The 288358-nt window shown below is 33.7% G+C and overlaps 15 protein-coding genes and 1 long non-coding RNA gene across 17 annotated transcripts in view; 10 read left to right on the top strand and 6 right to left on the bottom strand.

Annotated features, from left to right (window-relative positions):
• Positions 1-18656: 18656 nt before the first annotated feature.
• Positions 18657-43998, bottom strand: LOC133190257 (uncharacterized). The gene is made up of 9 exons (XM_061325768.1): positions 43911-43998; positions 38402-41023; positions 29433-29635; positions 29027-29191; positions 26800-27045; positions 26513-26584; positions 26316-26375; positions 22616-22724; positions 18657-20233 (listed from the first exon to the last, which is right to left on the bottom strand). The coding sequence occupies exons 2-9, from the start codon at positions 41005-41007 to the stop codon at positions 19765-19767; spliced, it is 3930 nt and encodes a 1309-aa protein (XP_061181752.1). The 5' UTR covers positions 41008-41023; positions 43911-43998; the 3' UTR covers positions 18657-19764.
• Positions 43999-45751: 1753 nt separating this feature from the next.
• On the top strand, positions 45752-69925 carry LOC133190255 (DNA excision repair protein ERCC-6-like 2). The gene is made up of 28 exons (XM_061325765.1): positions 45752-45855; positions 46461-46568; positions 46854-46951; positions 47168-47264; positions 48621-48749; positions 49383-49507; positions 49723-49829; positions 50392-50520; positions 51174-51257; positions 51497-51633; positions 51729-51828; positions 51954-52013; positions 52173-52288; positions 52460-52575; positions 52681-52764; positions 54271-54416; positions 56049-56279; positions 56482-56553; positions 56705-56850; positions 57494-57589; positions 60333-60432; positions 60577-60729; positions 61135-61306; positions 61581-61688; positions 63897-64048; positions 64610-64722; positions 65070-65272; positions 65387-69925. The coding sequence occupies exons 1-28, from the start codon at positions 45812-45814 to the stop codon at positions 66130-66132; spliced, it is 3972 nt and encodes a 1323-aa protein (XP_061181749.1). The 5' UTR covers positions 45752-45811; the 3' UTR covers positions 66133-69925.
• Positions 69926-70791: 866 nt separating this feature from the next.
• On the top strand, positions 70792-90411 carry LOC133190256 (uncharacterized). The gene is made up of 7 exons (XM_061325767.1): positions 70792-71237; positions 83168-83208; positions 83638-83783; positions 84087-84248; positions 86019-86086; positions 86372-86519; positions 88195-90411. Exons 2-7 carry the CDS (start codon positions 83179-83181, stop codon positions 90107-90109), a joined length of 2469 nt encoding a protein of 822 aa, XP_061181751.1. The 5' UTR covers positions 70792-71237; positions 83168-83178; the 3' UTR covers positions 90110-90411.
• A 203-nt stretch (positions 90412-90614) lies between these two features.
• LOC133190650 (atrial natriuretic peptide receptor 1-like) lies at positions 90615-115855 on the top strand. The gene is made up of 21 exons (XM_061326341.1): positions 90615-90644; positions 96514-96625; positions 98883-99024; positions 99294-99616; positions 106124-106275; positions 106978-107050; positions 107143-107278; positions 108531-108617; positions 108808-108951; positions 109085-109206; positions 109395-109600; positions 110371-110484; positions 110699-110818; positions 110912-111005; positions 111134-111361; positions 111674-111823; positions 111915-112013; positions 112129-112220; positions 112610-112859; positions 115152-115283; positions 115782-115855. Exons 1-21 carry the CDS (start codon positions 90615-90617, stop codon positions 115853-115855), a joined length of 2880 nt encoding a protein of 959 aa, XP_061182325.1.
• A 374-nt stretch (positions 115856-116229) lies between these two features.
• LOC133190798 (atrial natriuretic peptide receptor 2-like) lies at positions 116230-136280 on the bottom strand. Its single transcript, XM_061326485.1, has 17 exons — positions 136185-136280; positions 130795-130948; positions 127958-128292; positions 126912-127057; positions 126598-126670; positions 126238-126352; positions 126034-126120; positions 125639-125904; positions 124507-124700; positions 124090-124197; positions 120541-120660; positions 119986-120079; positions 118928-119155; positions 117856-118005; positions 116914-117012; positions 116722-116810; positions 116230-116496 (listed from the first exon to the last, which is right to left on the bottom strand). The coding sequence occupies exons 1-17, from the start codon at positions 136255-136257 to the stop codon at positions 116290-116292; spliced, it is 2538 nt and encodes an 845-aa protein (XP_061182469.1). The 5' UTR covers positions 136258-136280; the 3' UTR covers positions 116230-116289.
• An 18661-nt stretch (positions 136281-154941) lies between these two features.
• Positions 154942-163177, top strand: LOC133190254 (reticulocalbin-2-like). Its single transcript, XM_061325764.1, has 6 exons — positions 154942-155195; positions 156818-156994; positions 157248-157395; positions 157817-157982; positions 161646-161841; positions 162130-163177. The coding sequence occupies exons 2-6, from the start codon at positions 156823-156825 to the stop codon at positions 162405-162407; spliced, it is 960 nt and encodes a 319-aa protein (XP_061181748.1). The 5' UTR covers positions 154942-155195; positions 156818-156822; the 3' UTR covers positions 162408-163177.
• A 2955-nt stretch (positions 163178-166132) lies between these two features.
• LOC133190249 (uncharacterized) lies at positions 166133-178451 on the top strand. 2 transcript variants are annotated; one of them, XM_061325760.1, is made up of 22 exons: positions 166133-166326; positions 167143-167318; positions 169552-169662; positions 170294-170446; positions 170528-170751; positions 170873-171118; positions 171369-171649; positions 171822-172063; positions 172249-172421; positions 174286-174463; positions 174696-175461; positions 175556-175786; positions 175877-176008; positions 176228-176344; positions 176431-176561; positions 176778-176903; positions 177071-177136; positions 177286-177374; positions 177602-177707; positions 177821-177923; positions 178057-178118; positions 178234-178451. In XM_061325760.1, the coding sequence occupies exons 1-22, from the start codon at positions 166149-166151 to the stop codon at positions 178357-178359; spliced, it is 4017 nt and encodes a 1338-aa protein (XP_061181744.1). In that variant the 5' UTR covers positions 166133-166148; the 3' UTR covers positions 178360-178451. The 2 variants fall into 2 exon arrangements, with proteins under 2 accessions (XP_061181744.1, XP_061181745.1); XM_061325761.1 differs by lacking the exons at positions 166133-166326; positions 169552-169662 and having other exon boundaries at positions 167187-167318; positions 170294-170441; positions 178234-178432.
• Positions 167601-169427, top strand: LOC133190252 (uncharacterized). Its single transcript, XR_009721584.1, has 3 exons — positions 167601-167886; positions 168126-168282; positions 168521-169427. It is a non-coding gene; the product is annotated as an uncharacterized LOC133190252 (long non-coding RNA).
• Positions 178452-182228: 3777 nt separating the features above from the next.
• On the top strand, positions 182229-202669 carry LOC133190251 (nucleolar GTP-binding protein 2-like). The gene is made up of 15 exons (XM_061325763.1): positions 182229-182325; positions 184419-184506; positions 184607-184701; positions 184829-184962; positions 185832-185930; positions 186863-187015; positions 187433-187591; positions 193675-193788; positions 193934-194062; positions 194822-194926; positions 198024-198182; positions 198543-198638; positions 201408-201960; positions 202295-202374; positions 202488-202669. Exons 1-15 carry the CDS (start codon positions 182247-182249, stop codon positions 202572-202574), a joined length of 2130 nt encoding a protein of 709 aa, XP_061181747.1. The 5' UTR covers positions 182229-182246; the 3' UTR covers positions 202575-202669.
• Positions 202670-203386: 717 nt separating this feature from the next.
• LOC133190250 (fibropellin-1-like) lies at positions 203387-216112 on the bottom strand. The gene is made up of 16 exons (XM_061325762.1): positions 215719-216112; positions 212982-213059; positions 212167-212271; positions 211622-211838; positions 210197-210384; positions 208581-208766; positions 208198-208259; positions 207554-208098; positions 206396-206556; positions 205744-206007; positions 205486-205623; positions 205049-205183; positions 204814-204960; positions 204619-204727; positions 204425-204534; positions 203387-203941 (listed from the first exon to the last, which is right to left on the bottom strand). The coding sequence occupies exons 1-16, from the start codon at positions 216020-216022 to the stop codon at positions 203532-203534; spliced, it is 3159 nt and encodes a 1052-aa protein (XP_061181746.1). The 5' UTR covers positions 216023-216112; the 3' UTR covers positions 203387-203531.
• Positions 216113-220136: 4024 nt separating this feature from the next.
• On the bottom strand, positions 220137-224796 carry LOC133190648 (uncharacterized). Its single transcript, XM_061326340.1, has 4 exons — positions 224782-224796; positions 224127-224297; positions 222312-222486; positions 220137-220321 (listed from the first exon to the last, which is right to left on the bottom strand). The coding sequence occupies exons 1-4, from the start codon at positions 224794-224796 to the stop codon at positions 220137-220139; spliced, it is 546 nt and encodes a 181-aa protein (XP_061182324.1).
• Positions 224797-226112: 1316 nt separating this feature from the next.
• LOC133190247 (prolyl 3-hydroxylase OGFOD1-like) lies at positions 226113-233973 on the top strand. Its single transcript, XM_061325758.1, has 13 exons — positions 226113-226293; positions 226539-226693; positions 227115-227164; positions 227717-227817; positions 228161-228280; positions 228409-228500; positions 228601-228729; positions 228950-229063; positions 229211-229293; positions 230648-230823; positions 231983-232108; positions 232783-232841; positions 233806-233973. The coding sequence occupies exons 1-13, from the start codon at positions 226122-226124 to the stop codon at positions 233950-233952; spliced, it is 1524 nt and encodes a 507-aa protein (XP_061181742.1). The 5' UTR covers positions 226113-226121; the 3' UTR covers positions 233953-233973.
• A 342-nt stretch (positions 233974-234315) lies between these two features.
• On the bottom strand, positions 234316-241864 carry LOC133190248 (transmembrane prolyl 4-hydroxylase-like). Its single transcript, XM_061325759.1, has 10 exons — positions 241658-241864; positions 240156-240240; positions 237948-238105; positions 237650-237711; positions 236543-236577; positions 236209-236374; positions 235595-235649; positions 235384-235496; positions 235126-235216; positions 234316-234674 (listed from the first exon to the last, which is right to left on the bottom strand). Exons 1-10 carry the CDS (start codon positions 241811-241813, stop codon positions 234369-234371), a joined length of 1227 nt encoding a protein of 408 aa, XP_061181743.1. The 5' UTR covers positions 241814-241864; the 3' UTR covers positions 234316-234368.
• Positions 241865-244234: 2370 nt separating this feature from the next.
• Positions 244235-248845, top strand: LOC133190797 (F-box/LRR-repeat protein 12-like). The gene is made up of 3 exons (XM_061326484.1): positions 244235-244450; positions 246240-246400; positions 247798-248845. The coding sequence occupies exons 1-3, from the start codon at positions 244335-244337 to the stop codon at positions 248535-248537; spliced, it is 1017 nt and encodes a 338-aa protein (XP_061182468.1). The 5' UTR covers positions 244235-244334; the 3' UTR covers positions 248538-248845.
• A 12395-nt stretch (positions 248846-261240) lies between these two features.
• LOC133190246 (Krueppel-like factor 10) lies at positions 261241-271804 on the top strand. The gene is made up of 7 exons (XM_061325757.1): positions 261241-261343; positions 261980-262222; positions 262611-263250; positions 263525-263628; positions 268834-269091; positions 269198-270005; positions 270272-271804. The coding sequence occupies exons 2-7, from the start codon at positions 261989-261991 to the stop codon at positions 270463-270465; spliced, it is 2238 nt and encodes a 745-aa protein (XP_061181741.1). The 5' UTR covers positions 261241-261343; positions 261980-261988; the 3' UTR covers positions 270466-271804.
• Positions 271805-286932: 15128 nt separating this feature from the next.
• Positions 286933-288358, bottom strand: part of LOC133190796 (leucine-rich repeat and death domain-containing protein 1-like) — a 2387-nt gene continuing 961 nt past the window's right edge. The window contains exon 2 of the mRNA XM_061326483.1: positions 286933-288358. This exon is cut by the window's right edge and continues 26 nt beyond it. Within this exon, the coding sequence (XP_061182467.1) occupies positions 287271-288119 (849 nt within the window). The 5' untranslated portion in view covers positions 288120-288358 and the 3' untranslated portion in view covers positions 286933-287270.

Genomic DNA, 288358 nt, shown 5'->3' with positions numbered 1-288358 from the left:
AAAATATAAAACGCTACGATTTCTTTTCATTCTTTTTTATATTATTATTCATCATATGTCAATTTGTTTGATTCGATTAAATTTAATAAAACTTGCTAACCATCACTTTGGGTTTCAGCAGAAGAAACATGTCGTTGTGAATTTGTCGTCTGTTCTGCGGGACTTGTTGATTTGTCTGCTGATTTTGTAAAATGATTTGAATTCATCAACGAAGTATTAATGGTGTCCGAATGGGGCCTACTCACAACAGCTGTTGAATTTGTGACTACTATGAAAACAATAAAAACAATAAAAACAAAAGGATGCTCTCTTTTTTTTCAAAGTCTTAAACAGGACACAAAACTTCAAATGTCGCATTTTTTTCCCATTTTATGACATGTTAATCATTTTTTTTTGTGTGTTATTTTAATAATTCATAAAAAAAACCGTACCAACACAAAAAAATTGCATACCAACACCTTGGGTTTCAGCAGAAGAAACACTTGTTTGTGAAGTCGTTGACTGTTCTATGGAACTTGTTGATTTCACCCTTGTAGACTTAGAAGTGGGTGTTGTCGTGCGTCCTGTTGTTGTCAATTTTGTAGTTGTGACGTCACTTACCATGCTCTCCAAGCTGTTTCTGTGCTGGATGAGGTTACATCTTCTGAGGAGGATGAAGAAGAGTTTGATTCTTGTGTTGTGATGTTGATTCTGTTTTCTGTAAATATGAAGAGAAAATCAATTCTTTTCTTCATAAAAGTCTTTTGTTCTAAGTTCAATAAAAAGTATACAAAACATTGCTGAGGATCCTGAGGGTGGATTTTAAAAAAACCAAACAAAAAAAAAACAGTCATTCTACGATAAAAGAACCAATTCAGGATATATAACATGAAAAACATAGTTGCTTCAAATTCCCAAATGAACAATACAGTTTTTTAGGACATAGCAGTGCACTTGGTCATTTGTTAGTTTTAATATTTGACATTTTCACATAAGCGGAGTTTTTCTTCATATATATATATATATATATATATATATATATATATATATATATATATATATATATATATATATATATATATATATATATATATATATGTGTGTGTGTGTGTGTGTGTGTGTGTGTGTGTGTGTGTAGAAAGCACTACAAAAACCAACAGCACTGTATATCCTAAGTGTCGGATCTACTAAATAGATACAAGGTCAAGGATGGAAATTTATATAAAGCACTAAAAATGACCAACGACACGAACAATAGAAATTGTCAAATTTTCGGGACGCCCTGTCCCTTCCTCAGGACAAAAAAAGTTTAGAAGTCATAAAAACAAAGGAAATAGACAAACAAAAACGGCTAGCACTACTACTAAACTACCAAACACTATTTATTTACAATGTTACATGTTGAATTATTCATGATTAATGATTATAAAATTCAAATTCAACATGTAACATTGTAAATAAATAGTGTTTGGTAGTAAAGTAGTAGTGCTAGCCGTTTTGGTTTTTCTAGTTCCTTTGTTTTTATGACTTCTTAACTTTTTTCTTTGTCCTGAGGAAGGGACAGGGCGTCCCGAAAATTTGACAATTTTTATTGTTCGTGTCGTTGGTCATTTTTAGTGCTTTAAATATATATATATATATATATATATATATATATATATATATATATATATATATATATATATATATATATATATATATATATATATATATATAAAAGAATTTTTTGCAAGGATGCGGGTTTCGATGTTTTAAATGAGCATATTTGAAAAACTCTGTCAAACTTTCTACCAGTTCATGAAAACTTATACAATCTTATTTTTAAAAGTTGCATTGTACCAGAAAATTGCTATCGTCAAACCAGTCTACAAAAATAAGAGTGATCCAACTCGTCCTAAGAATTAACGCCCAGTTACTCTTTGAAGTGGCCTGGGTTAACTTTTTACTAGTATTTTAAGTAATCATGAATAGAATTATGCGGAAGATGTAACATTAAAGAAAGTCAGATTTGGTTCAGAAAAGGATACTCTTCTTTGGATAATATACTATTACTACAATTTCTGTTTCATACACTTACTAACAGTAGAATAAAATCATTTTGTGCAATTTATAGATTTTCAGTTAAACATATGGAGATAACGAACAGTATTCAATTTCAAAAGTCCATTAAACAATATAAAATAGGAGCAGAGCAAACACGGGCCTTCAAAACATCAAGGTGGGATCAGGTGCCATGGAGGAGTGAGCATCCCCTGCCGACCGGTCACACCCGCCGTGCGCTCACTGCCATGATCGGGAAATAACGGAAAAATCCGTCGACAACCCAGTGTGTAAATAATGGCCTAACAATTAGTATGAAAAACGTCAGTCAGCATTTGTATTTGCTGACAAGGTCATTGTATCGACCATAGAACTTACGAAATGATGACTTTAAACGAGACTGCTGATATTCTTGTTTCATCAACTTGTTTGTCATTAATTTACCTCCATTTAGAAATTGTATATACGTAGAGCATGCTCTTGTGTATCGAATCAACTGAGAGATATAAACTCCGTATGCAGTTGATGAAGGTATATTGCTGCATAAGTAAGGGAAGTTGACGATTGAAAAGTTAAAGTCATCACGTTTATGATAAAGCTTGGTTGTTAGATGTCTTTTCAAGTAAAATATCCAAATATGAAACAGATGTGTCAGACTCTGTGGTATCTTTTATCTCAAGCTCACCGGGATATATCAAATCGACATAAGAATGGAAGTAACCATTGTTAATTGACAATACGTCGTCGATATATCTAAATGTCGAGTTGAAGTCCACAGCAAGTGTTTTCTTCTTTTCACGTATAAGATTTTGGACAAATTCTGCTTCATATGAATACAAAAAAAGGTCTGCTAATAACGGGGCGCAATTGGTACCCATGGGAATTCCAATAGATTGTTAGAGGACCTGGTCTCCAAAAACCACATAGATATTGTCAATGAGAAACTCAAGCATCTTTTTAATGTCAACTTCAGAGTACTTGTGTGTACAATCAGAATGTTTTTTAACAAAATAATTTTGCAAATGACCAATGTCAAGGTAAGTAAATTTATGAGTTCCATTTTTATTAAAAAAACAGGTGTCAATGATATCAAAAACCCTGGACTTTAAAATATCGTGGGGAATGGTTGTGTAAAAAGTTGAAAAGTCGTAAGTTTTTAAGCTGTTGATTTTGGTAAATTCTTGTGATTTCAAATTATCCAAAAGTTCCTTGGAATTTTTAAGTATCCACATCTGACTTACACCACTTCTCGAATATATTGTTGCACAGTACTCTTGAAGTTTCTCCTTCACTACTGTTAATATAATATCTTAGTAAGGAGTGAAGAAAGAGGCTTGGTTGAACATTTACTGGAACCCGCTATGTATCTTTGTTTGTAAGGATTTTTATGAAGTTTCGGAATCCAATATAGATATGGTAATTCAAATTTATTTTGATTGTTTGGAATATTAAAAATATTTGATATAGTTTGGCGAGATTGTCTCTAGTGAAAATTTTTTGAAAAATGTAAATGTTTGCCTTTTATTAGAAATATGTGCAATGATATGAGATCCAAAATACTGATCAATGATCTGTCATCTGACTTTTTAAATTGCAGTGTTGGTATACAAGAAGAATATTTTTGGCCATTTTTATTTTCACTGTATATAAATGACATGCAAGGCTTTTTGATTGAAAAGAATATTATAGGACTAACTTGTACAATTATTAAATGTATAAATTAGGGATGGCAATTTGTAACCGGTTAACCGATTACTCGGTCGGAACAATGGGAATCGGTTAGAAAATCTGTAATCGGTTAGTCGGAAAAAAAATATGTAAGTTTTAACCTAATTTTGTTAAAATTCATGTTTAAAAAAAAGAAATCTTTGCATAAACGTTGATAATTCAGCGTTTTCACATATCCAAGCTGACTTGGCTGGCTGTAATATGGTTCACTGGATTGAGAGTGTAGGGTAATTGGTCATTTTGTGTTTGAAGTGTTAATTACTGTTAAAACACCATGTCGTTACCCTGACCGTCCTTTTATTTCTTTAATGATAATCAAATCACCGTTGAGAACTGCGAATTAGTATGTTTATTTTTTGCAGTTATCTCTCGAAAAATATACTATACAAACTTTGTAAATTAAGTGATGTATTTCAGATTTAGTTTCAATTTTGGTGACAATGCTGAATGAACGTATGTGAAATCTGCTTTGGAAAAATATCAATGATTTTCAGTCTTGATTAGTGTTTTTCTTAATTTTTTCCAGTCTACATTGAAACTAAAATAAAATATAGATGCATGTGGGTTTTTTATTAAATCAAGAATCAAGACAAATAAAATGATTTAACATCTAGACTCTATCAGTCTTCTTGTATATATGAAAAGACCTACTTAGGAAAAAAGTATGTACATCAAGAAAATGCGTATTTTGATACGGTTAACCGGTTAATCGGTCGGAACGTCTTGTGGTTAACCGATTAGCAATTCTGTATTCGATTGCCATCCCTAGTATAAATTATAAAATTAATGTATATTCGCTTTGAGAAAAAAAATTGGGGAAAACGGTACAAAGAATTTTCAGTGAAGTTGAAAAATGATGCAAATGATGAAACCAAGCGGATTCCAATATACATTTATGTATATTCTAGAGTTATAACATACTAGGCAATACTTGTTCATGGAAAAGAATCTATAAGTTGTCCAAAATTTTATATTTGTATCTACGTTTTGTTTGTTATGTTTTGCTTGTTTGTTGTTTAACGTCCCTCTCGAGAATTTTTCACTTATATGGAGACGCCGACACTTGCGGGTGGAGGGCTGCAAATTTATACCTATATACTCGGCACTCAGGGCCATTGTGCAGTGAGGGATCTTTTTTGTGCCAACACCTACTATGACACGGGACCTCGGTTTATACGGTCTCATCCGAAGGACCGGTCTCCACGTCCATCGATCTGTTGATTCGACACCGCGACGTAAGGATCAGCTCCTTACTCCGCGACTCTAGAACAGACACTCTAACCACTGCGCCACGCGGGCGACTATATCTACATAAACAATATGATGAAAGTGATGAATTTTCTTTGTTCAAAATATTTTTGAAAACTATGGTTAATCAAATGTATGGTAAAAGCAAACATTTTATAATGTCAAATAGATAACTGCAACAGCCAAGCAAAGGTTACGAGATCAATACATTCAAAATTGGAATACTCAAGTTCATGAAGCTTCAAAAAGGGTAAATAATAGAATTTTCAATTTTAAAAGTGAAAAATATATATATCTAGAATCATTTTTTGAAAAACTCGTGTAAAATTTAGAACAACAAATCATCATCTCCCAATTGAAACAGGCAGATTGTGCTCAAGGAAAATCTTATGATATTGATGTGAAAGTATGAAAGTAAACAGTCAGGAGATTGATTGATTGATTGTATGTTGTTTAACGTCCCATTCGAGAATTTTTCACTCATATAGAGATGTCACAATATACCGGTGAAGGGCTTCAAATTTTGACCTTTACTCGGCACTCAGGGCCATTGAGCAGTGAGGGATCTTTATCGTGCCAACGCCTGCCGTGACACGGGGCCTCAGTTTTTTAGGTCTCATCCGAAGGACCCGCAACTTTCACTTCAAAGTGTTTAGTGCATGGCGAAGGAACAGTTGCTACCCATTTTTTTATCGACTTACGTCAGTCGCAGCCGAGATTCGAACTCACGACCTCCCGATCACAACAGTCAGGAGATGAATATCACTACATATTGGAATGTAATGCTTTAAAATATTTGCGGCAAGAATTCCTAAACCATAAATTTTGTTGCAATCCAAACACTGTGAAGTTTTGTGAAATTATGTGCTCAAAAGATGTTGAAATTAAAAAAAAATGTGTAAATTTAGTACTAAAATTAATTGTTTAGTTTGTTCTCCCTCACTAGACTTGAAACCTTTCTTATTTGACCCATTGTTTTATATATAATTTCGTATGGTACAGGATCTATGCATTTCTTTATATAGGAAAAAATTTCTTCCACATTTTATGCAATTAAGCAATTATTTCGGAACGCTTCTGCAAGTGAATGAGTGTGTTAAGGTTTAGAATTGAAATCGGTCGTTTTAGTTATAGATAGTATGATGTTGCAAAGGTAAATTTGTTAGCCATCTAAAAAATTGTTATTTTGTCATATTTGATCGATCATGTTTTTGTAGAATTTGGAAATTAAATATATATCGGTAGTTCTACAAATTTTAGTATATAAGATTTTGTGTATATCTCCAAGAAGTTTCAAGGAATTGTAGATTTCTGTTGAATTAATATTTTGAACAAACTATCGGTTCATTATGATTTATATCGAAAATAATAATAATGATAACTAAATAAATGAAAAAATAAATAAAATTTATATTTCAATTACAATTTCGTTAATCATTTTTATCACGCACGTTTAAACTCCATACCAACGCAGTAAGTACTGGAGCAGGCGTCTGTCTGCTTGAGATGGTAGACCCGGTAGCTTCCACAGTTTTGAACATGAATTGTCCACTGTCTAGAACAACAGCCATTATAGTCAGACAAACAAGCCGTACGAAACACCACGCCATCAGAAACGGACGGAACGGTGCCTTTAATGAAAAAAAAATGTACAGGTTTAAATTGCAAGTGCTTTATGTAAAATCCAATTAACTCCATATTTATTCCAAATATTTAAAGTTCTCTCCCATATTCTTGATAGCAAAAAATCAAGAGAAGGGCAGATCATTGAACTCAAATATAAATCATCAGCTTGGACAAAATTGGATTTGGTTGAACCAATACATTCATACAAAGTTATCTGAAAGTCGAACCTTACCGTACATCCACACGGGAAACACGGTTCCACACTGCAACATAGCTGGACAAGATGTCGGTATATCTGCACCGTCGTCCACTCTGTACCATTGTTCCGTGATAAAAGTATCACAAAGACCATATTCACTAGGTTGTAGGTGATTAGAAGGACGCCTTTTCTCTTGAAATTTCAGTACATTGCTTGTCGTGCACTGATCGAATCCTGTTTTCAAAAAAAAGTTAAGTAGTTACAAAAGAGAGAACTTTCAACCAGAAATTGAATCACGTGTCCCGTAGTGTTAGAGTGCAGGAAGTTGATCATATGATCAAGCTCATTAATTTTGAAATAAATTTCTAAATTTTACCACAGGAATTAAATATATACATGTGTCTGTATTTTCAAGCTAGTACCGAAGTACTTAGCTACTGGGCTGTAGAGACCCTCGGGGACTAATAGTCCACCAGCAGAGGCCTCGACCCAGGGGTCATAATGTCAATCTTGTATGGTACCAATTTTGATGCATCAGATGCGCATTTTGACAATTATGTCTCTTCAGTGATGCTCATACCGAAACGTTGGAAATCCGAAATATTTAAATTAAAAAAAAACTTTGAAGAGCTAAAACAAAGGGGGGGGGGGTGCCAAAGATTGGAGCCAATACGTCGAAGGAACAGAGATATGCATGAAGGAGATAATCCTTAATTTTTAAATAAATTTCTAAATTTTTACCACAGCAATTAAATATATAGATGTATCCGTGTTTTCAAGCTAGTACCGAAGTACTTTGCTACTGGGCTGTAGAGACCCTCGGGGACTAATAGTCCACCAGCAGAGGCCTCGACCCAGGGGTCATAATGTCAATCTTGTATGGTACCAATTTTGATGCACCAGATGCGCATTTCGACAATTATGTCTCTTCAGTGATACTCATACCGAAACGTTGGAAATCCGAAATATTTAAATAACAAAAATCTTTGAAGAGTTAAAAAAAAAAAGGGGATGCCAAAGACTGGAGCCAATAGCTGTTTTTGATTCCCTGACACCCTTTGAATAACTGGTGTGTGGTTTACAAAATCAAAGATAGAGTACAATACGTAATATAACTTTGGGGGCACAGAGAAGAATCATAAGGATGTAATTGAATTGGAAGCAAAAGTCAAAATTTAAATTCTTTCAAATAGTTTTTTCATTATGTAAAGGAGGGGAGAAGGAATTATAACAATTTAAAATGTAATTTAAATAAGAAGATTAAAACCATGAATATTTATTTTGCAAAATATTGGACATGTTTGTTTACATTGATAAGCTTTAGAATGAACGAATTTCGGTTTAGATCCCTTATATAAACAAATATCGAAATTGAACAGATTTATTTCCTGAAGCATAATAGTCAACTTCCTTGCATATTCACGATTCATGAAACCGAAATAAAAGACAATGAATAGATTATACATTTAAACTGTGTAAAAAGACACTGCTATATAATTAGGCATAGAAATCTTTTTAGTTGATAAATCGTTAGTAAATGAATTTAATAGACAATAGTTCTCTTGCGAGTTGATATGCATATTGTGAATTTCAAGTCTAAGATGGGCGACCGAATCAAGTTCAGTAGTGTGAAACTGCATATCATGTTGCCCAAAAATCTTTGGCTTATTAACACTTCTTTGAATTCTTTTCCCCAAAATTACAAAATAACCATCAACAATAAAAGAATGTATTTTGACAGACATATACAATAATTAGACTTTAAATAATCGAGAAAACAATGATTAGATTATAGAATTTCAAAATCAAAAGGTACATCTTAAAAAAAAAAAAAAAAAAAAAAAAAAAAAAAAAAAAAAAATTAACGAAACAAAACAAAACCAAAAAAAAAAAACTCTTTCCATTTTTTAAACCGATTTATACAGAGAAACAGGTTTCAAAAAAGTAATAAACTAAAAAACAAAATAAGAAAAAATAAATAAAATAATGAAATTGTAATGAAGTTAAATAAGTTTAACTTGCATTATTAATTAACATGAATACTCAGTCAATGAATAAATAGAATAAGTTTTTTTTTTTTTTCCTTCAAAAAATCATGTTTGAAAACCAGGCACTTGTAGTATTCTTATCAAGCTTTCTTCAAATTGTTTGTTCACTTTGCGTACTGAATTGAGATTATCTAAGAATACCTAGACAATTTCAGAAGAAGAATTTCAATTTTTTCCATTAAAAAAAATAAAAGAAAGTATTTTGAGTAATTTTATATGGTAAGTTTCCCCAAAAAAATTTTCTTTGTACATTTTATTCATTTCTAATGTATAACTTATTTATAGTTATTTATACCTTATTTGTAATAAAATGGTTAACACTAGAATAAAATAGTAATAAAATAGCACTTCTACATTCATTTAAATTATATATATGAATAGATGTAATATGTTTACCTTCTATACGAGTATTTTCGAAGATAATTAATAGGAATATAGACAGCCTTCCTTCCATATTTCTAACATCATAAGAAAGAACTGGGAAATTGGAGGTCCCACTTCCTTGTTTGACAATAATTGATCCAAACAGGACTACTGTTCACTGTCCATTTAAATGACATTTTTTATTTAAAACAATAATTAGATTGTGAATAACCTGTTTGAGGTCGTGTAATTATTTTTATAGCAGTAAAATATTTAACTTTCTGGAACAGTGATATACATTTATTTGCATGTTATTTACCCTCGTGATCGATGCAATTCCTTTCATTCAAAAATACATATAACGAATACACAGGAAGGTCAAACAGTGTACATAGTCTGGTACATATAAATCTCAAAGTCTTCCTGCGTGTTGATCATGCAATTAAAGTGAAAAATTTTATTTCAAATTTCCTAAATGTATTGTCCATTACCAATTGAACAATTCAAATAAAAAAAAACTTGGTATTTTTATTCATTGAAATTTATAAGATTTCTGATATAAAAAGAAAGTAAATAATGTGTAGTTGATTCTAGATTTATAGGATTAATCTAAATGTCACAGTAAAACGAGAAATAGCATTTATATGAGAAAGATTTATTGAACAGTTAAGTATTATGAGACAAAAAGAGTTATCTCTCTTCGTATTTCTAATATGTGTGTATGGGTGAGAGAGAGAGTGTGTGTTATCGTATGTTAAATGTGTCTGTTTATTTCAGACTGTTTTGCGAGGCTAATCAGAGTAAATGTTTGGCTGTTTCACTCAGTAGTTGAGTTAAAAAATACAATGATTCTACTTCTCCAATTAAAAATTTTGAAATGGGAAAATTTGCATGTATTTTGCAATGCCCAGTCTCTTCGGATGCGTTATGTACCGGTACAGCGTCAATTTAAAGGTCAAAAAACAGTTGCTTGATTTGAAAATTCCTCTATCACAACAAATTCTCTTCACCCCCCTCCCCCCCACCCCCCAACACACACTTTTTAATTTTTTTTAAATGTGTTTATTTCATTAATTATTTATTTTTTAAAAATAAGGGTTTATAATATGAAAGTTATACAGACTCGAAACAGATAATATACATAAAATATACATAAAAATATATCTTACTTTGATGCATAATAACATAGTATAAAGGAAATCCAGGTCGGTTATCTTTACCTTCATATCAATTACTATATAAAGAGCTCGAAAATCACAGATATGGTCATCCCCCTTTGCAAAATGAAGGAAATGAGCGAACAAGGAGAGAAAAATGTTTACGGTTCAACAAATAAGAGAGTGAAACATGAAATTTGAAAAGCAAATTTTTCTTTGATATTTCAGTAAAATGGAAAGTTGACAATGGAAAATTGATTCATCTCTTTGTCATATAATTTAGTTGGTCAATATCGTCTATAGTCAGTAAAACATTTAAATATGAAACGGATCTGACAGACTCTATGGTGTCTTTTATTTCGAGTTCACTGTGATATATGGAGTCGACATATGAATGGAAGGAATTATTGTTAATTGATTAAACTTCGTCGGTATATCTGAATATCGAATTGAAGGAACAGCAAGTGTTTTTTCTTTTCTTCTTAAATAGAAGTTTTTAGTAAATTCTGCTTTATGGGAAAATAAAAACAGGTCGACTAATAAAGGAGCACAATTAGTGCCCATCGAAATTTCCGTTTGTCAGAAGACTTGGTATTAGAAAATTACATAAATGTTGTCAATGAGGAACTCCGGATCCAGCATCCTTTTAATATCAACTTCAGAGTGTTCCTGTGCTTAGAATCAGAGGGTTTTTTAAAAGTAATTTTGCAAATGACCAACCACAAGATATGAAAATTTTCGATTTCAATTTTTATTGAGGAAGCAGTTGTCTATGGTATCAAAATGGCTAGTTTTTGATTTATCATGAGGATTGGTTGTTTTAAGTATAGAAAAGTACGTTTTGATGTTATTGACTTTTGAAAAATAAATGTCAATTTTAAATGTTCTTTAGTGATTTTGAGATTCTACATCTGATTTACACCACTTCTAAAATATGCTGTAGTACAGTACGTCTGAGGTCTCTGACAGCAGTTACCCAGTAATATTTTCGTAAGGAGTAAAGATGGGGGTTATTTGCTGGACCCGGCAATGCATCTTTGTTTGTAAGGATTTTTATGAGGTTTAGGAATCCAGTATAGGGTAGATCGAACTCAGATTGGTTGATTGGAATGTTAAAAGTATTAAACACTGAAATGTGATTTTGAAGCATTTCATTCCTAGATCGTGAACTGTGAGTATAAGTTGGATTTACAGAGGAGAATTAAAACCCAGTTCTTCTAAAATATGAGCCTTACAAACAAAGAAGATACTTCTTACAATCCTTGTCAGTTGGAACATAACATATTGTCTTTTAACTTTCTTTTACGATTATTTAATATATTTCTGAAACACTAAATCCATTCTGAGAATATGATCAGGTCTCCCCTTTCATATTTAGCCCAATGTCTGGTATACTAGTAATCTTCGACAGAATTCATAAAAGAAATAAAGTTCTGTCTCCAGTTGAAGGATCGGGGATTTGTATATTTAGAAACTTTTAAGATGATTGCTTTTGGGTCTTCATTTTCAACTATATCAACACCACCGGTAATGACGTGTCTAGTGGAACTGTAGTCATACGAAGAAGAACGCCTAAGAGGACAACGCAATAGCAAGTTGGCTATCGTCCGAGTTTCGCCAGTGACAAGGATCATCGGTTATCACCATTGGTTAGGATCATCAATTATTTTCAGTGACGAGGCAACATCGAGTTGTCCTTCTTTCGATCATAGTCGGTGATACCTGACACAACAGCAAACACCTTCCTATAATAGGCAACACGTTTCTACAGTATTTAAAGTGACGTACCGTTAATGGCAAGAAAAAGATCCCACTCTGCTCAAAGGCCGTAAGTCTATTTGTACCCTTTATCCAGCAATTTATGGATCTTATTGTATCCCATTATTAGCAGACATATTTTTGTATTTTTATGAAACAGAATTTAATAAAAAACGCCTGCTGTGGCGACATTCAGTATATCGATGACGTTTATCAATTTAAAATAATAATTTTCATTCATTCATTCTTTGATTTGGTATATCCCAATGAACTAAAAAAAAAAGACACTAAGGTTTCTAACAACAGCTGCCTTACATTTGGATATTTTACTAGAGAAAGACATTGATGGCAAACAAACAACTTAACTTTATGATAAACATTATGACTTCAACTTTTTCTATCGTCAACTCCCCTTATCTATGTAGCAATACACCATTACCACCTGCATATGGGGTTTATGTCTTTAAGTTGGTTCGATACACACGTAATGCTCCCAATACGAACAATTTCTAATAGGAGCAAGGCAGCTGACAAACAATTTGGTGATAAAAGGGTATCTATAATCTCGTTTGAAGTCAACATTTCTCTTGGACTTTTGAGCTTGATCAACTGTTCGTTATCTCCATATTTCACCCTAAAAACCGAGGTCCATCGTCACGGCAGGCGTTGGCACGATAAAGATCCCCCACTGTTCAATGGCCTTGAGTTTTGTCTGTTTGTTGTTTAACGTCAGGTATCCTCATCAACACGACGGGATCCTCACCAATTTTAAGGCCGATATTTTAGCATTCAGACCAGCTGCATTAAACCAAATTCTAGACCCATGGCTATACATTAAGCTCAAGAAAGAATTTTTAGCCAGAGTTTCCAGATTTTATCAGAAGAGTGTTAAGAGATTTGACTCTCCAAAGGAAAGTAAAATTGGTGAAAGTACTGAGGAGACTTCCGGAAGTGTTTGCTGCAATGCTCGTCTTCAACAGCTAAACCCTAAAGATAAAAAACTTCTGAAGAAAATGAACTCAATGAATTCTAGCATAGATTATGTGCCAAAGTAGGCGGAATCAAATTTACGAAATCCCTTCAAATTAGGCTTCCTTTCTTTCGTTACAATATATGCTTTGTAAAATATTGATTTGATTTAAAAAAGAAATGTCATCTGAAAGTGTCCACCTTCTGATCGAGAAATTAAGCTGTAAAAATTGAAATAGATTTTGCAATATATAGATGGAAGTGTATCAATAACTTCTCACTTTTTGCAGATTACTCAGATGCTCTGTTTGTGTGTGTGTGTGTGTGTGTGTGTGTGTGTGTGTGTGTGTGTGTGTGTGTGTGAGGGTGTGTGTGTGTGTGTGAGGGTGTGTGTGTGTGTGTTATGCTAAAACACAACACTTAACAACTGCGAACGACTGCAATATGAATGAAAATTGAAATAAACATTCTTTTTCATGCTTTAATTCACAAAAATGAAAGCGATGACATATTGCAAAGAACATTGAAACCTAGTTTACTATCCACATTGCATTACGCTGCTGCATATCTAGCATAAGGATACAGTGAGGGACAGGCCGACAATTAATTATCAAAAGATATAATATTATAAATTTGGCCAAGGTCGACAGAACCTTTGCCATTTTAGATGAGTAAACTATAATGAAATATATGGAGATAACGAACAGTATTCAAGCTCTAAAGTCCATTAAACAATACAAAATAGGAGCAGAGCAAACACGGACCTCCAAGGATCAGGAGCCATGGAGGACAAAAATATGACAGGACACAATGTATTGGTTACATAAAGCAATAAGGACATGTACTACCCGAGGACCACCCATGTATAAAGTGTAAAATAATACATAGATAGAGGAACGACATGTAGCTGAGCACCAATCGCCTATCAAGTATTGAGTGATGACATGTTGCCAAGAATCACCTAGCAGGTATAAATTAACGACACAAACCCGAGCTTCAACTAGCGAGTGAAGAGTAACGACGTATAGCCAAGAACCACATATAGAATGTCTAAAGTAACGAAACATAGCCAAGAACCGCCTATAGAATATCGACAGTGGCGATATATAGCCAAGAACCCCTAAAGTATGTCTAGAGTGCATATATACAGCCAAGATCAACCTATAACATGTCTAGAGCAAAGAGATATAGCCAAAACAGCCTATATCATGGGTAGATTAAAGAGATATCGCCAAGAACCACCAAGTACCACTTAGAAAATATTGAGTAACGATATATATACTAGTAGACAAGAGTCACCTATAGAATGTCTAGATCAACCATATATAGCCAAAACACCTATAACATATCTAGAGTAGCGATGAAATTTTAAGATAACAAAACAGTAATCAAGTCAACTGGAAAAGTACAAATTAGGAACAGAATAAACACGGACTTCAAAAAATATTAGAGGTGGGATGAGACCCGATGGATGAGTAAGCATCTCCTGTCGCCTGGTCACACCTGCCATTTGCTCCTTGCCATGATCGGACAAAAGGGTAAATACGTAGACAACCCAGTGTGAAAAACAGTGGTTTAACAAATATGAAAAACCATAGCAAAAAAAGAAGCTAAGAACCACCTAGCAATTTTTGAGTAAGGACATTCAACTGACCACAACTATGCAAGAATAGAATAACGATTCACGGTGTATAGCCGATTATCAAGTATTTGGATGTTTTACTGACGATAGATGATAAGAGCAAACTAACAACTAAATTGTTGATTGATAAATTGACAAACGAGATGACTTAAACTTTTCCATCGTCAACTTTCCTTATTGTGTAGAAATATTCCGCTATCATCTGCATATGGTGTTTACATGTACATCTCCATACTCTGAGTACGATGATTTTTTAAACCGAGGAAACGAACAGTATGCAAGCTCAAAGTCCATTTAAACAATACAAATTGGGAGCAGAGCAAACACGGACCTCAAAAAAGCAGAAGTGGAATCAGGTGCCATGGGGGAGTGAGCATCCCCTGCCAGGTATTTCAACAACCTCGTTTAAACTCGGCATTTCGTAAATTATATGGTCGTTATAATGACCTTGTTAGCATTTACATGTATAACCTTTCACTGGGTCGTGTTTTGGCTGATTTTTTCATACCAATTGTGAGGCCTTAGTTTTTATACTGAATTTGACTACGGAATGTTCCGTCTACCTGATCAATACATAGGGTTCATGACGGGTGTGACCGGTCAACAAGGAATGCTTACGCCTGCTAGGCACCTGATCCCACTTCTGGAATTTCTAAGTGTCAGTGTTTTATGCCCTCTTCACAGAATTGTATTGTTTGTAGATTTTTTAGATCAATCACTGTTCGTTATCCTCACCTTTTTCATATAGCCAAAAACCACCTAGTTAGTAATGAGTAACTATAGATAGTCTAGCACCATTTATCAAGTACTAAAAAAGGTCAAAGCAAGTACAGAGTAACGATACATAGCCAAAAACCACCTAGTTTGTATAGATTAACGTTAAAGCTGAACACGACTTATAAATAGGCATACGCCATTTTCTCTATTACTATCTTCGATATCATCACAGGGGTATACTCTTCGCATTCGTTACACCTGACTGCTTTATTGTGACGATATCGGCGTGGAATGGCGACCCATGTTCGTGCTAATTATCTTGCATTTTATTACTTTTGTTTACATTTTATTGCAGTAACGTTTATTTGTGTTTGTTTGTATATTGCACTGACCTGTGCAACTGTTGTAAGTTTCTTTGGTATCTTATTCTCCTGCATAAGAAGTACTCAGTTATTTTTTGTCGCCATCGAGTCCTATATAAGCATACGTCCGTCTACACTGGTGACAATTGATTGCACTGAACAGTGACTAAGTGAGCGGCTTTATATATTTATACAGATATAGCGAGAGACCAATCGAATATGACGGACATATTCCTTTTACGAATCGTGTTCAGCCTTAAATAGCTGAGAAGCAACCGTCTAGTAAAAGGTCACGACTTAAAGCCGACCACTATTTATCAAGTATTGAAACGTATGGTTGACACTTATGATGTCTCTAAAAAGAAAACCGCCAGAGAGTAGTCTTGTCTATTGTTTTTTCACGTTATTAAAGTTATTCCATATTCGGTGTCTATACACTAAAGACGACTGAAATTAAGATAAGAACCAACCATACAGAACTGGTGTGCTAAACCTGACTTGATTACGAGTATACTTTGCATTTAGTCAAATCTGCCTGATTATTGGAACTAGGGGTTACCATTGCTCATTCATGCAGGACTCGAACGCAGTCCGCAAGTCCTTAAAATTGATGAAAAAGAATTACTCTTGTGTGCTTTGCCTTGACTTGAATGTATTTTTACTTTTAGTTAAAGACACTTTTTTAAATGTTTTGTTCGTGTTGAAAGAGAAAAATGAAATACAGTAGAGTCGGTACATATTTTGAAAAACGTTACATATTAAATTTTATTGCAACGATGATCATTCTGATGGGAAAAACAATACCGGTCATTTACAATATACACGCAATTGTCGATAAAATATGTTGTCGTTCATGCTGATCAGTATTTGGTTTTCATTTCTACCACCACTTTTATCCAGAATAGAAAGGATGAGGCTGGATTTAAAAAGTAGTTGGTAAAGTTTACTTGAAGAATTATATCAAACAGGAAAAAAAGGGGAAATATGACATGAAATAGATGATGAAATTTTTTTTTTAATTCTTATACATGTATATTTATAAAGCCCAGAATATTCTTTTAGGTCCTGCTTTGTCGTCAGTGACAAGGAAAGAGTAAATTGTCAAAAAGTTACAATGACAAATTGAGATTCCATGTCCCAGTATCCTTTATGACAAAGCATCATTGAGTATCCCCAGTGATAGGACCACTGACGAGGCAACATCGAGCTGTCATTCATTTGAGCATCGTCAGTAAAGGCAACAGTGAGTTCTCGATCGTCTGATTATTGTCAGTGACGAGGCAGCATCGAGTTGTCATTTCAGTATCGTCAGGGATGAGTTGCTATTCAATTAAAATGATGTGGAAATATATTCAATTTTCCTTCTCTTTTTAGCTCAACATTTAGCCACCTGTTTTGAATTTATCCATTCAATGTTATTGTGCCTGAGGAAAAAAAAATAGAAACGTTTTTATTGAATTTTCGTAAAAATCATGCCTTTGCTGTGTTATTAATGTTAAAATAGTTGATTATATGAAATTCCTAGTTTGTTGTGAGGATACCCCAGCGAGATATATTCATTTGACAATATTTTCTTTATCTCTTTTCAGAGCAGTGGAATACATATATGTCATGTCAGCATGATTGCATGAACGTTGCTGCATGTACTGCTGCCATGCTTAATTCTATTGGAAATGGAATGTATTGATAAATAAAATGAATTTAAGTACTTTTTCCAAACATCTTCTTCCAAACAATGTTTATTTCAGGTGAGAATGTTACCAGAAAAAATAACTACAGCTAATATTATATCAGCAGCATAAAACAAATAAAAGTCATGATGATGAATTGTTCTTGAAAAAAATGCATTTTGACCTTTCTCTATAAGCGGTAAAAGATATGAAAGAATTTCGCTCTTATAATTCATTTCGGGAACAATAATTTGAAAAGTGGGATTGAATAAAATTCTTTTATGATACTTTTTCTAATGCATTTGATAAAAATGCGGAATGGCTGTTTATTGACACTTCAGAACGTTTACTTTGAAGAATTCAAATAAATTGATATGCCACCTGTCTTAAAGTTAATGTTGGAGTTTGTAAGATATGAAAAATAGCAAATAAAATTTGCAACCTGCTGTAGAATGAATCACCGTCACGGTAGCTCAGTCGGTGGAGCGCTCACCTCCGTGATCGTCGTGAGTTCAAACCGGCTGCAACTGACCAAGTCGATAAAAATAGGTAGCAACTTTGAGTCGACGGAGCGATGTCACGTGGTGAGGGGACGTGCAGGATGCAATGATTATGAAGCATCATCATCATATTAATTCGTCATCACACCATCGCCCTAAACTTCGATGACAATATGGTTCAATGGTAAATTACGTGGCCCTATACGATGCAATGAAAGAGAGACCTTTTAGTCGATATGATTTATATTTTCAAACTCTGATAAAAAGATGACAACAAATTTTTCATAGAAAAAAAAAATTACACTCTGACATTGGCCAAAAGTATTTACAAATACTAGTAAATAAAAGTTTCACGGATAATGAGACACATCTGTACCAGATATAACCTTCAACAATCTCTGCAATACAGAGACTAAACAATATCACATTTTTGACAATAGAGTTTGTCAAATGACCTAAACTATTACTTGCAGATGATGAACAAACTAAAAATCGTTTTGCAGATTTGCAAGATTGATACAGATAAGTGGTCGAGCAAGACTTTAACAGGTTTAGTTTAAAATTGGTATTTTTATCTTTACCAAATTTAGTAGGGATGCACATAATCAATCATGATTAGGATGCGCCATGTAAATTGTCTTTTCTTATTCTATTAAGATCCGTTCACTATTTTTGCCCTACTTTTATTATTGTTGTGTTGATATTACAGCTTGAGATGCAGCTGTTAAGTCGGACATTGTGTGTGACTTTTTTAAATGTATTATTTATATAACACGATGATGATGATGCTTCATAATCATGGTATTAAGATTTTATATTTTGCTCTTTAAGAGAAAAACATGCTTAAAATTCCCATTACAACAATGGAATAGGAATAAATCTTCCATACCACTGTCGAACAAACTTGCATGGATGCATATGCGTTCTTTTATTCGTGTGTCATTGATATACCTGGTATGTTACATACTTTTACAGAAAAATGATCAAAATAATTATAACTAATTATAATAGTTAGAGTATTCAACAGTATATCAAAAGTTGATATATGTCTTAAATTATCGATGTCTTATATATACATAAATTTATTCATGTATAATTTAATATCAAATCTGAAGTCACAATTTCCTACATTGACGATATTAGTATTATTGTCTGCTACAGAGAGATATGGGATGTTGGTTATAAATTACTTCAACTTTTCAAAACTAAAGCAATTTCTTAAAAATTACTTATTGTTCAAATTTATTTTCAATATCGGTTTGTGCTAAAATTAAGACCAAAACCTTTTTGTACAGGAAAATTTTGAGGACAAGCCAATACTGTCTAGGTCAAAATTGGGATTGGAACAACTCGAAAGGCCAAAAGAAAAGCCCGTTCAGGATGTATGGTACATATAAATCTTAAGTGGATTTTTTTTAATAAAATAGCAAAATATCATCAGAAAATATTATTGTTTTGAAAGGAAATAAAAAAAATTAGAAGAAAGATAAATCAGTTTTTGTTTGAAACTTTTTTCCCTATTTATTGAAGAACAATTTTCTAATAAGGGGCAAAATTGATATGAAAGAATGTGTCGAATTGCAAGAAATTCTGCTCAATTTTTAATGGAATTTACATTTGATATCAATTTAGAGAGTAATCAAAAACTACCTGGTATTGTCAAATATTTGTCATATCTAACTTAAAGCAAATTTAAAAATACTAATCCATCACAAATGTGACATCGTCATAAGACTCTCTGCTTCCAGATTCCCCCTTTTAATCCCTTATCTTCTCATACTGTTGTGACTCATAACCCTTATTGACAAATTCATGACGTTTTAGAACTTCATTTCTAAGTTTTGTGTATGTATGGCTTTCCTCCTCTTTCTGTGTACATTCATAAGGATATCTGCTCTCGCGTCTCTCCAGGACGTCATTTCCGGATGATGACGTCACAGACTCTCTATAAGCGTCCAGGTACATTTCTCTGTTCTCAAGATCTACTCTCAGGGAGTTTATTTCTTCAATTTCCAAAGCTTCATCATGTTTCATTCCTTCATTTCCGATCGAAGGATGATAGGCATCCAAGTACATGTTCTCATTTTCTTGATTGCTTTCATTTTCCTTCTCATAATCAATGGAATAGTAGATCGTCTCAGTATCCGGCAGTTCGCTGTAATTGTTTTTGGATTGTAAGGTAGACACAGGAGTTTCTTGATTACCTTTTTCATTTTCTTCTTTGTTTCTAAAATGCGACAATGAAATTATTGATTTCATACTGTATTTACAGTGAAATGAAATGTGAAGACGACGAACAGTAATTCCAAAAGTCCAATTAAGCAATTCAATTGTGAGCAAAGCTAACATGGACCACTGAAAAGAGAGATGGGATCAGGTGCCATGGAGAAGTGAACATTCCATGTCACATCCTCAGTGTGCCCCTGCCATGATCTACTAAACGGAAAATCTGTAGAAAATTTCGTGTGAAAATACCGAAACTCAATCAACTTTCGATCCAATGAAAGGTTATATTTGCAAACAAGGTCATTGTATCGATTACAGAATTTGCAAAATGTTGACTTTAATTAATTAAAGATTGTTGATATTCGTTTATCATCAACTTATTCGTCAGTAGCCTGTCTGTTTTATAAATTTTTCTGCCATAGCAAAAGGTCTTCCATACTGATGCAACTGCGAGACATAAACACCGTATGCATGTGATAATGGATCACGTATATTTCTACATAAATAATGGAAGTTGACGATAGAAAATTTGAGGTCATAACTTTTAACTTGAGTTGTCAGTTTGCCATCATTTTTTCTCTCTAATAAAACATCCAAATATGAAATAGATGATCAGACTCTGTGGTGTCGTTTATTTCGAGTTCAAGGGGGTTTATCGAATAAACGGAGGAAAAATATAAATGAATATTGTTATTGATAAACGTTTTGGAATCCAGTATAGGTATCGTAATTCAAATTCAATTTGGTTGTTGGATATATCATCAAATTTAAAACTGTCTCCTATTTCATACTTGACCCACATCCAGACAAAATCTTTGACAAAATTCATAATATTTATGAAATTTTGTCACTAATTGAAAGATCGGGGATCCATAAAAGTTGGCCCTTTTAAAGTTCAATCGAGTGAAAAATAATGAGCACTTAAGTTTTTAAAATTTTCACGTCTCCTTAGTACATTTTTCATCAATACACATATCAAGTTTCCAATAGGTATATGCTCAAATAAACAAAATTATGGATTCTGTGTTATGTATGGTATCGCATTACGGCGCGCGAATGATAAAGTCAAAGTGTCTAAAGCAATGTCGCGTTTCATCTTGTTAAAAAAGATGAATAACCTCACCTATGTTCCGGAATTTCACTGATGCATACACCCGAGCCTCCCTTTATTACTCCATAAACAGTCGAGGAACTTATCTTAATGAACTTGAAATAAAAGACATCACAGAATCTGTCCCATCTGTTTCATGTTTCGATGTTTGTTTGTCAGTTTCCCCTATTTATGTGGTAATATTCCACTTTCTGGCATATGGTGTTTATATCTTCCAATTGATTCGGTACAAAAGAGCGTGATCTGAGTACTCTGCATTAGACATGCTACAGACAAAGAGGTTGATGTTACAGTACTTTCAACAATCTCGTTTAAAGTCATTTCAGGAATTAAATTTTCGTTATAATGACATCATTTGCAAATACAATCTATTTTTAAAGCTTATATTGACTAAAATGTTTCCTGTCAAATGTTAAGCCATTGCTTTTATATCAATTTTGACACTACGGATGACTCTGTTTACCTTATCAATACAGAGTGCTCCTGAAGGGTGTGATATGTCGACAAGAGATGCTTACTCGTCCTTATGCACCTGATCCCCCGTCTGGTGCTTCAGGTGGTTTCGTGATTTTCCCTGTTCACATTTCATATTGTTTATAGATTTAAAGAAATTGATAACTGTCCATTGTCTTCACCTTTTTGATTCGAACCATAGTCGGAAAGGGAGAAGGTTAGACAGCCGATATTAAATCTTACATATAAATATATAGAAAAAAAACTTCATCTTTGAAAATCTTCTCAAGAATTGTAGCACGTTGATTAGTCGTTTTAATGTGTGTTAATTTTCAGATAGAGAAAATTCAAAATTGCTAAAATCATGTTATTTGGGGTAATTGGGGCTTCTTAAGAACAACGGTGTTATAGTATAAATTCTATTATTAGTCAAGACTTAATTTTTATTCAAATTATGTTCTGCTGGGCCATTTGGTCGAGGGGGCCAAAGAATTGAATATTATTCAAATAAAGAAGAAGGCACATTTTCAATTCTTCTCTAAAAACAGAAAGCCATAAATACTCATATGAATACATGTATGCAAGTTCCCCAAATGAGTGGTGTTCATTTTTTCAACCTTTTTTTTTTGGCCTCTGGGACCGGGACTAAAGTGGGACTAAATCAGGATAATGTATTTAGGAACTTATTTTTAAAAATCGTCTCCAGAACAGCAGGATCGCGTTGGGGCCAATTTGATATTTATCAACCCCATGTAGTGTCTTCAGATGATTTTCTTATATGACAAAATTCTTAAAGTTTGGCAGCTTTAGCTGTATTACCTCTTAGATCTTCTGACCATCACTACTATTAGCAGTATAATAAGGACCAGGATTCCAATAACTGCTGCTAAAACATACACTAAAACATTCGGAGAGTCTTGCTGAACAACTGAAAGTAGAAACAGCCTTTAACAGAAAAATAAGCTAGATAATATACAGTTTGAAATACTAGTATTCTTTATTAAATGCCGAAGAGGGAGATATAATGCCTATACAAATAAACGTAAAAGGTTGAACATCAGAACTTTTTATGTCCCACCATGAATATGGCCGTGGCATATAGTGTTTGTCATGTCCGCCTTCCCTCTTTTCGTCCTTCCATCTGTCCATAACTTACACTCTGCGTTCACCTCAGTTTTAAAGAAACTATTCAAGATATTTTTTTCAAACCTTGATTGCTAATTTATATTGATGAGAGCTATTCAGTTGCGTCAACATATTTTGACCTTGACAATTCCGTGATATTGACCTCACTTTTCTTCATTTAGTATTTAGCTCAGTTTCAAAAATGTTATTCAATATATTTTTATCAAACTCCATATGCTGAAACCAGGGATGGGGTAATTAAAAAAAGTAATTGTAATTGACTGTATTTAATTACATTTTTTGAAGTAATTGGAAGTAATTTGTAATTGAACATTTTTTCAATTACTTGTAATTGTAATTTAATTAATTACACTGAAAAAATACCATGTAATTTCAATTACTTTTTCAATTACATTCAATTACTTTATATAATACACATTCATGATATATTCATGATATATCGTCACCACTATCTCCCCATTTTACTGGTTTTTATTTTATTGTTAAACATATCCTCAATCCTTCAATTATACAAAATCTTAGGTTCATGCTTACAAAAAAAATAATTAAATGATTGGCTTGATAATAATAAACTAGTTTCTTTCTAATCATCATGTAAATTTTGAATTTTTTTTTATCTATATTTATAAATATGAATTTTAAACCACCCTTCTTAGGTCTATTCAGCTATGAAACACACATTTATTATATTTCAATCTTTGTTGTTTGGTCAATAATAAAGAAAAAAAGGTGTGTGTCGTTAATTAAGTTCTCTCTTACTTGGAAGAGATAATTGCCCTCCAGATCACAGCTTTAAATTGCAATCAAAACAAATCAACTCCTCTAAAGAGATATTCATTCCATGATTTAGAAGACAAAGCCAATGGAGATAATTATTTCAATTTAAAATGCTCCGCTAGCTATAGAAAAGAAAAACTTTCAATTTGATAATTATTTTAACATCTAAACAGATTTTTATGAATGAATTTTCTATCTGTACAATTCTGATTTATGAAGTAAAATTGTACAACATAAATAGCAATTTAGGACGTTCAGGTTACCTTTGAAGGAAATATTTAATTTGAGGGGTTACAGTTGCGACTCATTTCACTCTATTAAAATACTCACTTTTAATCAAATATCATAAGCCATGCAATTTGTGTGGATGTAGGTTTTGTGTGGTGGAAACTGCATCAAACTGATCTCGGATAGTTCTTTAAGAGTTTCTTTAATGTTTTGTAAATAAATGTAATCAATTAAACCAGAATGATACACAATGCCTATAGCATATTATTTCTTGTATTTTTTGTGCAGAGGTTGAGCTTATATACAAATAAATGATGTTCTGTATATTCATTGACAAGGATTATGAAAATTTTCAAAAAAATTAAAAATGTAATTTGTAATTTAATTAATTACTTTTGCAAAGTAATTGTAATTAAATTAATTACATGTCTTAGAAAGCCTGTAATTTAATTGTAATTTAATTGAAGAAAAAGTCAAAGTAATTGTAAATTAATTAATTACTTTATAAAGTAATTGACCCCATCCCTGGCTGAAAAATACTGATGAGAGCTATTCAACTGCATCAATATTTTTTGAGAATACCTTTTTTTGTGACCTTGACCTCACTTTTGTTAATATTTTTTTAGCCCAATTTCAAAGAAACTGTTCAAGATATTTCTATCAAACTTCATATGCTGATATATACTATTGAGAACTGTTCAACTGCAACAACGTTTTTTGACTTTTGGCCTTTCCTTTGACTTTGACATTTCCTGTGACACTGACATCATTTTTATCAAATTTGTGTTTAGCTCAATTTCAAAGAGAGTATTTAAGATTTTTCCATCACACTTTCCATTGATATATATTGATAAGAGATATTCAAGGCATCAACATTTTTTACCTTAAACTTTTTTGTGACCTTGACCTCACTTTTCTTAAATTAAAGAAAGTATTTAAGATATTTTTATTACACTTCATATGCTGGTACATATCGGGTAGAGCTTTTCAATTGCACCAAAATTTTGGAGCTTGGTCTTATCTATGACTTTAACCTTACTATTTTGAAATTTGTTCAGCTCAATTTCAAAGAAATTATTTAAATTAAGTATTTGTATCTACACATAAACACAATGGTAAGAACTTTTCAGCTCTGTCCATTTTTTTTTTATCTGACCTCTTCTATGACTTTACTATTTGTTGTGTTTAAAACTCATTTTCAAAGAAACTAATCAAAATATTTTAATCGAACTTCATATACTAATACAAATTGGTGATAGCTATTCAATTGTATCATAAATTGCTGACCTTAACCTTCCCCATGACTTTGACCTCAATATTCCCCAATTACCCTTATCTTAAACAAAGAAACAAGATACGTTTCTTTTCATTTTGCATAATGATATACCCTCGGCAGGGCATTCATGTCCTATGGACATATTTCTAGTTGCAATATTTATTTGCTATGATTAATAATGTTATGACCACTTTTCAGTACTGATATCTATATGTTAGACGTTTTTATTTAAGATAAGCAAATGAATGCAACTAAAATTTGAAAGTTTACTATACTAGTCTTGTTTCTGTAATGAATTTATTAATCCATAAAATAAATTCATTTCTTTTTTCTCCAGAAAAAGCGTCAAAACTCTGCTCGACAAATAAGAAATTCGTCTCACCCTATAAAAAGGTATGTACCCATCTTGGGCAGAGAGTAAAATTTAAAATAGGTGGGTTTAGAAATGCAGTCTCATTGTTTAAATATTGTAGTGAATAAATAAAATTTGTTTACATTTTATTTTCAATAAAAACTTTACGATTTTTTCCAATGTTATTTTAGAAACAGGTTTTTGTCATTCAGAATCCAAGAATATATTCCGCCAAAGATTAGTATATACCACTTCAAGGTGTAAGACGAATTTTCCAGCCGTCGAGCAGAGTTTTGACGCTGTTTATGGAGATGAAAGAAAATAAAAACCAGCATGCCATATATGGATTTGCAGATAAATTATCGTAAAAGAAAATGGTAATAAACAGTTTACCAGTGTATTTCTTCTGAAAGTGTAAATGAGTGCGATTCTGGGGAGCGGGTTACCCCTTGTATTTCGGAGTTTAGATACCTTTTATTATTATCATACTATGACTTAAAAATTTATTACAGGAACAAGTGCCTGAGGTACTGAGGTAGTTACGTACATTTAATTCTTGCTATTTTGAACTTAAAACGTATTTTATATTCAAAATGAGTTTTTTAAAAAAAAGTTGAATGGATAGAAACGATTTCTTTTATTCATTTTTTGTATAACAAATTTTAGACATATACCCCCATGTTAAGAAAAGCAAAAGCTATTTCCATGCAAACAAATTCAAAATGCTAAACGTTGAATACCTTGTGATTTTGTAGCTTCTGTGGAACTCGGCTTTTTCTTAGTATTTGGATCCGTGACTCCTTTAAGAATGAAGGGTAAGCAAAACTTAAAAACTACGATTTACGAAAAACTACGAAAACTTTGTTCTTGTTGTTGTTCATCATTTGTCATTTCGCATAATATGATTAAACTTTATTTAATAAATGCTGACCATCACCTTGGGTTTCAGCAGAAGAAACATGTCGTTCTGATGTTGTTGTCTGTTCTGTGGGACTTGTTGATTTGTCTGCTGTTTTTGTAAAATGATTTTAATTCATTAAGGAAGTATCAGTGGTTAAAATAATGGCTACTATAATCACAATAAAAACAAATGATGCTCTCCTTTTCTTAAAGAAGTCTTAGACAGGACACAAAACTTCATATGTCAAAATTTCTTTTCATTTTATTACATGTTAATCATTGTTGTACTGAGTTATTTTAATAATTTAAAAAAAATTTCCGTACCAACACCTTGGGTTTCAGCAAAAGAAACACTTGTTTGTGAAGTTCTTAACTGTTCTATGGAACTTGTTGATTTCACCGTTGTAGACTTAGAAGTGGGTGTTGTCGTGCGTCCTGTTGTTGTCGATTTTGTAGTTGTGACGTCACTAACGATGCTCTCCACAGCTGTTTCTGTACTGGATGAGGTTACATCTTCTGAGGAGGATGAAGAAGAGCTTGATTCTTGTGTTGTGATGTTGATTCTGTTTTCTGTAAATGTGAAGAGAAAATCAATTCTTTTCTTCGTAAAAGTCTTGTGTTCGAAGTTCAAAGCTTAAACTTAATTTTAAAAAAAAACTGTCAATCTACGATAAAGGGACCATTCAGGATATATAATATAAAGAACATAGTTGATTCAAATTCCCAAATAAACAATACAGTTTTCCAAAGGACATAGCAGTGCACTTGGAATGTAGTTTTGGTCTTTTATACGTTTTAATAAATGACATTTTCGCATATTTTCACAAAATTGGAGTTTTTCTTCATCTGTATGTATGTTTTTTTTTTCAAAAACAAGCTGTGAATAGACAGAATTGTTTTCTCTAACTACAGAAAAATTTGTGGATATAAAAAAGAATTATCCACTAGCCTGGTATGGTTTTCATTTTTAACAATTTCCAGTCATAGGGCATTGTAGCGGGAGTTAATGCTTAAACATGATTCATTATTATTGAAATAAACCTGAAACTGACCTATAATTTGTTTTCTTATGTTGAGTATAGAACAGTAAAACATGATTTATGATTTTTAAAACCTTGCACAAATCTGGTCTTTCGGGAAGGGGGGGGGGGGATCATTACGGATGTTAATTTTCAATAAAAAAAAAAAAGTTATAGTTCTCGGCAATAAATATAAATAACGTTTATTTTAAGATTTTAGTCAAACGTATTTAGTATTTTGTTCCAAAATTAAAACTTTTTTTCTACATCTTAAATGCAAAAAAAAAAAAGAAAAAAAGAAAAAAAGAAAGAAAAAGAAAGAAAGAAAGAAAACGAAAAGAATCCAGTTCATCGTTATGTAAGTTAAATTCTTAGGAGAGACAACAATTTTTTCTAGTCTATTTTGTAATATTAAAAAAGTAATTGTCTTAATCAGTACTATCAAACCAATCTACAAAAATAAGAGTGATCCAACTCTTAAGTTGTCTGGGTTAACTTTTTACGAGTATTTTGAGTTATCGTTTAGAGAATTATGCAGATGTAATACTTACTGAATAAAGTCAGACTGGGTTCAGAAAAGGGTAAACTAATTAAAAAATACTATTACTACAATTTCTGCCTCATAGACTCATTAACAGCAGAAAATTATTTGTGAATGTAAATCATATATGGTACCAATTTTGATGCACCAGATGCGCATTTATAGATTTTTAGCAAGCATGTGGTACAGTTTGGCAAGATGGTCTCTACTCAAGGCCTGTATATAAAGACATGGGTGTTTTTGACTGTGTTTCTTGTTGATGTTGTTATTAAAATGCTGATTGTGTCAGTATTTGAAATCAAGGAAAAGACTACATCGGTAACAGATACAGCAAACTTAGTATCTCTACGTCATTCAGTTGTTTATGGAGGTGAACACGGTGTTCATGTTCAGAGTGTGAAAAATTATTTATCTCTCATGAAAATTTAGGAAAACTACTGTAAAATTTAACACACTAAATCACTATTAAACCAAAACTCAATTTTCTGCGACATGATACCATTTCGTATGATACAGGTTCTATGCATTTCCATGCGAGAAAATTTATGTTTCTCTTTTTATATAGGAAAAAATACTTCAATATTATTATTTTTTGTAATTAACTCGAAACGCTTTTGCGCATAATTTATGCAATAAACTCGAAAAGCTTTTGCAAGTGAAAGAGTATGCTGATGTTTAGAGTTGAGTTTAAATTATAGATAATATGATATAACAAAGGTAAATTTGTTAGCGTCCTACAAACTTATTATTTGATCACGTTTTCGTAGAATGTCTGAACACTAAATAATGTATATATAATATCTATTTCTCCGGAAAAATTAAGGAATTGCAGATTTTTGTTGAATTTATATTTTGTGACAAACAATTTTCATCCAAAAAAATTATAACAATGAATAATGAATATATAAAGAAATTTAAAAAAAAATTAAGTAGAAAGTACATTTTCATTATAATTTAGTTTATTATTTTTTATCCTGTTTAAATTCCATACCAACGCAGTAGGCACTGGAGCAGGCGTCTGTCTGCTTGAGATGGTAAACCCGGTAGCTTCCACAGTTTTTAACATGAATTGTCCACTTTCTGGAACAGCAGCCATTATAGTCAGACAAACAGGCTGTGCGAAACACCATACCATCAGAAACGGACGGAACAGTGCCTTTAATAAAATTGTACAGGTTTAAATTACAAGTAGCTTTATGTAAAATTCAATGAACTCCATTTATTCCAAACATTTTAAATATCTGAAGTTCTTCCCCAAAGTCCTGATTGCAAAAAATCAAGAATGGGGCAAAACATTCAAATATCCAAAACTAAAATATAAATAATCAACTTGGAAATAACTAGATTTGGTAGAACCGACACAATCAAAAAAATGTGATCTAGAAGTCGAACCTTACCGTACATCCACACGGGAAACACGGTTCCACACTGCAACATAGCTGGACAAGATGTCGGTATATCTGCACCGTCGTCCACTCTGTACCACTGTTCAGTGATAAAATTATCACAAAGACCATATTCACTGGTTTGTAGGTGATGAGACGGACACCTTTTCTCTTGAAATCTCAGTACATTGCTTGTCGTGCACGGATCCAATCCTGTTTTCAAAAATGCTTAATAGTTAGAAAAGAAAGAACTTTGCACCAGAAATTGAATCACTTGTCCCCTCGTAAAAGAATGCTACCAAAAAAACCTTAAGAAATGACAACTCTGTAAATCTTGATATAAAATTTTGAAAAATGAAAGTATTTGCAGCCTGAAAAATTCATTTGTCTTAAATATTTCGTAATGCTGTTTTGGAGAATGGATATAATGGTCTCTCTCTCTCTCTCTCTCTCTCTCTCTCTCTCTCTCTCTCTCTGGAACTTAATCTTGTATAACTTTCGAGGTCAATCTTCATACTTCATTTTTAGTAAAATGATTAAGAACTGGGTCCTATACTAAAACTGTGAATTTCTTGCTCCTGGGGTCAGGCTAGGTTGTAATGGTGTTCTTATTAGTCCCCTACCAGTGAAACCGTAGGGGACTATAGGTTTCCTCTGAGTTTGTCCGTCCGTCTGTCCCACTTGGTTTTCCGCACTTTTTCCTAAACGCTTGCAGATATTGGGCTGATTTTTGGTATGTGATTGTATCTTGATGAGTTACAGATCAAGTTTGCATTTCGTTCCGCTTCATTGATTTTTGACGGAATTATGACTTCTTCAATTTTTAAGGGTTTTCCGCAATTTTCTTCTAAACGCTTGCAGATATTGAGCTGATTTTTGGTATGTGACTTTACCTTGATGAGTTTTAGATAAGTTTGCATTACGTTCCGCTTCATTGATTTTTGACGAAATTATGGCGTTTTCAATTTTTAACGGGAACCAGATTACACTTGCCGATAGGGGGGCTAGTATTGCTAATGCAATACTCTCAGAATGCTTGTTTGAAAAGGCCTTTTCCTGACTACATAGTGGACAAACTAATAAAGCTAAGGCAAGATTATATTATTGATTTATAAGCACTTGATCAACATTATATCTGTGGATTCTGAATCAGAATTACATGGCCCAAGGTCACAAGAAAAGGAAGTGTTCTTCACAAAAATTCTCATATTTCTTATGCAAAATTTGTACATGAAGCTCAATTAAACAAAAGAAAACAAAAATAATGAATAAAGGGAAAGTCTGACATGATAACCTGTCCTTCCAAAAAACTATGTTATTCTGTAACTCAATTACAGAATAACATTACGTACACTCTCCAACTTGACGAAAGGGTTAAGTGATTCAGGGTCAAGTCACTGGTAGGAAAGTGAAGGTTTTTCGTTAGTTAAACTAATATTCATAACATGAATAACAAGTTACATCACATTTTATTTTTGTGGTGCATTATTTTACAGAATGATATTCTTAAATGCTAGCTTAGAAAGTGTAATATATACATGTAGTCATGCCAGTCCAATTTTGGAGCTAATTTTAGATCTGTCAACGTTGGAATTACCTCTAGAATAGCCGTTTTCAATTCCCTGACACCCTTTGAATAACTGGTATTAGTTTAGAGAATCAAGAATAGAGTACAATGTATACATATTATAACTTTGGGGCACAGGGAGTATCATAAGGATGCAGTTGAATTTTAAACAAAAGTTAAAATTTGAATTCTTTCAAATAATTATTTCTAAACTATGAAAAACGGGGGAGAAGGAATTACAACAATTTAAAATGTAATTCAAATAAGAAGATTTAAACCACGAATATTCATTCCGAAAAATATTGGACACGTTTTTTTTTTTACATTGATAAGCTTTATAATGAATGAATTTCGGTTTATATCCCTTAAATACACAAATATCGAAATTGAACAGATTTATTTCCTTAAGCATAACAGTCAACTTCCTTGCACGATTCGTGAAACCGAATTAAAAGGCAATGAATAGATTGTACATTTAAACTGTGTACAAAGACACTGCTATGTAATTATGTAAAGAAATCTTTTTAGTTGATACACCGCTAGTAAAAGTATTTAATAGACAGTAGTTTTCTTGCAAGATGATATGCATATTATGAATTTCAAATCTAAAATGGGAGACCGAATAAAATTCAGTGGTGTGGAACTGCATATCATGTTGCCAAAAAATTTTTGACTTATTAACACGTCTTTGAATTCTTTTCCCCAAAATTACAAAATGACCATCAATAATAAAATAATGTATTTTGACAGACATATAATAAAATAATTAGACTTTAAATAATCGAGAAAACGATTTCTAGTTTATAGGGCTTTAAAGTCAAAAGGTACATTTTTTTTTTAACCGATTTAAACGGAGAAAAAAGTTTTTCAAAAAGCTATAAACTAAAAAAAAAATAACTTAAATAAATAAATAAAATAGTTATAAACTAAAATAAATAACTTGCTTTATTAATTAAATTGAATACTCAGTAAACGATTAAAAAAAAATATATATATATTTTTTAAAAAGTCATGTTTAAAAACGAGGCACCTGTAGGATTCTTATTATGCTTTTCTTCAAATTGCTGGTTCTCTTTGCGTACAGATGTGAAATTTTTTGAAAATACCTAAACAATTTCCGACGAACTTCATTTTTTATCCCTTAAAAAATAAGAACTGAAGAAAGTATTTTCAGTAATTTTATATGGTGTGTTTCCAAAACACAATTTTCTATGTACATTTTATCCATTTCTAATACCTAACTTATTAATAGTTATTTATATATTATTTGTAATAAAATAGCACATCTACATCCATTTAAATAATATATATGAATAGATGTAATATGTTTACCTTCTATATGAGTATTTCCAAAGGTAAGTAATAGGAATATAGACAACCTTCCTTCCATATTTCTAACATCAGAAGAAAGAGCTCGGAAATTGGAGGTCCCACTTCCTTGTTCGACGAAAGAACTATTGTACACTGTCCATTTAAACTACATTTTTATTTAAAAACGATAAGTAGATTAAAACGGGTACAAGGCTATTTAAAAATAAGAATTTCGACTCGTTGTGAATCACCTGTTTGAGGTCGTTTAATTTTTTTACAGCAGTGAAATATTCACGTTCTGGAACAGTGGTTACATTAATTTGCATGTTAATTATCCTCGTGATCGATGCAATTCCTTTCATTCAAAAACACATATTACGACATATACGGGAAGGTACCAAACTGTGTACATGGTCTGGTGCATATAAATCTCAAAGTCTTCCTGCATGGAGATCATGCAATTAAAGTAAAGGTTTTATTTCAAATTCCCTAAAATCTCGACTACATTGTCCGTCACCTATTAAAGAAATCTAAAAACTTCATATGAAAGTATATTATTCTTGTAATCTTTTATCTATTCGTGTTCGTGTATTTAAAATTAGAGATTTCGCAGGTTTATCAGAGTAAATGTTTGGCTGTTTCACTCAGTAGTTAAGTACTAGTAAATGAAAAAAAAAAAATTATTCTTCTTTTTTAATTAAAACTTTTCAAATGAGAACATTTACGTGTATTTTGCAATGTTTAAGTCTCCTTGGATGCGTTATATACCGATACAGTGTCACTTTCAAGGCCTAAAAAAGTTACTTGATAGAAAAATTCCTCTCTTACTTTTTTTCTAATATACAAATAACATGAATAAAGGTTTATAAAATGAAAGCTATGCCGACTTGATACAGGAAAAATGCATGCAAATATGCACATTGAGAGGCAAAATAACTAACAAAATAAAAAGGAAAATCAGATTGTTTACTTTTGTACCTCAATATCAATTTCGAAAATCACAGATACGAACTTCCGCCTTTGAAAAATAAAGAGATGGGTGAACAAGGAGAGAAAAAATACCTACGGTTCAACAAATAAGAAAGTGAAAAATAAAATTTTAATTATAAAATTTTTTTCTTTGACATTTCAGTTAACATTTATGTATACTTTATGTAAAATCTGAACTCAGTTTGGAACAATCTCACAAGTATTAAAATTATTCGTCAATGAAATCATGCACACGCAAAAGAGGGTAAAAATGATCAGTTCTTCATACTTCGCTCCAATTTATTGAAAGAATATCTTCAAAGTATGCCAAAAATATTTTTTTTTTTTTTTTTTTTTTTTTTTTTTTTTTTTTTGCTTTACAAAAACATAGAGCATGAGCCCACTCTACCTTAGAAATACACCTTAGTATCTTTCCGAGAAAAAGTCCTTATTTTTTTTTAACCATAGAATAATTTTTGCAAGGAGAATTTTCCACAGGGAAGGTTTGCTTGTGATGCTTTCAAATCTTTCAATAATAAGAACTTTGCTCTAAAAACTTAGTTCACCGATTGGATTGGATTTTTATACATTTGAAGCTAAAGGCATTCATCCATCTTCTTTGTATTCTTTGTATTTTCTGTTCAAACTACATTTTTATAGGTTTAGTTCGTAATCATCTTTTTATCCATCCCGGTATTTTGACCTTAATCAGTCTGGCAAATAGTCCTTTGCTTAATTTCTTTCTTTCTTTTTTTTAATTCGAATAAAATTTGTTACATCATGTACAGATTGGCAGTGGAACAATTTTTGAATAATGAAACACATTACAGTTATAGATGTGTAAATAAATTTTGAATGAATCATCTGGTTTGGTACGGAGTGAAACTTGACATTCTGTGGTCTAGAACAATGGAATATTATACTGCATACTAATTAAAACATTAGTTGACGTGATGCTATCTCTCTTTTTTTTAAATTCAATAACACTTTAGTCACCTTTGTTGTTTTAAAATTTTGCATTGCGTCTGCCGATTATATTATCTAAACCGATACCATTAAACTTGATATTGTATTAAAAATATGAATAGGCAGAACCCCCCCCCCCCCCCCCGAAAAAAAAATTGTCAGAGTATTTTCAGTTTAAGGGAAGAGCTGTATAATTATGTACGAATATATACATTGTACATGTTTATCGTTATTCACATTTAATCACAATCCCAGATCCTAGAAATGAAAAACACAGAGTTAGAATAAGAATTCTATTTTAAGGACACACTAAAACAAGAGGCCCATGGGTCACAACGCTCGCCTGAGTAACTATGGCCCTGCTGTTCTTCCTATGTTAAACTTTGATTGTATGTACATCGTGGCCCCACCCTACCTTAGGGTCGCAATTTTAACAAATTTGCAACTACATTACCTGAGGATACCTTTGCTGTTCTTGAGGAGATTTTCAAAGATTTTCCCCTATATATTATTATACACCACTTTGATCATCTATTTCGGCCTCATCCTACCCCAGGGGATTCATGATTTGAAAAAAAACTTCAATCTACACTCTTTGAGGATGGCTCCCATATCTGTATGACTAATCATGCCTTTGCTGTTCCTGAGAAGGTTCCCCTATGCGTGTACTTGTATATTACTTGGTAACGCTTTAATTACCTAGTGATCCTTTGGGGTCATGATTTAAACAAACTATACTCTACACTACATGAGAATGCTTCCATATGAATATGACTCTATTATCATGGTTTTGCTGTTCTTGAGGATATTTAAAAAAAAATTGTACTATATATTCCCATGTAAAACTTTGATTACCTATTGTGACCCCAACCAATCTCAATGGTCATGATTTAATCAAACAAACTCCAATGTACACTTTGTTTTGAAACTTTCACATAAGTTTCAACTCTTTTGGTTGAGAAGTTCATGAGATTTATTCCCAAAACTTTGATCACTTACTGTGGTCCCACCACACATCTTGAGGTCTTGATTTAAACATGAGGCCCATGGGCCACAACATTTACCTGGGTCACTATGGCCCTGCAGTTCTTCATCAGCATTTTTTCCTCTAATATATTCCCTTGTAAAACATGGATCACATACATGTTGAAATTAATTTTGGTCCCATCCTAACCACAGGGCTCATGATTTGAGCAAAGTTAAATCTACACTATTCAAGGATGCTTCCATATGAATATGACTAATCATGGCTTTGCTGTTTTTGAGAAAAAGATTTTATTTTAAGATTTTTCCTATTTTTTCCTCTGTAAAACTTTGATCACCCATTGTGGCCCCTCACTAGCCCCAGAAGTCAAAATTTGAACGAACTTGAAGCTACACTATCCCAGGATGCTTCCATATGCTGTTTTTTTTTTTCATTATTCTGCCCGTTCTTCAGAAGATTTTTAATTTTTTTTTCTATATATATACCTATTTAAAACTTTGATCACCTGTTGTGGCCTCATCCTTAATAAATATAGCCCCAGGGGTTATGATTTGAACTTGAACCATTATGTAATGAAGCTTTCACACAAGTTTCATCTTTTCTGGCCCAGTGGTTATTGAGAAGATTTTTATATGATGCCATTAAATTTTCACTAATTCTTAATCATCTCCCCTTGAAAGAGGTTGTGGTCCTTCATTTGAGCAAAGTTTACCAAATGATGCATTATGGTAAATTTGGTTGAAATTGGCCAAGTGGTTCAGAAGAAGCTGGAAGCGTGAAAAGTTAACACATGACAGATGACAAATGAAAGACAATGGACACTCTTCGATCAGAAAAGCTCACTTGAGTCCTTGGCTCAGGTGAGCTAAAAAACTCACCTAATTTTTCAACTCAGGTGAGCTTATAAAATGGATGTATGGATTGGTATAATTTTTTGGATTTGTTTGTAAATTTTGCTTATTTCAAATCTCTAAAATTTGAAATTTAATATTTAGGAATTGTAGACTTCATTTCTATGATGTTCAAAGTTCTTCCCTTATAAATCTATACAATATTTTTTATCACTTTAGTGGACATTGATTTTTGAATGAAAAATAGAAACTCTTTGCAATCAATCTTATCCACATTATCTATAAACAAAATTTCATTTTATTCATGACTTTTTAAGGATAAATAACACAAACTTTTTTCACAAATACAGCATATTTCTCATAAATTCAAATTCAAATAGTTATCCTGAATAATGTTTGCCAAGTAAAGTGGAGAATTTTGTAAGATTTTGTCAGGAAGTTAAAAATGTGTAAAAATAATTGTATAGAATTACATACAAATGACACTCGCATGCCTAAGTACCAAAGAAAACTTACAGTCTCTTTATATTTTGGGATTTATTGTTTATGTCATTTCTAATCAAAATCTGTAGTCCAAAATATATATCAATCCATGCATCAAATTTTTGTTTGTGTTAAGTATCCTTAAGAAAAGTTTGTTTGCAGCATCTGTCCTTAATTCTTAGGTTTCAGCTGAAGTGTGAAACTTGTGTGATTTTTAATCTTTATGCATATTCTGCCATAAATAACAAGTTTTAAATTTCACTTTTCTTTTATTATAAATAGTATTAGGCTTATAAATACAGCACTTCTTCATCTATACATAAACAGGCCTTTCATTCATCACAAAATCAATTAGTTCAGCACTTATAATGATTACAAAATTTACACCAAATCAGTCCAATTTCAGTATGTTTTCTAAATCCAAGAAAATTCATCAATCTTTATCATTAAAATGACATTCACATATGAAAAATAAGTCCAATTTTCCTCTCTTATAATTAGAATGAAATAAAATATTATCAGTAACATTTAAAATTAGTGCACAAAATTTGGTCATTAACAAAATCTTTCCAATTATACTGCAGTAATTGGAGTCACATATTCTCACATTTATACATTCATTATTCATACATCTAAAATAAAAATTGATGAAAACAAACAATAAATTATGTACAATTGAACTTCGTTATCTCAAACACCATTTCTTGAATACCTGGGATATGTTGAAATGATTTGTTAGTCCAAACCATTTTTCTTTATGTTTTTTACCCCCAATGCAATATCTGAAATCCTCGGATAACTCGAAGTTTTATCTTGATCCCTTTGAGTTCAAGATAACGAGGTTTGACTGTACCCTACAAATGAGTGGAGCTGCTGTGTAAAAACTACACTGAAACTGGTTTAGCCCTGATTTTTACTGGTTTAGCCCTGATTTGTACTGTATTTCATTAAATACCACTGAAAATCAAGTACAGAAGTTATGTAAAAAAAAATATACTAATATTGACTATACTGATTTGTACTAATTTTACCTGCATGTCTTGAAGTTACTAGTATAGTAAAACACATATATAGCGATGTGGTAGGGACAAAAAAATTTGATTTATAACATAAATATAATTTGTTACATCAATTTCCATTTTAAAACCATGGGGAATGAAAACCACTCTGCTGTAAATGTGAATTAATTGTGTGTTCAATATAACTATGTTTTACTGTACCTGAATGACTACTGTGGATTAAAATACAACGTATATCCTAAACTTCAAAAAGTTTTCCAAAATCTTTGGTACTATCAAGAGCTTTTTCAAAGATAAAAACATTTTCAGACAAATTACTATGCCCTATTGAAACTAAGTAAGTAGATTTAAATTTATTATACCAGTAAGATAGAATGATGTGATGCTTACTATGAATATTCTATTGAATATATAAACTGATCTACTGATTGAGAGAGTTTGGTAATTTTCAAATTTTCTACACTTCATTTTCATGGGATAGATCCCATCTCCAATATTTTGTGATTTCAACACTTCATTTTAATTTGAAAGATCCCTCTTCAAACATTTGTGAATACCTTCCATTAATAAAACTGCATTCTTATATTAAGACTCATGCTTATACGCATGTATGTCACTTTTGTTGATACATGTACATGTATCTATATCTAAATGAATTCTCATAATTTCAATACTTTTGTTACTGAATTTGAATAATTTTGTAATCTTACACATGAACATCAAACAAGATTTTCTTTCTTATTCAATCAAATATCACATGTATGGAAAACTGAGTTTATGTTACATAAAGGAATATGAGTTTATGTTACAAATCTGAAATTTCCCCCTCTTCTGAGCCCCCTCCATCTGATATGTCTGATAAGAAATTGTTCAATGAAGTGTGGACTGGTGAGTGTACTTTGGTGCTTTGAGTCTGACTGGCAGAGGTAGCAGGCTTGTTGGTGGATTTAGCTGAAGACACAGACTGGAGTAAGTTGATTTGAGAGTCTGTGGAGCTGTCAGAGATTGGACTCAGACACAGATTCCCCTCGGATATCTCCTGGATAAGATTTCCCCCCATATCTGGGGGGCTGGCGGGGATATCCCTGCTTGTCTCCGGCCTCTCTCTGCTATCAGTAATCTGTGTTACTGTGGAGGACTTTTTCTTGTGCCCTGTAGGATGTTTCTTGTATTTCACAGGTTCAGCAGCAGTGCTTGTGGCACCATCAGCAGGTTTCATTGTGTGCTGGACTGGAGCTGGTGCAGTTTTTGGTTTACCTACAGCGATGATTTCAAAATCTGAATCAGAAGAAATATAGGTGGTCTTATGCTTTTTATGCTTCTTGTGCTTTTTGTGCTTCTTTACTTTTTTGGACTTTTTGCTTCTATGCAGGTATGAGTCCTCACTACTGGACCTATATGATGACCTTTTAGGACGTTCATATTCTGCATCTATCACTCGACTGTATGACCTTCCATAATCCCATTCCCTCCGATCTTCTAAGAGTCGTGGTCTGGACACTCTAGAGTAATACTCATCCTCATAGGTTGGTCTACTACTTGGATAATATCTATCTTCATGATAATAAGTTTCATACCTTTCTCGTGACCTTGATCTAGTTCTGTATCGCTCACGTTCTCTAGATCTATGTTTCTTGTGACGTTTCCTTGGATGATGAGTATGTCCTCTCTCTCTTGATCTTGATCGACTGCTAGACAAATCATATCTGTGGCGATGGTGGTCATGCCTATATCTGGACTTTTCTTCAGATCTTTTGGCTAAAGTCCTTTCATCATGTCTGGATTTACTTTTTTTCTTTTCAGTCTTTGAAGACTGTTGGGCCACTTGTTCATCATCAGATCCTGAGGAAAGAAGCACTGCGGGACGTTCTTCCCATGGATTTTCTATAGACACAAAAATGACATCACTTCCTATAGAGGACTCTGAATCACTGTTTTCTATTTTGATAGTGGCCTTCCCTGCACCACTGAATAACTCTGTAAGCATGGGAGGGAAGACTGGAATTCCGCCCTTTTTCTTTGGTGGTGGCAGTGGGTCCTTCTCTGTTGATAATGTAACAGTGGATGAAGTTGTAGATACATTGGGTGGTGTGGGGGGAAGTGGTATCTGATTTAATTCTCCTGAATCACTGTTGGTGTCCATCCACGATGGTCCTGGTAATGGGGAGTCCCAGCCAGAAGAAGTTAGCCTTGAAGGGTGGGGCGGTGGCTCCTCCAGAAATTGACGGACCCTATCCAAAATTGGGGTGACATCATGGTTATTACTTAGTCTGCGTTCAGCAGGTGGTTCCTTGGGAAGACAGGGTTCCTCAGGATATGGTTCTGGTGGCAGGGGTGGTGCTTGAGAAGAGGGTTGTGGTGGTGAATCTCCAACAGATAGGTCAATGGGGTCAGCACTAGATCCTCCTTGATCAATAATAATGACATCATCATCATCTCCTTCCTCATCCTCTGTGGTGTCCCCTGCTGATATTACTTCAACGGGTTGTGGTTCATACACTACATTCTGATCATAAGCACCTATATTGTATGGACTTTTGGCAAAAAATTCAAACTCATGCATAAACTGTCTTGTGTGACGACCAAGGTGAGGATAAACATGATGGTAAAAATCTTCACTGTTGATTGGAAAGGTTTTAATAAGTCCTAAAATATAGTCTAATAGGAACTGATCATGTCTGTTGTCATCATTCATTAAGGCATTTAGTTCCCGATTTAACCAGGGAACCAGTCTGTGGAGAGTTGCTGGATTCCTAGTGAAGAACTCTGGAGTTACATCCCTTTCTCTCAATCTCTGATCTTGAAATTGAACTGCTCTTAATCCATTGGTGTACACACTTCTTCTGAAGTCTGATGTAGCATTTTCTCTATGTCTTCTCCATACAGAGTGTGTTCGTGTGGTTGTTCGAGAGGGCCTCATTAAAGTATAGTCATGTTCTATATGAGATCTGTCTGCCTGGGGAAAGTCCAGCATTAACCGTCTCTCAAGAGTTAATGTTGTTCGATACCTGAACCTGTGGTGTGGGTTCTCAGCTTGAGCAGTGTTCTGAATGTCAGCAACACTAATCTGTTCATATTGTTCATAAGATAAAACATTAAATAAGATACTTTTGTACTTCTGTTTGCATAGAGGACACTCTGGTTTCACTTTTGTCCATTCTTTCAGACATGTAAAACAGAATTGGTGAAAACAGCTGTCTGTGAAAGAAGTGTTATCCAGTTTTCCAAGACAAATAGGACAGCCTCCATCTGGCGACCCTGCATTTGATTTGCGACTACTTTGCCCATTGTCTGCTGTCTTTTGTTGGCTCTCAGTCGTCAGGGTCCCCTCACTTGACTTCTTCAAATCTTTTCTATGCTTTGTCTTCTCACTGCTTTTCTTTTTATGGCTTTTACTAGACTTCTTTTTCTTTGTCTTTTCTTCCTCCATTTTCATACAATGTAGCTTTAATCTGAAAGTGAAATAACATTCCTTTAGGGACATCTACATTTAGAAATTATGATTCAGTCCTTTTTAAACACATACCAGAATAAGAAATAAAATTATACTTCATAAAAATTTAAAACAAGAAGCCAATAGGCCACAACCCTCAACTGCACAATTTTTTCTGAGGAATAATTATGTAAATGAAACCCCTTCATTGAGGCCCCAATAGACATTTTCATGTTTTCAAAAACTTTCATGTATAGTTTATTGATTGTTGTTATTATTGATATTTGTTGTCACAATTTAAGTCACAGTTTTTGTGTCCACTCTATTACGGGGCGGGACACTTTGAGAATTTTTTTTTTATGAATATACGTAGATGTAGATGATATTATGGGATTAATGTGATATCTGTAATTAAATTCTATGGGAACTTTGACCAAAATTCAGGGGGTTTTGACCATTACTTGAGTAAACTAGGATTTGTAAGAGTTTTTTCCAGCATGATGGAATGGATTTTCTGTATATTCCAAATAGGGCACTTTGACAAAAATTATGGGCCACTTTGACCAAAACTTTGGGACATTCCTGTAAGAATATTATATATATTATTATATATATATTATAAGAATATTATATAGCTTCACATATTTCTAAAATTTTGGGGGTGTTTTAACAAAACGGGGGGAAATTTTGTAAGATTATTTTTCTGTGAATTATAATACAAGGCAATCTGAAAAATATTTAGGGATGGTTTCTTAATGATAAATTTCTATCAAATTATATCTGAGGGCAGTTTGATAAATTAAATTTAGGGAGCTCTTTGAGCGGAGCGGTTTTCTTAGGGGGCACATTGACTTGTATTTGTTTATGGGCCAGGCAACTCTGATTCCTGCATGTCACTGCAGGGGTTGCAAGGACCAGGGGACATCACCATCTGAGAGTGAATGCTGGACAACTTGCCCCCTATTCAGTTGTCTCTTTAATAGGGGCAGGCTGTAGAACGTTTTATCGTTAAAATGATATTGTCCTACAGACCCGGTTTAACAGTAGAATTCGTTCTGTGTATTGGCAATGTAGCAAAATAAACATGGGCGATAACTCGAACTCTGTGCATTTTCTATGAACAATCCAGAGAGTTTCAAATGTCAACATGGTGTGTAAATTCGAAGTGAGGAAAAAACGTTGAGAAAATGAGTTGAATTTTCGTATTTATATGGATTATTTTTTTAGGTTAAAAGTTATATACAAATGCAAAAAGGTTTGTTATGATTAATTTGTTATTATTTTCAGTGCAACTCCTTTTGTATATTTCAAAATCATTTCGGAGCGGATCTACTCCGATTTGCTACATTGCAAGTATATGGGACATATTTTAACTGTGGTGAGGGCTTCTCCAGAGACACAGTAAGATTATTCTAACTAGGGCCAGGTGTCTTAAACTGGGGGCAAGCTGTCTTTAATAGTGTTGGGGTGAGCTGTCTTGCAGGCGAGTTCTCCCGATTCCCCGAGGGCAATAACATCACCCATTGATGTATTTAAATACTCATTCTTCCCAAGAACAATGAGGCAGGGGAACAACCTCTACTGTAAAGCCCTAGCTTAACTCTGGACTACTAGCTGTTTCTTTTAAACACTAGCTTCACACATTTTAGCTTCCCTGCCATGCGCCTGAGTATAAATGCTCTTTGAAGAGCCCAGATCAGTACCTATTATAGCGAGCGAGCGGCGAGCGGCGCAAAGCACTGCTCATTACTGCGAGCTCTAATGACAACGCTTGGGCGAAGAGCAAATTCGGACTACTGCACATTCATTCAATAGAATTTTTTTTCCGCAGTAATTCTGGACCCACAATGCATCGCTTGTTGTTCTCGCTGCTAACTTCATTCACATGGTAACAACAACTAAAAATTCACAAAAAATAAACTGACCTTAATTTAATGGACATTGCATACAGATAGTATATTAAACATTCTTTGTTAAAATTTTTGCACTTTTCAAACTTTGTTTATGGAAATGCAGCTAACATACAACGTCATCATACTCATGTGACGTCACAGTCTAGACGTTCCAAATGCCTCATGCAGTTTGAAGAGGTGGATCTTAAAATCAAGTGAAATCAAAAAAATATGTGTGGTTCCGGTTACACCTCCAAAAAAATTAGGGTAGGTAGGTAGGGTTATTTTTTTATTTTTTTTTTTTTTAAAATGATTTTCTTAATTTTTTCTAAATAATACCTATCACTGCTTTGCAAATGACATTAAAATCTGGTGTGATAATATACTAGTCAATATTGGTAGGGGACACCTAAATGCTAGCTTGCTTTGGATTTAACACTATTAAACACTTGCACTATGTTGTGCAAGGAGGCCGTCAATGCTAAAACTTAAACTGGAGCCATTGATGAAAATTGGGGAAAATTCTGGAAAAAATATGAAAATTGCCAAAAAAAAGTTTAGGGTCGGGGATATAAAATAGGGACGGTCGAGTAACCGGAACCACACATATTTTTTTTATTTGGCCTGAACAATGCGCTCGCCCTAACAGTTGCACCGTCAACATATTAAAGAAGGGAAAATTGTGTTGATGACTATGACTATGTCATCGTACTGTATAATTCTTGAAAAGGTGTGTTCTTGTTTATCTTAATCTTATACAATGTACGTGTACATAGATATTGTATTTGTTGTTGTTTTTTTAGACATGTGTTTGAAGACAACTTCTCAATGATTTTATTTCCACAGAATTACTTACACTAAATAAGCTTTTCATATTAAGTAAAAGAATACTATCTTTGGATTAAGTTAGTCATACGGGGTCAGTTTTGTCATTAATCGGTAAACGTGTCGAAATAGAAAAAAAAATACATTATATAAGATTTTTTTTAACTTGCTCTGATAGATCTAGATTACCTTGAACATTAACAAGTAGTCTACAAATAGGATTAACGGTTTCTTTGAACAATTCTTATCAAACAGAATTGTTATGTCCTAGATCTAGTTGTTTTCGTTGTCGAAACTTCTTTAAACCGGAAGCAGATTGTACAATCGAAGAACTTTAATTAGCTTTTACAATGTTGTTTCTGTGTGCTCAATAGACAAATAATCAGTAGATACAGATATATGTTTTTTGAATTCATGTCAATAGTCATGTCAAATATTAATATTTTAGTTAATTATTTCATGACGAACTTTGCAATCTTAAAAATTATTCTTTCTACTTTCTATATAAAGATAATGAGGTCGACTTATCTAAAGTTTGATCCAACGGAATAAGCTGAATTTACTCTGTTTAAAAGTTGTTTATATTCGACATGTTCGAGTTGCGACATGGAATATGGATTCCTTTTTCCTTTATTACTTTTTAAAATATTATTTTCATAATATTCCGATCAAAAATCGAAGTAAATACTTGGTAAGTAAATAAACGAGTTGTAAGACTTTTTTGGCAGATACCTCATTAATCGGTTATTGAAATGACATCTTATTGTACATTATTCCTTTAGTATTTTTACAGATTCTATTGATAATTATTAAGCATTAATGTAGTAGAAAAGATTTATCACTAATAAGTACATGTAAACATGACTACATGACATGTGTAACAGGAGAGAAGAAAAATTCGATGAACCAGACCTGGATTCGAACCCTGGTCCCGTGAAGCTGCAGTCAGGTGCTCTACCAAATGAGCTATCTGGCCACCGGCGCCAGTGATCAAACTTGTCTGACAGCCACACCTGTATCTGCATTTCCACCGATGATCAAACCCGTATAATTTCATGAGCCACACACACACATATATACATGTGTATTTTCACATTCATCCCTCCTTAAAGGTCTTCGGCCCCAAAAGACACAAACACAGGCTCTTTCCTGGCAAGTCTTTCACCTGACACTTAGGGCATGACATAGATAGAACATTCTATCATTAAAATGATATTGTCCTACGGACCAGGTGGTGATCGAGGGCTTGTCCCGAGACACAGATTATTCTAACTAGGCATGACATGGCACCAAATGTAACAGGAGAGGAGAAAAATGCATGAACCAGCCTGGGATTTGAATCTAGGCCCCCTGAATCTCCAGTCATGTGCTCTGTCAACTAAGCTATCCGGCCACTGCCGCCAGCAATCAAACCCATCTGACAGCCACATATGTATCTTCATGACCCATGACCACTGATGATCTAACCTGTATGAGAGCCACACACACATACATATATATATATATATATATATATATATATATATATATATATATACTTTTATTAACAATATTTTTTTAAATATGCACAGGTGGCTCATCTAATGGAGAAAATAGATAAGATATATTTACTGTCAGTTGACCACAGAATATTCAAAGCAATCAAGAAGATGTAGAACAAGAATAAGTTTAATTTTTTAACAATTAATCTGATCAAGGTATTCCAATTTTTTAGAAAAAAAAATAAGAAACTGTAATTGAACAATGGAGGTATTGTGGATTTAATGTAATTGATAAATAAACAATTATTTGTTTAACTTGTAAACTCGCTCTCATTTTACAAATAATTTTGATTGACTAAAACAAGACAGATTTATGAACTCTCTATTAACAATTTTCAAAAGGCTTTAAACTATTGTTTCCGTAAGATATTTTTTTCTTCAATCTAAATAGAACAACTTTGCTAAGAGCAATTTCTTTTTAATATATTTAGATAGATCATAAATTAGTGTATCACATAATTGTAATTCCATTCTTATTATTCAGATTTGTGTAGACATTGTATTTTGGATGGAAGAGTCCCTACATCCTGAAAATCAAGAAATACTTCAATGTTCAAACCACTAACTGGTTCTGAGGAGGGAAAATGGTTAGAGTAAGTGTTTACATTCATGAATGGTACTTCAAGATATAATTGTTCTTACCATGCATTCAGGCATTGTAAAATGCATTCAAGCATACATAGATCTAAAAAAGTTGTTTCCTGTAAACCCATCCAACCTTTTCAAATTAGAGACAGGTTAGATATTTTTTTCTGGCAGATCTGAGTTTGAAAAATACTGACAACTAAACACCTTATGCAATTTATATCAATAATGTTAATTTAAGCTTTACTTGATCTATATTAAATATGTCAACTAAGTCAGCTTGCCTTTTATGAAAGCTGATGATCATTATTATAGCATCTAGAATTTTTTCCATGACTTTTGGGTTCATTTGTGACACATGCTGCTTGACAGCCATATTGGATGTCCCATGCTTGAGATCCTACAATAGCCAAAAAGAATGAAAAGTAAAAATTCCCTACCTACCGCCCCTTGTTTTTTTTTTTTGGGGGGGGGGGATGTTACAGGAGAAAAGCATAATTTGTTTGGCTTAACGGATAATTCCATATTTTAGGTATCCATAGAAAAAAATGGAATTCAGAATTTCACATAATAACTATTAATTAATTTATACTGTGTTTCATCCATTACTTAGGGAGAAGTATGCTGATATAGACTATGAGAGTTCTAAGAGCTGCAAAACTTCAAGATCAAAGAAAGATACAAGACCAGAGCATGTTACAGTGCAGTCTAAATGTTCCAGGTGAGAGACAAATGTGCATGGATCCTAATTCATATCAAACATTTCTTTCTAAATCATTCATACTGGTCATAAATGTGATAACAGTAAAACACACTTATAACAAAGTGCAATGGACGGACGATTTTGCTTTGTACGTTATAAGCTTAATTCGTTATATCCAAAAGTTTACGATATATTTTAAAGTCATGGGGAATGAAAATCTTTTCGCTATAACCGTCAATTCGTTATAAGCGTGTTCGCTATAAGCTTGTTTTACTGTATAGAGAGGTAAATTTAACATTGTAGTAGCAATACAAAGGCCTCAGAAAAACAGCAGGGGAAGAAGAGGTGTCATGGCTTCATTAACAATCTAGGAGATAGAGAAAAGCAGGCAGAATCATCAGGTTTGGCTTTCTGAGTGATCTGTTTTCTAACTTGTTATGGTGTAAACATTTTAAATTGAAGCATGCACAGTTTTGTATCCTTTTTTTTTAATTTGTAAGTGAAATTAAAATATATGATAATTTTCAAAGTTCTGTTTTTAAAAGTTAATAGAATGAAAACATCTAAACATTTCCAAATGATGACTGAAAAAAATCTACCTTTTATGTATTTGACAGAATCTGATGTGGAAATTATTGAAGAAGAAAAGAATATCCCTCAGAATGACAGTTTGTTTAAGCCACTGAGAGGAAATGAAGAGGCAGAAAGATTGGAGTAAGAATATTCTGATATTTTAGTCACAACGTATAATCAACTAAATGTATATGATGTAAATGAAGAAAAAAATTAAGGTTTTATATAAAAGTACATTTAATGCAAACCTGGCAGGCCCATAACAATGGTTTCGGGACTGTTCAAATCCAGGAATTTGCCAATGCTCTACCTTACAGCAATAAAAGGGGGGGGGGGGGGGGGGGCAGCAACTAAATGGAAATTTTCTTTAGCAGCTAGCATACTTATTAGTACTGTGAAATCACTAATTTTTGTTGGGGTTTAATTTTCGTTGCTTTCAAGGTACATGTATGAAATGTAATTTTTCAAATATATTACACTGTACTACTGAAAAGGTCTTTATCCACAAAATCAAATCCCCACAAACCAATATATTTTTCTAAAACTATGAAAAATTTACCCTTGAAAATATGAGATTTTACCGTATACATGTATTCAGAAAAGAGTGCTCTCCCCTTGCATTCTATGGACCTGCCAGGGACACAATAGAAAAAATCTAAGTAACACAATCAAGGCAAGATTCACTAACACTAGGCCTCAGGGCCATAAAACTTGGACGATCTCACTTTTGATCTCAGTCTCACTTTTCTACTATTAATTCCTTTGGTAAAAGTGAGACTGAGATCAAAAGTGAGCTCGTCTAAGTTTTATGGCCCTGAAGCTAGGTCTAAACTCAAGATGCAGATAATTTATTTTAAAAAAAATACTGTTTTAATGATTTGTTTTTCATATAACAAAACAATTATGGACTGTGTTTTCGGGCAACATTGATTATGTTAGCCTCCTCGGGATGAAAATATTGCTGTCGGGCAATATTTCATCCCTTGGAGGCTAACATAATCAATGTTGCCCTCAACTCCAGTCAATATTTGTATAATATTGACACAGCCCTAATCTCGAGTTTTTTGAGATAGGGTTTTCAAATATTTATCATTTTCTTCTTTGAATATCCTTTGACAATGTAACATTTTCCAACAATTGTTTCATGACTTAAGATTTATAATCATCAAAGCTTCAACATGTTAAGATATTGTGTGAAAAGTTTGAGTGAACATTAATACAATTTGATAAGTCATAGAAAAGTCATTGTAAATTAACTCATAGTAACTGCAAAGATACGCAAGGAATACCCTAAATGTCAACATGTATAAATAACAGAGTTCACACTTGGAGCTCCATCAACCCAAGATCACTGTGAAATTTTGTAATTTTTATGAATTATCTTTTTTTTTTTTCTGAAATTAATTTTTTTTTTAAATCATTAGGGTGTTGGCAGCTGCCACCTCTGCCATCTCTTTTGCTTTGCCTTTGTATACATGTATAGTTTAATCATTACAGAGTCAAATATAAAACAGCATTTGAAGCTGAAGATGAAGTACAGAAATGTTCCACAGCAAAGAAACCCAAACTGACATTTATAACTTCAGAAAATACCCCAGGAAAATGTAGAGGAACATTAAAGAATGTGTATGTCATGTACTAATATTACCTTAGAATACAGTGAGGGCAATTCAGTAACCTCTTAGAGTTTATGTCTGTAATGATGTCATGACAGAATATCTACCCTTGTTTAGTTTTTTTAAAGACCCTCTCTACACTTGAGCAAAATGTATTTTTAGAGATTGAGAAAATTATATTGTACAAAGGTGTAGATATTGAACATATTTATCTCATTTTTAACTTAGGATACCTTGCATTTCCCCCAGGAAAATATGTTTAAAGATTATGAAATACTGATGAACAGAAATCACTATTTTTCAATTATGTGAGGAAAATACATGCCAATAAAGTCTTCAATTAATTTATCTTGGCCTATTAAAATGTTAAGAATGCTTGAATTGATTACAAATTGAGTAAAACATGGTAGATTTCAATTTCTTTTATTTTAGTTCTAAGGGCATGCAGACTACTCTAACTGCATAAAAATGCCACAGAATCGGAACTCTTAAGAGTGCAGTGTAGAGAGGGTTCTTAAAAGCAAATTTGATTTTTTGGATATGTACAGTGTATTTGCCCAAAACTATTTTGTTTTGTATTTTGAAATACCTGTTCATTAAAATATTTAACAATTGAAGTGATATGAGATATAATTATTAACAGGGATAGTACCAAAAAGCCAATTACACCCATACAATCTGAAATAAAGGCACAAAGATTGGCTGCCCTTGAATACAGTCCTGATACAGGGGAGGACAAAAGTTTCACACATATAAAACACAATGCAGGTAATAATATAGGGAGACAGTCTAATAAAATCAGCTCCACAAAGGAAAGGAAGAAGTATTGTCATTAAGGGTCATGAATGTAAACTTTTGAAGTAATAACTTTTTTTTCAGACATCTTACATGAAAATGCTTTGAATTAATCAAATGACAACAGATGTTTCTATTTGTGAGTAAAAGTTTCAAATTGATTTTTTTATGGAATCTGCTCAATTTAGGTTTTGATGCAGAAGAGTTTGAAAAACCAAGGTTTAGGGGCAGAATTCCTCCAGCTGCAAAAGTCCCCTTCAAGTTGTCTAACCCAAGAGATGACAGACAGATAGAGGTAAAAAAGAAACAAACAAAAAGATCTGTTTAAACCGAAGGTGACTGTCAAATCTTTCCCATAATAAACCCTATGTAATAAACATTCCAATCTTTTGACTGAATTTTAAACCATATAGTCAAACCTCATTCTCTAACTCAATGGGACCAAAGAAAGACTTCGAGAAATATCAGAGGATTTGAGGTACAGAGGGTAAAATACTTAAATGATAAGTGATTGGCACTTCAAGATTGCTTCGACATATCCATGGTATTTGAGATACTGGTGTTCAAGATACCAAAGTTCAAAGTTCAACTGTATTTGGTTACTTGAAAGATTATGTTCAGTTAAAGGAAGTTATACTGCATTTAGAGATTTTTGTTTTTGTTGTTTTTTTTAAATTACAATGTATGTGAAGACAACTGATCACTGTGTATCATATTGTTATGAAAACTGATTGAAAGATACATGTATGTCACAGTATGCAAAGAATGAGACCATAAGAACCAGTTTGAATATGACAAAGAACACAAAATATATAAATAGTTTGATTCTAGAGTAAAAGTGATTGCTATTTATTTAGGTTCCAGCTCCTTTGAATCAGCATTTAAGGGATTACCAGAGAGAGGGGATAATATTCTTATATGACCACTACAAGGAAGGAAAAGGGGCCCTTCTGGGGGACGACATGGGGCTGGGGAAAACTGTACAGGTCAGATGAGGAAAAAAAAGAACTTGCTCAAACATATAACTATGTTATTATCATTGTTCTTGATTTAAACATTCTATAAAAAAAACAATTTTGTAGTGAATTCATTTTACCATCAGTAAGTGAAATGTGGAATTTTCTCTTGCCTTGTTGTTACTTTGTCTAGACTGAAGTGAAAGTATTTAAGGAATGAATTTAATAGCTACCCATTTTATACGGTATTAACTGGGTTGGGGCAGTTTACACTTTATAAACCGCAAAGCGGTTTATAAAAAAGCGTAAACTGTTCCAACCCAGTTTATACTGTATAAATTGGGTAGCTATTAAATTCATTCCTTATAATTTAATTTTCATTCATTTGGTGTAAGAAAAAAAGATGAATGTCCTTAAAAAATGACTCCAATTTATACAAAATTTGAATGTAACGTCAGGTGGATCGATACGTTTTTGACGCAAGTCATTGTGACGTAGGCAACCCATTTTATAAAATATAAAGTAAATTTTTTATCCAATCAAATAAAGCATTACAACTAAAATTAAATTATTTTTAAATCAACATGCATGTTTAAATATTTATAAAATAATACTAAATTGAAAACCTTATTTTCTTAATTAATGCCCTTGTTGGTCACACAGTTAAGATATTCTCCTTGTAGGTCATTGGTCTACTAGCAGCACTACTTGGGAAAAAGTGCAATAAGACGGACATCATGAAACAAAAACCAAGATTCATCAGAGAGGTGATTTATCACAACAGAAGATAATTTTAATTTTGAGTCAAGCCAGGCTTTTTATTTAGCACTGAAATGCTCTGAAGCACAAATGACCAACAATGACTCCAGAATAGTGCTCATGTATTTGAAAGTCACAATACTTGAGTGTTTGAGGTCTTCCTTTTTTCCATACAAAAGTTTATGTTATACATGTTTGCAATTTCATGTTTTGAGAGCAAGTCTGAATTCTGTATTACCTTCTTCAGATGTCAGATGACAGTCTAGAGGAAAAGCTAGAGGAAGACACAATATACAGATGTCGGCCATTTCTAATTATTGGTCCAGGGAGTGTGCTGTATAACTGGATGGATGAATTAGAAGTCTGGGGGTATTTCACAGTGGGGTCAGTCTCATTTTGTGTTCTGTGGGAGGGGTGGGGGAGGGGGGGTGGGGTCAATACTGATTGAAAGTAATTAAGCTCATTGTTTTATTTCACAGGAAATACCATGGCGGTGAGAAGTCTGAATGCTTGTCCAAATTAGAAAAACAAAGTTTAGAAATAGTTGTGACTACTTTTGAAACTTTCAGAGAAAACCTGGTAAGAAATGACACCATCAATTATACAGTACAATGAATGTTTTTTGTTATAGTAGACAAATGGCATGCAGAATAAATTATTTCATGTTTACTTTTGTGACATTTACTGTGTAAAATTTGATATAGAGTGAACTGAATTCAGTGGAATGGGAAGCTGTTATAACTGATGAAGTTCACAGAATCAAGGCAAGTACCAAAACAAATAAACACAGTACATCACACTTGTTTATAAGACTGGTGTAGCAATGGAAATGACAAGAAAGACAGAAATTTAGTCTGTAAAAATTCACAATGTTAAAAATCATCAAATGCTGCAGCATTTCTACAAAGCTTTTTTTCTGACAGGGATTAAAAGCCCAGGTGACCAATGCTCTACGGTCAATAAAGACCCGGCGTCGGTTCGGACTGACAGGAACAGCTTTACAGAACAATATGAGGGAACTCTGGAGCATTTTAGACTGGTTAGTAAACTGGTCAGATTCAAGATTTATATATATTTATATACATTTTCTTTGATAAATTATGTATTATGAGACATGCACATATGTATCTGATGCCATAGGTCGCTGACAATGGTAAATAATTAGGAATTGGTTCAAGTTTGATGCCTTAACTTTTCTGTTCTTTTCTAGGGTTCAGCCTGGTTGTCTTGGCAGCATTGATTTATTTACAGAGGAGTTTGTGGTTCCTATAGAAACTGGACAGAAAAGAGATGCCACAAAGAGGGAACTGGCTATGGCCAGAAAAGGTATTGATGATAGTTCCAAGGCACATGTAATAAACAAATGAGGTTTAAAACACATCTAAATGTATTCATATATATATATAAATTTCTTCTATTCTAATTTTAAAGTGAAAGAGAAATTTGCTGCCATCAGAAATAAGATCATGCTTAGAAGAACTAAACAACTGATTGCTGATCAACTGCCACAAAAAGGTAAAGATGTTTTGGTATTATGTATGTTAGATTTAGAAAAGAGTTACATGCAATTGGAATTGTTAGATTTAGAAAATAAATAAATTTCAAAAAATGAAGTGGGAGAAATTTTACATAGCACAGTTTGAGCTCTGTGTTTAAACTAAATGAATTTTTTGCATATATATTTTTCACTCGGTTTAATTTTTGAGGCGCATCACTAACAGCGATGTGGCCTCATTGCTGTCGACCCCCATTTCTTTCTTTTCAATTACTGCGACGAGAAAGTACTCCACATTATTCATTCTAAATACACCATTGAAAATAGTGCAAATGTATATTGACAAGTTGGTGATATTCATTGTTTATTTTAAATATCAAATAATATAAAATCTCACATAGATATGTTGTTTATACTTTGAAAGCAGCAAAGATATCAAAAAAGAAACAAAAACAAAACAAAAACAGAGAAAGAGCAAAAAAAAAAAAACAAACAAACGTGTGCGCTATGCGGAGTAAGATCTATTTGCATCACAACAGCTCGTGCCCTAAATTATTAGGCCTTGTAAGGCGACATTGCTTGTACGAATATCTGAGAAAAATAATGTTATTTTATAAAACATCACTAACAATAGGAACAAAATGGTTGTTTTTATAGAAATAGAAGGGATATCATTATTTTTTCACTCGATGAAACAAATAGTAAGATGTTCAACTGAATAAATTTTTGCAACATGCACCACCTTTCGGGAAAAAATTCCAAGAGGAAGGGTGACACGAAACGGTGAAATGATCGGTTTTTGGTGAAATGTCAGTTGAATATGATGAAATGTCTGATAAAAAACTGCAATGACTGTGGATTTCAATTTATAGGTTTACAAATACCGTATAAACATAGACTTTTTGAGTTAATTTAATCAAAAATATTGGAGATGTGTTTCATAGTATACCGTATACCACGCCCGATTGCCTTTTTTTCTTTATTCCGTACTATTTATATGAACATTTCATGTATCCCACTATGGTTTACGTAAAATGCACATAATGAAAGAAACGGAAAAAAATTCAGATATGAAATTATATAGAATTTTTCAATAACCATTCATTTCTAAATTCTCGTTCATTATTTCATCTTTCTACTATGATTATAATGAAAGAATAAATAAAAATTAAAATATAATTAAAATCAATTATAGATTAATTTAAATATCAATGAATTATAATTGATACGACTCAAAATTTTTTTTTAACCTCAAAGAAATGATATTTTTTATTTTTATTTTTATTCCTGATTTTTTTTCATTCCCTCAAGATGTATGTTGAATTTTTCTGAGTAAGAAAATTTGAGTTTTCTACCTTCAATGCGATGTGCCTCTCAGGCCTTCAGGCCTTTGATTATAACATAGATTCTTTTTCTGGTACCTCCATTGAACATGAACATGCATGACCAGTATTTTTCTTGTGTATACAGAAGACAGTGTTGTATTCTTATGTTTCATGACCAGTAACTTTTTCTATTGTAAACAGATGACAATGTAGTGTTCTGTCGCTTGAGTGACCTACAAGAACAGGTGTACCAGTTTACCCTGGAACACCCAGGCCTGGTACATGTGATGTCAATGGATGATCCTTGTCACTGTGGAAGTGGGGAACCCCGTAAAAACTGCTGTAAGGTATGGAAATACACTGGGGAACCCCTGAAGTACTGCTGTAAGGTATGGAAATACACGTACATCGGGGAACCTCATAAATACTGCTGTAAGGTATGGAAATACACCAGGGAACCCTGTGTATACTGCTCTAAGGTATGGAAATACACCGTGGAACCCTGTAAATACTGCTGTAAGGTATAGGAATACACCGGGGAATAGGGATGTGCGATTTTATCGATATACCGGTATATCATAATTTTTGATTACGTGATACGTATCGTGATACAGAGACTAAAATACCAGTATTTTAAGTACATAATGATAAATTCCATAAATTTATATTTATTTATTTATTCAAATTTTCAAATTACAATTGCAGAAAGTCTAAAACATGTTGAGTATGGTAAAAGAACAACATCTTAGCATCCAAACATGCCTTATTTTATATAAATTAAAAAAAATGAAAAAAAAGTGAGGCTATGTTTTTGCAGCACATTTTTAGGAAAAAATTATGAAAATTCATTTAAAATCATTGTAAAATTTGGGGAAAAATCGTAATCTATCGTGATACCCTTTCCTACCAGGGAACCCTGTAAATACTGCTATAAGGTATTGCAATACACCAGGGACCCCCATAAATACTGCTGTAAGGGAAATACACCAGGGAACCTCATAAATACTGCTGTAAGGTATGGAAATACACCAAGAAACCCCATAAATACTGATGTAAGGTATGGAAATACACTGGGGAACCCTGTAAATACTGCTGTAATGTATAGGAACACACCAGGAACCCCATAAATACTGCTGTAAGGTATGGGAATACACTGGGAAACCCTGTAAATACTGCTGTAAGGTATGGGAATACACCTATAACACCAAATGGGTAGAGACGTCTAACCTTGATATCTCAAACTCAGTTGGACTGGTGAAAAGTTGTATATCCAATAAGAATTCAAGATTCGGAAGTTGAAATGTGAATTGAAGCTGTGGTTTGGACCATGAGCTCGCTTCATATTCAATATATTATCATTTGAGTCTTAAATTTTGAGATACCCAAATTCAAATGTAAAGTCATTCCACTGTAAAGTAATTTTATAATGTCAGTTTGGTTCACTAATTTCAAATAGTTCACAGTACTTATAGAAAAGTGGTGATTTTAATGGCCAGATTAGCTACATTTACATTTACTGTCAAACCTCATTATCTTGACTTTGATAGGACCAAGAAAAATCTCAATGTATCTGAGGATTCTAGATTACAAGGTTAAAATATGAAAAAAAAAAAAGCGGTTGGGACTTCCTACTCTGTTTGACATATCCATGATATTGGAGATATCAACATGTGAAATACAAAAGTTCAACTGTACTTTTCATTGGTTTTGCTGTTTTATAAATCTATTTAAGTTTGTTGCTAGTAAAAAAATAATAAAAATTTTACTCATCAGAAAGATAAATATTATTGCCAATGAAAAAGTCTTGTTTAATTTGGGGTGTTTCAAATGATTCTTAACAATAACTTTTAGTCACAAACACAAGATTATCTTTGGCCACCATTAAACTCTGCTCTGAAATAATGCAAATCATACTGCACTACTAGGGCTGATCATGAGGTAATGAAGAGAAATTTTAAGACATGATGATTTTTTTTCAGCAAGTGACCAAGGAGGTGACAGTTACGGGGTTACAGTTTATTTTTATGCACCTCCTGCTGAAGGTCTCTAACCATGCTGCTCTTTTAATTGAGAATCCACACCGTGAGCTGTCCAAGTACTCCAAGATGGTCTGTAAAGCTGTGTTTGAGGAGTTCCCTCACTTTTACAACCACACAAAGGAGTCGGCATTTAGAACTTTGTCTGATCCTAAATATTGTGGCAAAATGAGGGTGAGAGAAATATTTCTTTTATGCTTGATTAATATCTTTATCAGTACAAATACAACTGTACATGTAAATCTGAAATATTAGTGGATGTAAAGGGAACATGTGCTCTATTTCTTGATTTTGACTGCCTGAAGAACATTGTGTTAACAGATGAGGCTTAACTTGGTCTTATAAATCTTATAAATAATGTAACATGGTTTAACAGATCCTGCAGAGATTGCTGAAAGTTTTCCAAAGAGACCACAGCAAGGTGCTCATCTTCTCCTACAGTACCAGGGTGAGATTACTCTGCAATGTACAACTATGGCAAAATGCACCCCAGAAAAGTGGCTTGTCCTTGAGAGATAAAAGACTGTTTAATTTAGACTATGTACATTTGTATTCCACTATTTTGAATTGACTTTTTGGTTTTTGTTTGTATTGTGTAGGTATTAGACATTATCGACCAGTATCTGATCACAACTGGGTATGAGTATCGTAGATTAGATGGCAGCACTAGTATGTCCAAGCGGTCAATGCTCGTCAGAGAATTCAACAGAGATCCAAACATCTTTCTGTTCTTAATCTCAGCAAAGTATGTTAATTGCATATGTATTAATGGATAATATTTCAATAAAAGTGTCCAATTATATCTTAACTGTGTAACAGATAGAGATCCTTACAGCTCTCAGTTATTATTTTAATCATTTTCATCACAATGTCTCTCTTTTAAGCACAAGTAGTACCTCATTAAGTTGAAATTTTGATTTTCATAGAAACATTTTTTTTAGTTTACACAGATAGACATTAAATATTCAGCATTTGTTTGGGTTGCACTCTTATAGCATGCAATTTTAAGGTCAGACGACACGTTCCTCAAAAATGTATTTTATATACCTTGGTATTATATCAAAAATTATACATAATTGTCACTCTCTTGTAATTTCTAAATTGTTTCAATATGTTTAAAAAAAAATAAGTACACCAAAAATTGTGAATTTGGCAATTCAAAAGATTACCCATAAGGATTATATATGAAATATCACCCTTTAGTATCTTGCCCAAGTGCCTGGTAAGGTACCTCAATTTTTGGTGAGGAAACTTGTTTAGGAAGTTAAACTTCCATGACAAATTCTTGGGAAAAATTATATATTTTCTAGGAACGTGTCGTCTGACCTTAATACAGCCATTGAAGTCAATACCTGTAAATAGATGTAACATTTGTTTCATTTCTGTAGAGCAGGGGGATTGGGTTTAAATTTGACAGGCGCCAACAGAGTCATCATTTTTGATCCAAGCTGGAATCCAACAAATGACCTCCAAGCTCAAGATAGGTACAATAAGTTTGTTTGTTTGTTGTTTAACGTCCCTCTCGAGAATATTTCACTCATATGGAGACGCCACCACTTGCTGGTGGAGGGCTGCAAATTTATACCTATACTCAGCACTCAAGGCCATTGAGCAGTGAGGGATCTTTTTCGTGACAACACCTACTGCAACAATGAACCTCGGCTTATACGGTCTCATCCGAAGGACCGGTCTCCACGTCCTGCAGTGGATTCGAACCCTCTAAGTAAGGATCAAATCCTTACTTTGTGACTCTAGAGCAGACGCTCTAACACTGCGCCATGCGGTCGACTTATACAATGAGAAATTGGAATTGGAATTAGATTATTTAGTAATACATTTTTGTTTAGCTCAGTTCAACCTTCTGTAATTTTCTTCATTGTTTTTAGCTCACCTGAGCTGAAAGCTCAAGTGAGCTTTTCTGATCACATTTTGTCCGGCGTCCGTCTGTCTGTCCGTCTGTCTGTCTGTCTGTAAACTTTTCACATTTTCGACTTCTTCTCAAGAACTACTGGGCCAATTTCAACCAAACTTGCCACAAAGTATCCTTGGGTAAAGGGGATTCAAGTTTGTTCAAATGAAGGGCCACACCCTCTTTCAAGGGGAGATAATTAGGAATTACTGAAAAAATAATGGCATCATTTAAAAATCTTCTTCTCAAGAACCATAGGGCCAGGAAAGATGAAACTCATGTGGAAGCATCCTTAGGTAGTGTACATTCAAGTTTGTTCAAATCATGACCCCCGGGGGTAGGGCGGGGCTGCAATGGAGGATCAAAGTTTTACATAGAAATATATAGGAAAAATCTTTAAAAATCTTCTTCTCAAGAACAGCAAAGCCATGATGAGTCATATTTATATGGAAGCATCCTCAGGTAGTGTAGATTCAAGTTTGTTCAAATCATGACCCCCGGGGGTAGGGCGGGGCCACAATGGAGGATCAAAGTTTTACATAGAAATATATAGGAAAAAATCTTTAAAAATCTTCTTCTCAAGAACAGCAAAGCCATGATGAGTCATATTTATATGGAAGCATCCTCAGGTAGTATAGATTCAAATTTGTTCAAATCATGACCCCCGGGGGTAGGGCGGGGCTGCAATGGAGGATCAAAGTTTTACATAGAAATATATAGGAAAAATCTTTAAAAATCTTCTTCTCAAGAACAGCAAAGCCATGATGAGTCATATTTATATGGAAGCATCCTGAGGTAGTATAGATTCAAGTTTGTTCAAATCATGACCCCCGGGGGTAGGGCGGGGCCACAATGGAGGATCAAAGTTTTACATAGAAATATATAGGAAAAAATCTTTAAAAATCTTCTTCTCAAGAACAGCAAAGCCATGATGAGTCATATTTATATGGAAGCATCCTCAGGTAGTGTAGATTCAAATTTGTTCAAATCATGACCCCCGGGGGTAGGGCGGGGCTGCAATGGAGGATCAAAGTTTTACATAGAAATATATAGGAAAAATCTTTAAAAATCTTCTTCTCAAGAACAGCAAAGCCATGATTGGTCATATTTATATGGAAGCATCCTGAGGTAGTGTAGATTCAAGTTTGTTCAAATCATGACCCCCTGGGGTAGGGTGGGGCCGCAATGGAGGATCAAAGTTTTACATAGAAATATATAGGAAAAATCTTTAAAAATCTTCTTCTCAATAACAGCAAAGCCATGATAAGTCATATTTATATGGAAGCATCCTGAGGTAGTGTAGATTCAAGTTTGTTCAAATCATGACCCCCGGGGGTAGGGCGGGGCTGCAATGGAGGATCAAAGTTTTACATAGAAATATATAGGAAAAATCTTTAAAAATCTTCTTCTCAAGAACAGCAAAGCCATGATGAGTCATATTTATATGGAAGCATCCTCAGGTAGTGTAGATTCAAATTTGTTCAAATCATGACCCCCGGGGGTAGGGCGGGGCTGCAATGGAGGATCAAAGTTTTACATAGAAATATATAGGAAAAATCTTTAAAAATCTTCTTCTCAAGAACAGCAAAGCCATGATGAGTCATATTTATATGGAAGCATCCTGAGGTAGTGTAAATTCAAGTTTGTTCAAATCATGACCCCCTGGGGTAGGGTGGGGCCGCAATGGAGGATCAAAGTTTTACATAGAAATATATAGGAAAAAAATCTTCTGAAGAAGAACAGAAAAGCTATGTTTAGTCATATTGATATGGAAGCATCCTGAGGTAGTGTAGATTCAATTTTGTTCAAATGATGACCCCCAGGTAGGATGGGGCCCAATGGGGGATGGAAAGTTTTACATAAGAACATATAGAAAAAATATTTCTTCTCAAGAACAGAAAAGCTATGTTTAGTCATATTGATATGGAAGTATCCTCAGGTAGTGTAGATTCAAGTTTGTTCAAATGATGACCCCTGGGATAGGGAGGAGCCACAATGAGGGATCAAATTTTTACAAAGGAATATATGGGAATTTTCTTTAAAAAATCTTCTCAAGTACAACAAAGCCATTTGTTATATTGACATGGAAGCATCATCAGGTAGTTTAAAATTCAAGCCCCCCCCCCCCCCCCCCCCCCCCCCCCCCGGTTTTTTCAATACTGAACTGATTGTGCTTTTGCCTAGCCAATGTGCTCAGGTGAGCGATGTGGCCCATGGGCCTCTTGTCTTTATTTTGTTCTGGAATTTTGTTTTGATCAACAGTACATGTCCTTCAATTTTATATTGACAAACTGTAATTTGAATGATTGTTTATACAGGGCTTACAGGATTGGTCAATGGCGCGATGTACATGTGTACAGATTGATATCATCTGGTACCATAGAAGAAAACATCTACCTGAGACAGGTGTACAAACAGGTAGGAACCTTAAAAAAGTCTTTTAAATATTATACTTGAAATTACATGAACAGTAGTATTCTGCTTGGCAAATACTAGGTATACTAGTAAACATTTCTTCCTCTCTCTCTCACCCCACCCCCTTTCTTCCTACACCATGTTTAGCAATTAGACAGTGTAGCAGTTGGGACTGAAAATGCCAGGAGATACTTCAGAGGGATAGCTGGTGACAGGAAGAGGTACGGGGAATTGTTCGGAATAAAGAATATGTTCCAGCTCCACACAGGCGACTCCAGTAGAACAATGGAGATACTTAGGGTAAGAAAAGGAATGTATCAGGGGATATTGCAGCAACTTATACCAGACTACTGTAACCAGGTTTTATTTACGTGGGAGAAATATCCACAAGTTTTGCAACCTTTTACTCGCAAATATTTCTAGCCACAAACAAATTATTTAATATTATATTTAGATGTACATTGTATATAGAAATTTTCCTCAGTTGCAAAAATTAATACTTGTAGTCATGGATGGATTTCAATCTTATGCATTAAAATTAAAAGTTGCCTGGAATAAAAGATTGTATACATTATCTTTAAAAGATGTTCACTTAGAACGCATTGAAATTAACTTTTAGTTTTGCTCCTCCATTGTAATTTTTAGATTTGAAGGAAATAGCTATAATGTATATCAAACTCAACCCCTACTTAATAATTCTTTCAGCAAAATGAGAACCTTGAACAGAGTCTCACAGAGTTTAGAATGGCCAAGTATGTACCAGGGGCCAGCCGCAGATTTAGTGTGGAGGAGGATGAGATGGAAGACATGATTGAAGAATCCCAGACAGGCGAGGAAGAAGACGAAGACTATTTGTCCAGATATCTTGATTTACACCGTAATGCTCGCTTGTCTTCTGATGTACTGTTTTCTAGACAAATTTTCATGCAACATAAAGAAAAAGATTGAATGGGGAAAAAATTGTCAAAATTTAACAATTCTGCCACAGGCAGACAAATTTGTTCATGGCCATATAGCTTGAATTCTGGTGTGGTCCATCCCATTTTACTCCCTTCCTGTTACAATTCTAAGTATATCATTAGTATTTTTATATTTTAGTAATTTTCTAGCAATTAATAACCCCTTTGTTTTTCTGGTTTGTTATACTACAGACAGTGATAGTGAGGCAGAGGAGGTCAAAGGTAAAATGTCAGAGGTCAAAATCAAGAGAAAGAACAGTAAAGGAAAGGATTCCCCCACAAAAGAAGGAACTCTCTTAGGTAACCGCGTATCTGTTCCAGGATAATTTTATAGAATTCATTTCCATTGCACACAAATACAGGTATTTGGTTAATGTTTCATCTTTTATTGCGATATAGCTTGGTCTGGGGAAATAGGCTAGATCTTGAGGAACTGGAATCTTGCTGACTCCTTCAACAGTATACATTAACTGTATATTGCAATACTTAAAAGGAGAGATGTGCTACAAACTGTTTGCATTGATACTGAAAAAAAAATTTATTTACATTTGCCAATTTTTATCAATGAAATCACATTATGTCAGAAGAAGTGGCTTATAGTATTCACATTAGGTGTTTGATAGGAAAAAGAGATGAAAGGCGGGAGCTGGCTTTATCCAATAATAAAAATTGCAATATAAATATAAGGAATGTGTCTCAGACATAGTTACTTTTGTGAATCATCATCCCAGGTTAGTTACAACATCATAAACACATTAACATTGAAAATTATTTAAGCTTACCTCCCCTCTGTTTTCATAATCTGTATTGTTTGAATGGATTTTAGAGGATGATCACTGTTTGTTATCTTCACATTTCATGTTTCAATGTATCAGTCAGGTTTGAGATGCGGCATTTTCAGCCAAATCACCAGGTTTATATTTTGAAGCAGTTTAAAGTTTTTGGAACAGATCTTATTCCCAAGTAACTATAAGCCCTACATTGACCAAACTTGCATAGATAATAGATCTAGGGATACAAACTACCATACTGCTTCTGTTGTAGAATCTTACCTGCATTTTCTGGGTGACTTTTTGGAGTAGGTTCATTTTTAAGTAACTATAAGCCCTAAGGTGACCAAACTTGCATAGATGTAGGTGATAAATCTAGGAATGCACATCACCATACTTGCTTCCAATGCTGGATCTGACCTACATTTTCCAGATGAGTGACCAGATAAGTTTTTGGAGCAGGTCCATTCCCAAGTACATGTAACTATAAGTCTTATGGTGACTAAACTTGGATGGAAGATGCATCAAGGGATGCACACTACCAGAATTGCTTTGTATTGAATTTGACCTACGTTTTCTGGATGAGTGACCAGGTTTAAGTTTTTGGATCAAGTTCATTGTATTGTAACTTTAAGCCCTACCTAGATCAAACTTGCATGGATGATACAGTACTTGTAGAAATGCACACTAACAAACTTGCTACAGATGACTGATTTGAGCTACTGAGTAGCTCAGGTGAAAAATGCTATCTGTTTTCATCTGTCATTGTTCGAGTTTGTGTCATGCATATACTTTTCACATTTTAAACTTTTCACTCAAGAACCACTGGACCAATTTAAATCAATTTTCCACTGAAAGAAGTATTCTTGGGAGAAGGGGATTCAGCTTTGTTCAAATGAAGAACAATGCTCCCTTCCATGGGGAGATAATCAAGAAAAGGCAAAACTAGGGTGGGGTCATTTAAAAATCTTCTTCTCAAGAACCATTAAGCTATAATAGTTGAAATTTGTACATGTTATATGAAACACTTCCTGACATAGTGTAGATTCAAATGTGTTTAAATTGCAGCCCTCAAGGGTAGGGTGGGGCCACAGTATAGGGTCAAAGTTTACTATGGAATATTTAGGATAAATCATTAAAAGTCTTATTTTCAATAACAGTAGGACCATGGCTTTACTTAGGAATATATATGAAAGAAATCTATGAAAATTTTCTTCTCAAGAACTACAGGACCCTAATTACACATATGCTAGCATCATCAGGCAGTGCAGAGTCACTTTTGTTCAAATGATGGTCTGCGGGGGAAGAGTGGGGCCAAAATAGGGTATCAGAACTTTATGTGAAAATATACAGAAAATGAAGAAAAAAAAAACATTTTAAGAATAGCAGATTATAGGTTATAGCTTATAGAGTCTTATCAAACTGTAAAATGTTTTGTGACTTTAGTCTAGGCTACATATATAACACTGGTTGAGGTGAGTTACGTAATCTGTGATTACCTAATACCATTATATTTATTAAAGAGTAACAAGTCTCTGCTTGATAAGATTTTTTAAAATACAGTTAAACTTCGGTATCTCGAACACTGATATCTCAAACACCATGGGTATGTCGAAGTGATTTGGAAGTCGCAACCCCTTATTCTCAAGTATTTTACCCTCAATATCTCGAATCCTCAGATATCTTGGTCCCATTGAGTTTGAGATAATGAGATTTTACTGTAATGACCTATTTTCAGGTGAGGAGGATGTTGTTCATGTGTTGAAGAATCGTAAGATTGTGGGAGGGAGTCGCGCTGAGGATCACATGTCGCGGTGTGCTATGCAGGATGTTTTTGAGCTCCATCAGAATTCACAGGAATTGGCTGCCCACTGCCAGCCATTATCAGAGGTACATACTGTAAGTGTACATAAATTGGTGTATTCAAAATTTAGCACAATCCCTGTCTATGAAGTTGTTGGCGAAATCATGAATTAGCGCTTTACACGTCCATACTGTATATTGTATGTATAATTGATTTCTTGGCGGTATTCATGAATTAGTGCATCATTATCTGTGCCAAAGCCGCTAAAATATGAAGCCCACTTTTTTAAGTACACATACAGTAGTAGAGTAGACACCAGCACTTAGGGCTGTTCTACTTTCAAAGATCAAAGATCTGTCCTTTAAAAATAATAAAAATGATCAGCTCACCTTTAACATATTAGATGTACCTAGGTACTTATTCAAGAAATTTAAAGTCAAATTCTTTATCACTCGTGGGAATGAGTTTCTTTCGTGCCAAAGATTTTTTTAAACAAGAAAATTGTCAGTACATGTATAGAAATATTATCAATATGTTAAATTATTTGGTCAATATAGAAATATTATCAATATATTGAATAAAATATTTAATATAGAAATATCATCAATATATTAAATAAATTGATGTTTGTTATTGTATCTTTACAGCCTGATAGTGAGGAGGATAAAAAACAAAACAAACGAAAACAACAAACTTCTTACACCACAACGATAGGCAATAAAACGGTGCTGATTGGTCAAACCCCTCCTCTAATTAGGATGTATGTATATGCAATATGTACCTAAATAATTTCAGTTAGTCTTGATATTAAGTAAGGCATGACTATTTCTGATAAAAATGTTTTATATGTGCCATGACTGTAATTTGAGTTAAAAATTAGAAAATAAAGTAATTAAGAATACTTGTCTAATCGGAACACCACTGGTTCCAAAATTGGCTAGATTAAGCAACATTTACATTAGAAATAATATTAAACAATTGAATTAACTGAAAGGGACATAAAGACTACATTGTATTTGGCAAGATTTTGTAATATACAATATCCAGATTTGTCAAGTTTTACTGTGTTTCTCCTTCAGACGTAGATAATTTGGGTTATTTTCCTAGGAAGCATTTTCAAGAGATGACAGAATTTAAGAAAAAGAAGACCATGGTGGAGTTTGCCGAGGAGGTTTTGAAATCTTCCTCACAGGAAAGAAAAAATATATTAGAGTGTTTTTACAAGCACATACATCCTGACATTACCCAGGTCTTCCTACAGAAAGAACCAATAAGAACTACCACAACATCAGAAACAAGCAATAGGACAGGTGGGAATTTTTGAAGTTTATTCTGTTACATAGGAATATTGAGGCCTTAAATATATCATTGAAAAAAAACTGTAGAGATTTTTGTTTAGATTTTCATCTTACTTGCATCTTCAGGTCAGTCTCCAATGGATTCCAATAAAGAGAGACAGCGAAAGAAGAGAAAGGGTGTGATGCAGAAATCACCCATAAAACCATCATCCTGTGCTGTCTCAAAAGAAACAATTATGACTGAGGTCAAAAAACAAGGTGTCAAGGCGGTCAGAAAAAGTAAACCTCCTCTCTTTGTACCAAGTTACATTGAGATTAATGAAGATGAAACAATGGATGCCTCACACAACAATGCGGATTTCAGCACAGATGATCTGCTGCAGGAAATAGCCAAGCAGAGTGATGAAAAGATTGCTGAAGTGGCCAGTCAGAAAGAGGAAAAAGTGACTGAAATGGATGAAGGGAGAGTCAGGGTAGAGAGTGAAGGACCTAGTACCTCAGAAACATCAGTTTTGGATGAACTCTTTTCTTCTTCCTTTATGGCAAGAATTCAAAGAAAACCAGCACCAAAGAAGAATAGACAAGGCAAGACTACATGTGATGGATCTGATGAACTGTTTTCAGACTCTTCTTCAGCTAAAGAAGAGGTTGGGGATGAAGGAAGAATTAGAGTGGACAACACATTAAAGGATGATGATTTAGATTGTTTTACTGATCCATCAAGGAAAAAGAGGAAGGGGTCAAGGGCACAGAAGATTGTGTCAAGGTTAATTGAAGAGAGTGAGGCCACATACAACAGACTTCCTAAAGTGGCAATTGGAAGTCAGTTAGATCAAGTGGAATCATGTGATAGAAGTCCAAGTCTATTTTGATTATTTGAAAAATATGTATAAAACACATACATGTGGACTGTGCTTTTTATTCCAGTCCAGAAAAATTTCAGGGCTAGGGATAACTTCTAAGCTCCCTGTTCTTACATCTTTTATGCTGAAATATGTTTGAAGTGAAGTCTTTTTTAACAAGAATCTTGTTTTTAAAGGTTTGGAAAATTCTTTATAATCAACAGAAGCATTGAGAGAATTAGCATTATGATGTATTGTTATCCAAGATGGACTGTTTTATTTTATTTTCATGATTTTAATATTATATTATTTTAGAACTGCTGTTTTTATAAATTTAATTATACATTTAATTTGAATGAAACACAAACCTATGTGTATCTGTAACATTTCTTTCAAGTAATATCTAACAAGGTTAAAAATGTCTAGTAGCATCTGCAAACATGTACATGTAATTTTTGAAAGGAGATATAGCATGTCATTGAGTGGTATGGTACCACTATGCTATTTTTAGATCAACTGAGTAACTTAGATTACCTATTAGTATCTGTTCCTGTCTTTTCGTTGTGCATTGGGTGTAAACTTTTGAACATTTTCAGCATTTTCTCTGGAAGCACTGAACCAATTTCAACCCATTCTGATGAATAGTATCTATGAGAAAAGAGAACAGAAAATGTGAATTTTATATTCTCTGCCTCCCTAGGGTTGGAGGTGGAACCAAAAACATCAAAATTAATGTTATCTTCAGATTTCTTTTTTACTCTAGACATTAAGCAGTCAAAATGCATGATTATGCTAAGAAATGAGCCCTCTATGAAAATTTATGAAATTCAGTGCCCCTGGGTACAGGGTTCAGGTGCCAGGATGAGGCTATATTGGTATTATATATTGAAAATGCATTACATCTTATAAAATCTTTTTTCCTTTTTCTAGAAAACAAACTGTTTGCATGATTATAATGACTACTGAATAATTGACCAAAATTGTGAAATTCATACCCCCTTGTTGCATGACTCAGGCCCCAAGATAGGGCTTACATGTATATGGTCATATATTGAAAATGCAGTACATTTTAAGCTCACCTGAGCCGAAGGCTCAAGTGAGCTTTTCTGATCAGAGTGTCAGGCGTCGGTCTGTCATCCGTCATCTGTAAACTTTTCACATTTTTCGACTTCTTCTAAAGAACCACAGGGCTAATTTCAACCAAACTTGCCAAAAGGCATCCTTGGATGAAGGGGATTTAAGTTTATTCACAGGAAGTGGCACACCTTTTTTCAAGGGGGGATAATTACAAATTCCTGAAAATCTTTTAAAAGTCTTCTCTAGAACAGCAAAGCCATGATTAGTCATATTTATGTGGAAGTATCCTCAGGTAGTGTAGATTCAAATTTATTCCAATCATGACCCCTGGGGGCATAGGGCAGGGCCACAAAAGGGGGTCAAAGTTTACCATAGGAATATATAAGAAATATCTTTAAAAATCTTCTTCTCAAGAACAGCTTAGCCATTTTTAGTTATATTTATGCAGAAGTATCCTCAGGTAGTTTACATTCAAGTTTGTTCAAATCATGACCCCTTGGGGTAGGGTGGGGTCACAACAGTGGGTCAAAGTTTTACATAGGAATATATAGTTATAATGGTTAGGGGGCATTTGAGTAAACATATAACGGTTCAGGTCCTGGAGTGGGACTTACCAGTAGTTGGTCATATATTGAAAATAAATTACATCTTTGAAAAATCTTTATTACTAATGTACGTGTAACAGACAAATTGCTTGTGTGAATATAATGAGTAGCTAAAACAGTTGTAAAATGTGTGTGGCCCCCAGACCCAGATATCAGTTGTTCATATTGAAATTTATTATGCATTGTACATTATCTTCATTTTGAACTTCTAGGAAACAAGCTGTGTGAATATGATAGTGATTATAGAGTCCTCAACAAATTATAATTTTGTCATATAAGTGAGCCAAAAATGGTAATAGCCTGAGAAACTCATGACACTCAGGTGACTGTGAAGGCCCATGGGTCTTTAGTCTACTTTTAACCTTCAATGGTTGTTTGTTTTGTTGTATCATAAAAACCGTTTACTTACATAAAGTTATCTTACAAGTATTTTATATGAAAATGTTAATGTATACATGTAATGAATTTTGAAATGTATATGTGCAGGGGTTGAAATTTTTTCTGGAAAACCCACTAGCCCAGGGACTACTGATCAGTAAAAATTTACTTGCCCAAACCTCAAACTAGCTAGCCCAACAGTTTTTATGCAAAATGAAAACAAAACAAGTTAAAGTTTTAAATGCTCTGGGGACAGGAACAAATTAAACTAGTTTTCAGTCAAAAGAAACCAGTCTACATAGGAAAGCTACAGTAAACTGACGATCGAGAACTTTTTCCCGTTCTGCTAGTCCGATGGACTATCGTTACATTTAAATTAGCTAGCCTCAGTCTTAAAATAACTAGCCCCAGGCGTCGGGCTATTTCAACCCCTGCTGATGTGAAAGGTGTTAATAAATATATACATTGTAAATGCAAAAATGGGAAAAAAAGCAATAGTTTCAAATTAAGATCGATCCAATCACAGATTACATGTAGTACAAAACGGCAATGTCTGTTATTAAATTCCTCCATTTATCTATTGTGAAAGTAATATATATATATATCCTTTGGCGCCATCCTCAGTTATAAACCAAGGATTTCTTCACTCATCTCACTAAAGTTGTGTGTGTTAATGCCATTTATAGTTGACGGTTGAAAAGTTAAAGTCATCACGTTTATCATAAAGCTTGGTTGTTAGATTACCATTAACGTCTTTTTCTAGTAAAATATCCAAATATGAAACAGGTGTGACAGACTCTGTGGTATCTTTTATTTCAAGCTCACTTGGATATACTGTAAACAAACTTTCATTCGTGAGCAAGAAATATCCGCGAGTTTCGCGACTTTTTTTACTCGCGAATATTTATCATCGCAAACCAATTTTTCACCTAGGTATTTATGTAGAACGTTGCCTCGGTCGCCAAAATTAATAGTCGCGGATGGATTCCAAACAGAAGAATCGCGAATAAAAGATGTCGCGAATAATACTTGGATTACAGTATCGTGTCGACATATGAATGGGAATAACTATTAAATTGATAATTGTTAATACGTCGTCGATATATCTAAATGTCGAGCTGAAGGCTTCAGCAAGAGATTTCTTTTTCTCATGCATAAGCTTTTGAACACATTCTGCTTCATTTGTATACAAAAATAGATCTGCTAACAACGGGGTGCAATTGGTACCCATAGCAATTCCAACAGATTGTTGGAAGACCTGGTCTCCTACAAAAATTGTCAATCAAAAACTTGAGCATCTTTTTAATATCAACTTCAGAGTACTTGTGTGTAGAATCAGAATGTTTTTAACAAAATAATTTTGCCAAAAAAAAAACTTTTGTGACGAAAATTGGCCGGCACGCTGCGCCGGGTCGCGAGGCCATTGATTTTTTTTTAGTCGTATGTATGAGGATGCCCAAGTTGTGTGTTTGAGATCTTCTTTAGAGCTGTATGCCTAAGAGTGTGGATACAAGTTGTTTGTACTTCTCGTTGGAATCGTATGAATTATCATTCCCTATTGATTAATCATTTATATCCATATATATAGGAATAATAGATAGTGATGCAATTGTATCTGTAAGGACACGGATATTAATTTGGGGTGACTGCTTGAAGTAATGAGTTAAGATAACAGTCTTAATAAATAATAAGTAAATTGTAATCAAGATATAATGATACAGAAGCTGCAAACTTCAAATAAAAGCTTTTAAAAAATCCTGAAATATGCTAGTATCTTTTTTATGCATTTTTAAACATAGTTAATAATTAAACTACTCATTAGATAAATGGAGATTAGAGTCGTCCCGTTCTTTTTCGACAGCTTCAGCAATCGATACGTGCACTGGAAAAACTGTGAAACATTCACAACTTCCGCTTGTCCCCCAGTATCATTCCTCACTTTCCGCGCTTCTTAATTATACCTTTTGTATCGCAAGATTTAGTGAGGACTTTCACGAGAAAACACAGACGATGTGAATTCTACAGAAAAGAAGAAATGTTTAATTATCCCGAATCTCTCCATCGTTTTCAAGACAGAGAACAGTGTGTGAAGCAAATCTAATGATATTGATTTCATCATAAAATATAGATAGTCTCGAATCGGAGTTCGGGAGAGCCTTCCATTAAGCTGGTAAGATTTTGAGCAGCAAATATTCAAACAATAATTAAAGTTTAGACACAGCGCCAAGACTCGATCGATGGGGAACCGTACTCGCAGAGTACATGAAGAAGAACTGGGTTACAGACAGCCAGTGCTGTACGTAGAACTCTCTAATCCTCGCTGTCTTTTGCAATCAGCGTTGTCGTTCATTTGTAAACCAAGCAAACGATGATACATCATTGATATTAACGTTGTATTTACCCCCACAAGAACAGTCTTTTATGGTTATTAGACCATTTTCAGGACATCTGAAGTCAGATGTCTCAATATAGAATATCACACATTCATTGCAAGAATTCCAATATTTATTAGCTTTCTGGTCTGAAAAGAATAATACGAAAACGTAAAATTGATTAAAGCTTTCGGATAAAGTGTCTCATCCTGAAACATATGTGTGTTAGCATGTTCTAGGAATTAGGTGTAGGAGTACGGAAAACAGTTTGAAAAATAATCGATTTTCATCCACTGAACGGCCTTATTGTAATTTACAAATCGATACTGAAAAATAATAGAATCTCGTAAAAGTGAAAATCTCCCACACGACATATTAAGTTTACGAGTTGACATATGTATTATTTTTTTTGTATTTAAGGATATTCTGTCACTGTAGCCAATCAGTGCTGGGTGTCGCCAGAAAAACAGACAGAATCGTAGGCTATATCGATCCGTCATAGAACTGCCACTGAGAAACACATTGAAAAACGGATGACGAAAAAGCCTCTCTTTGATTTGGAATAATTTTCATCAATGGAAGAGCATTTTCTCGTGTTTTTGGTAAATACCATTGGATGACAAAAGACGGAGGTGAGGGGATTTAACTCTATGTCAAGGCTGGTCCGACGGTCGTGTCGTCATGCCATTGCACGCAGTCTGAGGTTTGTCATAAATACTAGAGATTTTCTTTTATCATTTTACTCCGACACTGTATCTCATTCGAAAAAAAAAATAATGGGTGAAAATTTCTAGTGAGGTTGACATTATTCCTGGAAATAATAAATGTTATTAGTGACCTTTGTGGTTATTGTTGATAATGAATGGTGATAATTGTACTTTCTGTCTGTACTTTGTGTTCATAGATATTAGATATCATTGGGCAAATCTAAGGGATGTAAATTAAGGAATATATACAACAATTCTGTGTAAATTTCAGTGTAACCTTGGATTATATGTATTCATTATACAAGTCTCTTTCTTAGTATTATGAAATAGTCCATAGGCTTAGCTTCAATCATACGAAATGAATACAGCTTTGCGTCACATGAAATAACACTGGTATTGAATGGAGTACAACTGAACAATCTAATGACGTACGACCCACAGGCAACATCAGATATATGACACATTATATTTATGTCATTATCGTCATCAGTTTGTCTGGTTTAAAAAGAAAACAATCAGGTTGTACTTAAGTTGGTGAAAGAAATCGTGCTTGAGTATCAAACAATAATTATTATTGTTGTAGCATTAATTAGCGGACAAGAGTCACCGCGAATGGCGCTAAAATATGAATACCGCTAATATGTGTAAGTTTACAGTACTTACTGAGCCCTTTGCTTTCTTATACGTCGATGTTATTGTGTGGAAAGGGAAATACAAAACGTCAGGGGGTCGCGGATAAGTAAACGGAAATATAATTTACATCTAAACAATATACAAAGATGTTTTTTCTGTGTCATACTGCTAAGAATATTGAATTACATAGAAATACCTATATGTCATTATTGATGCATTAAAAACACCCAAAGTCGTTCATCTTAGCCGTGTAATTTTTGTAAATTCCATTTGTTTGACTCTTGACTCTTAGTTTAGGCCGGGCTTATGAGAAGTTCTAGATACAATATGTTAACACATTAGTAGAAGGGTTATTAACTTCGTATAGCAAAAGTTGGAGACTCAACGCTCAAAGTTAATAAGATACGTCATGATTTTCATCAAGATATTAAAAAGATATTAAAATTAGTAAGCTCTAGTCATTGATCCTTTCTTTTCTTAACAACCTTCCCTTAACTTCTGTGGACTATTTCAATATATAATAATGGCTCATCTTTTGTCGAGAATGAATCCAAGGTTAAAGAATATCGCTGCTGAAAAAACTAGTGTTACATAATTAAATCAGTGGTTTAAATTAATTTTTATAAAGTAGTGTTCTCGACATTCATTGTCTGAGATGAATACTCTTTGTCAGCAGAAATAATTATATTTATTGATTCCATAGCTTCTGAAGTCAGATATGTATTTTAAAAATACGTGGCAAATAATAAGGAATAACAGGCACGTAGCATCGTTTAAATGAGAGGGGGAGGGGGGGGGGCAGAGAAAAAAAATTCAACCTACGTGAAAAAAAACTTGAGAAGCCAAAAAAATGAATAAATAAATAAAAAATAAAGAAAAAACTCTCGAAAAATCCTATTTCGTTGGGGGGGTTAGGTTCCAACTTCTTTCAGTATCAAATTTCATTCATACACTATTACATTACCCGTATTTGACTAAACTGCAACAAAAGGGGGTCGGCCTTTCAATGAACATTTTCAATAGTATAAAAATTATATTTCAAAAAACGGGGGGGGGGGCTTTATGCGGTATGGTCAGATGATGGGGGGAGGGGGGGGGGGTAATGTTAAAGTGTTAGAACTCAAAGTTTTACCTCTTTCCCGAAATAGGATGAGATTGTTTTCTTTAGAACAGAATTACTGCAATATTATTCTGATTTTAGCTTGCTAAGATATTTTGACATAACCCCCTCCGCCAATCTACAAATGCATCCCCATAATTTGAAGTTTTAAACAGTCTTGATTTTTCTTCCGTATTCCCCCAGTAGCCTTGTTCATATTTTGACTTTCAGTGAAAGGGTTTACTGAAAGAGATACACAGTTGAATTCTATACTCAAAGCTGTATTCGTTCAGAGTGAGGAAGCAGCTATTCAGGCCTAGCTAGGCCTATATGTCGGCGGTAAATTTACTTGTTAGGTTTTGTGCCAGGCACCCTCTGACATTTCTGTATGTCCTTCTTTGCCCTACTTATCATCTGTTAGCAAGTGTAGGCAGTCCTTCTCATTAGGTGACCAAAATTGTTCTGGCGGCAAGCTGTGGAAAACATCTGAAGAAACTGAAATCAATATAAGCTTAACATAACTGCAGGGAATGCGATTCTGACATCCTCCTACACTGAATATGACGTCACGAGAGCGTGGGAGGCTCAAGGTTTCTAACTCATATGTCTCAATTTCTTTCTCAATACAAATGGACTCCACCTCTTACAAAATAACCATCTGTTAATAACTTTGGCATTCTCAATCACAGCGTTCAATAACATCTTTATTGTGAAAGCAGAAAGAAATCCGGATTCTTTTATAAGGTCGAATAACTTGCGTGGGAACGATTGCCGTACATTTCCCTTACATAGGTTCGCAAAAGTAGCAATCGGATGCTGTGCTCAGATGTTTTGTCGGTTTATAATATCATGCAGACAAATGATGGCGAAGTGATAATCCGATTATCAGAGGCGTAATCACGACAATGGAGCATTCTTTTAGAACCCGGATTTACTCGAAATCACAGCGTCATATATATGATGTGATCATCTACAAAAATTATTTACCCGGCGGGTGTATTCAGACAGTGTAGGCACGTAGTAAAGGATATATCATGACCCTATGGGTATATGGGTGGGGTCACGATATAGGATCAATATTTTTTATATGTGAATAAAGAAGGGAAAAAAAGAACAGCAGGGCAAAGGTGGCACAGAAAAGCCTTGTGGCCAATGGGCCTCTTGTTTTATAACAATAATTTAGTTTTTCGTGTGTATTGATAGCTATTATATCGTGTGTTGATAGCTATTATATCGGCATCTGTTATGTTAAGATAATACCATTAATGATGAATGTAACAGTATTTTGTAACATGTATATATCTGACTGATTTTTATTGCCGTTATTTGATTGGACTGTATCTAATTTTACTCTGTATCCTTCCTTAATAAACCAGAGACTGTACAATGTCAAACAGGCCCGTAGGAAGCAATTTCAGTTTGGGGGGCACAGCCATATATTTTCAGTTGAGGGGGCACTATCAACCAAAAATTCCTTGACAAGCAAAAAAAAAAAGTCATCAGACGTTTTTATTGAGGGGGCACAAGCATATAGTAGCAATGTTCTCTACAGCAATGTATATATCGGCAAAATTATTGGGGGGGGGGGCACGGCCCCCCCGTGCCCCCCCCCCCCGGGTTCCTACGGCCATGCCTAAAGCACAGAAGATCTGTTTGCACGTGAGAGGTTTATAGAGATTCATTTCCACGAATTATACTACCATCAACTACGTCAACAATTCTATAGTGTGTCAAGACGTCTACATTGTTAAAAAATTACCTTTCTTGTATACAATCATTCTTCCCCTCCAAGTAAGAGATACAATTCTAGCTTTTGACTTCGCATATGTGTCATGTTCTAAATTTTGAATTTACCGGGTGGGAGTAAATACAAAATTTAACACATGACAACTTGTCATGTTCTAAATTTTGTATTTACTCCCGCCCGGTAAATTCAAAATTTAGAATATGACATATGATTGAAGAGTACACCAAAGAGTTTCCTAAACAGAAAATAATATAATTTGTACATTCGGGTTTTCCCCGTCAAACTATTGCCTTGTGACTATTGGTTGGGACTACAATTAAGTGCCCAAGTTGTAAAGAGCAGAATATACAATTTACCCGTGAGATTAAGACTAAGTTTTCTTTAATTAAGCTAAATCTTTGGCCTTGGGAGTGTAATTACACCTAATCCGTAAAACTCCTTTAGAGGGTTGTTTCTATCTAGTTCCTCTTTCTATCTAGTTCGTCCCTCTTTCTATCTTGTTCGTCCCTCTTTCTATCTAGTTCGGAAAGGATTATGTTTCTTAATTTTTCAATCTTTATTAAACAGAAAGGGTGTTAGTAATTTATGCACGTATTCCGAAATGTGGTCCTTCCGTCAACCTCGCTTGAAGAGGGTAAAGATACTACCCCAAAGTCTGGTCCTTCCGTCAACCATGCTTAAAGAGGGTAAAGATACTACCCCAAAGTCTGGTCCTTCCGTCAACCTTGCTTGAAGAGGGTAAAGATACTACCCCGAAGTCTGGTCCTTCCGTAAACCTTGCTTAAAGAGGGTAAAGATATTGGTCCGTCCTTTAACCTCTAGATCTCTCCGAGAGGGTAAAGATGTTACTCCGAAGTCTGGTCCTTTCGTTAACCTCGCTTCGAGAGAGTAAAGATGTTACTCCGAAGTCTGATCTTCCAATCCTTCTAATTTAGTCTTATTCACGTAGATTGTAATGTCCTTAGTTCTTAATTTAAACTTGGTCATTCAAGAGGTCATTCACCTGCATGGTCATTCACGTAGGTTTTTTTTTACTCCTAAGCCCGGTCTTTACCAGAGAGAGCAACGTTTCCTTACGCCGGTAACTGATCCCTACCAGGAAGGGTAATACCTGGTATTTCCTTACTTCTAAGTCTGGTCAATACCAGAAAGGTTGGTGTTTCCTTACTCCTGAAGTTGATCCCTATCAGAGAGGGTAATTATATTTTCATACTCATTAGCCTGGTCCTCACCAGAGAAGGTAATGTTTCCTTACTCCTTACCCTGGTCCTCACCAGAGAGGATAACGTTTCCTTTGTCTTAAGCCTGGTCCTCACCAGAGAGGGTAATGTTTTCTTTGTCCTAAGCCTGGTCCTCACCAGAGAGGGTATGTTTCCTTTGTCTTAAGCCTGGTTCTCACCAGAGAGGGTAACGTTTCCTTTGTCTTAAGCCTGGTCCTCACCAGAGACGGTAATGTTTCCTTACTCCTAAGCCTGGTCCTCACCAGAGAGGGTATGTTTCCTTTGTCCTAAGCCTGGTCCTCACCAGAGAGGGTAATGTTTCCTTACTCCTAAGCCTGGTCCTCACCAACGGGGGTATGTTTCCTTTGTCCCAAGCCTGGTCCTCACCAGAGAGGGTACGTTTCCTTTGTCTTAAGCCTGGTTCTCATCAGAGAGGGTAACGTTTCCTTTGTCTTAAGCCTGGTCCTCACCAGAGAGGGTAATGTTTCCTTACTCCTAAGCCTGGTCCTCACCAGAGAGGGTATGTTTCCTTTGTCCTAAGCCTGGTCCTCACCAGAGAGGGTAATGTTTCCTTACTCCTAAGCCTGGTCCTCACCAAAGGGGGTATGTTTCCTTTGTCCCAAGCCTGGTCCTCACCAGAGAGGGTACGTTTCCTTTGTCTTAAGCCTGGTTCTCATCAGAGAGGGTAACGTTTCCTTTGTCTTAAGCCTGGTCCTCACCAGAGAGGGTAATGTTTCCTTACTCCTAAGCCTGGTCCTCACCAGAGAGGGTATGTTTCCTTTGTCCTAAGCCTGGTCCTCACCAGAGAGGGTAATGTTTCCTTACTCCTAAACCTGATCCTTGCAGATAGTGTAATGATACCTTACTCCTAAGCATGTTCTGTTTTTAGACAATACCACTTATACGAGCCTGGTCTCGGATAAGTGAGTTTATTTCAGTAACCCTAGTAATATTTATCTATTCCGGATAAGTTACGTACATTCGGATAAATATAAATTTTCACCCTTAGTCACAAGCTATCATTCCGGATAATTTAGGTCCATTTGTATATAGTCTAATAATAAGTTCTTTTCTACCTCCTTTCTAGAAGAATCGATTAAACGGTAAGGTCATGGAAAATTTTTGGGAGTTAAATTGTGGCAATGTTTTAAATTTTTTAAATCAAATAAGTTTGATTTTTAGTATAACTATTGAGGTTTGTAGTTTCAAAGCAAATTAGACGTATCGATGGCGAAGTTTGACTTTGGATTTGGCCTGATTGGACTTTTTCGTAAATTGAATTGATTTTACGCGATGTTGTAATTTGTGAGACTTTACAGGTAACAGGAATATATTAAGATCAGTTTGGGGGTCAAATGATTGTTTAACTTGAGTTATTATTTTTAGGAGCGAAATGTTAAACTTCGAGTCCATCATAGCTATAACGGGGGGGGGGGGGGGATAATTTCATAAAACACGGAATATTCTCAGAAGCTGGGCTTACTAAAAGGATTTTAGTTTGTTTTCTACATAGATTTATCGTGCTCGAAGGAGGTATATTGATTCGCATTTTACAAAATGTAATCGTCGTTAAATCGGAGAAAGCATTCACGAGAATTTGTGCACTTTCACTTTCCAAGTAATCAAAGTACTGTGTGTACTGAGAGGAGGTTTATTAAATTGTGTAAGTGTTATGCTCTATTTGCAGACTTGTATCATTTCATTTGTTTGTTGGTCTTTTGAAAAGGTTTGGAACAGTACTGTTTGTTATCTTTTCCTCTTTTTTTTTTTTTTCTTTTTTTCTTTTTTTTTTTAAGAAAACAAAAAGGTGTAAGGTTTTATGGATGATATTGTATGAACTGCTTTTCCTATTACATAATGGGATGGGAGTTAACTTGTATATTATCTTACACAACATATGGGAGCTCATTTGGTCCACATGGTCAATTTCTGCATAAAAATCCAACTAATGAAAGCAAAATCACAGTTTATTGAAATAGGATGAAAACATTTCTTATTAATTTTGCAAGCATTTGTCTCACAGTGAGCAGTCAAACTGCAGCAAAGCTGTGGAAAAGTATTCTTCATATGCATTAGAATAGGTAGGCAAATTTGCAGGGTTCAGGCACAAGCAAGGAGCAAATTATTTTGGTACAAAAGGCAGTAAGTACATAAAAAACCTTAAGTAATTGATAGTGATTACAGATGTATGTTACCATGATTATTTATTTTCAGGTACATTACCAAAAACAGGTCAACATTTTTAATTTTATTTTTTTAAGACAGCTTTATCAGTGAGTTAACAGCTGCAATGGGCACAACATTCCTTTCCATCAAAGCATGACCTTATCACTTCCCCAGTAATTCATTAGAATAGTAATTAAAGACTTGCAAAAAAGAAACAAGTAGGAAATGTTGCAGTTGTGCTAATACTAGATATAAAAGTGGAATTGGCAAATGATATAGATCCTAATCCAGCTTCAATTAATCGCAGCTATTAGATTACATTCTATGGAAAAGTATAATTTGGTTAAGCGAGTCTTTGTGTGAAGGGGGGGGGGCATATTTCAAATAAACTGGTAATTTTTTTAAAAAAGATGGTCAAAATCAAATTGGTTCCTCGTCTCCGGCGGATGGACTAGTTCTGATATTTAGTTAAGCTATTAGAGCACTGTGATAGGCAGATTAATAAAAGTGATTGGTCAGGAGTCTCACTAGGATAAGCAGCACCCAGTACTTGCTCCGTATGTTGCTTATCAGGCTATCTTTGAATGGATAGTCTGCTAATGTGTTCGACGAGACGGGGAAACAAAGCTTGTCAAATAATCAGTTAAATTATATATGAATCAATTATTATTATTATTTAAAGATTTAATAGGTTGATATGAAATTGCGATATTGAATCAACTAGTACATAAGAAAAGTCAAAACCAAGGAGTTAATAATGTGTTGTCAAAACAATATTGATCCATTTATTTAAGGTACACTGACATTCAATTTTAAGCTAATCTGGTAAGGGATATCCAAGATATGTCCAGAAGTATGCCTTATAAAGTATACCAGTTTTTTTCCACCGCACATACCCATGGACAAAGAGTTGCAACGTATTCAAGAATTTGTTTTCTCGGATATTTTATTGTGTTTATCTATTTTATTGCACACCTATGTCAGTGTCTAATGTGGATTTAAGCCTTGAAACTAATTTTATCATTCTGTTTAATTTTTACCAAATACATGTATAATTGTGTGTAATACACAATGGTCCACGATTATACCTTAAATTTCCCAGAGATAAAACTACTCCCTTACAGATATTTTTTGAATACTCAGAACACTTAGTATCGCAATTACCTCGAATTGTATAACTTACTGCGGCTGTTTTGCAATAAAGTCAAGAAACTTATAAATCTCCATTCATTTTCGGGGCATAACATGTTGTTTACATATATTGTTTACGCTAGTGACAATGGAATGATACGAACAATAAGTATGCCGAAGGTACAATGTAATGCCGATGGTTGCACTTCAGAAAGCAAGTCAAAGTATTCGGAATATTTAGACTTCCAAAATAACGTTTATCAGAAAGAAAATGATTAAACTTATTATTAGAATAGTCTACTTAGCGGGAAATATCCACAAAAAATTAACACAAGAGAGCTAGCATTTTAATTTCATAGCGTGGTGCAACGAACATTTAGCTAGGTATTTCACCAGGGCTTCTTTCTTATATTATATGTCCCTTAAAAATCTGCAGTGATCGATCTCATAGTGTAGTCAATAGCTATAGCACATTGTCCTCAGCTATTAATCAACGTTTCCTACCTTCAACGCAAAAGAGTTTCATTACGTTAAGTAATAGCGATATAAGTATTCTTCCTTTTGTTTGAAAATGGTTAAACTACCCTTATGGCATGAGGTTATATAAAACTAAAATTAGTCGTACTTTAAAACACTTAATAGGTGATGATTAAATTAATAAGCCTTGGCAGTTATTTTTAATTAAAACAGTTTAACGATTCGAATGTAGTTGCAAGTACTTCCATGACCAGTCATAAAAGGTGTTTATCCTTTTTTCAGGGAAACTTCGAGCAGGTTTAGTCAGTATTGGATACGGCATATCATGCCCATATGTTTTATTATTTGTAGAATACAAAATTTAAATTTCATTCACTACAATTGGGGAGCAACGGCTAAAGCACATTTGCCACCAACATGCAGGGGGGTTATTTTAGCTTTGAAACGCTGGCTATAAAATGTACATATTTAGGCATCCATTAAGTAGTTGTTACAAGGCTCACATATTTTTACTTTCTTTCATTTTAATGATTTATTTATTTATTTTTTAATTTTACTATAGATTATAGTTGTTTGATAAATTGTGAAGAGGAAATATGATTTATGCAGCTGGGGAAATGAGAAGGGGGGGGGTTAAGTACACAAATATTTTTTTAAAAGTATTCTAAGTTGAGAGATGACGTAAATATCTCGTTTTTGTTCAATTTGGGTCTGACACACTCCACACTTTTTAGTACAACTATAACCAATACTTGCAAAGATAGTTTAAATTTTTAAAAAAGCCATAAAAATGCGTAACAGGAGTAACAACCTAGTAGGTAAGTAATACGATAAAATAAACCAACGGGACAGGGAATAGAGTGCAGGTATGGATCCACAATTTTAGATTAAACGGGGAGTTATTTTATTCTCACAAGTCCATAATTGCATTTCAACACATATAACGGAATAGGTCAATGACCGTTGACGATTTAAATTCATATTTTGTTTTAATGCATTGAATAGTAATTGACTAATAAGTCACTTGTTTTATAAGTTGTATTGGTGAATGAGCAGGCCCTGGTCGACGGTGACCATTTGCGTTGAGGTACTGCCGCCGTCACCATGGTTCTTGGCACCCCCATTGGTGGCGGTTGCAGTTCCATTCTTACTCGTGGTAGACACGAGTATTCATGGCCCTTGCAAGTGGCGTATTCCGTCGCACCTCAACGCAACTGGAGGAGTGCAACACATATTCTTACGCTCATTCCATTGTTTATCCTATTGCACATGTAAATTGAAATTCAGGATTTGAATTTGTGCATTGGCTTGTAATTGACAAGCAGTTGACTTGATTGATATTGAATTGATTGATTGAATGATGATTGATTGATTGAACTTGATTGATTATTGATTTATTGATTGAACTTGATTTATAATTGAATTGGTGACGTTCATGCACTTGTGACCTACCCAGTGCATGATCCGCCCGATTTGGGTCGTCACATTTGTTGTATTGATTGTTGATTGTGGGGCAGCCCTGTGGTAGCCCCAGCAAATTGATCACCGCGGCCAGAAGCGCCACATTAAACAAGCAAAATAATATCTGTTGTTTGTTTGATTAATAGGGAATCTGTAATAATACCACTTATACGAGCCTGGTCTCGGATAAGTGAGTTTATTTCAGTAACCCTAGTAATATTTATCTATTCCGGATAAGTTACGTACATTCGGATAAATATAAATTTTCACCCTTAGTCACAAGCTATCATTCCGGATAATTTAGGTCCATTTGTATATAGTCTAATAATAAGTTCTTTTCTACCTCCTTTCTAGAAGAATCGATTAAACGGTAAGGTCATGGAAAATTTTTGGGAGTTAAATTGTGGCAATGTTTTAAATTTTACCCACCCACCCTCCTCTTGTTTTTAGAACAAATACTGCTGCTTTTTGTTATGTCATTGTAGCTGAAGACTGCCTGCTTCGCCCAGCTTCCACAACAGCCTAAGTCGCGGTGGTGGATTATGTGTGTTCGGATATTATATGTACGTAGGGACGGCTTGCTTGGTCCAGCACCTACATCAGCCTATGTGCCGATGGTGAATTTTGTGTGTTTGCTCATTCCGTAAATACAGCCTGATTGGTCCAGCGTCCACATCAGCCTATGTCAAGGTGGTGAATTCTGTGTGTTTACGTATTCCGTGATGACTGCCTGCTTGATACAGCGTCCACTTCAACCGATGTCGCGGTGTTAATTCTGTGTGTTTGCGTATTCCGTCGCACCTCAACGTAACTGGAGGAGTGCAACACATATTCTTACGCTCATTCCATTGTTTATCCTATTGCACATGTAAATTGAAATTCAGGATTTGAATTTGTGCATTGGCTTGTAATTGACAAGCAGTTGACTTGATTGATATTGAATTGATTGATTGAATGATGATTGATTGATTGAACTTGATTGATTATTGATTTATTGATTGAACTTGATTTATAATTGAATTGGTGACGTTCATGCACTTGTGACCTACCCAGTGCATGATCCGCCCGATTTGGGTCGTCACATTTGTTGTATTGATTGTTGATTGTGGGGCAGCCCTGTGGTAGCCCCAGCAAATTGATCACCGCGGCCAGAAGCGCCACATTAAACAAGCAAAATAATATCTGTTGTTTGTTTGATTAATAGGGAATCTGTAATAAACTACTCTACGAGTTGTGCAGTTCTGTCAAAAATAAATGAATAAAATAAAAATAAACAATTTGGCTTCCCCTCTCAAAGCGTCTCCTGTTTCAAGTCTGTCCATAGAAGGATAGAGATACCCAAATGGCCTTTGTGTGATCCTCAAAAGATTTCACACCTTTTTATTTATTTTGATAGACTTGTTAGTCATCATTAAGAAGCAATGAATTATGATTTGCCCTTTACGTGAATCTTCCACCCACTCTTGCAATTATGCCTCCTGGCCTCTCATTTTGCAAGACTGCAAAAGTGGAATGATAAAGTCAATAGTTTTTCAAGCTAATTATTATTTTCCATGCATAGTATGGAGAGATGAGTAAATAGCGTCAAGTAATATACCGCCATAAATCCAATATCCTTCATTTTTCCACGAAGTGGTACACAGATACAATTGATGTGGAAACGTTGAATATGATAAACACTAGCAACCTATGGTAAACAAAGCTTTTGACACTTCAATCACACTGGTAATATACATGTATATTACACAAAATTTCCTATCAAAATGGAATTTTTAATTGATTTTTTCAAACTCCTGAGACGGAATTCTCGGAAATAAAAAAAACTCTGTTTGCGTTGTTGATAACATGTTCTTAATCATCATGTACAGGTTCAAAACGTAGTGATATGTATATATATATAATTTCAGGTTAAATGGTGAGAAAGTCATGTGATTTACCGAAGCTTTATAACAAAAATTGGACATTTTGATGTAGTAGCTTTCTCTTTTACAGGAGTTGCAGATATGCCCCAGGGAAAAGAGATTTCAGATGCTGTAGGTTCAATAGCAAGTATAAATCCTATAGATAGAAGCATACTTTGAAATAAGATGATATGTTTGATGAATATGTTTAAATCTTGTAGCAGATGAATATATTTGACTGTGTATGTAAGAGGAGCGGTTGTTGGGACATATAATTATTCATTTAAAATCATATGCAGCTGGTGCTTTAGATCATTAAAAGACCAACTAAGAATAAATAAATGATTTAAAACTTGCATAAAAAACAGAAGCCAATGCATATTTTAAAGTTCGTTGAGTAGAAAATGAATATTATCACGATAGATTAGTCTGTGTAAAATGCAAAATGTAAAAGATAGCCCAATATTTTGAGATCTGGAAAAGATGAAGTTTAGTGTTGAGTTAAAAATGTTCGAATCGTTTTCATGGTATACGACCGTCACGTGATTACATCAATTTTAGAGTTTTAATTCCGGATCCGGTCAAGCAGCACCACCTTATGTTACTCTAAGTATTCTGGTGGCGGGAGTGGTAGGTGGTGTGGTGATTGTGGTGGCAGTTCTCTTCTGCTGTAAATGCTGCTCGGAAAAATCAAAATCAAGATGGAGGTAAATTAAGCATAAGGCCACATACATATTTTTGAAGCGAACTATGAACAGGGTTCATGTATATGAATGCATTCTCATTACTTTATCTTCATTTTCATCTGAGAATGGGGGGCATCAATGAACAAGGTTACGATTGTAAATCTTGTAAAATAATTAGAGGTCTTTTGAGACCACGATTACATCAATATGTTTTCAAATCGATGCAAAGCTGATCATTAACCAAAAATGTCTCAAGCCAGATATGCGCAATGAATGTTCTACATTTGAAATTTAATAGGTTCTTATGTCTTCTGTGTGTTTTAGATTGAACATAAGGGATTCCATACATATTACTGATGCAGAAAGGAGCGTGACGTCACCAACCTCGAAATACGAAAACGCTCATTCTGACTTGTTTTCAGACCCAAGCCTCGGATCCGTGGAGGGCATCCTGTCCAGTCCCCGATCATCAGACCTCAATAAAAAGTTAATAACTATTTTATATAATATATAATTTTGGCATTCTGAAATAAATCTTGGCATACTGAAAACATATAAATTACATGTAATATAGATAAACTTTGTATCGAAGCCTACATTCATATAACATTTGTATGGATCAAAACGCAGTTCTTGTTTGTTTAATATTAAAAATATGAAAGGCAATCCCCACCTGTCATCGTGACTCTCTTTCAAAAGTAAATATCTGTCAATAAAATTCGAAGAAAAAAATCAATCAAATTAAGACTGAGCTATTTCGTAAACCTCGACAACCGATTTTATAAATTTATGAATTACGTATTAGATTTTTTTTTAATTTTATGTGTGTGTGTGTGTGTCCTTGAGCGTTTCGAGACATACTTTTCAATATTGTGTAATCTTTAATGCTGTCTCCAGAGATTTTAATGTTAGTGCTATCAGTATGCAGTAAGCTGGTTTAAGACCCCTGACTTTGGACGGAATTAAACCATATACCCTGATTACATGACCTTTTGTCGATCTTCTGAGAATTTATTTAAGCCTGAAAGCATCATGGAATGGATATATATCGACTTTGTTTTAAAGATATTGTCCTTAATTTAAACCAGAAACATAATGAAAACCTTAATAAAACATTTACAAAGCATAATGATGATGAAATTAATAAATAAAATTAATTGAATAGTTATTCTCTTTTCTGACATAGAAAAAATGCATGGAGAGATAAAGACAGCAACATTGACCTTGGCCTTTGACCCTGCTTTATGGTCATGACAAACTGTGAGAGTAACTGTAATTCCGTGAAGTACTAGCATTACTTCATTCTTATTTGTGGCTATAATTCCGTGAAGCACTAGCATTATGTCATTCTAATATGTGGCTATAATTCCGTGAAGTACTAGCATTATGTCAATCTTATTTGTGACTATAATTCCATGAAGTACTAGTATTATGTCTTTGTTGTGGCTTGTGAGATGATTTGAAAAATCAACAATGCTATTGATATTCTGTGGATATGACATTAATCAATGCCGCGAAACTGATCGTTACAGGAAAAACTATTGTACAAAACTGTTTTCATCTATGACTTTACTGAAACCTGTTTATGCCGCATAATTTTTTGGAATGGCTGTAGAAAGAATTTGATCTTTGATGTACATATGTTCATGTATATTCTTGAAGGTTGTGACATATCACTTCAATACAAAATACAGTAAAACACGCTTGTAGCGAACATGATTATAATGAATCGATGATTTTCATTCCCCTCGGCTTTAAAATATAAATGTGAACTGGACGGATAGGACGGATTACGTTTATAACAAAGCAAAATCGCCCGTCCCCGGCACTCAGTTAAGTAGAAAGTTACTGTATTGTGTATTTTTATCAGTTGCGACATTGACCTTGATCTATGAGATATATAAACGCCATTGACCCAAGTTCATGACAAAGCAAGATTGAAAGGAAAACTAATTCCCGAAGTACAATGCTTTCAAACCAAAACACAACATGCTGAGAAAACCTTTTGCAATCAAACAAATAAATCTGGCAATTTGAAAAACTTAAACAGACGAACGGGAATGTTTTGATATACCCCATGTTTTAAGAGTGGCTTCATCAAGCTTTGTTAATTAGTATACTACATATTCATATTTATTTTCCTAAAGAATTCTGTGGAAAACAAATTAATTAAGGACAATATATAAAGATGTTACCATGATAGCAACAGTATCATTTGTTGTTAGAATTAGTTATCTTTCTTTGTAATTTTTTCAGTAGAGAATCAGATCAGCTTTTTTACGAGGCATCAGAAACAACGAAACTGAAAACGGACTTTGAAAAAGGTTAGAAATATTTGATGATCCTCTCAACATATTTACTTGACATCAGTATATAGACTAAATAAGCTACAGGATTCCATTTCTAAAGATTAGATACTAGGTTGGTGATCGTATACCGGTATAACAGTAAACTTCCTTAGATTTTGCAATTGCGAGGTTTGATCATTGACAATTGCTTTAAGTCATACGCCCAAAACACTTGGACATCAAACTCTCGGTTTCCTGAATGCAAAATGTTTTTTTTTTTAAATCTAAATATTTGACCAGCAAATTATTTAAATTTTACAGAGGACTATAAGAATGATCTGGGTCATTTGGAATACTCCAAAGAAGAACAAACTTCAACTCAAGAGGAACCAAACGACAAAGCATCCAGGCGAGTATCCTTCCAGCTGGAAGATCTTCCACCCAGTCAGCACCTGCGCAAAGGAAGAAGGTTTGATCAAACTGCTCGGTGACAGTCCCTTCCCATGATCCCATTCTGCACAACTAATCATTACCTCCCCTTTCCGACATCCGGGCAATAGAAGAATAGGGGCACTTACTAAATTCTGTTGTATCTATTCTATATTGTATGTATGTTCACCGACATCTTAGAAAGGGAGATAACTGTAATTTTAATTTTGAAAAATGTTCAGAGCCAAACAAATTTCCAACGTTCTGCATGATATGGCATGGAATGTCGTAATGTACATGTACTGTTAATAAACACAATGATTTTGCACATATGAATCCTGTGAACTATCACTAACACTTTCAGTTTTGCTGATCGACAAATAAATCACAGAGGATGGTCACATTCCAGAATTTCGGTTTTCTGTCAGTTCCTTAGTAAAGTTTATCCCTCCGTACGTATTCCTCTGCGCTCGCAGCGATCTAATGTTCCTAATCGCAACTACGGCTTGACGAGTAATTTACTTATATGACCACGAATCAAGGTCTAGTCAAAGCAAAAAACACCTGACATTCTCTTGGTGGCTTAAAAAATATGGACCAGATAAAATAATTTGCTCAGCAGCCACATTAAGCTTTACTTCTGAGAATTAAGTGTACTTTAATTCTTACATAAAGTGTTTGCAATGAATTATTCTGAGAATTAAGTAAAGTATTACAGAAAGCCTTAAAGTGTAAGAGAAGGCATAGAAAAAGTACCTGCCACACAAAAAGAACAAGCACCATTAATATACATCATACATGTAAAAATTAATGGACAAACACTAGAAATCTTTTTTGCATTCTTTAGAAATTAACTGCAAATTAAGTAAATGATATGATGTTTGAAGTCAAAAATATATTTACCACTTTTCAAAATATCTCTAATCTTACGTCTTTTCAACAGCTGTCTTATTTAACACCACAAATAATGTGATTGCATCAATTAAGCTTACATAGCATGTTTTGTAAAACTTCACTTTTTACGTTAAATACTAACTTTATCTACTTATTGTATATATATTTAACTTTGTGGAGAGAATAAACTCAGCAGTTTGATCACCTTTACCTCCATGTTTCCACCTTCTATTTATTTCTTCCCAACCACTTCACTATTTCAACGTACAAGTCAATCACGATTAAACCAGGATTATACAACATATAAAACCTGGCAATTTTTGGTAAAGGCAAGTCATCCCGATTATCAATTAAAAACAAGTTTGAAAGTTATTTTTCAGTAATTTGAAAAGAACAATTTTGCGACTGTAACTAATCAATAAAATGTTCATCTACAGAATCTGTAAGTATATATCAGTAAAAAGAAAAATAATACTAAGCGACACCAATTTTGGTAATTGTTTAATGAGTACGTTTATATAGTGAGTGTGACGTTTATGTATATATAATATTTCTAACACGTACTTGAATTTAAAATAATATCACACATTTTTTGCTAATATTTTCATCTTTCTTTCAATTTAAAAACAGAGTAATTTAAGAGCTATTTGAAAATACATTTAATATTTTTGAGGGAATAAATGTTTTACATCAGAATTACAAACCATACTTATACTTGGTTTGAATTTGTTGGGGGTAAAACTTAAAACGTTTCTGTATACATCATGTTCGGACTACTTTTAGTATTCTAATTTAAGGAATGGTTTGTTTTTTGTGGACAGATACACCGATGGAGATTTTCATCATCTTAAAAGATCCAGAATTGGGAAGGTTCCTCGCCAGTATTCGCTCGGAACAAGGAACTTGGATGCTTCCAATGGAGTGGATCCACTAGACCAGACAGTTCTAGAAAAAATACAAAAACCCATAGTGAGCGAGGTAGATCAAGTGACACCCCTTTACACCGGAACTGAATCTCCCTCCCCCTCAAGTACCCCCCTCAAAACCGAGGTCGCTGTAGAAATACATCACAATGCTCAGGAGAACAAATCAGTCCAAAGCTTGCCGAAGTTCAAACCAATGGTTAGCGAGAAGAAACAGTGGCGATTTAAGTTGTATTCACAAAGTTTGGACATCGCATCAGATGACTACGAATATAAACAAGAAGAAAGAAGGTGTAAGAGTTACCACGACATCGGTGACTACGATGTTCTTCAGATAACGGAGTTCAAAGGTCCCTTTTTTAACACAGATTTCGATGCCATTTCAGAATTAGGATCATCAAGCAGTAGCAAGGTAAGGTATAACGATACAGGAAGTATTGAACAGCTAAATGACGAAAACTTAGATAGTTTGGAATTCTTTGAAGAGTTTGAGATGGATACATTAAGAATTGATGACAGTGATGATAATGAAACAATAAACGGTACACAAAAATACCGCGAACTATGGCATCTAAGAACCACTTTCGAGGAAGAAGAGGAATGTAGTGACACAATACGAATGGAGGATATGACGTCACCAGATCAGTCACCTGATGCCGATGTCCAGAACGTATTTGATCCTCGAGCAAGTTCTGATGAACAAGCAAAAGGTAGAAGGTCTAGTTCAGTTGGAACGGTTCCATCAAAAGAATCAATCTCGATTACCTTAAATCCCGAGTCAGAAATTAGACGTAGGACATATAAAAATATCCTTGAACGACGAAGCGAGCAGCGTTCGGTGCACTGCTCTCCGAATGCGGAAAATAGTTTTGATAGCATTACAACTGTTGACACCGACGGGGACCGCTCGGACACCAGTCGTCCGGAAGTGACAACGACTTCTTTTGAGTCGACAACCGATAATACAGACAGTACAACAGAGAGCCAAAACCATAAACTGATCCAGATGAAAGCCGACAGTGGGTACAAGTCATTAGAAACTCCAAATCCTTCACATTTATTCAAAAGAAATCACAGTACTGGAGAAATTGAGGAAGAAATAGTAGAATTAGAGCCACTAACTGAGAAACTATTTGTTCATGCGCACTCCCTTCCGGAGAGCGGATCTTCCGGTGAACGCGCCTATTTTGATAGACGCACAGGCAAAACTGCCTCTCGAAAAAGACGAGAATATCGTCGAGAACGACAAATGGTTCAAGTGTATGAAAGCATTAATGAACCAGAGAGCGATTCAAAGTCAGATCAACAGTCTGTTGAAAGTCTGAAAGTTGCTTCACCTTCCAGCAAGTTCTCCGTTTTTTCTCGATTGTTCAAGTCAAATAAGGACCAAAAAGAAAAGCAGTATGCTACTCGTGACTATTCTATAGATGAAAAATCCAACAGAGTGTTCCAGGAATTTTTAAGGTTTGACCCTGCGTTGGAAAATAGGCCACGCTCTGCAAGTCAACCAAGAATACATATACCAAAACACAGACTTCACAGAAAACACTCAGATGTCAAATATTTTGAGGAGAGACGCCGGGATAGGTTGGCGCCAGACAAACGAAGTTTAAGTTTAGGAAGTGACAGCAGCACCAGTTCCATTCGGAGACTCTCACCTCAAGATAGTATCGAAGAGGAAGATTACGAGGATGTTCGAAAGGAAGAGGAAGAGAGCGAGTCTTATGATCCGCTGTTACAGAGAGCGTTTTCCGGTCACGTGGTGCAAACCTTACCTCTACCGGAAGAAGAGGTGGGTACGGAGGAGGCGTAACCTTGTTTCAGATTTCTTACAATCAATTTTCAACATTTTCATAACTTTGTCACAATTTTAATTCATCAGTTTACTGCTTTGCAGTAATCTAGACATGAATATGAACAATTGGTGCAAATATTATTTTATGAAATAATTAATTTATATTGGATGTAGGATTTTGTGTGGTAGCTGGAAAACAATATTAACAAAATGTTATTTGATGTGTTTTAACATTACCCACATACAAATGTGCTTATAATCATGAAATCCGAGACTATATGTTTTTACCATGAAATTGTTGTTCAGCATTTAAATATACCTTCCCAATATTTTTTTTCTATTTTATATTCTTTTTAAAGTTTGAAATCTTATCAGAAAAAAATAAATGTTGAAATTTTACTACATTAAATCAATGGAAACTTCTGTGGTTCTCTTTGGGTTGTAAATTGTCTGATGTTTGTTTAAAAGAACAGGAATACTTATAGGGAGTCTATGTGTGAACCAGCTTAGCTTTGCTGCATGAATGGATGAAAAGGAAAGGAAAGAGCAACAGGTTAGATATAAATACCTTCTATCATTCACGGAGGCGGGGGTTATTTCGGCAGATACACTTCATCTAGTATATTATTATAAAATACATGAATATCGTTTAATAACTTCGACGATTAGAATTTTACAATTTTTTTCCTCGAACAGCGTAATTAAGTGTTGTTTAACTATACTCGTATATATATACATATAAATGACGTCATTCAAAGGATTTGATTTTATTATTCTACTGTATTTTTCACGTAAAAAGATATATCCCTTTGCAAAATGAAGGTAGTAAATGTTAAACATATACTTTATTTAACAGGTTATCAACAAATGCATGAAACTGATAGAATTCAAAAGGTTTTTATAAAAACTCCATTCATATATCTGGACTACTAATTTTGTGCTTGTGTTTTTTCCCCCTGAAACTTAAGGTGCAAGCGGAAGCTTAACAGAGAAAAAAAACTTGGATGGTCTGACCTTAAAAAAAAGCAAGCTAATTCAGGGACTTTGTGTCCCCCGCGTAAGGAAAAATGAAGAGGACTGAAGACCTGAAAAATGCGGACGGAGAAAGAAAAAAAGATTGACCTTCACCTTTCAGCTTTTGGACTTTAAGTCAAAAGAGGTCCTTTTCAATATAACTAAAGCTCTCATATTAAACCTTTGTATGTAATATATGAATTTCTGACCTTGGTCGTTGACATTTGACTTCAAATCAATAGGGGTCTTTTTAAAGTCATTGACTAAAGGCCTGAAATATCATCACAAAATCTCAAACAGAAATAAAGTTATCACCAGGAAACCATTTTATAAAAGAAATGAATTTTTGACCTGGACCTTTAGACCTAAAACTCAAAAGAGGTATTCTTTAAACCATTGAAAATTTCATTGAAAAAAGCTCGAAGAAAACTGAAGTTATGGTCTGGAGGCCTTTTTTTTTTAAATGTATGAATTTGACCTTTGACCTCAAAATCATAATGGTTCTTCTTATATTAACTAGGAGTTATATAAATTTCCATTGAAAAGCTGAAAGAGAACTAAAGTTAACCTCAGGAAACCATTGGGGGGGGGGGGGGTTATGAATCTCTTACTTTGACCTTCTAACTTAAAAAACTTAGGAGTTTTTTTAAACATTGAGAGTTATTATATAAAATTTCATTGAAAAAGCTTAAAGACAATTAATGTTTTCATCCTGAATCCATTTTTTGGCAATGTTTGAATTTCTGACCTTGATCTTCGACCTTTTGACCTCAAAATCAGTAGGGTTCTTTTTTAAGCCATAGGGAGTTGTGATATACATGTAAAATTTCATTGCAAAAGCTTAGAAGGCTTTTTGGAATGTCGTCCGGAAACGAAAGTGTTACAGACAACAGAGACATATTGATATTCCCCACTTTCAGTGAAAGCGGGTGACAAAAAAATTCATTTAAAAGATTCACAGTGTGGGAATAACGAAATTCATTGCAACAAAGAGAAAACAAGGGTTTCTGAGAAACCATGTTTCCAGTAAAGTAAATGCATTTTTGCGGTCAAAGGCTTTTATTTCAACTTAAATCACGATCATTAATCACTGAGGTTTTTTTTAGGATCGGCTTCGGTCGATCCCAGTTGATTCCACAGGAGGCAAATTTAACTATGTGCGCACACATCAGGCCTACGTACTGCACTACTTTGTTTATACTATGCACTGACAGCTTCAAATGAAACTTTCAGAACATGTTAAATACTAACAAATATCATTTTAATGCATTTAACTTGAGATGCAGACGTTTATTCAGTTACATGGTGAATGCACTTACATTATTCTTTACATGCGTAAAAATTTCATCAGGCCGTCACGGTAGCTCAGTCGGTAGTGCGCTTGCTCCGTGATCGGAAGGTCGTGTGTTCGACTCACTGCCGCGACTGACCGATCGAAATCGATAAAAAAAAAAAGAAGGTAGTAACTGTTCCTTCGCCAAGCGCTCGGTATTTGAAGTGAAAGTTGCGGGTTCTTCGGATGAGGCGTTAAAAACCGAGGCCCCGTGTCATGGTAGCCGTTGGCAAGATAAAGAACCCTCACTGCTCAGTGGCTCTGAGTGCAGAGTAAAGGTTTAAATTTGAAGCCCTTCATCGGTATATGGTGACGTCTCTTTATGAGTGAAAAATTCTCGAACGGGACGTAATGTAACATACAATCAATCGAAGTTAAATCCAAAATCGGAATCGTACGATCTACAAGAAATATGAGAAAATCCAATTAAAAAAAAAAGAAAAAGATAATGCAGATCTACGTATAAAGTACATTGTATATAGTTTGCTTTTATCACAGGAAATCGTGAACCATACATGTACGTACCTAGTAGTGCGTTTGCTGAAAAAAACAGTATCAAAAAGCAGTTATCGTTCTTTCGCCACTTGCCAAGGGAACCGAAAACGCGCGCGCGAGATTTACACTGCAACTTACCAAAGAAACTTGATATATATATACAGTGGCATTTCTTTTGAACCAGTCTTCCACCCCATGTACCCTCGCCCGAAAGCAGTTTTTTTTTATTATTTAATAAAACAATATTAAAACGTATGAAAATATTGTATTTGATGTAGAGTTACCGGATCCGATCAAAACCAGATCAAAACATTTTGTGCGGGTGTCACTATCAGGCCAGATTTCCTGAGGGAAATTACATTATGTGGAGAAAACCACTATATAACACATTTGTTTGATTTTCATATTCATTCTTAATTTTTTTTCTCTAAAGAATGTTATTTCAGATTTTAAAAAGAAAAACAGGGAAAATTGTATTTTTGTTTCATTTCTCTCTTTTTTCCGGAGACATATGATGACCTTTGATTGACTAAAATGTACAAATGTATATGATACATAGTAATATATTCATAAATCGAGGCAGTATGTTTCCAAACCATTTTGAGAAAATAATTTACTTAAGAGGTGAACGGAAGGAGTCGTCTTCATACTTTCACATTACTGTTTGCCAATTTCGGTCAAATATATGCTTTTTCTTAATATAATCATCGTTCATCATAATCAGTTATTATATATACAATCATCATACACAGACAGTAGTAATTTCCTTGTGAAAATGTAATCACAAACTAAATTTCACATTTTGAGTCAGTAAATGAATTCAAAATACTTGTTTATTAAATATGTTTTAAAATATTTCCCATTTTGCAGCAATGTTACAACGGTGCAAAGTGTGCATGAAACGATTACCAAGTTGCACAGCTCTTAATGTGTCGATTTGCCTAGACTAATTAAACTCTCTCGAAGATTAAAAGATTTAACCATTGAAAGTTAAAATCTTTTTTAAGAGCCAGTTTGCTGTGTTAGATATATAAGTGCTAAACTAAACAGCTCTGATTATGCTTTACAGCGGAAAAAAAAAGATCACTTTTGATCGCATTCTGTAGAATGATTAGTTGATCATTGATGAACCTGTCGTTTGGTTCAAAAATCACTCCATCATCTTCAGAAATATTTTCGAAATATGTGGCAATTTACACTTCACGTGAAGTATTTTTCTTTACGTTGATAATCAGGTATGATAGAAGACCGCAAAATTCTATAGTGATATAATTAAAGCTGATTCCTACATTAAAGATATAAAATGAATGAAAACCATTTCTCCATATTGCAGAATTCTTTTCTATCATTGTGACCAAGCACTTAAAATCCGTTATAAATCGCCATTTTATATGAGTCTCTTTTCCACGCTTTAACGAGAATATTGTCCAAAACAATGGATATGTTGATCACGAAGACAAAATGGGAACTCGTTTAGTAGCCCACCATTGATTGGATATTTCCCACAGAGAGTTATATCTTCTATGATTGCCTTTCATCTCTACTGTGGCCATGTTCGAATCACTGTTCATATAAAAACAGGATGAATAAAACTCGGATTTTATTTGTTTAAGTGAGTTTCACATTTGATAAATGGTAATGGCTTGTTTTTTAATATTCAATATAATTTATATATTATTATCTGTGCTGAAATTCTGCGTTTGAGAAGCTGGAAAGTGATACACATATCGCCTTTAAATATTGTTAAAATGACTATTTAGAACAACCACTGTCTATAACCTCTCAAGTCTTAAGGGATAAAATTTGCCCAAAAAATTAACACTTCAAGTATTTCTAGTTTGCAATTATCGATTTTTTTTAATTAAACCTATTCTTGAATTCACAAAAGCATGTGAGCAGCTAATAAAATCTTGAAACGGGGAATAAAATGTATTTCAAGTGTTTGGTGTCTGGAATCTTTGAATATACAGAGTGTAGAGCGACGACCGTGGCTTGACGTGTATTGTGTCCTGGGTCCTCCTGATTTTCTACTTTGATTTTAAGTTTGTTCAATAGACTTAATTAAAGCAGGAACATTTGTTTACTTGGTAAAGGAAACAACGGCCCCATCGAGTAAACAGCGTCCGAAATCAACGAAAGCTGAGAGCTTTTAATTGTCCGATGTCCATTTAAAATATTGGTCATTTTAAAATACCTATTTAAATAACTGTGCGTTAATCAGGTAGAGTAAGTTGTCAAATATTGCACATGGCCGTTGTTTGGATCCAGTAATGAGCGATCTTAATTCGATCAATACCAAATAACAAGCCATATAAATAACCCTCTTCCTTTGCCAATGAACTGGGGTGCTGAGATTTGAACAGTGGATTTCTATTCTACTTTGTCATGAGGATGTCATTCTGAGAGCTCGGAATCATGGGATAAATGAACAAAAATAATGGACCTAGGCGGAGTCGTTACATTAATACTGGTTAGTATTATTATTATGGTTAGTTATAATTAAAAGTTATCTATCATTTATCTATCATTTTATTTTTCTTTAACACTTTTTAAGATCAAATACATAATCTATTGCTCTCTCTCTCTCTCGTTTTTTCATTATCTATATAAATAATGTGAGAAAATCATTTTTCAGCTGATTTTTATGAATTAAATACTAAAATTTCCAAAAATATTCAAAACTATATATGAACCATATCTCTTTTAATAATCTAAATGATCTATTGATCTTTGTGGTTTTGGAATTCTAAAGAAATTAATTCAAATTTAATAAAAATCATCCAAAGCGCTTCAAGATAGTAAGTAAAAATATATGTACTAAAATAATATAAAGTGGGCGATAATTGATAATTTTGTAAAATTTCCAATGTTCTTTATTGATTACATTTTTCTTGCATGTTGACATAATTATCTTGCATGTTGACATAATTTTTATTTATTTAGTAAACAAAAACAAACAAACAAAAACAAACAAACAAACAAAAAAAAAAAACTTGCATACAGGGGGCAGAAATGTGCCACCATAAAAATCTACTTAAAGATCTTGTATAGAAATATCTTTGTTCTCGTGTATAAAGAGAAAGAAAAGAACGGATATGTTCGTAACTTTCAAAATGAGCTTTTATGTACAGGATAAAAAAATATTTACATTGTGAGGCTGAAGTTAATTTAACTTTTGCATCTAAATAGACAGGTGTTTTTCTTACAATATCACCTTCTTTAATTATGACACTTTTGCATCACAGAATAAAAAAAACTTTAAGATATATGAGCAGCAGCCTTTTAAACGAAGGAGTGAAAAGCAAATCCTTACATAAATGTATCAAAAGATGTAAATAATAATAATAATAATTTAAAGATTCTAATGTATAAGTCTGTGTATGAACCGTTAAATAGCAATGTTAATTGTTAATGAACGGCTTTTTAATGAACTGTCTTTTAGTTAAATTGAATATCAGTTGTATGCAAATTTCCGGTGTACTGCATTTAAACATTTAGTACCAAAACGACGTATAAGATTATAAGGAAATATTTACAAGTATATTTAATTACCATATTTATCTCTTTTTTTCTTATTCAGGTTTCCATAGCAACAGTGACCGGATATCATGACCCATTTGATAATGTGAACTACCATTGCTGGCCCAAGACTGCCTCAGCAACTAGTGATACGCCGCTGCCCAAGTGTGAAGGTAGGAAATGTAAAATCAACAAATATTTGGGAAAATGAATAAAACAAGTTTACTCCTCTAATCATGAAAACCGATGAGTCCCCCGTTTGTCTTCTTTTTTTAGTGTGTTTTAGGATCGCGCAAATTAATTAAAGCAAGAAGTGTAAAATATGGCAGTTCATCTCTTACATGTACAATCTACAATTTAACACATTAAAAAAAAATTATTTAACATCATGGTCAACAGATGCACGTCAAACCACGAAAACTTAAGCGGATGGCGTTTGGGGGGGGGGGGGGGGGTAAATAACCTGAGAAAAATACACAAACTTGGACTACTGATAAAATGAAATGAAACCCCTACTGTAACAAATGTTTCCTTCATATATAAGTAAACATGAATGTATACTGTTCTATACTATGCTACAATGTCGTAAATATTGTAATTACCGGTATATAGAAAATAGCATACACACACCAAAAGGAGGCAAAATTGACATGAACCTCAACACAATATGAGTGTATATTTGCTTCATTTCCTTGAAAGTACATGTGTATCTTCAAAATACAAGTTAAAAATTAGATTTTTATTTTTTTTGTAAACGAAAACATGGAGCACGGAACCGCTTCATATTGAAGTAAACAAAACTTTCCCATCTTTTGTGAAAATATTTGAATTTCAATCATTCCAGGGTCATATTGTAATCAAGAATTGTCCTCGAGAATGGTTGGGAACCATTAAATAATAGAAGGGAAAGACAAAAACTCTTGTTATTTTATAAAATTGTGTATGGTATAGCCCCTCTCTATTTGCAAGAAATGGTCCTACCTTTTATGCCACCAAATCATGGTTACAATCTTAGGAATATTGGTAATTTTAATTTTGTCATACCTCAAGCAAGGACAGTGTCATATTTCAACAGTTTTCTGCCTTCTACTATACAATTATGGAACAATTTACCATTAGAAACAAAATGTATTGAATCTTATTCAAGTTTCAAGAATATCTTAAAGAAACATACTATAGACAGAATAAAGGATGTCAAGATCTTTAATTATGGTAATCGTAAGGAACACATTATACATTGTCAACTACGTAATGAATCTAGTAATCTAAATGCTCATCTGTATAATCAGTATTTAAGTGAAATGGCATCTTGTACTAAGTGCGGATATCCGAACGAGGATAATTATCATTTTTTCTTAGAATGCCCTGCCTATAATAATCAGAGAATGATACTTTTTGACAGTCTTCAGAGTATAATAGAATTAGAAACCCTCTCTCCTGATCAAATTTTGAATACTTTGCTATTTGGTGATAGGCAATTACCTGATAAAACTAACTGTTCAATTTTTGAAGCAGTCCAATTATACATCAAGTTTTCAAAGCGATTTTGATATTATTTCATATTTAAGTTTTAATATTAATTTCCTAATATTTTTGATATTTATACTTATTTCAAATCTCAGCATTTCCATGTATATATATTGTATTTTTTTCTTGGATATTTGTCTTTTGCACTTTCATTCTTTTTTTTATTATTATTATTGTTGTTGTTATTATTAATATTATTATTATTATTATCCAGTGTTTTTGCTTGTTCCAGATTTATTTATTTATTATTATTAATATTATTTTCTTTGCTTTTTTTCCTTGCATATTTGTCTTTTGCACTTCATTTGTTTACTTATTCTATTTTGTTGTTTGTTTGCACTCTTTTATTTTTTTTTCATTATATTGTATAGTGAGTATACATGCTAAGTAATAACTCTTGTAAATTTATTAATTTATCTCTCCTTTTTTTTCCTATTTCTAGTTAACAAAAGAAATTAATGTAACTTATTATGAATTATTTCATCATGATTGTAAATCATTGTCAATTCTTAACATTTGTAACCTTGACCTTCTTGGAGAGGACTTACATAGGCCATGCCAGATGTCCAATCCAATTATGTAAACTGACTAAATACATAATAAAATACTGATTAAATTAAATTAAATTGTCCTCGCAAATACTGCTTTAAATTAATTATTCATTTTCATTTCTTCTTTCTATAACGTAGGAAAAACTTCAGAATCTGCCAAAAAAAATTTCTGTGAAAAATGAATTGTTTGGCACAATCTGATGCCTTTTATTATAGTACATGTATAAAAACATTGATTAAGGTTCATTGAACCTCTAACAAGAGTGATAACTCTCAGTGGGATATTTCACTATTATTCCTTTACAATATTTCATACTATGTTAGTCAAATTGATTTGTTACCTGTTCTGTAGGAACGCTCCTGAGATGGGTGGATCCTCCACCCTCCACCGTTAAAACAGAAACCGCATTTAACACAACATATGAACTGATACTTACATCCGACTTCTACGCATGGGCTGTCACCCAGAACTTCTTCCAAACTAAAGGATTCACGTATGTTGTATGAAATTTTTGGAGGAAAATCTAAAATTAACAGGACATTCTATTTTGTGCAAGTTTCTTAAAATTGGTAAACTTACAAGAAGAATCGCTGTGAAGTTCACTTTTACCTCTTTCTAGTCAAGAGAAAAGTTCTAAAATCGCAATAATTAGAATCGTTGAACAATCTCAGTTGAGAACTGGAAGAATCGTTGATGAACACTTCTTAAAAAAGAACAATCTAGTTCCAATAATGATCAAATTTTTGTACTATTGTTTTCTAGCGATGGCCCCACTGCGCAGGCGTGGTGTGAGAATACGGTGTGTCCAGCAGCATCTTCGGCCACAGCTGATAACTGTTGTATTCATCACGTGAATGTCCACTCCTGTCCGAGAGCAAGAACCAGTTTCTGTGGACCATGGATTCCGCACGACGGACAGGTGTTCACGCACTCAGAGGCCCTCGTAGGCCCAGTGCAGAAGGGAAATTGGACAAGTTATGTCCCGGGATTTTATGAAAGTGGATTAACGTCGGTGATTGCACATTTTAAAGTGGCTGATATGCACTATGCTTTAGAAACTGTGATCAATGTTATTCCAAAATCAGGTTTGTATAATAATTTTTATCAAATCAATGTCAAAAAACGAAAGTACATGTACTAGTTTTATTGATACATGTATTTGATCTAATAACTATTAAAAGTATTTGCGTTACTTCGTAAGCACAAGTTTCTTTTTCAACTCTATACCACAGTAGCATTTTTAAAAAGAGAACGAAGCATGTATAACCAATGTAAGCTGTATGATAGTTAAACTGGAAATTCTTCAAGAGCCCCTTTCCTTTTATTTTTTTTTATTTTAATGAATTACGCACAATCCAATAATTATATTGTTGTTCCCAATTTCAAGAAATAATTCTTTTTCAAATGATAATTCTTAAAAGAGTTCAAAAAATGTTCGTAATTTGTTTGTCTCCCTTTTAAAGCCAAAAATCAACATGAGACATTTTCTGCTATGATATTACGGGGTTTATGATATATACACTAACTAGAGCAAAAGTCGTTTCCAAACCAACTTAATTATGCTTAAGTTGAATATCTTTTGTGATAAATTCAAATAAACAACATTTTTCTTTGAAATAATTCAAACTTTTATTGTAATTGAGTTTTGAAGTACAGAACTTCAGACTTTGTAGATAATGTCCGTGAAGGCTATCGATATTTAAGGTACAAAGGTTTGCAACATCATTTATTCAACAGCCTTCCCAAAAAAGGGAATTGACTAGCCCATTTAACGTTTTTCCTCAAAGCAATCCAACCATTAAATGTTGTTTGAAGAGCCATTTTGATCATCTGTCCATCACTTATATAATGACATATTTTCGGTAAGGATTTGTAAAGATATAAAAGTTCTAAAGGACTATAGAATTCCTAATTACATGTTAAGACAGAATTCTGTTGAAATAAATTGTTGCTGTATTTTTTATGATGATCAGATTATCTTATCTACAATAAATTGTTGATCAAACTTGAGCTGGTAGCTCAGGTGAGCTTTTTTGTTCAGATTTTTTTCGTCTTATTTTTACCTACTTACTCATTAAAACTTCGAATTATTTTTTCAGAAAGCACGACAATGTAGTAATTTCAATCAAATAACAGTGAAACTTTTAGATTATTTTTTAAGAATCCCCAATTCGTGTAGGTTTACTTATAAATCATTTATTTATTTATGCCCTAAGGTGAGATTTTGGCCTTAGTGAAGGACAAAATTTAAGAAATGAAAATATATAGGAAAATAATTATGAAATACTTCTACAGGACAACAGGACCACAAATGCATAATCAAATAATATACAAGTATAAACTGTTGTCTAATGTCTAGATTATAGTACTGCACATAAATGAAGTGTAAGTCTTCAAAATTTGGATAACGAATAAAAACGAAATTCTGGTGAGCGTAGTAGCCCATGGGCTCTTGTTGAGTTATCGGATGAAGACTTTCCTCTCCCACGACTCCCTGTTTTACAGACTAGGTACTCTTTTTTATATTGGATGAATGAACACAATCATGTCATGTAAATGTCTAAACTAAGTAATTGGTAGTTATTCAAAAAAGAAACAATAAGAAATCAGAGATTTGGGTGAGTGCACTTCGAATCCTAACAAACTGCCAAAATAAATGAAATATGGAGATAACGAACAGTAATCAAGTTCAAAAGTCCATTGAAACAATTAAAAAAAGGGAGCAGAGCAAACACGGGCTTCTAAAAGCATGAGAGGTGGGATCAGGTGTCATGGAGGAGAAAGCATCCCCTGTCGACCGGTCCACCTGCCGTGTGCTCCTTGTCATGATCGGGTAAACGTAAAAATCTGTAGACATACATGCCAACTTTTGAAAATTCCCATGGGGGATTTTGCGCGTGACGACAATTTTCAAAGCTTTAAATTCGCGACATTTTGTCGTGAAAATAAATGTTTATCCCATTTTTTTTTTTATTATTTATAATATCAATATCACTTGTTAATACAATTTAAGAATAAATAATACAAACAAATTTTTTCCTTCCAAAATTCAATATCTTTTGCTTAAATAGGTACCTCTCTCACTAAAGAAGTGATATCTGTGTAGTTTAACAACATTATGTTTTAAAAAGACACATAATTTGGTGAAAAATGTGAAATTGTACAACTTTCAGTTCAGTAAATTTTGTTTTTAAGTTTTAGAAATATATGAGGTTTTGTTACTGTACAGTTTCTGGGAAACATTTGTAAAATTCTCTATTTACATTTTACACAATTAGAATTTCCTAATTAGACATTAGATTGAAAGAAATATTGAAAAATTACAATGCACTGTGTGTGTGAGGGTGAGAGAGAGAGAGAGAGAGAGAGAGAGAGAGAGAGAAAGATAAGAAAATTTGTTTGTTTTGAAGTGTCATTTTATTCCCTTTTAATAAGTAGACATCATGATGATTAATTTAATCACACACACAAAACAAGTTGAAGAAATAAATTTACTCTTGAGATCATCAATTATTTAAAACAAGGATACCCCTATCCCAAACAAAAATTAAAATTGTTATAAACATGATGAACTTTTGCATAATATTGGCAGTGTCATGTGGGTATTCCACTGTCATATTACATTGGGGGGGGGGGGGATTCAGTGTACTTGAGGGTATAAGACTTTGTTGTTTCATCTAAATTATTTTCATCTTATTTTAACCGGTAAACTTTACAATATCTTAAAATCAGCAGCTATGCTTTGTTGTTTTCTACCTTTCGTTTTTAAAAAAACGAAACATGGATTAATTCCGATTTTGTTGTTAGTTTATCATATCACTGTATTCAATTTTTGTTTTTAATAAAATGATATTTAATTATACCCTAAATCTATGTGTTTCACTATATGCATACCCCTTCTGACTGAAAAGTTTAATCCTCTAACTGCTCCAGGCTATGTTACCTGTACCTGGACAGCTGTGTGCGTTCAAGCGAGAAGTGATTTCCTGTGGCTAATTAACACCTCTGCATGCGTTAAATAAACAAAGAGACTAATCTGTGTGCATTGAATAAACAAGTCTGATATTCTAATCCCGATTGACAAAATATTGCGGTAGGGAAACTCAGAAAATCGGAAATTTTAGGTTGAATATTTTCAAATCGGGATTTTTGGGCAATTTTGCTTTCCCGATCGGGAGAGCGGGATCAAAGGGTAAAATCGGGAGGATCCCGCCTAAATCGGGAAAGTTGGCATGTATGTGTAGACGATTCAGTGTTTAGAAAATGGCATAAAAATTAGTATGGAAAACGTCAGTCGGCATTCGACTTAATGATAAATTGTATTTGCTGACAAGATCATTGTATCAATCATAGAACTTGCGAAATGTTGACTTCAAATGAGACTGTTGATATCATTGATTCATCAACTTGTTTGCCAATAGCTTGCTTCGTTTTAGAAATTGTTCGTACGTAGAGCATGCTCTTGCTTATCGAATCAACTGGGAGACAAACTCCATATAAAGGTGATAAGATTTTATTGCGACATAACTAAGGGAAGTTGACGATCGAAAAGTTGAAATTATCATGTTTATCATATAATGTTTTGTTGTTAGGTTACCATTAACGTCTCTTTTTTAGCAAAATATCCAAATATGAAACAAATGTGTCAGACTCTGTAGTATCTTTTATTTCAAGATCACTGAGATATATCGAGTCGTCATATGAATGGAAGAAACTATTGTTAGTTGATAATACGTCGTCGATATATCTAAATGTCGAGTTCAAGGCCACAACATGCATGTGTTTTCTTCTTCTCATGTAGAAGTTTTTTTAAAATAAATTCTGCTTCATATGAATATGAAAATAGGTCTGCTAATAAAGGGGCGCAGTTTGCACCTATACAAATTCCGACAGATTGTTGGCAGACTTGATCTCCAAAACTACATTCATGTAGATATTGCAAATCAGAATTCAATCATCTTTTTAAAATCAACTTTGGAGTACATGTATGTACATGTACAATCAGAATGTTTTTTAATAAAATAATTTTGCAATATTACCAATGACAAGGTAAGCAAATTTATGAGTTCCATTTCTATTGAAAAATAAGCTGCCTATGATGTCGAAAAGAATGGACTTAAACTTACTGTGAAAAATGGTCAGGAGTGTTGAAAAGTCGTATGTTTTGATGTTATTGATTTCTGTAAAATTTTGTGATTTCAAATTTTCTAAAAGTTCTTGGAATTTTTAAGTATCCATATCTGATTTACACCACTTCTCGAATATATTGTTGCACAGTACTCTGAAGTTTCTCCTTCACTGCTTTTAATATTTTAGTGAAGAGTAAAGAAAGAGACAGAAAATTTACTAGAATTTAACCTGTTATGTATCTTTGTTTGTAAGGATTTTTATGTAGTATAGAATATAAGTTATAATCCGAATTCAATTTGATTGTTGGGAATATCAGAAGATTTAAAACTGACATATGCTTTTGAAGAATTTCCTCCTTAGAAAAGTAGGTATGGGTATAAGTTGGATTACCACTTACAGAATTAAATCCCAGCTCCTCTAAAATACAATTAAAATAATGAACTTTACAAAGAAAATGTTGTTACCTGGTTTGTCAGCTGGGACCAATACAAACTGGTCGTGTAATCTATCTAATTCTTTTATCACTTCCGAATTACTGAAGACAGAAGGATATATGGTTTTCACATTGCTCCTCAATCGCTTAATGCGAGATTTAGAAAAAAAAATCGAAATACTTTTTTAATACTGCTTAAACATTCTTGAAATTTCACTTCTCGAAGTATTTCGTAGAAAAAGCACGGACAATTGCATCCATTTTTAAAAAAAGAAATTTGTGATATTTCAGAACTGAAAATGACATCATCAAATACTAAATTATATATTCCCATAATTAAGAAAATGTTTGAATAATTTGTTAAGGTTTAAATTAATCGCATACATCGCCCCCCCCCCCAAAAAAAAAATGCTTGTACAAAATTCAGAATTAAAGGAAGCAAAGGGAAGAAATATAACTGGAAGATCTCCCACACATCATCAGAAAGTTTGTCAGATGGAAAAATGTTTTGTGATCAATTTGAGCTAGTGAAAATGCAACTAAATTCGACAGATGTTTAAACTTGATACATATTGGGTAGATGTTTCAAATAAAACTATGTGAAAAAAATGAAATTTTGATTATCGACATTATTGGTGCATTTTTTTAATTTTCATAACTTTGAAATTAACAAATTTAGAAAAAATGTAATAGAATTGAATGCAAACTGATTAGTTCTCCAATGAAATATGGAGATAGCGAACAGTATTCAAGCTCAAAGTCCATTAAAACAATACAAATCGAGAGCAGAGCAAACACGGACCTCCAAAAACATCAGAGTTGGGATCAGGTGCCAAGAAAGATTTCAAAGCTTCGACAGAATCTGCCCTGACAATGATATTATATTGTAATATAAGGAAAGGCGAACGAACTATTCAATACCATTTACTAGAATCTTATTAAATAAAACATATAACAGAATTCAGTAAATTATAAGGCATAAATAACATTATACCTAGATCAAATGAAATCATATTTGTTTTGTTTAATTTTCATCAAAATATCAATTTTTCACACAGCATGGCTAAAATATGAGAAATTATTTTTCACAAGCAAGTTTGAATGGTCCATTATACGCTGACAGAATCCACTTTGTAAATAATTGTTTAATTTTTCAGTTCATGAACTATATCAATAGGATTTTTCTTCCAGATTTGCTCTGTGAAATTAGTAGGATGTTTACTTTTAGTTGTTGCAAAGAACCCGTATAATGTGTTCTTAACTGAATTGTTTTGCCCGGCCTGTCCGTCGAATTATGAAAGCTCTACATTACTGTTTATAACAATATATCAAGTGTTTGGTTACTTATGGTACTTTGTAAGGTTAGTCAAACAAATGGCAGTTGAAGTTATTTGTCGTCAAACATTAATGTACTCTGAAACACAATGAAACTTCCTATGTACAGGTGACGGATAAAACTAAACTGATTTTGTGGTATCTGAAAATTCTACAAACAATTCTGAATATACTTGCTTACTTACAAAGAAGTACAAGTTAAAATCTTATGAATTCTAAGTAAAACAGATTTTTTTAAAACTACTCTAGCAATTTTTCTATTAGATACCAGAAACATTACAATGAGCTCGAGGTATTGCCACTTCAAAATGTATATAGGTTACTCCGTTTAAAAAAGATCTACTGTTCAATTTTGAAATGTTTTCTATTTTTAGATAAAAGCGTGAAGTTGTTGCACTTAGGATTCTTCTGTAATGCTTTCTCTCTATAAACTTCTAGTGGTATTAAGTTTCACTTCTACAAACAATAAGATTTAAAATATATCCAAAAGTTATGTATAAAAAAAAACCTTATTAAGCACGTTAAACATGTCAAGTTACATTTTTCAGTGAACTGCTGTTTTGCTAAGTGATTATCGATGTAGTTATTAGAAACAAACCATCTCACATGTTTCTCACAAATTAAGAGCTTCCTTTCAAAGAGTTATATAGCATTTTAATTACGCACCATGATTGATGTATGACTTCCGTTTCAGTCTGTGGAGACGGAAGTTGTGACAAGGACCTATCAGAAGACTGCTCTACCTGCCCAAGGGATTGTGGGAAGTGTCCTCTTCAGGCACATGAGATTGCTCTTATCGCTGTCTTCTCCTGTCTCGTTGTCATCGCAGGAGTCATTGTATTCATCGTATGTGAAGTTTTGTAATGAAATTATAATGAACTTTATCAAAACAAGGTGTGCATAAAAGTAAAAAACTTCCATGGTTATAAAATTTCTCCTTCAATTCATAGTGACGTTAGGTACTTTTCTCTATATGTAGTGGATTAATTTCCTACAAAAAATAAAGGTATACCCGGTATTTGACGCTAAATATATCGTAAAATACAAAATAATTAATAAATAAGTATATCATATATCGATATATAGAATAAGATGTCTAGAAAGATGTACATGTAAATAGAATAGTACAGGTATATTATAAAGTACTTTATCCGTTAAAGGTTAAAACATCTTGCCTTCGGAAATTTGTCGAATCAGATTGAAAATAAAAATAATGGGAAGTATTTTGATAAATTAGATCATAGGGTGGTGGTGTTAAATGCATGTAACAAAAAAAAAACAAAACAAAAAACAAAAAAAAAACCTTTACATTTTTTTTCTATACCATCGTATCGGAGTTGGATCAAACTCTTAATATTTTTTGTTTTCTGATACCGATTTAGATTCTACAAGTTACATATATCTGAAGGTTGTAGATGTTACACAGTATGCAAAAATTGAGTTAAACCCATAAAGATTTTCTTAATCATTTGAACAGGATATTGTGAGAACATCTGTCATTGACATAGCAGGGCATTCTTTTTTTATCAGAAAAAATTTTCTTTACAGTATTTCCAGTATCAGAAACGAAAACTACTTTGGGATGAAAGTTGGATTATTCCCTATGAAAAAGTCCATGAAGGTATCAAACTATCAATCCTTATGGAAATTGATTTTAATTTTTTTAAACATAAATATTAGTGTTTTTATAATTAACGCCATTTTGATTACAAGATGAGGGTCTCCGTGGAGCTTTTGGTAGTATGATCAGTGTCAATATGGGCGCCAGTGCGGACCTTACAAGTGGTACAACTAGTAACATGTCATTGTCCGCTCAAAGAAAACAAGTCTTTGCTAAAACTGCCATTGTGTGAGTAGTACTTCAATAATTATTTTAGTATGATAGAAAGGCGGATTGAGCACAAAATAGGGAATAGACTTTATAAATGCAGATAAACTTTTTTGCATATTATTACATATTAATCAAATGACTGATAACTTTGCAAACATTTCGATAATTGGACAACCATATTTACATGTATATCTGCTCAGTCAGAGGTCTGGTGAATCTGAAATTTGGAACACGTTAAATGAATAAGGTGAAGATAACGAACATTATCGATCTCAAAAAATCTACAAACGTTACAAATATGTAAACAGGGCATAAAACATGACCCCTGGAGATTCCAGAGGTGGGATCAGGTTCCTAGGAGGAGTAAGCTTCCCCTGTCGACCGGTCACGTGAGCTCTATGTATTGATCAGATAAACGGAATATTGCGTAATATAAAAATAAAATAAAGAATAAATTCAACAAAATGCAGTATGACGATTCCTATATCTCTTCATTTAAAACATAGGCATGAATGTAGACAGAGTATTGGGTACAGAAAAAATTCTGATATTAACAGAAATAAATTAATTTTTTTTCTACGTCACATTAGTGGAGTTCCACAAGTTTCGCCTACTTATCTGAAACAGTTATTAAATTTCTATGATAAAAATTTGTATAAATCTTTCTTAATAAAAAAATCATGGAATGAAAAATATTTTGTTCATGTAGAAATTAAAAATAGTCTTCTTGCACTGACCATATTTTAATTCATAAAAAATACCCAAATTTCATGTCACTGTAGAATATTCTTTGTACATACTTCAACTTTCGTGTATTAGTATTCTTTGCATAATCTTTAGAAAAAAAAATCATTACAGCATTGATATTATGACTTTATGGTTAATATACATGTATATTATGATAATTTGCTTTTACTTATTTAGAAATCATTATATTTAATTTGCTTTTACTTATTAAGAAATCATTATATTTATATGTAATGCATGCACAATAGATTATTTAATCTTTGCATTTTTATTCTCATAATCACTGGTGGATTTTGAAAAAGGGGGGGTATATACATAAGATTAATATTTTTTTTTTGGGGGGGGAAGGGGGATATTGCACTAATTATACCTAAAATATAGCTGAAATAAGTCAAAGAAACTGTTCCAAAAATCCTTAAATCTGAGAGCTTTCAGCGGCTTCGACCCTGGGCCCCCACCCCGAACCTCACCCCCCTTTCAAGAATCCTAGATCCACCACTGATTATCTACTTTAATCTTTAAGCGAGGGAAAAACTGTTGCCGTTCGTAACGTGAAGAAAAAAGAATTCACTTTGACGAAAAACATCAGGATTGAAGTTAAAGAAGTCAGGTAAATAACCTGAAATAAATTTATTACCTAATAAAATATATTTTTTTTTCTTCAGAACTTTTTAAAATTATCTTAAGTTTTTACATGTAATATCTATAGAATTTCGTGATGATAAATAACCTTTATTTATTTGAATTGTACACTTTTGTTACTTTGACAAAGTATGAAAAACATACATTGACGATTGTAGAGAACTGGATCATCAAAACCTCTGTAAACTGGTAGGTTGCTGTACCGAAGTAGCAAACTTCTGTGTCTTAGTGGAGTATTGCCCCAAAGGAAGCATCAGCGACGTCTTGTTAAATGATGATATTCCACTGAACTGGGCATTCAGGTAAAAATTGAAGAATCAAGACCAATTGCAGCAATACCTAACCAACCAAAATAAAAAAAAAAACCCAAGCGAAAAAGCAACCAAAAAAAAAAAAAACGAAGTTCTGATTTTACTGTTTGTATTATACCTTTAGGTTCTCTTTTGCAACGGATATAGCCAGAGGAATGGCCTATTTACACTCTAACAAAATTATCCATGGACATTTAAAAAGTAGTAACTGTGTAGTAGATGATAGATGGACAGTAAAAATTACAGGTGAGTATAGAGTCCGGACTAGTCTCGTAAAGCTTATATTTAACCTTTAAAAATTTATAATGTGATTTGAGAAAAAAAAAAATACTACTGCTACGGTAATTAAAGTAAATGAAAATCTGAAGGAATTCACTTCATTAAAGAATATATATATTACCGTATAAATTTTGTTTCTTACTCAAAATTTCAAGACTTTGGGCTGACGGAAATAAGGAAGGACGACGAGATGATACTAACTGAAGATGACAAAGAGGATAGATATTACAAAGATAAACGTAACGAAGTCTACATAGCACCGGAACTGAAAGATGGCGCTAGTGTTCCAAGCTGTAATGGTGACGTGTATTCATACTCCATCATTCTTGTGGAAATAGCCACCCGGAATGATCCATTTGCAGTACGTACTAATAAAAACAATAAGTTCCAAAGGAGATGGGGGAACAAGGCGTGCAGAATGCCTATAGCTTTAGATATATAAAAATCATATTCAATTCAATATTTGAATTTTGCATTTAGAGTAAAGTTCTAATTAGTGAAATTTATGAAATAACGATAAACTAAACTTTTCTGAGGAAAATTTTCTCTGCAATTTTTTTTGTTATTAAAAAATAATGTGGTACTCTCAGGGTTCGAACCCTAGCAATAAAAACTCCGTTTTATTTTTTTTCCTTTGAGACCAACGGGCTAACCACTACGCTACAACAACTCTTGATAAATAGCGGCATTTAATGTTTGTAATATGACCCTTGACTAAATGTGTATTTTTTAGGTATAGTGGGTCTTTGCTCCATATTTTTGCTAAACGAAAAATGTACTTTTTAACGCAAACTTTAAGGATAAACTTTCAAAAAAATGGAGCGAAGACCCATTCATATCGAAAAATTGTTTTATGGTGTGAGAAAATGATCCTTTTTGCCCTTTTTACTGCGTGTATGCTATTTCATAGGCAAATATTTTCAATCTGTGAGAATTTTGCAAATTTTGGAGATTTTACATAAAGTATACCTTAATGTTAGATGAAATATCGAAGAAAATTCTGTTATAATTGTGATTTAATTTTTCACCTTCATGTTTGTCGCACTATAGGCACTTCGCTCGCTTTGTTCGCCCATCTTCTTTTTTCCCAGTTTTTAGTGCCTATACAATCTAATCTTTTGATATTAATAGGAAGAAGATCCCTTTGACATTCCTAAATTCTGGAAGCCACCTCTCCCTGATTTATCACCGGAAATGGCTGAGGATGCTGATAGCGCATGTCCATGCCCAAAAGACTATAAGATTGTATGTTCAGATATACAAGTTTTAGATTTTTTTAAATATAAGACTATGCTTAACATGTAATAAATTGAAATGCTATAGCTTATGTTGTATTAGATTCTGAATATAAAAAGTCTTGGTATCAGATGAACACTAGAACTTTTTAAAAATAGTAATGTTTCTTAAAGAAATCATACTTTGAGGAGAAGTAAAGAAACCGTGAAATTGTGTGTTACAGTTAATTGCTGACTGCTGGAACGACACACCCATAAACAGACCTACCTTTGAAAGCATCAAAAAGACTCTACACAAAATAAATCCACACAAAATGAGCCCAGTGGACTTAATGATGAACATGGTAGGTCTTAAGAAATATATTTTAAAATCAATGCATTGTAATTGTCCAGAATTTTGTAGAATTTATGAACTCATTGTCATGAATTGTATTTAGATGGAGAAGTATTCAAAACATTTGGAGTCCATTGTTGCAGAAAGGACACAAGAACTTGTCGTTGAAAAGCAAAAGACGGACAGGCTATTATACAGTGTGTATATTTTATTAAAGAACCAATGCAATAATGTTCTATTAGATATCACTATTAGGGTAAAAATCTTATAATTCGTTCAATTTCCTATCCTCACATTCACGGTATAAGCAGTGAATCTCTCGTAGGTATGTTACCAAAACAAGTTGCAGACGATTTGAAACTTGGGAGGAGAATAGAAGCAGAATCGTTTGACGCTTGCACAATCTACTTCAGTGATATAGTTGGATTTACTTCAATTTCCGGCGGAAGTACCCCTATCCAAGTGGTGGCATTGCTTAATCACCTATACACAACCTTTGATTCCGTAATCGACAAATACGATGTTTACAAAGTTGAGACAATAGGAGATGCTTGTAAGACTGTTTATACAATCTTGTAAGAGATTTTTAATTGTTGACATGCATGTACGAGGTGAAATTAATTTTGCGTAATATTCATAAAGCACTCTTGAAAACAAGTAGGCAAAGTCCTTCAAATTAATTGTCTACAAAGCATGCATGTATTTTTGTTTTTTAAAACCACCAGTGAAAATCAACAGAAATTGCCTATTATAATTGTATTTTTAGCCATCAAATATATGAACAAAATTCCGTTTTTAGTTTATACGTGCAGAATTTTCTTTTATTCTCTATGGGGATTGTAAAAATTTGTTAACTTTTTTTAAGACATGGTGGTCTCTGGAATACCTTGTCGAACACCCTTTCATGCACGCGAGGTTGCCAACATGGCGATTGATCTAGTGTCTGAATGTACAGTTTTTCAAATACCTCATCTACCCGACACTCCACTTAAGATCAGAGTGGGATTACATTCAGGTTTGTCTTGAAGAAAATAATTTTACTTGGTGACATTGTGATACCCTTTCAAGAAAAACAGATATATTAAGTATTCACACTGTGACTTCAGGTTCTGCCTGTGCTGGCGTCGTAGGTCTGAAGATGCCACGGTACTGTCTATTTGGGGACACCGTCAACACAGCGTCCAGAATGGAATCAAATGGCGAAGGTTTGGTTTTCATTTATCAAAAAACAGAGAGTGATCTCTTCTTGCAAATGAACATTTTTCAAAGAGGATTAGAATGTCAACGCTAATGATAGGTTGTTGCTTTTGATTTTTCCAGCATATAAAATCCACATCAGTAACTTTACGTACCTAGAGTTAAAGAACATTGGCGGCTACCGGTTTGAAAAACGTGGCACAATACCTGTTAAGGTCTGTATCTATGCAGTCGTATGTAAATATTCCAATACCATTATTTTCATCAAAAACAGTTGTTTTCTATACAATAAGCAATTCCTTTTTTGTGCTGAGAATTACGTTAAAAATAAAATAATTTAAAAAAAAAAACAAAACAAAAATATCTTTGATGTGAAAATAAGCATAATATTCCATCAAGTAAAGATTTTCTTTTTCTTAATTCTTTACAGAGACAACGATTGCTTTTTATTGTTATGAAATAAATTTTATAGAGGCAAATGTTCAGAGATAAACCTCATCTGATATCTAATTGTTTATTTTTAATTTTTGAGCTGTATGATGATTAGATACGGGGGTACCTCCTCTTAGAAAAAGTCTATGATTAATTTCTTTTCATTTTCTAGGGAAAAGGTGATATGGTCACGTGGTGGCTGCTTGGCAACGACAAAAAGGTTACCGGAAGCTCAAACAAAGATGCTGCTCCGGTGCAGCAAAATGTTTTGGCTCCGGATAACATAAAAAATGATATTTTAAGTGAAGAACAAAAACAAGATCTGGGTGACTTCAAAGAAGAACAAAATAACACCCTGCAAAACACCGAGGACATCCGTTATGTATCAGATGATAAATTGTTTACCCCGGTAGAGCTCCCAGGTACGTACATAATTACTAATCATAAACTCAGTATAAATTGATGCATTTGTTAACCAGATGCATTTCTGATCAATTTATGCAATTTATCTTGGTAATTATTTACTTCAAAGGTGCCCGTAGGAATTTAATTACGAGGGTTGTCCCAGAAAACGCGAACTTTTAAGATAACTCATAAACTACCCGACCAAAATTATTCTTTTTTTAAATTGTTGGGATATGATATTTTCGTTATTTTGACTTAATATTAGAATGTTGTTTTGTCATATGAAAACAGAAACGGCAATTGAAGGTGCCGAATACCGTTAGATGGCGCACAGCAATTTTTTAACTTTAAGAAATACTGTTGTCATGGATGTTTTCTCTATCACCACAGTTTATGAAAATATGTAAGAAAATTTACATCGATAAAAACTCTATGATCTGAAGTACCAATTTGTGAAAATCTATTAATATAAAATCATAAATGGCAATTATATGACGTTTTTTATACACGTATTGTCAAAATGACAACGTTGAATGTTTAGTGTGGCACACCAAATTATCATTCAATACTGTATTGAGCGGAGTATGACTCCGATTCATACGGGAAAAGGGAGAGAAAAACACTGAAATGCACAAACATGTGTCTCGGACACTGGTTTGTACTTGAAACAAGAGGTTCAAGACATGCTTGGTAGATTCCAAAAAAAAAAACAAACTGAAAAGTCAGGAGCTTGCCGTCATGCTTATAGATCGAACTTCGAAGTTTATGATTGGGATTAGGAAGTTGTCTATTAAAAGAATTAAGAACAGGTGATACAAACAAATCTTTATCAAAAATTTCGAAAATAACAACTTAATTCGTGATTATATAAATAAAATGAAAAGGTTCAAGCGCATAGATTTTAATTTTTCATTCATAGCTTCATAATACTTTAATTTATGATTGATTGTATGTTGTTTAACGTCCCTTTCGAGAATTTTTCACTAATATAGCGGTGGTGAAGGGCTTCGAATTTAGACCTTTATTTGGCACTCAAGGCAATTGAATAGTGAGGGTTCTTTATCTTGCCAATGCCTACCGTGACACGGTGCCTTGTTTTTAAGAGCCACAACTTTCACTTCAAAGTGCCGAGCGCTTGGCGAAGGAACAGTTGCTACCTATTTTTTGTCGACTTAGGACTTCCGATCACGGAGCGAGCGCGCCGTGACGGTCAATTTGATTTACAGTGACAAAAAAGTGAATAGATTAATAAGAATGGTAGCAAAAAGGTGGAATTTTGAACATCGTAGAAAGTTTACAATTCTCTAATATTTTAGAAATTAAATACTGTGGAATCATTAGATTTCGTGATTGCTCAATTTTCGTGGAAATCGTGGGTACCTCTCATCCACGAATCAACATCCTCCAAGAATTAATAAACTAGGGTTACAAAGTCTTATTTCCTTCTTTAGGTATAAGAGAATACATGAAATTACGGCCCTACGAACCTGTAAAATTTACGCAACCCACGAAAATTGATCCCCACGAATTTTCATAATTAAACAGTATTCGCATCATCATCTTCGCTAGCCAAGGGTTTCTGATACGCTACTCTCCTCATAAGCTTATGAGGAGAGTAGCGTATCAGAAACCCTTGGCTAGCGAAGATGTCGCATCATTTACAATCAAAATAGGTTAAAAAATATGTACCAATCCATTCATCCTTTTTTTTTTTGGTATCATCTGTCTTTAATTTCGAGATCATTTTTTGATACTTATTGTAAACATGTCCAAAATGGGTACTTTGCTTATCAACTAAAAATCAAATGTAGTGTCGAATTTCTGCATCAATAAAATCTTTAAAATTCGATAGAAAAGAGGCTCAATTACTAAAATATTCTACAAACGCCCGGCATAAGTTTCGTTTTGATGTCGTGGGTGTTGCGCCGACCGCTATTGTGTAAGATTCGTTTGACTAAGAGGAAACTATTATTGAGATATTTCGTTGAAATTTATATGTAATATTAAAAGAAAATGTTGATAAAGATGCATGCCAATTCTTAACTTTATAAAATTGTTGGTAAAAAAAATATTGAAAATCTTCACTTTTTTCAGAGACAACCCTTTAACTGCATCTTTTCTTAACATCTTTTCCTATTTATTCAATAACATATTAACACGTTTTGAATACACTGTCAATTTTATATGCATCAAATGTATTTTAAGACTGTTTCTAAATCTTATTGTTCGAACAACAAAGATTAATTTTAAGCAGAAAATCAAGACAAAATCAACAATAAACACAATAGTAAACTTTTGTTACATTGCAGACGAGAAACCCAAAACAAGAAAAATAAGTCAGATAAGTACATCAAACGATTCCGGGTACAACGAGAAGCAGGGATCCGGAAGTCTGAATGACGTAAACGAAATTGTCGTGAAAAGCTATGCTTCTCTAAATGGTAAATAAATGAAAAGTCTCGTTAGGTTATTTGAACATTTTCACCTTGTTATTTCTAGGTTTTTATATTTCCTTTTTTGTTATGTTTATGCTGTAAGTTTTATTACCCTTTGTTATTTTTAGGCTCTTATATTCCCTTTGTTGCTATTTTTAAGTTGTTAAATTGCCTTTGTTGTTATTTTTTAGCTGTCATATTTCCTTTTGTTGTTATTTTTAAGCTGTTTTATTTTCCTTTGTTGTTATTTTTAAGTTGTTATATCCCCCTTTATTGTTTCCCATTGTTGTTATTTTTAAGCTGTTATATTGCCTTTGTTGTTATTTATTAGCTGCTATATTTTCATTCGTTGTTATTTTTAAACTGTTTCATTTCCCCTTTTTTGTTATTTTTTTTAAAGCTGTTATATTTCCCTTTGTTGTTTCCCTTTGTAAATATTTTTAGTGATACTGGTATTTCTTTTTTTGTGATTATTTTTAAGTTATTATATTTTCCCTTTTACAGATGCACTCTCTGAAGAACAGGAAGAAGTTCGAAACAAGAAAACGCAATTTTTGATACCTGATGACCAAGAGTAGCTGTTAGAGTATCCATTGTGTCATTTCATTGAATATATTTGCTAAATATAATACACATTGAAAAAAAGATTATTTTTAAATATTTCTGAACACAGAAAATAAGACATTTTATTTGTACTTTGTTATGTATTCAGCTGCATACGATGATGCACATCTTGTTTACGCAATTTCTATTTTATTATTGAAAGAAAGCTATTCAGACTAACAATTGTGTTCTTGTCAGTAGAACGAATTTGAAAATTAATTCATTTATATTAGTATTATTTCATATATGACTAGAGATTGTCTTCATTGAGAAGTGGAAATCACCAAATAATCGATATCAGGAAAACCTGTTCACCGATACGTCAGTATGGTACAAATGAATTCTTTGCTGAGCTGTGAAAAAGGAGTTCTTAAAGACGTATAAAGCCTTAAAATTTTCACAATCGACTCTACATAAACATGTTCATTTCATTCAACAAATTGTCAACTGAATTTGCGTTCGAGGATGTTCCGTTCGGTAAAGAACGCACGCGCAATATGCCGGGATTTTGTGTTGATATGTCACAGAATTGCTCAACTTCTAATTTCGTAATAGTTGGGACGCTTTTTTGTCTGTCTTCTCCAAGAAGCCAGTAGGTCTGCATTTCACCTTTGCCCTAAAATGAAAGGCATTTCAAAGTGTATGTGTATATATATGTATATAGCTGGTATCATGAAATATTACCATGGCCATAAACTTTGATAATCTAGAGTTTTCCACATGATTTTATAATTCTTGTAAATTTCTTTCACTACCTTAGTCAAACATATAATCGTAAATATATCGTTATATATAGTAAACAATGGGTCGATCATTGTTAAAATTTCTTGTTCTCACTTACTTTGACTTGTATTTTCTCACGTGCCTCAAACTTGAAATTTCCATTTTGTAATAGTTTATACGTGTTTCCACTAATATGAATTTTATAAGCTAAAAACAAAAGAATATAAAAAATCTCTGAAATATAATTGTTAATTACCTAAAATAGAAGTTTGAAATATCAGAAACAGAGTAAGAGTAACTGTAAGATAACCTTCTCCAGTGGATTCCATTCTTGATGCCGTGTTTACAGTATCACCAAACAGACAATACCGAGGCATCTTTAACCCCACCACTCCAGCACAAACAGTACCTTAAGAAACAGCCAAAAACAAATAAAAAATTTAATTTTCTTATTCGTAACATTCAACTTTCTTATTCGTAACATAACCTGTATTCTACGATGCTCTGTTTTTGGTATTTATTGCCATTTAGTGATATCACCTATTCGAATAGGTGATATCACTCATTTCAATTGAATAAGTGATATCACTTTTTCAAATAGGTGATATCACTTTTTCGAATAGGTGATATCACTTTTTTCGAATTTGTGATTTCACTTATTCGAAATAAGTAGGTGGTATCACCAATTCGAATAGGTGATATTGCCTATTCAAATTAAATAACTGATATCACCTATTCGAATGGGTGATATCTCCTATTCTAATTGGTGATATCATCTAATCGTTTTGAATTGTTGATTTCACTTTTTCATTTCTTAAACAGTAAATATTAAATTGTCCCTTCATCAAGACAATATACCGGTAGCTTCAATGCAAAGTATAGAATAAAATTATAAAAGAGCAATTTTTTCTTAGCATTGAAACAAAATTGATGATATTGACTTTGTGTTACTCTTAAACAAACTTTTTAAAAAATATTGTAAAAGTTTCTCTGGACTTTTTGAACTTAATTTTAGCCACAACCTCTACTATTTCGGCATTGCAATTCAAAAGCTGCAAAGGTGATATCACCGATTTGAATAGGTGATATCACTTAATGGCAGTAAATACATGTACCAAAACGGCCCCTTCATGATATTCGCATACTTCTTTTTATAAATCACCATCTGGCATGTTATTAATGGTGTGATGAATGAAAAGTTTTGGAAGTAATAAAATATATAATAATGCAGTAAAAAGAGTATAGCAATTACCTGAGTGAATACCAACTCTAATTTTGAGTTTTTGTCCGGGAAGGTGTGGTATGGCAAACACCTCACACTTTTTTACCAAGTCTATTGCCATCCGGGCTATTTCAGCAGCGTGCGTAGGGTAGGGTTCGGGGACACCTGAAGCTACCATATCTTGAATAGGGTTGTAAAATATACACATGATCAATACATTCCAAAGAGCAAGAAAAGGAATTGAATTTTATTTGTATCTGGAATATAATTACCTAATACTGTATACATGGTTATTTTTGCCCTTTCTCTAACTTGCAAACAATTTTGCTCCGTTTTAAAGAACTATATGCGGTATATGCATATTTTTGCCCCCATAGAAGTCATATTTTGAAAATTTCTTGAAATGTACTGCATTGTATATATTGATTGAGAAACATAAATTAACAAAAAATATTATACTTTCAAAGAAGGTTATTGACAATTTTTGTTTCTTTGACGTCACAAACTATTCGGATTTTGTATTATTTTTCAGAAAAAGGCAAAAATGGACAAAATTTGATCAATTTTTACCATAAAATTTATAGAGCGCAGGCCTGCTCAAGAACAATATTTACATATTTCATTGATATTATCATTCTACACATTATATAAAAATAATGAGTCGGAGCAGACTTGCGCTCGGTGACTTTTACTCAAAATATTGACGTAATATACACCTTTTCCTGTAAAAATCACGGAAATTCAGAATTTACGTCATTTTTCTGACGACATATCTAAAATTTGGCGTCATGGCTTAGGAAAATATTCAGTGCTTTGACGTCTGCAGATATCCCCCTGTTTTAGAACATAATAATATATTTCTCTGTCAAAGTTTGATTTTGAGGGCAAATATTGGTCATTACTGAATATAGTCCTTTGCCCTTTGATATATATATATATATATATATATATATATATATGTATATGTATATGTATATATATTAGAAATTATACTGTGTTCTTTGAATTTGCCCCGTTTTAAATTCTCCCACCTGTGAGTAGGACGAAAGGGGCGAAAATAAAATTGGCGACATTTTCCCTGTTTACTGTAAATATAACTTACAAGCATCCCCAATAGTTTCCACTTTGTAAACATGATAAAGTTCTATAACCTCATCGAAAGTTATATAGAGTTTATTAAGGAGATTAACAACATCCATAGCAGTACTGCTTGAGCAGAGTGTTGTAAAACCAACTATGTCACTGAAATAAATCGTAACATTCTCTAAATACTGAGCTTCCACTTGGTAGCCGCGCCTCAGTACGTCCGCCACTTCTTTTGGCAGCATACCTGTGATAAACACAAAATTACATATTGTTATATTCATCTCGATCATTCTATCAATCTGAATCTAAGTAATTTCTCTAAGAAACATTAGCGAGGTGACACATATTCCTATCCAAGTGTCTGTATGGTCCCAAGATATCTCAAAATGACGTTCACGGATCTCATGACGCGACGGACTACTTTGTCTGGTATGCAATGACAGTTTCATATAAATATATATTATAACATGCTAAGTACTACTGACATTTTTATGTCCCTGTAATCGAAGATTAGGGGGCATGTAAATTTTGGTCTGTCTGTTTGTCCGCAAAAACCTAACCTTGCCAATAACTTTTGAACGTTGCAACTAGGGCTTTCATATTCTACATGTTTATTTTTTGTGACAAGACTTTTCTTGTGTGACCTGTGGGGCTCTGGACACCTTCCCTGTTTGAGTCTATTTAGTAAAATAAGTACTTGAGAGCATTTTCATAAAATTCGGATATACATAAAAAGCATTTACATATACCACTGAACATCCTTCTTTGAACATCGATATGTCGAATACAACAGATAGGCCAAAACAGGTTATCGTGTTGATGGTCCTGATCGTACGCAAAAATTGATTCACCTCGGAAGATTTTTTAATGTTCCGACATGTTCTAGATTTAGAGGAAAGACTGTATCAGTTTGCATGAAATCTAGGTTGCTTGTTTGAAAAACTCTATTCAACAAAAAAAAAAAAAAAATGTGAAACACTAACTCTTATTAATTATGTGTGCCTCAAAATAAATTGCTTTTAATATGATAGTTTTAACTCAGATAACTTCTTTCCAGCAAAACAAGGTACAAACTATAAAGTAATCGATCCGTCCTCTGTTTTTCAATCATCAAATCATTGGTTCGTTCAGCTACGATCTGTTCTAAGTGCTTCGAGTACTTCTCCATCTGAAATCAGACCGTCTATAGCAATGAATTGATTCATTTGTCATTATTTCTATTGTGGCTGTAAGGTTTTGTCAAATTCAACAAGATTAATGGAGCATAAAAAAGTTAAGTGCTTGCAAATATGATAATTCAATTAATACTGGTTATACACCACAATTAATGTTAAATGTCATTCTGTTTATTACTTATAGCTGTTTGACATGTTATAAAATAGTAATCTGGACCCATTCTTTTATTTTATTATGAAGGGAAATCAAAGAGAGATAGTTTGTTTTTAGATCATTAACCATATGCCGTTCAGTAAAGGAATTTTTAATTTGTAGTTGTATAACAATTTATTCACTTCAAATGACTGCATTCGAAGTAAAAACATAAAAGGAAGTTCCATAAATGTACGACACAGACTAAACAATCATTAATTTGATAGGAGTATTATAAATTGATTGCAAGATCAAACCTACCATTGCCATCATAAGATCGACGGGGTTTTGTTTATTGGGGTTGATTTTGTACAGTATTTTCCTCGTATTACCAAAGGTAGGTCTCTCTGACGGTCTGGAATCTAAACACTCGTCAATCAGCTGTGAGCAAACAAAGCCAAAGTGAATTTTCAGAACTACAATAGATTAGCTAAATAAGAAAATACATGTAGTAATTGCAGCTTTTAAGCTATGATGAAACTGTAAATAGATATTTTAGCTTGTACATTAAATTATTTCACTAAATCAATACATTTTTGTATCATGAATATTGATGTTTCTTTAAATAATATCACATGTTATGTCTTAAGTATTTGAAAATATCACTAATTGATATATACGAAAATTATTCTCATAATTAAGAAAATCCCTTCTGGAGCTTATTTGAGATGTATTAACTTCTCCTTGACCAAATTATGATCATGCCTGATGCTGACAAAATTATTATAGAAGCAACAGAAAAAAACGTTATATGCCAAAAACATTGATTTCAAAAATCTGTATGACAATTAAGTAAAAACAAAGAATTGTCAAAGTGTAAAACAGTAACTGATATACAATTTAAAGGTTTAAAATTTAATATCACAAGGAGCATAAATGAGAGTCAAGTATAAGATCTGTGTATACCCATTTATGTCAGGAGTGCAACATTTGATGTTTTGCTCCTCAGCTTGGAAAATCTTTTATCAGTGTATGATGTTTTACTTTCTTTTTTGGAAAATAAAGACACAAGGAACATTTTTACCAAATAAATCTATCATTTACACGATCTGTCTGTGTTTCAGATTTATATTGCAACACATTTTTATAAACATCTAAGTTCAATAATAAATGACTTCTACTCATACATCAAATTATCATTTGATCAATAAGCACCTATTAGAATAATTTAGACTAAATTAATGGCATTTTTATCATTGAAATCTGTCCTTTTTCAATTTTATCAGTCTAGATGTGTTTTTATTTTTTCTTCTAATTTTTTAAGAAATTCAAAAACAAAACACACAGAAAAATTGTTATAAAATTCAGATAATTCCACCACGTCTTTACTGAAACAATGAAATGTTCTGATTTAATTTATTCTTCACAAATTTACTTTAAGTCTCACATGCTCTTCGTCTAGAGTGCAACAAAAAAGTATAGTATAGCTAGTATAAAAAATGATGAGTATAGAATTTTCTTATTTAACCTCAATTGCTACATGTAACAGTGTTTTTCCCATATTGTAAAATGTCAAATAAAATATACCTTTTTCTTCTTACTATATGTTAAGCTAGTTTTACGACATTATTGGGGATTTTTTTTTATATAAAGCCCGGTTTTAACAATTTTATGCTTTTTAACTTCTATTGGACTATAAATAATGCACAATTTTATTACAACTTGATGTTGTCAGAACTTCATGAATTCTTGTGTTCTGTGGGTTTAATTTTACATCTTACTGCGGTCAGAAGTGCAACAAAATTGTTTTATAATTATCAATAAACATCATCTCTCTTTGCTACAAAATAAATTGCAGAAATACTTGATACTATTTGAAATTATTATTTCTATCAACAAAATACAGACATTTTTTGACATTTTAAGTCAATTCACAGAATAGTTGTCATCACTTTAGATATATATATTTTAATCAAAAATTCATTACTTGAGCAAATAAGCATCTTTTGAAGTCAAGAAAATATGAAAACATTTCCCAAAATGGGTAAAAATATCAACAACAAACTGTTTTGCAAAATTTGAAAGAGAAATTCTGATTTAAAAAATTTATATCAATGTTTTATTAAAAAGAAAACAAACAAAAAAAAAAACATACAAGATGTCAGGAGTGCAACAAAATAAGGTTGAAAAAATAGGATCACTTTAAAACTAGTATTTTTATCAAAAAACTGACTTTATCAACCTTCTTCTTTTTTTTTGGCTTAGATTTGAAGAATTGACAAAATTCATTAAAAATAATTTTGGGAAATTTATTGCATGAAATATGTAGAGATAACGAACAGTATTCGAATTCAAAAGTCCTCTAAACATTACAAAATAGGAGCAGAGCAAACACGGACCTCTAAGACATCAGAGGTGGGATCAGGTGCCATGGAGGAGTGAGCTTCCCCTGCAGACCGGTCACACCCGCTGTGTGCTCCTTGTCATGATAAGGAAATAACGGAAAAATCCGTCGACAATTCAGTGTGTAAATAATGGTCTAACAATTAGTATGAAAAAAAGTCAGTCAGCATTTGACTTTATGATAGATTGTATTTGCTGACAAGGTCATTGTATCGACCATAGAATTTACGAAATGATGACTTTAAACGAGACTGCTGATATTCTTGTTTCATCAACTTGTTTGTCAATAATTTACCTCGTTTTAGAAATTGTTCATACGTAGAGCATGTTCTTGTGTATCGAATCAACCGAGGGATATAAACCCCGTATGCAGGTGATAAGGTTATTGTTGCATAGGTAAGGGAAGTTGACGATTGAAAAGTTTAAGTCCTCACGTTTATCATAAAGCTTAGTTGTTAGATTACCATTAACGTCTTTTTTTTAACGTCTTTTCCTAATAAAATATCTAAATATGAAACAGATGTGTCAGACTCTGTGATATCTTTTATCTCAAGCTCACCGGGATATATCGTGTCGACATAAGAATGGAAATAACCATTGTTAATTAACAATTTACGTCGTCGATATATTTAAATGTCGAGTTGAAGGCCACAGCAAGTGTTTTCTTCTTTTCATGTAAAAGATTTTGAACAAATTCTGCTTCTTATGAATACAAAAATAGGTCTGCTAATAATGGGGCGTAATTGCATCATATTTCATTCCAATCAAAACTTTTCCAATCAGAATTAAGACAATTTATGTTAATTAACAATCAAAAAGCCTTTTTTTCACGTATACAAGAGAGAAGATTTTTTTAACTCCAAATTAAAATTATTTGTTAAGCCATTATTTCCATACTGAACTGACTACGGATTTATCTATTTACCCAGTCAAGACAAGGATTCAAGTCGGATGTGCCTGTCGACAGGAGATGCTTTCTTCCTCATGTCACCTGATCCCACCTCTGCAGGTCCATGATTGCTCTGCTCTCAATATGAATTGTTAATTTGGACTTTTCAACATGATTACTGTTCGTTATATCTTCATAGTTTTTCAGTGATCGGGATTTCCACAGGGATTTAACATTTCTGACATACACAGGGTTTAACACTGAACACACCATACAGGAATAGAATAATTAAGGCCTCACAGAATATAACATATGACACACAGGGATTTCACTTACAGTAGAAATGAATTTTACACTAAGAATGCTCAGGGATTTGACATGCACATCATGCAAGATGCATGAGTTGTGGTAAGTTGAAAGCTAAGGCTTGAATAGATTTGAAACTCGGATTTTTAGACAATTATGACATTCAGGGATATGCCATTTATGAGACATGGGGATTTGACAGTTACGACACTCATGGATTGTGATACCCAGGGATTTTTAACACTTACGGTACACGGGGGTTTAACACTTACCGCACACAGGGCTGTCGGTGTTGGACATGCATCATCCTCATTATCCCTCTTCTCCAAGTTTGGTAATGGAGGCTTCCAGTGGGGTGGTAAGGTATCCAGGTCTTCGTCCTGTTTAGGGATTATTGTTACTTTTTTAAAAGCCAAAACATTTTTAATGAAATGTACAAAATGTAGCACAGAATATGACACCTATATTTTGACAATGTACGTAGGTTATTCCAAATCTTTTACTCCCTCTGAAAACAATAATTGTTTGTAGTAAAGCTTTCTGAAAATATTTGTTTTTTTTTTCAAAATCATGAAAAAAAAAACCGATCTTAAGTTAATTTATCATACAACTTGTCTTATGCATGCAGCTATCCTTATAAATGGAAAAAATATCAACGTTTTGAGGAATAATGAACAATGTCTACAAACCCCGTAGGGATCACTTCTGTTTGCAATTTCTGTTAAAATAATTCCATATGCATAGACGTCTGATGGTTTTGTAAAGACTGGAAAAGCACCACCGACTTCAGGGGCGTGGTAAACAACGCGCCTTCTGCTCTGAAACTCTGACGTCATTTCGTCTGATTTGAAGTCATGTTTGCGCAACAAAGGAAGTCCATAGTCTACAATGACTTTGATTTCAATTTACCATTGTACAAGTAAAAGTTTTAAATCTTAAAGTAATCTTATAATCATTTGCTCAGAAGAAAGGAAAGCAAAAGGTTGAAATTGACGAGGAAAGTTAAATAGCAAAATGAATACTGCGAGGGGAAAAAGATAAATTAATTCTAAAGTTAACGCTTAATTGTTTTGTTTGTGCAAGAATTTAATAGGGTAATTGTTTTTAATTAAATTGAACAAAGCAATATATACATTTCGGTGTTCCTAGTGTATTGAAAGTGTACGTGGTTCCTATTGTGTGTTCTACCGCGCCCTATTCTATTTGCAACAAAATGAGTTTTTTTTTAAATCCAACAATGAAAACAATTGTTTGGATTTTCATGTATACATGCATTCAAAAAAGTGCATGTTATCATCAACGCATTGCACCTTAATTGACAGCTTTCTGAGGAAATAGCTACATGTACATGTATTTGGTAAACAAACACGAGGAAGTTTTTTAAATTGATGACATTTTTTTTTTTCATAAAAAAATCTTTTTGATGTCCAAATATGGCAATATACAAAAAATGACTTAAAAGTGTCATTTAATTAAAGGTAGCAAAGAGCCGGACATTAATTATTCCTCCGTATCTCCACATTTTCTATAATCTACGTGACTGTTAATTACTGCTATCTAATATCGGCAACTATTAATTATAAAAAATATTTCTTAAACTCATGGTGTCCATTATTTTTAATCAAGATTTTAATTAACATTTCAAATTTCAATTACCCTATTCAATTATATCAAGGTAACATTTATCGAATGTTGCTAGTCAGTTGCCATTTATTCTTTTATGTATCATTAAAGAAATTTTGTCTTCCGGTTCTCTATCACAGTCAAAAAATGACTCTCTCACTAATTAAGGAAAATGTCGCGCTGTAATATACAGAGTACCTGTAATTTTAACAGACCATCGGTCGTCCACCACGCAATTACTAGAATTAAGTCGACCGTGAATAACAGAATGATTATGTAGATAGTCCATTCCATTTGCGATGTCAGAAGCGAAGGAAAAGCGGAAGGACCAAGTGAGTGGAATCTCGTCGTTCTGAAGGACATCCGCTAAAGCGCCCTTGGGACAATATTCCATCAAGATACAGACATTGGGGACTTCTACACAAGCACCCACAAACTGACAAAGGTTCTGATGACGTAGTTCTCTACAAAATAGATTTAACACTAACTCACATAGAATTCATCTAAAATTTTACTCTGAAGAACGAAAATGATGTATAATATCATCATTTGAATTTGCTTAGTCATGATTAAACTTTTAAATTAGTATTTACCTGATTTCTTTAACTTCTAATCGAACACTTCTATTGAGTATAAAATTGTATTTATTGATATTTTTGACAGCAACAAGTTTTCCATCTCTGTGAAAGAACAAAATTGAAATAAAACTGCAGCATTACTCAGTTTTTAAGATAAAAGTCAGTACTCTCGATACTTTTTTTTCAATGTCAAAGGACAAAAATGGATCCTCGACTTACAATCTCGCTGTTTGTGCAAAGATTTGCATTCCGGTCTGAGCATTGAATACGTCATCGTCGTCATACTTTAGCGATATACGACTGATGACGCTGTTAAACATAACGGTATTGTTGTCTGCAACATAAAAAAGATGTGAAGATACACCACAGAATGATAATAAAGGTGTGAATGTCTGTCAATCAAATCAACAATAAAGGTATGAAGGTGTTTCCAGCATATCAACAATGAATATGATGGCTGTTCATTAGAATTAGCAATCTGTGTAAAGGATATGGTTAAACAGAATAAATGATAAAGGTGTTAATTGAGACAATGTTGTATTCTCTATTCCCAGCTATGAATATGTTCACTATACTCACTTAATACTAATTTAGAATATGGAACAATCCAACTTTCATCCAACAGCAATTTTCTTTTCTGAATTAAAATAGCCTTTGAAAAAAATGAAGAGAAGTTTCACAAGGTGTCACATTTATGAACAGGAAAAAACTTATTTCCTTCATTATGAACAACAAATGAACTATGAAGCTTATAAGTTATGTTTGCCCTTTCTTACGCAAAACTATATCGTTATGAAAATAAGACAATGCGTTCTTAACTTGGATATAGTTATCATAAAGTGGATGCCTTCCGTTTGTTTATGCTTTTTTTCTCAGGTTTTTTGTAGACTTACGGTGATGAAGCCAAAGATGACCATGACACTAGCCAGTGAGAAGAAAACGATGATTCCAATGTGTAACGATGATAAAGGACAGGTTCCACAATCATAAGGACAAGTGGAGCAGGTCTCCTCCACGTGACAAGAACCATCTCCACACACTATAAGTAAGATATTTACACTGCTCTTAAGTACATGTGTACTATTTACCTTGATTTTATGTGATTACGTCCCTTTTTGTTAAATCAAACTTTTATTTCAGTAGAACATACAAGACATTTGCATTTAACTGAATTCATCTAAATCAAATATCATTCATAATTAACAACATGTGAATCTTTCTGATAATGTTGACACTTAAGGTCTAGTAACGTATAACAAAGATTCTGAATTGACAACATATTGATTTTGCAATTAAAAAAATTATGTTGGAATATTGGAAATATGTAGGCATCATGCAGTATTAGAGTTTTCCACTACAGGGAAATGGATGAAAAATAAATCTATCAACATTAAGTGATGATTATTTCTGCATCTGAAAAAGGTTTCAATTAACTAGAGAAGATACAAGGCCACAAAGCTGGTTAGATTGAAAATTTTTAATATACAACTTCTGTCATTTCCATCCTATACAGTTAAAACAATAAAAGGACGGGTACGAGTCAATGCACACGTCCATGAAAACATAAGATTGAAATTGTAATTTCAGTTGCTGTGTGCTTACTGTTAAGCTGTTAAATTACCCAGTGTGTGGGTTCATGGAAACAATAGTTTTTAAACTGAATTTCATATATATATCCGTATTTTCAAGATAGTGCCGAAGTACTTAGCTACTAGGCTGTAGAGACCCTTGGGGACTAACAATGCACCAGCAGAAGCCTCGACCTAGTGGTCATAATGTATAAATCTTATACGGTACCAAATTTGATGCACCAGATGCACAATTCGACAAATTATGTCTCTTCAGTGATGCTCATGTCGAAATGTTGCATTTATCATAAATTGTTGTCTTCCTGTAGTCAAATTAGGAAAAATTTAAACACACAATATAGTTGATTTACCTGATTTTGGATGAACTTTGACCTCCTTCATCAATGCAAGATGCATTCCAGCAATTTTATAATGGGCTATGATGGAGTGCTCCCCCTCCACAAATAATCCTCTTACATTACTGGACCAGTTCCCCTGTGTAGGCGGCCCCACCTCTGCCTGGGAGTGAGTAAATATGTCCCCATTGGCGGGGATCCATGGTCCACAGAGGTTGTTGGTCATACCCTCCTGGTTGGCTGGACAGCTGTGTATGTTGTAATGATATATACAACAGTTCTCCATATTGGCCAACTCTTTTGCTGGACATGCTGTACTCTCGCACCACGTCTGAGCTTCTGTTCCGCTGCTACAAATAGACAAAAGAATTTTAATTAGCAAAGTTACGAAATTTCATAATCAGATATTTTTTTTTCTTTTTACGACTTCTGTGATAAAAAAAAAAGATCTTCTCATGGTGACAAGCATCCTCGAATTATCACTATATTTTTATTATCATTTAAAATATTAAGTTTTTCCGCAGGGTATTTTGTTAATAACATTCTTCTGAGAGGACCATTCAATTCAGTTTAATAATCTATGAAAATGTTCTTCCAAGCCATGACATGGAATTTTTTTTATATGTATAGGTATTGATAAATGTTCTTTTATTTTTTTAAAAATGCTAATGACAATTATTTAATACATTTCTGCTCGAACTCTAAAATGGCATCTTTTCTCTTTATTAGGTAATCATATTTATCTTTGAAATGAATGGCTGCGAAAAAGCTCACATGTTTTTTGCACAAATTAAGGCTACATTCTTTTGTAATAAAAATTAACTTTATCTAACTTCAGTACGACAAAATAACCCTGGGATGTATTTGATATCTCATGTCAAGGGTACATGCCCTTTAAAATCATTATCTTAAGTTTTCAAAGTCAATGCTTTAAAGGGGATCAATAAATGGTATGATGTAACAACTATATGATTCTACAATAGCTATGTACAAATTGAATTTGTTGAGCTTTTTTGGTATTATTTGTTGAATTTTTTAAATTGAAATCTTAAAGAGGAGTATTTTTCTGAGAACATTGCTCATTTACCTCTAGTTTGTCTAAATGTAGCGCTGAAGAGGGACAATGCTAGATACAAACCATGCCAAAAGGTAGGTTAATGAAGTATTGCTTATCTTTAAAAATAGTGAATCCTTACTATTAAAACAAAAATTCTTTTACATTTATAATGTGAAGTTTTGTAATTTTGCAGTGGGACGGACCTTTAATGATGCTAGATTTCAGAAAGTAACTCTGACAAATGTCAGCTTTTTAACAAAGAAAGCAGTACAACAGCTGAGAAATACTGTTACCATATTGCGCTATGGAGTCATGTTAATGTAAAGAAAATATAAATTACAGCACTTGTACTGTCTTTGAATCTAGGCGAGGGAAAATAGTCACCCATAGTCCAGAGAGAATCTTCAATTAAGAATTTAGCATCGCAAAGACGGCTGCAATAGGCAAGAAACCATAAAAACCATTTTGGAATTGTTATGATTTATCAGCCAAGAGTATAAACAAGTCCTACCAATTATTATCTGTGAATTATTTTTCAGTTTGCGAAATAAAAAATAAAATTAGATGAATAATCACTTTTAAAATAAATTTTCTTGTCTTGTTGCACAATATCACATTGTACCAATGTGACTTAAATTTGTGCGAAACACCATTTGAGTTTTAAAGGTGCGTGAGGCTGTATATTCATGTCTTGTGAGAAAGTCTCCAAAAGATCATTAAATATCATTTGATTTATGTATATGTATATTTAATATTCTTACATAATTAATTCATTTTGTATCAATTCTTTTCTAACATGTACAGTATAGCCTAATCTGTATTCTAGTCATACGTGAAATATGAAGATAACAAACAGTATTCAACCTCAAAATCCATTAAAACAATATAAATTGTAAACAACCATCATGCAATGGAGCAGTAAGAATTCCCTGTCGACTGGTCACACCTGCCGTGTACTCCTTGGCATGATCGGTTAAACGAAAATTGCCGTAGACAATTCAGTGTGATAATAATGGCCCAACAATTTATATGAAAAACGTCAATCACCATTCGACGTAATTAGATTGCATTTGCTAGCAAGGTCATCGTATCGACCATAAAATTTGCAAAATGTTGAAATTTAACGAGATTGTTTGATATCCTTGTATCATCAACTTATTTGTCAATAGCTTGCCTCGTCTCGTTTTAGAAATTGTATGAAAGTAGAAAATGTTCTTGCGTATCGAATCAACTGGGAGACATAAACTCCATATCCAGTTGATAATGGTATAATGCTATATAAATGAGGGAAGTTGAAATCATAACATTTTTCATAAAATTTTGTTGTTATGTATCTCAGAAGATAACATGTTAAAATGAGCGGAACAAATTTTCTATATTTCATCACCGGTTTGATAAATTTTTAACAATGCAGTCATTGTCATATTGTGTAAAATAAAATGTCTGATTATTTTGACAGCGAAAAAAAAATAATGTCTGAAATCTCTGACACTTCAGTATACTACGTGTGGAATAACAATTAACTGTAACTTAATTCAGATTTATATTCTAGTCGTTGTTCTACCTGTTTCTCTGGTCGAGTTGAACTCTCTTGTATTGCTGAGAGTGAAAACCATAGGAATTAATTATAATATCAAAAGCAAAAACTGTACTGTGGTAATTATTACTTTGGTAATATATGTGAGAAAGGTTTGAATTATAAAGTCGTTGTTTCATAATTTCTTTTGGTTATTGTTTATTTCATGTCAAATGAAATTGATGTTACATTTACTAGTAATTTAATTAAAAAGATCACCTCACTCCAGCCGAGCCATTGATTCCGCTGAAGATATCATGCTGGAACCCCCAAGTGTAGAACTCTGGGGTAAGGATTAACTCCGAGGTGACGTTAAATTCTACCCCGAACTTAACAACATCTGGTGGTTCCTTGACCCATTTAATCTGAACACCTGAAATGGGATGAAAATATCATAGAAAAAAATGTGAAATTTGTATCTAGAAAAAAGTGTGTCTCGTTATAAGTGCAGGATACCGTATACAGGGTTATTTTCGCCCTTTCACACTTCCAAGCAATTTTGCCCTGTTTTAAATTCGCCCAGTCACAGTTCTGTTTAAGAAATTATACTGTTCTTTGAATTTGCCCTTTTTTTGAAATTCATCCACTTGTGAGTGAGGGGCGAAAATAAAACGAGGGCGAAAATTTCATTTCCCTGTGTTCAGTGGTTGTTGTGGATACAGTGTAAAAAGAAATGGAGATATATGTATGTTAACGTGCACATATGTCACCATACACTCCAATTAAAATGTAAAATCATTACCAACAAAACTTACAGTTCAGTTATTAAACTGATTTGAAATGATTACACATTCAAAGCTAACAGGAAGGTAACATTTTTTTCATGCTCCACGTTTTCATAATCTTTATTAATATTTCATTACTTGGAAGATAAAGGGACATTTTTTTCTAGGTAAACATCGAATCTTAACTAGTCTATACATACAATATCTACTTTACACTACATAAGCATGGAGTCTAAGCTAACCTTTACATGTACATTCCATATCTAAACTACACTACACAGGTCTTTTTTTTCAAAAATAAAAGAGTACATGTATCTAAATTGAAAAATTTAGAAAAATTTTTATAACCTTTCAGTCTCTACATCCTACATGTATAAATCAAAAGCAGTGTTTAAATTATACCTGGTGTCATTTAATGTTCTTATTACAGATTATCACATTTTTTAATGGTTTTTTTTTGGGGGGGGATCAAATCATATGTTATATTACATGTACTTCTTACATGCACATAAACATGCCTTTTGGCGTGTTATTATTTAAATTAAGTACACAAATCACATTTCCGATGAAAACGAATCTCTAACAAAATGAAATGTATCTATTTTTTGCCATATTCGTAGACAAATAAATTCTTTTCAAACCATGTTTGGCAAACCCAAAGTACTTGTAACTGAGCGTAGTTCAAGGACACAAACTCATTTCTTTTCAGAAATTAAAAATAGATAAATCACTTGAAGATATTAAAAATTATCTCAGAAAAAGAATAACATATATCAAAAATAAATTTTCGAATAATGCCATTCTTGACTAATCTCGTTTCTTCTTAATTTTCCAGTCAAAATTCTTAACGTTGATGTATAATCCGAAACAAACCAAGATTAAGGACTGACGACACTTTCCTTGAATATCTGTTTTTATATTCTTTAGTAATATATCAAAATTATCTATAATTATTATCATCTTGTGAATTCTAAACTGTTTTCAAAATGTTTAAATTTACATACACACAAAAAATTGAGATATCAGCGTTTTAAGTGATTTCCAATAGGATTACATAGGGAACAGCATTCTATGGTATCTTGCACAAATGCCTGGTAATATACCCCAATTTTTGTGAGGAAACTTAAAATAGTAATACTTCAGTCAAATATTCTTGAGAAAATTATATATTATTGAAGAACGTGTCGTCTGATCTTAAAACGGTTTAGTTAGGATAACCGATGTTGAAATCATGCTTTACAGGTTAACTATTTCAGTCAGGATCTTAAATCTGAGTCGATCTTTATTTGAATCAAACTCAGGCTATATTATAGTTGTTAAGTCAATTGTTATACATATTTACGTCAGAAGTTCAAATGTTAAAACACGGTATACTTCCAAAATTTCGCAAATTCATCGATATATAGCTTTAAAATCAAGTCTTAAAGTATTTCTTTTACATCTTATAAGTTTTGATATCATTTGAATTACACTTTCGTTGTTGAAATAATATTTTAGCACATTTGGCAGGAAAGAACATTTTAAAAAGGATTTCAGTCAATAATATCATTTTGAGACAGCACATAGCACAAACTTAGATTTAAAAAAAAACTTGCAAAATAGCAACCTTTTCCAGGGTCAAATAGTAATTTAATTAAAGAGTAAATAACGGGTAGGTTAATATTAATTCTTTGCTAGTCCATTTTAATTACTATAACAGTCAGAATATAACATTATGTTTGGGTATTGAAATTTTACAGATTATATCCAGAATTTTAGTAGTTGGCTTTTAGAGCCTCTACGATTAAAGAGACTGTCATAGTTAGGAAGCTGTAATGAATCACTTACATACCAAGTATGATTTGTACAATCATTTGTAAAAAAAATTCTCAAAACCGTAGGTCCGATTTAAAAAAAAAAAATCCTGGCTACGAGGCCATAAAACTTAGTTACCTTAATTTTTGATCTCAGACTCACTTTTACGATAGGGATGTGAAGTGGAAAAATAAGACTGGGTTCGTATATACGTGTAATCAAAGTAACTCAACCAAAAATTCATCATATAGCTCTAGAGAATTAGTTCACCATCATTGTAAATTTCCAATCAATTAATTTATCTACTTTTATCCAATCCAATTAATTTACGTTAATGAATATCAAATGTAATGTGCTGAAAATGATCACCTCTATTTACAAGAGGAAAGAAACATCACTGAATGGGACATTTAAATTTATGGAGGTGAATTATACTGATATGGTAATGAATAATTTAAATTTGATCTCCTAAGTAAACTCATGATTTCTCTAGCCACATATACGTCACACATACTTTCACATACGTCGTACAACAGGTAAACGACGTCTAGCTATCGTTGGAATTCTAAGAGTTTTCTAGGAAACTTCCTCGACAGTTCTACGAATGTTACGTCATCTGTCTTATTTTTTATTCTTGATTAAACGTTCGGTATTCTCGCCTTCTTGATATTGTAATTAAGGATAATAATTTTTCAAGAAAGTCAGACAAGTTCACAACTAATTTTTTTTTTTTGTATTTTTTTTAAGAAAAAAAAAATGAATAATAAGTAAATACCCCTATGGAATTATGCAATCGGCATAACAGAGTATGAGGATTGGTGACATTGTACAAAGGGTTCTTAGATCGGGCTTTGACGGTTTTGAGATTTTTTTTTTTTTTTTTTTTTTTTTACAATTTATTCGAATCATATTGGATATGTAAATGCTACAATACAGCGCAGCTTCCTAATCATGACAGTCCGTTGTATTATTCGTAAGGGCTTTAAAAGCTACAGTTTGTAAACTTTCTATACCCAAACATAATTACATGTATCATTCTGACTGTTAATTATATTTGATTCGCAAATACATGTATTTGTTATTTAGAGTCATTTACTCTTTAACCAATTAACTTTTTAATCATGTACAAGGCTGTAATTTTGCAATTTGAAAGTTCTATTTTAAAGCTAAGTTTGAATTAATAATTTGAGTTATGCATCGTCTCAAAATGATATTATTGTACTGAAATCTTTTTTGAAAGTGTTTTTGTGTCAAATTTGTCGAAATATTATGTCAATAATAATAGTGTAATTCAAATGATATCAAACTCTTATAATAAGATGGTAGAGAAATACAATAGACTTGACTTTCAAAGTTTTAAGACATCGATGAATTCGGTTACAATTTTGGAAATCTATTATGCATACCATCTATCATGCATAACATTTGAACTTATGACGTAAACATTGGTTACAGTAGGTTTAACAACTTTAATATAGCCCGATTTTGCTTAAATTTAAGCTGATCAAGATTGATCAAGATTTACAGGATTTTCATTTTGTAAGTAAAACTAAAAACCCAGTCCCCGATAGTTTGTGCAGATTCAGGTACGAAATCATATATATTTCCTTTCACTGAACCTGATACGGAGATACTGTGAAATCACTAATTTTCGTGCGGGTTTAATTTTCGTTGTTTTCGAGGGATGGAGAGACCAATGAATTTATGACCACCACGAAATGTAAAATTTCATATGCATTACTACTAAACATTGTCCAACCACGAAATCAAGTCCCCACAAACCAATATTTTTTCCCTCAGATCTTGAAAATTTTACCCCGCGAAAATATGTGATTTTACAGTAGATCAAATTAGAAGTTTTGAATTAATTGCATACAGTTTCGAAAACACCAATATTTTTTCCCTCAGATCTTGAAAATTTTACCCCGCGAAAATATGTGATTTTACAGTAGATCAAATTAGAAGTTTTGAATTAATTGCATACAGTTTCGAAAACACTCAAATAAAATGAGATTATGTCCAGTTCCTATAATGTTTTTTATAACAATGTCAATGAAAAAAAAAACAGTATTCTAATATTTGAATTAGTTAACCTGTAAACCATGACTTAAGCATCGGATAGCCTAGTTTGACCTTTAAAATCCTAAATTTGGACAATTATTCTATACTCTTTTAGACGAGTGGTCTTTCACGAGCTACCAGGTTCATTCGAAGACAAGAATATTCGCAATTTACTGTCTTTATTGATTACAGACCCCGTATAAATTCAGTAATTATTTTAGCGTGGAGAAGTTTTAATCCCAAACACAGGAATGAATATTGGGATAATTAAAGACAGTTTAATAATTGGCCAGTGTAAAGTAACTGTAGTAATGTTCAACTTTTTCACCCTCGACTTATCATGCATGCTTGACTGAGTATCACAAATAATTCAGAATTTTTCCTCAATCATTTTTTTCTGATTTAAAAAAGGAGAAACTGATATTCAAGAGGGTAAATCGATATGTTTGAATGACAAACATACACGAATGTAAATCTTAATTACGTCATTTTTCTTTTACATCATTCTCACAACATCGGTAATTGCAAATTGTTTGGAAAAAGTTTAGCATTAATTATTTTCTTGAACCACCTTCCATTTAAGCAACTATAGTGTCATTAATGCTTACAAAATTTAGATATTAAATGAGTTCAAAAAAAAAAATGTCTTCCATTTTTGCAATGTCATTATGGTAATGAAGTCAGCAATTTTATATAGGGGAATTATACCATTTTTTTTTTAAAAATATGCTCTTTTCAGTAAATGTGTATTAAATTTAGGAAAGTATTCCAGTATGCCGATGAGTTTCACAGTAGAGTGTAATTCGGCAATATTTTTTTTTCTTTGTTTCAATTTACCGCAGATATAAATTTTATATTTTTCATCAATTTTGAATTGATTCGAAGAATGAAATTAAAACTACATGGTGCTTGCATATACTTGTTCACAAATGGTACTTTGAAATCAGCTCTACATTTGTGAATTCATTTGGGGGGGGGGGGGGGGGGGGCTAATGGTTCCCCCCAATGTTAAGGTACTTAGATACAGACCTTTACATGGATTGAATGGGGTCGGTTTATTAGCACTAGCGTCTATCGGCCAACAGTGATACTTCGTATTCATGAAGAGATGCCAGGCCCTTGTGTTGTGAACAGTGTGCTGAAATATTAGATAACATAGAAATCAAAGATCTTTAGCTCAATCATCGTGCCCTTGAATACTTTGCTTTCCAATTACATGTAAACAATTTCAATCTATGATACCGGTATTACTTTTAGATCAAATAGAAATCTGTAATTGCTTTCGGTTGTTTTATTAAAAAGTTTGGAATAAAAGTCTGATAGGTTTGATATCAAATTACTGGAAAAATATAATTTTGCAGAAATAGATGCAGCGTTTTAATCTAATTTGTAATGCTGTAATAACAATACAAACAAATACAGGTCAAGGAATAATAATTCATTTTAGGCTCCCAATGACCGAGTAATTTAATATGCCAAACACATGTACATTTCAAAACAGACAATTATGATATTACAAAACCCTTCATTTAATGATATACATGTAATTCTCAAATCTGTTATGGTCGAGTTCGATCAAATTTTGTATTTTTATATGCCCAAAATTCTCTGGGAACAAATGATTTGTTCAAGCATTTCCTTCGCGAGCTAAGTAGTCATGTAAAGTTAATTATAAGCCTTTCGATATCTGATCATTAAAATAAAATCCTTAGAAACTTTAAATTAATTACCATTATAGCAGAAATGGAATGCTGGAGTCCATCTTAGTACATGAATTAAAAAAACTTAGTTACAAACTCAAAATCATATGCTATAATTTATTAAAGTGAACAATAAAATGAAATATCATTCCCTTTTCATCAGATTAGATTTCATAGCAACTGAAATAACTGTACACACATTGTCCTGTTTTCATTATATGGACCAGCACTCATAATGATTTTAAAGTTTCAAATTTACATATTTTAACATATTCTCAATTTGAAATCAGTTTTACAAGTAATAAACGAAATATGATATGTTTCAGTAAAATAAAGAGGAATCTTTACAGGTAGAAATAAGAAGAGAATAAAACCTTACCATCAGCAAAATCAGGAGGGATACGAAGAACACTATAGGAATCCGAATGACACATAGCTTCCATAACACAGGCATTTTAGTGAGTGCCATAAGCCATTGTCCACAGAAAGTGTGCGGTCCCCTTCCAATGGCAAGTATTTTTATCGCTCTAGTATTGATCACTTGTTCATCAATATGTCATCATATTGTACCTTTGCTTATGAAAGCAACGTTATGGTTTTAGGTCATTAAATTTCTCAATTTAATCGGTTATTAATCTGTAGGATGTTAACCATGCTTCTTCATAAATCTATTATCGGGGGGTGAGGTCGGGATGGGAAATCATGCTACACAATTTTACTGAGACGTTCAGAGACTTATGTCGAGATCGATGCCTATATATAGACTGGAAAACATTTTGACGGTAAAATCGCGATTTTTTTTTCCATTTTATTAAATTTGTGATATATATGATAGAAATGAAGTAAACAATATTGGATTGTAACAGTTCAACGAGATTTAGAAGCTTGTTCTTATTACATCTCAAATAAGATCTTTTAATAAAGAAACTGTGTTTACCTACAGAGTAGCATGCAGTTACATATTTTCAATAGCTTGTTCAGAGTTCTATATGGTGTGCAATTTGGACTTTCGGGTACTGGCAGTATCACATAAGTTTGAATATAGGTCATGAAGTAACTCAAGTGTAACATCGTATTTTATATGATTTCACTATTGTATGCAAGTCTGTTTTTCCCTAAGTCTTATGCAGGTAATAGGGTCTAATATAATACATGCATTGTGTATTGGTATTTTTTTTAAATTCTCTATAAAATTTAACACATTTTGCCAGTAACCATGTAACATCTTGACAAAATCTCCTTGGTTGCTTGATACAATTGTCCATGTTTGAAAACTGTTTCTATCCCATTGAACTTGAAATAAAAGATACCACTGAACCTGACACATCTGTTTCGGGTTTGGATATTTCAATAGCAAAAGACGTCAATGGTAAACAAAACTTTATGATAAACGTGATGACTGGTCGACAGGGGATGCTTACTCCTCCATGGCACCTGATCTCATCTCTGATGCTTTTAGAGGTTCTTGTTTGCTCTGCTCCCGATTTGTATTGTTACAATGGACTTTTGAGCTTGATTACTGTTCGTTATTTCCATATTTCATTCTAGGAAAAGTAAGACACGCTGTGATTGAATTACAATAACAGATAAAATCCGAAAAGTATTCTCTTTCTACATGTTTTATAACAATGCTTACTTAACATGTAAACAATGACAACTGAAAGAGGAGTCAGTAATAAATTGATCAAGCTTCCTTCAAAGACGTTGAAAGTTATTTCAGGATACAGAAGTTTGCTGAAATAATTTAAAAGAAATACCATATACAAGGGTTGTCCATAAAGTTGGTGGACAATTGTTATAATTTTAATAATGACCGCACTGGCAAACGTTTACATGGATATTTTAATAGAGACCATGATTTAATAAAAATAAAAAACAATACACACTATTTCTAGGTTTGATCCTAATAGGCTTTCGTAATTTTACGAACGATAAAGGGGTAAATACTTTGTATATACAAGCCGCACATCCCAGTCTGACGTAAAGCTAATTTCATGATAAAGTCAAAAATATGAATTTTGAATTTTTATTCTTTTTATATTTTTAATAATGCCAAAATTAAATCTTCTCTAAAAATTCTACTTTTATGGTATACCAAAATACTTGCAGGGGTTCAAAATTTTTTTTATCATGGTCAAGTCCAGGACTTAAAGAGTAAATTTTAGGCAAGTCCGAGGAAGAAATTTCTGAGTCCATATTTTCATGATAGATAAAATTATATTTACTTAAACCATCATTAAATATCGGAAAATTTTGACAAAATGAACAAAACATCGTTTTCGTATCGTCATTGTAATCAAGCCACGGCCTATCATCACGCCAGTGGCTTTGGAATTCGCGAACTCTCTTCTTGTCATAGGTTCCGTCTTTGGAATTGTTATTTTGATCCCCAGCTTCATGTTCCTCACGGGGTCTTTTATTTCTCGTTCCCTTACTGGTAAAACCAAAATTTAACAAACTCATGTCATATGGGAGGAAACATGAGAAATTGCGTAAAAGCAGGTGTCTAACCGCAACGGAACATAAAAAGACGGATTGTATTTTTTTGAGACGTTCGTAATGTTTTGTGGGTATATTAACGCCAAAAAATCCACATTTTTATTCAATACATTTGAGAATTTGCTTTATTTTTAGTTTTACGAACTTTTTTCTTAACTTAAATAAAAGATAAACAAGAAACATTGCCAAGTCCCAGGACTTTTGGCGATTCTAAATGCCGAGTCCGGATCCGGAATTTGTTAGTCCGGGACGTCGGGCTTGAGGAATTTTGAATCCCTGACTTGGTATAAGAACAAATTTTTACATCTGCTAGTGCTAAAAATATTTCTTCTCTTCGACTATAACGTTCAAATCATATACATATTTTTAAATATATTTTGTTTTGCTTTTATTACTATTTCTTTCTTCTTCTTCTTGATTAAGCCTTGGAAAAGTTGTTTTTAACTTGTTGCATGGTATGGTCCGCGCTCGATTAGATAACGGGCATGCCAAGATGCACATTTGATGATGTTATTGAATGCAGCATGTGTGTTAAATAAAGGTTTTATTATGAACCCTCTGCGTCGAAAACCTTTTGTATTCTTTACAGAAGTGCAAAAATATCCCCATATCGAGACCAACATGGTCAACTATTGATTTTTTTTCCGTGACCTGAAATAACCAAAAATGGGTAGAATCTACATAGTAATCAAAGGTTACTCGCCCCGGTAAAATAATACTCAATGTAAATGTGAGATTTGTCAGATGGAATCTATCGTTCAGATCTTATTTTTGTAATGAGTGCGGTGTTCTTATATGACTCTCGTGTTTGCTGATTTTTCCTATTTTTGTGTATTAACATTTTTTCTTTCATTTATTTGGATCTTCGTTGTTTTTGGATTTATTCGTCACGTTTACTGTTTTCCTCTTATATACATTTGTTTATATATCAGCTCAAAGTCCATTGAAACAATACAAATCGGGAGCAGAGCATCCACGGACCTCTAAAAACATCAGGGATGGGATCAGGTGCCATGGAGGAGTGAGCATCCCTTACCGACCGGTCACACCCGCCGTGTGCTTCTTGTCATGACTGGGAAAAAAAGAAAAAAATCAGTAGACATTTTAATGTGCTAATAATGGCCTTACAATTTGTATGAAAAATGTCAGTCAGCATTTGACTTAATGATAGGTTGTATTTGCTGGCAAGGTCATTGTATCGACCATTAAACTTGCAAAATAATGACTTCAAACGAGACTGTTGATATCCTTGTTACATCAACTTGTTTGTCAATAGATTGCCTCGTTTTAGAAATTGTTCATAGGTAGAGCTAGCTCTTGCGTATCGAATCAACTGAGAGACAAAAACGTCATATGCAGGTGATAAGGTATACTGCTGTATAAGTAAAAGGGAGGTTGACGATTGAAAAATTAAAGTCATCATAAAGCTTTGTTGTTAGGTTACATTTATGTCTTTTTCTAGTAAAATATCCAAATATGAAACAGATGTGTCAGACTTTGTGTTATCTTATTATTTCAAGTCGACATATGAATGGAAGTAACTATTGTTAATTAATAATACGTCGTCGATATATCTAAATGTTAATCTGAAAGCCACAGCTTCTCATGTAGAAGTTTTTGAATACATTCTGCTTCATATGAATACAAAAATAGGTCTGCTAATAAGGGGGCGCAATTGGTACTTATGGGAATTCCAACAGACTGTTGGAAGACCTGATCTCCAAAAACTACATAGATATCGTCAATCAGAAACTCAAGCATCTTTTTAATATCAACTTCAGAGTACTTGTATGCACAATCAGAATGTTTTTTAACAAATTCATTTTGCAACTGACCAATGACAAGGTAAGTATATTTACGAGTTCCATTTTTATCTAAAAAAAGAAAAGCTGTCTATGATGTCAAAAAGCCTAAATTTTAATTTTTCATGGGGAATGGCTGTATATAGTGTTGAAAAGTCGTACGTTTTAATGTTATTGATTTCCGTAAAATTTTGTGATTTCAAATTTTCTAAAAGTTCCTTGGAGTTTATAAGTATCCACATCTGATTTACACCACTTCTCGAGTATACTGTTGTACAGTACTCCTGAAGTTTCTCCTTCACTGTTGTAAGTATTTTAGTGAGGAGTAAAGAAATAGGCTTTGTAGAACATTTACTGGAACCCGCTATGTATCTTTGTTTGTAAGGATTTTTATGGAGTTTTGGAATCCAGTATAGGTATAAGTCAAATTCATTTTAATTGTTGGGAATAATAAAAATAGTAAAACTGACATATGGTTTTGAAGAAGTTCCTCCTTAGAAAGGGAGCTATGGGTATAAGTAGGATTTGATTCTAATAAAACACAAAATTCACAATGTCTTTACTTCCTTTTTTCTACATGCTCTTCCAGTGATACCTGTACCTAAACCAGCCAATAATAATCACCAAGACTTACTGCATACGTCAAGCAGAGTATGAAATTCTGTCTCCATCAGATACCAATTCCATATTTTAACTACGGTTCCATACGAAAATGTATATCTCTTCCTTTTATGGAAACAAATATTGCTTTAATAATGAGAGTACTTTTTATGCAGGTTTTTGTGTTGAATGTATTAGTCCCAAAATAAAGGCAATCAAATGTTCTAAACACATCTGAGATTGTTATTAACAAACTCGTGATATCAATACGTTTCCACTAAATACTGTTATTAGAAACGTACATCATATCGTGCATGTCAATTTAGATCTTGTTAATATTTAATTATTTCAAGACCTTTTCTATAATCATTACTTGACTTCCTGTTTGCAAATTTTGTTATAATGAATTAAATCTGTATAACAGATTTCTTAAATTCGTTATAACGAATTCAAAAAATTGTAATAACGAATTAAATTCGTTAAAACGGATTCTTAAATTTGTTTTAACAAATTAAATTCGATATAGCAATTTTTGAATTTGCTATAACGAATTTAATTTGTTATAACAAATTTTTTGACTTCGTTATAACGAATTCACAAATACTTTTTTATAGGCCCCAACTGTCGAACTGGATAAAACGACTTTAATTTCTTTATTACAATTTTTAGAACTTGTTTTAACGAATTTAACTCGTTATTAAAAACGAATTTAATCTGTTATAACAAATTTTTGAATTCGTTATAAGGAATTCAACAAATTTGTTATAACAAATTTAATTTGTTATAACAAATTCAAAAATTGTTATAACGAATTTAATTTGTTAAAACAAATTTTAGAATCTGTTTTAACGAATTTAAAAATTATAACGAATTAAAAAAAAATTGTTTTAACAATTAAATTCATTTTAACAAATCCGACAATTCGTTATACCGAATTCAAATATATTTTTGATAGGTCCTCAATGGGCTTCCGTATAAAAGAAATTTTTTAAAGTTAAAGATTAATTTGAAGAACATGAAATTTCGGGCATGTCTAATTATTAAGATACATTATGCGAATACAAACCAAGGAGCAACACCCATAAATATGTACGGTACCAACAGTGTCAAAAATACAGAAGAAGTGCATGAGGTCAATCCAGAAGGCGAGTAATAACTTGAGATTATATAATATCAAGAGCCTCGAATTTTGTCCGCATCACACTGAATTCATATTATATTAGTGTGTTCTAAATCTTTTCATGGTAGGTCTAATTCAGTTAATACAATATCGATGACTTTTATATCATACATTACTTCTACTACATGAAAAGTGTCATTTGACCCCGAAGAAAACTAAATGTCCTTTCTAAATATATCTTTAACTTTTTTACTTTTGCGGAAATTTGATATTAACGAAGAAAATGGAAATAGAATTTTAATAGGATGTAAACATTACATGTATGTACATTTATTTCAAATCACATTTTCCGAATAAAAAACATTACAATACACTGTATATACAAGCAGCACTAAGTCTTCTTTAAAGTTTTGCAATATGTTAAACGAGCATGCAATTTTTGTTCACCAGATTTTATATTATGTCCACTGAATTATATGTCAGGGACTGCATTTTTGGCTTCATTCCATCGACCAGTTTCTGTGTGTCTTTTCAGTTTTATCTTAACCTATCTGATCTCAAACTGGATACACGTATCTTGAATTGAAAAGTACGATATGATAAATGTCGGAGATGAAAACTTTAAAATGTCGGAAATGAAAACTACAAAATGTCGGGAATGAAAATTCTCAATATTTTTAAAAAAAAAATTCCGGAAATGAAATGCAGCCTTATATATTCGGTGTAAAAACTCGATTTCTCTTTGCCGAAAGGAAAATAACGGGTTTAGACAACATAAAGACTGTCAAACTTTGAAATGTGTTATTGGTAAACTATTTAATATGAATCATGCTAACACATTTCGAAACTCTGTTTTTGTGAATCAACAGTACATCGCTTTGATGATCAATCGGTATAACAGACTCTGATAGAAAATATTCTTCTATATGTATATCCCGTGTAGGCGATCGTTAGATCTGGAGATATAGGATTCATAGAAAAATGGCGAAGTCGAGGTTTCCAGCTGGGATTCATTAGGACAAGTGGTCGAACGTAAACTGAAAATCAATCGACTTGATTGGTTGTCATTATGGTTGGAAAAATGTGTATTCAACAGGTATTGACATCTCGCACATCTAAGCATGCATGTATAAGGTAAGGATTAAACCACGAAACACCTATCACAGGATATTTCATTTAATAAATCAACATCTTTTATCTCAGATCGAGCTGAAATGGTTTGTCAAATGTACAGATAGTTTTGCAGCTTAAGAAGAGTTCAAGTGCAAATTCCATTTTAAAAAAGTAATCCATTGCTAGCATATCTTCCTGGCATGGATTACTTGTATATCAAGGATCCTTTTTTATTTGATATCTACTCATATACATGTAGCATAAATGTAGGACTCAAAATTGCAAAAAAGTAGGGGTCAGTGTGTACAGTATATCTTACTAAGCGACGGTACAAACCAAATTAATTTTAGATCACAGGCCTTTCAGCTGACAAAACTAGGGTACATATTTTAAATTAACGACTCTCTTGGTTAATATGGTTTGATATTCACCAGACAAATATCCATATTGACCGAGGCTTCACCAAGCGAAGCCGAGGTCAATATTGATATTATTCTGGTGAGTATCAAACCATATTCACCACCAACAGAGTCCATAAAATATTTTGTTTTACTTTTAAAAATTGTTTCCTATATGAATCTTTACGTTAAAAAGTCTGACATTTCCAATGTTTTACTGAGCGGTTCATTGAAAATCGATGTTTGACCGCTGAGTGAGATATTGGACCTGTCGATGAGATATTGGACCGCTACGTCGGACTATAGGCGGGACCGAGTTTAACCGCAGTGCCGGTGTAACGACGAAAAGTGACCCCCGTAGAATATTGACCAGGGGGTCAAATTTCTACGTAGAAAAATGATCCTGGGTCAATATTCCACGACAAGTGAGGTCATTTTTCGACCGTAGAAAACCCTTCCAGGCCGGTATTCTACGAATTTTCTCACGTTGAAAAATGACTCCCGTGGAAATCTGACCCCCCCCCCCCTACCTTTTCACAATATTATATAATAAAACCTGTTTAAAACCCTTAAGAAATGAGATATGATACGCGTTAATTTTTTCCCCAAGAAAATTTCAACATACATGTGGACGGGTGAGAAAAGAAAATTTTTTTTTTTAAAGTTGGCTTTGGCTTGTCTCAAAATCATGCACAGCAGTTATAGAATTTCTAACATGTTTTCTACCTCCTTCCCCAGTCCTTTTCATAATTTAAGGAGGAATGCCACACCAAAATTTTTTTAATAGATCTTTAAGGCATCCCTTTTAAAGTATGGTTTCAGCATTTAAAGACTGATATTAGATCTTTATTTAATACGATTTTTGGGGGTATTTTTTCTGAGAAAATAAAAAAAAATGTTTTATTTGCAAAGATGCTTATCAAAAAAAAATCAAATTTGTTGTAAATCGGAAAAGTCTTTCACTCATGTACACAACCTTTCTTAGACCCAAATTAGAATATGCTTCCTTGGTGTGGGGTGGATGTAATGTAGGCGATAGCGAAAAATTAGCTCTTAACTCTATTAGCTTCTAAAGATGCACTATACTTTGAAACTGGGTGGGAACCATTACATGAAAGAAGAAAAAATACTAGATTAACTACAATGTATAAAATTTATAATAACCGAGTTCCTGAATATCTAACTGATATAATCCCAAATTTGGGTTGTAATTCATCAAGTTACAGTACGAGAAATCCATATAACTATAACATACCTAAATGCAGATTGCAAACATATGTCAACTTTCACCCCCCTTTGTTATTGACGAATTGAACTCAGTACCTCTTATTGTAAGAAATTCTTCCTCATTGTCAATTTTCAAATATTCCATTTCTTACAATAAACCTATGCCACCCTCTTATTTCAGTTACGGAATTCGACCTTAAATATACCGATATTACATACAAGGCTTCGACACAACTGTGTGCTTAATAGCGATCTTTTTCGATGTAATGTAATTTTGAGTCCCCTATGTTCTTGTGGAAGAGTGGAGGATACTCATTATTTCTTTTCATGCAAAAAATATACAGAGGCCAGATAAGAATTTTTTGACACATTTCTGCGAATGGGAAAATTACATACTGTTGATACTAACACTTTACTGTGGGGAGATGAAACGTTGAACGATGAGAAAATGAATACCTATTTTCCACTGTACAAACATTTATTAAAAAGTCAGGTTGTTTTAGTTGATACAATTATTACTTTGTACGAATTCTATACAGCTTGTGTATTATATAAGAAATATATTATACTGAGTATTGTTCCCCTTATTATTATGCTTTTCTGTGTTTATTCATTTTAAGCTGAAACCCATATATGTAACTATGTTTGGTATAATTTATATGTAGGGAAAGGGCGTATTAAGTTTTTAGAACTTTTGCCCAATCCCATCTTTAAAGTTAATAGACAATAAAATACGTTCAAATTAAAGATGCTTTATGGTTTAAAATTTGCTATTAATAAATGCATAATATGAATGTCTAATAAAATGTGTAAAGAGAGGTTGAACAGACATTTTAATTTTTTAAATTAATTATTATTTATGAATATAAAACACATAATTTGTAAATATTTTGTACCTCTTGATAAAATCTTCATAAAACTAGTCACAACTAGAGAGAATATGTTAATCATATTTTAAAAAGAAATTGAAATGAAATTGCTAAATTTAAGGGAAAATAATAATTTCAATATTTGGATCAATCCCGATCAAAATGAAATTGATCCCGATCAAAATTAACACAAAATAAATAAAATAATAATTATCGTCCTCTTTATGTATTTACCTCTAAGAAATCTATCTGATTGTCAAGTTCAATTACCTTTTAATCCGTATCACACCTAAACAAACTAGTATTCTTGTCAAAATGTTATTTATTTCCAATTATCACAAAATTCTGGTTGAGATCAGTTTAAATTTCGATCGGGATTGGCCAAAATAAAAAAAAAATTTTTTTTCTAAAATTTGGCATGGAATTCTATATATGACAGCCATGTGCTTACTGCCAATTGCCAGCTGCTTACTGCCAACTGCTCACTACTTACTGCCAACTGCTCACTGCTTACTGCCAACTGAGAGCTGATTATTGCCAACAGCGAGCTGCTTATTGCCAACTGCTATTATAGATGATATTGCGTGTTTTGTTATCTTTAATACGCATGCTTGATAGCAAGGATATTACAATAATTACAAAAAATTGGCGGATTCAGGAGTTTTTAAACGGTGAATGCGAGGAAGGAATTAAATAGGAGGAAAGAGTATTTCCCCTTAATTAAATACAAAACATTTACTTCCCACATTTCCTTGCAGGCAAATAATTCAATAGCTATTTTGACGGGGGAGAAATTAAAGGTTTATATAACGTCAAAAAACAATTGGGGGGGGGGGGGGTCGGTGGGGGGAGGAGGGGTAGTGCACAAACTTTAAGTAGGATCTTGGGTAACATTGTTGATAGATGCATTTATACTAGATATACTAATGAAAAATCATAATAAAAGGCATTTTATTCTATGCAAAAACAGTTTATCTTATCTTTCAATGCCCCCCCCCCCCCGGAACAACTCAACAGAAATCCCTTGACAAGTAATAAAAAAGGTCACATGAGGTGTCATTATTGAGGGTGCACTACTGTATAGTATATGTTGGCAATTTACTGGGGACTACCCCACCCCCAATGTTTTTACAGATCTGACATTAGGCATACCGGTAAAAACGATTTAAATAAGATACATATAAAAATTCACAAATACAGGTACTTTTCATAGGTAAAAAGAAACACTAGAGGATAGTGAAGCATACCCCCCCCCCCCCCCAAACCGCGAGTCAAAACGCTATTAGATTATTTACCTGCAAGGAAATGTGGGAATTAAATGTTTTGTTTTTAAGAGGAAATGTTCCTTCTTCCATTTTACTCCTTCCTCGCCTTCACATTTCAAAAATTTTTAAATCCGCCAGTTTTTGTTATTATTGTAAGAACTACGCACCCTTAAGAAAGCCTATAAGGATCAATCTACATGTATGAAGAAAAAAATTTAAAAGGCGTTATAACGCCTTTTCAAAAGGCGTTATTACGCCTTTCTAAAAGGCGTTATAACGCCTTTTAAATTTTTGTTTCTCCATAGATTGATCCTTATAAGCTTTCGTACACCCAAACTCTCGATTCCAGGCTACATTTTACATCCATTTAAATATAAAGGGCAATTCGGCCATTAAAACTTGTTTGAATGCAAAGAAAAGTTCATTAACAATGGATTAATGATTCCAGTGTCAAAAAGTTAATTGCTCTGATGAAAGGGGTAGAAAAATTTATCAGTTGAAATCAGGCTTTAAAAATTCACCTGCAGATTTTCAAATACTTCAACATGTCAAATTGATAAAGTACATTTATTTTTATTTGTTATTTCATTCATTTGAAATTGGTAATAAAATGATTATTTTCCTGTTTTTAGTCGGTAAACATATACTCCCCTCACCCCCCCCCCCCCCGGGGGGAAACAACAAACCTTTGGTATGAATTTGTGAAATTCATGATACCTGTAAAGAGGAATTGTTGTTTCATGGAGGGTGTTTTGAAAATGAATTTCCGTTTACCGTTGTTTTCTATTGTGAAAATCACAAGTTTTACCAAAATTAAAGACATCTCTCTTTGTTTTCCCAATAAGTTATGTTTTACGAAAATTCCCATAAATATCTATATAAATATGAAAAATCATTCAAATGTGTTAACTTTTGAAAACTTTGAACTTGGAGGTTGTTTGCAGAACAATACGTCGTTCGCCGTTCTTTTCTTGCATTGGATTTATTCAAGCAAGCGTATTAACGTAAATTAAAGATATTAAAGATAACAAAACACCCAATATCATCTATAACCAGTAGCAGTTGGCAGTAAGTAGCTGGCAGTCGGCAGTAAGCAGTGAGCAGTTGGCAGTAAGCAGTTGGCTGTCGTATATGGAATTCCATAATTTGGCATTTTCATTTTAATTTCTTTTTAAAATATGATTGTCTAGCATATTCATTGTAGCTGTGAATTGTTTTTTGACTATATTATTCACATAGGTTTCGAAAATATTTACAAATACTGTGTTTTATTTTCATAAATAATTTTTTAGTAAAAAAATTAAAATGTCCAGCTTGCTTTTGTTTACATATTTTATTAGATATTCATTTTCTGCATTTATTAATAGCAAATTTTTAATTCTAAAACATCTTATTTGCAAATAAACCTTTTTTTCATTTTCTATGAAAAATTGGGAAAAAGTCTTATAAATTGATTGAGAGCTAATATCGGCCTTTTAATGCTGATACGATAGTTTCAGGGGGATGTCTTAAAGATCTATGAAAAAAAAAGATGTGTTTGTGAAACACTGATGCCCCGTATGGCAGCTTATGGCGAAGGTTTAAGTTTCTCAAATGCAAGTCAAAATCCAGGCCAAAAGATAAAAAATGTTAAATTTGAAAGCCCTAGGTGCGACTGTTCAAAAGTTATGGCGAAGGTTAAAGTTTTTTTAAAAGTAAGTAAAATATCAAGGTCAAGGTCAAAGATGTTGGTATCCAAAGGAAGGTCTTGTCACAAGGATTACATATGTAAAATATGAAAGCCCTAGCACCAACCATTCAAAAGTTATGGCCAAGGTTAAAGTTTTTCGAAAGTAGGTCAAACTCCTAGATCAAGGTCAAAGGGTCAAAGTGGTTGGTATCCAAAGGAAGGTCTTGTCACAAGGATTACATATGTGAAGTATGAAAGCCCTAGCACCAACCATTCAAAAATTATGGCCAAGGTTAAAGTTTTTCAAAAGTAGGTCAAACTCCTATGTCAAGGTCAAAGGGTCAAAGTGGTTGGTATTCAAAGGAAGGTGATGTCACAAGGATTATATATGTGAAGTATGAAAGCCCTAGCACCAACCATTCAAAAGTTATGGCCAAGGTTAAAGTTTTTCAAAAGTAGGTCAGACTCCTAGGTCAAGGTCAAAAACTCAAAGTGGTTGGTATCCAAAGGAAGGTCTTGTCACAAGGATTACATATGTGAAGGATGAAAGCCCTAGCTCTAACCGTTCAAATGTTATGGCCAAGGTTAAAGTTTTTAAAAAGTAGGTCAAACTCCAAGGTCAAAAGGTCAAAGTTGTTGGTATCCAAAGGAAGGCCTTGTCACAAAGAATACACGTGTGAAGTTTGAAACCCTAAGCACCAACTGTTCAGAAGTTATGGCCAAGGTTAAAGTCTCATAAAATTTTGCAAAAGTGGGTCAAACTCCAAGGTCAAGGTCAAACGGTCAAATATGATGGTACCCAAAGAAAGGTCTTGTCACAGGGAATACACATGTGAAATATGAAAATCATAGCTCCAACCAATCAAAAGTTATGGGCAAGGTTAAAGTTGACAACAGACAGACAGACAAACAGATAAACAGACAAACAGATAAACAGACAAACAGACAGACAGGACAAAAACAATATACCCCCGGGATCTTTCGATCCAGGGGCATAAAAATTTGGTGTGGCATTCCTTCTTAAATTCTTCCTTCAGACTTAGAATTAAATGCTTACTTCAAGTGTTTTACAATTTATAAACTTTATCTCTATAATGTTATGTACAGTAAATGTAGATTGAGGAGGGTTCCTATGCGCGACAGAGGCAACTTTGGAGCAATTTTTTAAGCCCACAATTCGCTTGACTTTTTTTTTGGATTGATTGAATGGCTCTATTACTTAAGTGAATGATTTTAATTTTCCCAGAAGCTTTGCTAGGATCTGTAATAAGGTGAACACTTACTCAAATTACGTTGATAGCCAAACGGTTAATCATTTAACACTGTACATTCAAAACCGTTTAGTAGAGATCAATGGTTAGCAGAGTAGAACCATACAACAAGTAAAGATTATACATAGTTTTATTAAGAGTACGTATTTGAACAAACACCAAACGAACCTTTATATGCAATAAGAAAATATGAAATGCCGGGTAATGCGTAGAAAACGAGTGAGTCATGATGCAAGTGCATTTTGGTTAACATTGAAAGCAACGACATGATGTCTGAACAAGATAAAAATTATGAAAATATAGTAAACTGAACGCATACAAGGGAAAAGGATAGTGAATGTCAAACCCTTATTACATACTAGATCAAATAAAGGATATTTATAGACCTCCTCTCTGCATGTGGATAATTTAGGGCATTAGCCGCACATCTATTTTTCATAACGGTACAACAAATAATATCCAACTTAGATTTCAAGCTGACGTATGTTCCTTGCATGTTAGTGAGCATATAAATATTGTTTCCAAGCATATAAAATTAAATGCGCAAACATATAACGCAATGAACAAATTGTGAACAGGGAAGCAGTATTTTCTGTTGTTTGAAGTTATCGCCCTTATAATTTTAAATTACATTCATTTTTTTGCAAAAATAAACAAATTTGCCAAATCCAATTTAAAGTAAAAAGATCAAGAATAAACATTTTATAATTCTTTTATAATAACTGTAAGAATTTTGTCTTTTTTTCTAGAATAAGTATTTTTTCATCAATTTTATTGTAAATAACTTTGAAACATTTATGTATTATGCATATATTTAGTTTTTTTCACACGGCGTATTAATAAATGAGTCAGACAGTCAAAAAAGAAATAAAGAGAGGTAGAAAGTGGAGAGAGAGAGAGAATGTGTGTGTGTCTGTGTAGAGAGATAGAGAGAGGGGAGGGAGTGGAGAGGGAGTGGGGAGGGAGTGGAGGGAGAGTGGGGAGGGAGTGGAGAGAGAGAGTGGGGGAGAGAAAGAGTGGGGAGGTAGAGGGGAGGGAGAGGAGAGAGAGGGGGAGGGAGTGGGGAGGTAGAGTGGAGAGAGAGGGGGAGGGAGTGGAGAGAGAGAGTGGGGGAGAGAAACAGTGAGGAGGGGAGGGAGTGGAGAGAGAGGGGGAGAGAAAGAGTGGGGAGGTAGAGGGGAGGGAGTGGAGAGAGAGAGGGGAGGGAGTGGGGAGAGAGGGGGAGAGAAAGAGTGGGGAGAGTGCGGGGAGAAAAAGTAAGGGGAGAGAAAGGATGGGGGAGAGAGAGAGAGAGGGTGTGGGAAGAGGGATAGTTGATGATATTACTGTGTATAGATTTGTGTAAAACACCTCTCTTTTTTTTAATGTAAAAAACCTCATTATGTGAAGGCTTTCTTGACACTAGTAAACAACAAAAGACACATGTAAAAATTTTGAGCTAATCACGTTTTGTGCCCCTGATATCGAAGATCACAGGCATATTGATTCAGTCTTGTGTGATATTTTTAACATTTATTTATTTCACATATTTAATCTTCCCTATATTTTTATGAGAAGAAGTTTGAGACTTCATTCATAGAAATCGAAAGATACTAGTAATTATGAGATCAAATTTCCTTAACAATCGCCCTTTTTAAAACAAATTTAATTGGGAAGAGTTTTAAAACGTTAATCTTTCTTATAGCTTATGAAGAAGAAAGAAGACTTTATTTTGATTTTTTGCACGTTTAGATAATTAAAACTGTGGAAACTGAAAATTTTTAAGGTATTATTACTAAGGTATTCCATCCCTAATAGCAAAAAATTCAATGAAATTGAATACATATCAGATGTGTAGATGTTGAATACTCAGTATATTATACATAATTCCCATTTATTATTATAAGAATGGAAGGATGGCATGTGTCCTAATTTTTTTATCATGAATTTTGGTAAGAGTTATCTATAAAAAAATAATCTTAAAAACTTATCTGGTAAAAAACCGTTTTCAATTGTCATTCTATTTCTAATGTTTAATGCATCTTTCTACCACAATATTTATTGATGTTATTATTCGAATTTTTAAAAAAAATTCTTGTATTTAAACATATTTTATTGAAACATAATCAATAGGATTGGACACAAGTTTTACCAACTTAGAATTGTCCTCTCCAACATAAACAAAATGGCATATACATAAATTCTTGTCCCCATAGACTTCAAAACAATTTTTGTTAATTAATTGCTGCTTAGTAAATTACATTTTTGAAACTTTCTCTTGGTAAATCCTTTTGTACTATAAAATGCTTTAATTTAATATCAAAGTATTATGTACATGATGAACATTTAAGGATAGAGAATTTGGTCCTATTAGAAATGGAACCCTTAAATGTGATAAAACAAATCAAAGAAAACGCGTATTCTTAGTCTAATAGTCAAAGAACATCATTATAGCCTTGTTATGTTTTCTTTTAATTGGGATAAACCACCTTGTATTATTTATGTAAAGTATGGTAATACCTTTTAATTTTGTTATTTAAACTTTAAAGCTTTAAGAAATGAAGACTTCATATCCTAAGACTTAGTGATTTTAATTACCCCTATGTATTTGCCTAACAAAAAATTTCTTTACAAAACCATATTTTATCAAAAAAATAACAGAGGGTCATTATTCTACGGTGTCATTTTTCTACAATCCACACGGAGAAAAATGACCCAAAGGCCATAATTTTTACGAAAACGTGGGTCACTTTTCTACGTAGAATATTGACCAGGGGGGGGGGGGGTCAAATTTCTACATAGAAAAATGATCCCCGGTCAATATTCTACGGGGGTCACTTTTCGTCGTTACACCGGTAAAGGTTTACATTAAAGCTGAACACGATTCGTGAAAGGAATGTGTCCGCCATATTCGATTGGTCTCTCGCTATATCTGAGGGCCCCTGTATAAAGCCGCTCATTTAGTCAATGTTTAGTGTAATCACTGGTGCAGACGGACGTATGCTATACAGCACTCGGTACAAAAAATAACTGTGTACTTCTTCTAATGCAGCAGAGTAAGATACCAAAGAAAATTACAGCAGTTACACAGGTCAGTGCAGTATACAAACAAACACACATACACGTTACTGCAATAAAATGTAAACAACGGTAATACAAGATGACCAGCAGAAACACGGGTCGCCATTCCACACCGATACCCGTGACAATAGTCAGGTGTAACGAATGCGAAGAGTATACCCCGGTGCTGATATCGTAGATAGTAATATCGAAAATGACGTATGCCTATATTTACGACTCGTGTTCAGCTTTAAGGAAACCAGTACAAGATACATTTGTAAATAAAATAAAATAAACAGAGGATATTCAATGTTTTGTAGATGAATATGAAATTTATTTCACGAGTGGGACAGGATTTTTTTTTTATATTTTCACGAGTGCGAAGCACGAGTGAAAATATCAAAAAATCCTGTCTCACGAGTGAAATAAATTCCATATTCATCTACAAAACATTGAATTTTCTGTTTATTACATTTTCTTTGATTTTCGTTTGCCTCTGTCTTTTCTTAACACATTGTCATAGCTAGGCTTGACGTCATATTTGAGCGGATGAGACGTCATAGCTTAGCAGTTGTGAGATTGAAAACATTACCTAGCATGGATTTTAGCAACATATTTGGGAAGAAATTTGCAGTTTTAGCTCTATGAAGATGTTTAATTACTATCTCTATCTTATGACAGGCCAGAAATTATTTTTTACTTACTTTGATATCCTTTCACACTGTGAGAGAATATCATTTTGGTATCCTTTCACACTGTGAGAGAATATCACTTTTATTCAATAAATAAATCACAGTATTTCACTGTTGAAAATGTAATAAAAGGTATAACAAAACATTAAATTGACTGTGTTCTTGGGAAAAATGCGTATTGTCGACCCTCAAACCAAACCTTCATTCTAACGGCCCCAGGCAAACAGTTTGGTTCTTGGGTCCAACAAAACGTATGTTACCCTCAAACCCAGTCAATAAATGTCAATAAATCCTATTCTATTCGATTCTATTCTATTCTATTCTATGTATATTGTTATACTTTTGAAAAAACATGCAGTCAGCGTTGTGGCCCATGTGCCTCTTGTTAAATGTTATAATTATGGGGGGATGTATTTATTATTAAGTTGAAATATCCAATTTTTTTTTTAAATTTCATTTTTTTTCATCAGATTCAGAAGGAGTTGGACATATATATATGACCTATGACAACACATCGGAATGTGTTGTGGTACGATTGAAACTTCACCTGTCGATTTGTCACAGCTGCAACAAACAAAAAAAATGTGATCTTTGTACTCAGAACCTCAAATCAGCCTTGGCCACGTGTAAAAATACTCACTGTAGCCTTTATAATTAGAATAAACACGTTGGCGCTATTTCGACATCTCTCAATTTAGTATTTTCATTTGATTCCTGAGGTATTGGAACTGTCTATTACAGAGGAAGGTCGGACTAAAACATTTTCTTACAGAAACGTGAGTATTTGATGCATTTTTCTTATTTCCCATGTGATGACAATTGATATTAATACTGTGGCTACTTGAAAAAAAACTATCTTGTGTCTACCTGTTTTACTCTAGATCGTTAAAATAGCGCTTTTATAGCATTTTCCTCTTTGACTTAACGTTTTTACTGATTACGACACGCCCCCTTTAAAAAAAATGATTTAATATTATAATCAAGAATGCATCTTGATTGTTAGGAATCCAGACTTTGACATTTTGTAGTTTTATTTTAAATATTTTAAAAAAAAAATATTTATTGGTCTAGTTGATGTGTGTACTTCAAGCTAAATACATGTGGCCAGATCTTGGACCAGACTGCTGCAAAGGAAAATTCAACTTTAATAATGTTTATCACTTTAATAAAAAAAAAATGTATTACTTAATACTATTAAGTAAATCAGGGATGGACATAAACTTTCAGATCCATTTGCGCTTTGAATAGGCAAGTAAACTCGAACTTTGACTTGTCCAAATGTTAAACTTAGTTGGCCAATTTTAGAAGAACAAAAATAACTCGTAACTCCATTCCTTCTTTTTTTCAATAATTCAAGATGCAGGGTTGGGACACTGAAGGATGATGAAAATATGCTATTATAAAATAACAACTCATATTAAAGAAAAAAGTTGAGTCCATTTGTTCATTTTCAGTTTGTATCCCCCAAAATACAGTTACTATGAAGCATATCATGATCAAAATAAGTCATATGCAACATATTTAGTCTAAATTCTTCTGAAAGCAATCAAATAAATTACATCATAAATTTTATTTTGTAATAAGAATGTAAGAAAATAGTCAGATTGAAAGTGTTTTCCAGTATTCCTATTTTAACCAACATTGAATTCAATTTCATACAGGAAACAGAATAAAGAATATTATTGTTGAATGAATGTTGATACAAAAAAATTTGCTTTGTGATGAAAATCAAGTGAATATTCAATTCATTATGATTATATTTATGAAATGTTTCAATAAAATAGTCACTTGCCCAACTGAATAAGTAAACTGAAAGTTTCACTTGTCACAGGCAATCAGGCAAGTGGTCATGTCTATCCCTGTGAATGTCAATCTTATGCTAATTTTTTTTAAAAATGTCATTAGCAGGTAAAAAATACAATGTAGAAGCTTAAAAATGATTGCTAATCAATACTTGAGCATTTACGCAAAGGTACATGTAGCATGGTTTGAGATCTATAGTATACTTGTATTTTGCCATTGATTACGCAGTGAACAGATGTGAACGTAATGGATTTAAAAGAAAACCAGTTCTGTAAAGAAAAAAATTACAGGTCAATATATCAGAATTGTAAGGTGTAGCAGGTGCAATGGATTAATTCACTGACATACATTCTCCCTGATAAATTATTATTGACAATATACATGACATTCGAAATATTATGTCAAAAACAACAAGGGTAAGTCAATAGTCAGAGGACCATAACAATTAATTTTTAGTACTCTAGTAAAATCTGTTCTTAAGATACTTGTATGTAATTTGGTGTATATAAGCTTTTCTTTCGTAGAGCCTATTTTATTCTTTAAAACACACAATGAATGTTGTCAATTAAATGTTCTTTTCTTACATGTTATACAGGAGCGATGGATATGAGATTTGTGTTAATTGGTGTTTTACTGTACGTGGTACAGACCGTGCTGTGTGTTAAGGAGGAAGCAGCACATGGAGCCCATGGCAAAGATCACAACCCGATCCATAAAGAGCACTACCATGATGGAGAGCATGACCCTCACTATGATCACGAAGCCATTCTGGGTAAATAATTAAAGTAGTATGGTGCTACTGGAGCATCTGACCCTTTCTCTCCTTTAATAAAACAGATAGGACATCTGGTCTATCTTATCTATACTTAACAAACACAATTACAGTATTTTCCTATTTAGTTGATTTTTAACTAAACAACAAAACCTGAGGAACATTGGAAATTTACACCATGTTTTCCTACAGCTTAAAAGTATCTTGTTCACACATGTGTTCTTAGTCTGTTACTATGGATCTATTTTTGCAGGTGACAGACAGCTGGAAAAGGAATTTGACGAGTTGGAGCCTGAGGAAGCCAAGCGAAGACTTGGATTACTGGCTAAGGAAATGGATAAAAATAAAGATGGATATGTGTCCAAGGAAGAACTTGTTGACTGGATTATGAACTCCTTCCGGTACTTTTAAAACTGCTTAAATTTAAGACTTGAAATAAGAGAAAAAAAGTTCATTTTTGAAAGTGCCTATGCACTTTGAATGTTGAGTGAGAATATCAGATGTCATGTAATTAAATAAGATGACTGTGAATGTTGAATTAGAATTTCAGATGTCATATGAATAAGATAAATGTTAAATTTTCTAGTGAATCCCCACTTATAATCTTTTTCTTTTGAAGTAATGTGTAAATAATTTTGAACTGGCCAAGAAACAAAGTACCTATGATCTATTGGTGATATATTCAAAGTCACACTGTCTTCTTTAGCATAGCACAAAGTTGAACAATGGGATAAAGCAAGATGACCTTTAAAAAGTATTTTTGTAGCATTTTGCTGTAGATACATTACTTAATGCTTTTTAAAAAATTTTTGATTGTTTCAGTAAATTGGACATGGAAGATTCGTTAGAACAGTTTGAGGAATGCGACGAAAACAGTGACAACAAAGTCACCTGGAGAGAGTACCTCACACGACACCATGGCTTCAACATCAATGATTACAAAGACGAATATGCCACTGAAAAGGAAGCCGTGGAGGAATTCACAAAGGTCAGGAAAACAATAATTACTTCTAGAATTAATTTACATTATTTACAATTGATAAGTCAAACTCTGTGTAAATTGTTCAACATTTTTTTTTTTAAATTCATTTTGAAATGCATGTTGATCATAAAAACTTCTGATTCAGTGGTAGATAATGTGATAATACTTAAACGAATTTAAACGATGGTAAAGAATTTCTGGAAATTCTGAATACTGGAAAAATAACAATTTTTCTTATTCTACGTGGCTCAGAAAACTAAGGTAAATTCTTCATATGATTTTTTTCCATAAAAATTGGTTTATATATAGGTTTATATATTTAAATAGGGTGAAGGATGTTTTATTTTTTTATTTTAGAATTTTTTTTTTCATCTTTTTTAGGTGGCAGGTTTACAAATTTTTTATTTTCAAATAGAATGTTTTTTCTCTTTTTTAGGTCACCTGAGTCACTCAGGTGACCTATTGCTATCTGTTTTCGTCCGTCGTGCGTTGTGTGTTAACATTTGAACATTTTCAGCTTCTTCTCTGAAACCACTGAACCAATTTCAGCCAATTTTAGCATATGGCATCTATGTCTGAAGGGGAACAAAATTTGTGAATTTCATGGTCCCTGCCCCCCTGGGGCCTGAGGGTGGGGCTAAAACCACCAAAATTAATGCAATCTTTAAAAATCTTCTTCTTTACCCCTGGACATCAAGCAGTCAAACTGTTGACATGATTGTAATAAGCATTGAGCCCTCTACCAAAATTGTGAAATTCATGGCCCCAGGGTCAGGGGTTCTGGTGCTAAGGCGGGGCTATATAGATCATATAGTGAAAGTGCATTATTTCTTTGAAAATCTTCTTCTCTACTCGTGGGTATTATTTAAACAAATTAAATACATAGTTATGATAAGCAAGAGTGACTCTACTGAAAATTTGAAATTCATAGCCCCAGGGTCAGGGGTTCTGGTGGGGGGAGGGGGGGCTACATAGATCATATAGTGAAAGTGCATTATTTCTTTGAAAATCTTCTTCTCTACTCCTGGGTATTATTTAAATAAACTAAGTACATTGTTATGATAAGCAAGAGTGACTCTACCAAAATAGGATCAGGGGTTCTGATGTTAGGGTGGGGCTCTATTTTTTATATAGTGAAAATGCATCAATGCTTTAAAAATCTTCTTCTCTGCTCCTGGGTATTATTTAAACAAAGAAAGTACATTGTTATGATAAGCAAGGATGCCTCTTCCAAAATTGTGAAATTCATGGCCCCAGGGACAGGGTTTCTGGTGCTAGGGTGGGGCTATATAGCTCCTATAGTGAAGGTGAATTATTTCTTTGAAAATCTTCTTCTCTGCCCCTGGGTACTATTTAAACAAACTAAGTACATTGTTATGATATGCAAGGATGCCTCTTCCAAAATTGTGAATTTCATGGCCCCAGGGTCAAGGGTTCTGGTGAAAAGGTGGGGGGGGGGGGGCTCTATTGATTATATAGTGAAAAAGCAAATTTTTTTTGAAAATATTCTTTTCTGCTTCTGGTTAAAAAGCAAAGAAGCTAAGTATATAGTTATGATGAGCAAGAGTGCTTCTTCCAGAGTAGTGAATTGAATGACCCCTGGGTCTGATGTGCTGGTGTAAGGGTGGGGCTCTTGATAATATAGTGAAAATGCATTAATTCTATTAAATAATCCTGCCTGCTCCTTAGTGTTAAGCAGATAAACAAAGTGATTACTTATGATGAGCAAACTTCTGGTCCCAGGGTGAGAGGCTCTGGTGTTTCTCGGTGGGGATGGGGGGCTCTATTGATAATATAGTGAATCTGTAGTAAAAATACATTATTTCTTTAAAAATCTTCTCTGCACTTGGGCATATCAGAGGCAAAAAGAGTAAAGGTTTTAATAAGGAAGGGTATTTTTACCAGATTTTTGAACATCTGGACCATTTGGTCAAGTTTTCTGGTCCTGGCCAGGGGGCTCTATTAATTTTTATTCTACTGAGAGGAGTTATTCCCCTTTGCCATTTACTTTTGATAATTAATCACTGTAAATAATGTACTTGAAAGGTTAATAGAATTAGAGAATTATGCAAAAATTTTTATTGTATAATACAAAAGTACTTTCATAGTTTCAATGATCAGATGGACTTGTAAGTACTGTATGTGTACTTAAAAAAGTGGGCTTCATATTTTAGCGCCTTTGGCGCAAACAAAAATGTGCTAATTCATGAATACCACTAAGAAATCATTTTTAAATACCATATATGGCACGGATGTATATAGCGCTAATTCATGATTACGCCAACAACTGCATACCCAGAGACTGCGCTAAATTTTGAATACACCAAATTATATAAACGTACAGTAATAGATAAATAAAAATGAGACAAAAATAACTTGTCTTATTAAATGTTCATCAAAGACCAAGAGAGGCTAATGTAAGAGATTTCAACAAGGAATTAAAATAGTACAGAAGCACTGATAGTTTGTTAATATACTGTATGGTGATAGTGATAAATGGGGAACAGATTAGAACCTAATTTATTAACTGTTAATGAATACTACACTAATTATTTTGTTGATCCTGATCTCCCTATTTTTCTTGCTTTTGGGCAACAAAGCTTCACCATTCATTTCATTTAATACTCTATGGATCCTCTAAATTGTTGTATTATACTCAGGTGACCATTAAAGCACTTGGGCCTCTTGTTTAGGTGGTACGGTGTAGGTTTACAGAATTTTTTTATTTTTAATTAGAAAAAGAGGTGTAACACCTCAAAAGTTAATTAGCAATGATTTAGTAGTCATGATACACATCCATGTCATTTTACCTCACACAAAATAATTTATATATCAAGCTTTGTGTTTGAGCACCATGTTCAAAAAAATTAAAATATTCAGAGTTGGAAAAATTCAAACTAGATAACTGCTCCCATTTTCTGTGTAGGACTTTGAATGTAATACATGTATAACAAAATTAGATTCAAAACAATTTAAATGATCAATTTTACTTTAAAGGAGTATAGTTTTATGACAAAACAATTTTATCTTTCCAGAGCTCCAGTTATTTAAGGAATGGTTTAGCACAAACAAGAACTGATTAGCTCCGGTTAAAATGCCTGTCTCACTGACAAATTTACTTGTTTGGTTTCATATCTATCTGAAAATCACCAATGCATTTTAAGTCTCTCTTTTAAAGTCTAGAATAATTTTTGATTGCATTTTTTTAAGGACCCTCTCTACACTGCACCCTAATTTCAGGGTACTTTTGTGTAGTTAGACTGACCCGCCACTTGACATAAAATAGAATACGTTGTAATCTGCACTGTATGACATAATTTAAAATAAATTCAAGTGTTCTAAACATTATATTAGACCAAGATAGATTAGTTGAAGACATTATTTGCATGTATTTTCTCCATCTGAGTAAGGAAAAGCGATTTTTTTTAATCACTACTTCATTGTCTTTGAAGATTTTTCCTGGATAAAAAAGGCAGGCTCCCTATATTAAAAATGAATTAGTTTATTTCAAAATATCCTTCTTTACGTTATATAATTTCTTTAAAGTCCAAAAAACATTTTTCATCGGTGTATAGAGGGTCCTTAAGTAAAGGGCACAATTTCATAACATCTCAAACTAGTCTGTTTGGTACTAGACCCAAGTCCATTAAAAATGTTTTGCTGTCACAGGTTCTTGATGACGATAAAAAGAAATTTGATGCTGCTGATGTAGATAAAGATGGAGCCCTGACTAAAAAGGAACATGTGGCTTTCCTGTATCCTGCAGACTTTCCTCACATGCATGATATAGAACTGGAGAGAACACTTCAGGAACACGACAAAAATGGGGATGGTACCATTACAAAAGAGGAATTCCTTGCAGACAGTGGGTGTCATTTTTACATGCATTACCAAAAACACTATGTCGGGAAGATTTTACATTTATCATGTTTCTTTTTCTTTCAGTATCCTTCAATTTTAAATTACTGGTAATTAAATTCACTACATGTAGTAAAATCTTGTCCAGTACATAAATGTTATAAAATAAAATCAAATTTATTCTGTAACTCTTAATGATAGGGCTAGGTGTACTGTATCTAGTAGATTTCTTCGGAAAATTATTAGCATCATATCTAATATCATTATATTTCCTGTTTATGCTTACAATTTACAGCTGATAAAAATGACAAGGAGCTTTTATTACTGGAAGAGGAAAGGTTTGGTGATTTTGATAAAAACAAAGATGGAGTCCTTGATAAAAAAGAGATCACAGATTGGGTGCTTCCTGACAATAACGAGGCAGCAGTCGAAGAGGCAGAGCACTTAATCGAGCGGTCGGACAAGGATAAGGACGGCAAACTGTCCATAGAGGAAATCGTCAACAATCACGAGGACTTTGTCGGAAGTCAGGCAACCAATTATGGAGAATTTCTTCCCAAGGATGAACTTTAATGATAAAATTCGGCTAAGATTATTTTTATTGATTATTTTTTACATGCTTGTTAGTATTTTTCTAGGTGAACAGTTTTTATGATACAAAGATCATTTATAATATTTACACATGGATGTAGTTTTACACAGTTCTCTAAGTTATTTTTATTAGATCATGTTTTTTTTTTTTTTTTTTTTCATACAAACATTACTCTGCCTAGTCATATTGTTTCACAGAAATAAATAAAGCAAATAATTAGGTTTAGGATTTTTTTTTATTTTCATAAAATCATTCCATGTTATGTGAAGTATATTTTTACAGATGTGTGATTGTGACATTAAATATTATTTGTAAGCTCATACAAGGTGGATATGTACTGTATGTTTTATGTACAAATAAAATTCTGTTTTAAACCTTATACATGCAGTCTTGACCAGTAACTATATTTTGTGTTCATACATATACAATCTTGACCAATAAATATTTTCTCTGTTCTTTTGCACTTTACTTACTTCATACTTTGTTAAAGCAATTTTTATTTAAAAATGAGATAAATGTAGAACAAAATTTTATCCTTCAGCTGTAAGCATATTACATGCATCTTAAATGTCTACAGTTATTAAAACCCTTAATTTTTCCCAACAGAATACAGATAATATAATATGCTTTGCTTTGAATGTGTTATGACAATGTGTTCAGCAATACAGTGTAAATTATGTTCTTGAAAGCTTCCATGAACAATATGTATTTAAAAATTCAATTTAAATTAAATGTATTACTCTAAGTATCACAGTTGTAGTTCTTAGTTCTCTGATTCTATATCATCTATACACTGACGGCAAGAAAAGATTCCTGTAAAAGTGTGTTCCCGTGAGTACGATAAATGAAACAGAGTAAAATGATGGAACATCTTGCCATGGAATATTATGTATTGTTACACCTGTAGATTGGAAGGGAAAGTTCAATGTAGACGTTATCATCAAGAACTTAGTTTTTGGTTATTTATGACAACTCTCCTTCTAATGATGTATATCACACAAAAGAAAAGAACCCCATCAGGCCTCATGATCATGGGGAAAAATTTCAGTTAAAATCAAGGTCTTGTGTTCTTTTCACCTCCTTTAATTCAGGCTTTGCAAGACTTCAGCACATCCTGTTGAATAAAAAAGTTGATACAATGAAGAAAAATTGCGCAACTTAATAAAGTATACAGTAGCATTTGATGTTCAAGTGTACTCACAACAATGACAGATATTTGTATGCAAGTACAGTCGAACTTCATTATCTTGAACACTGATATCTTGAATATATCATTATGGATATGTCGAAGTGATTTTAAAGTCCCGGTCACTTTTTCTTTATGTATTTAACCTTGATATCTCAAATCTTCATATATCTTGAGAATTTTTCTAAGGCCCATAAAGTTTGAGATATCAAGGTTTAACTGTACATGTAGAATTATTGACTACCGGTACTCAGAATAATTGAATGAAAAGAGAATGAGAGACAATATTTATATTTCAGTAATAAATTCAACATAGCTGTAACTTCAAAGCTGAGACAAGCCTTTAACTGGGTTATTTAATGGTAAAGAGTTTTTGAGACTAAAACTGGTGTGCTCTTTTCTGATTAGGCTCATGCAAACTTTTATGAGGTCAATCAGAAAGTGCATTTCCAAGCCTATCAAATTCTGTCTATACATTCAAGGGTTTTTGTGGAGTGGAGTTGCTCAGAAACTCTTGACTTGGGAAAAATACTAACCATGGCAACACCATTCATCGAAAACAAAAAGGAATAAATAGAGTTATGTATTTTAGTGTAGTCTATTTGTATACCAAGTCATAATGAAATCAGACCAAAACACTAAAAGTAGTGTTTGAGAGAATCTCACAGAATTTTTAGTAACTTTGGCAACACTGTTCATTAAAATCAAAAACCAATAAACAGAATTAAATATCTTAGTGTTGTCTACCTGTGTGCCAAGTTATATTGAAATGATATCAAAACTTTTGGAGTATTAGTGTTTTGAAAGAATTTCACAGAAATTTCCATTTTAAGTAACCATGGCAACACTGTTTATCAAAATAAAAAAAACCCTGCTCATCCCTAAAATGGCCAATTAACATCCCTACTTCTTTAATTGTTTTCAAACACATCATGCATAAGGCCAAACAAAAAAGTATGTGTGGTTCCGGTTACACCTCCAAAAAAATTAGGGTAGGTAGGTAGGGTCTTCTTTTTTTTTTTAACAAAATGATTTTCTTAATTTTTCTAAATAATACCTATCACTACTTTGCAAGTGGCATTTAGATGTGGTGTGATAATATACTAGTCAATATTGGTAGGGGACACCTACATGCTAGCTTGCTTTGGATTTAACACTATTAAACACTTGCACTGTGTTTTGCAAGGAGGCCGTCATTGCTGAAACTAAAACTTAAACCGGAGCCATTGATAGAAATCTGGGAAAATTTGGGAAAAAATATGAAAATTGCCAAAAAAAGTTTAGGGTCGGGGGTATAAAATAGGGACGGTCGGGTAACCGGAACCACACATATTTTTTTATTTGGCCTAAGGTGAATTGTTGAATGAAGAAAAAAAAAAAAAAATGTTCCTTAATTTACAGTATTAAAATTTACAATAATTAAAAAAATGAAGTCTTTGATAAATATTATGAAATAAAATTAATTGAAATAAAAATAGTTTATTACATCTATTAACAAATAGGAAATGGTTAAAATTCAACAGAAATATTAAAGAAATATTTAAAAAAGGGCCAACTGGATGTAGGGTGAACAGGGTACAGGGTGAACAAAAATTATGGCGAACAGACTCATGCGAACACGTAGATAAGATGATCACAGACCAGATACCAAACACCAACCAGACTCTCGTGGGCAGTTCTTTCACCTGTCACTTCCAGGGAATGGCACAGAAAGGGAGGGAAATGCAATGGACCAGACCAGGATACAAACATCCCCCCCAATCTGTAGTCAAGTGCTCGTTCAACTGAGCTATCTGGCCATCAGCAATAGAACCTGTCTGACCACTATACAAGAAATGACCTTGACCATGAATATATGACCTTTAGTGCATATCTAGGTTTAGTTGATCTGACCTCATACAAAAAGACAAAAGACATATACTGTGGTGTATCACAAATTTATAAACTGCAAGACTTACATCTGCCACTTTTCTGATATGGTAGCTGTTCACACAATTGTCTTTTTCTTCTTTGGCCTGTAGCTGTGCTGCTGTTGATAACTTCTGCATCATGGATATATATCCCAGCCAGATCTATATATAAAGCATAAACTTTCAAGTTCTGTTATGTGTAATTATCACTGAAGAGCAATTTCGACATAAACATTCTCAATCTGTCAAGATTTGATCATATACGCTGTATGTTTAATACCTATACTATTATTAAAACGTCCTACATGTACCAATGAAATGTAAACATAGTTAATGTGTTTGTTATGTCTTATATAAAGTTATATTAGAAAAATCCCTACGCTTTTTTGTTTTAAGTCTTACCAAAACATCAACTTTAGCTGGTTTAACATATGCTCTTTTTGTTTTCTTCTTTAAGGATACCTTTAATTTGTTTTTAGGACACTTCGGTAACATTTTTGTTTTGAATAACCCGGTAAGCGGTAGAGAGGATCCGCTAGGCCGCCCTACGTCATCCCTCATGAATATTCAATATTTTACTTTCGATTTGAATTCCACGTGCACGAAAACAAGAAAAGCAAGCATGAATGATGGAAAGTAAGCACGGATGGGAAAATTTATGGACTTCTGTCACACAAGATGGGTATTGTGGATATGTGAACTCCTTAGCTGAAGCAGAACAAGTTCGGAAGGAATTTGAGGTGGAGAAAAGTCTGACTTTCGTGTCAGGGAAACGGGAAGCTGATTTCGGCAATCACGGCCATGGTTAGTATTAGTAACTTTATGTTCATTCTCTTTTTATTTTAACTTGAGATTGATGATATCTGTCACCGCAATGAAAAATTAGTAAAGCTCTGTAAGTTTAGATTTTACCACTAAAAGCATATATATATACACACAGATTTGATTTCTGATTTCTCTGGACAAAGTTTCATGTACATTATGTCAATTTACACCCCCCCCCCCCCAACACACACACACACACACACTCATACACACAATCACACAAATACACACTAAATTTATTGAAAAATTATTGTCCAACAACTTATTAATAATTGTTATGTTATTGATTAAACACATAATCAATGATTCAAGTCAAAATTATTATTCTCATTTTGAGATTTTTAAAAAATTTTAGTGATTGGAATTGTCATCAATCAGTAATGTTTCACAAGAATAATGTGCTTATTTTGCTTAAGTCATACATGTATATCCAATCTAGTTGATTTATGGAAACCAATTTATGTCTTATTTTTAGCTTAAGTTACAATATTTTCATAAACATGTGTCACAAAAAACACATCATTGTAAATGATGGTAACATTTTTTTCAAATGTCTCGATTCTGCAGAAAATAATATATATTTATTGACTGTGTGGGTTCGAGGGCAACATGCATTTTGTCAGACCCAAGAACCAAACTAAACTTTTTAAAATTTATTTCAGATTATAATTTTACCTTCTAAAAAAATTTATACATACATTCATTTACAAATGATGTATAACTTTTGTCAAAAATATTTCAAAATTTATCTAATTAAATTCTATTTAATGGAAGTTATTGTGTTTTTAATTTCAGATCTACCAGATAAATTCCGTTTGAGATTCACTGATCTTGGCGAGCATGAAACAATTAAATACACTGGCATGCCATTTATCATTGTTTCCAAATATGAACGCCATTGTTTGTTTGGAAAAGATAAGAACAAGAAAAAGAAAGAAAGATATCAGAATTCAAGAAGCCAAGCCTTATCAGTAAGTAAATTAGAGTAAGAATCATTAAAACAAAAATAAAAAAACTCTTTCATACTATGGAAAACAATATAGTACAAAAGATTTAAAAATTGGGTACATTTAAAGCTTAGATTTAGTCAACGGGATCCTAGGTCACTCTACTGGATCCTCCCAGGTTAGAAGTACTATTCCTTAGTTCCTGACTTAGTGTAAGTACAATACATAGTCCCCAGTGTGAGTACAAACACAGGGGCGGTCTACTGGATCCTAGGTCACTCTACTGGATCCTCCCTGGTTAGGAGTACTATTCTTTGGTTCCTGACTTAGTGTAAGTACAATACATAGTCCCCAGTGTGAGTACTAACACAGGGGCAGTCTACTAGATCCTAGGTCACTCAACTGGATCCTCCCTGGTTAGGAGTACTATTCCTTAGTTCCTGACTTAGTGTAAGTACAATACATAGTCTCCAGTGTGAGTACTAACACAGGGGCGGTCTACTGGATCCTAGATCACTCTACTGGATCCTCCCAGGTTAGGAGTACTATTCCTTAGTTCCTGACTTAGTGTAAGTACAATACATAGTCCCCAGTGTGAGTACAAACACAGGGGCGGTCTACTGGATCCTAGGTCACTCTACTGGATCCTCCCTGGTTAGGAGTACTATTCTTTGGTTCCTTACTTAGTGTAAGTACAATACATAGTCCCCAGTGTGAGTACTAACACAGGGGCAGTCTACTAGATCCTAGGTCACTCAACTGGATCCTCCCTGGTTAGGAGTACTATTCCTTAGTTCCTGACTTAGTGTAAGTACAATACATAGTCTCCAGTGTGAGTACTAACACAGGGGCGGTCTACTGGATCCTAGGTCACTCTACTGGATCCTCCCAGGTTAGGAGTACTATTCCTTAGTTCCTGACTTAGTGTAAGTACAATACATAGTCCCCAGTGTGAGTACTAACACAGGGGCAGTCTACTAGATCCTAGGTTACTCTACTGGATCCTCCCTGGTTAGGAGTACTATTCCTTGGTTCCTGAATTAGTGTAAGTACAATACATAGTCCCCAGTGTGAGTACTAACACAGGGGCGGTCTACTAGATCCTAGGTTACTCTACTGGATCCTCCCTGGTTAGGAGTACTATTCCTTAGTTCCTGACTTAGTGTAAGTACAATACATAGTCCCCAGTGTGAGTACTAACACAGGGGTGGTCTACTGGATCCTAGGTCACTCTACTGGATCCTCCCAGGTTAGGAGTACTATTCCTTAGTTCCTGACTTAGTGTAAGTACAATACATAGTCCCCAGTGTGAGTACTAACACAGGGGCGGTCTACTGGATCCTAGGTCACTCTACTGGATTCTCCCAGGTTAGGAGTACTATTCTTTGGTTCCTGACTTAGTGTAAGTACAATACATAGTCCTCAGTGTGAGTACTAACACAGGGGCAGTCTGCTGGATCCTAGGTCACTCTACTGGATCCTCCCAGGTTAGGAGTACTATTCTTTGGTTCTTGACTTAGTGTAAGTACAATACATAGTCCCCAGTGTGAGTACTAACACAGGGGTGGTCTACTGGATCCTAGGTCACTCTACTGGATCCTCCCAGGTTAGGAGTACTATTCCTTAGTTCCTGACTTAGTGTAAGTACAATACATAGTCCCCAGTGTGAGTACTAACACAGGGGCGGTCTACTGGATCCTAGGTCACTCTACTGGATTCTCCCAGGTTAGGAGTACTATTCTTTGGTTCCTGACTTAGTGTAAGTACAATACATAGTCCCCAGTGTGAGTACTAACACAGGGGCAGTCTGCTGGATCCTAGGTCACTCTACTGGATCCTCCCAGGTTAGGAGTACTATTCCTTAGTTCCTGACTTAGTGTAAGTACAATACATAGTCCCCAGTGTGAGTACAAACACAGGGGCGGTCTACTGGATCCTAGGTCACTCTACTGGATTCTCCCAGGTTAGGAGTACTATTCTTTGGTTCCTGACTTAGTGTAAGTACAATACATAGTCCCCAGTGTGAGTACTAACACAGGGGCAGTCTGCTGGATCCTAGGTCACTCTACTGGATCCTCCCAGGTTAGGAGTACTATTCTTTGGTTCCTGACTTAGTGTAAGTATTATACATAGTCCCCAGTGTGAGTGCTAACACAGAGTCAGTCTACTGGATCCTAGGTCACTCTACTGCGTCTTAAATCTGTTAAGTTACTCATTTAAGAATAATACTTAAATTATATTTGTTTTGTTTTTTTAGGGTGATCATCCTTCATCTTTGAAAAGGAGGCAGTACATCCAATCAACAAAAAAGAAAGGCTGCCCAGCAAAAATAATAATGAAAGAAGTTCTTGTATTTCCAGAGTATAAGGTATACATCTGTATCAAAACAAATCTAAAATACTTTTTAATATATAAATACACATAAAATACCTAATTTGTGGGATACTTTGACTTTTTTTCCTTTCTTTTAAATATATATACACAAGTACTAAGTATTTTCAAATAGATAACAAAATTGCTCTTCTCTTTATTTCTTGGAGTACAGTTCCATAATGTATTTAAGGAATGAAATTAATAGCTACCCAATTTATACAGTATAAAGTGGGTTGGGGCAGTTTACGCTTCATAAACAGCGAAGTGGTTTTTAAAAACGTGTAAACTGTTCCAACCCACTTTATACCATATAAATTGGGTAGCTATTAATTTCATTCCTTATAATTTAATTTTCATTCATTTAGTGTAAGAAAAAAATGCTTGCCCTTAAAAAATGACTTCAAATCGTACAAAATTTAAATGTAACGTCAGGTGGATCAATACGTTTTTGAGGGCAAGTCATTGTGACCTAGGCAACCCAATTTATACAATATAAAGTAAACTTTTTATCCAATCAAATACTGCGTTCTAACCAGAATTAAATTATTCAAAATAAGAGCAAAAGATAGGTACATGTAGAATGAAAGATATACGAAAAATATATATATTTATTTTTTAATTTGCAGGCAAAACAAGATACAGAAAAGGCAAGAAGAATTGCAAGCGAAAAGCTAAGAGAAGATCTGGAAATTATGGGAAACAACATCAAGAAGGAACATAGAATATATATAAGTTTACCAAAGGATGGAGAGCACCAAGAAATGCATCTTCTTGGTCAGGTTCGTATAATTAATTTTTTTTGTGTGTTTGTTATATTTTTTGTGTACTTTGTGATATAAATCGAGTATTATTATTCGTAGATTACAGGTTTTATGAATCCATTGAACAAAGATGTCAGAGATAAGCTATATGAGATGGTGGGACATGGGGTTACAAGCGTATCAGAAATGCGGCGTCATTTAAAGGTGTATGTTGATACCCAGATATTCCCCAAAGCCAATAAACCTGCACTGACAGATGCGGCATATTACCCATCAGATGTCACAATAAGGAAGCACATATACTTAGCACAACTTCGTCTGAGGTATAAGTATGGTACTTTGTGGAAAACATATATTAGGATAGGAAAATTTATTTTTCTATTAGCTCTTGTAAAAAAAAGTTAGTTGCAATAGTCCTTCAAAGATGATCTTATTTTTTCACAGATATTCCAAAATAGACCAGGAAAACTTGATGAAATTGGTTATTCAATGGCAAGAAAGTTATCCAAAAGATAATTTTGATTTTTTGCCGGCGACGTCCAATCAAGATCAGCAACTGGATGAAAACAACATCAACAATGTTCAGTGTGTTGAGCAAGATGATGAGGATGAGGTCTTCTCACAGTTGATCACAACAACCAATTTCTTCTTCTGTCACCAATCAGAGTTCCAAAGACATTTGCTTTACAGGTATTGTACTTCATGTTTTAGATTGTCATGCATAATAATAGGTGAGTTCTTTTGAAATGTTAATAGGTCTTACATTACTGTCTTCATATGTTAAGTGATGCCTTTTTTGGTGAATTTTGATATTAAACAAATTGGTTTACAGTTTCATTTCGTTTTAAAGTAAGTTGTATCATTTTAAATTTTTATTATACCAAATTCTTAATACTGTACATCATACACAATAAGATAATTTATTACATTTATATTTCAGGTATGGTAATGCTCTCTGCTTATTGGATGCCACCTATAGAACCACGAAATATGCGTTGCCTCTTTTCTTTCTGGCCGTGAAGACAAATGTGGGTTTTAGTGTTGTGGCGGAGTTTGTTGTTCAGAATGAGACCAAGGACTTAATTGTACAGGGTCTCCAAACTATCAAAAACTGGGTAAATGCAGCTCAAGACAAACCAGAAGGCTGGGAATGGAAACCCAAATTTTTTATGACAGACTTCTGTGAGAGAGAAATTGTTGCCATAGAGGAGACATTCTCAGGTAGTTTAATTTAAGGGACAGATTAGTTGTAACATGCAAAGAATTGCAACAGTGTTGGAAATTATTTTGTTTTTTTGTTCTTTATTTATTAGCATTATTTTGCTATGAGTTCAAAAATATTTTCTTATTCTTTTTATTTTTTATGAAATAGCTGATATAATTCTCGTTATAGATAGTTTTGTATTCCTTTGCGACTTTCACCGTGAGCAAAGTTGGACTAGATGGGTCAGCAAAACAGACAATGGTGTGGGTGAAAGTAAAGATAAAGTTCTTGCCATGTTGAGAAGGTGTGCCCACTCTTGCTCAGAGGAGCAGTTTGAGGTTGCACTAGAGTCTCTCACAAACTCTGTGGAGTGGAATGGAAATACCAGGTTGAGGAACTGGTTTACAAAGACCTGGCTATCTGAGAAAAAAGTAATTCATATCATCTTATTTCGATAAATCTGATTAGTTAATGAATGCTTATATTTTGACACACTGTTAGACTTCATATGTAAATTATCTGTTGTGTAGTTTCTGTATAAAGTTTGCCAGTTTTTTGTAATGCAGCTGGCTGCTTAATAAGCTCATCAATTATTGTTTAATTACTTCTTTTTTAGCGTTGGGTTTGGGCTCATAGATATGGTCAAGGCCTCTTAGTAAATACCAACAATGGGCTTGAGAGGCAAAACAAAATTTTTAAATATAAATTCCTCGAGCAGAGAAAAGATAACCATCTCTCAGGAATGATCTCCAGTTTGGTCACTGAGTATTTGCCAGCTATGATGCTGAAGTAAGCTAGTACCTACACATATTCCTCAAAATGCATGTAATAATTTAAGATTGTAATTGAATTTTTCTTCATCAGAATGCATGTGATAATTTAGAAATTACTTGTAACTGAATGTTATTATGTTCATCAAAAAGCATGTTTTAAATATTCAAAATTAACTCATTATTGAATGTTATTTTTGTTTTCTTTAGCTGCATGTAAGTAGAACAGTGAAGTAAAGTAAGACATGCTTATGGCATATAGGTAGTACAAGAGTAAAAAACATTTTAATATATATATATATATATATATATATATATATATATATATATATATATATATATATATATATATATATATATATATATATATATATATATATATATTATTGATATTGTTAAAAATATATGTTCCATTTTAATGTATGATTTTTTTTTAATTTGCTATGAAGACAATGGGAAACCAAAATACAAAAGTAATTTCAAGATAACTTTAAACAATATCTTTAAATGCATGTGTCATGATAATGTTAATTTTTTTCTGAGCAGCAGAATTACCTTGACAGTAAGTATAAGCAGTGTATATATGCATTTAATGCTAATGCTTTCCTGTCACCATTTAATTGATAATTTTAAATAAACACATTAGTTGCAATTATCAATTATTTTTGAGTATTTTACCCAGAGGGAATGGATGCATGTATATTATGTTTGTGTGTGTGTGTCTAATAGTGATACATGCAGGAACTTGAAGACAATATTGCAACCTGTTCACTAAATCCACATAAGGTTTAGGGATACATGTAAAGATGTAAATGGGTACCCTACTCAGTATCTTGTTCCTGTCTGACTATTATGACACGTTTCTGTCTCATTTGTTATTAAAAAAAATAAGTTTACAATTTGTTAAAGAGAAGGAAAATCATAAATATTAAGTTTTTACTTGCCTTAGGAAAAGGTGTGTGCATAAATTTTTAATAAAATGTCAAGACCCTGATGCAGTTTTATTTTGTCATGATCCAGGTGGAAAAACTATTCAATAAAATATATGTGAAGTTCATAATACTTTTAGAAGACTCAAATTTACAAAATAGACAGCTTCATGGAGTTACTTTAATTCAAAAAAATGTTTCCAAAAGGAGTACCAGTTCTTAACATTTAATATTATTATTAATGGTGTTGGAAGGTGGAAGTTTTACATGTAGTCTATGGATAATTTAATTTACCAGAAATTTTTTTTCAAAGTAAAATGGTTAATAATTGTTATATGCTAGCAATCTTCATTTTGAGCACCCCATTTTGCCAGAATCAATGCATTCCTTTGATACTGTTTGATCTCACTAAAAAAAAGTGTTTACCCAATTTTTATTTCAATTATTCCTGTTTTAATTTTGAATCTGCTTTGTGTGTGAAAAGTGTCTTTGATTTTATGTTTACTTTTGAAATACTCTGTTTTTACTGAAATAATAAGGTAAAATTATCACTTTACAGAAATACACATAATTCTTGTATCTCACAACTTACATGCATACATAATTTAATTTAGTAGTAATTGATTCATGTAATGTGACAAGAAAATAATTCTCATTTCATTTTCATATCACAAAGATCTTTTTACAATAATAATTTTCACACTTGTCAGCTCTACTTATTTCATGAAAACCCTGTGCTAGCTGTTGCTCTACACCTTTTTCTAATTCCTTTAACTGTTAAATAATATATGACTTGTCCAATTGAAGGCTTTGAAGTTGAAAAGCATGCTTTCTAATAAATATTTATTTGCCTATGGATTGTATCCCAAAGATTTCTTTTTCTTTCTTTCTTTCTTTCTTTTTTTTTTTTTTTTTTTTTTTTTTTTGCTTATGCATTGTACTTTCTTTTGATAGGTATACTCGTGACAACGTGTTGGCCTCAGAAAGAGTTGGTCGTTCTTATATTGCTGAAATACCAGATTTCTTGAAGAACAGACCAGCATCTTTTATTAAGCACTGCATGACGAAAATAGATCTTGCAGAAACAGTGGAAGACACTGATATCATGCAGATGTCTACCAACTGTTTTAAGGTATGTACATGTACCAGGTACTTGTATTGGCTTTGTCTGGAGATAAAGGTGTCAGTACATAAGCATTCAGGTATATTATTTAAAGTTATTTGAGTTTAATACTTTAAACATATTTCATTTACAAACTAATAAATTTTGCAAAGGCATTGTATTTCACCTCTCTTGAATCATTGAAGTATGAAAAGTGTTAAAGACAATATTCTGAAAGTATCTGTTGAAATTTATGTTGCAGATTAAAAGTGTGTCGGACTCTAGGAAGAAGGTAGAATACGATGTTCTGTTAGATAACGGCCGTGGAATGCCGAGTTGTGGGTGTCATGCATGGACCTGGACTCTTCTCCCATGCAAACATATATTTGCGGTCATCAATGGCAGATTTCCTGGAGTGACATGGAAGAATATCCCTTTGAGTTACAGCAACTCACCTTTTTTCACATTAGATTTTGATGTGGTTTCCATTCCAGTGTCAGGATTCATATCAAATGAAGATGAACTTTGTGATGAGGAAGATGTACTAGAAGGTGATATAACTGATGAAAATGTAGTGCTCTCTGATGCAAATCTACCAACTTGCAAAAAAAATCCACGATCAAAGTTAAAAATTTTAGCCACCAAATGCAGAGAAAGTCTGTCAATTATTCTAAATGCCACCTATCTTTGCCAAGAGGAAAGCACACTTGAACATCTAAGTGTTCTACTTAATGAAGCATCATCCTACATGAACAACATGCTACATAAGGAGGAAGGCCTCATTCCAGAACCTTCAAAGAAAAGGAAAGTAGTAGAAGAACCGAAGTCTGCCAAAAAACCAAAATTGGGAACAAAATCTGAAAAATGTCTGAAGTTAAGAAAAAGAAAAGAAAACAGAAGTACCAGATATGGAAAGACAACATCTAAAAACATCAAATTAGAAGATCAAAAAAAAGAACAAGAAGAGGAAACGATAATAATCGATGGCCATTCAACTGTGCCACAATCAATTCTGGAGTGTATTGCAGGTATTCCCCCCCCCCCCAATAAAAAAGAAAGAATGAAAACATTACCAGTAAGATAGCTTTAAACCTAACAAATATGATTTTTTTTTTTTTGCAGAAATGGTCAGTCAGATGCCAAGAATTGAGTGGGAGGCCCTTATATTCAAGGCCAAAAAAGAGGCTGCAACATCAACAGATACAATATCACAAATTGCTGTAACATTACTTGAGGAGTACTGTGAAGATGATCATATTCAGACACTGAAGACCATATCTGATAACCATTGCCCAAAGAATATGACAAACCCACAGAAATTTAGAATGGCACTTCTAATGCTACATAAACTCGGTAATGCTATATTTTATTTTTCAGGGATAAAAATAATTTATATTTAGTGCACCTAGATCCATGAGTAATTTTAACACCATGCTTTTTCAGTGGAGACAAAAAAATTCATTTTGAAAAGAAATTTTGAGAAGGAACGCACAGAGAGGGAAGCTGCCGAAAAAGCATGCGTAGAGGCTATGGCTCAAATGGAAGGTTTCAACAAATCAGAACCTACCTCAGAAGGTGAGATACAGGTTTTGGAATTTTTGATTTTGTTTAATAAATGCCTCTCAACAAATAAATCTCTGATGCTTCAAGTGGTAGATATGTAGCTAAAGAAATAATATTATAATTACATAATTCAATGTCTTATGGACTCGCTTATTTAAACAATTTTTTTTACATTTAATGAATAATGAATGCATCTTTTCCTTAAACATTTCATCTTATATTCTATTAAAGCATCTGAAAAGACAAGCCATTCTAAGAAAAAAGGGAAAAAGAAGGTACAGTGGGAAACAGGTGAATCAGCAGCTCACTGTACTGGAAAAACCTGGACTGACATTGATTCACAGAAAGGTAACATGGATTGTAAAGATTTACTGTTTTACTTTAAAATACTATTGGTATTAATATATCTGATATGAGTATTAATCATTTTATAGCTAAAAACAACCTTATGAAAATATGGGATCAGGAAAGGGCAACAAATTACATTAAAGCCCGAGTTTATGGATATAATGTCAGTGATGCTGATCTCAGGTCTCTAAAGAGTCCAAACTGGTTGACTGATCAGGTATTAATTTTTTCATATTATTGTTTAGTATTTTCTTCAGCCCTTGAGAACATTTTTGTTGCCACTTTTCTTGGAATTTTGTCTACATGATACATTGGAAAGTGGTTCATCACATCACTAATCATTATTCTTTAAGTCTGCATGTGACTATATTGCTTTCACCATCACATTTTGATTGAATAATAAACTGATTATGGCACGATTTTGCATTTATAGGTACTTGATGCATACCTGTCATATCTAGCTCAGAAAGAGTGGGATAAGGGGAAAAAAGTAAAGCATATGGGTGTATCCAAGATGACAAGTATAATTAATGATCATGTTCAGTCTTCAGAGAAAAAGGTAAAAAAAATCTTAAATAATTTCTATTCAACAAAACCTTGCATCAAATGGGTAATTTTTATGATTGAGTTTTATAAGTGAATGATAAGTGTATCATCATTTCAAAACACATTAACTGTAATGAATTTAAAAAAAAATTAAATGATGTATGCCTCATCATTCTTCAGTGTCGTGTTCTGGAATATGACTCCATCATTGGTGTGTATCATCAAAGAGGACATTGGGATCTAGTGGTAAGTTTTCACATTCATTCAAAAGAAATGTCAAATCAAACTTTACTGATATTGCAATATTGCCTTCACTTTAGGAAGTTTCCATGATATTACATAGTTAATTAAGATCTACACATTATATTTCATTCAATTTCATTTCACTAATGTAGATAATTGAACCAAAATCATTCACGGTCTACTTCTACAATCCACTTGGAGAGACGGCATTTCAATGTAGACAAGTGCTCAATGGCTGGAGGTTTGCTCGAACTCATTTTTTCATAAAATCTATATTTCTTCTTATTATTTTTCTTGGATTAAAAGGAGGATTATTTTCTTGTATACGTACTTTTTCAAAATTGTTAAAATATACAGCTAGAAATAATTTTTTTTCGGGTTATGTGAAAAGTTTTCCATGATACTCCAGTTTTCCTAATTCTGCACAATGAAAGTTGGCATTTTTCACAGATTATTATCTAATTTCAGAAATTACATGGGAAGAAACCTTTTTTTAAGTGTTCAGTGGGAATTGAAAGTGAAGGAACATTCAAAGCAGAAAGATGGCTCTAGTTGTGGTGTGTTCTGTTTAATGGTAAGTAAAAGCACTGAAAGATCTTCCCTTGTTTACATAATAATTTACAAGACATTGCATTGCATTGAAGTTGAAACCATTCATATTGTATAAACTGTTAATTTCTTATCTAGTATGCAGAGAGACACCTTAGTGGACAGTCTCTCTTGAATATAACCAAAGAAGATGTTCAGAGAAAAAGGACAGAAATAGGAACTACTCTTCTGCTGTTTGATGGTAGGTTTTAAAATTAACTCATTCCCAAAAGATGATTGAAAGTTTAGTGGCTATTCCTCTTTACCCTTTAAATATTAAATGAACATGAATGCTGTGATAGTATAAGATTATTATTTTTTTTTTGTTAATACAGAACACAGAGTTGATTGTTGTGCTTGTTGTGGATTGAAGTTAGATGATCGTAAAGGGGATTTGGTAAGTCTGGTATATTGTTGCTTATTGAATATCAGCTACATGTACTTTACCTTTTCAAAATAAAATGATAAAATTACAGGAATTATATTTTCATTTTTATTTTTTCTGATTTAAGGTTCCTTGTGGTATTTGTATGAGGAAATTCCACAAAAAAAATTATTGTGTGGGAGAAAAAATTTCTAACATGTCATCAGTGCAGCACTTTACATGCAAAGATTGCTTCATGAAGTCAAATGTGTGAAAATGATGAAAAAGTGAAAAAAAACCTATTCATTGCTCTATTTCATTCAGCTTTTAAGAAAAAGGCACATCAATAACTTTTCTCATACTAAAAGACCATAGACAAGCTTAAAGATACATGGAATCCAGTAGACTCAATCAGGAACCAAGGAATAGTACTCCTAACCTGGGAGGATCCAGTAGAGTGACCTAGGATCAAGTAGACCGCTCCTGTGTAAGTACTCACACTGGGGACTATGTATTGTACTTACACTAAGTCAGGAACTAAGGAATAGTACTCCTAACCAGGGAGGATCCAGTAGAGTGACCTAGGATCCAGTAGACTGCCCCTGTGTTAGTACTCACACTGGGGACTATGTATTGTACTTACACTACGTCAGGAACTAAGGAATAGTACTCCTAACCTGGGAGGATCCAGTAGAGTGACCTAGGATCCAGTAGACCGCCCCTGTGTTAGTACTCACACTGGGGACTATGTATTGTACTTACACTAAGTCAGGAACTAAGGAATAGTACTCCTAACCAGGGAGGATCCAGTAGAGTGACCTAGAATCTAGTAGACCGTCCCTGTGTTAGTACTCACATTGGAGACTATGTATTGTACTTACACTAAGTCAGGAACTAAGGAATAGTACTCCTAACCAGGGAGGATCCAGTAGAGTGACCTAGGATCTAGTAGACCGCCCCTGTGTTAGTACTCACACTGGAGACTATGTATTGTACTTACACTAGGTCAGGAACCAAAGAATAGTACTCCTAACCAGGGAGGATCCAGTAGAGTGACCTAGGATCCAGCAGACTGCCCCTATGTTAGTACTCACATTGGAGACTATGTATTGTACTTACACTAAGTCAGGAACTAAGGAATAGTACTCCTAACCAGGGAGGATCCAGTAGAGTGACCTAGGATCCAGTAGACCGCCCCTGTGTTAGTACTCACACTGGAGACTATGTATTGTACTTACACTAAGTCAGGAACCAAAGAATAGTACTCCTAACCAGGGAGGATCCAGTAGAGTGACCTAGGATCCAGCAGACTGCCCCTATGTTAGTACTCACATTGGAGACTATGTATTGTACTTACACTAAGTCAGGAACTAAGGAATAGTACTCCTAACCAGGGAGGATCCAGTAGAGTGACCTAGGATCTAGTAGACCGCCCCTGTGTTAGTACTCACACTGGAGACTATGTATTGTACTTACACTAGGTCAGGAACCAAAGAATAGTACTCCTAACCAGGGAGGATCCAGTAGAGTGACCTAGGATCCAGCAGACTGCCCCTATGTTAGTACTCACATTGGAGACTATGTATTGTACTTACACTAAGTCAGGAACTAAGGAATAGTACTCCTAACCAGGGAGGATCCAGTAGAGTGACCTAGGATCCAGTAGACCGCCCCTGTGTTAGTACTCACACTGGAGACTATGTATTGTACTTACACTAAGTCAGGAACCAAAGAATAGTACTCCTAACCAGGGAGGATCCAGTAGAGTGACCTAGGATCTAGTAGACCGCCCCTGTGTTAGTATTCACACTGGAGACTATGTATTGTACTTACACTAAGTCAGGAACCAAAGAATAGTACTCCTAACCAGGGAGGATCCAGTAGAGTGACCTAGGATCCAGCAGACTGCCCCTATGTTAGTACTCACATTGGAGACTATGTATTGTACTTACACTAAGTCAGGAACTAAGGAATAGTACTCCTAACCAGGGAGGATCCAGTAGAGTGACCTAGGATCTAGTAGACCGCCCCTGTGTTAGTACTCACACTGGAGACTATGTATTGTACTTACACTAAGTCAGGAACCAAAGAATAGTACTCCTAACCAGGGAGGATCCAGTAGAGTGACCTAGGATCCAGCAGACTGCCCCTATGTTAGTACTCACATTGGAGACTATGTATTGTACTTACACTAAGTCAGGAACTAAGGAATAGTACTCCTAACCAGGGAGGATCCAGTAGAGTGACCTAGGATCCAGTAGACCGCCCCTGTGTTAGTACTCACACTGGAGACTATGTATTGTACTTACACTAAGTCAGGAACCAAAGAATAGTACTCCTAACCAGGGAGGATCCAGTAGAGTGACCTAGGATCCAGCAGACTGCCCCTATGTTAGTACTCACATTGGAGACTATGTATTGTACTTACACTAAGTCAGGAACCGAGGAATAGTACTCCTAACCTGGGAGGATCCAGTAGAGTGACCTAGGATCCAGTAGACCGCCCCTGTGTTAGTATGGCATACTCACACTGGAGACTACATCATTAGATAATGTAGAAGTAATTGATATCTATCATTCCAAAACAGTCTCTACTCTCTAATAAATTTCAAGGTATCTTTAAGATTTTATGTATATCACATGTTTACATATTATAATTGTAACATGTATCATTCATTGTCAAGATTACTATTTTGTTTTGTTATAAATATTTCTATATGTATTTCAATCTTGCAAAATATTTATTTCAAAAAATGTTCTTGATTGTCCTTGTTGTTCGGAGAACTAATGTTGTAATGTAGATTACAAAATTGTGATTTAAATAATGCTTTTTTACAGGAAGGAGACCTCTGTAATTTTCATTATTTACCTTCTCAACTCTAAATGGTCAAAATGACACAATGATTCTTTTTTAAAGATTAAGTTCTTTGCTGTCAGAAAATTTCGAAATGAATTTGCACGCAGATAAATGCAGCAATTAATATTTTTATCAATATGATTATTGATATATTTCATTTTGTTATTGTTAATTGTTTTGTCAAATTGTAATCATGGTTTAAGGACATACGCAACGTACCTTACCTACTGATAATTTTTCAAGATATTCTTAATTTAAGTTTATAGCGCCACCAGATGTTCGTAGATAAAAAATCAGCATGCATTACCAGGGGTTTTGAAAAGATATCAATTGATGAAAATTCTTGTATAATTCAAAGAAAAATATACAAAAATTACTAAACATATATTCTAAATGTTTTGTCTATCCAAACTTGTTTTAGAGGAAGTGTACAGCACCATATATAGACATCAAAATGTAGTACACAGTTCCTTTAAATATTGGAACTCTCCAACTCCAGGGAAAAAGACAATAAAGTTCAAACTATGTTGCATATGTCCTTAACTCCAATGTTTAGTGGTGTTGTCAATATATAAATGAATTAAATTTTAGTAAACATTCTTTCAACATGCATGATCTTCATGTTATTTAATGTCATTTTAATTGAATATATTAAAAAGAAACGGAATAGTCAACAAAAATAAATCAATTAATAATTGGGCAATTAATTCTGACCATTTGCTGCTAACAATTGACACCCCCCCCTTCCCCCTGAAAAAAAAAAATATGGGGGAGAGTTTGCACTTAACAGAAATTATTTGTTGGCATATATCTACAAATCTCTAGCGTTTAGGTGTGAATAGGGTTGGAGATTTTACATAATTCAATAAATACAAAGTCTTTCATGGAATAAAAATGAATGCATTGTTATTCCGGAAAATACATGTCTGCAGTGGGTTTTGTTGTTGATACTATATTGTTCATGAATATTAATTAGGATGACGTAGGGCAGCCTAGCGGATCCTCTCTACCGCTTACCGAATAACCCGCACCCGCATACATTAAGTCGTTGTAAAATGATTCGATTTAGAACAAAATTACCAATTCCGTTAAATTTTAAAACAAAATTGAATTGAAAAAAAATCAACACCTTTGACTTCTTCTGTTTTATGATAATTGATCAAGTGAAGGATCTGATTGACATTTATGAAGAGATAATTTTGTACGAGTTATTTGATAGAATCAGCACTTCCGGACAAAAGAAAAAAAAATCAACAACGTGGTTTTCTTACTTCTTTTCTTAGATAACTGTCATAAATTCAACCATGGCAAAAACGAAAAGAAAAGGAAACATGGGAAAGAAGGAAGATACAATAAATAGAAGCTCACATAGCATGAATCCAGGTATAGTCTTAATAAGAGCAGAAAAACAAAATAGAACAGAAAGGACTGTGAAATATTTAACAAAAAATTGATATCCTCAACACCTGCTAAAGTGTATTTCATATCGATATGATATTTCATTTCCCCCATTAAATAGAATTACTATTCTGTGTACAGTAGGGTTACCATTATCATCTGTTGTAAATAATTCTATGGTACTTGGTGGCATAGTTCTGCCACAGATTATTAAATAATTAAACCAATTTGTAAAATCTTTTTGTTGAAATGTCACTTATTCATCTGTTTTTAAAATTCAACATAAAATCGTGCCATACCCAGTTTGTGCCATCCAATTGACAAAACATTTTTTCTGACAAGACTACATAAGGATCTGACAAGTCGAAATAAAGATCTGTCAAGTCAACAGTCATCTGACAGTTGAATTTGTACTAAGTCATTTATCCTCACAACGTCAGGGATCCTGAGTCAACATGTTGCCCTTGGCCCCCTGACAAATTTCATTTGATATCTTTGGGCTTGCTTCTCTTACTGAGAAGCACCAATCAAATTGAAATAGACAGATAATGTATCCGAAAAGGAATCAGTTGACACCTACATGTATAACAATGGTGGATTTAAGAGGGGCGCACTCGGCATGCACCCCCCTAAAATTGTCAAATTTTGTGTATATCATAGTTTCATCGAGAAAATGTAAAAATGTCTACTCGGTAGACCTCATTTTTACCCTACAAAATCTCTAGAATGCAGGAAGTTCCGGGGGCATCGCCCCCTGGGCCCAACACCAGGGCTTTGCCCTGGACCCACTGGGGGCCTCAAGACGGCCCCCAGACCCCCTGCCTACTTATCACGCCCCCCTAACTTCAATTTCTGGATCCGTGTCTGTATAATGAGGGTGTTATGCATTGTTTATCTCCGAAAGGCTTACTATGATTGGTAGAGAGATAAGAAAAATAATCAAAATTTGTAATTTTCCTGAAAGACATTGCTGAAATCAGCCCAAAAGATATCAAATGAAATTTGTCAGGGGTCCAATGGCAATGAGTTGACACAGGACCCCTGACGTTGTGAGTCATTATAATTATCCAACAAGTCCTTATGAATATCTGACAAGTCAACATAATTACTTAATAAATCAATATGACATCTGACAAGTAAATTTTCGAACACATCATCTTAGAAATCGACATCAGCTGACAAGTTGACTTATTAATCTAATAACTTATTTCCACTTGTAGAATAATGATGATGACACGTCAGAAATTGTGTTGACTTGTAAGAGAAATACGATGGCTTGTCAAATAATTATGTTGAAATTTATTCCCAGGTTACTATATGCCCTACCTGGACCAAACCTGCATGGATGATGCATCTAAGAATGCACACTACCAGGCTAGCTTCAGATACTGAATCTTGGTTACATTTTCCAGATAATTGTAATGAACAGAAAAAGTTTCTGAAGCAAGCTCATTCCCAAGTAACTTGAATTACTATCCAGACCAAACTTTCATAAATGTCACATCTAGGGATGCACACTACCAGAATATTTATAGTGAAATATAGCATTCCTTGAGGTGAGCTTTGTAATCTTTAATTCCCTGTTTTAACTTTCGGTAATCTGAAAAAAAAATAGTTATGCATTGAAGAAAGTGGTTAGATTTTGATTATCGTAAAAACAAATTTGGCTGATTTATAATGTCTGATTTATGAATTTAATTATTTTTTTTTTAAGTAATGGACAAAATGTTTATATTTCCATTTCAATAGTTTGTTTTTTTTTATTTACCACTTTCAGATTTAATACTCTTTTGCAATTTATAAAAAATGAAATGAAAAAATTATGATTGATCATTACTTAGTAGCATATTCAAAATTTGTTTCATCTCTGTGTAGCTGCTGTACCATTTTGAGTCATTGAATAAATTTTCGTCAGACGTGCGTGAAGCTGATTTATAAAACTTAGTACATTTTTTTGTACAATGTAACAGGGATACACAATGGCAAGTGGAAAGTGATGTGTGATCTCACTTTAAGTTAATTTTTGTAAACTTTAATTATTTACTCAGTCGTTCCTGCAAATGTTTTTATTTTATAAGATCGTGCAAAGGGTGCAGGAGGAAACAATATGCGTGATAAAGCTACAATCAAAAGACTACAGATGTACAGAAATTTTAAAGCAAAAAGGTAAGAAACTGTAAATAAGAATTATAATGAGTTAAATAATAATGATATTATTCTAAGAAAAAAAATATGGTTCCCAACCAGTTCTGTTACTTTTCTTTAGAGACAGAACAGGAAAAATAATCAAAGCAGCACCATTTCAATCAAGATTGTCATCAGGAAGTATGGCTAGGGTGGAACCAAACAGAAGATGGTTTGGTGAGTTGTATGAAAACACTAATTGAAATTTAATTATCACTCCTTAAAAAAATGAAAATAAAGCTGTTACATTATTTTGTAATCATTTTTTTTTCTTATTTTGTTTGCATTTGAACAATTTTGACAGGTAATACAAGGGTGATAACTCAGAATGCTCTACAGACTTTCCAAGAAGAGATGGCTAAAGTGAGGAATGATCCCTATAAAGTTGTAATGAGACAGACAAAGCTACCAATTACACTGCTAAACGAAACAGCAAAGGTACATGTACAGCTGTTATTTACCATGATAATCTTATGAAGAACTGTGAAGTCTTTATGTTTGTGAAGCATGTCCTCCCAAACAGACTACAGATATCTGCAGATTCTGTGGCACAATTTTTCTAGATATTTTTATGCACATCATGATCACCTGCTCTTGCTCACTTACATCGGATTAACTGCTGGGGGGATGACATTTCCAATAACTTTGAAGTCCTCCTCTCTGCAGATATTTGTGCAATGACAGATGACGAAATATTTCTTCTTGGATGTAATTCCTTTCATTTACTATCAGTAAAAGATCTCCAGCAACTTAATATGACCAATTTTTGATACATACAAAATGTTGCCACATGTTACAACATGGCCCTTCAATTTCCAGTAGCAAACTTGCCAACCGACCAGTCACCACACTTGCAATTTACAGTAGCCACCAATTTACAAATTTGTAAATATATCAAAACTATTTATTTATTTATTATTTAACAAAATTTCTTTCTTCCACTTTCATCATATTGTTTTGTCATTTATTTGATATACATGTAATTTTGTGTTTTGTATTTATCTATGTGTCTATCCTGGATTTTGTCATTTATTTGATATACATGTAATTTTGTGTTTTGTATTTATCTATGTGTCTATCCTGGATTGCAAACATGTAACTTTATACTTTCACATAATCCTCCGATGAGGGAAATAAAGTATGAATGAATGAATGGTTATTAATATCATTTCAAAACATATTTAAAAATACTAATTTTAATAGAAACCAGTGTAGCATTTTGTTTCGTGTGAAGATTGTAAACTTTTCTCTATAAAGTGCCTGCCCTTCAAATTTACGCTTGCATTTTTTTCTTGCTGTTAATGTAGTATGCAAAGGTCCACCTCCTTGACACAGAAGGATTTGAGACGACATTCGGTAAAAAAGCCCAGAGGAAGAAACCAAAACTCAAAACTGCAGACATGCAAGTTAGTTTTAATACAATCTATTTTGTATGCTATCTTTATTAAAAGTGCAAAAAAGGTAAAGTTAAGATACAGTATTTTTAGCTCACCTCAGCCAAAAGTTTAAGTGAGCTTTTCTGATCACATTTTGTCCAATGTCCATCTGTCTGTCTGTAAACATTTCACATTTTCGACCTCTTTTCAAGAACCACTGGGCTATTTTCAACCAAACTTGCCACAAAGTATCCTTGGATAAAGGGGATTCTAGTCTGCTCAAAAGAAGGGCCATGCTTTCTTACAGGGGGACATAATTACAAATTAGTGAAAAATTAATGACATCTTTTAGAAATCTTCTTCTCAGGAACCACTGGGTTAGAAAATATGAAAATTATATGGAATCATCCTCAGGTAGCGTAGATTCAAATTTGTCCGAAACATTACCCCCCAGTGATAGGGTGGGACCACAATGGGGATGAAAGTTTTACCTAGGAATACATTGGAAAAGTCTTTAAAATTCTTCTCAAGAACAGCAAAGCCATGATTGATCATATTTATATGAAATCATCTTCAGGTAGTGTAGATCAAACTTGTTCAAATCATGGTCACTGGGGATAGGGTGGGGTAGATTAAAAGTTTGTTCAAATCATGACTGCCAGGAGTAGAGAAAAAAATTGAATGTGAATTAAGACTAAAGAAGACAGGATTTTTTTTTTAATTTCAAATCCTTTTTAAAATCTAGGTAAAAACAAATTTTATTGGGAGTAATTTTAACAAATTGACAGATTTTAAAATGTAGGAAAAAGAAGGTAGTAGATTAACTTACCTAACATACTTAGGGTTATCAGCTATTAAATAATAAACATTCAAGGATATCAAGTAAATTGAATTAAGCCTATAAAACAGATGAGGATTAATTTTAGAAACAATACTGAATATCATTGTCATCATTTTGACAGGCATTGGTTGAACAAGCCATGACAGCTACAGAGGGCTACTCAGCTGATAAGGATCGTGACCTTGTCACAGAGGCTCCAGAGTTCAAGGATGAACAGCCAGAGGTCATTTTCAAGGCTGGTCAGTCAAAGAGAGTGTGGGGAGAGCTGTATAAGGTACATGTAAATCCTCTATAGTTTTTTTTAGAAGTTGAAAATCAGGGTAAAAGTCAGTTCAGAACTGTTATCTGTATAAGTGGAATTTTTAGTGAGATGCAGACTTTGTAATTTGTTCATAAAAATTGATATATAATTTTAGCAAGAAGTAATTTTAGTTATTTCACAATGCCATGAACAATAAGTCTTACCTCTGATACAGAAAGAATTATTATTGATATTCAATTTTAGCGACTTCAGCATAGTCACTAATAATCCCAAAATTGAATCCTCTCGAAAATTATTCTTATATGGTATAATTTATTTACAAAAATTTGGAGTGTATGTTTATGATGGAAATTAATTAATTTCTTTGTAAGCTTATTTTTTTCCTGCTAACAGTTTCTTTTTTCAGTACCATGTTTTCTTTGTGTGTAGGTGATAGACTCCTCTGATGTTGTGGTCCAGGTTTTAGATGCCCGGAACCCACTAGGGACTCGCTGTTACCAGATAGAGAAATACATGAAGAAAGAAAAACCTCACAAACACCTCATCTTTGTACTCAATAAAGTGGACTTGATACCAGTGTGGGTCACAGTAAGTCAATTATAGGGCTGTGCATGAAGCAAAAATTTTCAATACAATTCAATATTTATGCCCCCCTTCAAAAAAAGGAGGGCATATTGCTTTGCTGCTGCCTGTCGGTCTGTCTGTCCACCAACAGTTTCCATTCATTTTCTTCGCAGAGGTTGCACATACTAAAATGAAATTTGGTATACAGATTTATCATAAAATATCTAGGTCAGGTTCTGTTTTGGGTACGATAGAGCAATTTTTGACAGAGTTATGCCCCTTGGACCTAGAGAAATTCCAATTATTTGCAGTTTCCGTTCATTTTCTTTGCAGAGGTTGCACATACTGAAATGAAATTTGGTATATAGATTTATCATAAGAATGTCTAGGTCAAATTTTGATTTGGGTACGATTGAGCAATTTTTGACAGAGTTATGCCCCTTGGACTTTGAAAAATTCCGATTATTTGCAGTTTCCGTTCATTTTCTTTGCAGAGGTTGCACATACTGAAATGAAATTTGGTATATAGATTTATCATAAGAATGTCTAGGTCAAATTCTGATTTGGGTACGATTGAGCAATTTTTGACAGAGTTATGCCCCTTGGACTTTGAAAAATTCCAATTATTTGCAGTTTCCGTTCATTTTCTTCTCAGAGGTTGCACATAATGAAATGAAATTTGGTATACAGATTTATCATAAGAAAATCTTTATCTGAATTCTTTAACAAGTCTATCAAAAAAGTCTTAAAAATCATTTAGTGCATGAATTTCATAAAAACTAAGTGTTTTATAACCATTTCGAAATTCCTGACTCATTGTCATTACATTCAAATTACACTTTAAATCCAAACTTTTAATGACTGTAAAATCAACATGTTAAAATAAAGTTGTCTAGATGTATTTTGTAATATATTTTTAAGATGTGCAATCTCCTTAATGTTTGTATCGTTATTAATCAGCTTTAAATTGATTCCAAACAAATAAATATAATCTTTGGTGATTGAAATTCCAAACTTTTCCACAGAATTGTAAGAAAAACTGCCTGCCCAATATGTACTGGAAGTTATTTTTTCGATACCATATATTCTTGAATATCAATAACAGATCAATATATTGACACAACCCAGTTAATTATACATATATCAATACAGGATTTTAATACCAGTGTGAGTCACAGTGATTTATTAGTCCCCTACCGGTGAAACCGGAGGGGACTATAGGTTTCCTCTGAGTCTGTCCGTCCGTCTGTCTGTCCGTCTGTCTGTCTGTCCCTCTGTCTGTCTGTCAGTCTGTCCCACTTGGTTTTCGGCACTTTTTTCCTAAACGCTGGCAGATATTGAGCTGATTTTTGGTATGTCAGTGTATCTTGATGAGTTACAGATCAAGTTTGCATTTCATTCCGCTTCATTGATTTTTGACGGAATTACGGCCTTTTCAATTTTAGGGGTTTTCCACAATTTTCTTCTAAATGCTTTCAGACATTGAGCTGATTTTTGGTATGTGACTTTACCTTAATTAGTTATTGATCAAGTTTGCATTTCGTCCCGCTTCATTAATTTTTGACGGAATGATGGCATTTTTAATTCTTAATGGGAACCAGATTACACTTGCCGGTAGGGGACTAGTATTGCTAATGCAATACTCTCAGAATGCTTGTTAAAGAAATAAACAACGTTGTTCAGTGAACATGGTGTTATGAACAGCAATTGCTCTGCTGGCATATTCCATGATGCGCGCTAGCACATCATGCAAAATATGCCAGCAGAACTATTGCTATTCATATTGCCATGTTCACTGAATAATCGTTGTTTATTACTTATATTTGCATTCTGTGATGTCAAGAATATCAGAGGAAATCCTGGCCTGCATAAGGGCCTGGGTGCTTGTCCCCAGCGAAGAAAAATATGACAATAAAATTAGTAAACCTGATTAATAATAATTTATCCACTTTATCTCCAATTAATCACATACAATGTATATGGTATTTGATTATTAACCACAGTTATCTGGATACGAACTGCGCCGTCTTCAAATTCTTGTAAAACTTTTTGTTTTGATGCTGTTGTGACGCGCCATGACGTCATCCTTTCTGAGAAAAATTATAAATAACAATACATTATGAAAAAAGAGAATGTTTTTACATTGATTTTTACTTAAGAATGTTTTTGTTATATTTCTTTAAGTTCTTAAAATTCTTTTTAAGAGTTAAAATCATTCTTGGAATAGATACACTATTAAAGAAATTTCGCTTTGTCTGAACGTAAAAAAACCCTAGCATGAAGAGTTGTCATTCTTTGCAACAATATGCATAAAAATGAACAAATAAATTAAAGATATAAAGCTCTATTTAATTATCGAAAGTTTTATTTTACAATCAAACACATTGACTAAAATTATTTTTTTTTAGGTCACCTGAGTCACTCAGGTGACCTATTGCTATCCGTTTTTGTCCGTCGGCATGCGTCGTGCGATGTGCATTAACATTTGAACATTTTTAGCTTCTTCTCTGAAACTGCTCAACCAATTTCAATCAAATTTGGCATATAGCATCTATGGGTGAAGGGGAACAGAATTTTTGAATTTTATGGTCCCTGCCCCCCTGGGGCCTGAGGGGTGGGGCTAAAACCACCAAAATTAATGCAATCTTTAAAAATCTTCTTCTTTACTCCTGGACATCAAGCAGTCAAACTGTTGGCATCATTGTAATAAGCATTGAGTCCTCTACCAAAATTGTGAAATTCATGGCCCCAGGGTCAGGGGTTCTGGTGCTAGGTCGGGGCTATATAGACCATATAGTGAAAGTGCATTATTTCTTTGAAAATCTTCTTCTCTGCTCCTGGGTATTAAATAAACTAACTAAGTATATAGTTATGATGAGTAAGAGTGCCTCTTCCAAAATTGTGAAATTCATGGCCCCAGTGTCAGGGATTCTGGTGTTAGGGTGGGGCTCTATTGATTATATAGTGAAAAAGCATTAATTCTTTGAAAATCTTCTTCTCTGCTCCTGGGTATTAAATAAACTAACTAAGTATATAGTTATGATGAGTAAGAGTGCCTCTTCCAAAATTGTGAAATTCATGGCCCCAGTGTCAGGGATTCTGGTGTTAGGGTGGGGCTCTATTGATTATATAGTGAAAAAGCATTAATTCTTTGAAAATCTTCTTCTCTGCTCCTTGGTATTAAATTCAGTAACTAAGTACATAGTTATGATGAGCAAGAGTGCCTCTTCCAAAATTGTGAATTTCATGGCCCCAGGGGCAGGGGTTCTGGTGTTACGGCTGGGCTCTATTGATTATATAGTGAAAATGCATTAATTCATTGAAAATCTTTTTCTCTGCTCCTGGGTATTAGATAAACTAATTAAGTACATAGTTATGATGAGCAAGAGTGCCTCTTCCAAAATTATGAATTTCATGGCCCCTGGGTCAGGTGTTCTGGTGTTAGGGTGGGGCTCTATTGATTATATAGTGAAAATGCATTAATTCTTTGAAAATCTTCTTCTCTACTCCTGGGTATTATTGAAACACATTAAATACATAGTTATGATAATCAAGGATGCCTCTTCCAAAATTGAGAAATTTGTGGCCCCTGGATCAGGGGTTCTGGTGTTAGGGCAGGGCTCTATTGATAATAAAGTGAAAATGTATTAATTCTTTAAAAATCTTTTTCTCTGCACCTGGGTATTATTTAAACAAACTAAGTACATTGTTATGATAAGCAAGGATGCCTCTTCCAAAATTGTGAAATTCATGGCCCTGGGGACGAGTTCTGGTGCTAGGGCGGGGCTATATAGATCCTATAGTGAAGGTGAATTATTTCTTTGAAAATCTTCTCTGCCCCTGGGTATTGTTTAAACAGACTAAGTACATTGTTATGGTACGCAAGGATGCCTCTTTTCAAAAATTGTGAATTTTATGACCCTAGGTTAAAGGTTTCTGGTGAAGGGGGGGGGGGGGGGGGGGGCTTCTATTGATTATAACGTGAAAAAGCAAAATTTCTTTGAAAATATTCTTTTCTGCTTCTGGTTAAAAAAGCAAAGAAGCTAAGTGTATAGTTATGATGAGCAGGAGTGCTTCTTTCAGAGTAGTGAATTTCATGACCCCTGGGTCAGATGTGCTGGTGTGAGGGTGGGGCTTTTGATAATATAGCAAAAATGCATTAATTCTATTAAATAATCCTGTTTGCTCCTTAGCGTTAAGCAGATAAACAAAGTGATTAGTTATGATGTACAAACTTATGGTCCCAGGGTCAGAAGCTCTGGTGTTTTGGTTGGGGAGGGGCTCTATTGATAATATAGTGAATCTGTAGTAGTCTTCTCCGCACCTGGGCATATCTGAGGCAAATAGAGTAAAAATTTTTATAAGGAAGGGAATTTTTACCAGATTTTTGAACATCTGGACCATTTGGTCAAGTGTTCTGGTCCTGGCCAGGACTCTATTAGTTTGTATTCTACTGAGAGGAGTTATTCCCCTTTGCCATTTACTTTTGATAATTTATCACTGTAAATAATGTACTTGAAAGGTAAATAGAATAAGAGAATTATGCAAGAACTTTTATTGTATAATACAAAAAGTACTTTCATTGTTTTAATGATCAGATAGACTTGTAAGTAGTAGATAAATAAAAATGAGACAAAGATAACTTGTCTTATTAAATGTTCATCAAAGACCAAGAAAGGCCAATGTAAGAGATTTCAACAAGGGATTTAAATAGTACAGAAGCATTGATAATTTGTTAATATACTGTATGGTGATAGTGATAAATGGGGAACAGATTAGAACCTAATTTATGAACTGTTAATGAATATTAAGACCAATTATTTTGTTGATCATGACCACCCTATTTTTTTTTTCTTTTGGGCAACAAAGCTTCACCTTTCAGTTCATTTTATACTCTATGCATAATGCAAATTATTGTATCATACTCAGGTGACTGTTAAGGTCCTTGGGCCTCTTGTTTAAATTGAAAACACCTTAATCAGTAATCTTAATCATTTTAAATTTCTTTTTTCCCAGAGGATTCCATTAAAAACTTAATTTTATTTCTTTTGCACAACATTCCATATACATGTATATACTTCTGAATATGTTGAACAAGTGGAGTAGCATGTACTTTGCCAGTGTAAGAAATGAAATGCACTTATAACAGAAGAAGTTACGTTCATGGTGCTATGAACGCAACTGGTGAGTGCAGGTTCATAGTGGGAGAAAACAGAGAGAATGCAAATATAAATACATGTAAATACAAGATCTTAAGATATTATAAACTTGTATTTTGAGTCACTGTAAAAGATACATGGACATTGATTTTTATACTCTCATTACTCTGTAAATGGTATACTGTTATACCGTTACATGTACCTATGTGAAACATAGTAATCATATGTAAACACCTTATCTTTATGCTGAAGTAAGTGAACCTGAAACTTGTATGCGCGGGACACAAGTCATATATAAATATGTAAACTTGGAATCACCTTATTGTTTGCTTAATAAATGGGGTCAAAAACGTGTAGTGGTCAGACGGGTTCAATTGACAGTTGGCATATAGCTTAGTTGGTAGAGCACCGGGGGCCCAGGTTCAAATTCAGGTCTGATCTGTCATTTTTTCTTCCCTCTCTTATTACACATGTATATGTATCACACTAGGTCAGAGTAAGTTATACATAAATACTGATCACATTTACCAGTGTGAATCAAAGTTATACATAAATACTGACATGTGTACCAGTGTGCAGGTTTGTCCCTAAGAATTGAAATAGGAGGGGACATTAAAAAAGTAGAAGGGGGGGTTCCTTTCCTAACAAGGGGTTGAGGGGGAATACCAGAGTAGCCAAGGGATAATGTCATTATAGGCAGGGAAATTCACCGGCCCCCGGGTCTTAGGGACAACCCTGAGTGTGGGTCACAGTAAGTTGTACATAAACACTGATATGCATACCAGTGTGGGTCACAGTAAGTTAAGACTGTGTTTATATCATAACTAAGCATTGTCAAGATGCATGGCATGCGAAAAAGAAAAATAAGGAACTCAAACATTCAAATGTTCTTGGAAAAAAAAAAACATGCACTGGATTAAAAGTATTCTTTTTTTTTTTATTAAATAGCAAAAGTGGGTAGCAATTCTTTCTCAGGAGTATCCAACAATGGCCTTCCATGCTAGTATTACAAACCCATTTGGTAAAGGAGCACTTATAAATCTATTACGCCAGTTTAGTCAGGTTAGTCCTTTTCAAAGTTTAAAAATTGTTATTATATTATCTGTTAATTTTCAGGCCTATGATGAATGCAAGTCACGAAATTCAGTATCTTAACATGTATACATGATGAATAACTTGTGTGTTTGTTTGTTTGTTTGTTTGACAGCTGCACACAGATAAGAAGCAGATCAGCGTGGGGTTTATAGGTTATCCTAACGTAGGGAAAAGTTCCATCATCAACAGTCTGAGGGCAAAGAAAGTCTGTAAAGTAGCTCCCATAGCAGGTGAAACAAAGGTAAACAAGGACTGTTAACAGTCGGAGGGCAAAGAAAGTCTGTAAAGTAGCTCCCATAGCAGGTGAAACAAAGGTAAACAAGGACTGTTAACAGTCGGAGGGCAAAGAAAGTCTGTAAAGTAGCTCCCATAGCAGGCCAAACGAAGGTAAACAAGGACTGTTAACAGTCGGAGGGCAAAGAAAGTCTGTAAAGTAGCTCCCATAGCAGGCCAAACAAAGGTAAACAAGGACTGTTAACAGTCGGAGGGCAAAGAAAGTCTGTAAAGTAGCTCCCATAGCAGGCAAAACAAAGGTAAACAAGGACTGTTAACAGTCTGAGGGCAAAGAAAGTCTGTAAAGTAGCTCCCATAGCAGGTGAAACAAAGGTAAACAAGGACAATGTAAACATTATGATGGCTGCATTGAGACCTAGTGTGTTTTTGAAATTGAATGCAAAATGGATACAAGTATCAACTATCATATGAAAGCTAGAGATATATCTCTACTGTAAAATACTGTAAATGAAATTTATGTACTATATATGGAACTAATTGTGATCATTACTAAGATCAGAGCATTACAGGCAGGACACGTGATGGAAATAATGTTGATTTTAGCTCTTATTCTCGCAAGTTTCAGTTTGTCAAAGTGCCAAATGTTTTATAATAGAATATGACAAATCATGACACATTCGATTATATCTGATTCATGATGTCATGGTACTTTTAATTATGTAGTCAGATACATGCATTTTTAACATTTGGGTAAAACTTTGTTAAGGTTTGGCAGTATGTGACACTGATGAAGAGGATTTACCTGGTGGATTGTCCAGGTGTAGTGTACCCCACAGCTGCCACGCCCACAGAGTCCGTCCTCAAAGGGGTGGTAAGTCTTCATCCACATTACTAAGACCGACTTTGTAGTTGTAGTACGGACATACATGTATAATGTGATACTGGTTTGTACAGTCTTTATAGTAGGGTGAAGGGAATAAGACTTTCTGACATAGAAGAAGCATGTATGCATACAGTTTCACAGAAAATGAGGTGATATTTTGAAGGACATAAGGTCAGGTGTGAAGCTTTAATAGTGATTCTCTGTAACCACTTAAACTTCTTTGCCACGCATGGTCACCGATTTTGATGAAACTTTGCCCATTATTACAACTTGACACCAGAAACATATATCAAATAAAATTTCATTGCTGTGTATCTTGGTTGCCATGGTAACAGCCAGAAAAGTTGAAAAAAATTGAGATTTTCAGCACTTTGAATCTTTATTAAGCCTTAATAAAGACTAAGAAAAACAAACAAACCATTCTCCCAAAAACATGACACCTTGTTGCCACTTATGCTATAAAGAAACTATTTTGAATTTATCTTTAAGTAAGTGGTAACCATGGGTACATTTGAAATACATTTTAGATGCAGAAAAATGCTGAAAAACGCTCAATATTCACAAATGATAGATGTTACATGATCAAACTCAATCAACAACTTAAGAAAAACAGTAAAAATTATTGACCTTAAGTAATCAGGTATTGGCAATATAATTTCAAAAAATAACTTTCATGGTCGCCATGGTAACACAGTGTTACCATGCAAAATCTGTTTCTATGATTGGGTTAATGCTACTTTCTTGAGGAAAAACAATAAAATTCATGACTGGCACATATACATCCTTAGGACCTTGCAACACCGACAACATAAGAAAAATTGGGATTAATTGTTTTTGCAGTGTAACCATGGAAACAACGTACTAGTTGTTTAAAGTGATATATTTTTGCTGCTTTAGGAATTTACTTACCTTTTAATCAAGAAACATGTTATTTGACTAACCTTTAATAGTACTTATCTGGTGGAACTAAAGTTGAATATCATATATTGATAAAGTTTGTTGAAAAATACAACACTGTTGCTATGGTTACCAAGAAGAGAAAATGTTCGATTTTGTTATTAATTTTATGTCAATATAAAACCCTAGGTACTAGCTTTTTGCATCCAGTTAGAGATTGGGTGGTAGTCAAAATTGAAAGTCAGGTTAGTTGTTCATATATATCAATCATTAAAGTTTTGGGAATCTACATACAAGGGTACGTATCCAAGGAAATAGAATATTTTTCAGATTTTTATGCATGTTTTTTTGCCTTATTTCCATAGCAATGCTCTATTTAAAGAATTGAATTTGAATTTGTTGAAATGTGAACTAGAACTGTCCAAAAGGGACAAATACCCCCCGCTGGGTTTTTCAGAGAAAGTACCAAATCACTAATGTTTTCTAGATGTGAGAGGTGTTCACAATTTGCTTAAACATTTAGAGTGAAAATTTAATTACTCATTATATTTTTTTAATGAATGAAACTAAGGTGCAGCCTAATAAAACATCAATACTAATAATTACAGTGTTTTTTATTACATTGAAAAAATAGTTTGCAACTATCTGTCATCTTTGTGAGACATGACACTCTGCAAATTGATTGTTGAAAAAAAAATTATCATAATTAATTATACAAAATCAAATTGATCTTAATACCTTTATATCAAACTCATTTTAAAAATAAAAGGCTGGTTCCAGTAACTATGTATTTTGACAGACATAAATTACAATTAAGAGACTTAGACAACAGAGATCTTTATTTCTTTCTGCCCAATTCCCAGGAGATATAGATAAGACCTGCTTGATCAGAGATGCCCTAACAGCTTCCCACACTGAACTCATTAATTAATCTTTAACTGGATGCATGTCCATTCATTACTCCCAAGGGACAAATGGATTTACACTATCTGCTGTGTAATGTAAAAACTGTTTTTAATACTCTGTGATTTTCTTTTTTTAGTTCTAATGAGATGTTTTAAGCTGTAGTTCACATTTTTGTACAGATGTTCTAGATTCTATGTCTCAAACCTTAGACATGAACCCAAAACGACTAAGTCAATAAAAATGAAAAAAAAAACCTGTAAAATGCAGAAAAATTATCAAATAATGTTGAAAATACCAGGTGCGCATCTTCATATGGTAAATAATAAGTGTACAAATTTTCATACAAATCTATGCAATAGTCTCTGGGAACAGATCCGGACAAAACCACATAATAAGAATGAAAAAAAACACCTGTAAAATGCAGAAAAATTATCCAATCATGATGACAATACCAGGTGCACACCTTCATATGGCGAATAATAAGTGTACAAATTTTCAGACAAATCCTTGCAACAGTTTCCAAGAAATGGTCCGGACAAAATCTCGTCTACAGACAGACGGACAGATAGACAGACGGACAGACAGACGGACAAGCTGATTCCAATATACCCCCCCTAAACTTCGTTTGCGGGGGGTATAAAAATAAGGTCACACCAATGCCTTTAAAAATTGATCATCAGTTATATAGAAATATGCTTTTTAAAAAGATAGGATAAGATTAAAACACTAAGAGAGTAAATTTAAAATCCCTTTGTGGTATTAAAACCATGGCAACCATTGCCAACCTATTAGAAATATCATATTTTGTCCTTGGTATATGTTACAAGGATTTCAACCTATAATTGTTTTTATTCTTAAGTGTATGACTTTACAAAATTAAATGAACAAAATTATTACTTTTGAATACTTTGTTTCCATAGTAACATATGTAATAGTTGATTTATCAAACATGTTTATCATGCATATAAGACACCAGGCCTTCAACTTTCAGAAGCAGTCATTGCCACTTGTTTGCTTTGCTGCAAACGTTAACTGTGGGACTCTGAACATGTTGAAAAACGCCATTTTTCAAACTTTAGGACATGTTGCTATGGTAACCATGACACGTAGCAACCAATTTTTGCCTGATTTGAGTTAACGATATCAAAGACTTTAATCATCAGAGAGATTGGACAAATTCTGAGACTATGCGAGCCACAGCTCCTATATAAAAGTTCAAGTCATTACAGAGAATGGCTCTTAAGTTTTGGGTGAAACTGTTAATTGTTTGATGATTTTGTAGGTGAGAGTTGAGCTGGTTAAGAGCCCTGAAGACTACATTCCAGCAATGTTAGAAAGAGTGAAACCAGAATACATCAAAAACACATACAAAGTAGAGAACTGGAAAAATGCTGAGGATTTCTTAGAGCAGATTGCCAGAAAGTCTGGGAAACTTCTCAAGGTATAGACTCACACCATGGAGATGTTATATTAATTTTTTTTCTGGGAAGTTGCATGCCAAATATTTGTCCATAACCAATTTTTATCTTCATGTTTGATAATATTTCTAGTCATTTTTGAACTTAAAACTGTATTTTTTGTAAATGTATAGTAACTGGTTTTCCATTTACATGTATGTACCAGTATTTATAACAAATAAAAAAAAAATAGTATTAATTCTTTCACTTACAATTTTTAATATGACTTGTATATGCTACAGAATTGGTATGCATAGATTGATATGTTTTCCAATTATACAAATGATTTTCACCACCAGTTAGACATTTATTTTACTTTGCGTAATGCATTGTTTTTTTTTCAGGGTGGAGAACCAGATCTGGGAACTGTGGCCAAAATGGTGTTGAATGATTGGCAGAGAGGAAAAATCCCTTATTTTGTAAAACCCCCAGGGTGTGAGGTACTTAAAGAATGAATGAATTAGTAGCTACTAAAGTTATACTTTGCAACATGGGTTGGGACAATTTATGCTTTATAAACTGCCAAGTGTTTTAATAAATGCATAAACTATTCCAACCCAGGTTATACAAGTATAACTTGGGTAGCTTTGAAATTTATTCCTTGCAATTTTAATTTTCTAATATGTATCGTAAACAAGATGTGTTTGTGAAACACTGATGCCCCCGTAAGGCAACTTATAGCAAAGGTTAAACTTTCTCAAATGCAAATCAAATATGTTGGTACCCAAAGTACCAAAGTAAGGTCTTATCTGGAGGAATAAATCTGTGAAATATGAAAGCCCTAACAGCAACCATTGAATAGATATGGAAAAGGTTAAATTTTTTTCAAAAGTATGTCAAACATCAAGGTCAAGGTCGAATGGTCAAAATTAATGGTGCCCAAGGAAAGGCCTTCTCATAAGAAATATACAGGTGAAATATGAAAGCGGAAGCACCAATCGTTCAAAAGTTATGACCAAGGTTAAAGTTTTCCAAAGTAGGTCAAACTCCGAGGTCAAGGTCAAAGGGTCAAAGTTGTTGGTATCCAAAGAAAGGTCTTGTCACAATGATAACATATGTGAAGTATGAAAGCTCTTGCACCAACCGGTCAAAAGTTATAGCCAAGGTTAAAGTTTTCCAAAAGTAGGTCAAACTCTAGGGTCAAGGTCAAAGGGTCAAAGTTGTTGGTATCCAAAGAAAGGTCTTGTCAAAGAGTCAAAGTTGTTGGTATCCAAAGAAAGGTCTTGTCACAAGGATTACATATGTGAAGTATGAAAGCCCTAGCACCAGCTGTTCAAAAGTTATGGCCAAAGTTAAAGTTTTTTAAAAGTAGGTCAAACTCCTAGGTCAAGGTCAAAGTTGTTGGTATCCAAAGGAAGGCCTTGTCACAAGGATTACACATGTAAAGTATGAAAGCCTGAGCACCAACTGTTCAAAAGTTATGGCCAAGGATAAAGTTTGGTAAAATTTTGCAAAACTGGGTCAAACTCCAAGGTCAATGTCAAAAGGTCAAATATGGTGGTACCCAAAGAAAGGTCTTGTCACAAGGAATACACATGTGAAATATGAAAGCCATAGCTCCATTCAATCAAAAGTTATGGGCAAGGTTAAAGTTTTTGTAGACAAACAGACAGACAGAGAGACAGACAGACAGATGGACAGAGCAAACACTTATACCCCCGAATCTTCGATATGGGGGCATAAAAAACAAAACAATCCCCCCCCCCCCCCCCCCAAAAAAAAGAAGTCTCTAATGAGACTGTAGCTCTACTGGTTGTACTTATAAAGGAAGATAAAAGTAGCACTTGGACTTGAAACTTTGCAACAGCAATAAATAGAATAATGATCCTTGGTTTAGTCTCTTTTTGTGGCAAGATTTATTGCAATCTGACTAAAACTGTAGAAAGAGTAGCCTTTTAAAACAATTTTACAGAAAGTTCGATTTAAGTAACCATGGCAACATCATTCAAGAAAGTCAAAAAAAATCCAATAACGACAATAATGCATCTCAGTGTAGTCTACTTTTATGCCAAGTTATACTGAAATCAGACAAAAAGTGTAGGAGGAGTAGCGTTTTTGAAAGTATTTAACAAAAATTCCTATTTTTAGTAACCATGGCAACAGTGTTCATCGAAATCCAAAACTGGTAAAGAGAATTATGTATCTTAGTGTAGTCTACTTGTGTGCCAGGTTATACTGAAATCAGACTAAAACTGTAGGAGGAGTAGCATTTTGAAAGTATTTCAAGGAAATTTCTATTTTTTAGTAACCATGGCAACACCATTCATCGAAATCAAAAACCGATATATAGAATTATATATCTTAGTGTAGTCTTCTTGTGTGCCAAGTTACTAGTATATTGAAATCAAACCAAAACTGTATGTGGAGTAGCGTTTTGAAAGTATTTCACAGAAATTTCTATTTTTAGTAACCATGGCAACACCGTTCATTGAAATCAAAAACTGATACACAGAATTATAAATTTTAGTATAGTCTACTTGTGTGCCAAGTTATATTGAAATCAAACCAAAACTGTAGGAGGAGTAGCGTTTTGAAAGTATTTCCCAAAAATCTCTATTTTTAGTAACCATGGCAACTTCGTTCATTGAAATCAAAAACCGATATATAGAATTATGTATCTTAGTGTAGTCTACTTATGTGCCAAATTATGTTGAAATCAGACCAAAACTGTAGGAGGAGTAGTGTTTTGAAAAATTGTTTACAGTCGGACAGACAGCTAGACGGACGGACGGACGACGGTCACCTTACTATCGCATAAGCTCTTCTGCTCTCTGACCAGTAGAGCTAAAAATGACAAAATTGTACAAAATTTAATGCAATGTCAAGTAGATTGATATTTTTTTGATGTCAGTCATATTGTGACCTAAGCAATACAGGTTATACGATATAAATTATTTTTTTCTGCCAATCAAATGATGCATTGCAACCAGAAATAAATTATTTTGATCAAATTATAAATAACACTTCGTTTTCAAAAAAAGAGAAGACATATAAGAAATATGGGTAATTAATCTCTACAGTTCCAGTTTGTTGTACATCGTTCTGATGAATTGTTTAAAATGGCATCAACTGATACCAAGATTTTTGGGTTTTCTGTATTTGCATGATTTTAATGAAATGACATTATTGAGTAAATGACATTTTTAAGTAAGCATACTTAGTTCTAACGTGTTTGTGACAAGTTCAACCTATGTGTGCTTTATATTTAGAATGATGAACCGGGTTCCTCAGAAGATCAAAATACTGAAAACCAGACGAAAGAGAAAGTAATAGAGGAGGACACTCTAACCACGACAGACAAGAAGAAACAACCTGCTGTTCAACAAAACCTTACCAAAATTCAAGTAGAACCAGAGTTCCTGGAAGAAGACATCAAGAAAGTGGATGATGTGGAGGGCAAAGACGATTCTGACCTTGAGGCTGAGGCCAAGGACAGTGATGGGGAAGAAGGGGTCATTGAGGAGCAACAAAAGGAGAAGAAATCCACAAAAAAGAAAAGGAAGGGAATAAAAAGAGACAGCAATAAAGATGTGGACGTTTTGGACATTAAAAAAACTGAGAAAGGTGAACCGAGTGATAACGAATGTGTGTCTGACAGGTTACAACCAGGTGAGAGAGAGTCTGGGAATGTGTTGGGGGTGAAGGGGAGGAAAAGGAAGGTGGAGGATCAGGAGTCAGAACGGACACAGATTACTCACTCCACCAGCGGAAAATTCACAGTCAGAAATGATGGCCAGCAGAACCAAAAGAAAATGAAGTCAGGTAGAGTATTTATTGTTAAGATATAGAGGAGTATTTAATGACATTCATTTTTAAAGAAAAAAATATAGTGTTAGGCCATCTTCAAAATAATGTCTGTTTGCCCTCTGGTAGGTGGGAAAAAAAATTTCCCCCAGAAAATTTCAACTTACGCCTTGAAGAGATGAGAAAATTCAGACATAAAAAGAAAAAAAAAAGTTTCCTGGAGATTAAAAGAAGTTCTGAATCAGGCCATTTTTAGCTAGTCAGTCAGGAGGGGGGCAAACATTTTTTTTAAAGATGGTCTTATCAATAAATACATGTACCGATATTATAGTAATGGTTTAATGTTTTACAGTGAATAAGAGACAACAGAAATACGGGGGTAGCCATACTGAAGAGAACAATTCCTCCCAGTCCAAGCTCACTAGTAAACAGGTAAGCTTGCTTCTCAATTCATCTGTGATGGATATGTAATATTTGTTCAATGAAAATAATTATGTAATGTTCGGAGAAGCCTTATAATATTTTTATCCTTTTTTATTCTCCAGAAGCGAAGATTAGAAAGAGAAGCTCGAACCAAGAAAATTGGAACACACTTTTACACAACAACAAATGTTAAAAATAAGAGGAGATGATGTTTAATGTGATATATTACATTGATTTGTTAATGTCATTGTTACGATTTAACAGAAAATTCAATAAAATATGATGAAATTTAAACAACATCTGTATTTTGATATATGTACAAATTTTATGGAATATGAAATTTTCATTACATGTATAGTAAATTTAAATAACTTTGTACATGTATTAATATTTGATAAAAAGTCTGTATGACAAAAGTTCAGTCTTGTATTAAAAAAATAAATCTATATATGTACACTTTGACTGAGATCAATTAACCTCCACTTTCAAATGAACTGTACGACAATGATGAATGAAATTCAAACATTACACCCCCCCCCCCCCGAAATGTTTTAAAAAATTTTTGTTAAAAGGTGTAAAACTACAGAGTAAGGCATCCACTGGTGATGTGCATGTATAGTAAGTCAATTGATACAAATTAATGATTTAGGTTGAACAGCTTAATTTTAAAATTTGGGAACACATTTTCCATGAAAAATTTATTTAAACAGCTACATGTATCTGTGTACTAAGTTATTAAGTATACATTGTACTGCTCAGCCCATGACTTTTGAAAGTGGTCCAGCATAAATTCACAAAAAAAAAAATCATTTTTGAATAAGGCTATTTTGTGCATTAACTCAGAATTTTGATATTAGATACTTTATTTCCCACTTCAGGGAAATGACAAAAATGTGACGTGTTCTTTTTATAGTTGCAACGATCTTTCACTTTGTTGCTTTCCTATACATGCAAAATGAAATTATTTGGATTGAAATAAAGTTTATAGATATTAATTTTTCATGACAAATTTTACGTAATATGAATAAAAAATTGTAGGGAAGTTCAATAACAAAAAAAAAATTGTAACATTCATTAACGATATTTGTTTGTGAAAGTTTACCAGTAGCTATGATCTAAAAGAAAAGTTTGATTTCCACTGCAAAAAAGACACTGAAACACATTTCCTATTCATCTGCTTTATCTGCTGTGTCTGTGTCTAATTTTAATTCAGAGTCGTTTTCTATTCCAGTATTAAGATCACCTTCCTTTGTTTCCCGAACGTCATCTAAAGATGTATTTTTACTTTCCACTCCGTCAATGTATTTGAAATCACTTTTAGGGATACTTCCATTTGTAGCAGCCATGTCTGCCACAGTTTCATCACTTTTATCGACTTCACCGTTCTTTTCATCCGTTGTGCTTTCCGGAAGTGGTTCCGTTGATGACGTACCAGCAGTCGTGTTCTCTTGATCTGCTGATGGTTTTACTTCCACTTCTGTAGATTCGCCACTGTACACTGTGGTGCTTTGCTCCAATAATGGAACCGCTTCTCCACCATTCATCTTCTCATTCTCCACTGTTGCATTTATGGTACCTATATATATATATATATATATATATATATACATATACATATACATGATAACGATTTCAAAATCTTACATATGCCTTTTTTCTGTCAAATTATCCAATGGTATTCATTGAAAGGGTCTATTGATATTTATGTTTTTATTTAAGGACAGCTGATACAAACAAAAAAAAACGGATGTCTGGATTGATATATATTTTTCGACCTATTTTGGTTGTAAATGATGCGAATAATAAATTTCTAAAATATTAAGAAATTATAAACTTTCTATCATGTTCAAAATTCTACCTTTCTGCAACCATCCTTATTCATCCATACAACTCTTAGCCACTTTAATCCCATTATTGTGAAACTTATAATGAAAAATGAAAATCTATACGGTTAAATTAAGTTATTCATTTTACTCCTTTGAACATGACTTAAGTTGTTATTTTCAAGATTTTTGATAAAAGTTTGTTTGTATCATCTGTCCTTAAATGCTGTAATTACCTAGATTGTCTTTCATTTCAATGGCATGTCCATTACCATCTGCATTGGATTTTTTAGAATCCATTGGCTCTACTTCATTCAATTCATAATCTGCACCCTGGTTCCTTTTCCTACAAATATTCAAAACCATTAGCAGATTGGGGCAAAACAAATCTAAATTAACCAGAGTTCCATTAGGAAGAGAATTTACACACCACAGGATAAAGGCAATGATAAAGGCGATGACCAGCAGACAAACGATGATTATGACAACAGCGATGATAGTTGACTGCATATCACTGGATGGATTGGCTAGTGTAGCATCTGCCAAATATAGGAGGAAATTGGTACTTGACCCTTGGCATAAGTAAGTTAAACCGATGGCTAAGAGATCTGAGAACAATATTTACCATTTGATTTAGACTTGGTTGTACAATACATGCCCTCATAACCAGACTGACAAGCTGAACATGTTCCATTGGTTTTGTCGCATACCACAGCACAATTGGAGCTACATTTCTTCGTACAACCAGCGCCGTAGTAATTGTCGGCACAATCTGAAGGCATATATATTTAATATAAGAAAACATCATATACAGATTAAGGGGCTACTATTATACAGTGTAAAGTTATAAATCTTAATACCTTGATTACACATGGATCCAGTTTTGCCGACTGGACATGAGGAACAGGACCCGTCTACCTTGTTACACGGCATACCCATTCCACAGGTGTAGCAGGTGCCCGTGCAGTTATTACCATAAGTACCCGAGGTACATTCTGTAATAAATGACTATGTTAATCTACAGTTATTATCATAATTACCCGAGGTACACTCTGTAATAAATGACAATGTTAATCTACAGTTATTACCATAAGTACCAGAGATACACTCTGTAATAAATGACTATGTTAACCTACAGTTATTACCATAAGTACCCGAGGTACATTCTGTAATAAATGACAACATAGCTATGCTGTTTATTCGGCAACTCATTTTATCAGTGAAATTTTACCTAGAAACCTAATTCAATCCCGAAATACTACATGAACTTGAAATACCAATGTGCATTGGAACCAACCTGTTCTACACAAAGGATCTGTTTTTGTGTAGCCAGTCTTGCACGTGCAGTGCCCAGTCATTGTGTTGCATGTTCCAGTTTCACAGTTGGAAGAGCAGTTGAATGCACAGTCGATGCCATACATGTTATTGTTGCATGCTGAAAAGATTTATGAAACGAAGGTGCAGTAACAAATATCCAAATTTCATTTTCACTTAGATAACTTTAAACATGTTAAACATATACCACAGAGATTGAACTCATTGGTCAGAAACTTACTCTCGTTACAATATAAACCCTGGTAGCCTGCGAGGCATCTTGTACTATTAGATGTCAGATCACAAGCTCCATTGATGTGTGAACAAGACTGGATGCAATTGCTGCCACATTTAATATCGCAGTTATCTCCCGTATATGAATTGCTACTACAGCCAGATATACACTTTCCTGTATCCATCTCACAAGAACGCCCAGAGCCTGAGGACTGGCAGTTAGAACTGCATGTCATGGCGCATCTGCTTCCGTAATATCCTTCCATGCATGCTGTATAAAGATAAAGGAGTTTTTGGTATATTCCAACAAGGAGCTTATTTTGACAAAGGTTTAAGCCAATCTTATGAAAGATACATTGAAGATAGACTTCACAGGCGCACAGGAACTGGTGCGGTGGGTAATTTTGCCCTTTTATATACTATAGAAAACAAAGGTGATTTACAGTTGTTTCTCCTCAATAATTTGCCAGTATTTACCATACGTCAGAATTTACGTTTATGCCCCTCCCCAACTGAAATTGCTTCCTACGGGCTTGCTTCACATTCATGATTTGCACGCTAAGGTCTAGGATTTGGGAAAGGTTCATATTTTAAACTTATACGTGTTAAGAAATTCAGCGGTCAGTATTTACCTTAACTCACATAATTCTTATACTTACGGAAGATTTCTGTGATGCTATCGATGTACGTGAAGAAGATGTCTTGAGCGGATAGTGCAACATACCTCGACACGCTACTGATATTTGACCAACACGGAAATGAAGACATACTTCCACAGCCAGGTTTATTAACAACATTGTAGAAAACTCGGTATTTCAACCTAAAAATATTGCATAAAACCCTTAATGCCTCAAAAATGTTAAAAGGATGATACTGACTTGCGCAATCGAATTTAGTTATTTTGATATATAATCCTTTGAATAGGAATTACTCAACTTCAAAGATACTGAGTATTCGGGTGTAGATTTAGGATAATTTCATTTTTATTTCTCAGAAATATTTCTAAACCATGGCAAAGAACATCATAAGATTTCAGAAGTTCAATGTGACTCTGTGATAGTTTTGCATACAGTGAGTGTGTGGAGCTAGCTTCAGATGTCGAATGCTTCATTGCTTGATTTTGACAGAAAATCTCAACAGCAAATAATGACTCCAGTCGAACATGCGAATATCATCATTGAAGCACATCAAAACTTTGATATTATCACAAGTCTGAATTTTTATCGGAAAAAATATTCCACTCTCTACTAAAATATGACTAATCATGCTTTGCTGTTCTTGAGAAGAATATTTTTAGAGATCGATTTCTGATACATATGTAAAATTTTCAATCATTAATGTGGCTCCACCCTACCCCGGAGATCATGATTTGAAGCAACTTGAATCTACACTTCCTGATGATGCTTTCTTATCAATAAGACTAAACCTGCTTTTAATTTGCTGTTCTTCAGAAGAAAATTTTCAAGATTTTTCCCTATATATTACTATGTAAAACCTTAATCCTCTGGATATAGCCCCCCTTCCTTATTAACTCTATCCAACCCTGAAAGGTTGCTAGCAGGGATTATAATAGATACAATACAGTATTATTATTATTATTATTACGTGTATCAGTGTAGGGAGAAAGTAATTAACCAGGCTAACGAGTCCCAAACTTTACTGCAAATCATTAATTAATGCAAGAAAAAGGGACATTTTTATTTTTAAAAAATCATGGCACCTTATATTCGTGAAAAGTTTTTTTGTATGGATTTTTTAAATATTTTAATTATGAATTCTAAGCTTGCTCATGAACATGAACACCGTAATATTCTTACGAAGTTGCAAAATCTGCAGAAGGGTTGATCATTAGAGCTCCTGTGCCGGCATCAAATCTATCCGTGGTCAACCGACGAACAAAAAACCCCGGAAGTCCCTCCTGGATATTGAGATTATAGGGCAAGTATTTGCTGAACAGCGTTGGAGTGGATTCATTTAATGCTGTCTCATTGTCACTAATGCTACTATTCCTTAAGACAAAATCGAACACGACTACCCCGATGATGTTCGAAGAGTCTCTTTTGTTTGATTGCAAACAATCCAGTCCATCACTGCCACAGCTTTCATTACTACAGAATTTCAGCGAAGTTGCATTAGATAAATCCACACATAAGTTGTCGTCGAAATAACCAGTACACAAAAAGGCCAAGTCCCTGATAAGCGTTCCATTGTCGTACGTGCCGTTACAGACGTCAAAGGTTTTGTTTTGACAGTCAAAGCCATCAAACAGACACAGTTCGTTGTCACATTCACTATCACACAAGCCGTTAGCAAACTTATTCTTACATTGTATACAGTCCTTCCATATGCAATTTCGATCAAGCTGCAAATATTTAAAATATTAGGAAGTTAATTCAAAGTGAGTAATACGCCGAAAGGCTAGACAGGTTATTAGCAAGATTTTTTCGTAAATAATTGTTACCTCACATCGAACTTGACAATTGTAGCCAGTATATTCTACGGGACATTGGCAGGTGTAGTAACCTATAAATAGTAACATTTTTAAAAAAAAAATAAGAGAAAAATATTTTCGACAAAAAAGGAAGATACATGCACTGAAATCCAAAAGAAATACTTTGTCTTTCATTATTTTCGTAATTAGTCAGTTTTTCATTGATTTTGAGAACTATGATCTGTAAACTAAATATGTTTAATAATTTTACCAGGTACTTGGAATATAAAAACCTTCTATTATATGCACCAGGCAAAGAGTAGAATTCCGGATGTTTACAATTCGTTAATCCTGTGCACCTGATTAAAAAAAACTGTTTCCCTTTTATTCTTTTAAAAAGTTTACAAATATACCTGTTTTATCCATGCACGTTCCCCCGTTTTGACACGGAGATGAGCTACATTCGTTAGTTGTGTTGATTGCACAGGTGGGGCCACTTGTCCCCACGGGACACACACACCTACACGAGGTACCAGCATCCGGGACTGACACTCCGCCATTTTCACAACCGCAGTCAACTTTAAACTGGCAGCTATCTCCTACAATGGATCGCTTCTTTATAAATATGGCAAAGACCTATAGGGCCGGGATGAGTTTTAGTCTTTACAAAAAGCTTATAAACATGATATTATAATCAATTTCTTTCCTGTGAATGAATTTAGGTTTTATATGTCATGTTGTTTAAATTTTGAATTTACCTGTTGGTAGTAAATACAATAGATACAATAATTACAACATGAAAATCAAATTTTATATTTACTGCCACCCAGTATAAATTCAAAATTTGCAACACGACACATATATATAGTAACCTGTTTCCATTTCTAGTCCTGTTTCCATTTCTAGTCAAGCATTTCGTATTTAGAGATAGGAGAAACCTTTACATTAACCATGTAGCACGATATTGTCGACACTTTATATCTGTCATTTTTCTCTACTTTCATTGTAATGGTAATGTTTACTGAGTATATATATTGTCTCAATTCTTTTCTGTATCATTGAGTACATCTCTGCTTTACTGCTGTATTAAATTTTAATTTTATTATGATTTGGCGATAGCACAGTGGTCGAAAGCAATTCTTATCACCTACTGATATTTTCATACCTTTGCATTTACTACTGTGGAATCATTTTAATTCGTGGGGGGCAATGTTCGCGAGCAAGCAAAATTTTACTTGTTCGTGGGGACGTAATTTCGTGGGTTACTCATTTATACGGTAGATTCAATGAATCAATATGCTCACAAAGTAAACGTTCGTGGGGGGGGGGGGGGGGGGTTAATTCATGGCTAAGGGTGACCTACGAAATCCACGAACATTGGTCCCCCACGAACTATGATGATTCTTCAATATATCCTGTATTTTCTTTAGTCGTTTACTCATTAGCTAATTTAAAAGTGATACTATGAATTATTAAAACAAGCAGACTTTTACAATTTTGGCAAGATATTTCAATATCTGTAACATTTTCCTACGTGGGCAGCTTTCATAAATCTGTAAGATGTGGTCAGCCAACCAAGTCTGAATGGACATTTAAACTATGAAAGATTGGTACACATGATTCCTTCAGATTACATGCAAAATATACCCACCTTCTTTAAGGTAAAAATGCTTAGAAAATTTCGATATATACACGGTAAAAAAGAAAAAAAAATGAACATTCATTTTCATATGTGACTTTTTCCGGCAAATAGCTCTCTCGTAAAGGTAAATACTTTCGAATTTCCGTATACATCCTTTGTTTAAAATTTATCTATTCATTTTATTTACAATTCTGTCACTCTTCCACATTTTCTTTTTGACTGGAGCGTGTCTGGATGTTTTTCCACGCTCAATATAAGCAATATAACTGTTCATATAAAATGATGCACAAGATTAGTATTCTAAGACAAATCTGATCGATTAATACTAGTATTTACTACCCTCTAAAGTTGAAAAAATACTAATAAAATTCCTTGAAAATAAATTACCATAGTAACTGCTATTGCAAGGACATGTTCCGTTGCATTCTGGGAATGAGCCGCCAGTGTAACACAAAGCACTACAGTTGGTCATTGCTTCACAGTAAAGTCCAGCATAATCTCCTTGGCATTCACATGTTGGGAATTTATTGAATTGTCCATAGACACAACTTCCATTATTTAAGCATACGGATGTACTGAAATGTTTAAAAATAGAGTTAAACAATCGAACATTGCTAAAGCTGTAGATGTCCACAACAGAATCACACACTAGATACCAAAACAGACGCCTTTCCCTTTCAAAACTTATCTCTTGACTTTTTTGCCTTTAACTTAAAATTACATAATGAGTCAAAATCAAGTGTTCCTTTCAAAATAATAGTATCTGAAAACAAAAGATTAATATGTGAAATATGAATAAAGGGAAGTTTTGACAACTCAACTGCACTGTTATGCAAGAAAAGAACTGCAAAATGTAAGTGCCGGAAAAACAAAGGCTGTATCTATTGCTGAGTTGTTAATGTCAATATGTCAACAATCTCAAGGTCACGCGACTTTAATTCTTAAACAACATTGAATTGGAGCAAGCGAAAGTGAGGAATAAGTTTTGACCATCTTTATTGAAGATTGTATCAAAATCCTCGGTCATCCGACATTTAGATCTATGGAATTGACACCATGGTAAATTCTTCAACTTTTCTGCGCATGCGTAAAATAAAGAGGAAGAAGTGAAGCAATATTTTTGTGTTTGGGCAAACAAAAATTATTTTTACTTTTATTTTTTTCCTTAAAAGTAGATTTTTTTAGGTTCTGAAACCTGTAATTTCTGAAACCTAATATCTTCAAGAATTGAACAAAATTTCCACTTTTGTCAATTTTCCTCCTTTTCCGTCACGGTGTCTCTTTAAGATTCCAAAGTGATGATCGAAAGTTCATTGTTCTGTGACCTTGACCTTTGTATATATTCCATGAGTCAAGATTACACATAAGTAACGAACAACAACATCCTTAAGTTTAAACCCAAGAATTGGAGAGTTACATCCCGAACACGATTTTGTAACAGACACCTGGAAGTACATTCGGACAGAAAATCATTTAAGACTACCCCCTCCCCCCTTCTAGTCGTAATATAGTGGATTTAACTTCCATTTCTGCTTGATTTACTTATCAAATTATTAAAACTAAGTAGCAAACTAGTAGTTTGTCATAGCAATTAAATCAATTAAGAATTAGTATTTATACAAATTACAATTTATTACAATGCTAATTATATGTAACGCCACATTCATAATTTTAAAAAAGCGGCTACTGTTTTGGTCCTACTATGCTTCTGTAGCTTAAATCACATCTCTTATCGAGTAGGTTATTGACAAGTCACAAATGCCAGACAGTGATATATACCACATACTTGCAGCGGAAGATAGAAATACTCACGACTGAGTACACAAATCGAGGCTATACTGGCACTCGTTTCCGGTATAACCATTCGTACAAATACAGACTTCCTGCGTCCCTTGAAAATCACATGTACCATTGTTTCTGCACATTTTATCACAAGATAACTTAAGGTTGCACGTCAAACCCGAGTAGCCTGGCTGACAGATACAAGTCGATGTGTTGAGGTCACAACGTGCGAAATTATCGCATGTGACTGAAAAAAAATTAACTAAATCAAAATTTCTTGTCAAAAATAATATATGTATGCAAGAGTTGAAGGAAAGAATTTTGTTTTCTTTTGCATAAACACCTGCACAAACATGATTAATACAAATACATTTTTCATAGATCCATAGACTCAAAACAACGCAAACTGAAAAAAAAAAACAACATAATTTCTAATTTACATTTTGACACCTTTCAGTATTTCCAAAGTTGGGTGTTATAAACGTTAATTTTATTTAACACTTTGAAAACATGTATGCCATGCCAACTCGTTGCGAGGGGATATAATAATAAAATTTAGTGATAAGCATACGTACCTGAGCCACAGACGACTCTTTTGTTTCTATTGACCGATTGACTGTCATCACAGAAGAAGTTTCCATTTGTGTTCTCACAAGTGCCTTTCGTACACGGGGCTGAACCTGGATTTAATGAATTCCGAATGAATGTAGATATGTTTATAGATATTTCATTGTTAGTGTGCATGAGTCAGTAATGCTTAAAAATGCTTCTGAAACTGAAAGTTTTACGTTGCTAATACTTTGGTTGCTAGCTCGAATCTGTCTCTTCCTCGAGTTGAAAGAAGCATTTATTGATAAAACAGACATTTAAATTAGTATCGTTTTTGAAAAAGGGGACCAAAGAGGAGAGCCAGAAAAAAAGTTGACAACTTAATTACCTGAAAAAAAAAACTAAATAAATAAATAAGGAAAAGCGTCTAAAATCGAAAATCCTATTTCGTTTGGGGGGAGGGGCGGGGGGTGGGTAGGTTCTAATTTTTTTTTTTTTTAACTTTTTTAACAACCAAATTTTGTTAATATATTCACCCATTACCCTTAGTTGACATAGTGCAACAAATACAGTGGTGGACCAGGCTTAATCTACATTTCCAACAGTAAAAGGTTATTATATTTGGAAAAAGTTGTTGAAGGGGAGCCCTCCCCCCCCCCCCCCCATATTACGTGCTTGTTATAAATCAAGTATTTTTTCTCGTATTAATGCTGATAGGTGTATATCATTGATATGCGTCAATCATGTGTCCTTGTTACACCTGACTGCCTTATGATTAAAAGATTCGGGTTTTTTTGGGAGGGGGGGTGAGGTACCATGAACTAGTATGTTAATTACTTACCCTGGCATTCGTTGACATCTACACACGTTCCCAGAATTGTTGCTTGAAATCCCGAAGAACAGTTAAAAGCGTGGGCACCTGAAATTAAATTTCATTCAAGGTACATCTACTTCAGAGTATAACTTGATACAATTACATAATTATTAGCTTATATACAATGCATTCATGTTTTTTCTGTGTATACAAGGGAACTCGAAATTTGGTCAGATGGGCTCTTTGAGGTAATTGCTTATAAGATTTTGTTTAAATTTTATTCGTAGGTTAGACCTATCAGTAAGTTTTCTTTAAATCATTCCAATACAAAACGTTGATTGAAATCAAAAAGATTAAGCGATGTCTAAGCTCGCAAATTATACTTTAAAATATCTGTCAGCCTCAAGTTTGCGGAACCTTTATGATCTGAAAACAATTATTAAATTGTACATTTTTGGGTGGTTTCCAACATGTTTTTATAGAACTAATAGACATTTTCTTCTGATACTTTGTTCATATCAGAAATGTAAAGAAAATATAAGCCAAAAATTTAAAGAAAATGTAAAGCAAAAACTTCTACACGACTTTGAATTTGCATCTTGCAGAATTTAGGATTTGTGGCCAAAATTTAGCGCTCATGTATTTCTTCTGTTTCTTATTAGATAAATGGGGGAAAAACCTGCATGGAGACCTTGTGAAATGATCGTTAAGTTGTATTAAGTGCAGTTTCTTATGCATCTTTATCTGTTATAAAGCACTTTAATCTAATGTGTAGTAGTGCTCCTTCAATAAAATTAAGAATCATCAAAACCGTGAAGTATACAGTGCAGGGAACTAATTTTGTTACAAAAACCAGCATCAGCATAAGCATTAGTAGCATCAGGATCGAGCTAGCATCAGCATCAGCATTTAAAAAACAGCATTACCAGGATCAGCATCAGCAAGCAAAGGATAAAACCAGCATTGACCTACATAAAATCAGCATTATCCTACTAGCATCAGAAAATCAATGAGTTTTAATTCAGTAAAAAATCAAAAAAGAAAGAAAGAATGTTGGTTAAAGTATTCACATTATTGATACATAGTGAGATATTATGATCAAATAATTGTAAAAGGCACTTTTATTGCTTTAAACGGCAATGCTGAAATTCATTATCTACTTCCAGTAGCATGATGCTACTTCAGGTAGCATTGACCTAATTATAAAACAGCATCAGGATAAGGATTACTAGCATTAAATCAGCAAGCAAAGGAAGCATTCAAATCAGCAAGCAAAGGAAGCATTCAAATCAGCATCGATGCTGTAACAAAATTAGTTTCCTGCACTGTAAATTACAATGTTGTAGATCCTCTAGATTTCATATTCATTGTGAACGCTATAACGGATTCGCCCTTCAATTTTCCGTTTCCGCCATTAATCATCTAACGTGTTTAATATAATTACTCACTGAGAGGATTATATGATTTAGCAAAAGAAAAAAAGGGAGTGGACATGTTTACTTTATATAAGTAGAGCTTGTTATTTCAAAGAATTTCATCCTTCCTTGTTCATCTTTAGAAACACTATTAAATTTTTGCTATCAGTCCCCAACCACTGAAACAGGAAGGAACTCCTTCTCTGTCCCTCTGTCTGTCTGTCCGTATTGCTATCTGTCTGTCCCTCTCTTTCTATCAGTCTGTCATATTGGGTTTTTCGCACTATTTTCTACATACTCGCAGATACTGAGCTGATTTTTGATTTGAGAGTCTATCTGAGATCTTGATGAGTACAGATCAATTTTGATTTTTTTCCCCCGCTTCGATTGTTTTTTGGCAGAATAATTGCTGCTTTTTAAATTTTTTAAGGGGAACCAAATTACACCTGCTAGTAGGGACCGCTTGTTGAGAATGGACCCCTTAAAATGCAGTATTGGGGTTGATATGAGGCTGGTATTTTCACTGTTACGTGCTTTCCTTCCTGAGTCATTATTATTCTATTAATATTAATGCGTAATACGGGTACATACGGGTCGTGCTAGGTCCTTAGATCCACCCCTCTAATTCAAGAAATAAGTTGTGCCATCCACATTGTAAAAATTAATTTTTTTTTTATTAAATTAAAACTCAAAAAGAATTTATAACATAAAATCGCTGTGCATACACATGTACATGCATACGCGCGCACAAAAAGGTACATTTCTGGAATTATACGTATATTTCCTTGTGTAGATATGAAACTGATTTGGATCTTGTTTCGTATGCCACAATTCTCCATACACGATTGACATGCTTTTAACATCGGCAATGCTGATTATTTTTAAGTGACTGTTCCTTGCTTATTGTAAAATTTCGTCCACACACTAATAATTATTAAATAATGTCTCATTGTTATTAAATGATATTTATAATCCCCCCCCCCCCCCAAATCACATCTTTAAAATCCACATGGAATTCGTTGTTTTAATTCTGGAGTTAATTAATTTTGGAATTAGTTAATTACTAGTCTGCTGGAAATCCGAAGTGCCTTAACGTTACCTACAAGTATTTAGCTACTTAACAAAGCATTTTTGGTTACATATAAAGAAACCAAACTGGTTAGCAATTTATTAGAAACATTCTATGTACATGTTGTTAATATGCAATTCATAATCCATCAACTCAAATATATTGTTTGTATAGAAACTTGAAAAAGCATAAAAATAAATGGCTATTTCTGCAGAAATGTTTTTGTTACATAAATTTTCTTCATGAGATCAAAATTATTTTCTCAAGTATATTTCCTTACCCTGAAAAACACAGACAATCCAAAGGAAGAAAAAATAACCCATGTTCATCCTTATAGCGCTGCAAGTTGTAACAAACAAAATTAGCTTTGTGTCTGACTCAAAGGCGACAAAGTTTCTGTAGTCTCTTCTTCCGGGGTGGGGGCTAAAAAAGTTCACACTTTTAAATTTGAACAAGCTCTCTAGTTTTTGCCAGTATATGTTATCCCGGTGAGTGTGTGATGGGGAGACCTCTTTGTTACACAGTTTGCCTCCTCTGTGAAGGTCACTTTCCTCTCGCGGGACTTCCTGTAGATTCATGGTCATTTCCTATCAAGATTCGGATGTATTTATCTTTCGCCACAGCTTACACATAATTAAAGTCGAGATATGATGGAAACCATGAAACGTTGTGACGAATTACAAATCAACACCAGATTCTGAATAGACAGCAGCCCTTAAGATTTTCAAACTTCACTCTCTGGTACTGACATGACAGGTTGATACATCAAAATTCTAGAAATTTTGTTTGGCAGTTTCATGCATTTTTCCCCTGAATTTGATAATGGATGGAGACAGCCGAAAAATATACATATTTTTTAATCTTAAAATTCTATATCGGGGATACTATTAATAACTGGCATTATTTTTTACTGGCTTCCTTGTACAGTAGCGTGAAAGAGCTCAGTTATAAAATAATGCACTGAAATTGACCCGAGCAGAATAAGTTGTAATCTAGTATTGTGTATTTTCAAAAATGCACCTTTAATCAAATCATGGTAGAAATGCTCAAATTGTCCTCACAGTTTTACTGAATTTAAGGTATTCTTTCTTTTTAATTTTTTTATTGATTATGTGTGAGGTTTAATCGAATTTTATTGTGTAATCCAAGATTCGAGTTTTTTTTCTCAATAAAGATGTAAAAGGTTAATTTATGCAAAAGAGGAAGGGAGACATAAAACAACGGTGTAAGGAACTCGAAAATTGATACTTGGTCACCTCATCGGTTGTAATATAGGAAACAATTGTACTTGTATCAGCACCATTTTTTGATTAATAGTTGTTCATGTTGACAGTTATTCATTTTGATAAGATTAACCCAACCTTTAATTCTTGTTCGCTATGTTTCACTAAAAGGCACTTGTGTCCAGGATTTGCTTCATCCTTAGACGATAACTTCCTGAGAGAAACTCATATGAATATATATATATATATTATTTACTTTCGGTATTTAAAGGATTCCTAATTTTTTTCTGCTGACTGACGTTTTTCATACTAATTTTTAGGCCATTATTTACACATGAATTGTCGACGGATTTGATTTTTCCGTTTTTACCCGATCATGACCACAGGTACTTGTGGACAGGACCCCCCCCCCCCCGATATTGGACATTTGTTGGACATTTTTTCTCAAATTATATTTATTGCACTTATTCATCATGTGTACCATAGGAAAAAGTCGTGAAAACCCCAAAATAATCGTTCCACACAAAAATACCCCACTATACATTATAAGAATGTACACAAGTACCTGTGATCATGACAAGGAATACACGCCGGATGTGAGCGATCGGCAGGGAATGCTCACTCCTCCTGATCCCACCTCTGATGTTTTAGAGGTCCGTGTTTGCTCTGCTCCAAAATTTGTATAGTTTAAAGGACTTTTGAGCTTGAATACTGTTCGTTATCTCCATACATTTCATGTCAATGATCAGGTGGAGCCAATCTCGGTTTTCTAAGCCATAAAGTTACAAAATAAACATTATTATAAACGCGAATCCGGGAATTTTTTTCATGGAGGAGGGAGGTGGAGACTCCAACTCATTTTTTCCAGTAGAAAAAAAAATGACTCAGTCTTACTGACTTATAGATATGTCGCTCTCCTTCCTATGATGTCTCGTCTCCTGTTGACTGGCAACCTATCAACCTATGCTTCTTCCTTATATATATATATATATATATATATATATATATATATATATATATATATATATATATATATATATATATATATATATAATTATATTCCAACATTGTAATTTTTCAATCATGATACTGTTCATTAGAAATGAGGAGGGATGTTGTTCCGACAGTTTGGAACTACTGAGACATACATGTAGCACTGTCCATAGGCACTTTTTTCGATAATAATTTTTTTAACCCATAGTTTAATAATAACAAAAGGTATTCAGCTCCGAATTACATGGAGTCCCCCCCCTTCCCCAGAATCGTCCTCATTTTACACTTTCAGAGGAAAGGCAATGGGAAACTATTTAATATACCTGTCTTCTTAAGCAGAATTTAATTCTAATGAATCAATTTCGACTTCTTTATCAAAATTTTCCCGAACTTTTTCGTAGACCTCTGACTTTTCCCTTAGCTCTATAACACTCGGAACTCGAGAGTTACACGCTAGAGGCCTGTTCAACAGAGCGAACGTTCGCGAGCGCTCGCCAAAATTCCTTATCCCTCCAACAGAAATGTTCGCGAGCGCTCGCTCTGTTGAACAGGCCTCGGGTGTCGTTTTTGCATCACTTCCGTAATTTCTACTCTGACATTTCCAAATCTTGTAGCATTTTTCACGTTTGACGATGAATACTCGGATTATTATGGAATGCCTGGGCAATTGAATAGCACGATTAAAGACAAAAATATCTACCGAAACAAGATATCATGACACATTTTGGTGACATGTATTAGGTAAATGATATTTCGGGCCTGATAGCCAAGAGGGGTCCAGTGTAAACAAATGGAAGTGACTTACCTTCTCTATTTTATAATACCGTGGGTATGATTTTTTAGTAAAACGTTAATTCTGCGTTGTTTTTTGGATTTTCTTATGGAATACATTGTAAATGTGTACTAGAAGAATAATTTATGAAAAAAATACATAAAAAATATTTTTTGACCTGTGGGGTATATTCGGGGGGGGGGGGGGGTCCTGTCCACAAGTACCTGTGGGCGGATCAAGGAATTTATCTTAAAAGGGGGTGAGATAGAGTGTTCCAACACGCTATCACTGAAAACTCTCCGAGTCAAACAAAAAAAAAATAACAAGCGACAAGAACAAAACAAAAACAAACTAATAAAATCCCAAAACACAAAAAAAAACCTATTTCGCAGTGGTGTGTGAGGGGTGTGTGGTGGGGGGGGGGGGGGTCTTATCTCAAGCCGCTCTCCTTCATATAATTACTTCTCCATATACATGTACGAGGGTTGTCCGGTAAAATCGTGGACAAAGCGTTTTTCTAGAAAAATAATGGGCGCACTAAGCTGAAATTTTCAGCAAATGTTTATTCATCATATTTAGGTGCATCTTAATTAATTGTTTTGATAAAATATAGGCAAAAATAAAGATTTTATTATGCTTGAATGTGCACAGGGTACGGTCCTACGGCGCACGATCAAAAACCCAGGGTTTCTTTAGCGAATACACGAGTATTATCTCGAAATAAAAGTATTATATAGATAAGGTTGGGGTAAAATTTATGCTATTTTTAATCCACTATCTATTATTTCGTCTTTTCTAAAATATCAAGGCATTTGCTTAATTTTTGGCAGTTTACCGAGCATTTGAAATGGGAAAGTGGTAAACGCAACACACGAAAAATGGCGACTTTTGGTGACGTTACGGCGCACCGGAGAGCAGTTCAGTTTGATTTAGATGTAGTAATGACACCCTAAGAAACTTTAAATGACTACAGAAGAATAAAAAATGTCACTAGATCCTTAGTATACAAGTGAAATGGAAGTTTTCTTAGCGGAAGCTTTTTGATCGGGTCCCCGGGTAGAACAAAACATACGGACAAACAGCTACTGGCATAGCAAAAGACGCTGTCACTGTAGACCGTCGATATAAGAAGCCTATTTAGTTGAATGATAGTGAGAGTACTGTCCATAACTTACTAATAAATATGTAGAAGGTCCCAGTTGTGTGCAAGATTGGTTCCTCGGCTGTTTATGGAGGAATATAGGGAAAATCAAGTATGTGCATCAATAAAATCCCCGAATTTAAGTGGGGCTTATCCTACTTTTATTTAGCAAAGAGAAAACGTGACGCTGCTTTAGACACTTTGACGTTATCATCCGTGCGCCGTAAGGCGATACCACATATAACATAAAGTCTCATATTTTGTTTATTCGAGCATATTCTATTTGAAATTTGTGTTATGTATATTGATGGAAAATGTACTAAAAAGTAATGAAAGTTTTAGAACGCAGTGATGATTATTTTTCAATCTAGACAACTTGTCCACGATTTTACCGGACAACCCTCGTATATTAAATAAAACTGAAAATTCTAGGGGTGTCCGGAACATCCCTCCTCCTGCACCCTCCACTGGTTTCGCGTATGTGCGTTAAGTTCATATTTAATGGTCTCTTGCCGAAATTCTAAACTACACAAGGTAAAAGAGATTTTATTATTATTTCTATGAAACGTTTAATTACAGAGAGTTACATATGCATAAATAAAGATTAAAAGTTGAGCAATCCATATTTTGTCTGGAAATAACCGATATCCGGAGTTACTCGTATCTCCATTATAAATGACAAAAGTTCCATTGATGACTTTAGATCCGCCCTGCTTTTGAGGTAGCTGGTCTCCGACATAAACGACAATTGCCCCTGTACAAAATTAGAAAAGATATAAAATACAAGAGTGTGAGGGACACAGCGCACCCCCCCCCCCCAAAAAAAATATATGTTTCAGTAGATGTGTCAATAGGGGTCAATACATTATAAGCGGATTCGCTATAAGCGTGTTTTACTGTATTCTGAACTCCATAGACCAGTAGATGTTGGACCGTTAATTAAATAAATCAATAGATAAAAAAAATCCAGTTGGGTATGAAAAGATAAACAAGTAAGTTAATTACTAAATGGACTGGTCTACCACAAGTAATTGAATTATTTACGAGAATCCCCTATGTATGTGAAATAAGTAAAATATTTCTGATTTGATAAGTATTGCAGTTACTCAGTTCTGAAGAATTAAATGTCACTTATAAATTCATAGAATTAAGTCCCCGTCTGCGTTCATGTTTTTTTTTTTATCCGTCAAGATCATGGGTTCCTGATTATCATGACTATATATATATATATATATATATATATATATATATATATATATATATATATATATATATATATATATATATATATATATATATATATATATATATATTAGGGATGTCAACGAGTACCCGGTTAACCGGGTACTCGATCGAACGTCCGAGTATCGAATACTGAAATCGCTACTCGGTTACTCGGATGTATATTATTTTTTTCATATTTCAAAGAACAAAGTATATATTTTTTTAAATCAAAAACTTATAAAAATGCAATTTCAAAATGATTTGTCCATGTTTCCTTGTATCTAGCGTCACCCACACCTGTTAATACTCGTTATTGTCTGTGGCCATGCACTTGTTTGTACAGTAATTATCACTGGTACACAGCTGTTATCACCTCTTGTGATCCGTTATTTTTTGAATGGCTTTAATGATTAGTATTTAATGAACATTGTTTAATTAGGGTTTATTATCCTAAAATAATTTAGTTCAGTCGCATACGGTAGCAAATTCGGACATGCAAAGAAATGCCGCTACCACTTCAAAAGTGAAAAAAAATATTAGGAAAGAATTAAAGATTTAAAAAATGTTTAGAATTAGCTGTGCAAAGTAAACATAGCGTATATGGGGAAAACAACCAACATACAACTATTAATTAAATAATATACTGTACGTCTAGCGATCTCGACACCGTCTCTTTTTCCTTTATCTTTTGTGTTTATTTGATAAAAAAATTTAGTGAAAAAAAATCATTTTCGTTTTCGTTTTTGCTCGATGTTTGTGTACAGGGATAGAAAACGTTAAAAAAAACATCGATGGGGTTAAACAGGGCTTAACTGGTCTCAGTGAAATGAACACATTTGTATTTTACAATTTTACCGAGTACCCGGGTACTCGATCGGAAAATCGTCCGAGTAACCGATTATCAAATATTGACCAATTTGACATCCCTAATATATATATATATATATCTTTCGCGTTTATACGCGATCGTTTCGCATTCGCATTATAACACAATTTTTTTTACCTACGAAAATGAGCTCAATGGGCTTTCGTAATTCCTTGATCTCATACAAATCATTCCAAAGTATATTAGACTTTTGACCTTTTTTAATATACATTTTAACATTTCGATTTCCTTTGTCATTTTACAAAACGGTGTACTGTATATTACTCCCAGGCCCTTAGAGCGCGGGGGGGGGGGGGATCACTTTTTCTGAGTATAGTATTTCTCTACAATAAATTTTCATTTAGATGCTGGTCCCCCCCCCCTCCTACATTTTGTTGCGGTATGGTCGAGCACTGGCAAATTCCAGGATTTGGACAGTTAATTAAGGAGAGTTTGGTTTTTTTTTTAATTTTTGCTTGTCAGATTATTTTGGGAAGTTCTCCTCTCCCCTTCACTTTTGGAACACTGTTTGGAACACATTTTTTGGCCTGTCAGATTTTTTTGAGAGGTTGGCCCCCATGCACTTTAGAAACCATTGTTGCTACGGACTTGACTCTGTGACTACCAATACAGAACAAGTAATGTATACATGTACCTGGTTTTACTATCCGTCCCTTTCCTTTCACATAAAGCGCCATCTGATGAGGATATATTGTGAAATGTCCGGTAACGGAAGCGCCACTCTTTATTCCGTACCTCTGAAATCCCACCAACTTTTGGATAGGAGTGTCAGCTGTCGCATTTTGCCATGAAATGTATAATTCAGCAATCTAGGGCAGATACATGCATTAATTATAGTTCATTCACGATTGAGGATAGAAAAAAAGGAACAGGTTTCATAGTAGGTCAAGCTACTAGAAACATTTACCATCAAAGTGGACTTCTTTCTTTCATATTTTTAAAGTATGCTTTCGACCCGTGTGCATGCCAATCAATATTGCAAATATTGCAGAATTCGATCTTTTCAATTTGTATTGTATATATATATATATATATATATATATATATATATATATATATATATATATATATATATATATATATATATATATATATATATATATATATATATATATATATATATTTCTATTCGTATTGTAATAACCATTTGTATTCCTTTCTAGTATTTTTTTATTTGTTTTTTATGATTAGAATTAGGGTATATGTATACGTTTATTTTCTTTCTAATTACTGGCATTTGACCTCAAGGGTTAAAAATGAAAATTCTGAAAGCTTATTGCACATATACAGGGCACCACCAATAATCTTACAAAAGGTGATTTTGATATCGCGCTAAATGTAAGAGCTTTGGGAACAAGTTTTTTTTTTAATAGAAAAAAAAATCGTTTTTCGACTCCCATTTGGCCCCTATGGTGAAAATAGAAAAAAAATATAGAATACAAATTTATATAAATTTCAATCGAAATAATGAAATATGCAATGTACAATACGAAAGGACAAAAATATGAATGGAAATCCGAAAGTTCGAATATTGCAACGTTTGACATACCATAACTTGATTCTTTTTCACATTGCTGTGTGTAGCAGAAAAATATACCTGTTCGTGGCTTGAGACGATATATAAAAGCTTACAGATTAACTTTCGTGAAAAACAAAATGTGATTTTTTCTTTTCTTTTTCCGCAAGTCTTTCACTACTAAGTATTATTATGTAATACTAGTAAATAAACTGCTTAGCATCATACTAATATTCTCATATCTTGTTCATCAACGGATATTACAATATATTGACATCATATTTAGAAGAGAAGAGCTGTTTGCTTACTATAAATGGAATTTTTCTATAATTCTGCAAAATTTGAAGTTACAAAAGACAAGGATAAAATAAAATTCTGGCAATTTATTTTCAATGCGCGGCAAAAATCGATGAAAATGAAAATTCTATTGAGGAATCGGGGATACCCGGTAGGGGGATACCCGGTAGTCACTGGACCTAGTTTGTGTACTTCATGGCTGTGCAAGCCCAGAGAGATACCGAACTCATGAGTGTTTGATTCTCTTTATTAAGTCTTTGCTGCAAACTTCTAATTAAAGTATATGTGCATTGTACTTGAAATCATGCTGTATGAACATTGGTACTTATATCTTATGTGGGGTATGTACATGTAGCAACCGCTACTGATAAAACGACACTTAGTGTGCAATTGCAAGAAATGAAAGAGTTAAATGTATATCATAAAGCGGTTGAGAATGTCAACTATTAATCCAGTAATTTATGACATTAAGCGTTGCATTGCAACGTTTAATGATATTTCTATCATTAAGCGGCGTTTTATCATTAGCGGTTGCTACAGGAATATCGTATTATTTAAAGGTATACATATCGACTGAATTACAACAATGTAGTAGGTCAACATATTAGTCAGTATTATCAGTAAAAACCCTCTCACCTCGTCTCCATCACGCTGGCCCGTATTAGTGATTGTAAAAGTCACTTTGACATTCTTCAATTTTCCATGTTGTACTCGATCCGGACTGATGATCAATCCGCTGTACTCAAATGATGTCAAACCGGAACTAGATCGTCTTCGGTCGGATTTGAGGGAAATTGCTGGGTCATCCTTGTAAAATGGAATTGATTTAGTCAAAGAGACTGCATATACGTGTATTAGTATTACAATAGGTACGACTCCCCATGAAACTAACATCTTGTTTAATTTTTTATTAGTATACAGTTTTCCGCACTAACTCAGATATTATACCAGAAAAGACTATGAACAGCTGATATGTTATGTAAACATTAGATATCAACTGTTTTTAATGTGTCAATTTCGGTTTTACAAACAATCATAACTGGAGATGGAGTTACAAACCTTAATTTATTTTCAATTGAATTGTTCAATAAAATATGTTCAAAGTATAATTTATTTTCAATATAACAATAAATTTTTATATTTCAAGAAAATAAATGAAATATTTGGTAAAACTCCGGAGCTTGTAGGCCTTCACCAGCAGGCACGAAGTATCAGTGGAGCCTCCCCCTACTTATTTCCAAAACCTAACCTTTTACTATTGAAAATGTACATTGAAAGGGTTGACCCTCACTGTTTGTTGCACCATTGTTAAATCATGGTAATTTGGTAATGTATTAATAAAAATTTGGTTTGTGAACGATGGACATCCCCTCAACCCCCCCCCCCCCTCAACAAACACACACACAAGACTTCGAATTTTGATACTGGACTTTGAATTTTGACAATCTTCCTTTTTCGTCCTTGCTTGTCAAAATTTTTAAAGTTGTAATTTTTTCCTGGCTGGCAAAAACTATATTACGTGCCTGACCAGAGCCCTTAAACACTGGGAGGGGGGTTCAAGACCCCCCATCCAACCCCCTGCCGTTCTCTGCGTACACATCAGTTCTATTCTGGCTACGCGCCTGAGTGAAAATAGTATTGTAAACATTTTTTTTTTCAGTTTATATCATGATATGAAGACTACATAACAAAATTGAGAACTTTAACTTATTTTTACTCTGCTTAGAAAATATGGCAATTTCCTTACTGAATAATCTCAATACGATCAATACATTTATAATTTCCTACTTACCAAAAATATATTTCCAGTAATATTAATTTCATTTCCTGCACTAATCATGGCCTCCTGTTGCTGTCGATGGCTTTAAATTGTCTGATACAGGCTTAATAAAACACTTGATTTTCGGTTTAAAAAAATTCAGCTATAGGAAGTTTTGTCAATAAATATTTAGTAAAACTGTCAACTTTGGATAGGTATAAAAGTACGGATTGCTAAGAACGCATTTTTGGCATTTGCAACAAAATAAAATTAATAGATATAAGAGTTAAATTATCATCTTTTCTTCCCTTTTTTCCAACCAATTTTTATCCCTAAGAAAATGATGTGTAGGCTACAGCCTTTTTGCCTATATGGAAATTAAATGTATTGATCGTATTTAGATTATTTATTTATTCAACTTTCTGTGACAATTCATCTGTAGAACAATATCAATTTTAACGAATGGAACGTTTTAGCTAGGCTCCCCCAATTCCCACTACTAGGAAAAAACAACATGGGACATTGCACGCAGAAGCATATTGCACTATTTGCCTTTAGAAAAAAGGGTCAATCTATGATGAGAGACCCGCCTAGATCACAGTTCAACTTGCATTTTGAGCCCCCCCCCCCCCCCAACACACACACTAAATCCAAGATTTAACTGTGACAGAGCTCTTGTTGAAGTTTGAATTGACATAAGAAACAGCTGAACGAAATAGACCCCACTCTAGTGGGTTATATGTCTATATTTTTGTGCAATGACAATCCAATGGTGCAACGAATTCGAAAAGTATTAGAATGAATTGATTTGTTATCTTTAAAAAGAGAAAGTGAAAGTTATATTTCCGGTAAACAAACACACGTGTTTGACCATGTCATCGAAGAGGAAATCAGCTAAACCGGAGGCTGATGTGAAGTCAAAGAAAAGTAAAAACAAAAGTAAATGCCACATTGACGTCAACAAAATATTCGATGACGAGCAAGCTTTACAAAGAATCAGAAACTTCGTTGTTTTTCAAGAGAGGCGGAAAAACAGTGACAATTGTAGGTATAGCCACTGATAGCAGTATAGTCAGATAGTGGTGTTTAATAGACAAGGTTAAATGGATCATTGTGAAAGTTCTTTTATGATGCTTTAAAATATTGTATTGTATGTATCAGCGAAAATTGCTGATCAGATTTTATAAATCTACAGTGCGTATTTGTGAAAGACATGATATGTTATCTGTTTGAAATTTGATGAGAAATGTTATATTTATGTTTGCTGATGATATATCATTTTTCTGTAGATGACACTGGCGTTGTGCAGGCATGTAAGAGCCCCTTCTTTCATTGTGTATTGTCCAAGCTTGTGCAGAATGAAAACTTCGTAGAAAGCTTGATGGATGAAGTTCTTGACCTTAACTTTGTAGAAAAAAATAATGATTTGTATAAATTTCATCAGGTATTGTACAAAATGCTCCAACTTTTTCCTTTCAATGCATATTTCACTTTCTTCGAATAAAGAATTCTAGCAGGGACCTTTATTGTTTTCCCATAGCACAGTGTAAATTTCACTGTTTCATAAAAAAAACTTTATTTTGGACTTTACTCTTCAACTTTTTGTCTTTGTCACATATACATCCCTGATTCTAGCTGCTAAGATTGAACACCATGCATATTTCTACTAGGTTCATACATGTAAATGTATATGGGAATAACTTTTTCTCAGATCAAATGTTCTAAAAATTAATTATAAGTCATGACTTACTTTGTGTGTGTGTGTGGGGGGGGGGGGGGGGGGGAGGGGGGTGTTTGTTTGGGGTTTTTTTGTAATCAAATTTTGTATTTGTTTAACACAATTTTCTCTCTCATTAATATCCCAGAGTACAGAAGATTTAAAGACGACAAAGTTGCCATATATAAGTGCACTCAGGTCAGTACATGTATTTCATTCTATTACAATGTATATGTTTTCTGTAAGAATTTTATTTGAAGAAATTTACCAGGAAATATTTACATTACACATGTATTTTGCTTATAAAGTGTGTGGAAAGCTACGGTATTCAATACACAGGCAGGGGGTCAAAAGGTTATAGTATGTGTTTTATTTCGACGTCACAAACAAAGAACAATGTCGAAGTGCAACGTCATATGCGAAATTCAAAAGTCACGCTCACATGAAACGGAAGCTGTTGCAACGGCTCTTCGTAACTTAGCCGAAGGATAATACAGGGATTTTGAGATATAAATCACATTTGCAGTCAAGGCAGGGAGTTAAAAAATGAAAATATAAGCATTGAATGATTATTTTTTGAAAGATATAGTCTCATTACTGCAACGGTGTGTGCAAAAAAATTTTCATAACACACTAACTCAATAATTTGTTTGCACATACCATTGCAGTTATGAGACTATATCTTTCAAGAAATAAGTGTTCAATGTTTAAAAGTATTGTAATAAATGTATTTCTTATAAACTTTAACAGAGAAGTAATATATAACGATGTCCGTGAGTGGATAATGAAGGTCACTGGAATAGAACTGACCACACAGGTGGACATGTCCTGTGCCATGTACAGGTATACAGGTAAAACAGCTTATTTTGTTATTGATTTCTGTTCAGTATGAACTTTGATATTCCATCATTTTCCATCTCCTTTTGTATAATTTAAAAATGATTATTACACATTTGATGGAATTATATCTCTCCATCAAATGTGTAATAACCATTTTCAGATTATTCAAAAGGAATTGGAAATGGACAGAGGAGGGTTTAGTTCTTAGAGATGAAAAGTTTAGAACACAATGGATAAAATATTAGATGGTTGGCATATTGTTCAAGAGAAATTCTTTTATTTGATTCACAGAGTCTGTGCACTGCACATGAATCTGAAAAAAAAAAACAAAAAAGGATTTTTTTTTTCCTACAGATGTGTTGTCTTGTCATGACGATGAGTTAGATGACAGACGCGTTGCTTTTATATACTATCTAGTGCCACCATCTTGGAAAGAGGATGATGGGGGTCGTCTCCAAATGTTTTCTCTGGATGGTATTCATTTTAAATAATATACAGTTCTCAGATATTTGATTTGAATTGAAAAGATATCACTGTGTGTAATATTGAATCAGTGAGAGTATATGAATAGAATGTTAATTTCAAAACAATTCTATTTACAGAAAATGGAGAACCTAAAGAAATAGTAAAAAACTTGATTCCTGTCCAGAACAGTTTTGTTTTCTTTGAAGTGACACCTGCATCTTTTCATCAGGTAAGAAGTGATAATGACTTATGTAAAGTTATTTGACAAAAATTAAAAATACTGGTATTGAGTAATGTCTTGTAAAAATTTTTCTTCATTATAATGTAAGGTGGAGGAAATTCTAACTGAGGACAAGACGAGGCTATCAATCAGTGGATGGTTCCATGGACCTCGAGTGGACAGACCTCCTCCATATGTTGAGACCCTCCCTGCCCCCTGTCTACCTATTTCAATAGAGGTATAAGCTGCCATAATGTAGCCCTCTCCATTTTTTTTTTGGGGGGGGGGGAGAGATAGAGAGAACATAAGATTTAAAATATCGGAGAGGGGCTACATTAATGCAACTATAATTAATTTTGCTTAATTAGTGATTAGATAGGAAAATACTTTGATGAAATCTTGTTTTACTGCTCAATCATTTCCTCAATGATTACTCAAGCATTTATTGGTTTTTGCAGGAAGATGAATTTTACTCCTGGATAAATCCACAGTATTTGGATACTGTTACCCAAGCCTCCATTAAAGAGACTTTTGTGGAGGAGTCACAGATAGAACTCAGCAACTTCTTACAGGTAACCAATCACTGAAAAGCTCTTCAACAGGCAACCAATCACTGAAAAGCTCACCAACTGGTAACCAATCACTGAAAAGCTGTTTAACAGGCAAAATTCACAAGGAATTAGTCTTTAAAAAGTAATAAAGAATATCTGACTTTACAGGAGAATAAGTATGAAGAGCTGGTCTCATTGCTTTCAAGTATTGACAAAAGTAAATGGAGTAACAAAGGTCCTCCAAATAAAAGGTAAGTTCATTATATAGCAGTGCGAAGATAGGCTTTTTTATGGTTGTCTGTTCTACATAAAATTTTGACAATGTTTTTTCAATTAAAATGAAAATATTTGGTGTGATTTTTTTTATTAAGCTCACCTGAACAAAAGGCTCAAGTGAGTTTTTCTGATAGAAATTAGTCCATTGTCTGCCATCATCATCATTGTAAACTTTGCATATTTCATCTTCTCCAGAACCACTGGGCCAATTTCACCCATTCTTACCACAGAGCATCTTTGAGTGAAGAGAATTCAAATATATCCAAATTTACAGGGAGATAATTAAAGCAATATGAGCTGCAAATTTAATGTCTGAAAATTTTGTGGCAAAATTGTAATTAACAATTTCAATGACAGAAAAAAAGAGCATTTATAAACTTCTGTTGTTCATATTTGCGATGGAAGAACTATTTAGAAGCTTTGATTGAAGCAATACACATACTACATTATTGTCGTCCTGTACAATATTGTTTTCTTATATAATACTATACATTCCATAGTACAGAAACCTTTCTTCTGGAAAAAAAAAAACAACTTTATTTTAGTCTAATTAATCATAAAGGTTTAAATTACATACAAATTTATCATAACAGCACATTTTAACAGCAAAATAAAATTCTCAAAAATGCAGCTCATGTTGCTTTAAGAAATAATGAAAATTGGATGGGGTTATTTAAAAATCTTCTTCTCAAGAACCACTGGAACAAAATAGGTGAAACTTATTGTTTCTGACATAGTGTAGATTGAATTTCTTTCAAATCATTGCCCCCCCCCCCCCCCCCCAAGTAGGGTAGGGTCACAATGGGATATCAAAGGTAGTGTATTCAAATCATGACCCCCAGGGGTAGGCTAAAATACAGGATCAATATTTTAAAAGGAATTATATATGGATTTTTTTTTTTTTAAACTTTTCTTCAAAACACATGTAGCAGAACCATACTAAATTTTCCATTTGTACAGAAACTTTTCCAAGCTCTGTGGACTTCAAGTTATTGATCCTGGGGTTAAAATAGGACTTAAAACAGAGCAATTTTTACCTTACACATGTTTAACTCTTCTGCAGAACAACAAGGTTACATTAGTCATAATGATATTGAAGCATCTCAAGGAAGTGTTATGACATAACCTGTTGGGTTAGGATGGGGACACAATTTCGCACATAAATTTTTCATGTGAAAGAGAGAAATTATTTTTTTTTTCAAATTCTTTGATGAAGTACAGTAGGGCCAATTTAAATCAGCTAAGCATTGTGGCTCATGGGTCTCTTGTTATCATTGTTTGCCATTAAAAATAAAGAATACATCATTATTTTTGTACAATTTTTTGAAGGAATTACCTGGTTGTTGACCAGAGTGAGGTGCCTGACCATGTGAGGAAGTGTTTGAATTTCATCCAATCAGATGCCATGTTTGTATTGTTATCGTCCCTGACTGGTCTGAAACTCCATGAGCTGGCTGAAGTGTCAGATTCAGAAGGAGATGAAGAAGAAAATCAGAAGCAAAGAGGTGGGTTTTTGTTGATTTTTTATAGATAGGTCTTAAACATTTTATAACTTCCTTATATGTATTTATTAGGGATGTCAACGAGTACCCGGTTAACCAGGTACTCGATCGAAAGTCCGAGTATCGAATACTAAAAATGGTACTCGGTTACTCGGATATGTATTTTTTCTTATTTTAAAGTACTTATTTTTATCAAAAACTTATCAAAAACTAATTTAAATACATGTATGCATACGGTAATTATAGCTTGTAGTCTTCTACACCTCTAAAACACCAATTATCGCCTGTGGCTGTGTATATACAGTAATTAGTGACCCAGCTGTTCTCACCTATTGTGGTCCTTAATTTTTGGATGGCTTCAGTGATTGTTTTCAGTGAATATCGATGGTCTATTATCTTCAAATCATTTTTAAATTATTTAGTTAATATACGGCAGCGAAATCGGACATGCATAGAAATGCCACAACTCACTTCAAAAGTGAAGAAATACTTAGAAATAACTAAATATTTTTTAAAAATGTTGAAAGTCAGCGTAGTAAGTTTAGTCAGTTAGTGTAATCAACATATAAAATTGTTTCCCCTGATACACTAAACTTACTATAATATTAGACTAAACTTACTATAATATTAGACTAGCGATCCCAACAACGTCCGTTGCTTCTCTTTCGCTAGTCTAATCATTACAAACCTGCATAACAGAGTGTCCTACTTTTGATGAAATATAGATTCTAAACAAGAGCTGTAAACCATTTGTAATTTTTGATCTAATAATTATGTCTTATGTGTTTATTTGATAAATAAATTTAATGCCAAAATCATTTACGTTGGAATCGGTGTTTATATAGTACATTTATACACGTGATAAAAACAGCCTTGGGGTTTCACGGGGTTCAAGAAAATTAACACACTTGTATTACACTTTTATCGAGTACCCGGGTACTCGATCGGAAAAACGTTCGAGTAACCGATTATCAAAAATTAACCGATTTGACATCCCTAGTATTTATTGTAGTAAAATTTTTAACTTATCTTCTATATTAACAGAGGCAGATATTTAATGTCAACTTGTCAATTTAAAACAACCTTGGACACATTTTTTTAACCCAAGCTGTAGAAATGCAAGTGAGCTGGAAACAAACTTATTTTGACTTTCTGTTCTCAGGAGATACACCATGTTGTCACTGTGAGGTGAGGAAATGGCAGCATGGAAGCTACACTCTGGTTCATGACACAGACACTGAAACAAAGCTCTGTGCCCTGGATGCTGTTTTATATATTGGCTGTGAAGGTAAAGATTTTAAAAAAAAATCTATTTCATTAGCCCTTTTATGATGATTTTGGTACTAATCTTTTGCAGGGCAAATTACTATATTGTTTGGAGAAGTACCACAGTTATTGTGAAATAGCCTGTAAATTTCTGTGATGTAGAAATCAGGGTGGTTTAGTAGTGCTAAACACTTTACCTTTCATGGATGACACTTGTTACTGTGTATTGAAATTTTAGCAAAGTTATATTTTTATGAACTTTTTAGCACAGTTATACGAATTAGTGCCCTTGTTCTCATTTATCCTATGTAAGTATATGAATTCATAATTTTTGGATTATCATGCACCATATGCAGTATGTTAAGTACAAAAGCAAAATCCTAAACTACATATACAGTATTCCAAATTGATTTGACTTGCATTAAGTTTCTTCCCACTGTGACCAAGTTGGAGGATTATGCTAAGTTAATATAGAATACAGTCAAACCTTGTTATCTTGACCATGGCTGAGTAAAAACTTCAAGATATGCATAAAATACATACAGAAAAAATAGCTGGGACTTCCAACAGACCTCTATTAATTGAATTGATGGTATTCAAGATATTAATGCTTCAGATACCAAAGTTCAGCCGCCTTTACTTGCTTACAACTCATGTAAAAATTTTCCTATAAACAGTGAATCCTGACTTTTGTAGATTGGCAACCTGAGTATGGGGGAACAACTTCTTACATCGCAAAAGGAGAAGATGAAGAAGTAAGCCAACTACATGTATATATATATATAAACATCAAAGATAGTACAACCATAAGAAATGGTGATAAAACTGGTTGCTTTAAGGATACATAACACAAACAAAAATTTGATGCCTGGATTGATATGTATTTTTTGACTGATTTGGAATAGAAATGACATAAATAATAAATCCCTAAAATATAAAGAAATCGTAAGTTTTCTTTGGTGCTAAAATATGCGACTTTGTTTTGGTTTCTATATAATTCTATACAAAATTTTGCACATAGTTTTAACATTGTGACAAAATCTTACCAAATTCTCCCCCTTTACACCACAAACTTATTTTGCTTACATATTCGAATATAAATCTATGAGAAATATTGCTGATTTCTGAAAAAAGTTTGCTTGTGTTATTTATCCTTAAGGAAGCTCTGAACACTGCAGACGAAAGAGTTCTACTTATATGGTTAGTTTTATGCAGTTAGAGTGGTCTGCCCTTAGAAGTAAGATAGAAAAAATGGTTATTAACAGTTAATTACATAATTTGTAAAAGATTAAAATATTCTTAGCATTATATTAGACAAAGAATAAGTAATTGAATTCATTTTTTCCATTAATTTTCCCAATGTTAGTAAACAACTGATTTCTGTTCACGAATAGTCCTTGTCTTTGAACATTTTTCCTGCAGAAATAAGGCAGACACTCTATGTTGAAAATGAACTAAATAGACTCAATGTGCACACCTATATATGATATATTTTTCTCCTTGTCCAAAAAGCACTTTTTGTTAATGTTTAGAGCTTCCTTAACTGATGAAAGGGTCATTTGACATGGTACATATATTAGAGTTATCTTTCTTTTCTGATTAAAGGATTTACGGTAATTTCTTTAAATTATCTACTTCTAAGAAAAGAAAAAAAAAACACTGTGAATAGAATGTAAATGCATTGAGCAGTGCAGATAAACTACGTCTGTCTACTTACAGTTGTTATCAGTGTGTCCCAGCCCGAATAGTTTAGCTCTGGTTTATAGAGACACCGAGACACTCAAATTCGTGAAGCACATCAACGCTAGGGTCAAGGACACTCAACATCAAGGTTTCATGGACATTACATGTGTGTATTATGAATAAATTGTACCATTTTATCATCAATTCATTGTTATTACTTTATATTTGGTAGACACAGTGGATTTTTTTTCACATTTGTACAGCAATTCAAGCAGATGTTCCCAGTAAATCAGAGGTCGTATGTACCAACTAGACATAAACAGCTGAGAAACAGCTGATAAATGGATTTTGTCTTTATTTTTTCCTGAAAAAAATTCCTAGCTTCTTTATTTTTACATGTGAATCACTATGGAATATCAGAAAGGGCAATAAAGTAACTTTGCATGAGAAAGATAACAAAATATTACTTATGGTATTTTTTAATAACAAATAAATGAACAAAAAAAGATAATCATATATGCATAGAATTAAACTATCTACTCTATAAATTAAATTTTAGTAAAATGAACAATGGACAAACTGAACACATCTGGTTGACATTATAATTCTTCTTTAGAAATTTTAGGCTGTTTTTTCGTTGATTCTTTGTAAAACTTTTGCATCTTTTTCAAGTCCTTCATTTTCTGATCTGTAGTTTTAACCCAGAAATTGGCTATCCACTTAACTCCCCTTTTCACAGGACATCCCCCATGGAATGTGAATTCATCTAGAGGACCTAACCAGCCTGTGTCCTCATCCACAAAGTGATTGTACCAAATAATGGCCTTGCCCTTGGCAGGGGCCACCCTAAGGGGGGAATCTTCACATTTCCTGTATAAATCTATCACTTCTTTCTCCAGCATAGACTTATAGAAAAGAAAAAAAAACATGACGATTCTGTTGAATTTCTATTTTAAAAATGTGTAGCATTAAAATTAAACTAGCGTTTGAACCTTCAGAAATTTTCATTTAACCTTACTGTGATATTCTTTTAGTCATAATTTAAAAGGTTGATTTTTTCACAAATCTTGTAGCTATAATATGCATGGCCGTAGGAACCGGTATATTTTGCCGATATATAGATTACTATAGAAAACATAGCTACTATATGCTTGTACCCCCTCAATAAAAACGTCTGAGGACCTTTTTTTTTTTTTTTTTTTGCTTGTCAAGGAAATTTTGGTAGTTGATAGTGCCCCCTCAACTGAAAATGTATGGCTGTGCCCCCCCCCCTCCCCAAAAAAAAACTGAAATTGCTTCCTACGGGCCTGAATTATGTGGTACAGTGCTTAAACAATAGATTATTAGATGATATACCTTGTAATCCAGTGTTTCATTATTGGCCACTGGAAATGCCGTCTCTCCTCCGCCTTCCACGTCATTCAGATAAAATAGAATCGTCATGTACCTAAAGCAGGAATGAAATTAAAACTTTACACGTATCACAGGTGTTATGATTTTACATGTACTAACTATCAGTAAACATGTAAATTACTGAATCATTTAATTAAAAATTCTTATTTATTATATCGGGGGAGGGTTTTTTTTTTAGATTTCTTGATAAGCACCACATACCTACATATGCGACACTGCTTGGTACGTTCTCGTGTACAACATGGGACTTTTGTTTCTATACGCGACGAATCCCAGTGAGCATTATAATGGCCCTTGATATCATAAGATACAACCTGCAAATACGACAAATTTGATATTGATACATGTACCATAAACTAGAGGACAAATTTAAACATCTTATATTGTACTCCATATTAAAGCACCCACTGACCTGAAAATCGCTGAGTTTAATCAATTCTATAGGAAGCCCCACAATAGCCGCAACTCTGAAAGAATAGAGCTCAGGTACAAGTATAACACATATTGAAACAAATTAAAATATACATGTATAGTTAGTGAATTTAAATTAAAATGGACTCTAAGGAAATAATTTATGTAATCGGCAGGATTTAGCAAACAGCCAGCGCGAAATAAAAGCAAGATCTGATCAACCTCATACCAAAATTATTTGTACTATACATTACTACTGTGATAATGTGTTGAAACGTTCATAAAGAAGTGATAGTAAATTAGTGGTTTATAAGGGGTATAGGGAGAGACTGGTATCAACAAAGGATCGTCAAAAGGTTTCGGGGGGGGGGGGGGGTAGGAAGGTTACCCCTCCTCTGAGCTAGCTTGTTTTTAATCGTCGGGTATTCAGTTTGGTGGATGCTGGTTCTTTCTTTAAGTCATTTTAAACAAAATCTAGCAGCTTTACTTTAAGCAGAGAAATAATGCATGTGTTTAGATATAATACGAAAAAGGGAGATGCGATCGCAACCAACTAACCCCCCCCCTTTCCTACGTCCTCGCAACAACTTTTGTCAGTATTCTATGGAAGCTTACCGTTTCTGTACAGTGGCAAACACCTTGTCTTTTGACTTGTCTGGATACAACCAAACTTGTTTACTCATCCGGGAATGTTTTTCTGGAGAAGTCTTCAAGATTTTCTCTATTTCTTTTCGTAACATCATGGGGGAGAAGCCTTTCAGCTCGTCGTCCGTGATCATTTCTACCATGTATAGAGATTTACTGAATGAAAGTAGGCATACGTCATGTACATGAATGTGTCTTTCCTGTTATTTACTATTTATACTTAATTATATTGTTGTAGATCAATGGTCATTTATTATATATAGTACCGTGTAAGCAGCTAAATTATAGTAATAATCTCGCTTACCATCCCCGTTCTTATCCAGTCCCGTCTCTTTGTACCTGTGAATACCGAATGGACAAAGGTAAGAACATGTACCTACATGTAATTGACACAGTTTTGCTCACCTGAGCCAGAAGCTCAAATCACAGGCACTTGTTTCGGTAATAAATTTTTAACCCATAGTATAATAATAACACAAGGTATCTAACTCCGAATTACACGGAGTACCCCCCTCCTCCAGAATCGCACTCATGGAAATACACTGACAAACTGTTTATACCTATGTTTTCTACGATAATTTATCTACACAACCATATATGGCATGCTTTAGTCTCCGTAAACAGCGTCAAAACTCTGCTCGTCGAGTGGAAAAGTCGAATTCAACCATGAAATGGTATGTGCTAATCCCGCACAGAGAACAAAATTTAAAAAATGAGTGGGTTTAAAAATTCAATTCCAGTGTTTAAATATTGCATGAGTAAATAGGACTTGTTTACGTCTGATTTTCCCTGAAAACATTACGATGTTTATCCGATGTAATTTTAGAAACAGATTTTTAGCCAATCAAAATCTCTGTGCGGGATTAGCGCATACCATTTCATGGTTGAATTCGACTTTTCCACTCGACGAGCAGAGTTTTGACGCTGTTTACGGAGACTAAAGAAAATAAAGACAAGCATGCCATATATGATTATGTAGATAAATTATCGTAGAAAACATAGGTATAAACAGTTTGTCAGTGTATTTCCTCTGAAAGTGTAAATGAGTGCGATTCTGGCTGAAGGGGGTACTCCGTGTAATTCGGAGTTAGATACCTTGTGTTATTATTATACTATGGGTTAAAAATTTATTACCGAAACAAGTGCCTGTGGCTCAAATGCATTTTTCTAATTAGAGTGTGGTGGTCGACTGTGTGTTGCCTGTATTCATTGGTTAAATACATTATTTAAAGATTCACAACTTAATTCAAATGAAGTCATAGTTTACAAAGAGTAAGAAAAGAGAGGCATGTTTTATTGTTGGTCTTTTAGTCCAACATAATTTTAATTAATACAGAGAAATGTTATAAAAGTGGTGAATTCAACCATGTCACAAGAGACAGAGTTTGTTATTAGAAAACTTTATACTAACATTTTCAATATATCTTCATCATCCAAATAAACATCAAAGCTACCTTGGATAGTATGTCTCATCTGTAATTAAAGCAAAGTACTCTAAATACGATCTCTTCTATTACAGTTAGATTCATGAAATGAATTACTAAATCTCCAAACTTGTAAAAGTAATATACTAGCACTATAATGTAATTTAAAGACAGAGGGATGAATCTTCATGAATAATATTTTGAGTTATCTGAAATTTTAGGAGACTGCATGTTCTCAGAAATGGCGCTGTGCAATAACTACCAATATATTGCATTTATGAGTACCTCGCGAACTGACAGCTTCCGGTTACCGTCAAGGTCTCTGAGCACGAAACGCTGACTTTCCGGTTGGTTGAGCACAGTCTCGCTTTCTTGGAGACCTTCCTCTGTAGCCATCTTTACGAAGTAGTCACATTCTTCCGCTGACAGAAAGTTGTCCGCCTCTGTAATTTAAACTACATATAGAAGTTGTGATCTATAGCTTATATTTGTTTGGAGGTAACAGATCTTACTTGAAAATGAAAAGTAAAAATGCAATTCGATTTTCTTTGTACTTTTCTATCAGAACAAATATGTACGAATTTTGTTTGCAGGCCCGGAAGAAAGGGGGGGATCTACTATACATTACAAAACAAAGCTAATTTACTGTACCCTCCCTTTCAATAATAATCTGATAACTTTTTTGGCTTATCAAGAAAAAATCTTAACCCTAAGCTGAAGTTGCTTCCTTAGGGCCAGATCTGTGTGTAAGAAATAAGATCACATAGAATTTGGCAGAAATCAAATATACATTTACAAAATCAAAAATTGCTATTAACTTTAACACTGACTGTGATATCAATGTCGATTCTAGTATCTTGTCACATATTATTGTTTAATCTTTAGAAGAAATTCTAATCAAAGAAGATGGGCGCATTATGCGTCTTATCTGCAGGAATAGTGTATACGAATCATTCGTGGTTTATATGTCGAGTCAAGCAGACGTTTTGGTCTGCTGACCATAGCAGGACAGATATTACGAACGAAAGTCACGCACATAGATACGCAAATAAATAACTTTTATATATTTTTGTACCAAATGACTCATCCTGCCATATTTCAGTGCATATTTTAGGAAATCAGATTAAATACTTCACTTTCTTATTTCATAGGAATCTGATCCATCAATAGAAGAGTGCTAAAATATCATGTGACGGATCAATGACATTTTCACTTTTCAAGTGCGCCCAGATTCCTGCTGAATCCATATCAAATGCGCCCATATTCTTTGTGATAAATGCATATATGGACATTAAGGGAGACCGTTGATCGTAATATAATACCGGTTATGCCACATCTGAAAGATTACTTCGTATAATCCACAGGAAAGTGCATTTTTCCAAACTATATACAAGTATTGGATGTCGAGAAATCAAGTAAAATACTAATAATATTTTTATATTAATTTCTTCATAACCCCTTTTACAAATAATAATTTAATTAATACAGAAGATAAGAGGAACTTGTGGTTGAAAACAGAACAATTTTTTTTTAAAATGCAGAGAATTGAATGATAAATTGAACCACAGGAGTTCGCATACCTATCAATTTTACCGAAATTTTTAGAAAATATAAAAAATACGTAATACCTATAATAATAACACATGTTTTTATATTACACCTCATTGACATTGACATTTGGCCAATCATAGCTACAGATAAGAGCGTTTTTCACACGCATATTTTATTTAAAGAAATGAATCTCCGCCTCTGCAAATATATATATATATATATATATATATATATATATATATATATATATATATATATATATATATATATATATATATATATATATATATATATATATATATATATTTCATCACCTGGAATGGTGCGTAGAGAAAACGGTCATGTGAGCACGGTCTTAGAGATTATCTCATATTGTTCGTCATATCTTAACTTTCAAGGACATTTAACACTTGGGCCGTGGTAAATAATATCTTTGTTTTACGTCCCTTAATTCTTTGAGAAGGTTCCCTCCCGTCCGACTAGAAAACAAACACATGTTTAAAAAAGAAAACCCCACATTTAATAATTAGCAAGATATTGACAAATTAATGAGAAAGAAAGCTATTACATTCTGTACTAGTATTCGTTATTTTCAAGAACTAAAAGTACTCGTGTCAAAACCTGCGGATATTTTCACACAATAGCATTTATAAGATACAACATGTTTTAATTTTTGTAAGGTTTTCCCTTTCTACAAGGAATTTTTGAATCGTTTCTTTTTCTCTCAAAGACTCAAAATACTGTAACCTTTAAAAATCGAATGGATTCCAGATATTTCCGAAAAATAGAGAGAAAAAATGCTAAATTTTGACGAACTTGTGTATTTTTTTCTCTCAGCTTTTCCTGAAAAATTACCACCCGGGAACGTAAAACAAAGCATTAATTAACCGTGGCTTTGCGGCATAGAACAAGAAACCATCGGTTATCTAATAGAAAACCTACCAAGGACTAGAGGTTTGGTGTTGAGCGTTTTCAGGGTAACGCTTCCCTGTTTGTCATTAGTCTCGATCTTTTGAGTATGTCCAACCTGCAATGTATAGAATTCATTATTCTCAAAGTGGATAGCTTTTAAGGGAAGGAGAATGTTTAAAATTTATCAATTCACCATATAAAACCGAATGTAAATAGTTCCCAGTTACGCATACTTTAACATAAAAAATGGGCTTGCAAAAGTGTCCACATCTGTTTTATTTATTTATTCTTCTTATTATCTATCTATCTATCTGTCTATTTAAAAAAAAGAAGAAGAAAAAAACTTATTTACTCTCTTCTATCTACTCTGAATTTGACTATTCGCTGTCTTCGGTAGCTAAATAAATCACAGAAGAGGGGTGTGTTCGTTGCAGTGGCCCAAAAGGTTGGCAATCAAAAATAAGATTTTACTATACGGAAAATATTTGACCAAAAAAGCACACACGTCCCCTCCCCTCCCCTCATACACACAACGCACTACAGTTCAATTCGACACTTTGTTAATAAAATACGCTTGTATAACCATCTACAGTAGATATGGGAGATGATTTCGTCTGTTTCAACATTATTAAGAATAGTTATTATTCACAACAAATAAACTAATTCTATACTTCAGTATGTGCTTAGCAAATATGTCCTGAGGAATGTGTTAAAAAATACTATTCGTTAACTTATTTTACTCAGGGTTGGTTTTACTTAGTCCATTCTACATGAATTCGTTAGAAAAAGATCGATATTTATGTATAATCTCTATTGATTTTTCACTGATTTTTTCACTATTATTTGCCCAGTATGTTAGTGTTCCAGGCTTCCTTTCAACTTTGCCGCGGGGGAAAGGGTCGGTCTGATTACGAGAAAACAACTGCAGCTATATAGGAACTTCCTCTTATGTGTATGTTATTTGTATGTATTCTGGAACAACCCCCCCCCCCTTTTTTTTTTAATGGTAATTGGCTTTTCAGTTCGGAAAAAAGAACATTGTTGTGGTTTGTTTTATCGTCCATTTATACTAGTATTTGGAGGGTTTGGGTGTAATCTCAGCACTGTGATCCTTCCCCCAAAATCTGAAATTGCCGCGACTGTTAGATAGACTCTCATCACTTAATTTCATGTACAGTCTAACATCATTACCATTTAAATACTATAGATCAGGAGTAAAGTGTAATCAAATGTAATGTGAAGACTGCTTTTTTGTGTTAAGTACTTTGTATATAATTTAGTTTCAAGTGAATGACTTTACATTGTACTTGATATACGGTATATATATATAAATGTTTAACTACCATAAGAGGATTAAAGTATTTTTAGATATACAAGTGTGTGCATGCAATTTATGTATTGCTTTACTGTAAATATTACATGTTTGAGTGTTAATGTATTTGTTTATTTTGCACGAATGTCAAAAACAGTATAATAATTTAATGCTAGGTCAATAACACATAACAACGCAATCAGTATTACATTATTCATACCTCGTTTCCTGATATCCTAGTGAGGCGTACATGATTCCCATCACCACAGTGTACACCCGTATTATCTGTCACACACAGTTCTACTGCAGAGACGGTATTATAGGTCCACACTATCAATACCTGCACAACGAGGAAGCACCTGTCCCACGTCCCCATACTAATATCGATAACACTAGATAAGCCTTCATCGGAGTATGACGCTCCGTTAGTAGTGCGGAGTTAAAAATCAATCGCAAGTATAAATGTAAGCCTATTCGATTCTAAAAGTCGATATTCGGTGGTTAATGAAGATTGATTAATTAATAAATATGGATATTCCAAACTGTTTTTTGTATTCTTATGAAGTAGATTTTTTTTTTCAAAAACTTCTACATGAGAAGAAAACTCTTACTGTGGCTTTCAATTAATTTAACATTTCTACAATCGTTCTACGTTTTATCAATTAACAATAGTTATTTTCATTCATACTGAATGTCAATTCACTATATACACCAGTAATTTCAATATAAAGGACACCACAGAGTCTGCCACATCTGCTTCATACTTGGATGTTTTACTGACTATATATAGACGCTAATGGCCAACTAACAACTAAACAATGTGACAAAAGGGATGACTTAGCATTCTTTCCATTGTTAACTTTCCCTGTTTCTGTAGTAGGATTCCACAATCACCTGCATATGATGTTTATGTTTTTCCAGCTGATTCGATACTCAATAGCAAGTTCTGAGTGCGTTCATTTTTAACTAGAGGCAGGCTACTGACAAATAAGTTGATGTAACATGATTTTCAACTACTGTAGATTCCTAAATATACGCGAGGAATAAATTATCGCGTAATTACGCGAGAAGCACCGCTCGCGAAATAAAATTACTCGCTTTTATTTTTATGGTGCTTTAATGTATGCAAAATCTCTAAATAAATCAACCATTCGCGAATTATTATTCTCGCGATTTAATTGACGTCCTTGGGTCATTTCGCGATAAAAAGTACTCGCGTAAAATAAGGAATCTACAGTATCTTGTTATGCAGCTTTTTGCAAAGGCTATGATCTTTATAAAGACCTTGATTACAATCTATCACTCGGTCGTATTTTGATCGACATGTTTCCAATTGTAAGGCCATTAGTTTTATACTATTTTTACCAAGGATTACCCCGTTTACCTGACCAATACTGAAGGCTGAAGGCGAGTGTGACCGGTCAACAGGTGATGGTAACTCCTCCGAGGCACATCCCACCTCAGGGTGTTTCCCGGGTCCATTTTGCACACTTTACGATTCGTATTCCAAGGTCATCGCCAGAGGGGGGCGTTGGGTACGATCGCATCCCCGTTTTTGAAACAAAATAACATCAACTTATGCACCCGTTTTTGAAACAAAATAACATCAACTTATACACCAGAACATGTGTGTGCTCAGTGCCCTACCAAACGCATATATCTGTACTCGTGAATGTGTGTGTACAGTACCCCACTAAAAGCATATATCTGTATGCTGCTACAGATATATGCTACTGGTGGGGTAGCCTACTGTACACACACATGCAATGCAAGTGTGTGTACAGTACCCCACCAGAAGCATATATCTGTATGCATGTGTGTGTACAGTACATGGGTAACAGGATGTTTCGCACCTATGCATGGTTCGCCCCACGATGTTTCGCGCCCATTCTGTTTCGCGCTGAGATGGTTCGCCCCACGATGTTTCACTCCAAGTATATAAATGTGCTACTGAGTTTAGTTCATTTAACAAAATTTTAGATTTTAAATATATGTAAATATAGAAATTTTTGGAACATTTTTTTTTAATTTAAGAAGATTATATTTGAAGCAGAGACGTAAATTATTTATGTCTGTGTTTGAAGTATACATACATAGCATAAGTTTGAATTATTATAACACTGTGCTAATTACGTATAAGTAGATAATTATAATACCGCCATCTAATTAAGTAATTATTGCTGGCTTGGACAACCGACACATCAACTTAAATTCTCACCTTCTGATCTCCAACTTATTATACAATTAAATCCTCAATGAAACACTGTTGAATTGTTGAACAGACACGCTGAGCAAACGGGCACCGTACGATCCGTTAACTATAGTAGTGCATGTTATTAAGTCATGAATTTGAGCACACAAAATATTTATATTATATTTGATAAATAATTTAAAACGGATGAAAATGTGATGAAATATTTAAAATAAAACGCGAGATGTTTCGCGCCCAAATTGGCGCGAATCATTCGTGCGCGAACCATCTCAGTGCGAAACAGAATGAGCGCGAAACATCCCGGATTCAGTACATGTACAGTTTTTTTTCCTTGTCGAGGAATTATTGGTAGTGCCATAAACTGAAAATGTATAGTACGTTGTAACCCCCCCTCCCCCCCCCCCAACTGAAATGGTTTCCTAGGGGTCTGTATGAACAGTCTATACCATGTATACAGTGAAATGGAGAAAACCGTGAGAGTCGGGAGTCGGCAGTACTTGATTTAACCCGCCCTTTTTTTTCCTTCTCGGAATAGGATTTTTGAGTTTGAACTATTTCCCGGTTTTTTTTTCCTGCTCGTCAAAAATGCCGATGTGCATGAGAAACCGATATATAGACGAAATGAATTAATGCGCGAATTATTTCAAGCTAACCGCACCTTTAAATAGAAAGAAGGATATCCGATATGGGACCATCACCTGTTTTATCTGAAAATGGAAAGAAAATAAGTGACTTACCTGAAAATCTGTTGCTGAAAATATTTGGTTACCTACCTGTGAAGGAATTATGCATTATCGGAAGGTAATGAGGTGTCTAAGAAAATGATATTATATATTATTTTCATCTATAAATGTTTGTTGGTTTGAGATGGCCATATATCTTTTAAAAGATTCCAAATTTATCAAGTCTGTTAGTAACTATTTCTAAAATAAAATCCTATTTTTGAAGCTAGGGAAAACCTTAAACTCGTATTCAGTATACGTCTGGCTATATGCTCCATGTATTTAAAACTAGGTTGGGGTATATGTTATAGTTACACTATAGACATTAATTGACTATCAGTAAAGACACTCACAGTTTTTCATTCACGAGGGGCGGAGCCCCGAGTGAATAAAAACTGTGAGTGTATTTACCGATAGCCAATTAATGTCTATTGTGTAAGTTACTTGTACCAGAGGACCAATGACAGAAAAGCAAGTTATTAATTAGCACCGCCTACTACAAGGTGTCAAGCCACGGTCCGGAGTCTGTATCATGAATAGCTGTCTCCATCTGCAAGGATCATATTTTGCTACGGCGCTGCTGCTGCAAGTCACTGATAAAAAATTCGGAATGGGTGCATGTGAAAATGTTGTACTTTCGAAATGTTGAAGACACAGAAGACATGATTTTTTTGGTCAGGTACAGGGGTAAGGAAATGTAAACTACATGTATTATACTGATGCTGTCAACTCTGAAAGAAAATTCATCTTTCGAGATCATTATTTTTAAAAGGGGGGGGGTGTCAATGGAAAACGTACATCGCCGTTGAAATTTTTATTTATGGCAATTGACGAATAGAAACAGGGACAAATATACTGTCTAGAATATAGGTCCCTGATAGACACTATGAAATGATTTCTGACATTTTAATGAAAGTTTGAAATGCTATATGAAGTAAAAAAAAACAAAAAACAAAAAAACAAAAAAAAAACGCAGGGACTTCTGATGTTCAATTGCTGCATGCACTTGGAGAAAGAGAATGACGAGAATTCGAGATATCATTAGAGAGGTTGAGATTTCATACGTGTACGTGTACGGGTACGTCTAGTAGGGGAATTCCGTAAATTTCTTGCGTATTACGTCATCATTTTTTGCGTTGATAAGTTTTCTACACGTTCCTACAACTTGTAAAAAGGCATCTACACGTAGGTGTCAACTTGTAGCTTTTTCAATAAAAACTAGTCAATTTATGTGTGAAACTGTTATTGGCTTATTGCTGTTAATTATTTACGATGTAAAGTTTCATGAACACTTATTTTAACCATGTTTTGTTCACTAACTAAAGTCAAACTAATGTCACAAAACTACTAAATAGTTGAAACAGAGACACCGATTACAGTCTACACGTTCACGTTACACGTCATTAAAATCTCAACAGACAAATGACAAAAAAAGTGTACGTGTACGTCAAAGTTTGTGCACACGTACACGTACGCGTACAAGTTTAAAATCTCAACCTCTCTATTTACTGAATAAGGAAATGCATAGAAAAAATACGGAAAAAATTACGAGGCGAGTTTTGGCAAGTTAATGCTAGTATTTTTTAAATTCAAAATGTTGACATCATTCATTCATCAGCCATTGCCAAGGTCTGGAAATTAACATCATTCATTCATCTCAAGGTCTTGTCACAGTATGGCTTGTTGCCAAAAAGTGGGCGTGACTTAAAAACTGTGATTCTTCTGGCAAATACACCACAACAACATCAAAGCAAAATCTAAATTTACCGCCAGTCCTATGGTACAAATATATATTATATATACAATAATATATTATATATAATGCACACTCTGACAAACAGTTTTTTAAATGATATTTTGTTTTGCAGAGTTTGCAGACAATGGAGAAGAATTGTTCGTGACAATTCCCTATGGAGACATGTGGATCTTCTCAATTATCGTCTGGATCTGAAGAAGATGTGGAAAGTGATACGCAGTCATCTGTCGGAATGTTTAATTTCCATTAAAGTCAAAGGTTTCATGGACACTGGTAATTAAATTTTAGTTTATGCTTACCTGAGCTAAGAGTTCGAATGAGTTTTTCTGATTGTCCAGCACCTCCGTCATTTTGTCCATTCATCTGTAAACTTTTCACATTTTTGGTGTCTTCTCAAGAACCACCGGGCCAATTTTAAACAAAGTTCCCAAGTTGAGTTGGTTCATTATTTTTAAATTATGGACCCTAGTTAGAGTTGGCTATAGAAGTGGGGATTAAATTTTACATAATGCATGTATGGTACATGTATGCAGGAAGAAAAAAAATAAATATCCATAACAGCAAGGCGATGTTATAGAAGCATCCCAATGTTGTGTGGATTCAGAGGTCCTAAGAGTTAGAGTGGGCCATAATGTGGGTTACAATTTTTTGTGGGGATATAAAAATCTTTTTGAAATCTTCTGAACAACAACAGGGCTAAAGTAACTCAGGTGACCACCGCTATGGGCCTCTTGTTAATGTAAATAAACAAAGGTTTTGTGTAGACTAGAAACTAGATAAACTAGCTGTTCTGTCGTTAAAATGATACTGTCCTATGGACCCCGTTTAATGGTAGAATTTGTTCCGTATGTTGGCAATATAGCAAAATAAACAGGGGCAGATGATTCTAATCTATTTTTACTTGGAATAATCCAGAGAGTTCAGAATGTCAACATGCCTCGTAAATTCAAAGCGAGAAAAAACATTGAGAAAATGAGTTGAATTTTTATCTCTATATGGATTATTTTTTGGGGGTAAAAGGCATATATATACAAGTTGAAAAAGGTTTTTTGTGATTAATTTGGTAGTTATTTTCCGTGCAACTCCTTTTGTGTTCTTCAAAATCATTTCAGAGTGGATCCGCTCTGATTTGCTACATTGCAACTATATGTGACATATTCTAACTGTGGTGAGAGCTTGTCCCAAGACACAGTTAGATTATTTTATGTACGTAGAAATTGAAGGTTGAGGAAATCAATTTTCAGCAGTATGATAATGCCAATATTCACTTCTAGTACTATTTCCCAAATTCTCAGGGGATGTTTTACTCATTGAGATTCATCCTGTGACCACAGCAGTTGCTAGACTGGCTGAGTAAGGTTGGGAAAGGGAAAGTGCATGCAAAATAAACCTGTGTCTGTTTTTAAAGTTTGTAAGGGATTTATTTAAATATAAAAATTAGAGATTTCCCACAATCTGATGCTTAATGATATTTAATGAATATGACAGTATATTAAGTTGAGAAGTTTTGACAGATTTATTAAATTAATTTATTATGATTATTTATGATACTTTAAATGAAAAAAGTTCATTAAGACTCAGAGTACATGTACATTGTATCATAAATTATAAAGATAAATGAAATAGTGTGTATATGTATTTTCAAATGTATTATATATATTTTTTTTAAGGGAAACCAAAGTCAGGAGCCCATTCATTATCTGATGCAATGCTGAATGATTTAAAAGACAGATGTCCAAATCTGGAAGAAATACACCTGAAAAACTGTAACACAACAAACCTGAACCCAAAACTTTTTCCATCAACACTTGTGAAACTAACGCTAGAAAACTGTGCAGTACAGCCAGGTTTAATGAAGAATTTTAGTCAAGATTTACCCCAGCTTTTATTTCTAAATGTATCAGGAACTGTTAGGTTTGATGACATAGAGCTCTCTTACTTATGTCAGGCAGAGCAATTAAAAGTATTAATTATAGTTAATGGCTGTTATTGTGTGTCTGTAGAAAGTCTATCAAAAATAGCTCAAAACTTGAAAAACCTACTAGAACTTGAGTTGGCAGATACAGGCATAAAGAATACAAACCAGAATCTTGAGCTAGCAGTTCATCACATGACACGGAACCTGAGTTCTTTACAGCATTTAAATTTCAAAGGTTGTGCTTCATTATCCCCTGTAATTCTCCAGAACCTTTTGTCAGGTTTAAAAAAGTTAAAGATACTTAATATTGCTTGTTGTTCAGATGTTAAGTACACTTCTCTTGTAAGTATGGAACAAAACATGAAAGGACTGAGGCTGTTGGAACTTTGTGAGTCTCAGATGGAGGGACATAATATAGAAGGTCTGGAGTCCCTTCTTCTGGAGTGTTCCGTTCACTTGGTGGAACCCTGTACCTGTAAATGTCAAAGATAAATGTACAACTAGTACCAACTACTGGAACCAGTTCATTATTAGACACAAATAAATGAGCTCTGTCTTCAATAGCTACATTAGTTGACTTAAATAAACTTATTTGATACAGATATTAAATGAATGAATTATATCTGTGTAGTTCAGATGAAAAAATTAGATTTTTATGATCATACAGAATGATGATATGCAAGATATTTACCTATTAGAGAATCTATTTTTTGAGTTTGAGATTTTTAAAATTATAATTTGAATCTGTTTTTTACAAACAAGAATAATTATTAATTTCAGAGAGTAAAATATATTTATTTTTGTAACATATTTTTTCTGTGATATTGATTGAGCATGTTATTATGTGTCATATAGCATTGTCCTATTTATTATTCATTTAGTTTGTAGATATTATATTTATGTTTGTTTTTCTTAATAACAGTATCTTACATGAAGCAATAAAAAAGACATTTAAACATACTAATTCAAATTACATTGTATTTTGAAATTTTCACATGGGCCAATGAAAGCGTTCTGAGGTAGTGTAGATTCTAAATTGTTCAAGTCAAGGCCCTTAAGGGTAGGTTGGCCCCAATAGAGAATCAAAGTTTTACATTGAAATATATAGGAAAAATCTTTAAAAATCTACTTCTCAAGAACCACTGGGCCAGAAAAGCTGAAACTTATGTGGGAGCTTCTTTATATAGCGTAGATTCTAAAAAAAATTTAATCAGAGTCCCAGGGGGTAGGGTGGGGGCACAATAGGGAATCAAAGTTTTACATTAAAATACATGTATATAGGAAAAATCTCTAAAAATCTTCTCAAACCACTGAGCCAGAAAGTTGAAAATTATATGGAAGCTTCCTGAGGTAGTTTAGATTCTAAATTGTTCAAATTATGACCCCCGGGGATAGGGTGTGGCCACAATAAGTATTACAAGGGGGAAAATCTGGTGAAGAACAGCAAGGCCAAAGTTACTCAAGTGAGTGTTGTGGCCCATGGGCCTCTTGTTAAAAAGATCTGTGCAAACTTGCAATGCCAATTTGTCTACAATTATTAAATTTGAAATTTTCTGTTAATTTGAAAAATAACTTCAGTTTAATGAATTGAACATAATACCTGAAAATTCTTATATTGAATGGCGATTGTATTCTTCACAATCTTAAAATAAATACCTGTGTTTGTAAATATCCGTTCTATCTCTGTTATTGTTTATGTCATGTTTATCATACATCTTACCTGGTGTGTTCATCACACTGCACATATCATTGAACATGAAGAAAGAACACTTTGTGTGTTGGTTTTGATCTCTTACAATAATTCTTTTCTGATTTTTCTTGATTTTTTTACTTCCTTATCTTTCTGTGGAGAGTTGGGCCATGTTTGTCAAAATGGTTGTGTGATGCATCTTGTGTATACTGTATAAAGGGATATTTTTGCCCTCTAATTATTTTGCCCTGTTTTAAAATTTGCCTAGTCATTGTTCTTTTTAAGAAATTATACTGTATTTTTTGAATTCGCCCCATTTTAAATTTGCCCAATTGAGGGTAGGGCAAAGGAGCAAAAATAAAATGGGGGCGAAAATTTCCCTATAGATGTACATGCAGTAACGTGGTGTGAAGTGTATGTTGTGCATATGTAGCTTTATATCCCTCACTTACAGACCCACTGTTGGCTAGCACAATATGCAAACAGAGAGCCAATTGCTTAAGTCTCTCCTGCCAGTACACGGCCTCTCCACAAGTCCTGTGCAGTTTCCTCCCTTTGGTGATGAAAGGAAACTGGGTACGGTAACACCCCAGGCTGAGCTGCCAGAACTTGTCACTGACAAAGACTTAGTCCCTAGATGCATGACGCCCAAGGACCATCGGTGTGTGGATATGCCATGGCATCTCCAATCAAGCTCGCCCCCCCTCCCCCCAAATAGTTCAGTATTGTCTATTGAGAAATGAAAAAGCTATGGGAGTAAACCCAGACAGAAAATCCAGACAGATCAAGTTTGTCAGCATAGAAAATGCAATGATCGTCTAAGGGAAGGCACACTCTGACAAAAAAGCCCAATCCTGCAGGTAGCAGGTTGGGCATGGGGCCTGAGTCACCCAACACCATAAAAACCACTATATATGGATTTTTTTTTTCCAAAAAAATCTTGATTTAAGTTTTAATATCTTTTAATAATACACTACTTTTCTAAAATACAGAGGATAATTAAATTTTAGTTCATATTGGAAGTACGACAAACCACATCTGAAATATGTAGTTTTGATAATTTTCTGATGAAAGAGGCATCTAAAGGAGCTTTTATAGTATAATGGCCTAAAACACTCTTGCAATGTGTAAATCATGAATTTCTTTCTCTATTAATTTAGATTTTGTAAACTTCAAATCTGTCTTTGTCCAAATTAGACCATATGAAATATCTATAAACAATTTTAAGTGGATTACTGTTTTATTAATATATGTATTAAAAACACTGAAATTAAAAGTAATACATAATTTTTACAAACATTGGTATAAAAAATAAAAAAAAAATAATAAGCATTGAAACATAAATAATTATACAAGTCAATGTTGCAATGTACTTGAAGTTCATGAAACTGTTTTTTAAGAGCTTAAGTCTTCCTTTACCAATTAAGAACTTGTCACATGATTGACAAAACTAAGAATCAAATTTCCCTGCCAAATTCCTCAATTATTAAGTTTTTGTTCGTTCTGCTAGTCTGTCTTCTTTGCCTTCTGCTGTTTCTTAATTTTGTTGATGTTGGCTTCTCGCTTTGCTTTTTTCTTTTGTTCCTTTTCTTTTGCCTCAATCTGTTTAGCTAAATTCCAAGCTAATATAGCGCTGATCATGAAAAGGGGAGATAGACAAAGAAGCACATAATAAACAAAGTTCCATGGATCTGTCGCTGCCCATTTTAACATATCCGTCAGCATCTCTCGCCAGTCCCAGTCAAACATGGTCTAATATTCGATATCAACTACAACAACAAATATTTATCAGTCACATAGCAGTAGATAAAAATATATCCGATTTAAAAATAGAATTTAGATGAATTACATATTGCATATTGATATGGGTGTTACCAGTTCGAATTTACTCTGCACAAAAGACAACGGATGTTTCTCTGTGTACAGTTTAATGCAATGTTATAATTAGAACCTATACAACTTGATATTTTATTCATAGAATACTTAATATGCGTTTATTTTAAAACATAACTTACAGAGAAAATGAAATTACGATGTTGGCGTCGGTAATGAAAACGAAACAGGAAGTTGTATACTTAAACAGGAAATGCAGAAGCATGATAAATCGGTAGACAGACATCTCGGCCCAACGACACCTCGGCCCTTGACGTCTGACACCCAACCCTGACAGGTCGGCCCAAGATTATTGACACGTCGGCCCATATAAAAGACACCTCGGCCCAAGCGGAATCTTATGATGGAAAAAATTAATCCATTGTCTGAATTGTTATTATTATCGATGTAATTATTCTTTTTGACGGTTAAATGATTTTTTAAAATAAAAGTCAAGGCGGGGGGGGGGGGGGGTCTATAAAAGAAAATTGGTTCACTTCCCTAAGCAAATCAGATCAGCACGTTAACTAACATAGATCTATCTCTTGTGGAAAATCCCCAATATATACACTTAAGTGAAACTATGATATATATCAACATTCTTATGATCTTGACTTTCTATAAGAATTGCCGGAATTTTATCGTTTTATTTTGCATTACTTCTCTGACGATCTGAAACATCTGAGATGGGTTGATAATTCGTGAAAAGATATATATGGACTTCATTTAAACCGTAACTTTTTTGTAAATGCGAGAATTTCTGCTGTATGGTTGCGGTCGTTAATCTTGCATTAACAAACCAAAAAAAAAAAAAAAAAAAAGGAAGGACATTTTATTGTTTATACTTATGTCAGTATAAATAATCGTATAAAATAATAGTTTAAGTACGTAAAATAATTGCATTATTGATCTGAACTTCATCGTATGTTTCATCATGTTCATTGATTGAAAATCATAGTTTGATACAGATAGCTTAAAATAAAATTTAAAAAAAAAATCAGTGCTCAAACTAGTTTTTAATGCAAGTGAAATTCTTAAAAAATAAATGGATGTAAATGTTCTGAATGGCTGTCTCACAATTAACAGATTAAGTCTGCTCGTAATTATTCCCTTAATAACACCAATATAACACGCACTGGAGACTCCCAAAGGATGCGCCGCGGCATCTTGTTTGTTTATCTGTTAGCACTTTTAAAATTATAATTGTCTTTTTATTCCTTGATAATCGTCAATCATGTAGCTCGTGGAAGGTCTTTTTAGTACTAAAAATAATCTTGATTGTTTACTTTTTTTCGGTCAAAATTTTATTGACATCGCAGATTGGAAATATATAATACTTTCTAATAAAAGTTTGCTTGGGCCGAGGTGTCTTAAATTTTGGGCCGACCAGTCTATGCCGAGGTGTCATTGGGCCGAGATGTCAATGGGCCGAGGTGTCGTTGGGCCGAGGTGTCTGACATTCGATAAATCGTACATTAAATGGTGTTGCTAAAACGCGGAACTGAACGGATTAAATTAACAAGTTAAATTGATGCAAAGAATCAAATAAGCCGAAAACAAAAGATAATTATTTTTAACAATTAAGCTGGGGAATGCCTATGGCCTAAGTGTTCAAAGCCAGCGCAATACATTCAAAGCTGAAAGAGTGGACATTTTTATATCCGACTGTCTTCAACATGTTCAATGCAAACATTGCACGGTAAATAGAAATTTCAGTGCATTTGTTCATCATATTGATTCATTGATATGAGTATCAGAGATAAATGATAAGAACGTATTGGCATCAAAATGATGATATAGGCCTAATATTTATAAAAGTTTAAAAAAAAAAAAAAACTTACTGAGGAATTTTTTTTTCGTCGAGGGAAAGGATGAGTGCACTTAAGCTATGAGAGTTGGGTCCCGGTGTTTTGCGCAAAATAAAATTCCAAAGTTCATAAACTTAATGTTTTATAGGTATTACACAATGTCTTAAGAGCAGGTTTTGGTGTATTATATTATATGAAAGTATTAAATAATGCCGAGCGACACTAGCTTTTGAGACGGGGGTCTAACAGTTTTGTCACATTTCTATTGTTATTCATATGTATACCAGTTTTCAACGACATTGTTTACATCGAGCCGCAACTTGTCCATTGGTCTCATTTGCACAGAATGTGTATTTTGATTTAAACTTCAACATATCCAAAGGACAATGTTGGACAAATTGCGGCTCATATCTAATTTTTTGAAAAAGTCTCCAAACTACGGTCGAATTAGCCACTAAATTAACAGTTCACCGAGTGTCAACGATTGATATTATAATCACTTTACTCACGTGACATTCCACTGTTCGATACGCTAAGGCTTTCATTGAACATTTCATTGTGTTTGTCATTGAAAGTTTCTATTGTGACAGTATCTATCGTACTTCCAACTTCAAACTATGGAAGATTTTTGCGCAAATTTTAATAGGGTTTGAAGATTATATGTCTCTTATTTTACTTTGTATTTTTCATTAGGGGTGTTTTGAAAGAATTCTGGTATCGCCAGTGTGATTAGTAAGTACATGTACAGGCTCATGTCGCCTCTGTATAATGGTCTGCAGGGCGAGACATCTTCCCCATCCCTAAACACTAGAATCATTTATTATTTGTGCACCATAAAACTACTAGTACACAATCTCTCTCTTCTCCATTTAAATTCGCAGTGCGAAAAAAATCATATATGTGCTAGTGTTTACATTCCACATCCAAATGTCTCCGCCTATTTGCGGATACCTTAAATTCGTAAGTGGACCCGTTCAAATTTCCGGAATTTAAGGCTTGTACATGTTCTTTTCAATGACATTGTCTGTAATTATAGAAATATGTATATATGACAAAAAATTCAAGGAATAAATATCAAAAGAATATGCTTGCACAATAATCATAGATTAATTAAGCGATATATTGTAATGTAAAGCTTAAAATAGGTAGCCGAAAAGGTTCCAAATGACGTACTAAAGTGCACTCATTCTTTATCAAACTGTATTTTTTCAGAAGAATGTTTTCAGCATTTATTTTTGTACCGGCTTTCAGGGGCTAATCCAGGAATTTGGGTTGGAAAATCGTGAATTTTTTTTTTAGAGACAGGGGCCGGGTCTGAGGCCGCCTTTAAAAGGCCCCCGCGGGTCTAGGGCAAAGCTTTGTGGGAGCTCAGGGGGCGAAGCACCCGAAAGGTCTTGAATTCTAGAGATTTTAAAATTAAAATTTAACCATATAATTAGCCTTCATGCATAGGTGTAGTAACACACCTTCCTACAAACACTATAAAACTGCAATCAATAACCAAATTATGCAAAATTTCTTATCATAAAATTTCCTTCTTGTCAACGTTATTTGCTCGTTATTGAGCTAATTTGAGCACATCTACTTATATTTCTTGTATACATTTAACTCACGCCGCGCCCCTGTCTTTCATCATGTCCTATACATGCCCTCTTTCACCCCCATCCCCTTTTCATCATGTCATGACTCCTCTCGACTCAATGCATATATCTTCTTAGTTTTGAAGTAATCAATTGCAATACAGAATTGCAAATAATTATATATAGGAAATATTAGAGAAAAAAGTACATGGTATCTGAGTCAGAATGGCTCTCTGGGCAAATGAAGAAGACAAGAAAATTAAAACAATCACATGAATTATTTTCAGTATCTTTAAATTTCATAAAACTGGGAAATGATAATGTTGAAATTATAACGAATATCATTTTAGTCGGACATTTTGATACTTATGTTTATCTTAATTGTGATCTCTAATAAATGTAAAAAAATATATATATATATAAAAAACAACATTTTAACTGAATTAACTGTTTCCGATGTATACATGTTACAATTAGCTGCACAACTCGACGGAAAAAAGGACGACACAGACACGCCGGAAGCAATTTCAGTTGGGGGGGGGGCACTATCAACTACCAAAAATGCCTTGACAAGCAAAAAAAAAGGGGGGGGGTATCAGACGTTATAATTGAGGGGGTACAAGCATATAGTAGCTATGTTTTTTTATAGTATTCTGTACTGATATATTGGCAAAATTATTGGGGGGGGGGACAACCTCTCGTGCTCACCCCTTCTCGGTTCCTACGGCCATGCGGCAGATAAAAGGGCTACTGTAATGCAATATGTGCGCCACTTTTGGACTTGTTTTCCTAAAAGGGCCTATCCCAGAGTATTTTGTGCCAAAAACTACTGATGTTGTACGTCACTTTATTTTACCAAGAAATTTTTCAAATTGCCTTCATCTTGCCTATCCACGATCCCCATTATCACGTGTAAACAAAATCATTCTTCTTCACTTTCCGAGGTTAAAAGAATTCACTGTGGCAGACCACGTGATACGCAAATGAAAACTTCCACGGTAAAATGGCGTTATATTATGGAGGGAAATTTAAACAGTATAAGTAATACTTTCTTTTAGTTTTTCACCATGCATCTTACCCTCGCCAAAGTATACATAAAGAAAAAAGAAACGCAGGGTAAACTTTTGAAGTGATTTAATGTTATATTTTCGAAAGTATTTTCCAGTATTGTTATGTAACATTTTAACTCATTTTTCATCAAGAAGTCTCATTTGGTTTTGACCGATAATTCATGACTTATTGAAACTCATGTAATGGTACCCCCTAAAAGTGAAAATCAAAAATTCTCATTATATCTCCTATGCCTCCCTCGCGCATCTGTCACAACCTCGATTCTTCTTTGCGTGGAGTTCATCAATGCAATTTTCTTTCTCATAGGGGTATTATTCAACTCTTCCAACAAGATAGCCCTTAGTTGGTCGAGAGTAGCTTTAGCATTCCGACGCGTTCAAACCCTACCATCCAGTTAGTCTCACAGATGTTCGATTGGAAAATGATGGACTTTACGGAGGCCAGTCGAGCCGGAGGGTTAGTGTGATTGTTTTCGAGGAAGTTTTCGAAAAACTCTGGGTACATTAGGCCGGGGATTAACGGGGATAAAAAAAAAATACGCATAGGGCGCAGACGTAAGGGATTGAGAGGAACACCGACGTAAAGTTGACGAGCTCACAAACCAAAATAGCGCAATGGTTTTCTTTCAGTTTTGGGGTGAATGCAACGACTATGGTTGCCTACTGTATTAATTAAAAGCGGTTTCAGTGGTAGTGAGATTGCGATTTCACAGGTGGCAGGATTTTGATGCGCCAACGCTCAAATCAGTTCAATGACGAGAAAATTTGTTACGCGCCAAAGTCATCGTCACGGTTGGTTGGAAACTCTTCCAGTTCCTTTCTGACGACGGATAATACGTTCTATTGTGGAAAAAATCACAACAAACTGCAGATTAACTTGTTGCCTTTTTCTTTACTTAGGAATGCAACAGTCAGGCCCCATGGAACTTCCGTCAGCCGTACCCTGATTGAGAGAAATTCAAATTGAAAAAAAAAATGAAAAACGATATGTATACCTCCAGCGCATCATGTGTTGTAAAACCTGTCATCATTAATATGCACGTGTTTTTTGGCTTTTTACCGCTTTCCCTAGATGACGTCATACATGTACTTTCACGGTTGAGTAATTGTGAACACCGATTTGAGTGCACAGTAAAACCCCAGTCAGATTTTCATAAAAACGACAACGGCCGACGGTTTTTGAGGTAAAAATAGGATTCTTCAGGAGACAGTCGGCTTTTCATCGGCCGTTGTCTTGCCCGATTTTGACCTCTTTTTTCGTCGGCCGACCAATTTTGTGTCTTTCGGGCCATGTTATAATTTTTTCTGCGTCGGTGGCCGATTCCTTCAATTGAAGCAGTCGTTGTTTAGTCCGTCGACTAACCTTTGATCATCTTCCGACGATCGGCAGACAGTTCTTTAAGTCGGTCGTCGGTCGGTCAACATTTAGGATTTAGGGTTTTCGTAAATGTCACCCGACGGTGAAAATCAAACTGCAGCTTAGTGAACGATGATCGGGCGACTGTTGGCCGACTTAGAATTATTTATTCTAAAAATTATCGGTGTTCTTAGGAGTAAATGTGACTGCTCCGCGTAGCCAGAAACCAGTTTCGGCCAATCCTGTTTTTCAGCTGACGATACGAGAAAATTGGTCGCCCGACCATCGGCTTAAATATGACCTAGGTAAAACCAAGATAACCCTCTGACCAGTTTTCATAATTTTCGGCAATGCAGTCAAATAATTTTCACATATTATGTTACCCTGCGTTTCTTTTTCCTTTCAGCATATATTATAATGATACATAAGTCAAATAGACATGAAAAAGAAAGAGAAGTATCAAAACTAAGCAAGCACAACTCCACCGAATTTACCCCTTCATCTGATACCTATACATCCTCCGGAACACCTTTTAAAATATCTTGCTTATTAATTATTGAAGAACGTATGCATGCTGACATGTTCTTTAAGCTGTGCTGGATCAACCAGTACTTAAAGCGCACGTTTAGGAGAGAAAAGCTAAAAAGATCACATAGATATTTAAAAAAAAAAAAAAAAAAAAACCCTGCAAAACAACATGCAAAGAAAATGCAAATGGACATTTAACAACTATGTCAAGGACATCATCATTCACAATGTCAAGGTTCTGTAATACCATTCCTCTAAACAAGTACGGTATGACAAAACCTTGACATTGTGAAGATCGGACATATCGACAATAAGAACAACCCAAAAAGGTGTACAGTTACATATACAGTAAAAAATGTGACAGTATAGTGGTGTAGCACTCCTCAAAGAGTACAGTGACCCAAAAGCCAAGGCTTCAGTCATGAACGATCCATTCTGCAGTGTGTTCACTTAGGAAGATCTATTGGTTTCAACAATGAATTAAGTCCGGCTTTTTTCCAGATATGGTCACGCCTTCCATGTTGACATCAAGAAAATAGCTAAGCTATTAAAGAACCTCGACCCACACAAGGCCTAGAGCCCTGACTCTATCCCTCCTTAGGTTCTGAAGGAAGTTGCAGACGAGATAGCACCATCAATGAGAATCATCTTCGAAGCACCAATTTCTCAAGGAAAGGTCCTATTAATTGATTGCAGGCCCTAGTGACATCAATATTCAAGAAAGGTAACAGCACATCCCCTGGTAACTAATGACCCCAGCCAGGCCCGTAGGAAGATATTTCGGGGGGGGGGGGGGCAACTATACATTTTCAGTTGGGGACACTATCAGTTACCAAATATTCCTTGACAAGCAGGGAAACAAATGTCATCAGACGTTATTATTGAGGGACCACAAGCATATACGAGGGTTGTTCGGGAAGTTCGTGGACTACTCATAAATTTTTTACTTAACGTCATATTGTATCCAAATTTGGAAGAAATATTTCAACAGTAAATTCAAATGATGTGTATTTAAAAATTTGAAAATATCGTGGTTTATTTCAAACTTATTTAGACTTAAAAAAATGAGAAAATCGGATCACGGAGCAGATCTAAATTTTGTAATTTACATTCAAGACACTAGATAATGTCTGAAGTCATATCTTCTGTAAAATGACACAAAAACGGAAAAATTCTACACGTTCAAATTAAGAATTGTTTCATCGTTTCTGATACCAGATAATGGCGTAATATTTTGCTTCGTTGAAAAGAAATCGGTTTCAGAAGATAGGTAGTCCTCATTGAAAAGGGCAAAAAAAAGATGACGTCGTAGAACGTCACGGAACAGTTAACCATACAATTTTGTGTTGTACTCTGGAAAACTTCAGAAAAAAACTCTGAAAATGCCGGAGGAAGTAGGAAATATATCAAAAGCGAGTCATGCATGTGTGTGTACATGGTACATGCGTTATTTAAATGATAGACTTCTCCGCTTAGACGATGGTGATCTGTGAGAAAACGGATTATCTGTAAAATTCTTATCATAAACATTGTGTAACGCTTCGGATGTCAAACACTCCCGCAAATGCTAGGAATAAAAACCAAGTCGCTAAATAAAGTTTATAATTTATTGAGGTAGTTCAACAGCAAAAATGAGTAACAGTGTGTAAAATTGACACGTCTCAACCCTTGGGACAAAAGACAAAAATCAGCACAACTACTGATACGGACGGATATAAACTGGCACTATTTCCAGTATAACATTTATGTATAAATTCCCCCGACCAAACTAAAACTTAAAGGCTCTCTATAAATGACTAAATTTACAAATAAATATTCCCGCTACTAGTTCAACTACTAGCACGCAGCAGAAATATTTCCTAACTCTTACAGAAAATAGAAATACATGTAACTAGTTCTTAACTAGTAATAATAAATGAATCTAGCACAATGACTAGTAATATTAATTTAGCCTAGCACTACATATGTACTTCAGTCACATATATATACTGAAATAGTACACACCTTAATCTGGACAAATAAAACTGGCGACCTTTCTTTAGGACACAAAGGAAACGAGAGAGCACCCGATACTTAGCGTCTGTGTATTTATAGAACTTCCAAAACCCGCAGTAATTGATAACCAATCATAATTAATAATTCCATCCCGTAATTAATAATTAGCCAATCATACATAATTATCATCCCGTAATGAAATCTCACTCTCGTACATCGTATGTAAAATTATTACAATACGTAAATAAATTAATAAAATATAAATTTACACTTTAAAAGCACATTTAACATTTAATTAAACAGAATCTACAATCAAATCTTCCGCCAAAATAAAGTTCTACGGTAAAAATAGATCAATACACCGTGAAGCATCATGGGAAAATACACAAGTAAACAAAGTATGGCGGCGGCAGAACTTTCAGTAAAACATGTGTGCTCGAGAACGCTAAAAACATCAATCACACGACAATTAAGGTAATCATGAGGTAAACATAAATTACAGTACAACTTTACAACTATGTATGTACAAGTAAACGATCAACAGACGTGTAATTATATAACATAACGATGCTTGACATTCAACACATTATAACACATATGAAAAAGGGGGGAGCGTTCGTTACAATTGAAAAGTAATAGTAACGCCATGCTAAAAGTTAGGCGCTTCAGAGATGCTGATCTTCTGAAAGCACACTTATGCAGTGAAAAAATGTAACACTGACAAACAAAAATGATAATGCTACTGGAACAATTGTTAGCAAAATAGATTTCAAATGATCGAGAAACGTCAGTTACAATGAGTGCAGTGGTATTGGGCAATACTGTGTGAAATGTATATGGATAGTATTTTTGAGAACCTCATATTACTTTACAAAGATTCTCAAATTGTGTAAATAAGTTTGTTCAGATCATGTCCCCTGGGGGTAGGGTACGTTGCACCATGCACAGCGAAGGTGACTCAGGTGAGAGTTGTGGTTCATGGGCCTCTTTTTAAATGTATGTATATTCATTTTATTATGCTACCGTATTGTTGTAATAATTAGAATTAGTAATGATCATGAATGTTTTTACATTCATGTGTGTAAAGTCATTATAATTTATTTATTTATTTTAAAATATTTTAGAAGGTACCTACAGATTTCCGTAGACTCGAGAAATCAAAATATAAACACGTGCAAAGTACCCTTCGGATCAGCTAGTGATCACTCACAGAAATTGATTCGATTGGTTAAACGCTTCGTGCCCCCATTTTTTGATTGGATAAGAAAATCCCCGCCCTAGCACAAAGCATACTGTGTGCTGGTGATATTTTTGTTGATGTTTTACACATATTGCAATGATTTGTAATACATTTGAGACTTGTATCTTGAGAAAACACGAATGAAATAAACACAAAAGGTAAGATTCTTCAAGTCTGTCTTCGAAACACTCCATTTCAATACGCAAAGAAGAATAATTACTATTCTTGTTTTCCCGTATTTTTTGATGTCAAATTTAATGAATTCGTATGTTCCATGCAGGTCATTTCCTGAATTTTGGTGTTTTTGGTATAGTATTTATAAAAAAAAATGATACTTTCGATTTTCTATTGGTCAAGTAAATCCGTTTTTTTTAAAAAAAAAAAAAAATATTTATATAACTTGTATAATGTAAGACAGCATGACGTAAGGTCTGACTTCAGGCAATACACCATATCGGTCGACCTATCATGTCAAGAATGAGTGAATGACTCGACATTCGTTGTCAAAAAGGGCAATGTTTCCATATTATTATCTTTAAAGCAGATGAGAATTTGAAGGATTGGTCAGTGCTTTAATTATGTTGCATGATATGTTACGCCCCTGTGTGTATATCCCCGAATATCATGTATGCAGTTGATAGTGCATTGGTTTTTTTTATTTCTCTTTAAATAATCAATTTAGAGTATATAAATAGACATGTGAGACCTGACCTTCCTGATAAAGAAATTTATGCATGTCAAATGAATTTGATAATAAAAGATGGATATACAGTGTTAATTCATTCTTCTTTCAGCAATTCAGAATGGTCGTTCAAACAGGGGCAATAGATGTTTGCAGCAGCCCTGGGGAGAGGGATGCAGTGGAGACCTTGCTTTCCATGGGGAATTCAGTCTGTGTCAGCAGTAGTGATGAGAACTCCACTTTATCGGAGGAGGATGCACGGTTCACCCCGTCTCCGACCACATCCATCCCATCTGATGACGACTCGAACTCATCTGATCCTCCGATATACAGAAGGAACTCAAAACTTGCTAGGGTAATTCAGAATAAACTTTTTATTTATGAAAGGGCTATGTAATTTTATAATACTTTTTTTTCAGTTTTAATGCACATTGTATAAGCAGCTAGGTCTATGCTCACACTGCAATTTTATTTCAATGTAAATAATGTTTTGTTTTGTTTTGTTTTTTCAAAATGTTTTAGCCATAGGTGAATAATGCTATCAATATTATTCTGAAGATAAATTAGTCATGCTTCAAAGTATGATCAATGTAGACTCTATGTAGATAGGTAGATGACTTCATTTTCAATAAAAACAAATATTTGCTTTTAACCACTATGTTTGCAAAGATATGGAATCCAGGTTAATCTGGGTTATTAATAGTTTGCATTTGTTCTTGATGATTGAACTGTTTCACTTATAGCTCTTGCTGGAGGATCCTTCAGATTTTCCTTACAAACCAATAATGAGAAGTCAACAAATGCCTGCAGCTATGGTGCCTAACTATCAACTTGCCAGAACAGGTGCAACAAGTAATCCATCAAGGATGCCTGAAATGTTTATTGACTCTTCAAATATCCCATACCCTCCACCAAATAAACAGAAACTCCATGTCAAGAGGCCACCACCAATTCTAAAGAAAGTGCAGCCAGAGGCTAAGAAACAGAAAACATGTGACTCATTGCTAGGTATCAAGCCCATAACAGACCAACAGACTGAATCACACAGCGGTGCCACCATTAAAGTTCAATCACAAGAAAGTGCCACCATTTCTACATCCACTATTGCTACAATTCAGAACTTAAATACAGCAACAAATCCCCCAGTGATTCAGGTGATCATTGTGAATAACCAATCATCGAGTTTGGACAATGACAAGAATGCCTGGTTAAATAAACTGTGTCCCATTGCCCCAGCTCCACCACCAAATAATTCATCAGAAGGGACAGTGCAAGACCAGGGATTGGGAAATAGGCGTAGAAGCCATGTGTGTGTGTATAAAGATTGTGGAAAAACTTACTTCAAGAGTTCGCACTTAAAAGCCCACCTCAGAACACATACAGGTTGGTGATATTTTCCGTGTATTTTTAGAATATCATTTAGGTTGGAAATGTGAAATTATTATGCCATATTAATAAAGACTTTTATCATGTACACCAATAGTTTTGTATAACAAAGCAGGGAATAATAATAAAGAGTGTAAATGTTAGGTGATACATTGTATGTATTAAGTTTTTATTAACACAAAAAAACGTTGATTGAAGGTAAGAATTTTTTTTAGAGATACTGAGGAAAATGCCAAGATTGACTTTTAATTTGTTTCTATTGTTGTTTCAGGAGAGAAACCATTTGTGTGTGTATGGGAGAATTGTGATAAGAGATTCGCCCGCTCTGATGAACTGTCACGTCACAAGTACACCCATACTGGGGAAAAAAAGTTTGTATGCAGTCAATGTGAGAGACGATTTATGAGGAGTGACCACCTTTCTAAACATATGAAAAGACATGCCACACGCTCAGCCTAAGCAAGATGGAGAAAAGTGCCTCATCATATCTACACACCTTACTGGCATGAAAAGATTTCTCTTCTGAAGCTCATGAACTCCTCTGGATTACATCTACATGGTGTATTGCTAAAAGAGAATGCAAGGTTATCTTAGTTTCAAATGTTTGTAACTTGATGAAGTAGAACATTTTGTTTAATCATGTGGTTAGTTGTGAAAGATGATCATGTAGGGTAAGAAGGATGATGTGTAACATAGATACAGCTCTTCTGTCTCTGTATTTATTTATTTATTTATTGATCAAAGTTCCAATCTCTCTTGATTTTATATTTTGTACTTTCTTTTTGCTTTTCTAAGAACACTTTTGCAGCATACATGTTTGTGTTGTTCAATCATTTCATATTCCATCCCTGATGATAGAAGACAATAGACATTAAATATCAAAGTGACTTTTCTTTGTGCAATATTTATTTAGTGTATAAAAAGTACTAGTTTGTTGGTGCTGAATTGCCATTTACTTTATTTGAATTGTGCCAGGGATCTTTTAATATTTTGAAGTGTATATATCTTATGTCGCTAATATATACTTGTGTAAAATACTCTCTTTAAATTCCATGAAAAATTGTATTGGTTCTAACAGGTACTGTTACGTACAATGTTAAAAGAAAAGAGAGGAGTAGTTTGATTCATATTGAATCAGTTGAAAACATTTATTTAACAGTACATACTACACAATACAAAAAAGTTGTGTCTTGCATCAATGGCAATGTTTCCTTGATCTAAGGTTGTAATTTAGTTTTGTAATGATTTAGTTTTCTGTGGAGTTCAACAATTAAACTTGTAGTAGAAAGACAAAAAATGAGTGATTGATTGATTGATAAGCAATTCATGTGTACCATAAAGTGCAGCATTTTTTTTTACCTGCTAATTGGTGATGTATGTTATGTATAGAGAAGTGTAGCTTGCAGAATTTAAATATAGTGTATATATTGTGCCTCCTAATTTTCTTTTGTTCTTAATTGTACATTCTTCATTTAATATATTTATACTATCATAAACTGAGAGATTGTAGGTAATATGATGGGTTTAATTAGAATTCATCGACATAGCACTGTTAATGAGATGGTACTTGGATTCAATGCAATATATCTTGTCCCAGATTTTGTCTATTCATTTATACATTTACATGCAGTTTAGATTTAATACGTTTTATTATTTATTTTTTAATGTTATCTTTATTATTATGAAGTTATTATTGATTAAAGAATGTAACATACTTGATTCTGTGTTCTTGTTTAGTGTCATATGCATCTTTAAAACATTTATTTTGAAGGACTTGTGATATATGTAAACACGGGGGTAATGACGATGAATCTAGCTGAAAACATTTTGACATACAATGGATACACTTACACCTAATATAGGCCTACTAGAAAGCTGGATTCGTGCTATAATCATGATAATGAGTTCAATGTTCGAAGTACATGACTACGTTTCCACGACAGTCGACGCTATTGTCGGCAATTTTTATAGTTATTGCAGAAAATTAAGAGAAAAAGAATGTTGTGTTGTTATTTTACGTTGTGTATTGGTTTACCTATAAGTAATGAGTATTGCTGTGTATATAGATATAAGGGTTTATTACTCAGAGATGGTATAAAAAATATGACGAAAATTAATGAAGTCCGCCTGCTCGAGGGCATTACACCCACGTGATTGAAGAACCCTATACGTATGTTAATGTTTTGTTCTAAGATTGCAAAAGTAAGGTCAATATTAAATATCACAAGGAAATGTCAAAGACAAAATTTAAGGTTATTTGTGAACAGCTGATAAAAATCTTAATTTTTAATTTACTCTTATCAAACAGCGCAAATGCTTTGTATTTATTGAAATTCATGATGTGGGCGTTTTACATGTTCTCAACGAAAACTTTTAGGATATCGTTTGTAAGAATTCTGTTACACACCTGTAAATACTTATTCTTGTCAGTCATGAGTACTTATGTAAAATAATGTTTGTTTATTCTATTATGTACTCAGGAATAAATTTAATAATATGACAATAACGTACACTTTCAGTGTATTTGAGTACAATCGATTGATTCCCACCTAAAGACTTACTATATACAGGTGTAATTATTATATACGTTCATAAATCTATACAGCACACATGGTATTTATAATTGACTTTTGTAACATATTAAACTATTTCATATTTTAAAAAAAAAGTCCTTGTTATTGAATTTATACAATCTAATTAAAATTAGATCTTCCATTCGCTCCCCGATTTTTTACATGTCGCGCGACATATAAAAAATCGGGGAGCGAATGGAAGATCTAATTTTAAATAGATTGTGAATTTATACAGCATAGAGTTCAACAGGTCTTTAGCCATAACACGATATTAAGTATAGCTGGATCACCTTTAATATTAACCTGCAATATGCACAGTCTGTGTTCTGGAGGTTTAGAAACCAAGGGCGATCTTCCCTACATTACGATCTTTCTATCACGTATATAAACCACAATTTACCAGTCAATGACGATTTCATCAGTTTCTTTCGGTTGTCACTTAAAACACATGTACACCGATCCATAGAATCAGACTCTGATCACACTGACAACTCCATTTCATTGGCTAGGCCTGTATTTACTGTCCTCTCTGATTGGTTAAGATGTCCACGCCCAACCCTAAATTTGTTTACAAATGTTTCATGTTATTGTACGGTAACCAGTTAGGAACATAACAATGAAAAATGCTTCTTTCAGAAATTGATAAAAGACTAATAACTTAATATAGTTCAAACATTGTGTCAGTACTATCATACACAAACGGTAAGCCCACAGATCTCTATAACTTGATCAAAGTTTGTCTGGGAATTGTTTTAAATATATTAATAGCATTGAATAATGAGGAGGAGGGCGGGGAACGAGGGGGCAATTTTTATACGCATGCAAAAAATATAAGAAGTTGCCTCGTGAGTGAGTGACTTATTTCACGATGAAACTGTCAATACATTTTTTTCCATCTTACTTCAGTATGTTCTACATGAATTTTCACGTTTGCTTCCATAATAATAAATTAATTTTAATGTCACTGATGGCTCAGCATCTTAGATATCCAAAAGAAATTGAATTGATATCAATTAGTCTGTGCGTTGAAAATTGTTACAACAGACTGTACCCCTTGCTCGGGTCTAGATCGAGTCAGTTTTTTCCACACAGAGAAACGTTTAGTGACTCATGGTTTTTTAACAACTAAATTTTGTACATGTTTTTTCGCCAGTTTTAAATAAGCATTTAGTGGATTAATTTTTTTTTTTTTTTTTTTACTAAAATAAGTATTTTCTTAACTAAAGAGTTGAGACTCGACATACATTAATATATAAATCAGAATGAATGTAATATTTTTAAGAGCGACTGTTTCAAACATCAACATGATCAAAGACTATGCATATTTTAATGTCCAAAAAGAAATATCTGTCAAGGTATATGTAATAAAGCCAAAATTAGATTGTGTAAACACAAATGGCGCTCCATAGATTAATAACGCATTAACCCCCATGTATCAAGCACAGTGCTCTAAAAAATTAAAAATATTTTTCATAGCAAGCTAGAATGATGAAAAAGTGCTGGACTTATACCTTGTAAAAGTAAGATTTTTCTTTTTAATAAAAAATGAAAATTTTCCTCCAGTGATATATATATTTAACAGCTAGAGGTTTTGAATAATATTGAAAATAATTAATTTCAAAAGAAAACTATATCGAAGCACACTTAATTGATGCAAAATATAAATTCTAAACCCATTTTCTTATTATATTTTCTTAGCCTAGCTGTATATAGATAATCTGATATTTACCAATAATTTATTTATTTTGCTAAATTTTTTATTGAAAAATTAAAGGTACTGAAGAAACATACTCATTTAATGCTTTAAACATAATTCATTGATATATTTCTTTTACAATTCTGTTGCTCTTTAAATAGCACAAGCACGTGTATTCTAAACTACAGCGGCATGATAGTTTCTCTGGCATACTGAAATATGTGACCTACATTTGAACAGTTACATAAGATAAGTTCCTCATTCAATTGAAAGCATAGAGCGCTGATATCTCAGTTTTTATCATACAAGATTAAGAAGACCAACATATAAGTCCGAAGTTCGAATGATAACATTACGATCATGCACTGGACAGCGTAAAATTATATCTCACACAGAGTGACCCATATTTTAGAGAGATCGGTTACCACCCACGCTGAAATTTGATTGGTTCCGATTAAGTTGTGGCGCGAAATTTTGAAGAAAAAGGGGACGTCTAGCTTGAATTTCTTTCAAAATATTGGACGAACTTTTCCAGGGTTATGCGGTATTGATTTGAATAATATGGAGGTGTTCGCTTAAAACAAAACCTTTAATGGTTGGAAGGGGACATTTTTCTATAGTGTGTAAATTAATATCCTAAAATGTTTTATTGATTAGAACTTAATTCAACTACATGTAGTTGCAATTTAACGAGACTGTCTAGTTGTAAAATTTTAAGTTCTTATCAGTGACAACTGGTTACAATCTTATTTTACAGAGGGTATGCGAAAATTTTATCATGAAATCAATCCACGCATTGTTCAAATATTTTAGATTTGGCAATATGTGATTATTATAAAGAAAACTTAATTTAAAGATGAGAAGGCCTCTGTCAGTAAAACCAAATTTCATAAGCGATAATACATGTTTTTAAAGTCCATGAAAAAGGGAGGTGGATAAAAACATTAAAAACAAAAAACGTTGTTCTATTTGGAATTATAACCCCAATATTCCAAAGCATAATACATGTACATATCAATTCAATACATTTATAATTAGTTGTATTTTATTAAGTTCATTGACTTTAATTGCTAAAGTGATCACGTCAGCAACGACTTGGTGGATAGAAACATTAAAAACAAAAAACGTTGTTCTATTTGGAATTATAACCCCAATATTCATAAGCATAATACTTAGTACATGTACATACCAATTCAATACATTTATAATTAGTTGTATTTTATTAAGTTCATTGACTTTAATTGCTAAAGTGATCACGTCAGCAACGACTTTCTTTGTACTATACCTTTATAATCATCAATAACTTTTCAGGTCATCACAATGGTTCTGCACGCGCCTGATATTGACAACCCCGGGGAAAGAGATGCAGTGGAGACTCTTCTGTCAATGCGGAACTCCTCGCACATCACCCTGAATGGTGATGAATCAAACGCGTCCGAGGATGAGACCTTGTACTCCCCTTACCTCCGTGGCTCGCCTGTTCGCAGTCCGCGATTTTACAGCGATGATGACTCCTTGTCTTCTTTCCAAGAATACCCCAAATTCAGAGGGTCACCCAAGCTTGCTAGAGTGAGTATAAACAGACATTAAATCATTTTTATAAAAATCTGCTGATATCTTTACCTTCCTCATTTATAAATTTCAAAGCTAGCAATTTCAGAATCTACCCTTTCAGCTTCTATTGGAGGACCCAGACGACTTTGACAGAGAGATGATGCGTTGTCAACACGTTTCGGTCATTGTGCCAAATTACCATCTTGCTAAAACTGGGGCTACTTGCAATCCTTCAAGATCACCAGAGATGTTTATTGATTCTTCAAACATACCTTTCCGTCCCCCACCCCCGCTGGTTAGGGACAATGTCTCCTGTAAACGAAAGTTCCTCTCACCAGCATGCGATGATGACGACAATCGTTTGGAAACTGTCTCAAAAAGGAGGAGAGAAGAAAAGACACCAACTTCTCCAACAAAAAGGAAAACTGGCGACATCGCGACATATTCTCCAAAGGAAATCACCAAAAATATCCAGGTGTCTTCTCCAGCCGATGAAAAGACGGAAGTTTCAATCAACAGACCGGAAGAGGAAGAGATTGTACGGAAAAGGACAAAGTTATTGAATGATATGTTGACAATCGAGGAGATACCCAAAACGAATGAGTCAAATGCTTCCATTTCTACTAGTCCAACAGACAAACCTGAATCTCCAAAGTTGCTCCCCACAGCAATATTACCAGCTCTTCCAATAATTCAGGTGATTATTGTGAATAACTCTTTGAACAATCAACATGTCAACAACAAAAACGTTAAACTTAATAAATTTTGTCCAATTGCGCCTGCGCCTCATAGTAAAATTGAAAGTACAGGAGGTGTTATGGATTCAAAGGGAAGTAGCAGACGACGGAATCATGTTTGTCACCATGAGGACTGTGGGAAGACTTACTTTAAAAGCTCACACCTGAAGGCACATTTAAGAACACATACAGGTAAAAATATTCATGAATAACAGGATAAGAGATAAAATGTTACATTCTTAGAAAAAGAAAAAAAATTGTATTAGATCTACATGTACAAGCTTAAACAGTAATGTTGTAAATTTAGAAATTATGGATCTAGTATAGATATTATGCACTTTCATATGTTGCTTACATGATGTTCATATTGATGCTCACATGTCTGCGACAAAAAAAACGATATTGTAAGCTTACAGCAATGTTCTAATTTTAGAATACGTACTTTTGATATGTTGCAGGAGAGAAACCCTACATCTGTAAATGGGAGAATTGTGATAAGAAATTCGCCCGCTCTGATGAACTGTCACGTCACAGGTATACCCATACCGGGGAAAAAAAGTTTGTATGCAGTCAATGTGAGAGACGATTTATGAGGAGTGACCACCTTGCTAAACACATGAAAAGACATGCCAAACCTCCCATCTTGCGATAATGGAAACTTGTAGAGCAAATCTGTCAAATTATCGTTGTTGTTGTTATTGCTAATTTAATTATTTTATTTATTTGTTCTTTATATATTGTACACTTTTGTATGCTTGTTGTTTTGGTTAACAGGATATGCGATACTTAATATGCAAATGTTGCCTTTAAACAACTGTGTAGCAACAACTTATACTCTTTCCCACGGTACCAAGGACATTACTTTTTGCATATCTCAAAATACCTAAATACCTTGGCTTTCAAATTATATATTTGCATATTAGAATACTCGAATAGGAAAAAAGTGTGCCAATCCCAGATTTAAAAAATGGAAAAGGGGGTGGGGGTTCATTACTGTGGCAAATTCAAAGACTACCGGGGTTTAACATTACAAAAATGGCCCCCACTTCAGAAAGGGATCCGTCATTATTCGTGATTTTTCGTTGCTTCCCGTCGATAAGATTATGATGTAGTACACGTTTGAAATCAATTTATACATGTATGTCACACTTGCATAATCTCTAGAAATAACGACAACTCCTACCCCCCTCGCTTGTAAGTACCAATCAGGTTAACCTCAGTGTTAAATGAAATTTCTTTGAAAACAAATCAAAATTTATCTGTAATCGTTTAGAATGTGATGGGAACGCTCATTTGGGGCATTACATTTATATGAAAGTACATGTATTTACACAGTTGTGTGCGTGTCAGTGCGGGTAACACAAAACTTCTAGATGAGGTGTCACTGTCATGATCTCGTGCCGGATTGGACGAACAAGATGGCGGCGGGAACAAATCGGGTGTGATATTCATGACGTTTAAGATATGAATACATTTTGCTGGACGCGTAGTATTAGTTTAAAAACCGCCGTACAAAGTCTTCTTTTGCATCAATTTTCTAAAAGATAGTAATGTTTTATATTCTTCATCTATTTAAGTATTAAACAAAAAAAAAAAAAAGAAGATTTCTGCAATCCTCGTGAAATTTTGGAACATTTTTAAACATATATAATTCTTTGTGCTTTAATATTATTAAATTATCAAGGATTGACTTTGGCTTCCCGATGACCAAGAAGCGTCAGTGACCTACATGCAATTGTTTTCATGAGGAATTGCGGGAGGTTCACAATAAGTGTGCTCCACAGGTAGATTTTTTTGTTGAAAAATTGCAAAACCAGACAAATATATCATGCCTTACTTTAAGGCTGCTGTCCATTAACAAAACACGCAAGCAATAAGCAACCATGCATGTCAATTATCTTTACCATACAACTTGAAGTGAAATAATGTTTTTCTTGTGTATTTTGTTATTTTTTTTTTTACAATAAAAGGGAAAAAAACCCTTATTTTTAGCTCGTTTGGACCTACTTTTGTTTAAACTACTGAACTCATTATAACAAAATTGATTATATGGCTTCTTTAGGAGCAAAGGGCAAAATTAACAATTATTAGTTTCAAGGGTTTTGTCCATTTTGGACAAGGGATCGAACTAGCACTATTTGAACAAGAGGCAGAAGGGCCACGACGCTCACCTGAGTAACATTAGCTCTGATGTTCTTCATCAGATTTTAAATAAATTTTTATATTTCCGTGAAAAATAATGACCTCGTTTTATAGCCCCACTTCAAGGGGTCTCTGAATCTACACAACATGGAGATTCATCAATCTCAATATGACTAACATGTCTTTGCAGCCATGGAGAAGAAAATTCTTTTCCTGTATAAGTGCATCATGTCAAAAATTGATACTAAAATTTAGGCCGATTTTAGCTAACTCTAACCGAGGTCAATAATATGAAAAAAAAAAACCTAAATCCATACAACTTGGGAATGTTTAATATAAAATGCAATTCTTATTTATTTTCAATTTTAATACATCCGAAACATATGAAACTTGAATAATTATACATCATACCTGCTGGGAGAGGGAGTGGTGGGGGTCGTCGAGGGTTTGCTACCGGGAGGCCTTATGGTTCTAGTGTGGTTCTTGAGAAGATTTGTTCAAAACGTATTCTTATATAGTCACATGTAAAACATCTCCTATAATTGTGGTTCAACCATGCTTCCAGGGGGCATGATTTAAGCAATTAAAAAATACACTATATTAGGAAGCTTCCACATAAGTTTCAATTTTTCGGATTAAAAAAAAATCCCACCTATTCCAATGTAAAACTTTGATCCCCTATAGTGGCTCCATCCTACTAAAGGGGGCCTTCATTTTTGATTTTGGAAGCTTTCACAATATCTTCTTTTTTGGTCTAGTGGTTCCTAAAGAGAAGATGTTTAAAGATTTTTTTTCCTATATATAATCAATGTTAAATTTAACCCCTTTTTGATCTCCACCCTACCAAGGACAATGATTTGACCAAATTAGAATCTACATTATGTCAGGAAGCTTTCAAATAAGTTTCATCTTATGTGGTTCTTTAGAAGATTTTTAATGACTCCATTCTATTTTTGCCTTTTGTTGATTATCTCTTCTTGTAAGGAGGCTTGGTTCTTTAATAGTATATTTTGGAATTTCCTTTATCCAAGGATGCTTTGTGCCAACTTTGGTTTAAATTGGTTCCGTGGTTCTTGAGGAAACGTCGAAAATGTGAAAAAAATACAGACGGACGCCGGACAACAATTGATCAGAAAAGCCACTTGAGCTAAAAATAAAAAAAGTAACAAGACTAATCCACAATGAAAGCCCTTTTACAATTCAAGTGCAGTTTCCTTAATCGTAAATCGACCCAAAATAATCTTTTATGCAAAATTTATCTAACAAAACTTAAAGTATCCAAAATGAGGAACTATAAATTATCAAATATACTGTAAACGTACATATTTGCGCACTCAAATTTTACGCGATTATCCTCTTCAACTGATTAGTTCAATTATAAATTAGCGCACAAAGATTCGATAAGTTTTAGCAGAAAACAGCGCGGAAGGCGCTAAAATATGATTACCTTTAAAGTAAAAACGTTTACAGTGTATTTTGCATTCAAAGTACCGTCACGGAAGCTCAATCGGTAGAGTGCTCGCTTTATGATCAGAAGGTCGTGAGTTCGAATCACGGCCGCGAATGACCTAAGTTGATGAAAAATAGGTAGCAACTGTTCCTTCGCCAAGCGTTCGGCACTTTGAAGTGAAAGTTGCAGGTCCTTCGGATGATACCTTAAAAACAGAAGCCCCATGTCACGGTAGGCTTTGGCACGATTAAGAACCCTCACTGCTCAATGGCCCTGAGTGCCGAGTAAAGGTCTAAATTTGAAGCCCTTCACCGGTGTATGGTGACGTCTCTATATGAGTGAAAAATTCTCGAACTGCACGTAAAACAACATACAATCAATCAATCATTCAGTGATTTTATCGACCTTTCAATCAGTTACCGACGTCTACTTCGTGATAATAAGTAAAGCAATGCACACTTATCAATAAAAACATGTAATATTTTAAGTCTCTATATATACACATATGTACTTGTGTTAACAAAGCAGATTACTAAGTTCGAAAACAAATTACATGATATTAGTAACTGATTCCCTGTTTCTATAATGTCGTTTATCGAGAAACATCACTGTCTCGATTTTAAATTTACCGCCACACGCGCTAAATTCAAAAAATGTCGCCCGCGTGGTGCAGTGGTTAGAGTGTTTGCTCTAGAGTCGCGGTGTGAGGAGTTGATCCTTACGTCCCACTGCAGGACGTGGAGACCGGTCCTTCGGATTAGACCGTATAAACCGGGTCCCGTGTCGCAGTAGGTGCTGGCACGAAAAATGACCCTAAGTGCCGAGTATAGGTATAAATTTTCAGCCCTCCACTGGTAAGTGGTGGTGTCTCCATATGAGTAAAAAAATTCTCGAGAGGGACGTTAAAGTTACATAATGTGTCAAAATCATTTTCTTTTAACATATTTATAACATAAAGCGAAAGATTTATGAAAATTATGAGTATAGCGAAGATATGAAAATTAAACTACACTGTAAAGCAAGAAAAGACTGCACAATATAAGTGCCGGGAAAACAAAGGTTGTATCTACCGTTTCAATCTTATCGTAGATGTCAAGGTCACGCCACTTTTATTTTTAGTGTAAACTTGTAAACAGCATTCAATTGGAGCTTGCAAAGGTGAGAAATATGTTCTAATAATCTTTTTTGAAGATTCTATCAAAATTCTTGGTCTACCAACATTCATTTTTGGTACTTGAGACCATGGTAACTTCTTCAACTTTTCTGCGCATGCGTACAATAAGGAGGAAGAAGTAAAGCAATATTTTCGTGTTGGGCCATACAAAAATTATTTCTTTCTCCATAAAAGTAGATTTTTTAGGTTCCGAAACCTGTAATTTTCTGAAACTTAATACTTTTAGGAATTGAACAAAATTTGCACGGGTCATGCAAAAGTTCTATGTTTGTCAATTTTCCCGTTTGTGCGTCACGGTGTCACTTTAAATAACAAACAAACAAACAAAGCAAGAAAAAAAATCAGAATTTACAACATGACAGCTATGTATTGTGCATAATAAACCACTGAAACTTTAAGTCTTTGTGTTGCGGATTTTCTTCTGATCGTCTGAATTAGAGTGTGGCGTCCTAGTAGAATTGATTGATTGATTGAATGCTGTTTTATGTTCCTCTCCAGAAATTTTCACTTATATATGAGACGTCACCAAAAATCGATGAATGGCTTCAAATTTAAACCTTTATTCGGTACTCTGGGCCATTGAGAAGTGAAGGTTCTTTATCGTGCCAACGCCTACCTTGACACGCCGGGACCCACGTTTTAAGGTCATATCCAAAAGACACGTGATTCTCACTAATGCCGGGTGTTTGGCGAAGTAAGAGTCACTTCTTAGGAATGACGCGGCGCCGGTGTAACGAAGAATTTTGACCCGGATTGAAATTGACGTGGGGTTCATTTTTCAAAGTTGAATATGTGAAAGCTTCCTAATATAATGTAGATCATGTTTTAATTGCTAAACTCAGGACCCATGGGAGCATGGTTAAACCATAGGATATTTTTTACATATGACTCTATAAAAACCAAAACTTTTCTGCCAAAAAATCTTTCAGAAAATAAAATCATTCCTTCATTTAATAAAATGGGGTTCGAGAAATAAGAAATAAAAATCCTGAGTATCATTTTTTTTTCTTTGAAACTAACACGCTAACCACTACTCTATACAGTTAATGGCAAATGGCGGCATTTAGTTAAGACCCTTGACTAAATGGACTCCAAATATTTCTCGGAAAGATACGAATGTTGTGTCATAAAAGTGTATTTTTAAGGTAAGGTGGGTCTTTGCTCCATGTTTTTGTTATCCCAAAATTGTATATTTATACGCGTACTTTGATTATATAATTTTTCAAAAGAAAAAAAAGAAAGAAAAAGAAAAAAGAGCGAAGACACACTCAAATGGAAAAATTGTTTTATAATATGAAGAAATTATCATTTTTGACCTCTTTCGTGTGTACGCTATTTCATAGACAAATTATTTTAATCCTTGTGAGATCGTTGCAAATTGAGATTTTTTTATGAAGTATACTTGAATGTTAAATGAAATGTCAAAGTAATTGACATCTGATTTTTGACTTTCTTATTTGTCGCATAATAGGCATTTTGCTCGTTTTGTTCGCTCATCTTCTTGTGATAAGATTTGGTAGACTTCTTTCTGTATCGATTTTACAGGTGTATGTGCATACCGCTATAGAACAGCAGAAATAACCAGATTCTTAGTATTTACCTATATGTATATCTGCTACCTATATTCTAATCAACTGATTGTGAAAAAAAGCTATTGAAAAATAAATTGATGATACAAAGATATCAACAGTTTAAAGTCAATTTTTCGCAAATTCTATGGTCGATACAATGGCCCTGATAGCAAATACAAATTTCAAGTTTACTGTAGTTTTTTTTGAAATGTCACTCAAAAATATTGCAATATATGTATGGAAACAAAGTAACAACACAAAAAAAATAATACAGAATATGTTAACTTAGTAATTACAGAAAATGCAGGTAAACAACATCAAAACAAATTGATAATATTTATTATTTTAAAAAATATTATATGTTTCATATGCTATCATTTTCATTCTTTGTAAATTCCAGCGTGCGTTATTTCTGAGGAAAAAAAATTCCGTATTATCTGAAAAATTACATTTTTTTCTTTCTTTATGATAGTAATTTTCCTTTTTTCTAAAAATACTTCGCAATAAATCAACTTTATTCTATCAAGAAATGTAATTTCAGAAATATTACACACTGTCTTATAGATCTAGAAATACATGTAGAACTTTTCTTGACTAATTGAAAAAAGTACGTTCTACATACTTCTAAACCTTTTGATATATGCGCCAGATTGATGATCTGTCATTGGTCACATTAACCAGTATATCTACTTTTGTTGGTGGTTTCCATAACACAGCCGACATCGTATTTGTTTGTTTGTCTGCTTTTGGGACCATCGTTGAATAGCATGAGCGATACCCCTGTCCTAATTACTGTTGTTTACGTTGTTTTCTAAATAGTGAGCGAATCACCCTTGGGGATATTGTTGATTTTCCTCATGATATGACCAATATCATCTTCAGAAATATTGCTGTTGCTTCCAAAAATTTGGTTTATATCATCTTTGGGCGTGCTTTTTGTATTTAAAAACGTGAAAGACATTATCTTTGGTAATATTTAATATGACGGACGTCGTCCTTAGGACTATTGCTGGTGTCTCCTAAATCTTGGTTAACATCAACTTTGAGAATTTGTTGGTGTTTCCTTTCTCTTGAGAGATATCATTTTTGGGATCAATGTTGGTGTTTTCCAAGACTTGACCGAATTTGTATATTGTTCGTTTTTTACAAAACATGGCTTACCTCAACTTTAGGACTGCTTTTGGCATTATCCAAATTTTGAAAAACATCATCCATATTGATGTATTGAGGATTCATTAGGAGAATTGTTGTACTGAGTATTGTTGGCGTCTCCTTAAACATGATTGGCATCATCTTTGGCACAGTAACTGTTGTTAATGTTTACCAAATCGTAAAAGACATCATCCTTGGGAAGCTGTTGATGACTAACATCGTCTTTAGGAATATTCTTGGTATCTCAAAAACATGGCTGACATAATTTCCGGTACTACTAGTATTGTCTATATTTTCCAAAACTTTGCTGACCAAACCTTTAGGACTGTTAATGATGATTTCTAAATCATGTTCATCTTCCTGCTGTTGATGATTCCGATGATACGATCAAAATTGTCTTTTAGATTATTGTTGGTATCTCCCAAAACTTGGCTGACATCGTCTCGGTCTGGGACTGTTTTTTTTTTTAAATTTTTTTTTCAAATCTTCGCTGTGACATCATCTTGTTGTTAATGGCTTCCAGACCACCTCATTTTTTGGAGAATTGATTATGTTTTCCAAGAGAATGAACAACATTGTGTTTAGGACTACTGTCTTCCAAATTTTGGCAGACATTACCTTTGGGGATGTTGCTGATACAACCCAAATCCGTTTACCGTGAACAAAATCAATTTTGGAGTCCTGTTCAAGGTTTCCATGACATGAACGACATCGCCTTTAGGAGTATTGTTGGTGTTTTTCAAATCTGCTGGCATATTGTTTGGGACTATTGCTTATGTTTCACAAAACTTTGATGACACAATCGATATCTTTAGGACTGTCGCTGATGTTTTCTAAACCGCGATGGACCTCGTTCGTGGGAGTATCACTGATATTTCCCAAATCGTGGATGACATCGTCCTTGGGAGTTTTGTTGGCAATTCCCATGATACTGTCGACATAGGCTTGAGGTATATTGTTTCTGTCTCAGAAAATTTTGTTGACATTATCTTAGGAAGTATTGATGGGATTTTCTAGAGAATGACCCTAGGAATTTTGGCGGTGCCTTTCAAAGCATAAACCGACATTGTGTTTGGAATTTTTATGCTGTTTTCTTTAACAGTTAAAATCGTCTTCTTGAAAGCATTTGGTGTCCTTCAAAACATAGATGGGATTGTCTTGGATTTTTGTTTTGGTTTTTGGTTTTCTCAATAGCATGACAGACACTTTCTTTAAGATTGTTTTGGTGCTTTCCAAATTATGTCAGACATCTATTTTAAGACTTTGTGTTTTTCCGATTATGGGGTAGGCATCGTCTTTGTAACTGTTGTTGCTGTAACACAAACGACGCCATTTAGGGGACTGTTTTCAAAATAATGAGATTTGGTACTTTCCCATACAATAACTAAAATTGTCTTTTACATTGTAACTATTTGCAGTTTCCAAAAGCATCGACTAAATGCAAAATTTACAACATAGTAACGTATATCAGTTTTTTCGCAATTATCTATTTTTCGCATTTTTTGCGACCATTTTTAACTCACTAAAAATAAAACACGCAAAAATTAGAGACGCGACTCTTCATTCTAAAAACATTACCGTTTTTTTTTAATAAAAAAAAATAACTTACGCAAAATAAAAAACTATACGAATATACCCTTTTTTCCACAAATTTTGCAACACGCAAAAAAAACATATATACGATAATTCGTTAAGTTGTAAAATTTGCATTCACCCCCCAGTAAATTCAAAATTTACAACCTGATGCTCTTACTCCCATATTATACAGGGGGATTCTTACTAAACTTATATCGGTTTTTCCCTCAATGTTACACAGAGCTTTTTTCTTAGACTGTTTTCTATACTTGGACTAATATAAGTGACATTGTTTTTGCGGCTATTGTCTTTGCGTTGATTGTTGTTGATATCGTTGATTTTTCTAGACAGCTTCTGTCTAGCACTTTGGGAAATAAGCACTTCTCCTTAACAGGGCCTTATTGCAGCCCGGAGGACCGGGCTGCTCTATACATATAAGTTTAAGTGTTGGTATATGGGGATTGAGGTGGGAGAAGTTATTCAGAATTAAAGGTTTTCTAAACATTAAAAAGATTGTTAATCAGAATGTTCTTTCCCTTTATAAATTACGAGATACACAATAATTTTACTTCCATAAAGTGAATCTGTAAAAATATATATGTTTTTCATATTTAATATATAAAGTTGCTTATCATTCACTATCGAAAAAAACGACAGGTCCCTTTTTTTAGAACATCGAATTTTACTTATCGCATAAAAACGTAAAAACGTACTTTACACAGTTCGTGTTTTATAATCTTAAAGTGAAAGACATTTTTGAAAATAGGTGATGCATGTGTCTGGTTTCAAATTATATTTTATGCAGCCAACATTTACTTGAGGAATTGATAAAGTTTAAAATGGTATCGTTTTTGTTCGATTTTCATCCGACTATAAGTTTTCAAAATAGTCTCTACTATCGTCTCCATCATTTAGACGCATGCCTTTTTTACACATATCGAAGCGGTTTGATGATCAAGACTCATTTCCATTGTTTACTTTATTTAATTGATTGTTACATCAATGTTTTCTTGTTTTCATCTTTGTTTGAAAATTGATTCTTCATCCTGTAAAAAAAAAAAACATCAAGATCATTTTTGTAGATAAATCTCAATACATTATCAAAAATAGAGGGCACATCAAATTTATGGCTATAAAGTGTACATGTACTAGTAATTACTCGAGTATGCCATGAATAACAAGATTCCCATGGGCCACATCGCTCATCTGAGACACATTGGTCCTGTTAATTTTTTCATCAGAAGATTGTTAAAAGATTTCTGCCACGTATGAGCTGCAATTTTTTGTAAGAATTTTATGCATTTCTCTCTTATCCCATTTATTTATCTGTCACTTTGTCTGGGTTAATAACTTAATATAAAAATTCTGAATATGATTTTTTTAAAAACAGCTATTAGGGTTTGTAGTAGCAAAAATGGACATTTCGATAAGTTTTCAATACGGTCAGAATAACTCTTTAAGGTGAGGTCCAGTCCTTGGAGAGCAAGTACGTACAATCTGTGATCTGTACTGGGGAGGTTTAAATTTAGACTCCAGTAAAACGGGATTCCTTGCTTTGATCTTTAATTCTAGATTTGATAGTTAAAAGTTCGCTCAACCTACACCTGTCAAGAAGTGCATTTCTCTCAATTTCGAAAGAAATATTTTTTTCATTTTTAAATCGGATTTTTTACTTTACCATTTTTCTGGTTCAAAATCGAGAAATAATTTTGCGCTCCTTAAAATTCTTCTGATTTGTTGTTACGTCACATCCTCCTTTATCGTCTATTATTGAAACGTGCTCACTCTCTTCATGTTCCTATGGTTTTCAACTGGTGTAATTGTTCTTGACAGTTCGATTTTACTCTTTCAAAACTTCTTTGTAGACTATTAATTTTCGACCTTAATTCAATAACTTTTGAGAGTGTTTTTCTCTTCAGTCACTCGATTTTGTTACAGTCTCTGATAAAAATAGATACAATGTATATGAATTTGCATTCTTCCTTTCATTTTAGCCCACCTGAAACCTGAGTAATAGGCTCAGGTGAACTTTTTCTGAGGAGAAATTTTCGTTTATCTTTCTTTTTACCCTTACACGATAACCAGTGGGTCATTTTCAACAAAATTGGTACAAAATACACGTAAACAGAAAGGGTGGACTATAGATTCTAACACTTATATCAAAACATAATGGTAACAAAAATTGTTTCAATATATTTTTTCTGAGAAATAACAAAACTAAAACCTCTCATGTTAACAACAGTCAACCTCTACATTCAAGTCCGTGCAAGTCATAACCACAGCGGAAAAGCTGGGCCACAATTAGGTGAGCAAGTTAATATGTACAGTATACCGTTAAATCAAATAATTTCATGGGTTCAACTTTTCTTGGTTTAAGGAAAATATACTGGTTTGTGAGGAATTGATTGCGTGTATGAAGAAGTGCTTATTTGTTATTTATTTGAAATTTTATTTTTCGTGGAGGACATGAATTCGTTGGTCTCTTCATGCCATGAAAACAACAAAAATTAACCACAGGAAAAATAGTGATTTCACAGAATTAGATATAATTTTCTTAACTATATTTATTTCTGTAGGGTAAATAATTGCAAAGACACTTAAAAATAAGGAGATGGGTGAACTAGGCGCTCAGAATGCCTATAGCTTCAGATATATAAAAATCATAATCAATTTGTGAATTTAGTATTTAGAGTAAAGTTCTCATTATTGAAATTAATGAAATTATGATAAAAAAAACTTTTCTGAGGAAAATTTTATCTGCAAAAATTATTCTGTCATTGAAAAATGTGGTATTCGTGGAGTTCGAACCCTGGCAATAAAAATCCTGAGTATCATTTTCCTTTGAGACTAACACGCTAACCACTACGCTACACAGCTCTTGAAGAATTATGGCATTTAAATCATGTTTGTGATATGACCCTTTACTAAAAGTATTTCCCGGTAAGATGCGAATTTTGTGTTATAAAAGTGTAGAGTGGGTCTTTGCTCCATGTTTATGTTGACCAAAAAATGTATATTTTTGGCAAACTTTGAGGATAAACTTTGAAAAATATGGAGCGAAGACCTACTCATATCGAAAAATTGTGTTTTAGTATGAGAAAATGATTCTTTTTGCCCTCTCTAGTGTGTGTATGCTATTTCATAGGCAAAAAATTTCAATCTTAGTGAGATTATTGCAAATTGAGAGATTTTACATAAAGTATACTTTAATTTTAGATGAAATATCAAAGAAAATTTTGTTATAATTGAGATTTAATTTTTCACCTTCATGTTTGTTGCACTATAGGCATTGCGTTCGCCTTGTTTATGGAGTTTAGAAATTATTTAAAGGAAACACGTGTAAAATAACCAAGAAAGATGAAGAGGTTTTCAAAAAGAGTTTGTGTCATTTAATCATTGGATCATATAATAAAACAATTATTGCTGTTTTTGAGGTCAAAAGAATGATTTCCTTTTGTGAAGAGTTCATTAAAAAATTATTTTACTGATACGAGTGTAATACATGTAGTATGAAAATATTAACAAAGGTGACTTCAACATTTTGAGGAAATACGCAACGTTGCAAGATAATGATTATAATAAAACTGAAGTGTTTTATAAATCTTATTTTCCCTCTTTTAAAGCAACACTATAAATCTTTAATAAATAATAGATTTTCAGATTTTTAAGGTAAAAAAAAAAGACAACATAGCATGCATCAATAAACCCCTCATCCCACCCGAACCACACACTATAGTATCAATATTCATGTCCAAAATATTATTCCATGGTAATGTATATTAACAATTTCCCCCTGCCTCCCTCCCCCTCCCCCACTTCCCAAAAAAGGATTTTCGTGTTTGGGATCTGAAAATTAAAAAAAAACAAACCTTTTTCTGCTTGTCAAAGAATTTTCAGATTATCTGTCAATTTTTTTTCTGTCTACCCCCTTTCAAAAACAATGCTACGTGCCCGCACGACAGTCTATTTTTTCATTTATTGTGGGTCCATGTTACTCCATGTTTTTGTACACCGAAAATTGCAAAATTGAACGCATACTTTGAAAACATGTTTCAAAAATATGGAGAGAAGACCCACTCGCATAGAAAAATTGTGTTATAATATGAAGAAATGATTATTTTAGCCCTAAGATTTTTTCATGAAGTAAACAAATTCAGGTTATATGTAGCATATGGATGTATATGAAAAAAATCTAAATACTATTTAATTTGTTTATTTCTGCTAACGTATACATTTGAAATTCTTGAAATTATTTTTCCCTAAAGATCGGTTTAAAAACATACAGTCTGACATAGACTTCGAAGTTCTTTTTTCCTTTTTTTTTTTTTTTTTTTTTTTTTTTTTTTTTTTTTTGTTAATTACTCTATTTCATATTTGAGCCATTTGACTTGCATGAATTTTGTCAATCTTTCAAAATGAAAATAAATGGGATATATTTATCGTCAGCTTAAGAATTTTGGTACACAAATGTGGGTTCTCTATTTCGAATTTTTTTTTCTTCCGAATTAATCATTGTCCTTAACAATAGTTTTATTTGTGAGCGTTCGCAAAGAACCTTGTGAACAACGAACAAATTACATAACAATTAAAATGATCAGCTGTTGATAAAAGATCCAAAATAAGTTGTCGTTTAAAAAAAATTTATCGATTTTGATCTACAGGTTACAAAGAAACCACAAAAGAAAGTACAAAATGGTAATTGGCTTGAAAAAAAATTGAAGGTTGCTTTCTTCAAGTTTGTTTCGTGTAAAATATGTATTTGATACTAATGCATGAAAATGTTATATTTCATAGTTTACTTTCTGTGTTAGCTAACGGAAGGTTTACTTTAGATTGGAAGAAAAATCAATGAAATTTGGGAAATACGGATGTTGAGCAAGGAATGTGAACTTCCTGTGACCTTTGATATCGCTTTGAACCATTTATAATTTTGATCACATATATTTAACAGGTTGTGAACTAGTATTCCATTGTTCTTGGTTTCAGCGCATAGGAGCCCAAAAAAACCCTTAATTTACTTTTTTTCTTTCGTAAGAACATTTTTTTTAATTTTTAAACTATTAAACAAAATTTTGAAATACAACCAAAGATTGGCGAGTGAGGCGATACAAAAAAGGCTCGACAAATAGAAAAGTGAAAAATAACGTCTGTGATATTTCAGTTAACAGTATTATTGCTTTAAAAACAAGATGTGTTTGTGAAACACTGATGCCCCCGTATGGCAGCTCATGACTAATTACATAAGGTTTAAGTTTCTCACATTCAAGTCAAGCTCCATGGTCAAAGTCGAGAGATAAAAATATGTTGGTACCCAAAAGTAAGGTCTTGTCAAAACGAATACACCTTTTATATATGAAAGCCCTGGCAGCAACCATTCAGAAATTATGGTCAAGGTTAAAGTTTCTCAAAAGTAGGTCAAACTCCAAGGTTAACATCATGAGGTAAATAATATTGATACTTAAATAAATATAACAGCCAAAGCACCATCCGTTCAAAAGTTATGGCCAAGTTTAAAAGTAGACAAACTCCAAGGAAAGAGTTGGTACCTAAGAAAAAATCTGGCCGCAAGGAATAAACATGTGAAATATAAAAGCCCTAGTTTTAACCATTAAAAACTTATGGCAAAAGTTAAAGTTTTTCAAAAGTAAGTCAAATTCCAAGATTAAGGCAAAAAAATATTCCTACCCAAGGTAAAGTCTCGTCAGAAAGAAAACACATGTGAATCCTGAAAGCCCTAGCACCAAGAGTTCAAAATTATGGCCAAAGTTAAAGTTTAGTAAAATTTTGCAAAAACTCCAAGGTCAAGAGGTGAAATATGTTGGTATCCAAAAGAAAGGATGACAAGAAATACACATTTGAAATAAGAAAGCCCTACCTCTAACCAATCAAAAGTTATCGCCAAGGTTAAAGTTTTTGCAGACAAATAGACACACAGAGAGAAAACTATATATATCTATTGCGCACAAAAAAAAATGCGCTTGATTCCGGTTTCATTTCTCCAAATTCTTACCTCAACTGCACAAAAACTCGATTTCAAGAAATTTCTTAGTACTCTATCAACTACTCTCGTAGTTTACATCTGCAAGCCAAAATGGCTGTATAAATCGGCGAAATTTTCGATGGTCTTCATTTCAGGTCCAGTAGGACTATAACCAATGGTTCTGAGGAATGTTCTGTTGTGGAGATAGTAAAGGATTACGTTAGGAACAGCCGGTAAGTAATATTTTGAGATGGCAGTTAATAAATCCAGAATTGAGGGCATTTTTGTGCGCAATAAATATGCAATTTTTTTATTGGTAGCACTGTAGCTCTCTGGTCTGCGCATGTCTATTTTTTTCGAAGAGCTACAGATCTGCAGCTACTAACCTTCCAGTTAGTCCCACAGATTTTCGATTGGAGAAAAAGATGGAATTTACGGAGACCAGCTGATTTGTTAAATGTAAATGTTTGCGAAAAAGTCTTGACAAACTCTTGCTACATTTTCCCGGGGGTAAACATGCTGAAAAATTAGACATACGACGCACACGTGCGCGACTGACGTAAAGTTGACGAGCTCACGGACCAAAATAGAGCAATCGGTTTCTTTCAGTTTTAGGGTAAATGTAACGACTATGATTGCCTACTGTATTAATATCGGTTTCAGTGGTAATGCCGTGGCGATTACAGAAGTGGTAAGATGAAAAGCCCTTTATTGATATGGCGTTGTTACGCGTCAACATCATCGTCGCGGTTGGTTGAAAACCACTTCAGTTCCTCTTTGACAACAGATGAATGTTATATGGTGGAAAGATTAATAGCAAACTGCACAGCAATATGTTGTTGTCCTTTTCTTTACTTAGGCAATTAAATTACTAGACCCAGTGGAACTTCCTTCAGCCGTACCATGATTGCAAGAAATTCATATTGACTGCAAATAGGAAAAACAATGTGTATACCTCAGTGCGTCAAGTGGTACTACAAAATGTGTTAACAAACTTAACATCTTTGGCTTTTTCCACTCTCCCTACGTGACGTCATGCATTTCACGGTTGAGTAATTTTGAACACCGATTTTAGTACACAGTAACAAGGATTTTTTACTTTGAAAATATTTACGATGCAATATCGGTCAGTGGCAAGACTTGCATGTAGGATTTATCCAATATTTGAATATTAATTGGAGTAAATGTCCTACTCATCAGAATCTATGTGATATATCCAATGCTTAACAATGAATGGGAGAAAATGTCCCACTTATCAGTATATATCCATGAGATTTATCCTTTTTGGACAAATTTCTGGGAGAAAATATCCCAATGAGAGAAAAAAAAATCCCATCTGATACTTTTTCTCCCGTGGAAGAAAGGTGGGATAGTTGTTAGGACTAAAAATCCCACCATTCTCCCATGGAATTCTGACATTTAGGACTTAATATTTTTGAAAATAGAGATGTTTGTCAGTTCAACATCAGAGCATATGATACTGCTAAAAAATCCCAAGTACTATAAATTTTTTTTGAACATCACAATTAGAAATGATAGTAAAAAGTCCGGGCTATATGTTGTGTCCAGAGTTAAATGTCGCACTGTTAATTTTTCCAAGTTTTAATATTTTTAACCGTAAATGTCAACTTTCAATCGCCGAAAGATAGTTAATTCGAGGTTAAACCCTAAATATCAGTCAATCAATCAACTTTCAAGATACGAAAATGAGTAATTTAAGTTAGAACACATCGATGATCATTTATTTCCCTGAAAAATAAAAGATGTACATGTAAAGTCGCAATATTCAAAACTATATTAAAGTACATTTGCACTTTACAGTGGTATACAGTTCACTTTAATCGGGAATGAATGAAGCGTGTATTGAAATCAGCGTTATATTGATCCAATTTCGTCGATCATTGTTAAATAGTTGCAATTACATACATCAAGAAATCAGGGGAAGTGTACATACAATTAAATGCATTCTATAGCTTAATTATCGTCTTTTAAAATGCTGTGAAAAGGAATTATTTCTTTCTTTGAAATTTCGAACAATGAGAACTACAAAGATAAAATCCAGATTGACGCACATTTATGTAAAATAACCAGGCAAACTAATCTTTTTAATGCACGAAAAAAAAATATTAAAGGAACAAAGAAAGTTCTGACAAGAATATATAAAGTATATAAAAGATAGAAATATGTAACAGACATTATAAAAATCGTTTGATGATATGTAAACAGTGATTGTCATAAAGAAAATACAGCTATTGATTAAAAATTGATACAATCTATGCATGGCAAATAATTGAAAGTGTTAACAACTTCGATAATCCGTGGCGCGGCACGGAGAATTGTGAGAAAAGATAAACTGCTCAGATTAATGGCAGACTTGCGTATATATGGATAAAGTGGGTGCAGCGCTCTATAGTTAATCGGATTCTTCTTCGGACTTTTCCCACGTGGCATTGGTGACCAGTTTCCGAACACCATTAAGGTCTGTTGATCTCAGAAATTTGTCAATTGCCCTGATACCCTGCCGACAAATTTCCAGAGGGGGGTATGTTAGGGGATTCCCGTCCAATACCGATGATGTGTATCTCTCATCCCAGTCCAGGTTTTTCAGATTTCCAAAGTTCTGTGGCAGACGACTTACATTATTATTCCCTATCCATAGACAGTAGAGTTCTGTCATGTCACAGATACTGTCAGGGAGAACAGACAAATTGTTCAAAAACAATAACAAAGTATGGAGGTTTTTCAAATTTGAAATACTCACAGGAAGCATGGAGAGTTTGTTATCACTCATGTCTAAAAATTCCAAATTTTCCAGCTGACATAAATCCAAGGGAAAATCTACGAACTTGTTATTCGCCATATGAAGACTTCTTAAATTCTTTAAGTTGTCAAATCCTGCCGGAAGATGGTCCAACATATTGTTACTGAGAGCCATACTTTCAAGGTTCACCAACTGACATACCTCCTCCGGAAGTTCCGTCAATTCGTTGGTGTCCAAGATCAGAACATTAAGATTGGTCAGCTTTGAGATCCCTCGAGGGACCGCCAAAACTTTGAAATTAAGACACGATTGCCTCTCTGGGCTTAGATCAAGAATTTCCAGCTCATGAAGTTGAAAAATTACATTCGGAATATCACCCAATTCCCGTCCGGTCAGTTTCAGCTTTTTCTTTCCTTTAAAGAGTGGATCTTCTGTCTCAATTCGAAGTCTGAATGATTTTACGTCCGAAGTAGTACGAGGGGTGTATAAGTAATATGCCATCGCACTGATTCTCAATCAGAGATTGCAAATGTTGGCGATTAATAGGAAGCTTTTATTAAAGTTCAAAAAGGGTAATTTCCGGACAAACAAACAGTTACGTCACTGTTGAAGTAAATGACATTCTTATCCCTGCCTTAAATACTTAACTGTATCCAATTTTCGTCAAGGCCGCGATCTTTAAAATCCTTTTTTAAAGATCCGACAGTATGATTAGCAGTAGAAAAAAATCTCTTGAGCTT

The sequence above is a fragment of the Saccostrea echinata genome, unplaced genomic scaffold (genome assembly GCF_033153115.1).
Source record: "Saccostrea echinata isolate AGI-Se365-2 ecotype Australia unplaced genomic scaffold, CSIRO_AGI_Sech_v1 ptg000022l, whole genome shotgun sequence".
Classification (NCBI taxonomy): Eukaryota; Metazoa; Mollusca; class Bivalvia; order Ostreida; family Ostreidae; genus Saccostrea; species Saccostrea echinata.
Note: the sequence above shows the minus strand (reverse complement) of the source record. Positions and strands in the feature narration are given on the sequence as shown.

What these genes read in the sequence shown, in the direction of transcription:
- LOC133190257 (XM_061325768.1), bottom strand. Translation starts at nt 41,007, where the DNA reads ATGAAAATGGAGGAAGAAAAGACAAAGAAAAAGAAGTCTAGTAAAAGC. An exon ending in GTTTCCCGTGTGGATGTACG is followed by an intron (nt 29,192 to 29,432) that starts GTAAGGTTCGAC and finishes ATTTTATTAAAG; the next exon opens with GCACTGTTCCGTCCGTTTCT. An exon ending in ATGGTCAGAAGATCTAAGAG is followed by an intron (nt 20,234 to 22,615) that starts GTAATACAGCTA and finishes GTCGCATTTTAG; the next exon opens with AAACAAAGAAGAAAATGAAA.
- LOC133190255 (XM_061325765.1), top strand. Translation starts at nt 45,812, where the DNA reads ATGTTCAAACCACTAACTGGTTCTGAGGAGGGAAAATGGTTAGA. An exon ending in GTGCAGTCTAAATGTTCCAG is followed by an intron (nt 46,569 to 46,853) that starts GTGAGAGACAAA and finishes TTAACATTGTAG; the next exon opens with TAGCAATACAAAGGCCTCAG. An exon ending in ATGAAGTTCACAGAATCAAG is followed by an intron (nt 52,014 to 52,172) that starts GCAAGTACCAAA and finishes TTTTTCTGACAG; the next exon opens with GGATTAAAAGCCCAGGTGAC.
- LOC133190256 (XM_061325767.1), top strand. Translation starts at nt 83,179, where the DNA reads ATGCCCCAGGGAAAAGAGATTTCAGATGCT. An exon ending in AAATCAAAATCAAGATGGAG is followed by an intron (nt 83,784 to 84,086) that starts GTAAATTAAGCA and finishes TGTGTGTTTTAG; the next exon opens with ATTGAACATAAGGGATTCCA. An exon ending in GAAAACGGACTTTGAAAAAG is followed by an intron (nt 86,087 to 86,371) that starts GTTAGAAATATT and finishes TAAATTTTACAG; the next exon opens with AGGACTATAAGAATGATCTG.
- LOC133190650 (XM_061326341.1), top strand. Translation starts at nt 90,615, where the DNA reads ATGGATGAAAAGGAAAGGAAAGAGCAACAG. An exon ending in TGGACTTAATGATGAACATG is followed by an intron (nt 110,819 to 110,911) that starts GTAGGTCTTAAG and finishes AATTGTATTTAG; the next exon opens with ATGGAGAAGTATTCAAAACA. An exon ending in AAGCTATGCTTCTCTAAATG is followed by an intron (nt 115,284 to 115,781) that starts GTAAATAAATGA and finishes TCCCTTTTACAG; the next exon opens with ATGCACTCTCTGAAGAACAG.
- LOC133190798 (XM_061326485.1), bottom strand. Translation starts at nt 136,257, where the DNA reads ATGAATACGAAGTATCACTGTTGGCCGATAGACGCTAGTGCTAATAAA. An exon ending in TCATCTTTGGCTTCATCACC is followed by an intron (nt 126,671 to 126,911) that starts GTAAGTCTACAA and finishes TTTTTTTCAAAG; the next exon opens with GCTATTTTAATTCAGAAAAG. An exon ending in ACAGAAGTGATCCCTACGGG is followed by an intron (nt 124,198 to 124,506) that starts GTTTGTAGACAT and finishes ATCCCTAAACAG; the next exon opens with GACGAAGACCTGGATACCTT.
- LOC133190254 (XM_061325764.1), top strand. Translation starts at nt 156,823, where the DNA reads ATGGATATGAGATTTGTGTTAATTGGTGTTTTACTGTACGTGGTACAG. An exon ending in TGATCACGAAGCCATTCTGG is followed by an intron (nt 156,995 to 157,247) that starts GTAAATAATTAA and finishes CTATTTTTGCAG; the next exon opens with GTGACAGACAGCTGGAAAAG. An exon ending in TGGATTATGAACTCCTTCCG is followed by an intron (nt 157,396 to 157,816) that starts GTACTTTTAAAA and finishes TGATTGTTTCAG; the next exon opens with TAAATTGGACATGGAAGATT.
- LOC133190249 (XM_061325760.1), top strand. Translation starts at nt 166,149, where the DNA reads ATGATGGAAAGTAAGCACGGATGGGAAAATTTATGGACTTCTGTCACA. An exon ending in CAAACTGGTTGACTGATCAG is followed by an intron (nt 176,562 to 176,777) that starts GTATTAATTTTT and finishes TTGCATTTATAG; the next exon opens with GTACTTGATGCATACCTGTC. An exon ending in TACTCTTCTGCTGTTTGATG is followed by an intron (nt 177,924 to 178,056) that starts GTAGGTTTTAAA and finishes TTGTTAATACAG; the next exon opens with AACACAGAGTTGATTGTTGT.
- LOC133190251 (XM_061325763.1), top strand. Translation starts at nt 182,247, where the DNA reads ATGGCAAAAACGAAAAGAAAAGGAAACATGGGAAAGAAGGAAGATACA. An exon ending in ACCAAACAGAAGATGGTTTG is followed by an intron (nt 184,702 to 184,828) that starts GTGAGTTGTATG and finishes CAATTTTGACAG; the next exon opens with GTAATACAAGGGTGATAACT. An exon ending in TGTGGGGAGAGCTGTATAAG is followed by an intron (nt 187,016 to 187,432) that starts GTACATGTAAAT and finishes CTTTGTGTGTAG; the next exon opens with GTGATAGACTCCTCTGATGT.
- LOC133190250 (XM_061325762.1), bottom strand. Translation starts at nt 216,022, where the DNA reads ATGACCATGAATCTACAGGAAGTCCCGCGAGAGGAAAGTGACCTTCAC. An exon ending in GATTGTCTGTGTTTTTCAGG is followed by an intron (nt 213,060 to 215,718) that starts GTAAGGAAATAT and finishes ATTTAATTTCAG; the next exon opens with GTGCCCACGCTTTTAACTGT. An exon ending in TGAAATGAAAGACAATCTAG is followed by an intron (nt 203,942 to 204,424) that starts GTAATTACAGCA and finishes ATATATATATAG; the next exon opens with GTACCATAAATGCAACAGTG.
- LOC133190648 (XM_061326340.1), bottom strand. An exon ending in GCCAGCGTGATGGAGACGAG is followed by an intron (nt 222,487 to 224,126) that starts GTGAGAGGGTTT and finishes TATCTGCCCTAG; the next exon opens with ATTGCTGAATTATACATTTC. An exon ending in GGGACGGATAGTAAAACCAG is followed by an intron (nt 220,322 to 222,311) that starts GTACATGTATAC and finishes AATTTTGTACAG; the next exon opens with GGGCAATTGTCGTTTATGTC.
- LOC133190247 (XM_061325758.1), top strand. Translation starts at nt 226,122, where the DNA reads ATGTCATCGAAGAGGAAATCAGCTAAACCGGAGGCTGATGTGAAGTCA. An exon ending in CCATATATAAGTGCACTCAG is followed by an intron (nt 227,165 to 227,716) that starts GTCAGTACATGT and finishes AAACTTTAACAG; the next exon opens with AGAAGTAATATATAACGATG. An exon ending in AACTCAGCAACTTCTTACAG is followed by an intron (nt 229,064 to 229,210) that starts GTAACCAATCAC and finishes CTGACTTTACAG; the next exon opens with GAGAATAAGTATGAAGAGCT.
- LOC133190248 (XM_061325759.1), bottom strand. Translation starts at nt 241,813, where the DNA reads ATGGGGACGTGGGACAGGTGCTTCCTCGTTGTGCAGGTATTGATAGTG. An exon ending in CTAGGATATCAGGAAACGAG is followed by an intron (nt 240,241 to 241,657) that starts GTATGAATAATG and finishes TATACATTGCAG; the next exon opens with GTTGGACATACTCAAAAGAT. An exon ending in ACTGGATAAGAACGGGGATG is followed by an intron (nt 236,375 to 236,542) that starts GTAAGCGAGATT and finishes TATACATGGTAG; the next exon opens with AAATGATCACGGACGACGAG.
- LOC133190797 (XM_061326484.1), top strand. Translation starts at nt 244,335, where the DNA reads ATGGGACCATCACCTGTTTTATCTGAAAATGGAAAGAAAATAAGTGAC. An exon ending in GAATTATGCATTATCGGAAG is followed by an intron (nt 244,451 to 246,239) that starts GTAATGAGGTGT and finishes TTTGTTTTGCAG; the next exon opens with AGTTTGCAGACAATGGAGAA. An exon ending in CAAAGGTTTCATGGACACTG is followed by an intron (nt 246,401 to 247,797) that starts GTAATTAAATTT and finishes ATTTTTTTTAAG; the next exon opens with GGAAACCAAAGTCAGGAGCC.
- LOC133190246 (XM_061325757.1), top strand. Translation starts at nt 261,989, where the DNA reads ATGGTCGTTCAAACAGGGGCAATAGATGTTTGCAGCAGCCCTGGGGAG. An exon ending in GGAACTCAAAACTTGCTAGG is followed by an intron (nt 262,223 to 262,610) that starts GTAATTCAGAAT and finishes TTTCACTTATAG; the next exon opens with CTCTTGCTGGAGGATCCTTC. An exon ending in ACATTTAAGAACACATACAG is followed by an intron (nt 270,006 to 270,271) that starts GTAAAAATATTC and finishes GATATGTTGCAG; the next exon opens with GAGAGAAACCCTACATCTGT.